Source organism: Ranitomeya imitator, chromosome 3 (genome assembly GCF_032444005.1).
Source record: "Ranitomeya imitator isolate aRanImi1 chromosome 3, aRanImi1.pri, whole genome shotgun sequence".
Taxonomy (NCBI): Eukaryota; Metazoa; Chordata; class Amphibia; order Anura; family Dendrobatidae; genus Ranitomeya; species Ranitomeya imitator.
The window spans coordinates 326,211,543-326,487,867 of NC_091284.1; the positions used below are offsets into that span (position 1 = coordinate 326,211,543).

At 45.7% G+C, this 276,325-nt stretch overlaps 1 protein-coding gene across 1 annotated transcript; it reads right to left on the reverse strand.

The window, feature by feature from the left end:
- Positions 1-105,619: 105,619 nt before the first annotated feature.
- On the reverse strand, positions 105,620-242,898 carry OPRD1 (opioid receptor delta 1). The gene is made up of 3 exons (XM_069760137.1): positions 242,493-242,898; positions 116,314-116,666; positions 105,620-107,544 (listed from the first exon to the last, which is right to left on the reverse strand). Exons 1-3 carry the CDS (start codon positions 242,720-242,722, stop codon positions 107,012-107,014), a joined length of 1,116 nt encoding a protein of 371 aa, XP_069616238.1. The 5' UTR covers positions 242,723-242,898; the 3' UTR covers positions 105,620-107,011.
- Positions 242,899-276,325: the final 33,427 nt, after the last annotated feature.

Genomic DNA, 276,325 nt, shown 5'->3' on the forward strand with positions numbered 1-276,325 from the left:
TACCATGAGTTGGCACATGAGTTCAAGTAATTTCAGGATGGTTTTTTGAAGGGTTTTTCGCTGACCGCGCAGTTCACTTTTGTATCCTCTGCTATCTAGCTTTAGCGGGCCTCATTTTGCTGAAACTGTTTTCATACTGCGTATGTGCTTTCCTCTCATTTCACCGTCATTATATGTGGGGGGCTGCTATTTCTGTGGGGTATTTCTCTGGAGGCAAGAGAGGTCTGTGTTTTTTCTAATAGGGGAAGTTAGATCTTCGGCTGGAGCGAGACGTCTAGGATCATCGTAGGCACGTTCCCCGGCTACTTTTATTTGTGTGTTAGGTTCAGGCTCGCGGTCAGCTCAGGTTCCATCGCCCTAGAGCTTGTTTGTATCTGTACTTGTCCTTTAGTGATCCCCTGCCATTGGGATCATGACAGGTGCCATATAGCAGCTTGTGGTGTTGGCCGCATCTATGATGGATTAACTGTGGTGTATATATGTTACTATATTATTATACAAGCCTTATAGGCTGTTTGGATAAAACGGTTATATATTTATGCACACTGGCACTTTAGCATAGCATATTGTCCTTAGGCACTTTAGCATAGCATATTTTTCTTAGGCAATTCATGTGACATAATACCTATTGATTGGGCTAATAATAACTAAGGAACAGGTTATTTAGGGACTCATCTCATTACGTACCATAAGTGGGCTATTGCCTTAATATTTGTACCGCACAGTAAACCAATTTTTGGATTAGGAGGCATTCGATACATTATGAAATTGTATATGTTGAGTGATGAACTTTTATTTCAGTTGTTATAAATAAATTATATGTCTGAACTGAACATTCTGTGGCCTGATTAATTATTTGGGAGGCCTCTTTTGGTATTATAGCTTTGAATGTGTTCTGTGTAAACTCCATCATTGGACTAATATGTACAAACATAGAAACATAGTGCCGGATGTCAGCTGCGATAGTCAGCTGACACCCGGGCGCGATCGGCCGCACGACCCCGTGAGCGCAGCTGATTGCGTTGGACGTACTATCCCGTCACTGGGAATTAAGTCCCAGGTCACCTTGACGGGATAGTACGTCCAATGGGACTAAGGGGTTAACAACCCTAGCTGGCTATGTGGTGTGTGACACAAGCAGACCCATCTTGTTTCATTTATGAAGGAGGGACTCTTAAAGTCACAGAGCCTATTTTTACTGGTGCATCAGGTGGCATTAATCTTCTTAAAGGGCCATTATGAAACAGTGGGTCTCCTAAACTGTTGTAGCCTATTCTGTGAGTGGATGGGCTGCCAAAAATTACGACGCACCGCAATACCCCTGTCATAAGATGTCCAGGGGGACTCCTGAAAAAGTGTTGCATTGAATTCAAGGCCTGCCCTGCTAACAATTCATATGAACCCCAATAAGCCTTTGAACCCACATACCGGATGGGCCCATGAAATCTACTTCACAATATGCATTTTGTACTCCATACTCCTATGTTTTACACAATGATAGCAAGGCCAGCCCTGCTGCATAGTCATATGCACCCCATTAAGCCTTGAAACCCACATACTGGATTGACCCATGAAAATCCACTTCACAATATGCATTTTGTAGTCCCGTACTCCTTTGTTTTACACATTGGCAGCAAAGCCAGCCCTGCTGCATAGTCAGTCATATGCACCCTATTAGGCCTTTGAACCCACATGCTGGCTGGGCCCATGAAAATCCACTTCACAATATGCATTTTGTACTCCGCACTACTTTGTTTTACTTATTGGCAGCAAGGCCAGCCCTGCTGCATAGTCATATGCACCCCATTAGGCCTTGTAACCCACATACTGGATGGGCCCATGAAAATCCACTTCACAATATGCATTTTGTACGCTGTACTCCTTTGTTTTACACATTGGCAGTAAGGCCAGCCCTGCTGCATAGTCAGTCATATGCAGCCCATTAGGCCTTGGAACCCACATACTGGATGGGCCCATAAAAATCCACTTCACAATATGCATTTTGTACTCCGTACTCCTTTGTTTTACACATTGGCAGCAAGGCCAGCCCTGTTGCATAGTCATATGCACCCCATTAGGTCTTGTAACCCACATACTGGATGGGCCCATGAAAATCCACTTCACAATATTATTATTATTAATTTATTTATATAGCACCATTAATTCCATGGTGCTGTACATGAGTTTCGGGGTTACATACAGGGTTATAGATATCGTTAACAGTAAACAAATTTACAGTGACAGACTGGTACAGAGGGGAGAGGACCCTGTCCTTGTGGACTTAAATTCTTCAGGATAATGGGGAAGAGACAGGAGGTTGGTGTGCTGCAGCACTGGTGGTGGTGAGGCGGCAGCTCGGGTGGTCGTGGTGACAGCTCGGGTGGTCATGGCGGCAGCTCGGTTGGTTGGTGACGTGGCGGCAGCTCAGGTGGTCGGTGACGTGGCGGCAGCTCGGGTGGTCGGTGACGTGGCGGCAGCTCAGGTAGTTGGTGAGGCGGAGAATGGTTGTTGCAGGCTGTTGGCTTTCCTGAAGAGATGGGTTTTCAGGTTCCATCTGAAGGATGCGAGGGTGGTGGATAATCGGACGTGTTGAGGCGTGGAATTCCAGAGGATGGGGATATTCACGAGAAATCTTGTAGGCGGTTGTGTGAGGAACGAATAAGTGTGGAGGAGAGTAGGAGGTCTTGGGAGGATCGAAGATTATGTGAGGGAACATAGTGGGAGATTAGTTCAGAGATATAGGGAGGGAACAGGTTTGCGGATGGCTTTGTAGATCAGTGTTAGTAGTTTGAACTGGATTTGTTGGGGAATTGGGAGCCAGTGGAGGGATTTGCAGAGGGGTGAAGCAGGGGAGTAGCAAGGAGAGAGGTGGATTAGCTGAGCAGCAGTTGAGGACAGACTGGAGTGGTGCAAGGGTGTTATCGGGGGAAGCCAGAGAGGAGGGTGTTGCAGTAATCGAGGCGAGAGATGATGAGGGCATGTACAAGAGTTTTATTAGATTGTGGGCTGAGGAAAGAACGGATTCTGGCAATATTTTTGAGTTGGAGGTGACAGGAGGTGGCAAGAGTTTGGACGTGCGGTTTGAAGGACTGGGCAGAATCGAGAGTTACCCCGAGGCACCGGATTTCTGGTGCGGGAGAGAGCGTGATGCCGTTTACTATAATAGATAGATCAGGTAGTTGGGATACGCGAGATGGGGGAAAGATGATGAGTTCAGTTTTGTCTACATTGAGTTTTAGGAAGCGAGAGTTGAAGATGGAGGATATGTCTGACAGACACTCCGGAATTCTGGACAGAAGAGAGGCGACATCTGAACCAGAGAGGTAGATCTGAGTGTCGTCGACATATAGGTGGTACTCTAAGCCATGGGACTTTATGAGTTGTCCTAGGCCAAGGGTATAGATGGAAAAAAGTAGAAGCTCTAGGACAGAGCCTTAAGGGACTCCAACAGAGAGGGGGAAGGGTGAGAAGGTAGTGTGGGAGTGGGAAACACTACATGTGTGGTTGGAAAGGTATGAGGCAATCCAGGACAGGGCAAGGCCTTTGATGCCGAGGGAAGAAAGAATCTGTAGCAGTAGGAGGTGGTCGACTGTGTCGAAAGCAGAGGACAGGTCGAGAAGGAGGAGGATGGAGAACTGTCTGTTAGCTTTGGCTGTGAGTAAGTCATTAGTAATTTTGGTCAGAGCAGTTTCGGTGGAGTGATGGAAGCGGAAGCCAGATTGGAGGTTGTCAAGGAGAGAGTTAGATGAGAGGTGGGAGGAAAGTTGACCATGTACATACTGCTCAAGGAGTTTGGAAGCAAACGGGAGCAGTGCTATGGGGCGATAGCTGGGCATAGCTTTTGGGTCAGGGTTAGCTTTTTTGAGGATGGGTGTGATGGTGGCATGTTTGAAGGCAGAGGGGAAAGTACCAGAAGATAGAGATAGGTTGAAGAGATTGGTTAGGGCAGGAATGGGCGTGTTAGTGAGGTTGGGGAGCAAGTGGGAAGGGATGGGGTCAAGTGCACAGGTGGTGAGGTGTGATTTGGAAAGGAGGTGAGTAAGTTCTCCTTCAGTGAGATGTTGGAGAGGGAAGTTATTGGGGAAGGGCAGAGGTCTGGTATGTGAAGTGGTTGGGGTGGTGGAACTTGTTTGGTCAATCTTGTTTTTGAAGTAGGTGACAAAGTCCTCAGAAGAGATTAGAGGAGTTGGAGGTGGCAGTGGCGGGCGGAGGAGAGAGTTAAATGTGCTGAACAGTTGTTTTGGGTTGTATACAAAGTTAGCGAAATAGGTCTGTTTAGCAGAAGTGAGGGCTAGTTTGAAGGCAAGTGTAGCTTGTTTGAAAGCGGTGAAGTTGTCTGGCAGGCGTGTTTTTTTCCAACGCCGCTCAGCGACCCTGGATGCTTGTCGGAGTTTTTGGGTGAGGTTGGTATGCCAGGGTTGCCTATTGATTAGTTGCACTTTGCCGTGTATGAGAGGAGCGGCTGAGCCTATGGCTGATGTGAAGGTGGAGATATAGAAAGCGGTGGCGCTATCCGTGTCGTGGAGTGAAGATATGGAGTACAGGGGTAGAAGAGAGTCTGAGAGTCTGTGAATGTCTAGGTGTGCAAGGTTTCTGCGAGGATGTGGTACTGGCTGGATGTGGGGGGCAGGTGAGGAGGACAAGGAAGAGAAGGTGAGTAGATGGTGGTCAGATAAGGGGAAGGGAGAGGTTGCGTGATTAGATAAGGAACAGAGGCGGGTGAAGATGAGGTCTAGCGTATGTCTGTCTGTGTGGATGGCTGTGGAGGACCACTGAGTAAGTCCAAAGGATGAGGTAAGGGCCAGGAGCTTGGAGGCTGCTGGTTTGCAGGTGTCAGTAGGGATATTAAAGTCACCCATTATGATGGTGGGGATGTCAGCAGAGAGAAAGTGAATTAGCCAGGTGGAAAATTGGTCAATGAAGGCAGTGGCTGAGCCCAGTGGTCGGTATATGACAGCCATTTGTAGATTAGAGGGAGAGTAGTGTTGTGAATTCTGTTGTCGGGCTCCCTTCTGTGGTCATGAATGGTACTTCGGCTGGTTCTGTCCATGGACTTTCTCTGGTGGCTGTGGGTGTTTCTGAGTTTCCTTCCACAGGTGACGAGGTTAATTCGTTAGCTGGCTGCTCTATTTAACTCCACTTAGATCTTTGCTCCATGCCACCTGTCAATGTTCCAGTATTGGTCTAGTTCACTCCTGGATCGTTCTTGTGACCTGTCTTCCCAGCAGAAGCTAAGTGACTGCTTGTTTTTCTCTGGTTTGCTATTTTTCTGTCCAGCTTGCTATTCTGATTGTTGTCTTGCTTGCTGGAAGCTCTGGGACGCAGAGGGAGCGCCTCCGCACCGTGAGTCGGTGCGGAGGGTCTTTTTGCGCCCTCTGCGTGGTCTTTTTGTAGGTTTTTGTGCTAACCGCAAAGTAACCTTTCCTATCCTCAGTCTGTTCAGTAAGTCGGGCCTCACTTTGCTTAATCTATTTCATCTCTGTGTTTGTATTTTCATCTTTACTCACAGTCATTATATGTGGGGGGCTGCCTTTTCCTTTGGGGAATTTCTCTGAGGCAAGGTAGGCTTTATTTTTCTATCTTCAGGGCTAGCTAGTTCTTAGGCTGTGCCGAGTTGCATAGGGAGCGTTAGGCGCAATCCACGGCTATTTCTAGTGTGGTTGATAGGATTAGGGATTGCGGTCAGCAGAGTTCCCACGTCCCAGAGCTCGTCCTATATTATCAGTAACTATCTGGTCATTCCGTGTGCTCTTAACCACCAGGTCCATTATTGTCCTGACCACCAGGTCATAACAGAGTAGATATGGACAGAGTGAACCTCGAAAGAAGGGAAGTTAAGGGAGGGTGGGGGTTGGATAGGGTTGAAGTAGCAGTTTTTAGAAAAAAGGAAACCCACTCCCTCACCATGTTTGTTGCCAGGGCGAGGAGTATGGGTAAAGTGGAGGCCACCGTAACTCAGTGCAGCAGGGGAGGCAGTGTCAGGGGGCGTCAGCCAGGTCTCAGTGAGGGCCAGGCAGGAAAGGTTGCGGGAAGTAAAGAGATCGTGGATCACGTGGAGCTTGTTGCAGACAGAGCAGGCATTCCAAAGTGCCCCAGAGAGAGGAAGCAGGGGGGTGGGAGTCAGTTGCACAGATTTTAAGTGTGAAGGATTGCGATAGTTTCTCATAGTGTGAGAAGGATAGGGGTGAGGATTAGTGGAGTGAAAATAGTGAGGGCAAATGTGAGTATGGTTAAATAGCAGGGGAAGAAAGGAGATGCAAGTAAAATTAGGATACAGTGAGTAGTCTTACCGTCTGGCCGATTCCTGGACTATTTCTGGCATATTTCTGACGATACACTTAAAGATGTCACTTGAAATGATGTCACATCTGACTAGAGTCAAATCTGACAGGCACTATTCATCTTATACCATTCAAGTGTCCAAGAAATGTAGCCAAGAGATTGAGGGAGGGGGGGGGAGGAGGAAGAAGGAGGTGGAGGACAGTCCACAGCAGGGGTCAATTAGCAAATTGCAGTTAAATGAACATTTGACTGCCATCAAAGCTGAAGAAAGATTGGATAAGATAGGAGAAGAGTGTTAGGGTACCGTCACACAGTGCAATTTTCATCGCTACGACGGTACGATCCGTGACGCTCCAGCGTCGTAACAATATCGCTCCAGCGTCGTAGACTGCTGTCACACTTTGCAATCTACGACGCTGGAGCGATAATTTCATGACGTATGTGCGATGTAGAAGCCGTTGGTTACTATGCGCACATCGTATACGATATATGTTACACCATGCAATCATGCCGCCACAGCGGGACACTAGACGACGAAAGAAAGTTTCAAACGATCTGCTACGACGTACGATTCTCAGCGGGGTCCCTGATCGCAGGAGCGTGTCAGACATTGCGATATCGCTCGAACGTCACAGATATATCGCTCGAACGTCACGAATCGTGCCGTCGTAGCGATCAAAATTTCACTGTGTGACGGTACCCTTAGGTGTGAAAAGCATAGATATATCAATCAGTATGCAGTAAATTAGAAGTATGATTCACTGAATTAAAGTCAGGGAAAAAGTAGCAGCGAACCAGGTAGAATAGGGGGAGAGAGGTGCGTGGATTCAGGGGTGCAGTGGGTATTCCAGGTTAGCAGACAGTTCAAACATACCATGTAGAATAGGGGGAGAGAGGTGCATGGATTCAGGGGTGCAGTGGGTATTCCAGGTTAGCAGACAGTTCAAGCGTACCAGGTAGAATAGGGGGAGAGAGGTGCATGGATTCAGGGGTGCAGTGGGTATTCCAGGTTAGCAGACAGTTCAAACGTACCAGGTAGAATAGAGGGAGAGAGGTGCATGGATTCCGGGGTGCAGTGGGTATTCCCGGTTAGCAGACAGTTCAAACGTACCTGTGAATGGAAGCAGATGGGTCAGGACATGACAGCGTGAAGGAGAAGATGCCATGGGTTATCTTTGTGGCATATTTCTGACAATACACTTAAAGATGTCACTTGAAATGATGTCACATCTGACTAAAGTCAAATCTGACCAACACCATTCAACTTATACCATTAAAGTGTCCAATGTACAGTGTACAATATGCATTTTGTACTCCCGTACTCCTTTGTTTTACAAATTGGCAGAAAGGCCAGCCCTGCTGCATAGTCATATGCACCCCATTAGGCCTTGGAACCCACATACTGGATGGGCCCATGAAAATCCACTTATATTTTTTAATGGTATGATGGTTCCGTCTTTGCACAATTATTTACAGGAGAATATTATTTGCCATGTTTTTAACACTAAGGTTCAGATACGGCTTTAAAAAAGGCTAATACTTGCAATACAAGGCAATTTTATTGCAAACTACAAAATTCAAGGAATAGTATGATTGAATAGTGTGAGTGCGTACACTTTTGTATATGTTAACATACACAGGTTAATAAGTACATATAAGGATTAAATAAATATAGTGATTACGTATACATGAAGATTAACTACATACAGTGTTATTATTATTATTATTTATTTATTTATATAACACCATTGATTCCATGGTGCTTTACATGAGAAGGGGTTACATACAAATTACAGATATCACTTACAGTAAACAAACTAACAATGACAGACTGATACAGAGGGGCGAGGACCCTGCCCTTGCGAGCTTACATTCTACAGGATTATGGGGAAGGAGACAGTAGGTTGAGGGTTGCAGGAGCTCCGGTGTTGGTGAGGCGGTAGCTTTGGTAGTGATGAGGAGGCAGCAGGATCAAAGCAGGCTGCAGGCTTTCCTGAAGAGATGGATTTTCAGGTTCCGTCTGAAGGATCCAAATGTGTTTGATAGTCGGACATTTTGGGGCAAAGAATTCCAGAGGATGGGGGATATTCGGGAGAAATCTTGGAGGCGGTTGGATGAGGAGCGAATAAGTGTGGAGGAGAGGAAGTCTTGGGAGGACCGGAGATCACGTGAGGGAAGATATCGGGAGATTAGTTCAGAGATATATGGAGGAGACAGGTTGTGGATGGCTTTGTAGGTCAGTATTAGCAATTTGAACTTGATACGCTGAGGGAATGGGAGCCAGTGAAGAGATTTGCAGAAGGGGGAAGCAGAGGAGTAGCGAGGAGAGAGATGAATTAGTCGGGCAGCAGAGTTAAGGATGGACTGGAGAGGTGCAAGGGTGTTAGCAGGGAGGCCGCAGAAAAGGATGTTGCAGTAGTCAAGGCGGGAGATGATGAGGGCATGCACAAGCATTTTAGTAGATTTACGGTTGAGGAAAGGACAGATTCTGGAGATATTTTTGAGCTCGAGGCGACAGGAGGTGGAAAGAGCTTGGATGTGTGGTTTGAAAGACAGGGCAGAGTCAAAGGTTACTCCGAGGCAGCGGACTTCTGGTACGGGTGAAAGCATGATGTCATTGATTGCGATAGATAGGTCAGGTTAGAAAGATCTATGGGATGGAGGAAAGATGATGAGTTCAGATTTGTCTGCATTGAGTTTGAGGAAGCGAGAGGAGAAGAAGGAGGATATGGCTGATAGGCACTCTGGGATTCTGGACAGCAAAGCGGTGACGTCTGGGCCAGAGAGGTAGATCTGAGTGTCATCAGCATAGAGGTGGTAGTGGAATCCATGGGACTTTATGAGTTGTCCCAGGCCAAGTGTATAGATTGAGAAGAGTAGGGGTCCTAGAACAGAGCCTTGGGGGACTCCAACAGAGAGAGGGTGGGATGAGGAGGTAGTGTGGGAGTAAGAGACGCTGAATGTGAGGTTGGAAAGGTACGAGGAGATCCAGGATAGGGCGAGGTCTTTGATGCCAAAGGAGGAGAGGATCTGTAGTAAGAGGCAGTGGTCAACTGTGTCGAAAGCAGAGGACAGGTCTAGAAGGAGGAGTACAGAATATTGTCCATTAGCTTTCGCAGTAAGTAGGTCGTTAGTGATTTTGGTCAGGGCTGTCTCAGTTGAGTGATGGGGCGGAAACCAGATTGTAGATTGTCAAAGAGCAAGTTAGATGAGAGGTGGGAGGAAAGTTCAGAGTGGACGTGCTGCTCCAGGAGTTTGCAAGCGAATGGGAGCAGTGATATTGGGCGATAGCTGGACATAGCAGTTGGATCGAGGGTTGGCTTTTTAAGGATAGGCGTGATTGTGGCATGTTTGAAAGCAGAAGGGAAGGTGTCAGAAGATAGTGATAGGTTGAAGAGGTGGGTTAGGGATGGGATAAGTGTGGTGGTGAGGTTGGGGAGGAGGTGGGATGGGATGGGGTCGAGTGCACAGGTGGTGAGATGCGATTTGGAGAGGAGACAATTAAGCCCCCCTTCAGTGATATTGGATAGGGAGGTTATGGGGTTTGGGCATTGGTCTGGTATACAAAGGGGTTGTGGTGATTGAACAATGAAGACTTGCCTTGTCTGGTTGATCTTATTTTTAAAGTGCGTGGCAAAGTCATCAGCAGAGATGAGGGAGGTTGGAGGGGGCAGTGGGGAGCGGAGGAGGGAGTTAAAGGTTTTGAATAACTGTTTGGGGTTGTAGGATAGGGAAGATACGAGGGTTGTGAAGTAGACCTATTTTGCAGAGGTGAGAGCAGATTTAAAAGCGAGTGTTGCCTGTTTGAATGCAGTGAAGTCGTCTTGCAAGTGTGTTTTCTTCCAACGCTGTTCCGCAACCCTGGACACTTGCCGGAGCATTTTAGTGGTGTTATTGTGCCAAGGTTGTCTATTGATACGTCGCACTCTGCCATGGACAAAAGGGGCAACTGTGTCAATAGCTGATGCAAAAGTGGCATTGTAGAAAGCAGTGGCACTGTCTGTGTCGTGGATCGAGGATATGGATGCCAGTGGTAGGATAGAGTCAGAGAGTGTATGGGTGTCTAGGTGTGCAAGGTTTCTGCGGGCATTTTGCTGGACATGGATGACCGGTGAGGAGGACAGGGATGAGAAGGTGAGCAGATGGTGGTCGGATAGAGGGAGAGGGGAGGTGGTGAATTTAGATAGAGAGCAGAGACAGGTGAACACCAGGTCTAATGCATGTCCGTCTGTGTGGGTGGCTGCGGATGACCACTGAGTAAGTCCAAAGGATGAGGTAAGGGAAAGAAGTTTGGAGGCTGTTGACTGAAGAGTATCAATGGGGATGTTGAAGTCACCCATGATGATGGTGAGACTGTCAGCAGAGAGAAAGTGAAGAAGCCAGGTGGAGAATTGGTCAATAAAGGCAGTGGCCGGGCCCGGAGATCGGTATATGATGGCCATTTGGAGGTTGGAGGAAGAGTAGATGCGGACAGAATGTACTTTAAAAGAGGGGAGGATAAGGGAGGGTAGAGGTGGGATTGGGTTAGTGCAGTTAGAAGAAAGGAGAAGACCCACTCCTCCACCATGTTTGTTGCTGGGTCGAGGGGTGTGGGTGAAGTGGAGGCCTCCGTAACATAGCTCAGCAGGGGAGGCGGTGTCAGAGGGTGTTAGCCATGTTTCTGTGAGGCCAAAGAAGGCAAGATTGCGAGAGAGAAAAAGGTTGTGAATCACGTGAAGCTTATTGCAGATTGAGCGGGCATTCCAGAGTGCTCCAGAGAGAGGGAGCAGGGAGGTGGGCGTCAGGGGCACGGGTTTTATGTTGGAAAGATTGCGGTAGTTCATATTAGATAGGGAGCGATAGGAGGGGGTAGTAGTGGGAGGTTGAGCTGTGGGGGTCCCGGGTTGGTAGATACAGTCATGGCCAAAAGTATTAACACCCCTGCAATTCTGTCAGATAATACTCAGTTTCTTCCTGAAAATGATTGCAATCACAAATTCTTTGGTATTATTATCTTCATTTAATTTGTCTTAAATGAAAAATCACAAAAGAGAATGAAGCAAAAAGCAAAACTTTGATCATTTCACACAAAACTCCAAAAATGGGCCAGACAAAAGTATTGGCACCCTCAGCCTAATACTTGGTTGCACAACCTTTAGCCAAAATAACTGCGACCAACCGCTTCCGGTAACCATCAATGAGTTTCTTACAATGCTCTGCTGGAATTTTAGACCATTCTTCTTTGGCAAACTGCTCCAGGTCCCTGATATTTGAAGGGTGCCTTCTCCAAACTGCCATTTTTAGATCTCTCCACAGGTGTTCTATGGGATTCAGGTCTGGACTCATTGCTGGCCACCTTAGAAGTCTCCAGTGCTTTCTCTCAAACCATTTTCTAGTGCTTTTTGAAGTGTGTTTGGGTCATTGTCCTGCTGGAAGACCCATGATCTCTGAGGGAGACCCAGCTTTCTCACACTGGGCCCTAAATTATGCTGCAAAATTTGTTGGTAGTCTTCAGACTTCATAATGCCATGCACACGGTCAAGCAGTCCAGTGCCAGTGGCAGCAAAGCAACCCCAAAACATCAGGGAACCTCTGCCATGTTTGACTGTAGGGACCGTGTTCTTTTCTTTGAATGCCTCTTTTTTTCTCGTGTAAACTCTATGTTGATGCCTTTGCCCAAAAAGCTCTACTTTTGTCTCATCTGACCAGAGAACATTCTTCCAAAACGTTTTAGGCTTTTTCAGGTAAGTTTTGGCAAACTTCAGCTTGGCTTTTTTATGTCTCGGGGTAAGAAGTGGGGTCTTCATTCAGACGACGACGGATAGTACGGGTTGACACTGTTGTACCCTTGGACTGCAGGGCAGCTTGAACTTGTTTGGATGTTAGTCGAGGTTCTTTATCCAACATCCACACAATCTTGCTTTGAAATCTCTTGTCAATTTTTCTTTTTTGTCCACATCTAGGAAGGTTAGCCACAGTGCCATGGGCTTTAAACCTCTTGATAACACTGCGCACGGTAGACACAGGAACATTCAGGTCTTTGGAGATGGACTTGTAGCCTTGAGATTGCTCATGCTTCCTCACAATTTGGTTTCTCAAGTCCTCAGACAGTTCTTTGGTCTTCTTTCTTTTCTCCATGCTCAATGTGGTACACACAAGGACACAGGACAGAGGTTGAGTCAACTTTAATCCATGTCAGCTGGCTGCAAGTGTGATTTAGTTTGATTTATTGCCAACACCTGTTAGGTGCCACAGGTAAGTTACAGGTGCTGTTAATTACACAAATTAGAGAAGCATCACATGATTTTTCGAACGGTGCCAATACTTTTGTCCACCCCCTTTTTTATGTTTGGTGTGGAATTATATCCAATTTGGCTTTAGAACAATTCTTTTTGTGTTTTTTAATTTAAGACAAATTAAATGAAGATAATAATACCAAAGAATTTGTGATTGCAATCATTTTCATGAAGAAACTGAGTATTATCTGACAGAATTGCATGGGTGTTAATACTTTTGGATATGACTGTATGTCTCCAGCAGTGAGGAAAAGCAGAGAAATGGAGAGCAGGTGGGAGAAAGAGAGTGGCTGACTTGTTTTGTGTTTTCTTAGGACAGATTTGAGGTTGAGGAGAAGGTCAGCAGAGGAGGACAGGTGGGGAGGTAAGAGGGAAGGGGAGATGATTATTAGGTTAGAAAGTGCTGGGGTTTGTGATAGCGAAGGAGAGAGAGGATTAGTGGAGCAAACACTGTAAGGGCATACATAAACATGGTGAAGGAGTAAGATGGGTTAATAGAAAAGCTAGATCCAAGTAATAAGAAGTGCTTGTGCAGCGCCCCAGAGTCCTGGTTCGTTGCAGTAATGTTGTTTTTCCACCAGGGGGAGTGATGTTACGTCTGAAGGCAATGAAGGAGATATGCTGATCAGGTATAACAGCCACACAGACACTTCACACGCCAGTCCACCCGGGGGAGCTAAGGTTTCTATCTATTAGGCCACTCCTCACATTAGGGTAAAACTGGGGGGTTGGTGAGGAAGTTAGTTAGTCATAATCAGAACGAGAAGTCTGAGGAGGGTTCCTGGCTGGGGACTGACGAGGAAAGGTCTCCCGGTTGAGCTGGCTGGGGTGATCCTTGGTCAGATCCAAACTGCAGTCTGAGAAGGGAGAAGGACACGGAGCTGCGCCTGCAACCCATGCGGCAGCATCCTAAGAAAGGACAAGAAAGGAATTGTGCTGTAGTGAGTGAGAAAAGAAGTCATAGCAACAGGAGTGAAACATCAGTGGGAGACCAGCTAGAAGCAGGCTGCCTCCATCTGAAGCGCAGATCCGGTGGCCAGAATACCGAGGGAGTAAAGAGCTCAATGCCGTTACTTCAGAGACTGGCAGGGCAGTTGATTCCAAGTTGGCTGTCCGACCTTTATACCTAAGAAGACACAGTGGCAAATTGTGGGGGTCGGGGCATCTCTAGGGTCCCTATAAACAAGCCTCAGGCCATCAGTCATACGGGTTTTGTCCTATCCGTACCATCTGGGGGACAGAAAGGAGTAACAACAGTGAGGAGTCGGACCTTATGGTAGCTTATGCAAGTAGGGACCTACTACGTTACTATGCGCAAGAGGAAGGCTATTGAATTCCTCCTGGACAAGGGGACTCTGGATTTGCCTTCAGACCGGCCGGATTCTGCCTACCCTGTGGTCCCTACTCTGGACTGTGGATGCCGAACCTTCAGTAAAAGGTAAAAAGACTGCAACCCCTGTGTCCTCGTTGTTCCCTGCGCCTCACACCATCCACTACCTACACTCTGGGAAGCCCTGGGGACATACTTCACCTGTGGGAAGGTATACCATCTAGCTGCCATAACATCACCCCAGTGGACCCCTAAGCAGCGTCGGTCACCCTGACCGAATACCACAGGTGGCATCACAAACATTATCCCTTTAAAGACCTTTCCCCATTTCATCAACGGACCTCCCGAGGGCCACGGACCGGGTCAGCCGCCGTGACATCCCCATCGACTACAGAAGGACCTGGTACCGAGTATCCCGCTGCCCTACGGGGGTGCTCCATTTGTAGTACCATCTATAGTGCATGAAAATAGCTCCTGTTCTTCCTCCTCCTTCTCATTGCGTACCAATCCACATTGCGAAGACATGAGACTGGGCTGAGTGTAATCCCCCTGGATGTTTCCTTGCTCCATGTCGTGCTCTGATTGCAATGCATCCTCTTTAATTGTGAGCAGAGAGGTTTTCAGAATGCTGAGAAGTGGGATGGTGATGCTATTTTTGGCATCATTGCCGCTAACCATCTTGGTGCAGTCCTCAAAGTTTTGGAGGATGTTACATATGTCTGACATCCATGTCTACTCCTGAGGTCTTATGTGTGGAGTCTGACCTGAAATTTGATGGCCTTGTTAATGTTGGTGGTCAACAACTGCCCTCTTTTGCTCACAAATCCTTTCCAACATATGCAGCGTATTATTCCAGCGCATGGGGATATCACACAACAGTTGGTGTGCTGGAAGCTGAGAATGCTGCTGAAGCACGGCAAGGGCGGCTGAAGCTGTAGCTCAGTTTCTAAAATGGGCTGACAGACGGCGTACTTTCACAAGCAGATCCAGGAGCTCCGGGTAGCTTTTCAGAAAACGATGAACCATGAGGTTAAGCACATGGGCCAAGCAAGGTACGTGTGTGAGCTCGCCTTGCCTCAGAGCCGCTACAAGGTTACTGCCATTGTCACACATGACCATGCCTGGCTGTAGGTTCAGCAGTGTCATCCAAACATCTGACTGCTCTTTCAGAGCTGTCAACAACTCTTCTGCTTTGCTGGTTTGTCACCTATTCAGATTAGCTTCAGCACAGCCTGTTGCTGCTTGGCTGAAGCAGTGCTGCAGTGCTTCCAGCTTCTGACTGATGTATTGATTTCAGAGATGGAGGATGAAGTGGAAGAGGAGGAGATGCAGGAGATGTAGACTGTGGGGGCAACCCTGATTGAAGTAGGGCCAGCAATCCTCGGTGTGGGGAGGATGTGTTCCATCCCAAGGTCCGTCCGAGTCCCGGCTTCCACTAAGTTAACAAAGTGTGCCGTCAGTGAGATGTACCATCCCTGCCCACAAGAACTTGTCTACGTGTCCGTGGTTAGGTGGACTTTCCCTGTAACAGCATTGTTGAGGGCACGGTTAATGTTGTAGGATACATGCTGGTGTAATGCCAGTACATCACATCGGGAGAAATAGTGGCGACTGGGGACCGAGTACCTTGGGACGGCTGCCGTCATCAGGTTGCGGAAAGCTTCCGTCTCAATGAGCCTAAAAGGCAGCATTTCTAGCACAAGCAGAAGATAAATATTAGAATTTAGGACTGTGGCCTGTGGGGCGTTGGCTGGGTATTTACGCTTGCATTCAAAGACTGAATTATAGACAATTGAAGGCTGTGCTGGGACAAGGACGTGGACGGGCTTGATGATGGTGCTGCTTGACTGTGGGCCACAACAGGTGCAGGGGTAGAGGCATCTTCACATGCACGGTGTACTGGGGACTGGCTACTCCGCAAAACAGTGGAAAAAGCAGTGGTGTGACCTGCAGGCAGTGGTCCTGGAGCCTTGGGTTCGGCCCACAAAGTCGGGTGCTTTGCTGCCATATGCCTGATCATGCTGGTGGTGGTCAGGTTTGTTGTTTTGCTACCCCAGCTGATGCAGGCATGACAGGTGCTGCAAATGGCCTGTTTGGGGTTATCGGCAGAGTCTTTAAAAAATAGCCAGACTCGGGAAGATCTCACAGGTGGAATGGCCACTTCACTCATGTTGGTGTTACGGGGAACAGATGCACGCCTTCTGTCTGTGGCCACCACACTGCTTCTTCCTCCCTGTTGGAGTATGTGCCTCCTCTCCTCTGTGTGCTGCTGTCCTCGCTATGCATGTCCTCCTGCCAGGTTGGGTCACTCACTATGTCATCCAACACCTCGTCTTCCACATCTGCACCCTGCTCCTCCTGACTTTCTGGCAATTATGTCTCATCATCGTCCACCTCTTGTGGCACTTTCCCACCATCGCCTTCGGGTGACTGGGGCTGGTCAAAGCTTTGGGCAGCTGTACATGTGATATCATCTGTCCCAACTTGAGGTTGACTGGCAGAGAGCCCATAATCTTGAAATGAAAAACTGAACAGCTCTTCAGAGTGTCCAAGTGTGGGATCAGTTGTCTCAGGGCACTCGGCATAGTGGGAAGGAGGATCAGGGTGAGGAATATCTAGGCCACACTCACGGCTACTCAGACTTGACCTTGAGGAAGACATGGTGTTGGTGGTGGTGGCTAAGTGACTTGGAAGCATTATCTGCTATCCAACAAACAACCGTTTCAAACTGCTCTGGCTTCAATAGTAGTGTGCTGCAGTCCCCTAGAAAAAGGGACAGGAAGGTCGTGGAAGATGTGAGTCTTTGTTGTTGCCAACTTTTACCTTGGCCATGGACTCGTCCTCTGCATGCACAATCATCATCACATCAACTTCCCCGTCCATTGCCCCTTGCTTTGCCCATTTTAAATGGACTACTGCACTATTTCGAATGCTCAACAAAAATATATTTATTAGTAGCTAAATAATATCTGATCAGTATGCCTGAAATCTACGATATTTCTAACCCAAACACCAGACAGGCCTCAGCCTGATGTAGCAGACAGTATTCAATTTTTGGGGGCTTTATGGTGAAGTAAATGTATGCTAAATAGTGCTGTATTGAATTTGAGTATCAGACAGCAAAAAAATAGGTACACCGGCCTACAATGCCCAAACTTGGAAAACACAGATATACGAGGGCTTTTCAAAAGACTGACCGTCACATCCAAACATAGACTAAGTGTGAACAGGTGCTGAACCTCGCCAACTCGTATATAGTCAAGTAAATAAGGCAGCACACTGCAGCGCTAAAACATGCGAACATGAAACACGAAAATTGAACTGCATTACTGCACTAGAAATATGAAAAATGAGAGCGTTTAGCGCATAAAAATGGCCAATTTTATGTGCACCTGGCAGCCACTTTACGGCATCTCTCTTATACCAGGTCCTAAACTTGCCTTTCCTCGCTGAGAATAAACGTCTCCATCTGAATGGGTACCTGTGAAAACCTCTTCTTAGACTAACATTCTCACTCTATGGAGGGGTAATGGACCTGCTGTAATTAAAACACCTGTGACTAAGAGGCGGAGTGCCCAGTCAGAAGGCTAAAGAATACATTTCAAAAGACTGACCGTCACATCCAAACATAGACTAAGTGTGAACAGGTGCTGAACCTAGAGTCGCCAACTCGTATATAGTCAACTAAATAAGGCAGCATACTGCAGCGCTAAAACATGCAAACATGAAACGCGAAAATTGAACTGCATTACTGCACTAGAAATGTGAAAAATGAGAGCGTTTAGCGCATAAAAATGGCCAATTTCCTCGCTGAGAATAAACGTCTCCATCTGAATGGGTACCTGTGAAAACCTCTTCTTAGACTAAAATTCTCTCTCTATGGAGGGGTAATGGACCTGCTGTAATTAAAACACCTGTGACTAGGAGGCGGAGTGCTCAGTCAGATGGCTAAAGAATACATTTCAAAAGACTGACTGTCACATCCCAACATAGACTAAGTGTGAACAGGTGCTGAACCTAGAGTCGCCAACTCGTATATCGTCAAGTAAATAAGGCAGCACACTGCAGCGCTAAAACATGCAAACATGAAACATGAAAATTGACCTGCATTACTGCACTAGAAATATGAAAAATGAGAGCGTTTAGCGCATAAAAATGCGACATCCTTAGAGAGAGAATTTTAGTCTAAGAAGAGGTTTTCACAGGTACCCAGTCAGATGGAGACGTTTATTCTCAGCGAGGAAAGGCAAGTTTAGGACCTGGTATAAGAGAGATGCCGTAAAGTGGCTACCAGGAACACATAAAATTGGCCATTTTTATGCGCTAAACGCTCTCATTTTTCATATTTCTAGTGCAGTAATGCAGTTCAATTTTCGTGTTTCATGTTTGCATGTTTTAGCACTTCAGTGTGCTGCCTTATTTACTTGACTATATACGAGTTGGCGACTCTAGGTTCAGCACCTGTTCACACTTAGTCTATGTTTGGATGTGAAGGTCAGTCTTTTGAAATGTATTCTTTAGCCTTCTGACTGAGCACTCCGCCTCCTAGTCACAGGTGTTTTAATTACAGCAGGTCCATTACCCCTCCATAGAGAGAGAATTTTAGTCTAAGAAGAGGTTTTCACAGGTACCCATTCAGATGGAGATGTTTATTCTCAGCGAGGAAAGGCAAGTTTAGGACCTGGTATAAGAGAGATGCCGTAAAGTGGCCAGCAGGTACACAAAAAAATTGGCCATTTTTATGCGCTAAACGCTCTCATTTTTCATATTTCTAGTGCAGTAATGCAGTTCAATTTTCGTGTTTCATGTTTGCATGTTTTAGCGCTGCAGTGTGCTGCCTTATTTACTTGAAGATATACGAGGGCTGTCACGGAAATACCGCACTGTCAAATATGTGGCCTTTTTTAAGATGCAAAATACTGCTGTATAGAATTAAAGTATCAGGCAGCCATAAAAAAGGTACACCAACCTAAAATGCCCAAACTTGGAGCACACATATATATGAGGGCTATGTTAGGTGTCGAGTTCCCGCCGCTGCACAGGGGGAATCTCAAACCACCTCCACTGCGGTCTCCTATTCGTCTCCAGCCACAGTGGAGCCTGCTCAGCAGAGACGTCGGTCCCAGCGTCTGGCTCAGGCAGATACCGTGCGCTTAGTTACTGCTGCCTTTCCAGGCCCAGCCATTGTAACCAGCACTGATCAGCGGCGAGCAGGCACTCCTGGGACTAAGTCCTGCTTTAACTCTACTGAGCAGGCTCAAGGGACGACCTCTCTTTGGAGGTCGGGGGTCACATACACATGTCCTGTAGCAGCTCCTATTGGACCACTAGGAAGGTCCCGCAGAGCTTCCACCATAAAAGGTTTGCATGGCCGCATGGCCATGCGCTAGTATAAACTTAATAACGCGTGTGTGTAGATGAATGACTGTCGATGGATGAAAGCTCCTTAATCATTCCCATTCCTTGTGTTGATGACTGTTTACAAATGGTGGATGCTATCTAGCGCCCGGCAGTGCTACTTGCACACTTAGCACACGTTACAGTGACTATTTGCAGAGCCTGTATGGCACAGTGCGCAATCAGTGCGCTTTCCTGACAGCCTGTCAGTGTAGGGTGGGAATTCCCGCTTGGACTCTGCATCTGACTTGGGGCGTCCTCAGGCGCGGGCTTAAAAGCCACCGAGGGTCAGAGCGAGTCCTATCACCAGTTTAGTGGGGGTGATTCATAGGGATCCCACTAGTGTCTTGCAGCTGCACCCTGTAAATGATCATAGGGCGCAGCATGTTTAAAACGACTCTGTGAAGCAACAGAGTTCAATTTCATTCACACTGGGTGAGGCTTAACCCACGTGTGAGCAAGCGTCCATCCGCCATTACTCAGCAGCAGGTATCATCCCTGCACGGTGGACCTCAGACTGCGAACGCACCTCATATTCTCTAATATTATTATTTGATGCATTTCGCCAGTCCTAACTCTGTACTAGCGCCAGGGTCTGGCTAGTAATGGCGGATGAACAGCGACTGCAGCGGTACATCCAGCAGCTGGAGGGCAGGTTGCCGACTCTCGAGCACACAACCTCAGCTGTGGATGTTACCACAGTAGCTGTTCAGGCAGCTTGCGTGGCTGCATCTAGTTTGTCCACTGCTACCACAGTTCCGAACTTATCCCGCCTCCCGCTGCCACATAGGTACTCTGGCGATAGCAAGTCATGCAGGGGATTCGAGAACCAGTGGGTGATACACCTTGAGCTCCTGGCTGCACGTTTCCCCTCAGAGTGGGCTAAAGTGGGATTCATTATATCCCTCTTGTTGGACAGGGCGCTAGAGTCGGCTACGCCTCTGTGGGAGCGCGACGATCATGTGGTGCAGAGTGCTCTCCTGTTCCTGAGCACTCTGAAACAGGTCTTTATGGGACCTCAAGTCACTCATGATACGGCGCTCCAACTGCTGGCACTGACACAGGGCTCATCCTTGGTCAGGCATTTTTCCGTCCACTTCCAGACTTTAGCATCTGAGCTGGAGTGGCTGGATAAAGCCCTCATCCCTGTATTTTGGAGGGGGCTGGCTCACCATGTAAAGGATGCTTTAGCTACTAGGGGGATTCCCGCCACACTGGAGGCGCTAATAGCTGTATCAACTCGCATCGACCTTCGCTTTAATGAGCGAAGGTTGGCGTGAGCCCAGTGTAGATGTTTCGGTTAGCTCCCACCTTCGCCATACCTCTGGAATCTCCTGTCCAGGTATCCTAGCCACATGATGCCAAGGAGGTGTCACGAGCGGGATCTAAGTCCCGGACCGCTTGTGCACTCAAGGTTTGTCATATCTGCCAGTGGTCAGGACATCCTGCCTCCAGATGTTATCAGCGGTTGGGAAAACATCAGCGTATAGTGGATGTAGGAGGTGGTACACTAGACACGGCAACGTTTTCCTCCAAACTGTCATTCAAAGGGACAATCTCCTTAGGCCCAACCACTCATACAGACGAGCTTTGTGTGGATTCTGGAGCAGAGGGGAATTTTATGTCCTCTGCCTTCACCCAGCGCCACGCAATACTTGCTTGCTTGCTTGCCAAGCGAGTGACTGTACGAGTGGTGAATGGGTCGACTCTGCCCACACAAATACACCAGACCATCCCATTTTCTTTATCCATATCTCCATCCCATCAGGAGATTATCTCCCTGCTAGTCATTCCCGAGGGAATTAATGAGGTCCTGTTAGGGATACCATGGCTACGATACCACTCTCCTCATACAGAGTGGTCCTCAGGGAGAATTCTGGGATGGAGAGAGTCTTGTGAGGGTAGATATCTGAGGGAGTGGGTTCAGGTTGCTACAACTGAAGTACCCTCAGATCTTTCCTCTCTCTCCAAGCACTATTGGCCCTATGCGGACGTGTTCTCCAAGAGGGCTGCAGAGACCATTCCGCCCCACCACCCCTATGACTGTCCTATTGACCTCTTGCCTAATGCAGAGCCTCCCCGGGGTCGAGTCTATCCCCTATCTCTCCCGGAGATAGAGGCTATGACCCAATACATTCAGGAGAATCTGGCAAGAGGATTCATTAGGAAGTCAGTGTCACCTGCAGGGGCGGGGTTCTTCTTCATGCAGAAGAAGAACGGAGAACTAAGTCCATACATAGATTACAGGGGTCTTAATGCCATCACCATTAAGAACAAATACCCTCTGCCTCTGATATCTGAGCTTTTCGATAGGTTGCAGGGAGCGAGGGTATTTACTAAGCTTGATCTGCGAGGTGCTTACAACTTGATTCACAATCGTGAGGGGGACGAATGGAAGACGGCATTTAACACCAGGGACGGGCACAATGAATTCCAGGTGATGCCCTTCGGGCTCTATAATGCTCCTGCTGTTTTCCAAGACTTTGTGAATGATATCTTCCGGGATATGCTCACCACCTCGGTGGTAGTCTATCTGGATGATATTTTCATCTGCTCTCCAGATATAGACTCCCACCGGAGAGATGTTTGCAAAGTCTTCGACCCCCTATGGGCAAACTCCCTCTAAGACAAGTTGGAGAAGTGTATGTTTGAGCAGGGATCCTTGCCTTTCCTGGGCATCCTTGGCCATGGATCCTGCCAAGCTACAGGCTGTGATGGACTGGCAGGAACCCCATTCTCTTAAAGTGGTGCAGTGCTTTATGGGGTTCATTAATTATTATCGTCAGTTCATTGCCCACTTCTCAACTTTGGTAGCTCCCTTGGTTACCCTAACCAAGAAGGGAGTAAATCCCAAATTGTGGTCGTAGGAGGTCTCCAAGGCCTTTCTCTCTATTAAGTCACACTTCGCTAGAGCTCCCATTTTACATTGCACCGATGTTGATAAACTATTTATCATGGAGGTGGATGCCTCTTACTTCGGTGCTGGAGCAGTCCTCTTCCAGAAGAATGCTCAAGGTCGGAAGCATCCTTGCTTCTTCTTCTCCAAGACCTTCACACCAGCGGAGAAGAATTATTCCATCGAGGACAGGGAGTTGCTAGCCATGAAGTTGGCTTTCTCGGAGTAGAGACACCTCCTGGAGGGGGCTTTCTTTCCCTTCCAAGTTTACACCGACCACAAAAATTTGGTGTATATACAGTCTGCCCAGTGGCTGAATTCTCACCAGGCTAGATGGTCCCTGTTCTTCTCCCGGTTCCATTTCACCCTCCATTTTCTCTCCAGCGAGAAGTACATTCGTGCCAACGCTCTCTCCTGCTCTGTAGTGTCTTCAGAGGAGGATGAGGAGGAGCCTCGGCTTATTGTCCCTTCTGAAAGCCTGAGAATCGGTGCCCCGATTTCGCTAGAGTCTGTGCCCCCGAGCAAGACTTTCGTGCCATCTAATTTGAATGGAGGTTCTCTCTTGGGCTCACTCGTCCAGGGTGGGTGGACACTTTGGGACCAAAAGGATATCTGAGCTTCTGGCGAGGACATACTGGTGGATGCATATGGCCCGTGACGTCAGAGACTATATTAGGGCATGTGTCTCCTGCGCCAAGAATAAGTCTCCTCATCAATGACCTGCTGGGCTACTCTACACCATGCCAGCGGCGGACAGGCCATGGGAAATGGTCGGGATGGACTTCATGGTGGGCTTACCCAAGTCCCGTAGCTGCACCATTATATGGGGAGTCACCGACAATTTTTCCAAAATGGTGTAACTGGTGCCTCTTCCACGGCTACCTTCTGCACGGGCCTTGGCGGCATTGTTTATTAAGCACATTTTCCGCCTAGACGGTATGCCTGACAAAATTGTCAGTTACCGGGGTCCCCAGTTTGCGTCTCGGTTCTGGAGAGAGCTTTGTCATCTTCTCAGCATCGAGCTAAATCTCTCTTCAGCGTACCATCCTGAGACGAATGGGTTGGTAGAGAGGGCCAACCAGACCCTGGTCACATACCTGCGACATTTTGTCTCAGCCAGGTAGGATGACTGGGCATCCTTGCTACCGTGGGCAGAGTTTGCGCTGAACAACGCCGTAGTTGACTCCACTGGGCAGACCCCATTCCTCCTTAATTACGGCCAGCATCCACGGTTTCCTGTGCCCATGCCTGTATCTTCCGCTGACTTCAGGGTGGCGCCTGTGTCTTCCGCCGACTCCAGGGTGGCAGACAGGGCTGTGGAGGCACGTGACATTTGGGACCGCACACAGGATGCCATCCGGGCCTCCAAGGAGAGAATGAGGGTCTCCGCCGATACACATCGGCACCCCGCTCCGACTTTTGCTCCTGGCGATTTAGTGTGGCTTTCCGCCCGTAACATCAGGCTGCGAGTTGAGTCCACTAAGTTTGCACCTTGCTATTTGGGTCCCTTCAAGGTCCTCGAACAGGTTAACCCTGTGGTCTACCGTCTGGCCCTTCCTCCACGCCTAGGCATCACCGACACCTTTCATGGGTCCCTCTTAAAGCCCGTTCACATGTCCCAGTTTTCCGAGTCATCTGCCGGGACATTGGGTTCGTCTACGGACGATTACAAGGTGAACGCCATCATGGGGTGTAAGGTGGTACGTGGCAAAATATTCTATTTGGTGGACTGGAAGTTTCATGGCCCAGAGGGCAGGTCCTGGGAACCTGCGGAGCACATTCGGGTGCCGCAGCTCATTGCAGCCTTTGAGCGTGGCGAGGTCCAAGGAGGGGGGCTGTAGGAGGGGGGTAATGTTAGGTGTTGAGTTCCTGCCGCTACACAGAGGGAATCTCGAACCACATCCTCTGCGGTCTCCCATTCTTCTCCAGCCACTGTGGAGCCTGCTCAGCAAAGACATCGGTCCCAGCGTCTGGCTCAGGCAGATACTGTGCGCTTGGTTAGTGCTGCCCTTCCAGGCCCAGCCATTGTAACCAGCACTGATCAGCGGCGAGCAGACGCTCCTGGGACTAAGTCCTGATTTAACTCTACTGAGCATGCCCAAGGGACGACCTCTCATTGGAGGTCGGGGGTCACATGCTCAGGTCCTGTAGCAGCTCCTATTGGACCACTAGGAAGGTCCCTCAGAGCTTCCACTATAAAAGGTTTGCATGGTCGCTTGGCCATGCGCTACTATAAGCTTGATAACGTGTGTGTGCAGATGAATGACTGTCGATAGATGAAAGCTCCTTAATCTGTATGGCACTGTGTGCAATCAGTGGGCTTTCCTGACATCCTGTCAGTGTAGGGTGGTAATTCCCGCTTGGACTCTGCATCTGACTCGGGGCATCCTCACGCGTGGGCTCAAAAGCCACAGAGGGTCAGAATGAGTCCAATCACCAGTTTAGTTTGGGTGATTCATAGGGATCACACTAGTGTCTTGCAGCTGCACCCTGTGACTGCTAACTGGGTGCAGCATGTTTATAGCGACTCTGTGAAGCAAAAGAGCTCACTTTTATTCACACTGGTTGAGGTTTAACCTTGTGTGAGCAGGCGTCCTTCCACCATTACTCAGCAGCAGGTATCATCCCTTCACGGTGGACCCCAGACTGCGAACGCAGTCTATTATTTGGTGTGTTCCGCCAGTCGTAACATGCTGTCACGGAAAAATACCACACTGTCAAATATGTGGCCTTTTTTTTTAAGATGCAAAATACTGCTGTATTGAATTTGAGTGTCAGACAGCCAAAACAGACTGGCAAATATGTGGCCTTTTAATTTTTTTATGCTAAATAGTGCTGTATACAATTTCAGTAACAGACAACAAAAATAGTGGTCCTCCGGCCTACAATGACCAAACTTGGAGCACAGAGATATGAGGGCTGTCACGGAAATATCACACTGTCAAATATGTGGCCTTTTTTTCAAGATGCAAAACACTGCTGTATAGAATTAGAGTATCAGACAGCAAAAAATAGGTACACCGACCTACAATACCCAAACTTGGAAAACACAGATATATGAGGCCTGTCATGGAAATACCACACTGTCAAATATGTGGCCTTTTTTAAGATGCAAAATACTGCGGTATTGAACTTGAGTGTCAGACTGCAAAAAAAAGAGGTACACCGGCCGACAATGCCCAAACTTGGAAAACACAGATATATGAGGGCTGTCATGGAAATACAACACTGTCAAATATGTGGCCTTTTTTTAAGATGCAAAATACTGCTGTATTGAATTTGAGTATCAGGCAGCAAAAACAGTGGCAAAACAGAATAAAATGCAAAAACTCGGAGCACGCAGATATATGAAGACTTTTACAGTGAATTTAAAACACACAAAAAAAAGTGGCACAAGGCTAGCACACACAGCTATGCTATGTATGCCTGACAAACTATGATTTTTCAACAGGCCTCATTCTGACAGAACAGACTGTATATTTTGCTTTTTCGGGGGTGAATTTTTGGATTAAAAGAAGGTATATAGTAAAGAAGCTGCAGCACAAACAGCAGCAGCAGACAGTTATGGAGCTTTGGGAGGGATGCAGTGGGAGCAATGGACACACATACAGCGCCTGCAGGCCTTGCACTGATGTGGATATGCCGTGCCCTGTAGTGATGAGCGAATGTACTCGTTGCTCGAGATTTCCCGGGTGACCTCCGAGTATTTGTTAGTGTTCCAAGATTAAGTTTTCATCACTTCATTTGAATGATTTACAGTTATTAGCCAGGCTAAGTACATGTGGGGGTTGCCTGGTTGCTATGTAATGACCAGAGGTCCGAATAAGATCCAGTGAGTCACAAACCAAGACCAAGGCAGAAATCTCCAACGGTATTTACTCAAAGGCAAAATAATCAAGGTAATATGGAGAATATTAAGACAGATGCACCCCAAAGATACACTAATTCAGCAGCAGCTGAAATCACTGTGCCACTCCAAGGTCTCCTGAGAACTGTGTACTACAACAGACTAGTAAGAAATTTACCTAACAGGCAACTAAAAACAGGAACAAGTGTAAATTGAATGTAGTGTTATTAAGGGAGCCCCTGGAATGGCACATTGAGTATAACTTACACAACTCTAATATAAGATACACCTCTAAAGTAACAATTTAACACTCTGAGCAGAGATACCCGGGTATCTATAACTATGGTACCGTATCCTGAGATGGATTTCCTCTCAGGCAGGAATCCGCACAGGCTGCAGCCATTTCATATCTTCAGCGCCAATAAGTTACAGCAAACTCCTCTTGTCTTGTCGGCTGATGCCGAGCCCAAACGCCGGGGACTTAGTTAGTGGTCTCACGATGTAGTCTCTGCTTCTGTAGCTCCTAGGAATGCTTCCACGACAATCCGTCCGTCTCTGTATCAGCAGTCTGTCCAGACTTGGTTCTCCACTCAATGCACAGGGAATCCACAGACTTCCAAATACGTACTGGGTTCTTAGTAAAGTCTCAGTCTTTTGTTAAATAAAGGGTTAACTCCTCTCCAGGAAACGTTAGCCTCACAAGTCTCTCACAGAGTTAAACAAAAGGTTAGTTCTTCTCCAGGGGAACGTTAGCAACAAAAAGTCTCTCAAAAGCTTCTTTTCCTCCAAAAACACTTGCAGTAAATCCACACACAGTATCTCTTTAAGATATCACAGCAGCTTCTGCCTTTGCTTCCCGCCTTTTTCTCTCTCAGCTCTCACTTCCTAGTTTCACTTTACACCCGAGACACTAGACCCCACCCAGCAGCACACATTGTCTCTGGGAGTTTTGCACGGTCTGTTCTCTTCTGCAATAGGCAAAAACCACAGGGTCCTAGTGCCCTCTCAGTGGGACTACAGTTCACCCTCTTACATGCCACCCCACTAGAGGTTGGCGTCCTCGACATACCTTCCCACTCAAATTCATCTTGAGCATATCGCTGAGGCGGTATTCCTGCCGTAGATCGTGTAGTTCTCCTGAGTCCTACATCAACAGGTGCGACCTTAGAGGGAGCTAGAGTCTCTTCCATGGTCGTGTTAGTGGGCGTAAGTGGAGTTGTCTCCTCCTGCGGCTCGATGTCCTGTGATACAGCGTCAGGACCAAGCAGTTGACCTGATGCACTCTCCTCAACAACATCCTCCATATCCCCAACATTCTCATCACCCGAGGCCAGATCGGTCACAGGGGGCAAATAAGCAGGCGCAGGAGTAAGCACACCATCAAACTCAAGATCATTCAGAGCTTCCGCCCCTTGAAACATGGCCTCTGGCTCTAGGGGGGTAGGCGCCGAATCTTCAAACCAGCACCGCTGTAACATGTTACGATGAAAATTACGGGTTGGCCCCCCTGTCCCCACCGGTTCGACCTCGTACACTGGAATCTCAGGGTTCACCTGTTTTTTTATCAGATACGGTATCGCCTCCCATCGGTCACTCAGCTTTCCTGACCGTCGTTTTGTCCTCACCAACACTCTGTCTCCCGGAGAGAACAGCTCTGTTTGTACAGGTCGCGTGTCCTTATGGACCACCTGGCGAAGGCGGTCACCCACCACCTGATGCACCACCCTCAACCGCCGCCGATGCTCTCGTACCCACTCGGATGCAGTCCGAAGGGGGGCGGAAGAGGGATCTGGCATGCTCAAATCCTCAATGTCTCGGCCAGGTCTACCAAACATCAACATGTGTGGTGAGTAACCAGTAGTACTGTGCACCCTGTTATTGTAAGCCCACATCAATTCGGGGAGATACTCAGGCCAGCATGTCTGTTGCTGACTCTCTAAGGACCTCAACATTTGCAACAGGGTCCGATTAAAACGCTCACACGCCCCGTTACCCTGAGGGTGGTAAGGCGTTGTTCTCGACTGCTCGATACCATAGAGCTGGTGCAACTCTTTCATCAGCGTTCCCTGAAAGCAGGCCCCTTGATCTGAATGTATTCTCTGCGGACACCCGAACACTTGGAAGAAATGTCGGCACACTGCCTCAGCCGCCGACTTGGCCGTCTGATCTCTTGTCGGCACCGCTACAGCATACTTGGTAAAGTGATCTGTCATCACCAGGCAGTAGGAGTACCCTGATGTAGAGTACCCTATCAACACGTAGTCAATCATGAGTAGTTCCAGTGGAGCTGAAGTCTTAATAGACTGTGTGGGAGCCCGCTGCTCAGGGCTTTTGTTGAGCCCACAAATTCGGCACTGCCGACACGCGTCGGCCACCATCCCTCCCAACTCAGGGCAGTAGAGGACTCGCTGCAACCACTGAAGTGTCTTTTCACTTCCAAAATGGGCCCCCTTCTCATGCGCCTCACGAGCGACCACCGGCCCCATCCCCACAGGAATTATCAGTTGGTACCGATGCTGCAGCTCCGATGGCAGGTACACCTTACGATACAAAAGACCTTGTTCCACACACAATTTATCCCATTGTCGAAGGAGTTTCATTCCTTCCATGGACAACTGAGCCTTGTCCTCTGCACTGGGCCAGGCCTTGTTTTGTACCCAACGGCGCACAAGTGCAACGTCCGGACACTCATCCTGGACTCTTGTCCAATCTGAGGGTGTTTTACCCAGGACACAGGGCATCCCGGTGGCCACCCCACTTGAGTGTACCACACTTTGGAAGATAGGTATTTGCCCCAAAGCTGGAGTTTCAGTATCCTCAAGTTGTTCATCAACATCTTCCCCGGATGACCCAAGGGGCACTCTTGACAATGCATCTGCATTGCTGTTCTCTCGACCAGAGCGAAATTTAATGCGGTAATTGAACTTGGCCAGTCTGGCGACCCACCGCTGCTCCAACGCCCCCAGTTTTGCATTCTCTAAGTGAGCTAGCGGGTTGTTATCTGTCATGACTAGCACCTCAGCTCCTGTTAGATACTCGGCGAAGCGTTCTGTCATTGCCCACACCAGGGCCAGCAATTCCAGCCGGAATGAGCTGTAGTTAGCCGGATTTCGCTCGGAGTCTCTTAAAGATCTGCTGCCATAAGAAATCACTCGCTCTCGGCCGTCCTGCACCTGTGCTAGTACTGCCCCCAACCCATGAAGACTACCATCGGTATACAACAAAAAAGGGGTGTCAAACTGGGCGTAGGCCAGCAATGGGGCACTCGTTAGGGCGGTTTTCACTCCATCAAATGCCTTTTTCTGTAGGGGCCCCCATGGAATGGGGCGATTTCGAGGACCCAGCGCTGTCCCTCTCAAAAGTTCATTCAAGGGACTCACCACTTGTGAGAATTTAGGCACAAACCGCCGATAGTATCCTGCTAGGCCCAGGAAGGCCCGCACTTCTCGCAGGTCACAAGGAGGTGGCCACTCTTGTACCGCCTTAATCTTACTGGCTAAAGGTAGTACCCCGTCCGGGGTCACCAGATGCCCCAAATATTCAATCTGGTTTCGTAACAGCTGACATTTTTTTGGCTTTATTTTCAGGCCGTAGCTCTTGAGCCGCCGGAGAACTTGACGCAGCTTCTCCAGATGATCTTCAAATGAGGTTCCGAACACCACAATGTCGTCCAAATATATCAGGACTGATTCAAAATTTAGATCGCCCAAGCAATGTTCCATCAGGCGTTGGAAGGTTCCCGGGGCGGTAGCGAGGCCAAAGGGCATCCGGTTGAACTCAAAGAGCCCCATTGGCAATACAAACGCCGTCTTGGCCCGATCTTTTTCAGCCATTGGGACCTGCCAGTACCCGCTTGCCAAATCCAACGTTGAGAAATACTTGGCCCGACCCAGGGCCGACAGGGATTCTTCAATACGGGGTAAAGGATATGCGTCCCGTACGGTGTGGGCATTCAATTTCCGATAGTCCACACAAAATCGGAGTGTCCCATCCTTCTTGCGGACCAAGACTACAGGGGCCGCCCAGGGACTCCGGCTCTCTCGGATCACTTGGTTGTCCAGCATACTGGCAACCATGCTCTTCACCTCTTGATAGAGCGCCGGAGGAATTTGGCGATATCTTTCTCTAATGGGTGGAGTATCCCCCGTTGGAATCTCATGCTCAATCGTCTGGGTACACCCGAAGTCCTCTCCATGTCGGGAAAAGGTCTCTTGATGTTCCCACAAAACTCTCTCCAACTGCTCCAACTGCACGGGGGTCAGCTTCTCCCGATCCACTCCCATCTGCTCCATGATCACATGAACATTCCATTCCTCCGTAGGAGGTTCAGTCCGGCCTACCTCGACCGCGAATGTCCAGGATGACTGTTGGTCTGGTCGCAATTCGAACCCTGCATTTTCCGGCACCTTCTCTGCCGGTACGAACAGTTCAGCCAGTATGGTCCCAGCGGGAATTGCAACAGCTTCATCTAAAACATTGATGCATCGGACCGGTACTCGTCCATTCTTCACAATCGCCAAAGAACGGGCCACATGTACCTTGGCAAATGAGGAACCCTCTCGGGCGGGCTCAAGTAGCACTTCAAGCCCATTCAATCTCTGTGCAGCTCCCACAGGCAGCATTAAGAGTTCCTCTTGTCTGGGTCCCAGCAGGATCGGGGCCCTCGAAGTCACTCGGACCCGGCCCACCCGGCCACCTGGGACCGCACTTTTCAGCAAGTCGCAACTCAGCACTAGACGGTGTAGAATTCTCTGTGTGGGTCGGTGTCTTGTCGCACGGGCCCAGTATCGGGGTCCTTCACTGGCATACATCTGGTGATTCAAATCTCGCAGCACGTTCATTCCGAGCGTCACTTCCATCCCTCTTCTAGGGGGGTGATCCACCAGTACTACCCCTTTCTGCCCCAGCTCTTGACCAAACATTTTTAGTTGCATCCACACGATCCCTTTTACTGACAATTGACCATTATTTGCGGCGGTCAGTCGTATCACTCGGCCATCCTCTGGAATCACTAGTCGACTGAAGTATCTCTCATATACTTCTAGAGGCATTATAGTACATTCGGATCCCGTGTCAACCAAGCACCTCATCTTCCGCCCTTCAAACTCTGCTTCTATCACTGGACTACATGCAAACAAATCTTGTTCATTCCGTCGAGGGCTTTGTGTGGGTGGGGCCGCTGCTGCTTGCCCTCTCATGGCAGCGGCCGGAAGTTTAAAGCCGGCGACGGGGTTTCTGGGGCTGTAAGCGCCCGGCAGTAACGCGAGATGTGTCCCTGGCGGCCACACTTCCAGCAGGTGATTGTTCCTCGTGGGCGAGGGCTTGACTCATTCTGATAGGACGACCTGGCCATTTGCGGGGTCACCGTTCCAGGGGGTGAGGCAGGAGGTTCCCGCGAGGGGGTAGAGGCGGGATCAACTGTCAGTTGAGACAATTTCAGCTTCAACTCCTTCACCTCAGCACGCAGAGCTTGTACCACGCTTACCAGCCCCTCTCCCCCCGACCCTGATGAACCACCTTCCTCCAGCTGGGCACTGTTCACTGACCCCTCGGGAACATAGGCCGATTTCTCTTCCCTTTCCACTGCAGCTCGGTAAATCTGCCAGAAAGATAACTCTGGTGCAACCCGGGCCATTTCCAACAGTTTGTCCCGGAGAAGTCTATTGGCTACACCGGTGATGAATTGGTCCCGGAGCAAACGGTCTACCTCCCGGAATGCCCCCATGGCCCCCGGGTCTAGTCGCTGCATCTCATTCAACATCTCTTGCAAAATATTAGAGTACTGCATCAGGGACTCACACTCTCTCTGGGGACGATTAAAGAATAGGGACCGAAGCTGGGCCACGCGCGCTCGGCCCCCCAAACTCCCCTCTAACAGTTCCAAAATCTTTTCTAATGTATCCCTCTCTGATTCTGGGCGCACCATCACCATACGCCTAATATCACCCTCCAGTGCATTTAATGCCAGCTCAGCGCGTAACGCGGGGGTCAAATTACACATGCGCAGAATACTCCGGATTCTCTCAGCCCAATCTTGCAACGCCATATTGCGCCCATCGTATTTCGGCATGTGCTGAAGTAAAGCTCCTACAGGCACATACCCTCCCGAAGTCGCCGCGGCTGCCAGGGGAACCCCAACCCCCGAGGAGGATGCGGATACAGCGGGGTCATTTCCACCCTTGCCCTCGTCCATGACAAACACTGGATCCTGCCGACTACGCCAAAAATGTAATGACCAGAGGTCCGAATAAGATCCAGTGAGTCACAAACCAAGACCAAGGCAGAAATCTCCAACGGTATTTACTCAAAGGCAAAATAATCAAGGTAATATGGAGAATATTAAGACAGATGCACCCCAAAGATACACTAATTCAGCAGCAGCTGAAATCACTGTGCCACTCCAAGGTCTCCTGAGAACTGTGTACTACAACAGACTAGTAAGAAATTTACCTAACAGGCAACTAAAAACAGGAACAAGTGTAAATTGAATGTAGTGTTATTAAGGGAGCCCCTGGAATGGCACATTGAGTATAACTTACACAACTCTAATATAAGATACACCTCTAAAGTAACAATTTAACACTCTGAGCAGAGATACCCGGGTATCTATAACTATGGTACCGTATCCTGAGATGGATTTCCTCTCAGGCAGGAATCCGCACAGGCTGCAGCCATTTCATATCTTCAGCGCCAATAAGTTACAGCAAACTCCTCTTGTCTTGTCGGCTGATGCCGAGCCCAAACGCCGGGGACTTAGTTAGTGGTCTCACGATGTAGTCTCTGCTTCTGTAGCTCCTAGGAATGCTTCCACGACAATCCGTCCGTCTCTGTATCAGCAGTCTGTCCAGACTTGGTTCTCCACTCAATGCACAGGGAATCCACAGACTTCCAAATACGTACTGGGTTCTTAGTAAAGTCTCAGTCTTTTGTTAAATAAAGGGTTAACTCCTCTCCAGGAAACGTTAGCCTCACAAGTCTCTCACAGAGTTAAACAAAAGGTTAGTTCTTCTCCAGGGGAACGTTAGCAACAAAAAGTCTCTCAAAAGCTTCTTTTCCTCCAAAAACACTTGCAGTAAATCCACACACAGTCTCTCTTTAAGATATCACAGCAGCTTCTGCCTTTGCTTCCCGCCTTTTTCTCTCTCAGCTCTCACTTCCTAGTTTCACTTTACACCCGAGACACTAGACCCCACCCAGCAGCACACATTGTCTCTGGGAGTTTTGCACGGTCTGTTCTCTTCTGCAATAGGCAAAAACCACAGGGTCCTAGTGCCCTCTCAGTGGGACTACAGTTCACCCTCTTACAGCTAGGTAACCCCCAAATATACTCAGCCTGGCAATTAGCTGTAAATCATTTAGCTGCCGCAATGAAAACTAAATCTACGAACACTAATACTTGGAGGTCACCCGAGCGTGCTCGGGAAATCTCGAGTACATTCGCTCATTACTAGTGCCCTGCCTTCCTAGCACTGAAATATCGGGACCTACGAATTAGCCTTAAAAAGGACTGTTGGTTTCTCTGGATTTGTGGATGTAAGAGTTGCAGACCTACACTAACTCTGAAAACCACGATTCTGACCCTATCTCGGCACTAGCTCTCCCTACTCTCGCTGAAACAGGAACAGAATGAGGCGAGCAGGGCGGCGCCAGTTGTCTTATACTCGGGATGAAAATGATAGGGACGCGTGCACTATTAGTAGTGGTGCAAAAGGTAGGTTCCCACACCCTGTAGTAAATAGAGTAATAAACCTTGCACTCAACTCAATGCTCAGGTGAGATATTTTAATGTAGTACTAAAACGTTTCGGTCCAAAACACACAGGACCTTCATCAGTTACTACAAAAGTGAAACAAATATGTACATAAATAAAGTGCAGTGAGAACAACAAAAAAAGTATATACAATAGCCTGCTATTATGTAGCATTGCAGAGCCGAACAAAAACATTGGTCAAGGTAAGAAGATACATTCATGGACATATCGTCATGCAGAAAGAGAAGAATGAATTCATGCCTCTAATATCAGGTGCCGATGTGAACAGAGAGAAGGATGGTAAGAAATTACTTTCAACGTACCGTATTAGATAAGTTTGCGGACAACGAAAGAGACAAACGTGTCTCTGGGCACACAATAGGCAGCGCCTATGATAGAGAACAGTGAAGGGTGTCACGCTAAGTGTATCAAGACTGTGTGCCAAAACTAGAATAGAATGGTGGCGTACCTGTATGAACCATGAGAATGGAACCAGATCATCTAGAGAGAGGGAATGAATCCGGATGTAAAAGCCTGAAAGAGCCGCTATAGAGGATATAAGACTAACGAGAAAGTATCCCCAGAACGGTTATTACCTGTAGGATAGTCGCGGTATGTGCCCGGGTCAGACGCGGTATCCCCCGCTCGTCTGTTGTGTGCAGAGCGTGTGCGCATATAACTAGAAAGGGGGCGTGTCCAAATGGTGCCTCGCAAGAATGAGGGAGCGCACAATGGAAGCGGAAGTGACGCCGTCGGTGGTAACCGAGCGCGTTGCTAAGGAAAAGGTGTGTGTTACCTCGTGAATGTGGTCCGCCGGCGGATGTGTGTCCCTGTGTGGGAACCTGCCGTGTGGATCACAGTGCGGCGATATGTGTTCCGTATGTAATGGGACTAGGTACGTGTGATAGGGAAGAGGGGAGGACCAAGAGTGGGGCGGTGCATTGTAGTAGATGGACAGCAAAAAAAGTTCGTGCTGAATAGGTAGTCCACATAGTGCATCCGAGCATATACGGCATAGCAGGTGTGAAGTGAGCTATGTCCAGTAGAACGGTATCCTGGCGCAGATGTGACAGCAGGAATGGTGCAACAAAGACAGACTTCAATAAAGACGACTCTATAACAGAAAAAAAGAATATTAGAGCCAGAAGTCTGAGACACATTTATAACGAAGTACTTCATGTCGAATATACGACGAAGGAGGCAGACATAAGTCATGAAATTGTAAAATGCTTATAAAACCTTGTATAATCATATAGAGCAAAATTATAATATACAAAGGAACAATGTGTCTGCAGTACGCCATGGAAACCATAATGTCAATAAGACTACTAAATAAATTGGTGTTGTAGAGCCGTAACCATCCATAGATAAAATTGCCTAAATATATTCTGTATGGAAATAGAAAACATGTCCTATATGGACATGGTACCTGGATATGGAAAAGCAGATATATAGAGATGCTGATGTCCTGTGGAAATAAAGGGCCTTTAACTGTAAGAATAATAAGGTAAATACATGATTATAAGAAGGCTGCCAAGTCATAGTCCCTATTGAGGCCCTTCGGATGTAAGGTATCTAGATTGTGGATCCAAAAGGCCTCCCTACGCTTGAGGCGGGTTATTCTATTCCCTCCCTGTCTTAATGGGGGTATGTGCTCAATGACCTGAAATTTAAGCTGTGAAATGCTATGGCCCTTGGCAATGAAATGTGAGGGAATGGGTAATAACAGATTTTTACAGCGTATAGTGGACTTATGTTTGGAGATTCGGTCACGTATGGCTTGCGTGGTTTCCTGTTGTGAATTCTGTGGCAGAGCTCCCTCCTGTGGTCACAAGTGGTACTTCGGCTGATTCTGTCTGTGAGCTTCCGTTGGTGGAGGAGAGTGGTACTGCGGCTTCTGAGTTTCCTTCCTCAGGTGATGTGGTGAAGTCGTTAGGTGCTGCTCTATTTAACTCCACCTGGTGCTCTGATCCTGGCCTCCAGTCAATGTTCTAGTATAGGACTTGCTTCCTCCTGGATCTTTCCTGTGGCCTGCTGCTCTGCATAGCTAAGTTCCGCTTTTGTTACTTTGTTTGCTGTTTTTTTCTGTCCAGCTTGCTTGTTTGTTTTTTGCTTGCTTGCTGGAAGCTCTGGGACGCAGAGGGTGTACCTCCGTGCCGTTAGTTCGGTACGGAGGGTCTTTTTGCCCCCTTTGCGTGGTTATTTGTAGGGTTTTGTGTTGACCGCAAAGTTACCTTTCATATCCTCGCTCTGTTCAGAAAGTCAGGCCTCACTTTGCTAAATCTATTTCATCTCTACGTTTGTCTTTTCATCTTAACTCACAGTCATTATATGTGGGGGCTGCCTTTTCCTTTGGGGTATTTCTCTGAGGCAAGGTAGGCTTATTTTCTATCTTCAGGCTAGCTAGTTTCTCAGGCTGTGCCGAGTTGCATAGGGAGCATTAGGCGCAATCCACGGCTGCCTCTAGTGTGTGTTGGAGAGGATTAGGGATTGCGGTCAGCAGAGTTTCCACGTCTCAGAGCTCGTTCTATGTTTTTGGATTATTGTCAGGTCACTGTATGTGCTCTGGCTTCTATGTCCATTGTGGTACTGAATTGTCTTATTCACAACAGTTTCCCCCACGTACAGCAAGCCACACGGACATTTAATAAGATAGACAACCCATGATGTGTCACAGTTAAAGAAATCCGGAATGTGAAAGGTTTTACCCAAGTGTGGATGATGGAATGATGTGCCCTTGAGGACGTTATGACACTGGGAGCAGTGGAGGCAGGGGAAGGTTCCAGTGCGTGGATTTTGCAGGAACCGTTGGCGTGGTATCAATTTGTTGGTACCTACATCCGCTTTCACCAGTGAATCCTTGAGGTTGGGGGCCCGTCTAAAACAGGGGAGAAAAGGTTCTTGGAACTCGGGGACCTCCGGTTGAGCACTTGCCAGCAAATGCCAATGTCTACGTATAGACATGTGTAGGACAAAAGGAAAGGGATGAAAAGAATGTACGAAGGGAATCCGGTTGGAGGACCTATTGGGTCTAGGTGGAGAAGGTATTAGTGCTTTCTGGAGTATAGTAGCTGGATAACCCCGTTGTGAGACCTTGGATGCCATTTCTTGCAATCTGTCAGGGCGAAGGTCTGGGTCCGACACTATTCTGGAAACTCGATGAAATTGAGATTGAGGTATAGACCGTTTTGTTGATGGGGAATGAAAGCTTGTAAAGTGTAATAAGCTATTACGGTCGGTACTTTTGGTATACAGGTGAGTCGAGATGGACCCATCCGGTTTGAGTATTACCATAGTGTCCAGGAAGTGTATTTTGCCAGGATCATGTGACATCGTGAAAGAGATACCGGGTCAGGCCATATTAAGCCACTCAAAAAAGGAAGCGAGGGCTTCCAATGTGCCCCCCCATATGCAGAAGACGTCATCTATGTAACGTCTCCATAGGAGAACGTTGGAGAGGAAAAGCGGGTTCTGATAAATCTTGCTTTCCTCAAAATCCGCCATATAGCAATTTGCATAGGGGGGCGCTACATTGGAGCCCATCGCGGTGCCACGGACCTGAAGGTAGAAGTCATCCTGAAACATGACGTGGTTAAAGGTAAGAATAGCAGTTAATAATTCTATGCATAAATTGACCTGGTCCCCATGAAGGCCTGAGAGAGTTAACAACCTGTGTACCAAATTGATACCCTCTATATGTGGGATCGAAGTGTATAGATCTTTGACGTCCATAGTAACAAGTACTGCCGTCGCTGGAATATTGTTTAGATCTTTCAAGACCTTAAGAAAAGCCCCTGTGTCAAGAATATAGGATCTGGATGTCTGTATTAGGGGTGTCAGGATTTTTTCTAGATACACTGCTAGAGGGGAGAGTATAGAATCAGTGGAGGCCACAATGGGCCTCCCTGGTGGGTTTTCCAGGTTTTTATGTATCTTGGGAATGGTGTAAAAAACCGGGATTACCGGATGTGAGTTGGTAAGAAAATCACACGTTTTGGTGTCCAAGATACCCAATGATGTGTATTTCTTGAGAATGCCTGAGATTTTCTGACGTATGGATGCCGTGGGGTCCCCCGGGAGTTTGTGGTAAATAGATGTATCATTTAATTGTCGGGAGATCTCACCCAGGTAATCGATCTTATTCATTACCACTAGGGCCCCACCTTTATCTGCGGGTTTATTCACTATATTCTAGTGAACACCAGGCCATAACATATGAAAAAATACAAACTTTATTTTGAACATATCTAAAACCATATACCACACATAAAATTATGGAGCAACCAAAATACAGAGACAACCGACAGGTATGACTGGAACAGTGGCAAAGAACTATATATATATAATAGGAGTAACCTTCCAATCAATCATATAGTGCGTATATACACACCCGCAAGAAAAAAAAAAAATATCCTGCAGGTGTAGCCAGTAGTATCCCCAATGCAGCGGTCATAGATGACAATGCCCAAAGATTATTTAAATAGAATATAAGAAATATGTATGTATTAATGTTAAATATATTAAAAGACTAATAGGGAATAAATATATCTTAGTAACAAGTGCAATGTCACCGACAGCCGCAGCATCATGGACAACCACCGTGCAGTCACCAAAATGTTCACAGTACATATAGAGGAAGGACCATAGTTACCAAATGTAAGCCACCAGTCAGGGACCCACGACACCCCAATATATATGGAAGATGTTTCACTATAGGCTGTTGAAAATGATCAACATAAATACATGCCTTCTCACACAAACTACCAAAGCTGGCCACAATCGGGTGACCGGGAGGTTTGGTGAGATTTTTGTGCACCTTTGGTAACATGTAGAATGTGGATACCAGCGGATGTTCTACCCCAAAAAACATCATCTCCTGGTTGTTAATGATACCCAAAACAAACGCACTTTGAAAAAGAGATCTAAGCTGGGAAGAAAAGAGTCCTGTGGGGTCCGAGGGAAGTTTACGATAAAACCTAGAGTCCCCAAGTTGCCTGTGTACCTCCTCCAGGTATAACTTATGTGGCCAAGGGATCACATTCCCCCCTTTGTCCTCCTCCTTGATCCGGAAGTTGTTGCTTTGCTTGAGGCTGGTGACGGCCCATTTTCTTGCACTGTTAAGATGCTCCTGCTGCAAGGAATGTGAAGGTAACAGCAAGATCTACAGTAATTCTTGACTAATTCGAAAAAGTTTCTTATGGTTGGAACTAAGGACAGGGGAGGAGACGTGGTGGAATTGTTCCTGTGAAGGAAGCGCAGCTTACCTGTGTCAGACTCATTTTCCTGTAGTAGGTCAATCAGATATTGGAACACCTGCCGATCTGTCAGATCCACGTTGTCAATCATGTGAGATTTACTATGCAAGACCTGGAGAACCAAGTTTCTGCATAACAAAAACATATCTTTTACCAATGTAAACATACTCATGGGATGTACTGATGAAAAAATCAAACCCTTCTGAAGGACCAAGATTTTTGCAGACGACAGCTGATGTTCAGAGAGGTTAATCATGTGAAGTGTATCAGAAGGTACCTGATTCCCCTTAGATTGTCCTCTGGATGACATGGGTGTGTTTATTTGTGATAGTTCTTCTGTTGACTGTGATAGGGTGGCCTGTGGCCCCTGTTCCTGGTAGTCCTTGTGAGCACATTTTTGCCACTTGCTCCCTCTTCTGGTCCTGTGTCCAGCTTGCTTTAGGCTGAGGACAAAAAAATCACTGGATGTGTGGTCCTCAGCTCTCGGGAGATCATGTGTCCCTTCCGATGACTGTCATGAGAAAGGTGTCTGATGCTTGTTGCCCTGATGTCTACAATGAAAGGCTTGTTTCTGTTCAAAGTCCTTTCAATCCCTGAAAAATTTGAATCTTTTCCTCTGAGTAAGCTCTTTATCATATTTGTCCGCTGGGGTGATGTTATGGCAGCTAGATGGTATACCTTCCCACAGGTGAAGTGCATCCCCAGGGCTCCCCAGTGTGTAGATGGTGGATGGTGAGAGGTGCAGAGAAGAACAAGGACACAAGGTTGCAGTCTCTTTACCTTTACTGAAGACTTCGGCATCCACAGTCCAGGGCACCAGATCACAGGGTAGGCAGAGTCTGGCCGGTTTGGAGGCAAGTCCAGAGTTCCCTTTGTCCAGGTGGAAATCAGTAGCCTTCCCTTGCTCTGCAGTGGTGTAGTCCCTTACTGCCTATGGCTTCACATAAGGTCCTCACAGATGTAATGTCTCTCTCTCTGTCCCCCATATAGGATGGGACAAACCCGTATGACTGGTGGCTTGAGGCTGTTTATAGGGACTCTAGCATGCCCCATCCTCCATAGGTTGCCACCGTACCTCCTGGGTGTAGGGCGGACAGGTAACTTGCAATTAGCTGTCCTGCCAGTCTCTGGAGCAAAGCATAAAGGTTGTTACTCCCTCGGTGTTCCGGCTACCGGGATTCTGCGCCTCAGAAGGAGGCAGCCTGTGCAGGGCTGGTCCCCTTGTGGTATTCTCTCCTTTGCTACGACTTCCTTCACGCTTGCTGCAATACAGTTCTGCCTTCGATGTCTCTTCCCAGGAGCTGTAGCACTTTAGGCTACGCGGCTTCTCTGCTTCCTTTCCCTCTGTCTCTCTGACAGGAACTGAACTCTTTCCCTCCAGATCAGGATGTTCTTATAGGGGAGTTCACCTTAAACAGGTTTAAAGCTCCCCCTTCTGGTCTCGAATGTGAACATGTTGTATGCTTTGTGTTACCTGACAAAGAGTTCTCCTTCATTGCCTCCAAATGTAATATCACTCTCCCTGAGAGGAAAGCAATACCACTGTGACGACCAGGACCCTGGGGCACCGCACTCCCCTTCATTAAATCCAGTACTCACGTCCTGGGAAAAGAAAAAAACAGTTACAAGTTAAATAATGCAAATATTTTGAAAAACTTTTGAACAATTATAAACTTTTGCTTCTGTTTATGGGAGGTGAGGACACTTGAACATTGCATTAGCAAGTTTATAAAAGTACATCTGTTCCTGTCTTTGGTCAAATGAAGCAAAGAAAGGCTCTACCCATGCCATCAAAGTGGGCAGAACCAGAGTGCAACTTGGAGGTGCCAAACTATTTACAGGAAAGTCTTTGGGTAAGTATTGTCCATTACCGCAATGTCCATTTTTAAATCTGTAACAAAGATAAGCAAACAATTCAAACATAAAACAACAGTTATTAACATTTTTAATCCTTGTACCTAGCTGGAATTTGGCCATTGGTACTACGTGTAGACCTGCGTAGTTCCTGATCTAACATGCCTGCTGTTACTGTAGTGGACCCACTGGTGTGTGTGCTATCTGTAGGCCTGCATTGTGTAGGTAAATTGGGCAGGAGTCTGCATCTTCTTAAATTCACCATAGGTCTGACAAGTTCACCAATAGCAGAGGGTGGAGTCTCTGGTTCCACTGCTGGGGTGACATTTGCTGCTTGTACCTGTTGATGCATAGCCTCTTCTGGTTCAGGATGGTCTGGTATCACATTCTGTTCTGGTATTTCCAGCTGGGGAAAAGTCAAGACATGTATCACGATGGCCTGATGTACTTGAGTCCATGACTGGGGAAAATCTCCAAGAACAGTGTATATCATCATCTCTTCCATAGGTAGGGATATTCCTGGATCGGTTTCTCTGTTCCTCAGTTTATCAGGGCATATCTTGAGATGGTATCTGGATACTGCCGTCGAAGTTTCTCCTCCATCTTTGCTGATAAGACAGACTTTAGTATTGTCAAAGTTGGACGGTAAGATCATATATGCTTCTGCTTCCCACTGGTCATCAAGTTTGTGCAATTTCCTTTTACGTTTGAGCACTTGTTCACCTGGTGACAAGGGAACTGAAGGGGCATGTTGGTAAAAGTCTCTCTCTTGTTTTTGTCTGGCTTCAGATAGACTTCTTTCAACGCATTCTTGTACTTGGCCGTACTTTCTCTGTCTTTCTGTATCCTAATCCGCATCTGGTGAGGCATTTTCTGGAGTTAGGACTCCCATATCTAGATCAACAGGCAGTTTACTGGATCTTCCTCTCATCAGGTATACTGGAGTACAGTTAGTGGAATTCACTGGAATGTGGTTGTACAAATCTACCAAGTCTGGCAACTTTTCTGGCCATAAGTTTCTTTCCTGTATAGGTAAGGTTTTCAGTATGTCAATCACTACTTAGTTCATCTTTTCACACATTCCATTGGTCTGTGGGTGATACAGAGTTGTTCTGATCTTTTTGCATCCATACAAGTTGCAGAACTTTTGAAACACTTCCGCTTCAAAGGCTGGACCCTGAGCAGTAAGGATCTTCTCTGGGTATGCGTGTGGTCTACAAAAGTACCGTTGAAAGGCCTTGGCTGCTGTTCTTGCTGTCAGATCCTTGACAGGAACAACTACCAGAAATCTGGAGTAATGGTCCACGATGGTTAGAGTATAGACATAGCCTGACTGACTTGGAGTTAGCTTCACGTGGTCTAAGGCCACCAGTTCAAGTGGCTGTATGGTGACTATGGGCAGAAGGGGAGCCCTCTGACTGTCACGGTCCTTTCTGCGCAGGCTACAATGGCTTTTCTCATGCCAACCCAGTAGAACCTTCCACGAAGTAGACTCTCCAACTTCTTCCATCCGAAGTGTCCTGCTCCATCGTGGTACGCTTCCAGAACCATTGGCGCATCTTGTCTTGGGACCACTATCTGCCAAACTAACTCATGAGTGCGTGGGTCAATGTTTCTTCGGCACAGCTTACCATCGCAGATAAATAGTTTGCCTTTCTCCTTCCACAGTTGTTGCGTCTCTTGTGGATCATCTGGACCAGGGTGTGAACCTGCCTGCGTCAGGAGTTCTTTGACTAGATGGACTGCGGGGTCACTGTCCTGTGTCTCTGCCCATCTATAGTGGGGCAGGGGATTCAGCGTAGCTTCTGGCTTGTTTCTGTGCCGGTTTCTCACATGATGAGAATACTGAGTTGCCTTTGGGCGATGGAAAGCTGGCAATTCTGTTTCTTCAAGTGTTTCGGAATCTTCTCCCATCTCTGGCAAGTTGGGCATTCTGGACAATGCATCGGCATTCGCATTCTTGTGCCCTGCGCGGTACTTGATGGTGAAATCAAAATTGGACAACTGGGCCATCCACCATTGCTCCAGGGCACCAAGTTTTGGGGTGTCCAAGTGTGTCAGTGGATTGTTATCCATGAAGACGGTGAATCTTGCTGAGGCCAGGTAGTGCTTGAATCTCTCCGTCACTGCCCAGACGATGGTGAGGAACTCAAGCTTAAAGGAACTGTAGTTTTCAGGGTTCCTTTCAGTGGGACGAAGTTTCCTGCTGGTGTAGGCGATTACCCTTTCTTTGCCTTTCTGGACCTGGACAACACGGCTCCTAGTCCCATGTTGCTGGCGTCCATGTACAGCACAAACGGTTGGTAAAATTCAGGATAAGCCAATACCTCATTCCCCATCAGAGCCAGCTTCAGACCAGTGAAGGATCTCTCCAGTCCATCGTCCCAGTCAAATGGGGTATTCTTACCCTTGGTTTTCTTGGATTGGCCCACTAACAGGCCTTGTAGTGGCGCCGCTTTCTTAGTGAAGTCTTTGATAAATCTTCGGTAGTAGCCTACCAACCCGAGGAACTGTCGGACTTCATGGAGGTTGCTGGGCTTCGGCCAGTCTCTGATCACAGTGACCTTGTCAGGGTCTGGGGCCACTCCTTCGGCGCTCACCACATGGCCCAGGTACTGCACTTTGGGCTTTAACAGATGTAATTTGTATGGCTTTACCTTCAGACCAAAGCTAGACAGAGCTTCGAACACCTCGGCCAGGTGTTCCAGATGGTTCTCATAAGTCTTGGAGAAGACGATGACATTCTCCAGATACAGCAAGACGGCTTCAAAATTCTTGCGTCCAAGACAGCACTCCATCATCCTTGGGCAAGGCACATCCAGGGGACTCCTCTTACTCCAGCATCAGTTAATTATCATGTGGCCCTTAGTCAGGATTTACCTTAAGTCCATTTGTACACAATTAGTATTTACTTCTATTATCTATATATCGGCAGCTTTGGCCACTTGTGATACTTGCACCTGCACTTTATCTATCTATTTTGGCATATTTATGTGCCTGTTATATTATCTTGCTGGTGTGTGGTTGTTGTATAATATATATATATATATATATATATATATATATATATATATATACAGTGGGGCAAAAAAGTATTTAGTCAGTCAGCAATAGTGCAAGTTCCACCACTTAAAAAGATGAGAGGCGTCTGTAATTTACATCATAGGTAGACCTCAACTATGGGAGACAAACTGAGAAAAAAAAATCCAGAAAATCACATTGTCTGTTTTTTTAACATTTTATTTGCATATTATGGTGGAAAATAAGTATTTGGTCAGAAACAAAATTTCATCTCAATACTTTGTAATATATCCTTTGTTGGCAATGACAGAGGTCAAACGTTTTCTGTAAGTCTTTACAAGGTTGCCACACACTGTTTTTGGTATGTTGGCCCATTCCTTCATGCAGATCACCTCTAGAGCAGTGATGTTTTTGGCTTTTCGCTTGGCAACACAGACTTTCAACTCCCTCCAAAGGTTTTCTATAGGGTTGAGATCTGGAGACTGGCTAGGCCACTCCAGGACCTTGAAATGCTTCTTACGAAGCCACTCCTTCATTGCCCTGGCGGTGTGCTTTGGATCATTGTCATGTTGAAAGACCCAGCCACGTTTCATCTTCAATGCCCTTGCTGATGGAAGGAGGTTTGCACTCAAAATCTCACGATACATGGCCCCATTCATTCTTTCATGTACTCGGATCAGTCGTCCTGGCCCCTTTGCAGAGAAACAGCCCCAAAGCATGATGTTTCCCCCACCATGCTTTACAGTGGGTATGGTGTTTGATGGATGCAACTCAGTATTCTTTTTCCTCCAAACACGACAAGTTGTGTTTCTACCAAACAGTTCCAGTTTGGTTTCATCAGACCATAGGACATTCTCCCAAAACTCCTCTGGATCATCCAAATGCTCTCTAGCAAACTTCAGACGGGCCCGGACATGTACTGGCTTAAGCAGTGGGACACGTCTGGCACTGTAGGATCTGAGTCCATGGTGACATAGTGTGTTACTTATGGTAGGCCTTGTTACATTGGTCCCAGCTCTCTGCAGTTCATTCACTAGGTCCCCCCGCGTGGTTCTGGGATTTTTGCTCACCATTCTTGTGATCATTCTGACCCCACGGGGTGGGATTTTGCGTGGAGCCCCAGATCGAGGGAGATTATCAGTGGTCTTGTATGTCTTCCATTTTCTAATTATTTCTCCCACTGTTGATTTCTTCACTCCAAGCTGGTTGGCTATTGCAGATTCAGTCTTCCCAGCCTGGTGCAGGGCTACAATTTTGTTTCTGGTGTCCTTTGACAGCTCTTTGGTCTTCACCATAGTGGAGTTTGGAGTCAGACTGTTTGAGGGTGTGCACAGGTGTCTTTTTATACTGATAACAAGTTTAAACAGGTGCCATTACTACAGGTAATGAGTGGAGGAAAGAGGAGACTCTTAAAGAAGAAGTTACAGGTCTGTGGGAGCCAGAAATCTTGATTGTTTGTTTCTGACCAAATACTTATTTTCCACCATAATATGCAAAAAAAATAATACAAAAACAGACAATGCGATTTTCTGGATTTTTTTTTCTCAGTTTGTCTCCCATAGTTGAGGTCTACCTATGATGTAAATTACAGACGCCTCTCATCTTTTTAAGTGGTGGAACTTGCACTATTGCTGACTGACTAAATACTTTTTTGCCCCACTGTATATATATATATATATATATATATCTACTATATAAAGCTGAATGTGTGTATGTGTGTGTGTATGTATGTGTGTGTGTATGTATGTCCGGGATTGGCATTTGCACCGTCGCAGCTACAGCCACAAAATTTTGCACAGTCACACATCTGGACCCGGAGAGCGTCATAGGCTACGTTGTGAGCTGAAATTTTAACCCCGCGCTTTCCAATTCACCAAACAATTTTGCCCCTATCTACATAATGGGGAAAAAAGTAAAAGGAAAAGTGTTGGAGGCGTCGCAGCTACAGAAACCAAATTTTGCACAGTCACACGTCTGGACCCTGAGAGCGTCATATCCTACGTTGTGAGGTGAAATTTTAACCCCGCACTTTCCAATTCACCAAACAATTTTGCCCCTATCTACATAATGGGGAAAAGTGAAAGGAAAAGTGTTGGAGGCAAATTGACAGCTGCCAGATGTGAACAAGTGGGACTTAAAGAATGAGAGCGATGGCGCAAAAGAATATATACCGATCAGTTGCTAAGGTGGGGCCCCAACATGGGATACTCACCACACACGGGGATATGAACACACACACAAAATGCGCCACACACTACCTCGTGCTTGAACACATATACCACCCTCAGCACACATTTCACCACACATACACCAACCTCGCCACATAAAAGTCGAAACACAAAAGTCGCCGCTCAAAACTCGCCACGCGCAAAACTCGCCACATGCAAAAACTAGGCTCACGCAAAACTCGCCACAAGTGCAAAACTCACCTCATGGAAAACTCGCCACACGCAAAACTTGCACACGCGGAAAAATTGCCACATGCACAAAATTTGCAACACATGCAAAATTTGCCTCACACAAAACTTGCACATACTCAAAAGGCACCAGACATAAAACTCACCACGCGCAAAACTCGCCATGCGCAAAACTTGCTGCACACAACTTGCTACACTAACCTGTCACATGCAACTTGACACACAAAAAGTTGCTACACGCATGTTGCCACACAAAACTCATCTCACAAAAGTCGCTACATGCATGTCGCCACACACAACTCAACACACACAACTTGACAAACGAAACTCGCCCTAAAACACACACAAGTCTGGTATTAGCCTTCAAAAATAAAAATCTGATTAATAAGCAGACAAACTACAAGAGCAACAAATGTACCATATAGGAAATACAGCATGACCTGTCTATTATGTGTATGTGTGAGCTAATATATACTGCCAGGGGGAGGGCTTCCTGTTGGCTGGGGATATATCAGGCTGCCAATTTATCTTTCAAATACTGAGGTAAAAATACTGAGCAAATAACGTGTTAACGAGGTCTAATACAGGAGATCACACAGGTATATACTATATACAGGGGAGATGACACACAGATATATACTATATACAGGAGAGATGACACACAGGTATATACTATATACTATACTATATACTATATAGAGGAGGAGATGACATACAGGTACATACTATATACAGGAGGAGATGACATACAGGTACATACTATATACAGGAGGAGATGACACACAGGTATATACTATATACAGGAGCAGATTACCTACAGGTATATACTATATACAGGAGGAGATGACATACAGGTATATGCTATATATAGAAGATGACATACAGGTATATACTATATACAGGAGGAGATGACACACAGATATATACTATATACAGGGGAGATGACACACAGGTATATACTATATACAGGAGGAGATGACATACAGGTATATACTATATATAGAAGGAGATGACATACAGGTATATACTATATATAGGAGGAGATGACATACATGTATATACTATATATAGGAGGAGATGACATACAGGTATATACTATATATAGGAGGAGATGACATACAGGTATATACTATATACAGGGGAGATGACACACAGCAGGTATATACTATATACAGGGGAGATGACATACAGGTATATACTATATACAGGAGATGACATACAGGTGTATACTATATATAAGGGAGATGACAAACATGTATATACTGAGGTGAAAGTGAGAGGTGTGAGGTGAAAATGAAAAGGTGTGAGTGCAAAATGAGAGGAGTGAGGGAAAATAGTGTAGTGATCGGAAAATGACAGATGTGAGGTCGAAATGACAAGTGTTAGGGGGGAATGAGAGGAGTGAGGGAGAAAATGAGAGGTGTGAGGGAGAAAATGAGAGATGTGAGGGGGAAAATTAAAGATGTGATTGGGAAAATGAGAGGCGTGATGGGAAAATAAGAGAAGTGACGTGCTATAACTAACCACAGATATTTACTATGCCCAGGCAACGCCGGGCTCTTCAGCTAGTCTAATATATAAAGCTGAATGTGTGTGTGTGTGTGTGTGTGTGTGTGTGTGTGTATGTCCGGGATTGGCATCTGCACCGTCGCAGCTACAGCCACAAAATTTTGCACAGTCACACGTCTGGACCCCGAGAGCATCATAGGCTATGTTGTGAGGCGAAATTTTAACCCCGCGCGTTCCAATTCACCGAACAATTTTGCCCCTATCTACATAATGGGAAAAAATGAAAGGAAAAGTGTAGGAGGCAAATTGACAGCTGCCAGATGTGAACAAGGGGGACTTAAAGAATGAGAGCGATGGCGCCAAAGAGTATATACCGTACAGTTGCTAAGGTGGGGCCCCGACATGGGATACTCACCACACACGGGGATATGAACACACACACAAAATGCGCCACACACTACCACGTGCTTGAACACATATTACCCTCAGCACACATTTCACCACAAATACACCAACCTCGCCACATAAAAGTCGAAACACAAAAGTCGCCACTCAAAACTCGCCACGCGCTGAACTCGCCACATGCAAAAACTAGGCTCTTGCAAAACTCGCCACAAGTGCAAAACTCACCTCATGGAAAACTCGCCACACGCAAAACTTGCACATGCAGAAAAATTGCCACATGCACAAAAGTTGCAACACATGCAAAAGTTGCCTCACACAAAACTTGCACATACTCAAAAGGCACCACACATAAAACTCGCCACGCGCAAAACTCGCCATGCGCAAAACTTGCTGCACACAACTTGCTACACTAACCTGTCACATGCAACTCGACACTCAAAAAGTTGCTACACGCATGTTGCCACACAAAACTCATCTCACAAAAGTCGCTACATGCATGTCGCCACACGCAACTCAACACACACAACTTGACACACGAAACTCGCCCTAAAACACACACAAGTCTGGTATTATCCTTCAAAAATAAAAATCTGATTAATAAGCAGACAAACTACAACAAATGTACCATATAGGAAATACGGCAGCAGTCAGTCACATGACCTGTCTATTATGTGTATGTGTGAGCTAATATATACTGCCAGGGGGAGGGCTTCCTGTTGGCTGGGGATTTATCAGGCTGCCAATTTAGCTTACAAATACTGAGGTAAAAATACTGAGCAAATAACGTGTGAACGAGGTCTAATACAGGAGGAGATGACACACAGGTATATACTATATACAGGGGAGATGACACACAGGTGTATACTATATAGAGGAGGAGATGACATACAGGTACATATATATACAGGAGGAGATGACATACAGGTATATACTATATACAGGAGCAGATGACCTACAGGTATATACTATATACAGGAGGAGATGACATACAGGTATATGCTATATATAGAAGATGACATGCAGGTATATACTATATACAGGAGGAGATGACACACAGATATATACTATATACAGGGGAGATGACACACAGGTATATACTATATACAGGAGGAGATGACATACAGGTATATACTATATATATAGAAGGAGATGACATTCAGGTATATACTATATATAGGGGAGATGACACACAGCAGGTATATACTATATACAGGGGAGATGACATACAGGTATATACTATATACAGGAGATGACATACAGATGTATACTATATATAAGGGAGATGACAAACATGTATATACTGAGGTGATGAGGTGAAAATGAAAAGGCGTGAGTGCAAAATGAGAGGAGTGAGGAAAAATAGTGGAGTGATCAGAAAATGACAGATGTGAGGTTGAAATGACAAGTGTTAGGGGGGGATGAGAGGTGTGAGGGGGAAAATGAAAGATGTGATCGGGAAAATGAGAGGTGTGATGGGAAAATAAGAGAAGTGAGGTGCTATAACTAACCACAGATATTTACTATGCCCAGGCAACGCCGGGCTCTTCAGCTAGTATATATATATATATATATATATATATATATGAATAATTATCTGGCTATATAAATTTGCCAGTCTGCTAAATATGTTATAATTATTTCTTATTACCACATCAATTCTGTATCCAATAATGTTTTCGTCCCCTGGTATAGCGCCTTTTCTTTGGTATCCCCCTACCCTACGTTGTTGTACATTCAAAATAAATATTTTCATTTAGTGAATTATTGGACTTTTGTTCAGTCTTTTTCGTGTTTTTCTGCCTAGGGGGTACTGAACGGCTGGGCTGCCGTTCCTGTAGCACCTGGATGGCCTTGTCTTTGAATTGCGCAAAGGCTAGGTCCGGATTCTGCATGGCCTGGAGGGGCAGTTGGGCCCTTTGGTTATTACACAGGAGTCCCTCAATGAACACCTCTTTTAAGAGTTTATCTTCGTCTTGCACTCTGTTAGGATCAACCTGCCTGATTGCCGCAGTGCTTCCTGGAGAATAAGGGCATAGTCCCGTAGGCTATCCTGCGGCCTCTGCTTTCACCCATAAAACTTCAATTTGATTTCTGTAGCGGTGCGGGTGTCAAAGGTGGTTTTAAGCTTAGCAAAGATCCGCTGCACAGTCTCTTTATCCGCAGCTGGCCAGGATTTCACATCCCTCACGGCCGCTCCAAACTGTTGGCCCGTTACAATGTGAACTTTGTGATGCGCTGTCAGGGGATAAACTTCAATCAGGCTGCAGAGTCTTTCTTTAAAGTCAGCTAATGTATGCGATTCTCCAGAATATTGCGGGAGCCAGGCTGCTCCAGGTATGTACGGCATGGAGAGGGGCATGATGGCCGCTGTAGCTGGGGCGGTGCCCGGCTGGCTGATGGGAGCGACGGGCTCTGCAGGACCTGGCAGCGGTACAAGACCTGTGGCTGCATATCTCGCGGGGCCTGCGGGCACATCCGCGGTGAAGCCTTGGGGGTGCTATTAGGTCTGCGGCTGCGACCACTGTTATGATCTGGTGGCCTAGGAGCAGCATGTGACGTACTCTGGAGAAGGTGGTACCTGTACCCTGAACTTAGCACCGCAACTAGAAGTAGCCGTGGGATGTACCTAACACTCCCTAGACACCTCGACACAGCCTAAGGACTAACTTCCCCTAAAGATAGAAACGGGAAAACTATCTTGCCTCAGAGAAAATCCCCAAAGGATAGACAGCCCCCCACAAATATTGACTGTGAGAGGAGAGGGAAATGACATACGCAGACTGAAATCAGGATAAGCAAAGGAGGCCTTTCTAGCTAAAAAGAAAGAATAGGACAGAGAGCTATGCGGTCAGTATTAAAACACTAGAAAATATCCACCACAGAAAATACAAAACTCCACATCTGACTAAAGACATGGAGGGTATATCTGCATCTCCAGAGATACAGCTTGGCTGCAAAAAATCCTAACACAGACAAAGCTGGACAAGACAATACATGAAAATGCACAGAACTATAAGGCCCACAGCATGTGGACAGCAAAAACAAAGCCAGAACTTATCTTTGTTGAAAGAACAGCAAACAGGAGAGACCAGTCAGGGAAGTGAATCCTCCAAAAACAATGGACAACTGGCACTGACTAAAGGATCAAGCAAGACTTAAATAGCCCAGTCCAAATTGCAATTAATCAAAGTGGACACACCTGATAAATGCTGCGATCCAAAGACAGCAGCACTACCACTCATAACCACCAGAGGGAGCCCAAGAGCAGAATTCACAACAGACCACCACCAACTCCCCTCCCGGGTTAGACATGGTTCTTCCCCCTCGCTAACCTGGTGGAAGTCGGGGCTCCTCTCCGGAATAAGCAGCGGTTCCTCCGGTGCTCCGCTCGGCTCTTTGCAGCGTCTCTTTCGGCTCCGCTGCACGACGTCTTCACTTCCAGCGTTCCAGGCAGCAGCGCCGCACCCGTTCTTCCTGCTTTGCGCTCTTTTAGGCTAGCTCCGTCTACGAATGTACGTCTCCTCCTCCTCGCGCTCCATGCGGCGTGGCAATGGTTGCAGTTCTGGTGGCAATTTTTGGCGGCAATGCGCAATGCACAGTCTTTTAGCACAAATCAGTTAGGCACAGTCTTTTAGGTGCCCATGACCCGATTTTCAGGCCTTAGCAGAACCTGTTCATGACGCCAACGTTGGAGCGCACCCATGGGGCCGTGGGGTACTCGGTACCGGGTCCTTCGGTTCACAGGGGGATGTCATGGTGGCAGACCCGGTCCGTGGCCCTGGATAGTCCGTGTAAAAAGGAAAGGTCTTTAAAGGGGAAATGTTCATGACATCACCTGTGGTATTCGGTCAGGGTGACCAACACTGCTTTAAGGGGTCCGCTGGGGTGATGTTATGGCAGCTAGATGGTATACCTTCCCACAGGTGAAGTGTATCCCCAGGGCTCCCCGGTGTGTAGATAGTGGATGGTGAGAGGCGCAGATAAGAACGAGGACCCAAGGTTGCAGTCTCTTTACCTTTACTGAAGACTTCGGCATCCACAGTCCAGGGCACCAGATCACAGGGCAGGCAGAGTCCGGCCGGTTTGGAGGCAAGTCCAGAGTTGCCTTTGTCCAGGTGGAAATCAGTAGCCTTCCCTTGCACTGCAGTGGTGTAGACCCTTACTGCCTATGGCTTCACACAAGGTCCTCACAGATGTAATGTCTCTCTCTCTGCCCCCCATAAACCCCATAACCCATATGACTGGTGGTTTGAGGCTGTTTATAGGGACTCTAGCACGCCCCATCCTCAATAGGTTGCCACTGTGCTTCTAGGTGTAGGGCGGACAGGTAACTTGCAATTAGCTGTCCTGCCGGTCACTGGAGCATAAAGGTCGTTACTCCCTTGGTGTTCCGGCTACCGGGATTCTGCGCCTCAGAAAGAGGCAGCCTGTGCAGGGCTGGTCCCCTTCTGGCATCCTCTCCTTTGCTACGACTTCCTTCATGCTCGCTGCAATACAGTTCTGCCTTCGATGTCTCTTCCTAGGAGCTGTAGCACTTTAGGCTACACGGCTCCTCTGCTTCCTTTCCCTCTGTCTCTTTGACAGGAACTGAACTCTTTCCCTCCAGATCAGGATGTTCTTATAAGGGAGTTCACCTTAAACAGGCTTAGAGCTCCCCCTTCTGGTCTGGAGTGTGAACATGTTGCATGCATTGTGTACCTGACAAAGAGCTCTCCTTCATTGCCTCCAAATTAAATATAACTCTCCCTGAGAGGAAAGCAATACCACTGCGATGACCAAGACCCTGGAGTGCCGCAAATACCTGTGTAAATTGGTGTGAGTTGCTGAATTGGGAAAAGCTATATTCACAAGGGGGGTGGGGGCTCATAATTATGGGTTTATAAGGGGCAGCTGGTTGGGTCTCAAGTCCTTTTGGAAGTGCATTGAACAGCAAGGTGGATTGCTGCTGAGGGAAAAAAAAATTCTTTAAATTTTCAGCTTATCAAGTGTGAACGAGCTGAGTGTGACCTGATCGTAAGTGCGAACGGCGGTAAGTATGTGACTTGTGATTCAGTGACTTTGGATTCAGGGAGTTTCCAAGGGAGGAATTACTGAATTACTATCTGTATTTTATTAATACTTTGCATTTATTTTATATTTAATGTTTCTGTCTGGTGTAATCCCTACTAGAAAATGTGCTCCACTATTGTTAATGCCATCCAGTGTACATCTTGCCACAGGTATTTGCAATCCTTGAGCAGCCGGACGAGGGTGCATACTGCTGTGCGAGATGTGAGCCGTTGTGCATTTGGAAGCCCAGATACTGGATCTAAATGTGCAGCTGGCAACACTGAGATCCATAGACAATATGGAAAGGAGTCTTCTGCTCACTTAGCAAATGCTGAATGGGATAGATGAGGGGGGATGGTAGCTGCAGGACAGTGAAGCAGCAAGCTGGGTGACAGTTAGAAAGCGGGGTAGAGGGAAGAGTGCCAGGGAGGCTAGTACTGAGCTGGCACACCCCAATGAGTTTGCTAAGTTGGCAGATGAGGGGGTGCCAGTACAGGGGTAGCACTGCTGCAGCCAGGCATGTCCTCTGCAAGCCGGAGGAGTGTCTGCTCCAGTAAGGAGGGAAATACGAGAGCAGGGCAGGCCAGACAGGTGCTGTAGTGGGGGATTCATTTATTAGGGGAACAGATTGGGCAATCTTTCACAAAGACAGGGATCGTCGAACAGTGTGCTGCTTACCTGGTGCTCGAGTCCGACACATCGCTGACTGGGTTGACAGATCACTGGGAGGGGCTGGTTAGGACGCAGTGGTCATGGTGCACATTGGCACAAATGACAAAGTTAGAGGTAAGTGGAAGGTCCTTAAAGATGATTTCATGGAATTAGGCTGCAAGCTGAAAGCAAGGACCTCCAAGGTGGTATTTTACGAAATACTTCCTATATCACGTGCCACGCCAGAGAGGCAACGGGAGATTAGGGAGGTTAATAAGTGGCTCAAGAATTGGTGTAGGGAGGAAGGGTTTGGGTTCCTGGGGAACTGGGCCGACTTCTCAGTCGGCTATAGCTTCTATGCTAGGGACGGGCTACACCTCAATGGGGAGGGTGCAGCTGTGCTGGAGAAGAAAATGGCTAGTAGGTTGGAGGAGTGTTTAAACTAGGGATTGGGGGAGGGTATTCATTTTATAGGAGGGGAAGATAGTGCAGATAGGGACCTGGGCACAAATAAGGAAGTTGGGGGTGGGGGTGGCATCGGGGCTGGGGTTAGAACAGTTAATAATTTAAGAAGGAATAGAGGTACAGAGAGATAAATAAAGTGCATGTATACTAATGCCAGAAGCCTCGCCAACAAAATGGAGGAATTAGAATTAATGTGGTTGGAGCATAATTATGACATGGTGGGGATATCTGAAACATGGCTGGAATAGTGCCATGACTGGGCTCTTAACTTGTAGGGCTATAGTCTGTTCAGAAATGACTGTACAGATAAGCAAGGGGGAGGTGTGTGTCTGTATGTAAAATCATCCTTAAAACCCATCCTGTGTGATAATATAGGTGAATCTAATGAAAATGTAGAGTCCCTGTGGGTGGAGATAAGGGAAGGGGGGAAAAATTATAAATTACTGATAGGGGATAGTTATAAGTCTCCAAAAATAATGGAAGCATTGGAGAATACCCTCATAAAGCAAATAGATGAAGCTGTGACTCAAGGAGAAGTCATTATTATGGGTGACTTCAACTACCCTGAAATAGATTGGGGAACAGAAACCTGCAGTTCCAGCAAAGGTAATCGGTGTTTGACAACTATGAGAGACAACTAACTTTCACAACTGGTTCAGGACCCAACAAGAAGGGGGGCACTGCTAGACCTAATATTAACCAACAGGCCAGACCACATATCAAATATAATGGTTGGGGGTCACTTAGGTAACAGTGATCAAAAAATAATAAGTTTTCATGTATCCTTTAATTAGATGTGTAGTAGAGGGGTTACAAGGACACTAAACTTCAGGAGGGCAAATTTCCAACGGATGAGAGATGATCTTGGTGCAATTAACTGGGACGATATCCTGAGACATAAAAATATGCAAGGAAAATGAGAGATATTTATTAGCATCCTGAATAGGACATGTGCACAGTATATACCGTATGGGAATAAACATACTAGAAATAGGAGGAAACCAATGAGAAATTAAATAAACATAGAAAATTAAATAAATGCTGTAAAAAGCAAATCAAGGCAGCAAAAATTGAGAAAGAGAGATTCATTGCCAGAGAGAGTAAAAATAATCCCAAAATATTCTTTAACTACATAAATAGTAAGAAACTAAAAAATGATAGTGTTGGCCCCCTTAAAAATAGTCTTGGTGAAATGGTGGATGAGGATGAGGAAAAAGCCAATATTCTACATGATTTTTTTCATCAATATTTACACAAGAAAATCCCATGGCTGACAATATGATCAGTGATAGCAAAAATTCCCCATTAAATGTCACCTGCTTAACCCAGCAGGAAGTACGGTGGCGTCTAAAAATCACTAAAATTGACAAATCTCCGGGCCCGGATGGGATACACCCCCGAGTACTGCAGGAATTAAGTACAGTCATTGATAGACCATCATTTTTAATCTTCAAAGACTCCATAATAACAGGGTCTGTACCGCAGGTCTGGCGTATAGCAAATGTGGTGCCAATATTCAAAAAGGGGACAAAAACTGAACTCGGAAATTATAGGCCAGTAAGCTTAACCTCTACTGTTGGTAAATTCCTGGAGGGTATTCTAAGAGATGCTATGCTGGAGTATCTGAAGAGGAATAACCTCATGACCCAATATCAACAAGGGTTTACTAGGGACCGTTCCTGTCAGACTAATCTGATCAATTTCTATGAAGAGGTAAGTTCCGGACTGGACCAAGGGAACGTAGTGGACGTAGTGTATATGGACTTTTCAAAAGCTTTTGATACTGTGCCACACAAAAGGTTGATACATAAAATGAGAACAATGGGGATAGGGGAAAATATGTATAAGTGGGTTAAGAGCTGGCTCCGGGATAGGAAACAAAGGGTGGTTATTAATGGAGCACACTCGGACTGGGTCGCGGTTAGCAGTGGGGTACCACAGGGGTCAGTATTGGGCCCTCTTCTTTTTAACATATTTATTAATGACCTTGTAGGGGGCATACAGAGCAGAATTTCAATATTTGCAGATGACACTAAACTCTGCAGGGTAATCAATACAGAGGAGGACAATTTTATATTAGGAGGATTTATGTAAACTTGAAGCTTGGGCTGATAAATGGGCTGATAAGTGGCAAATGAGCTTTAATGGGCATAAATGTAAAGTCATGTACTTGGGCAGAAGTAATAAGATGTATAACTATGTGCTTAATTGTAAAACACTGGGCAAAACCATCAATGAAATATATCTGGGTGTATGGGTGGATGACAAACTCACATTTAGTTGCCAGTGTCAGGCAGCTGCTACTAAGGCAAATAAAATAATGGGATGCATTAAAAGAGGCATAGACGCTCATGAGGAGAACATAATTTTACCTCTATACAAGTCACAAGTTCAACCAAACTTAATAATAATCTTTATTTTTATATAGTGCTAATATATTCCGGAGTGCTTTACAGCACACATTATCATTGCTGTCGCCGTTGGGGCTTACAATCTACATTCCCTATCAGTATGTCTTTGGAATGTGGGAGGAAACTGGAGTACCCGGAGGAAACCACGCAAACAACACACAAACTCTTTGCAGATGTTGTCCTTGGTTGGGTTTGAACCTAGGACTCCAGCACCGCAAGGCTGCTGTGCTAACCACTGTGCCACCGGGCACACTTAGAATACTGTGTACAGTTCTGGTCACCAGTGTATAAGAAAGTCATACAGTCATGGCCAAAAGTATTGACACCCCTGCAATTCTGTCAGATAATATTCATTTTCTTCCTGAAAATGATTGCAAACACAAATTCTTTGGTATTATTATCTTCATTTAGCTGTGCTAACCACTGTGCCACCAGGCACACTTAGAATACTGTGTACAGTTCTGGTCACCAGTGTATAAGAAAGTCATACAGTCATGGCCAAAAGTATTGACACCCCTGCAATTCTGTCAGATAATATTCATTTTCTTCCTGAAAATGATTGCAAACACAAATTCTTTGGTATTATTATCTTCATTTAATTTGTCTTAAATGAAAAAACACAAAAGAGAATGAAGCAAAAAGCAAAACATTGATCATTTCACACAAAACTCCAAAAATGGGCCAGACAAAAGTATTGGCACCCTCAGCCTAATACTTGGTTGCACAACCTTTAGCCAAAATAACTGCGACCATCCACTTCCGGTAACCATCAATGAGTTTTTTACAATGCTCTGCTGGAATTTTAGACCATTCTTCTTTGGCAAACTGCTCCAGGTCTCTGATATTTGAAGGATGCCTAGGGGTGCCTTCTCCAAACTGCCATTTTTAGATCTCTCCACAGGTGTTCTATGGGATTCAGGTCTGGACTCATTGCTGGCCACCTTAGAAGTCTCCAGTGCTTTCTCTCAAACCATTTTCTAGTGCTTTTTGAAGTGTGTTTTGGGTCATTGTCCTGCTGGAAGACCCATGACCTCTGAGAGAGACCCAGCTTTCTCACACTGGGCCCTACATTATGCTGCAAAATTTGTTGGTAGTCTTCAGACTTCATAATGCCATGCACACGGTCAGGCAGTCCAGTGCCAGAGGCAGCAAAGCAACCCCAAAACATCAGGGAACCTCCGCCATGTTTAACTGTAGAAACCGTGTTCTTTTCTTTGAATGCCTCTTTTTTTCTCCTGTAAACTCTATGTTGATGCCTTTGCCCAAAAAGCTCTACTTCTGTCTCATCTGACCAGAGAACATTCTTCCAAAACATTTTAGGCTTTTTCAGGTAAGTTTTGGCAAACTTCAGCCTGGCTATTTTATGTCTCGGGGTAAGAAGTGGGGTCTTTCTGGGTCTTCTACCATACAGTCCCTTTTCATTCAGATGCCGACGGATAGTACGGGTTGACACTGTTGTACCCTCGGCCAGCAGGGCAGCTTGAACTTGTTTGGATGTTAGTCGAGGTTCTTTATCCAACATCCACACAAACTTGCGTTGAAATCTCTTGTCAATTTTTCTTTTCCGTCCACATCTAGGGAGGTTAGCCACAGTGCCATGGGCTTTAAACTTCTTGATGACACTGCGCACGGTAGACACAGGAACATTCAGGTCTTTGGAGATGGACTTGTAGCCTTGAGATTGCTCATGCTTCCTCACAATTTGGTTTCTCAAGTCCTCAGACAGTTCTTTGGTCTTTCTTTTCTCCATGCTCAATGTGGTACACACAAGGACACAGGACAGAGGTTGAGTCAACTTTAATCCATGTCAACTGGCTGCAAGTGTGATTTAGTTATTGCCAACACCTGTTAGGTGCCACAGGTAAGTTACAGGTGCTGTTAATTACACAAATTAGAGAAGCATCACATGATTTTTCAAACAGTGTCAATACTTTTGTCCACCCCCTTTTTTATGTTTGGTGTGGAATTATATCCAATTTGGCTTTAGGACAATTCTTTTTGTGTTTTTTCATTTAAGACAAATTAAATGAAGATAATAATATCAAATAATTTGTGTTTGCAATCATTTTCAGGAAGAAAATGAGTATTATCTGACAGAATTGCAGGGGTGTCAATCAGGGGTGGATTAAGGGTAGCCAGGGCCCCGGGCTGTTCAGACACTGTGGGCCCCCCGGTCATGTGACGGGGTCATGTGACAGGGTCATGTGATGGGGTCGTGATGGGGTCATGTGACTGGGTCATCATATACCTGAACCAGATTATTCCAGAAAAATAGTTGCTGTGTGAAACTATAACCTGTCAAACATCCATTGATCTAGTCAATTTACCCTTCAGTTCAGTATATAGTATACAGTATATAGTGTCAGTGTATAGGTAACACTGACTCACCAGTGACGTCTCTAGGTGAAGTCCTTCATCTTTCATCCAGCACAGACCGCCATCATGCCATCCAGCCAGGACTCGTCTCTGCAGGAAATAACACAGTTATCTTGAGCTCCGCTTGTAGAACACATTACTTAATTTTTCCCAACTTCTACATTACACCACATGAAGAAAAAGAGGCAACATAGTGTCAATCTACACAGCCTGCCCCCTCATTTAAATCAGTGTTCTCAAAAAATAAAATAAATACATCACTGCAGTAATAATATCCCTTAATTAGCCCCTATGGTAATAATGATATCCCACATCCTGGCCCCATGTATCTCATTCCTGGCTCCAGCCATATTTTCTCCCATCCTGCCCTCATGAGTATCCATCCTGCTCCATATGATCTCCCCACCCTGCCACATATGATCTCCCCATCCTGCCCCATCTGTCTTCATCGTATCCATCCTGCCCCATGATCCTGCATGATCTGTCTCCAATCCTGCCCCATGTCTTTTATTCTGCCCTGTGTCTCCAATCATGCCCTGTATATACATTCTGCCCATGTCTCCAGTCCTGCCCCCAGTGTGTCCAGCATCTCTGCCCCCCGGTGTCCAGCATCTCTGCCCCCAGTGTCCAGCATCTTTGCCCCCAGTGTCCAGCATCTCTGCCCCCCAGTGTCCAGCATCTCTGCCCCCAATGTGTCCAGCATCTCTGCCCCCAATGTGTCCAGCATCCTGCCCCCAATGTGTCCAGCATCCTTCCCCCAATGTGTCCAGCATCCTGCCCCCAGTGTGTCCAGCATCCTGCCCCTGTGTCCAGCATCCTGACCCCAGTGTGTCCAGCATTTTGCCCCCAAAATGTCCAGCTTGTTGCTCCCAGTGTCTCCAGCATATTGCCCCAGTGTCTCCAGCTTATTGCCCCCAGTGTGTCCATCATTCTGCCCCAGTGTGTCCAGCAATCTGGCCCAGTGTGCCCAGCATATTGTCCCAGTGTGCCCAGCAATCTGCCTCAGTGTCTCCAGCATTGCCCCCAGTGTGTCCAGCAAGCTGCCCCAGTGTATCCAATAGTGCCCCAGTGTGTCCAGCAATCTGCCCCAGTATGTCCAGCATATTGCCCCCAGTGTGTCCAGCAATCTGCCCCAGTGTCTCCAGCATTGCCCCCAGTGTGTCCAGCAATCTGCCCCAGTGTCTCCAATATTGCCCCAGTGTGTCCAGCAATCTGCCCCAGTATGTCCAGCATATTGCCCCCAGTGTGTCCAGCAATCTGCCCCAGTGTGTCCAGCATAATGCCCCAGTGTGTCCAGCAATCTTCCCCAGTGTCTGACTCCAGCATATTGCCCCCAGTGTTTCCAGCAATTTGCCCCAGTGTGTCCAGCAATCTGCCCCAGTGTCTGACTCAAGCATATTGCCCCCAGTGTGTCCAGCAATCTGCCCCAGTGTGTCCAGCATATTGCCCCGGGCCCCATGGATTGCCGTTCGCAAAAAAAAACGAGTTCTCCTCACCTGACCGGCGCTCCAGGGGCGAGCTTCTTCCAGCAGCACGGACTCGCCGGTGACTGATAATCACGTCAGATGCCGGCGACGTGTGCGCTGCGCCTGCGGCCGACTTCAGCTGCCAGCCTCCAATTGGCTGGCGGCTGTTGTTAACTATTGAAGTGCGGGCGCGCGCCCGCACGTCAATAGGTGAAACTGCCACAGCGCCGGTAGGGGCCCGGTGAGCAGATGAGCCGGGGCCCGATGCGGGCCCCCTCTGCCCACCGAGCCAATACGCCAGTCAGGGCAGTAATGCCCTGATGGCGGCGGGCATTCTGAGCGGTAGCTACCGCCCAGATTGGCCCTATTATAATCCACCCCTGGTGTCAATACTTTTGGCCATGACTGTACCTGAACTAGAGCAGGTGCAGAGAAGAGCGACTAAGGTTATTAGAGGACTGGGGGGTCTGCAATACTAAGATAGGTTATTACACTTGGGGCTATTTAGTTTGGAAAAACGAAGGCTAATGGGTGATCTTATTTTAATGTATAAATATATGAGGGGACAGTACAAAGACATTTCTGATGATCTTTTTAATCATAGACCTGAGACAGGGACAAAGGGGCATCCTCTACGTCTGGAGGAAAAAAGGTTTAAGCATAATAACAGATGCGGATTCTTTACTGTAAGAGCAGTGAGACTATGGAACTCTCTGCCGTACGATGTTGTAATGAGTGATTCATTACTTAAATTTAAGAGGGGACTGGATGCCTTTCTTGAAAAGTATAATGTTATAGGTTATATATACTAGATTCCTTGATAGAGTGTTGATCCAGGGAACTAGTCTGATTGCTGTATGTGGAGTCGGGAAGGAATTTTTTTCCCCAATGTGGAGCTTTGGTTCCACATTCGGGTGTACCTTTTAGAGACCGAGTGCCCAGACTGCAATCCAAAACCCACTTATTTTTCGCAAAGTGCCCTGAATACTGAGGTTTTAGATTAAAAGACAACTCGTACATTAGCACGCTATAGAGTCAATATCAAAGAGCTTGTAAGCGTTGCACTCTAAAGGTACCTTCACACTGACCAACTTTGTAACGATAACGATAGCGATCCGTGACGTTGCAGCGTCCTAAATAGCGATCTCGTTGTGTTTGACACGCAACAGCGATCTGGATCCCGCAGTGATATCGTTGGTCGGAGCTAGAGGTCCAGAACTTTATTTGGTCGTTAGATCGGCATGTATCGTCCTGTTTGACATGAAAAGCAATGATGCCAGCAATGAGCATAGGGGGCGTCGCAGCGTCTCGTTCTAGCCAGGTAGGCGTTAAACATTACAAAAAGAGACACCCTCAGTCGCGATGGCAAGGGAGGTGGCAACATTACAAAACGAGCCGCCTTTACAATACACCACAAAAGGTGACGTCTTTACATTTCAATTTCAATTAAAAAGGAGACGCTATAACGTACATCACATAAAAAGAGGAGACGCCATACAATACATGACATTATAAAAGGGGGCGCCTTTTAATAGGATTTTATTTTAAGGAGATGCATAATAATCTATTTTAAGGAGATGCATAACATAAACAAAGGTGATGCCATTACACTACATAACAAAACGTGACGCCTTTTTACATTACAAAAAGGGGGCCTTTCCAATACATTTAATTAAAAAGGTGACGCTTTTCATTACAAAAGGAGACGCCCTCAGTCGCGACAGCCTGGGAGGTGTTGTGTACATTACAGAATGGGGGCTCTATTACAATACATTACATTAATTAAAAATGGCCTGCAATAACTGGCTGTGACGCCGTCTCCCTGTGAACGCTGATTGGCCACAGCGAGATCATCTGTAGCTGCGTTCCGAAATATAAACCGCGACTCTATACAGTCTTGCCTGTGGAATCTCTTGTGCGTCCTACGCTACCTGAGCGTCCTATTTTGCAATCCAGAACTCTGCAACGTCTCCGTTCTCTATCCCTTAACAGTGCATCAACGGTAAGTTATATCTTTGTGCTGTTTGTTTCATCTGCCATGCAGCAATGCTAATTTATGTGTTGTGGAGTGATGTATAGGACATCTCTGCAGAGATCTGTTTGAGCTTGCAAGTTTTTAAACAATTACGCTTTTGCGCTAGTTGGCAGCCATTTTGAGCGCTCACTTTCTTACTGTAACTTAACTATCTCTTTCTTTCAGATGTCTGCCAATGATCAGGAGTTTGTGCGGGCACTCATTGATATGTACCGTGTTATGAACAGGTAATTCAGAACCACAATGGACCTTGAAGTTCAGAGCACACAAAGTGACCTGACAATTACCAAAAACATAGGACGAGCTCTGAGACGTGGGAACTCTGCTGACCGCAATCCCTAATCCTATCACACCACACTAGAGGTAGCCGTGGATTGCGCCTAACGCTCCCTATGCAACTCGGCACAGCCTGAGAAACTAACTAGCCCTAAAGATAGAAAAATAAGCCTACCTTGCCTCAGAGAAATTCCCCAAAGGAAAAGGCAGCCCCCCACATATAATGACTGTGAGTAAAGATGAAAATACAAACACAGAGATGAAATAGATTTAGCAAAGTGAGGCCCGACTTACTGAATAGACCGAGGATAGGAAAGATAGCTTTGCGGTCAACACAAAAACCTACAAACAACCACGCAGAGGGGCAAAAAGACCCTCCGCACCGACTAACGGTACGGAGGTGCTCCCTCTGCGTCTCAGAGCTTCCAGCAAGCAAGAAAAACCAATATAGCAAGCTGGACAGAAAATATAGCAAACAAAAATAACACAAGCAGAACTTAGCTTATGCAGGATAGAGAGGCCACAGGAACGATCCAGGAGGAAGCAAGACCAATACTAGAACATTGACTGGAGGCCAGGATCAAAGCACCAGGTGGAGTTAAATAGAGCAGCACCTAACGACTTAACCTCATCACCTGAGGAAGGAAACTCAGAAGCTGCAGTACCACTCTCATCCACCAAAGGAAGCTCATAGACAGAACCAGCCGAAGTACCACTCACGACCACAGGAGGGAGCTTGGCCACAGAATTCACAACAGTACCCCCCCCTTGAGGAGGGGTCACCGAACCCTCACCAGAGCCCCCAGGCCGACCAGGATGAGCCACATGAAAGGCACGAACCAGATCGGCAGCATGGACATCAGAGGCAAAGACCCAGGAATTATCTTCCTGACCATAACCTTTCCACTTAACCAGATACTGGAGTTTCCGTCTCGAAACACGAGAATCCAAAATCTTCTCCACTATATACTCCAATTCCCCTTCAACCAAAACCGGAGCAGGAGGATCAATAGATGGAACCACGTTGACCTATGGAACACGTTATGGATGGAAAAAGAAGCTGGAAGAGTCAAACGAAAAGACACAGGATTAAGAACCTCAGAAATCCTATATGGACCAATGAAACGAGGCTTAAATTTAGGAGAGGAAACCTTCATAGGAATATAACGAGATGACAACCAAACCAAATCCCCAACACGAAGTCGGGGACCCACACAGCGCCTGCGGTTAGCGAAACGTTGAGCCTTCTCCTGGGACAAAGTCAAATTGTCCACTACATGAGTCCAAATCTGCTGCAACCTATCCACCACAGTATCCACACCAGGACAGTCCAAAGACTCAACCTGCCCTGAAGAGAAAACGAGGGTGGAACCCAGAATTGCAGAAAAACGGCGAAACCAAAGTAGCCGAGCTGGCCCGATTATTAAGGGCGAACTCAGCCAAAGGCAAAAAGGACACCCAATCATCCTGATCAGCAGAAACAAAACATCTCAGATATGTTTCCAAGGTCTGATTGGTTCGTTCAGTCTGGCCATTTGTCTGAGGATGGAAAGCCGAGGAAAAAGACAAATCAATGCCCATCCTAGCACAAAAGGCTCGCCAAAACCTCAAAACAAACTGGGAACCTCTGTCAGAAACGATGTTCTCTGGAATGCCATGTAAACGAACCACATGCTGGAAAAACAAGCGGGATTCATGGCCTGTGTATACTATTACGCTACACGGAGGTGAGATGACGAGACGTAGCAAACCCAATAGTGGACCCTCTGGGTCACGGTCCCAGAGCCCCCCAGGGCGAGCAAACCTGATGGATGCGCCCCCTATACAGGGAGCGTTAGGAGCAGGCCCAAGGAGGATGGTACCGCAACTGCCGGAGCCAAAGGGACGACTGGGTGAAGCAGCGGAGCAGGAACGCAGAGGGAGACGAGGCAGAGAGCTGAAAAGGAAAAACACAATATAAGGACAAGGCAAAACCAAAACCCAGCAGGAACAGGGAACAGGGGATAACCGGAGGAACAGGGAGAAACCGGAGAAACGGAACACAGAGAGTAATCCTAAGGATGGGCCCAAACACAACGTTGGCGCTAGCAGGAATGCTACAGCGAAGATACACAGGCGCTTACCTGAGGAAGCGCCGAGCAGAAATACCCGGTGGGCGCCGCCATATTGGAGGCGGAGCCACCGGGTCACAACCTCCCAGCAGGCAGAGCGGCGGAAGAGACCCTACGGCGCATGCGCAGACCACAGCTGCGCCGAGAAGCAGAGAAGCCGAGCCGACCAGAAGAAGAAGGGACGTTAGGAGCGCGCCGGCCGGACAGGTAAGTATCGGCGATCGTGACAGTACCCCCTTTCTTACTCCCCCTTCTTTTAGAGCTGGAAAGAAACCTCTTTAAAATATGGGGCGCATTGATGTTCTCTCGAGGTTCCTATGATCTCTCCTCAGGACCAAATCCCTTCCAGTCAATTAGAAATAGCGTTCGGCCCCTAACCGTCTTTTGAGCTAAAATATCCCTCACCTCGAACTGATCATCGGAAGAGGAAAAGGATGGGACAAAAGATGACGAAGAGTGAAAACGATTGAATACAGCAGTTTTAAGAAGCGAGACATGAAAGGCATTAGGCACACGCAAAGAAGCCGGTAATTTTAACTTATATGCCACCTCATTGATTCAGCTAGAAATTTCAAAAGGACCAATGTAGCGAGGACCTAATTTATGAGAAGGGATTTTTAGCCTAATGTACCGAGAGGAGAGCCAAACCTTATCCCCCGGTAGATATGGGGGAACATCAAGTCGTCTTTTATCTGCAAACCTTTTCATACGATCAGTAGCTTTTAGAAGTGACTCCTTAGTCTCTAGCCAAATCTTGGAGAACTCCAGGGACAGAGAATCAGCCGCCGGTACGCCTGAAGTGCTGGAAATGGGAAAAGGAATGCCAGGGTGTTGCCCAAAGACCACAAAGAAAGGAGATTTAGAAGAAGATTCATTAGGATGATTGTTATAGGCAAATTCTGCCCAAGGAAGCAAGGAAACCCAATCGTTATGATGAGCATTGGAGAAATGTCGTAGATAGGACGTGAGAATTTGATTGACGCGCTCCACTTGGCCATTAGACTGAGGATGATAAGCGGAGGAGAAATCTAGAGTTATTTTCATTAAGCCACACAGAGCTCTCCAGAATCGAGCTGTGAACTGAACTCCTCGATCCGAAACAATATGAAGAGGGAAGCCGTGAAGTCGAAAGATATGGCGGATGAAGATCTTCGCCAGTTCGGGAGCAGATGGTAAACCAGATAAGGGTATGAAGTGAGCCATTTTGGAAAATCGATCGACAACCACCAGGATAACGGAGCAATTAAAGGAGCGAGGGAGATCCGTGATAAAGTCCATGGCGATATGGCTCCAAGGAGTAGAAGGTACTGGTAGCGGATGTAAGAGTCCAGAAAGAACCTTGTTTTTAGCACAAGAAGGACACGAAGCGACGAAATCTCGGACATCTAGACGAAGGGACGGCCACCAATAGTGGCGAGAAATAAGAGAAAGAGTCTTCTTAATTCCAGCATGTCCAGCAATTTTGGAAGAATGACCCAGAGTAGTACTTTCTTTCTGTCCTCGCTTGCCACGAAGGTCTTCCCAGGAGGTAAAGAAATTACTTCTAAAGGAGTAACGGAAATGATCCGAGCAGGGTCAATAATATGTGCAGGAGTCTCCAGTTCATCCAACGGCTGAAAGGACCGTGAGAGAGCATCAGCTCGGACATTCTTGTCACCAGGACGAAAATGGAGTTCAAAGTCAAAACGTCCAAAAAACAGGGACCATCTAGCTTGTCGAGGATTAAGTCTTTGGGCCGACTGCACATAGGCCAGATTATTATGGTCCGTAAATATAGTAAAGGGGTGAACAGCCCCCTCGAGGAGATAACGCCACTCTTCTAAGGCCAACTTAATGGCTAACAGTTCCTTATCTCCGATGGAGTAGTTTCGTTCCGGAGACGAAAATGACTTGGAGAAGAAACCACACGTGACGATACGTCCAGAGGCTGACTTTTGTAAGAGGACTGCTCCGACTCCCAAGGAAGATGCATCCACTTCAAGAACGAAGGGTCTGTTGACATCAGGGCGATGAAGCACCGGAGCTTCGGCAAACCTCTGTTTCAAAGTGAGAAATGCATTTTGCGACTCTTTAGACCAGTTGTTGGAATCAATCCCTTTGCGAGTAAGAGCCGAGATGGGCTTGGTTAAAGAAGAAAAATGTGGGATGAATTGCCTATAGTAATTGGCAAAGCCGAGGAAACGTTGAATGGCTTTCACTCCTACTGGTCGTGGCCAATCCAGAACCGCAGACACTTTGGCTGGATCCATTCTTAGACCGGCATCAGAAACGATATATCCCAGGAAAGGTACACTTGACTGTTCGAAAACACATTTTTCGATCTTGGCAAAAAGATGATTCTCACGGAGACGTTGTAAAACCAGACGGACGTCACGTCGATGAGTGGAGAGGTTCGGAGAGAAGATGAGAATGTCGTCTAGATAAACCACGACACTAACATACAGGCAATCTCTGAAGATGTCATTTACGAATTCTTGGAATACAGCTGGAGCGTTACAGAGTCCAAAAGGCATAACCAAGTACTCATAATGGCCGTCTCGAGTGTTAAACGCGGTCTTCCATTCATCTCCTGCGCGGATTCGTACCAGATTGTATGCACCACGGAGATCCAGCTTAGTGAACACTCGTGCTCCTCTTAGACGGTCAAAGAGCTCAGAGATTAATGGCAATGGATATTTGTTCTTCACCGTTATGTTGTTCAAACCTCTGTAATCAATACATGGACGAAGAGAGCCGTCTTTTTTCTTGACGAAAAAGAAACCGGCTCCTGCAGGCGAAGAGGATTTTCGAATGAAACCTTTGGCAAGATTCTCCTGAACGTACTCCGACATGGCTTGAGTCTCTGCAGGGGAGAGAGGGTAGATTCTTCCTCGCGGAGGCATGGTACCAGGAACCAGGTCTATGGGACAGTCATAAGGCCGATGTGGGGGAAGACACTCCGCTTCCTTCTTATTGAAAACATCAGAAAAAGAAGAGTAGACAGAAGGCAGACCAGAAAGAACAAGGGAAGAGGAAGAGTCACCCACAGGACGTACTGACGACAGACACCGAGTCCGACAGGAATCCCCCCAACAAAGAATATTGCCATTATGCCAATCAAATGCGGGCTCGTGGGTCCGCAACCAGGGTAAACCTAAAAGAACAGGATGAGAAATATTGGCTAAAACGTAAAACGCAACTTTCTCCTTATGTAAAACCCCAACTTGCAGCTCTACTATCTGAGTGACTTGGGTTACAGTCTCCTGCAGGGGTTTGCCATCCACCGAAGCAAGAAAAAGAGGACTTTCTAGGGTCCTAACGGGAACAGAAAATCTAGCAACCTCCTCTTGTCTAATAAAATTCCCGGCAGCACCCGAGTCAATGTAGGCAAGCAAAGAATAGCGTTTACCAGAGACATGAAGTAAAACGGAAAGCGTAAGGGGTTGAGAGGTATCACATGCACCTAGGGAGGCCTCTCTTACCTGACCTAGGCGGAGGAGTTTTCCGGACGATCAGGGCAAGCACGGAGGAGATGGGAAGCACTACCACAGTAGAAACACAAGCCTTGGGTGCGCCTCTCCTGGCGCCGTTGCTCAGACATCTTGAGCCGGTCCACTTGCATCGGCTCTGGCGCTGGTACAATAGTAGATGCTCTGGGTCTGGGACTAGGTGGTCTTCGAGATGGCAGGGAAGGACGAGGTTTCCTTCTCTCACGCGCACGCTCTTGAAATCGGAGGTCAATACGGGTAGCCAGAGATATCAAATCCTCCAAATTGGTAGGAGTATCTCGACCCGCCAACTCATCCTTAATGCGTCCGGACAATCCCCGCCAAAATGCCCCTACCAAGGCCTCGTTATTCCACCCAAGATCAGACGATAACGTGCGGAACTGAATTGCGTACTGACCCACAGATAGAGTCCCCTGTTGTAAACTGAATAGAGACTCGGTAGTGGAGGCCAGACGACCAGGTTCGTCGAAAACTCGACGGAAGGTTTCAAGGAAATCGGCTAAGTGTGACATCAGATGGTCGTCTCGCTCCCAGAGAGGATTCACCCACGCCAACGCATCCCCCTCAAGATGGGAAATTATGAAAGCTATCTTAGCCCGATCGGTGGGATATTGTAAGGGCAAGAGCTCAAAATGGAGACGGCACTGATTTAAGAAACCCCGACATAATTTTGGGTCTCCATTATAACGTGGGGGTTTGGCCAGACGAGGTGGTGCGTGAGAAGCGGGGACCGGAGCGGGAGTAGATGCAGAGGTCTGCAGAGAGAGGAGACGAGAATCTATCGCGGCCATATACGATAGAATTTGCGTTTGTGTGTCACGCTGCTGCGCCAGTTCTTGCTGCAAATTAAGCAACAAAGACGCATTCCCGGGATCGGAAGACTGAAGTGAGGACAAACGGGAGTCCATAGACTTCATGAAGGCCATCATACGAGACTGATTTTCACGAAGAAAGAGTAATTCTTTCTGAGCAGCCGAGGCTCCAGCGGGATTCATGGCCTGTGTATACTATTACGCTACACGAAGGTGAGATGACGAGACGTAGTAAACCCAATAGTGGACCCTCTGGGTCACGGTCCCAGAGCCCACCAGGGCGAGCAAACCTGATGGATGCGCCCCCTATACAGGGAGCGTTAGGAGCAGGCCCAAGGAGGATGGTACCGCAACTGCCGGAGCCAAAGGGACGACTGGGTGAAGCAGCGGAGCAGGAACGCAGAGGGAGACGAGGCAGAGAGCTGAAAAGGAAAAACACAATATAAGGACAAGGCAAAACCAAAACCCAGCAGGAACAGGGAACAGGGGATAACCGGAGGAACAGGGAGAAACCGGAGAAACGGAACACAGAGAGTAATCCTAAGGATGGGCCCAAACACAACGCTGGCGCTAGCAGGAACGCTACAGCGAAGATACACAGGCGCTTACCTGAGGAAGCGCCGAGCAGAAATACCCGGTGGGCGCCGCCATATTGGAGGCCGAGCCACCGGGTCACAACCTCCCAGCAGGCAGAGCGGCGGAAGAGACCCTACGGCGCATGCGCGGACCGCAGCTGCGCCGAGAAGCAGAGAAGCCGAGCCGACCAGAAGAAGAAGGGACATTAGGAGCGCGCCGGCCGGACAGGTAAGTATCGGCGATCGTGACAGAAGGCAATTTAGACAAGGGCACCAAATGGACCATCTTAGAGAAGCGATCACAAACCACCCAAATGACCGACATTCTTTGAGAGACGGGGAGATCCGAAATAAAATCCATAGAGATATGTGTCCAAGGCCTCTTCGGGACCGGCAAGGGCAAAAGCAACCCACTGGCACGAGAACAGCAGGGCTTAGCCCGAGCACAAATCCCACAGGACTGCACAAAAGAACGCACATCCCGCGACAGAGACGGCCACCAAAAGGATCTAGCCACCAAATCTCTGGTACCAAAGATTCCAGGATGACCAGCCAACACCGAACAATGAACCTCAGAGATAACTTTATTCGTCCACCTATCAGGGACAAACAGTTTCTCCGCTGGGCAACGGTCAGGTCTATTAGCCTGAAATTTTTGCAGCACCCGCCGCAAATCAGGGGAGATGGAAGACAAAATTACCCCCTCTTTGAGAATACCCACCGGCTCAGGCAAACCCGGAGAATCGGGCACAAAACTCCTAGACAGGGCATCCGCCTTCACATTTTTAGAGCCCGGAAGGTACGAAACCACAAAGTCAAAACGGGAGAAAAACAGCGACCAACGAGCCTGTCTAGGATTCAACCGTTTGGCAGACTCGAGATAAGTCAAGTTCTTGTGATCAGTCAAGACCACCACGCGATGCTTAGCTCCTTCAAGCCAATGACGCCACTCCTCGAATGCCCACTTCATGGCCAGCAACTCTCGACTGCCAACATCATAATTTCGCTCAGCAGGCGAAAATTTCCTGGAAAAGAAGGCGCATGGTTTGATCACCGAGCAATCAGAACTTCTCTGCGACAAAACAGCCCCTGCTCCAATTTCAGAAGCATCAACCTCGACCTGGAACGGAAGCGAAACATCTGGTTGGCACAACACAGGGGCAGAAGAAAAACGACGCTTCAACTCCTGAAAAGCTTCCACAGCAGCAGAAGACCAATTGACCACATCAGCACCCTTCTTGGTTAAATCAGTCAACGGTTTAGCAATGCTAGAAAAATTATTGATGAAGCGACGATAAAAATTAGCAAAGCCCAGGAACTTCTGCAGACTCTTCAGAGATGTTGGCTGAGTCCAATCATAAATGGCCTGAACTTTAACAGGGTCCATCTCGATAGTAGAAGGAGAAAAAATGAACCCCAAAAATGAAACCTTCTGAACACCAAAGAGACACTTTGACCCCTTCACAAACAAAGAATTAGCACGCAGGACCTGGAACACCATTCTGACCTGCTTCACATGAGACTCCCAATCATCCGAGAAGACCAAAATATCATCCAAGTATACAATCAGGAATTTATCCAGGTACTCTCGGAAGATGTCATGCATAAAGGACTGAAACACTGATGGAGCATTAGAAAGCCCGAATGGCATAACCAGGTACTCAAAATGGCCTTCGGGCGTATTAAATGCTGTTTTCCATTCATCGCCCCGTTTAATACGCACAAGATTATATGCACCACGAAGATCCATCTTGGTGAACCAACTAGCCCCCTTAATCCGAGCAAACAAATCAGACAGCAGTGGCAAGGGGTACTGAAATTTGACCTTAATTTTATTTAGAAGGCAGTAATCAATACAAGGTCTCAGCGAACCATCCTTCTTGGCCACAAAAAAGAACAATGGCGACGATGACGGGCGAATATGACCCTTCTCCAAAGACTCCTTCACGTAACTCCGCATAGCGGCGTGCTCAGGTACAGATAAATTAAACTGTCGACCTTTAGGAAACTTACTACCAGGAATCAAATCGATAGCACAATCACAATACCTATGCGGAGGTAGGGCATTGGACTTGGGCTCATCGAATACATCCCGGTAATCAGACAAGAACTCTGGGACCTCAGAAGGGGTGGATGATGAGATAGACAGAAATGGAACATCACCATGTACCCCCTGACAACCCCAGCTGGACACAGACATTGATTTCCAATCTAATACTGGGTTATGGACTTGTAGCCATGGCAACCCCAACACGACCACATCATGTAGATTATGCAACACCAGAAAGCGAATATCCTCCTGGTGCGCAGGAGCCATGCACATGGTCAGCTGGTTCCAATACTGAGGCTTATTCTTGGCCAAAGGCGTAGCATCAATTCCTCTCAATGGAATAGGACACTGCAAGGGCTCCAAGACAAACCCACAGCGCCTGGCAAACTCCAAGTCCATCAAATTCAGGGCAGCGCCTGAATCCACAAATGCCATGACAGAATAGGAAGACAAAGAGCAGATCAAAGTAACGGACAAAAGAAATTTCGACTGTACCGTACCAATGGTGGCAGACCTAGCGAACCGCTTAGTGCGCTTAGGACAATCGGAGATAGCATGAGTGGAATCACCACAGTAGAAACACAGCCCATTCTGACGTCTGTGTTCTTGCCTTTCAGCTCTGGTCAAAGTCCTATCGCACTGCATAGGCTCAGGTTTATGCTCAGATAATACCGCCAAATGGTGCACAGATTTACGCTCACGTAAGCGTCGACCGATCTGAATGGCCAAAGACATAGACTCATTCAGACCAGCAGGCATAGGAAATCCCACCATGACATCCTTAAGGGCTTCAGAGAGACCCTTTCTGAAAATAGCTGCCAGCGCACATTCATTCCATTGAGTGAGCACGGACCACTTTCTAAACTTCTGACAATAAATCTCTATCTCATCCTGACCCTGACACAGAGCCAGCAAATTTTTCTCTGCCTGATCCACTGAATTAGGTTCATCGTACAGCAATCCGAGCGCCAGGAAAAACGCATAAATATTACATAATGCAGGATCTCCTGGCGCAAGGGAAAATGCCCAGTCTTGAGGGTCACCACGTAATAAAGAAATAATGATCTTAACTTGTTGAACTGGGTCACCAGAGGAGCGGGGTTTCAAAGCCAGAAATAGTTTACAATTATTTTTAAAATTCAAAAACTTAGTTCTATCTCCAGAAAATAACTCAGGAATAGGAATTTTAGGTTCTAACATAGGATTCTGAACCACTAAATCTTGAATATTCTGTACATTTATAGCGAGATTATCCATCAAAGAGAACAGACCCTGAATGTCCATGTCCACACCTGTGTTCTGAACCACACTGATGTAAAGGGGAAAAGAAAGACAGAACACAGTGCAAAGAAAAAAAATGGTCTCAGAACTTCTCTTTTCCCTCTATTGAGAAACATTAGTACTTTGGGCCTCCAGTACTGTTATGAACAGGTAATTCAGAACCACAATGGACCTTGAAGTTCAGAGCACACAAAGTGACCTGACAATTACCAAAAACATAGGACGAGCTCTGAGATGTGGGAACTCTGCTGATCGCAATCCCTAATCCTATCACACCACACTAGAGGTAGCCATGGATTGCGCCTAACGCTCCCTATGCAACTCGGCACAGCCTGAGAAACTAACTAGCCCTAAAGATAGAAAAATAAGCCTACCTTGCCTCAGAGAAATTCCCCAAAGGAAAAGGCAGCCCCCCACATATAATGACTGTGAGTAAAGATGAAAATACAAACACAGAGATGAAATAGATTTAGCAAAGTGAGGCCCGACTTACTGAATAGACCGAGGATAGGAAAGATAGCTTTGCGGTCAACACAAAAACCTACAAACAACCACGCAGAGGGGCAAAAAGACCCTCCGCACCGACTAACGGTACCGAGGTGCTCCCTCTGCGTCTCAGAGCTTCCAGCAAGCAAGAAAAACCAATATAGCAAGCTGGACAGAAATTATAGCAAACAAAAATAACACAAGCAGAACTTAGCTTATGCAGGATAGAGATGCTACAGGAACGATCCAGGAGGAAGCAAGACCAATACTAGAACATTGACTGGAGGCCAGGATCAAAGCACCAGGTGGAGTTAAATAGAGCAGCACCTAACGACTTAACCTCATCACCTGAGGAAGGAAACTCAGAAGCCGCAGTACCACTCTCATCCACCAAAGGAAGCTCATAGACAGAACCAGCCGAAGTACCACTCACGACCACAGGAGGGAGCTTGGCCACAGAATTCACAACAGTACCGCTCCCTGCCCTGCTTGTGGAAAATAAAGTCTGCGGATTATAGCAACCGCAACATGAAGAAAGCCGCATACGAGAAGCTGGTTGCCCTCCACAAGGAGCATCATCCCACAGAGACCGTGGATGAAACCATTGTGCGTAAGAAGATCCAGGCTCTCCGCACAGTCTACAAAAAAGAGCTGAACAAGGGGGAAAAGTCCAAGAAGTCTGGGGCCGGAACCGACGACCTGTATGTGCCCAAGTTGTGGTACTATGACCTGCTGGCGTTCACTTGGGACCAGGAAATCCCTTGCCCGTGCCAGACTGTGACAAGTCTTTGTGCACCATCAGCTGAAGAGTCTCCTGACGAGCATGTAAGTACCCCCTAGCTTCCCTGCTTGTAGCATGCCGTGTGTCTTGTATGTTTATGAGACTGCACGGTTTCCAATAATAATAATTCACGTTTTTCATGTTTAATCCACCAGATTATAACAGTTGACACTTCCTGTTCAGATAAGTATGTCCAAACAGTCCTTCCCAACCTTTAAATGCTGTCTTATTTCAAAAGTCAAATATAAATGTAAATTTTGTGTCTTCCGCACATTCATGTAGTATAGCCGGCTAAAGTAGATAAGGCCAGCTCTGTAACCCCTGTGGTTTGCTACCTAGATAATAACTGTTCCTCATAGCTTCCCACGCACGGGCATAGAGGTGTTGGGGAGGTGGGGGCTCTCTAGGGCTGATTTGTTTGTATGTTATTGACTCTTTATATTTTTTTTCCTGTACTCGCAGGTGCCTCCTCAACAGCTCGATACACTGGAAGGGACCGATAGCGAGACCCCTCATTCCTCCTTAAGCCCGTGTGTTGAGGAGCAGACACATCAACAGCGGCCATCTTGCAAAAGAAAGGCAACTGCGTGTTAACCGGTGGATCTCCTGGCACTGGCCAACAACATAATGATCCAGCATGCCACAACCCGGCTCTCTGGATTCCCAACCTTCGTAGGGGAACGTTTAAACAGTCTGGACATTACCCAGCGAAGCAACGCGGAGAGATTAATACTTGAGGTGTTGAACGCGGCAGCCGCTGGCAAACTGAGTGACACTTCAATGATGACCATCGGCGACCGTCAGCCCAGTGGCCAGCTTTATTGGGGGCACCAGCAGGAGCCCATGCACAGCACTCCTGTCCGCAGACCGGCCCCACCTCATTTGCGGTTCCATACACCACCTCCACCCCCTTCTTTTGGTGACTATTTGCAAGGACCTTCTACGGCCACACAGTCGTACAGCGAGATGGACAACTACTATCAGCAGCTGTAGTGTTCTTGGACAGAAACCAATAGACTTCCATTGCATAAGCACTTTATGCCTTCACAGTGCCTTTTTTTTTTTTTTTTAACCATTTGGTTTGTGAGCCACATTTTTCACAAGTTACGGTTGTAATATGTTAATAAACTTTATAAGCTTCACATGGTCAATTATCTTCTGATTTATTGTTACATTGTTACAATGTATATCTATAGATGGCAGGGGTGAGACACATAGGGAGCGTGATGGGGAGAGGGATACACATGGAATGGCAGGGGTGAGACACATAGGGAGCGTGATGGGGAGAGAGATACACATGGAATGGCAGGGGTGAGACACATAGGGAGCGTGATGGGGAGAGGGATATACATGGAATGGCAGGGGTGAGACACATAGGGAGCGTGATGGGGAGAGGGATACACATGGAATGGCAGGGGTGAGACACATAGGGAGCGTGATGGGGAGAGATACACATGGAATGGCAGGGGTGAGACACATAGGGAGCGTGATGGGGACAGATACACATGGAATGGCAGGGTTGAGACACATAGGGAGCGTGATGGGGAGAGGGATACACATGGAATGGCAGGGTTGAGACACATAGGGAGCGTGATGGGAAGAGGGATACACATGGAATGGCAGGGGTGAGACACATAGGGAGCGTGATGGGGAGAGATACACATGGAATGGCAGGGGTGAGACACATAGGGAGCGTGATGGGGAGAGATACACATGGAATGGCAGGGGTGAGACACATAGGGAGCGTGATGGGGAGAGGGATACACATGGAATGGCAGGGGTGAGACACATAGGGAGCGTGATGGGGAGAGATACACATGGAATGGCAGGGGTGAGACACATAGGGAGCGTGATGGGGAGAGATACACATGGAATGGCAGGGGTGAGACACATAGGGAGCGTGATGGGGAGAGATACACATGGAATGGCAGGGGTGAGACACATAGGGAGCGTGATGGGGAGAGGGATACACATGGAATGGCAGGGGTGAGACACATAGGGAGCGTGATGGGGAGAGATACACATGGAATGGCAGGGGTGAGACACATAGGGAGCGTGATGGGGACAGATACACATGGAATGGCAGGGGTGAGACACATAGGGAGCGTGATGGGGACAGATACACATGGAATGGCAGGGGTGAGACACATAGGGAGCGTGATGGGGAGAGGGATACACATGGAATGGCAGGGGTGAGACACATAGGGAGCGTGATGGGGAGAGATACACATGGAATGGCAGGGGTGAGACACATAGGGAGCGTGATGGGGAGAGATACACATGGAATGGCAGGGGTGAGACACATAGGGAGCGTGATGGGGACAGATACACATGGAATGGCAGGGGTGAGACACATAGGGAGCGTGATGGGGACAGATACACATGGAATGGCAGGGGTGAGACACATATGGAGTGTGATGGGGAGAGGGATACACATGGAATGGCAGGGGTGAGACACATAGGGAGCGTGATGGGGAGAGATACACATGGAATGGCAGGGGTGAGACACATAGGGAGCGTGATGGGGAGAGATACACATGGAATGGCAGGGGTGAGACACATAGGGAGCGTGATGGGGAGAGGGATACACATGGAATGGCAGGGGTGAGACACATAGGGAGCGTGATGGGGAGAGATACACATGGAATGGCAGGGGTGAGACACATAGGGAGCGTGATGGGGAGAGATACACATGGAATGGCAGGGGTGAGACACATAGGGAGCGTGATGGGGACAGATACACATGGAATGGCAGGGGTGAGACACATAGGGAGCGTGATGGGGACAGATACACATGGAATGGCAGGGGTGAGACACATATGGAGTGTGATGGGGAGAGGGATACACATGGAATGGCAGGGGTGAGACACATAGGGAGCGTGATGGGGAGAGATACACATGGAATGGCAGGGGTGAGACACATAGGGAGCGTGATGAGGAGAGAGGCACATGGAATGGCAGGGGTGAGACACATAGGGAGCGTGATGGGGAGAGATACACATGGAATGGCAGGGGTGAGACACATAGGGAGCGTGATGGGGAGAGATACACATGGAATGGCAGGGGTGAGACACATAGGGAGCGTGATGGGGACAGATACACATGGAATGGCAGGGGTGAGACACATAGGGAGCGTGATGGGGACAGATACACATGGAATGGCAGGGGTGAGACACATAGGGAGCGTGATGGGGAGAGATACACATGGAATGGAAGGGGTGAGACACATAGGGAGCGTGATGAGGAGAGAGGCACATGGAATGGCAGGGGTGAGACACATAGGGAGCGTGATGGGGAGAGAGATACACATGGAATGGCAGGGGTGAGACACATAGGGAGCGTGATGGGGAGAGAGATACACATGGAATGGCAGGGGTGAGACACATAGGGAGCGTGATGGGGACAGATACACATGGAATGGCAGGGGTGAGACACATAGGGAGCGTGATGGGGAGAGGGATACACATGGAATGGCAGGGGTGAGACACATAGGGAGCGTGATGGGGAGAGATACACATGGAATGGCAGGGGTGAGACACATAGGGAGCGTGATGGGGACAGATACACATAGAATGGCAGGGGTGAGACACATAGGGAGCGTGATGGGGAGAGGGATACACATGGAATGGCAGGGGTGATTCATATGTCTGACACAGAACTAGAGTATGTGAATAGATAGATATATCTTCATGTAGACATTGAGACAGAAAATGAATTTAATGGGTCTTCAACAGAATGGTACACCAGAGCACATCTACCCCAAAAAATGTATTGCATAATACATGCTAAAAGTAATGACAACGGTTACGCTACAGCTGTTGATGCTGCCATGGGACAGCCCCTGGTCCATTGAAAAAGTCACAGTATTTCTCCCTGCAGATCATCGCATCATCAGAGTTCCTTCCGGATCCAAGACTCTCCAAGCCTGAAACCCTGTGCTCGTCTAGACGCCATTCGCCCTGGGTTACATCTCCGTTTGCAGGGTCAACAGAGTCAACATATTGTGGAGGGCTGTATGCACTGGCATCACGGCGGCGTAGAAAGTTGTGAAGGACGCAACCAGCAAGCACCACTGAGTCAATAGACGATAGTTTCATGTTTAGTGCAGTGTGCAAAACCCGAAATCAGTTTGCCATAATTCCAAAAGCATTCTCCACAACGCGTCGAGCTCTGGAAAGTCTGTAATTAAAAATGCGCCGCTCCGGTGTCAGAGTTTTCTGGGAGAATGGCTTCAGAAGGTTGGGATGCAGTGGGAACGCCTCATCTCCGACAAACACAAAGTTCATGTTTCCAGTAGTGTCGCTGTTGGCCGGCAAGGCCAGTTTCTGTTCTTTCAAGCGGTCCCCAAAATCGGTGTGCTCCAAAACTCCGCCATCAGATACTCTACCATTGATCCCTACAGAAACACTTATAATTTCACAGTTTGCATTCACGAGGGCCATGAGAATTACGCTGAAATAACCCTTGTAATTGTAAAAAAATGAGCCGGAGTGTGGTTGGGTGATGCGGACATGTTTCCCATCCAAGGCCCCTCCGCAATTAGGGAACTGCCATTGCTGGTGAAATCCATGGTAAATCTGTTTCCAATCATCCTGGGTCTCCGGGAAAGGCATGTAAGTGCGGTGTAAAGCTGAGATAATTGCTTTACATGTCTCTGGGATGATGATGGTGAGTAGGGATCGTGAAATTGCTGCGCAGTAATGCAAGTCTTGCATAGACCTGCCAGTCGCCAGGAACCGCAGTGTGACAGCCAGTCTCTCATCCACAGGGACAGCAGCTCGCATCCTGGTATTTTGCTGCCTGATATAAGGATCCACAGCAGCAAGTAGCACTCTAAAGGAATCCTCCGACATTCGAAGGTAGTTCCTGAAATCATGCGGGTTGTTCTCCTGCAGTTCCCTTATTAGGCCCATATGGGACAATTCATTCCTCTTTGCAGCCACTGTTTGGTCCACATGCGGCGCTGTCGCTTAGCACGATTCTTTCGTGCTTGAGCCTCAAGCTGGTTGTGAGCTTCAACCAACAACGCTGCCGCTATAAGCACAGGAACATCTGAAGTAGACATGGCAACCTGAAAAAGAAAAGAAAAAAAAAAATTAGTACATATGATTTGCTAAACTGACACAAGACATCCAATACTGTTACATAGCGTTCACACATGGTTTTTTTTTTGACAATTATAAGGCTACGTGCACATTATCTATACATAAGGTACATTATCTATACATGGCTAATAAGCAGCATTGACAGAACAGCCATACCCGATTGATACCCGAAAATTACTGTACAAGCCACTGAAAAACTGAAACCAGGACGATGAGCGCTGCGGATTGATAACGGGAACGCCAAAAAGGGATTTCTGGAGCCGGCGTCACAACCGCAATGCTATGCATAAACGGAGTCACTATAGTGATGCGGATCGCGCGGCAGCAAGGCAGAGTCAAGGACCTCCTCTGGGCATGGTTAGGCGGTGCCGTACAGCGTCTCTCTTTCTAAAATGGCGGCGAGACAGCGATCTGCTCCTCTGGGGCAGACCGAGGTCCGTTTTTTTGTAAGTAAAATGGATGCCCTCGATTACGAGGGCCGGGAGACTCGCCCTGCCCACCCCAATCTCCACAAGAACGAGGTGCTGCGCCGCATTGGGCATATGATGGAGCGGAGGTTTGGCATCCGCCGCAGTGCGCTCCAGCTGCGGAAAAAGTGGGCCGACCTCCGCTACAAGCAGCCACTTCATCTGGCAGAGTTGCGGGCGGAGACAAGGCGAGGCAAGTACCAGTATGGGGTAATTGGGAGATGCACAGTACCAGGAGGGGAGAATTTGGAGACTCGCGCTCGGGGTTGCCAACTTGTCCTGGTCTAAAGTGGTCAGCTCATGGGTTCCAGAATCTCCACCCCCATATTTAATTTTTATGGATGTCCGCTATTGTTATGTAGATTGTCCAGAAATCTTTACGAGGAGGTTGGCAACCCTGCGCGCCCTGCCAGGAGGGGGGAATCAGGAGACGCGCGCTGCCGTGAGGCACTTCCTATGTTCTATATATGTACCTACATTTGGCGAGTCAAAATTTTATTAAACTACTTGCCGCCAATGGCCTAGGTTGTTTTTTTTTGGTCTGTAGCCCTGTACTTTTGGTGTGTACACATTGCGTTTCTGTTATTTTTGTGTAGAGAGACGCCGCCGTCAACGGGCATCGGCAGCAACACCAACAGCGGCCATCAGCGGCAGCCCACAGCCCGCACCGTCACGTAAGTTAACCGTCATTCATTGCAATTTTATAACTGCATACGGGACCTTAGAGGGGAGCTGAAATATTGTATACATTACAGATGCAGTAACCCCACCGCAGCAAACCACACCGCCCTTCCGCCACCCTTCTTGCTCCCCCGGATCAGCGTCATTCTCCCCTGCGGCGAGCATTAGTAAGTGACCAAAACTGCGAGCGCTTCCCCACAGCGAGTTCAATTGTTAACCAGATATGTATTTGCTTCCTTTTAGCTGCGGCAGCTTTGGCAAGAGCCAGGGGATGGGTGGTCAGCAGCTCCAGTGATGAGCAACAGGCGTCCCTTCTCCATAAGTATACAGTGGGAGGGGTTATCGGTGGGATGTCACATTTGACCCGGATAACCAGGGTAAACATCGGGTTACAAAGCGAAGGACAGCGCTTAGTAACCCGATATTTATCCTGGTTACCATTGTAAATGTAAAAAAAAAAAATAACACTACATACTCACATTCCGGTGTCTGTCACGTCCCTTGCCGTCAGCTTCCCGCACTGACTGTGAGCGCCGGCCGTAAAGCACAGCACAGTGGGAAGCTGTCTGTGAGGGACTTGGCCAACACCGGAATGTGAGTATGTATCTTTTTTAATTTTTTTTGTCACACACGTCGATTCAGCGATGGCAGCGGGTGATCGGCGACCAAAAAAAAGGTCCTGATCATTACCAGCGACCGACGATCTCCCAGCAGGGGCCTTATCTTAGGTCGCTGTCACACATAACGATTTCGTTAACGATATCATTGCAACGTCACAAAAACCAACAATATCGTTACCGAAATCGTTATGTTTCATGGTACCTGAAATCTCAGGGTATGTAAACACATGCCGTATTTGCAGCTTAGGCTACTTTCACACTAGCGTTTTTTGCAATACGTCGCAATGCGTCGTTTTGGACAAAAAACGCATCCTGCAAAAGTGCTTGCAGGATGTGTTTTTTCTCAATTGACTAACACTAGCGACGCATTGCGACGCATTGCCACACGTCTCAATAGTTGTGCGACGGTTGCGCCGTGTTGTGGCGGACCGCCGGATGCAAAAAAAGTTACATGTAACGTTTTTTTCGGCCGACGGTCCGCCATTTCCGGCCGCGCATGCGTGGCCTGGAACTCCTCCCCCTCCTTCCCGCACCTCACAATGGGGCAGCGGATGCGCAGTAAAAATGCATCCGCTGCCCCCGTTGTGCGGCGCATACAACGCTAGCATCGGTAACCTCGACCCGACGCACTGCAACAGGCCGAGCCCGACGCTAGTGTGAAAGAAGCCTTAATCACCGTCCATTCTCCAACCTCTTCTATCTTCTATCCACAGAACCGGACACTGTGAGAGAGCTGCTGGCCAAGCAACAAAGGATGGAAAGAACAGTTGCCCTCCTCATGCAGCAAGTGCAGCAACATGGCCGCACGCTGCGACACCTGTTGAGGCACGGGAGGATTTAATTTTTTTTTTTTTTCTACTTTTGTTGTTGTTATTGTTCTGTAAACCCCCCCCCCCCAAAAAAAAAAAAAAAAAATTAAGTTAAGTTTTTCTGATTTTCTAAAACAAAACAAAAAATATTGTTACTGTAAATTTGTGTGCTGTTTTTATTTACTAGTGGAGCAGGCCAGGGCCAGCAAAGCCAAGGCAGACACAAAAGAGTTGGTTTACCTTTCCATATAGTGTGCGCCAAAAATGGCAGACAGCGCAAAAGAGTTTGCAAACCGCATCCTAAAGTGCCTCCATCTTGTGCGTCCGCTTGCCAGATGCACAAGATGGCTGCCGGAGATGGTTTATACATCATTATACCGTGTACGTAGATAAGCATTGCTGCATACCCATAACTATACTATACTATACATACATACATACATACAACTATACATACCGTTGATGACCAAGAAAAGAACGAATGAAGACGCCGGCAGTATAGAGTACGGCGTTCCGGACAGAACGTTCACGGGTGAAGAGGATCTTAGCTGGCGAAGGATCGTTCCGGACAGGACGCTGGAAAGGCAGAAGAGCGTAAACGCTGCTCTGAAACAATATGGAATCAATCGCTGTAGCGTCGTGGTTTATATTCCGGGACGCAGGGACGTCACATCCCGGGTGTCTCCCAGTGGAGAAACACACCTATCTGGCTACGTTTGCAATCTGTCAGATTGTTACACCACTGCTGTTTGACATGGAGCTAACAACCGGCGAGAACGATATGTGAGTCGCTGTTACGTCACGGTATCGCTCCTGCATCGTTCGGAAGTTGCTGTGTTTGACGTCTCTACAGCGACCTAAACAGCGACGCTCCAGCGATCGAGTTTTCTGTCGGATCGTTGTTTATATTGCTGCAGCGTCGCTAAATGTGAAGGTACCTGAAGCCTAAGATACTAGCCACCAATTGTAGTGAAAGTCTGTTCTTGGGAATAGAGAGGATTTTTAATCAAATGTAAAATTGCAAAGTTGTTTGTTTTTACAACCTCTTTGCAATTGTAACCCTTTATCATGATGAGAACAAACCCTTTAAGGCAGGTATATCAACCTCAAATACACAGAGGGCCATAATAAAAGCTTGTAGGCCAACCTTGATATTTGTGAAAGAAATTTCTACAATTGAGGAAGTTTATAATTTTCAAATAAAATGATTAGCTTTTGGAATTATAGTGGAATAATAGAATAGGTTATGTAACAGCAGTAAAAAGCATATGGCACAATGGCCTATTTTAAATAATAATGGGCAAAAAGTATTTAGTCAGCCACTAACTGTGCAAGTTCTCCCACTTAAAAAGATGAGAGAGGCCTGTAATTGACATCATAGGTAGTCCTCAACTATGAGAGTCAAAATGAGAAAACAAATCCAGAAAATCACCTTGTCTGATTTGGCAAGATTTATTTTGGAAATTATGGAGGAAAATAAGTATTTGGTCATTAACAAAAGTTAATCTCAATATTTTGTTGGAAATGACAGAGGTCAAACGTTTTCCGTGAGTCTTCACAAGGTTGCCACACACTGTTGGTGGTATGTTGGCCCATTCCTCCATGCAGATCTCCTGTAGAGCTGTGATGCTTTGGGCCTGTCGCTGGGCAACATGGACTTTCAACTCCTTCCAAAGGTTTTCTATGGGGTTGAGATCTGAAGACTGGCTGGGCCACTCCAGAACCTTCATATGTTTCTTACAAAAACATAGAATAGTGACAGCATCACAATATGATTCGCCAACTGTAATCACCACACAGCACTCAATACAGTATAACGGGCTTATAAAGTCCTCCATACAAGGATGAGGATAATGAGCCATGCATACAAGGATGGGGATGAGGAACCATGCATACCAGAATAGGGATTAAGGGGCAATGCATAACCGGCTTATACTTGAGTCAATAAGTTTTCACAGTTTTTCATGTCAAAATTAGGTGCCTTGGCTTATACTCGGGTCTGCTAATGCACGAGTGTTTACGGTATTTGTTAATTTTTAATGTGAGGCCATTATACTAGCACTATATGGCCACATTTTACAGTATGAAACACTATGTGGGGCCATAACCATAATACAGTATGGAGCATCACGTGGGGCCATTATACAGTATGGAGCATTGTGTGGGGCCATTATACAGTATGGAGAACTATGTGAGGCCATTATACAGTATGGAGCACTAAGAGGGGCCATTTTATAGTATGGAGCATAGTGTGGGACCATTATATTGCGCTATGTGAGGCCCATTACACTGTATTGAGGACTCTGTGGAGCCATTATATTTTACGGAGATGAATGTGGAGTCATTGTAGTGTATGCATGACTTCTTATCCCCATCCTGGTATCCATGGTCCTTATCCCCATCCTTGTATGCATGGTTCTTCATCTCTATCCTGGCATGCATGGCTCCTTATTCCATCGTAGTATGCATGGTTCCTCATGCTTTTCCTGGTATGCATGGCTCTTTATCCCCATCCTTGTATGCATGGTTCCTCATCCCTATCCTTGCATGCATGGTTCCTCATCCCTATCCTGTTATGCATGGCTCATTATCCCCATCCTTATGTGCATGGCTCCTTATCCCCATCCTTATATGCATGGCTCCTCATCCCTGTTCTTGTATGCATGGCTCCTCATCCATATCCTTGTGTGCATGGTTCCTCATCCCTATTCTGGTATGCTGGCTCCTGATCCCTATCCTCATATGCATGGCTCCTCATCCCTATCCTTGTATGCATGGCTCCTCATCCCTATTCTTGTATGCATGGTTCCTCATCCCTATCCTCATATGCATGGCTCCTCATCCCTATCCTCGTATGCATGGCTCCTCATCCCTATCCTCGTATGCATGACTCCTTATCCCCATCTTTGTATGCATGGTTCCTCATCTCTATCCTGGCATGCATGGCTCCTTATCCCCATCCTTGTATGCATAGCTCCTTATCCCCATCCTTATATGCATAGCTCCTCATCCCTGTCCTAGTATGCATGGCTCCTTATCCCCATCCTAGTATGCATGGTTCCTCATCCTTTTCCTGGTATGCATGGCTCTTTATCCCCATCCTTGTATGCAAGGTTCCTCATCCCTATCCTGGTATGCATGGCTCATTATCCTCATCATTGTATGCATGGCTCCTTATCCCCATCATTGGCTGCATGGCTAATTATCCCCATCCTTATATGCATGGCTTCTCATCCCTATCCTTGTGTGCATGGTTCCTCATCCCTATCCTTATATGCATGGCTCCTCATCCCTATTCTTATATGCATGGCTCCTCATCCCTATCCTGGTATGCATGGCTCCTTATCCCCATCCTAGTATGCATGGTTCCTCATCCCTCTCCTGGTAGGCATGGTTCCTCATCCCTATCCTGGTATGCATGGCTCCTTATCCCCATCCTTGTATGCATGGTTCCTCATCCCTATCCTGGTATGCATGGCTCCTTATCCCCATCCTTGCATGCATGGCTCCTCATCCCTCTCCTGGTATGCATGGTTCCTCATCCCTATCCATGTATGTATGGCCCCCATGAGAAAAGCATAAAAAGAAATATCCTATTTACCTTCTCTGGGTGCCCTCGCAGCATCTTGTTCCTGTGCCAGCAGCATCTGTGGCTGAGTGATCATGTGTCCTCACGCATTAGGCTAATGCATTTTCACCTCTCTCCATGCCTATGGGAGTGAAGAGAGATGAATATTCATTACTTTAATGAGCAGGTACCCGTGATAGCTCGGCAACTGCTGGAAGCCAACGGCTGCAGCTGAAACTGTGCGCGCTTTAAGAGAAATGAATACTCATTGCCAGTGCAGTGAATATTAATTTCTCTTTAGTAGCGGGCACAGGAGTTAGCCGCAGCAGCCAGCTACTGCCTCCTGTGAGCCACTGCTCCCCCTCCCTGCCATTTTCTAGTCCTGAGGAGATGGCGCGCATGCCCACAGGGAGGGCTCTGCATGCCCCCTTTGGCACGCGTGCCATAGGTTCACCGCCGCTGGTCTATACTATTGTCTGGGTGTATGCAATTCTTTGCTTACATCAGTTGTATGCAGTTCATGGGTCTTTGAGTGGAAAGACCCATATGCTTTACTTATGTTTTGTATGTCTGTTATTGTGTGCTAATAAAGTATTTTTGATATTTCTATTGGAGTGTGCATATCGTACAGTAGTGCTTTTCTCCTTCTTGTCCGTACAAGCAATTTGTGATTTTCTAGTATTTTACATCAGTATCCTGGTGTCAACAATTTCATCAATTGGGGTGTCAGACTTGCCCAACATCTAGCTTTCTTCTATGAGAACAGTAATGCATAGAATTTTAATGGTTACATTTCATTTAATTCCAAAGTCAACAAATTTCTAATTTTCTCCTCTGCGTCTTGTCAAATGTTTTAATAAGTGGATCCATGTAATTAGCCTGAAGTTGCATTCCTCCTATTAACATAAGTGTAAAGCAGGTCTTCATTTTAGACAATAACAAGGTTCTGCTGGTTTATTCACTTTATTAAGTACTGCAAAAGTAAATACAGGAAAGCAATGAATTCATCAACAAGAATTATTATTATTATTATACATTTTTATAGCGCCATTTATTCCATGGCGCTTTACATGTGAATACGGGGCAATATATACAAATACATTAAACATGAGCAAATTAACATAAGGAATGAAGGGAATGCACAATGACACCCTGCAGGAGACAAAAATCTAAAACACCGCATAAGTATTCACGAACACATTGTCTACAATGTACTCAGACTGCTATATTGAGCTAAATATTATATATACGGTACCTTATTTTCTAACATAGCATTTTTCTTATTTGGGATTCCACTGTCAATAATATCCCCTTCCCGACCCATGACGCCACGTAGGCGTCATGAAAGTCGGTGCCATTCCGACCCATGACGCCTATGCGGCGTCATGGAAAGATCGCGTCCCTGCAGATCGGGTGAAAGGGTTAACTCCCATTTCACCCGATCTGCAGGGACAGGGGGAGTGGTAGTTTAGCCCAGGGGGGGTGGCTTCACCCCCTCGTGGCTACGATCGCTCTGATTGGCTGTTGAAAGTGAAACTGCCAATCAGAGCGATTTGTAATATTTCACCCATTATAACGGGTGAAATATTACAATCCAGCCATGGCCGATGCTGAAATATCATCGGCCATGGCTGGAAATACTAGTGTGCCCCCACCCCACCCCTCCGATCGCCCCCCCACCCCCCCGATCTGGCCGGTACACTGCTCCGGCTCCCCTCCGTCCTGTGCTCCGCTCCCCCCCCCGTGCTCGTGCCCGCTCCCCCCGTGCTCCAATCACCCCCCCGTGCTCCAATCACCCCCCCTGCACTCCGATCCACCCCCCCCGGTGCTCCGTTCCACCCCCCCGTGCTCCATTCCAGCCCCCCCGTGCTCCGTTCCACGCCCCCCGCGCTCCGTTCCACCCCTCCCGCGCTCCGATTCCCCCCCCCGTGCTCCGATCCCCCCCCCCGTGGTCCCCCCCCACCCTATCATACTTACCGATCCAGCCGTGGTCCCGTCCGTCTTCTCCCGGGCGCCGCCATCTTCCAAAATGGCGGGCGCATGCGCAGTGCGCCCGCCGAATCTGCCGGCCGGCAGATTCGTTCCAAAGTGCATTTTGATCACTGAGATATAATCTATCTCAGTGATCAAAATAAAAAAAATAATAAATGACCCCCCCCCCCTCTGTCACCCCCATAGGTAGGGACAATAAAAAAATAAAGAATTTTTTTTTTTCCACTGTTAGAATAGGGTTAGGGTTAGGGGTAGGGTTAGGGGTAGGGTTAGGGTTAGGGGTAGGGTTAGGGGTAGGGGTAGGGGTAGGGGTAGGGGTAGGGGTAGGGTTAGGGGTAGGGGTAGGGTTAGGGGTAGGGCTAGGGGTAGGGTTAGGGCTAGGGTTAGGGCTAGGGTTAGGGTTAGGAATGTGCACACGTATTCTGGTCCTCTGCGGATTTTTCCGCTGCGGATTTGATAAATCCGCAGTGCTAAACCGCTGCGGATTTATGGCGGATTTACCACGTTTTTTTCTGCGCATTTCACTGCGGTTTTACAATTGCGATTTTCTATTGGAGCAGTTGTAAAACCGCTGCGGAATCCGCACAAAGAAGTGACATGCTGCGGAATGTAAACCGCTGCGTTTCCGTGCAGTTTTTCCGCAGCATGTGTACAGCGATTTTTGTTTCCCATAGGTTTACATTGAACTGTAAACTCATGGGAAACTGCTGCGGATCTGCAGCGTTTTCCGCAGCGTGTGCACATACCTTTAGAATTAGGCTATGTGCACACGGTGCGGATTGGCCGCTGCGGATTCGCAGCAGTGTTCCATCAGGTTTACAGTACCATGTAAACATATGAAAAACCAAATCCGCTGTGCCCATGGTGCGGAAAATACCGCGCGGGAACGCTGCGTTGTATTTTCCGCAGCATGTCAATTCTTTGTGCGGATTCCGCAGCGTTTTACACCTGTTCCTCAATAGGAATCCGCAGGTGAAATCCGCACAAAAAACACTGGAAATCCGCGGAAAATCCGCAGGTAAAACACAGTGCCTTTTACCTGCAGATTTTTCAAAAATGGTGCGGAAATATCTCACACGAATCCGCAACGTGGGCACATAGCCTTAGGGTTAGGGTTGGAATTAGGGTTGTGGTTATGGTTAGGGGTGTGTTGGGGTTAGGGTTGTGGTTAGGGGTGTGTTGCGGTTAGGGCTGTGATTAGGGTTATGGCTACAGTTGGGATTAGGGTTAGGGGTGTGTTGGGGTTAGTGTTGGAGGTAGAATTGAGGGGTTACCACTGTTTAGGCACATCAGGGGTCTCCAAACGCAACATGGCGCCACCATTGATTCCAGCCAATCTCGTATTCAAAAAGTCAAATGGTGCTCCCTCACTTCCGAGCCCTGACGTGTGCCCAAACAGTGGTTTACCCCCACATATGGGGTACCAGCATACTCAGGACAAACTGCGCAACAATTACTGGGGTCCAATTTCTCCTGTTACCCTTGTGAATCTAAAAAAATGCTTGCTAAAACATAATTTTTGAGGAAAGAAAAATGATTTTTTATTTTCACGGCTCTGCGTTGTAAACGTCTGTGAAGCACTTGGGGGTTCAAAGTGCTCACCACATATCTAGATAAGTTCCTTGGGGGGTCTAGTTTCTAAAATGGGGTCACTTGTGGGGGGTTTCTACTGTTTAGGCACACCAGGGGCTCTGCAAACGCAACGTGACACCCGCAGACCATTCCATCAAAGTCTGCATTTCAAAAGTCACTACTTCCCTTCTGAGCCCCGACGTGTGCCCAAACAGTGGTTTACCCCCACATATGTGGTATCAGCGTACTCAGGAGAAACTGGACAACAACTTTTGGGGTCCAATTTCTCCTGTAACCCTTGGGAAAATAAAAAATTCTGGGCTAAATAATTATTTTTGAGGAAAGAAAACGTATTTATTATTTTCACGGCTCTGCATTATAAACTTCTATGAAGCACTTGGGGGTTCAAAGTGCTCACCACACATCTAGATAAGTTCCTTTCAGGGTCTAGTTTCCAAAATGGGGTCACTTGTGGGGGGTTTCTACTGTTTAGGCACATCAGGGGCTCTGCAAACGCAACGTGACGCCCGCAGAGCATTCCATCAAAGTCTGCATTTCAAAACGTCACTACTTCAATTCCAAGCCCCGGCATGTGCCCAAACAGTAGTTTACCCCCACATATGGGGTATCACCGTACTCAGGAGAAACTGGACAACAAATATTGGGGTCAAATTTCTCCTGTTACCCTTGGGAAAATTAAAAAATTCTGGGCTAAATAATTATTTTTGAGGAAAGAAAACGTATTTATTATTTTCACGGCTCTGCATTATAAACTTCTATGAAGCACTTGGGGGTTCAAAGTGCTCACCACACATCTAGATAAGTTCCTTTGGGGGTCTAGTTTCCAAAATGGGGTCACTTGTGGGGGGTTTCTACTGTTAAGCCACATCAGGGGCTCTGCAAACGCAACGTGACGCCCACAGAGCATTCCATCAAAGTCTGCATTTCAAAACGTCACTACTTCACTTCCGAGCCCCGGCATGTGCCCAAACAGTGGTTTACCCCCACATATGGGGTATCAGCGTACTCAGGAGAAACTGGACAACAACTTTTGGGGTCAAATTTCTCCTGTTACCCTTGGGAAAATAAAAAATTGCAGGCTAAAAGATCATTTTTGAGAAAATAATTTTTTTTTTTATTTTCATGGCTCTGCGTTATAAACTTCTGTGAAGCACTTGGGGGTTCAAAGTCCTCACCACACATCTAGATTAGTTCCTTTGGGGGTCTAGTTTCTAAAATGGTGTCATTTCTGGGGGATCTCCAATGTTTAGGCACACAGGGGCTCTCCAAACGTGACATGGTGTCCGCTAATGATTGGAGCTAATTTTCCATTTAAAAAGCCAAATGGCGTGCCATCCCTTCCGAGCCCTGCCGTGCGCCCAAACAGTGGTTTACCCCCACATATGGGGTATCAGCGTACTCAGGACAAACTGGACAACAATATTTGGGGTCCAATTTCTCCTATTATCCTTGGCAAAATAGGAAATTCCAGGCTAAAAAATCATTTTTGAGGAAAGAAAAATTATTTTTTATTTTCATGGCTCTGCGTTATAAACTTCTGTGAAGCACCTGGGGGTTTAAAGTGCTCAATATGCATCTAGATAAGTTCCTTGGGGGGTCTAGTTTCCAAAATGGGGTCACTTGTGGGGGAGCTCCAATGTTTAGGCACACAGGGGCTCTCCAAACGCGACATGGTGTCCGCTAACAATTGGAGCTAATTTTCCATTCAAAAAGTCAAATGGCACGCCTTCTCTTCCGAGCCCTGCCGAGTGCCCAAACAGTGGTTTACCCCCACATATGAGGTATCGGCGTACTCGGGAGAAATTGCCCAACAAATTTTATGATCCATTTTATCCTACTGCCCATGTGAAAATGAGAAAATTGAGGCGAAAAGAATTTTTTTGTGAAAAAAAATTACTTTTTCATTTTTACAGATCAATTTGTGAAGCACCTGAGGGTTTAAAGTGCTCACTAGGCATCTAAATTAGTTCCTTGGGGGGTCTAGTTTCCAAAATGGGGTCACTTGTGGGGGAGCGCCAATGTTTAGGCACACAGGAGCTATCCAAACGCGACATGGTGTCCGCTAACGATGGAAATAATTTTTCATTCAAAAAGTCAAATGGCGCTCCTTCCCTTCCGAGCCTTACCATGTGCCCAAACAGTGGTTTACCTCCACATGTGAGGTATTGGTGTACTCAGGAGAAATTGCCCAACACATTTTAGGATCCATTTTATCCTGTTGCCCATGTGAAAATGAAAAAATTGAGGCTAAAAGAATTTTTTTGTGAAAAAAAAGTACTTTTTCATTTTTACGGATCAATTTGTGAAGCACCTGGGGGTTCAAAGTGCTCACTATGCATCTAGATAAGTTCCTTGGGGCGTCTAGTTTCCAAAATGGGGTCACTTGTGGGGGAGCTCCAATTTTTAGGCACACGGGGGCTCTCCAAACGTGACATGGTGTCCGCTAAAGAGTGGAGCCAATTTTTGATTCAAAAAGTCAAATGGCGCTCCTTCCCTTCCAAGCCCTGCCGTGCGCCAAAACAGTGGTTTACCCCCACATATGAGGTATCAGCGTACTCAGGACAAATTGGACAACAACGTTCGTGGTTCAGTTTCTCCTTTTACCATTGGGAAAATAAAAAAATTGTTGCTAAAAGATAATTTTTGTGACTAAAAAGTTAAATGTTCATTTTTTCCTTCCATGTTGCTTCTGCTGCTGTGAAGCACCTGAAGGGTTAATAAACTTCTTGAATGTGGTTTTGAGTACCTTGAGGGGTGCAGTTTTTAGAATGGTGTCACTTTTGGGTATTTTCAGCCATATAGACCCCTCAAACTGACTTCAAATGTGAGGTGGTCCCTAAAAAAAATGGTTTTGTAAATTTCGTTGTAAAAATGACAAATCGCTGGTCGAATTTTAACCCTTATAACTTCCTAACAAAAAAAAATTTTGTTTCCAAAATTGTGCTGATGTAAAGTAAACATGTGGGAAATGTTATTTATTAACTATTTTGTGTCACATATCTCTCTGGTTTAACAGAATAAAAATTCAAAATGTGAAAATTGCGAAATTTTCAAAATTTTCGCCAAATTTCCGTGTTTATCACAAATAAATGCAGAATTTATTGACCTAAATTTACCACTAACATGAAGCCCAATATGTCACGAAAAAACAATCTCAGAACCGCTAGGATCCGTTGAAGCGTTCCTGAGTTATTACCTCATAAAGGGACACTGGTCAGAATTGCAAAAAACGGCAAGGTCTTTAAGGTCAAAATAGGCTGGGTCTTGAAGGGGATATCCGCTTATCACATGTTCATTTCTACAATGCTAGTGGAAATCTTTAAAGAAATTGTCTAGTGAATATATGTTGCTACCTATCCTTGGGATAGGTGATAACTTAGTGATTGGCAGGATGCGACTACTGGGACCCCACCTATAGGCAGAACAAGCCGCTTTTATCCATGTTAGAATGTCTGACCTCCACTCCACCCATTCTCTATGAATTGCCGGAATAAGCAGAGTGCAGCACTTGGCACCGCCAATGGTGGTGAATAGAGCGGCGCTCGAGCATGTGCATTGTTGCTCCATTCTAAATGGGGATAATTGTAATTCTAAGGGATCCGTTCTGCTGATCGATGCGGTTCCCAATGGTCAGACCCTTACCAACCTATACATTATAGCCTGTCCTGTGGATAAATGTTAACTTGTCTACACAACGTTTTAACGTCCTGTTGCAGTATTTGCACCCGAGTGCCTTTCTTATGGCTTGAAATTGTTGTGTTTACTTTTGTGTAAAGATGGCCATGCTAGAAGGCTGCTTTGTATGCTGAATCTTTATTGGTAGTACTTACTGACCAGCATACACACATCTATAGTAGATGTAAGATGATGGCTCTAGTCCGCCACTGTGTGAGACAGAGTTCACAAATACATATGAATTCTGTGCCAAGTCACATTGACAAGTTGAGGAGTAGGTCTGTGTGCATCTTCATGTGCTCATCCACATAATGGATGGTTGTATATGTTATATGAATGTTGTCCACAAAACAGATGACACTAATGCATTCGGCAAATTGACCAAATGACTCACAATTGACTGTATAAGACTAATGCAGGCTATGGGCACACGGAAACGTACCAAAGACCTTATGGATGTGCATCTGCAAATGTAATACAGTGCCCATAGCCTGCTACAGTCCCATAGTGTGCACACAAAGGGGAATTTCCTATGTTAGTGTTTCATGTGTCAGTCTTAAACCACATACACTAGAGTAAAATACACCAAATTAATTGAGAGACACACATGCGGCAGAAATTGAAAACTATGTCTGCTATGTGCATAATATGTCTGAGTCTGATATAAATTATAGTAGATCGGTAGGTCCATTGCACAAGACATCATTGCATGTCTATGGTTTTACGACTGTTACACTGTCTTCTCTAAGTTCAATTTAAAAAGGACTTATCACCAGGTCAAAAGTGTTCAGCTATTGCCCTTATTTTATTTCTGGTGCTCCGCTGATTATTTTTTTTTTCTTAAATCCACCATAAAGTTCCAGAGATAAGGAGATTTGGGAGTCTTTATTTGTTTGTATTGTCTTAAGCAAGAGACATTGCTTAAGGTACCGTCACATTTAGCAACGCTGCAGCGATCCAGACAACGATCCAGATCGCTGCAGCATCGCTGTTTGGTCGCTGGAGAGCTGTCACACAGACAGCTCTCCAGCGACCAACGATGCCGGTCCCCTGGTAACCAGGGTAAACATCGGGTTACTAAGCGCAGGGCCGCGCTTAGTAACCCGATGTTTACCCTGGTTACCAGCGTAAACGTAAAAAAAAAAAAAAAACACTACATACTTACCTTCCGCTGTCTGTCCCCGGCGCTGTGCTTTCCTGCACTGTCTGTGAGCGCCGGCCGGAAAGCACAGCGGTGACGTCACCGCTGTGCTCTGCTTTCCGGCTGGCCAGCGCTCACAGTCAGTGCAGGAAGCACAGCGCCGGGGGACAGACAGCGGAAGGTAAGTATGTAGTGTTTGTTTTTTTACGTTTACGCTGGTAACCAGGGTAAACATCGGGTTACTAAGCGCGGCCCTCCTCTTAGTAACCCGATGTTTACCCTGGTTACCAGTGAAGACATCGCTGAATCGGCGTCACACACGCCGATTCAGCGATGTCTGCAGGGAGTCCAGCGACTAAATAAAGTTCTGGACTTTCTGCACCGACCAACGATGGCACAGCAGGATCCTGATCGCTGCTGCGTGTCAAACACAACGATATCGCTAGCGATATCGTTGAGTGTGAAGGTACCTTTACTGGATTCACTGGGGACTTGTCTTTATGCTCTGCAATAAAATCTTGTAACCAAAGCCCTTTTAATAAAGACCATAATAAATTATCACTAAATAAAAAGGCTCATATTTCTGGTATCGTGCAGTGAATAAAATAAAAATAAAAAAAAAAGAGACAACTCTGCCAATGTTGGCAATATAAGAGCAAATGTTAGCAACTTTAATATGCAGAACGTTCTAAACATCTGAACTGAGAAGGTCAATCAAAACCTGTTATTAGAGGGTTATAGACCAGCAGACAATAACACCAATAGGTTAGGGGTAGAGACTCCAAACAACAATGTAATCTTACAAAACCAAGGAGTCATATATCCACCAATTATATAAAATACAAATTTAATTCTAGAAAAGTACAATAGCAAATACAGAAATATATACAATCCGGATCAAAGGGTTGAAGCACGTTTTGTAATGGTTAAACAGCAATCTCATCACCATATTAATGGTGGTTAAGTGTTCCTTTCCTATCACTATAAAGTGCAGCTTGATGTCACTTGTGTGATGTACTGGACATTCATATAGATAGAATTCAAATTGCTGCCCCTCCGTACTTTGCGTCACTAATCACGGTTTGTGAGCTTGACTTCTCACCTTTAATCCAGATTTTATACAAGGATGTCTTTGTTATTATACTTTTCTCAAATTAAATTTGTATTTTTATATCATTGGAGGATATACGACTCTTTGGTTTTGTAGGATTACTTTCATATGAAGAATGTTGCATTGTGTGCGCCTGGCTATGCTATGCCTCACATTGTATTTAGCAGAAGCTGTCTTATAGCCTTTATCCTTCTTATTATTAATGATAATAACAATAATATTTTGAGCAGTTGATTGAATTTGAGCAAAATTAGCACAATATAAGCTGTAGTGGGTGTCTTCTTTTCAAAGGAACATTTGACTTTAGAACAATTACATAGTATAACAGCTGACATCGAATCGTATTGAATGAAAAAGCATGCAGAAAATAAGATTTATCTATATCCAAAAGGCAAGGTTGGTTTCTGTGAACTTTTTCATATTAACAGTGGCCATAAGAGGTGAGCAAATTTTATGTTCAATCTTAGTTTCAGCCATTAAAATACACTGGTGCTGGGTTAAGCTTTATTATTTGCAAATTGAGGAAAATTAAAGGCAAATTAATGGTCATTGTATTTTTTCAACTAGTGATTCTGTGAAAATGTTGTATCAAGCAAAAAAGTGTGCTCATCTCTAGTGGGCATTACTTTTTCTTGTGTGCATCAAAAATATTACAAGTCCCCTTATAGCTTTTCTATAAATATATCAATATAGGAAGTTAAAATATATATGTATATTATTGTGATATATATATATATATATATATATATATATATATACATATATATATATATATATATATATATATATATATATATATATATATATACAGTGGGGCAAAAAAGTATTAAGTCAGTCAGCAATAGTGCAAGTTCCACCACTTAAAAAGATGAGAGGCGTCTGTAATTTACATCATAGGTAGACCTCAACTATGGGAGACAAACTGAGAAAAAAAAATCCAGAAAATCACATTGTCTGTTTTTTTATCATTTTTTTTGCATATTATGGTGGAAAATAAGTATTTGGTCAGAAACAAACAATCAAGATTTCTGGCTCTCACAGACCTGTAACTTCTTCTTTAAGAGTCTCCTCTTTCCTCCACTCATTACCTGTAGTAATGGCACCTGTTTAAACTTGTTATCAGTATAAAAAGACACCTGTGCACACCCTCAAACAGTCTGACTCCAAACTCCACTATGGTGAAGACCAAAGAGCTGTCAAGGGACACCAGAAACAAAATTGTAGCCCTGCACCAGGCTGGGAAGACTGAACCTGCAATAGCCAACCAGCTTGGAGTGAAGAAATCAACAGTGGGAGCAATAATTAGAAAATGGAAGACATACAAGACCACTGATAATCTCCCTCGATCTGGGGCTCCACGCAAAATCCCACCCCGTGGGGTCAGAATGATCACAAGAACGGTGAGCAAAAATCCCAGAACCACGCGGGGGGACCTAGTGAATGAACTGCAGAGAGCTGTGACCAATGTAACAAGGCCTACCATAAGTAACACACTACGCCACCATGGACTCAGATCCTGCAGTGCCAGACGTGTCCCACTGCTTAAGCCAGTACATGTCCGGGCCCGTCTGAAGTTTGCTGGAGAGCATTTGGATGATCCAGAGGAGTTTTGGGAGAATGTCCTATGGTCTGATGAAACCAAACTGGAACTTTTTGGTAGAAACACAACTTGTCGTGTTTGGAGGAAAAAGAATACTGAGTTGCATCCATCAAACACCATACCTACTGTAAAGCATGGTGGTGGAAACATCATGCTTTGGGGCTGTTTCTCTGCAAAGGGGCCAGGACGACTGATCCGGGTACATGAAAGAATGAATGGGGCCATGTATCGTGAGATTTTGAGTGCAAACCTCCTTCCATCAGCAAGGGCATTGAAGATGAAACGTGGCAGGTCTTTCAACATGACAATGATCCAAAGCATACCGCCAGGGCAACGAAGGAGTGGCTTCGTAAGAAGCATTTTAAAATCCTGGAGTGGCCTAGCCAGTCTCCAGATCTCAACCCTATAGAAAACCTTTGGAGGGAGTTGGAAGTCTGTGTTGCCAAGCGAAAAGCCAAAAACATCACTGCTCTAAAGGATATCTGCATGGAGGAATGGACCAACATACCAACAACAGTGTGTGGCAACCTTGTGAAGACTTACAGAAAACGTTTGACCTCTGTCATTGCCAACAAAGGATATATTACAAAGTATTGAGATGAAATTTTGTTTCTGACCAAATACTTATTTTCCACCATAATATGCAAATAAAATGTTAAAAAAACAGACAATGTGATTTTCTGGATTTTTTTTTCTCAGTTTGTCTCCCATAGTTGAGGTCTACCTATGATGTAAATTACAGACGCCTCTCATCTTTTTAAGTGGTGGAACTTGCACTATTGCTGACTGACTAAATACTTTTTTTCCCCACTGTATATATATATATATATATGTATATATATATATATATATATATATACACAGTACAGACAAAAAGTTTGGACACACCTCATTTAAAGATTTTTCTGTATGTTCATGACTATGAAAATTGTACATTCACACTGAGGGCATCAAAACTATGAATTAACACATGTGGAATTATATACTTAACAAAAAAGTGTGAAACAACTGAAATTATGTCTTATATTCTAGGTTCCTCAAAGTAGCCACCCTTTGCTTTGATGACTGCTTTGCACACTCTTGGCATTCTCTTCATGAGCTTTAAGGGGTAGTCACTGTGAATGGTTTGCACTTCACAGGTATGCCCTGTCAGGTTTAATAAGTGGGATTTCTTGCCTTATAAATGGGGTTGGGACCATCAGTTGTGTTGTGCAGAACTCTGGTGGATACACAGCTGATAGTCCTACTGAATAGACTGTTAGAATTTGTATTATGGCAAGAAAAAAGCAGCTAAGTAAAGAAAAACGAGTGGCCATCATTACTTTAAGAAATGAAGGTCAGTCAGTTCGAAAAATTGGGAAAACTTTGAAAGTGTCCCCAAGTGCAGTTATAAATACCATCAAGCGCTAGAAGGCAACTGGCTCACATGAGGACTGCCCCAGGAAAGGAAGACCAAGAGTCACCTCTGCTTCTGAGGATAAGTTTATCTGAGTCACCAGCCTCAGAAATCGCAGGTTAACAGCAGCTCAGATTAGAGACCAGATCAATGCCACACAGAGTTCTAGCAGCAGACACATCTCTACAACAACTGTTAAGAGGAGACTTTGTGCAGCAGGCCTTCATGGTAAAATAGCTGCTAGAAAACCACTGCTAAGGACAGGCAACAAGCAGAAGAGACTTGTTTGGGCTAAAGAACACAAGGAATGTGTTATATATACAGTACAGACCAAAAGTTTAGACACACCTTCTCATTTACAGATTTTTTTGTATTTTCATGACTATGAAAATTATACATTCACACTGAAGGCATCAAAACTATGAATTAACACATGTGGAATTATATACTTAACAAAAAAGTGTGAAACAACTGAAATTATGTGTTATAAATTTTTTTTTCCTTACTCTGGATCAACATGTTAGGGCATGGTAGGTTAGGCTATGGGTTGAACTAGATGGACTTAAAGTCTTCCTTCAACCTTAATAACTATGTTACTATGTTATATTCTAGGTTCTTCAAAGTAGCCCCCTTTTGCTTTGTTGACTGCTTTGCATACTTTTATGCAAATTGCCTTTTCTGAGAAAAAGAGGACTTAAACTCTATAGCGCCACCTGTTGGAAGTAGCGATCCTACAAGTCACAATCAACCCTTTAGCATGTCATGCAATATGACTTAGGATAAAAGCCAAATCAGTATCTCAATTTGCAGACACGGTGTTTCGGGCTGTTGGCCCTCGTCAATGCAAAGCATGAGACCTAATTTGGCTATGTGAGAGGCTCTGGACTGGGGTCTAAGGGGTATCATTTCTCCTTATGGAGAGTGACATACCATCTCTGGCTTGTCAAGGTAAGGAGGCTTATTCGCCGTGCAATGCTCTTCTGGGAAATATAATATGCAAATTGCCTCTTCTGAGAAAAAGAGGACTTAAACTCTATAGCGCCACCTGTTGGAAGTAGCGATCCCACAATCAACCCTTTAACAAGTCCTTACCCTTGCACACTTTTGACATTCTCTTGATGTGCTTCAAGAGATAGTGACCGGGAATGGTCTTCCAACAATCTTGAAAGAATTCCCAGAGATGCTTAGCACTTGTTGGCCCTTTTGCCTTCACTCCGTGGTCCAGCTCACCCCAAACCATCTCGATTGGGTTCAGGTCTGGTGACTGTGGAGGCCAGGTCATCTGGCATAGCACCCCATCACTCGCCTTCTTGGTCCAATAGCCCTTACATAGCCTGGAGGTGTGTTTGGGGTCATCGTCCTGTTGAAAAATAAATGATGGTCCAACTAAACGCAAACCGCATGGAATAGCATGCCTCTGGAAGATGCTGTGGTAGCCATGCTGGTTCAGTATGCCTTCAATTTTGAATAAATCCCCAACAGTGTTACCAGCAAAGCACGCCCACACCATCACACCTCCTCCTCCATGCTCCACTGTGGGAACCAGGCATGTAGAGTCCATCCGTTCACCTTTTCTGCGTCGCACAAAGACACGGTGGTTGGAACCAAAGATCTAAAATTTGGACTCATTAGATCAAAATACAGATTTCCACTGGTCTAATGTCCATTCCTTGTGTTCTTTAGCCCAAACAAGTCTCTTCTGCTTGTTGCGTGTCCTTAGCAGTGGTTTCCTAGCAGCTATTTTACCATAAAGGCCTGCTGCACAAAGTCTCCTCTTAACAGTTGTTGTAGAGATGTGTCTGCTGCTAGAACTCTGTGTGGCATTGACCTGGCCTCTAATCTGAACTGCTGTTAACCTGCGATTTCTGAGGCTGGTGACACGGATAAACTTATCCTCAGAAGCAGAGGTGACTCTTGGTCTTCCTTTCCTGGGGTGGTCCTCATGTGAGCCAGTTTCTTTGTATCGCTTGATGGTTTTTGCCACTGCACTTGGGGACACTTTCAAAGTTTTCCCATTTTTTTAGACTGACTGACCTTCATTTCTTAAAGAAATAATGGCCACTTGTTTTTCTTTACGTAGCTGCTTTTTTCTTGCCATAATACAAATAATAACAGTCTATTCAGTAGAACTATCAGCTTATCCACCAGACTTCTGCACAAAACAACTGATGGTCCCAACACCATTTAAAAGGCAAGAAATCCCACTTATTAAACCTGACAGGGCACACCTGTGAAGTGAAAACCATTCCCAGTGACTACCTCTTGAAGCTCATCAAGAGAATGCCAAGAATGTGCAAAGCAGTCATCAAAGCAAAAGGTGGCTACTTTGAAGAACCTAGAATATAAGCCATAATTTCAGTTGTTTCACACTTTTTTGTTAAGTATATAATTCCACGTGTGTTAATTCATAGTTTTGATGCCTTCAGTGTGAATGTACAATTTTCATAGTTATGGAAATACAGAAAAAACTTTAAATGAGAAGGTGTGTCCAAACCTTTGGTCTGTACTATATATATATATATATATATATATATATATATATATATATATATATATATATAAAACCATGTATTAGACAAGTGATCTTCTTAAATAGTGTTATGTTTATTCAGTATTGATGGTCCACATTTAATGTTTAACTGTTATTTGTTGAGCAATAAGGACATTTTTCCAGATAACTAATTTTTAAAGAAGCAAAAGTGGAATCTACAACTTTTTAAATTTTGTTGGAAGTTTATAAAGCAAATAATTACTTCAGAATGCAGGAAAGTAGAAGAAGAGAAAATAATTAGATGATAAAGATACATAAAGTTTTCTAGGTTTTATTATGAGTTTTACATACAGTGTATATTTTAAGAAGTATTTGATAAGAGAGTACTTTTAGAAGCAGACGTAAGAAACTTTGCAACATATCTCTATTAGAGAACTTTGCTTCTTTATTTATGAGCTGCTTTTTTTGTCCTCCACCTTATTTCTGAACTCATCATTCGCTTTAAAAGCTGGTATTAGAATAAGACAGAATCATTTTGCAACTACTCATTGAACTCTATGAAGACGGGGGGGGGGGGGAGGAGTGGGGATAACTACAGAGCTAGACATCCACGTACATACCTTCTGCTTTCATAGACTTGAAAGAGCAGTCCACTCTCTATTTATACCTCCCTCAGACATCTCTGCCTCTGGAAGCTTGGCCAAACAGAATGGGACTAAGTGCTCCGAATGGGTCCCTCACCTAACAGCCCTTGGTGGCATGTCCATGTCCATAAATCTCTCAATTATATAGACAGCACAATATTTATGCAGTTGTTTGCAAAAGTATTCACCCCATTAGCTTTTTATCTATTTTGTTACATAACAACCTGTGTTTAAATATTTTTGTACTCTGAATTGTGCATGATCACCACTACGTAGTCTAAGTTGGTGAAGTAAGAAAATATAAGCATAAATTAAAATTTATGGGATCAAATAACTAAACAATGGCATGTGCAAATGTGTTCACCCTTTTGCAATGAAACCCCTATCAATTCCTGGTGCAAGCAATTACCTTCAAAAGTCACATGCTTAGTGAAAGGAAGTCCACCTGTGCGCAATCTAAATGTCACATGGTCTATCAGTTCAGTATATGTACAGCTCTGACATAAATTAAGAGACCACCACATCAAAACCCTGTCATGGGCAGCCCAATCTCCAGATCTGAACCCCATTGAAAACCTCTGGAATGTAATCAAGAGGATGATGGATAGTCACAAGTAGTGTTGAGTGATACCGTCCGATATTTGAAAGTATCGGTATCAGATGGTATCGGCCGATATCCGAAAAATATCGGATATCGCAGATACCGATATCCGATACCAATACAAGTCAATGGGACACAAATATCGGAAGGTATCCTCTATGGTTCCCAGGGTCTGAAGGAGAGGAAACTCTCCTTCAGGCCCTGGGATCCATATTCATGTGTAAAATAAAGAATAAAAATAAAAAATATTGATATGCTTACCCTCGGACGCGCCCTGGTTGTAACCGCTGCAACCGCCATGATTCCCTTCCTAAGAATGAGCGCGTAAAGGACCTTCGATGACGTCACGGCTTGTGATTGGTCGCGAGACCGCTCACATGACCAATCACAAGCCGCGACGTCATCGAAGGTCCTTCACGCGCTCATTCTTAGGAACAGAAGCATGGCGGTTGCAGCGGTTACAACCAGGGAGCGTCCAAGGGTAAGTATATAAATATTTTTTATTTTTATTCTTTATTTTACACATCAATCTTCATCCCGACACCGATTCCCGATGTCGCAAAAATATCGGAACTCGGTATCGGAATTCCGATACCGCAAATATCGGCCGATACCCGATACTTGCGGTATCGGAATGCTCAACACTAGTCACAAGCCATCAAACAAACAACTGCTTAAATTTTTGCACCAGGAGCAGTTTGAAAGACTAGTGGAAAGCATGCCAAGATGCATGAAAGCTTTGATTAAAAATCATGGTTATTCCACAAATATTTATTTCTGAACTCTTCCTGAGTTAAAACATTAGTTTTGTTGTTTCTAAATGATTATTATCTTGTTTTCTTTGTATTATTTAAGGTCTGAAAGCACTGGTTTTTTTTGTTGTTGTTGTTTTGACCATTTCTCATTTTTAGAAAAAAAATACAAAATTTATTGCTTGGAAATTCAGAGACATGTTGTCAGAAGTTTATAGAATAAATGAACAATTAACATTTTACTTAAAAATGTACCTATAAAGAGAAAAATCAGACAAACTGAACATTTTGCAGTGGTCTCTTAATTTTTTCCAGAGCTGCATACAGGCACCATTAGCCAAACAACACCAAGAAGACCGAGGACATCTCCAAACAAGTCATGGTTGCATTACAAAAAAAAAATAACCCATCTCTGATGATCCCCTGTAGCACCATCAAATCCGTTATCATCAAATAGAAAAAACATGGTACCACAACAAACCTGCCAAGAGAGGGTTGCCCAACAAACTCTCTGCACGGGCAAGGAGGGCATTAATCAGGGATGCAGCACAAAGACCAAAAGGTAACTCTGAAGGCGCTGCAGAGTTCCCAAGCAGAGACTGAAGTATTTATCCATATGACCACAACAAGCTATACACTCCATAGAGGTGGCCTTTATCGAAGAGTGGACAGAAAAAAAAGCCTTTACTTGCATACAAAAATTGTAAGGATTGTTTTCAGCTTTCAAAAGACATGTGGGAGACTCTTCAAATGAATTGAGGAAGATGAGGTGGTCAGATGAGACCAAAATTGAACTTTCTGACCTCCAAAGTAAACAAAATGTGTGGCACCAAACCAACCAAACCAACACAGCTCATCACCCCAAGAAAAATCATCCCCACAGTGAAACATGGTGGTGGCTAAATCATGCTGTGGGGATGTTTTTTGGCAGCAGGGACAGAGAAAATGGTCTGAGTTGAGAGGAAGATGGATGGTGTGAGATACAGGGATATTCTTGAGCAAAACCTGTTTCAATCTGTCAATGATGTGAGACTGGGACAGAAGTTCACCTTCCAGCAAGACAATGACTTAAAGCATAATTCTAAAGTAACATTCAGCTGAATTTGTTGCAAAAGGAGGTTGTACAAAGTACTGATTTTAGGGGTTGAACAGTTATGCACACTGCAACTATTTATTGTTTGCTTCCCAATAAATAGAAAACTAAATGTTCACAGTTATAGACATTTTCTTTATATGAACTGATGCAAACCCTGAAAAAAACTATGAAATTCCAAGTTGTGTATCAAAACCCCAAAAATGCCTAGGTGGTGGTGCATTTGAATATTTTTGCAAGCCACTGTATATTAATTTACTAATTCAAAAATAGCATTAAAATAAGTATTATAACATAAATAAACATTACAATTTTTTTTAACAATATAGCATTATATATCAATGCTTTAGGGATTGCCAAAGGACAAAAGTTTTATAAAAGTTTATTTCTACTTTTATTGGAGTCTACAAATCTTTGGAATATTTACTCATTTGGCTTGTGTCTTGGTGAGTCCATGTACTGTCTATATGATGTTTAACATGCCCATAAGAATTATCTTGTAGTTCTCCTTAAAATGAGTCTGTCACCACTAAAACGCATTATAAATGGGCTATACAGTAATTTAGGTGTCTCAGCCCCTATTAAACCATACTGGCACTGGACCTGTTACTTTTAATTTGTATGCAAATAAGGAGGCTTCCATGCACTCTTGGAGAGGTCAAGAGTTTCATACACCGCTAACTCGCCCCAGGGCTGAGCGCTAGGAAATGTATACCGTTACATGGTTGCGAAGGTACTGAAGTCCCAGCAGCTAAATCCGGAGAGCAGGGGACTGCAGGTCTCCTGGCCCGATCTAGTACCCGGTGGCACAGCAGCATATCAGAGCCTGGAACTGGCACAAAGGAGCAGCACATGTGATAGGCTCGAGCTGCCTGTCATGTGGGCAACAGTTAGTTTTTAAAAACAGAGAGGACAGTTTGCAGCAGGAGGGCGAGCTGTTAGGCAGCAAGAAAAAATTGAGGACAGCGCAGAAGGAAGGCCACCGTACCTACCTAGCTAGGTGTATCCAAAAATTGCTTCCAGGCTGCATAGCATAGTAAAGGAAAAGAAAACTACAGCCCTTGCGTCATTCATTGATCTCTTGCACCCTTAGTCCTGCACCACAAGGTACACGAAGCCTGACATAAAATGGAACCGGTAGCCCTGGGGCCCCGCTCCACATGTGGGGAGCAGAACTAGCTGTGTCACCATCAGCCCCAGCGGTCTCCTTTAGCAGCATCGGCCATCTGTTGCCAAACACCACAGGTGGCGTCACGTTAAATCCAATATACATATTCTCCATTTTACGGCACAGCAGGGCCATGGAGTCGGGTCACGACCCCGTGACTTTGCAATAAAACTGTCCGACCCGGTTCAGAGTACCCCACAGACCTGGTGGGCGTGTCACCAGTACCAGAAATTTTTAGGGGCTTCATAGTAAAAGAGGTGACTACATGTGCACCTGTAAATTTTTAGTTATTTGATCCCATAAATTTCATTTATGCCTATATTTTTCTTAATTTACCAACATAGACAATTTAGTCTTGATGCATCACACACAAATCGGATTGAAAAATATGTAAACACAGGCTGTAATGTAACAAAATAAGTAAAAGCCAAGGGGGTGAATACCTTTGCAAGCCACTGTACATGAATTCAGATAAAACACTTTATTTCAAAAACTATCCTTTTGTTACTTTATTTCCATATATCTTTTATATAACTATACCTGTGTTCTTTTTTTTTTTTTAAAGCCCTTTGCTGCTACTTTGAGCAACAAGAAAATATACTGCAGATAGCAGGAGAGCAAGCTGGTTTTGATCTTTTTGTTTACAGGTTGTACAAGGCTAAGCTACATTAATCATTGAGGAACATGATTTTGTATTGGTAAGAAGGGTTATTTATAGAAGACTTAGCATACGTTAATGTCCTCAGTTTATTTTGGTCTGCGTAAGATATGATAAAGAAAATTATGTGTAAGATTTGAAAAAGAAAATTTGATTTGCTTCCATTGATTTAAATGCACTCTGTAAGGTTTTATACAAAATATATGCAGCCATTGTTTCAAGGTAACAACATCATCAAATGTCAGTAAATATTGCAAATGTATGTGTGTATGTAGTGGAAATATACACAAATATAGCATCTACACATAAGCAAGCACCAACATACCCAAAGAATATCCCTTTAAGGGACACAATACAGATCACCAAGTACCAGACCTCAGTAATCAAATCTAGTGTTAAACATTTCTTACACAACCTCTTAACACTCTGTAAAGTGTTGACACATATGGACGATAAAGATCTATCATCCAATATTAGGTTATAAATATCGCAATATTCCAACGTTTTAATACAGTCTTGTATGGCAGACAGTTTTCCGCTTTCTTGAAGAACAAAAAAAACAATTAAATGGCCATCTTTGTTTCTAAGTTGATTATTGCTTCTTTTCTGATAAATTGATGGATATGTACCCCAAGCCTGATGTACATAGCATACTTAAAGTCCTGTTTTCATTTTATGATTTGTCAAATATGCACTTCTTCATTGTCTGGCTTCCATTTTTTCCTTGAAATATGGCAAACGTAGCAGGCTTATGTTAATTTTTATGGACAAACACATGACGAAATCCATTGTCTTTTCTTATACTGTACAAGTCTTAAGCAATATGAGTTATTATATAATCTTTCTCTTTTCAGATATGGAAAATATGCACTACACTAAAAAGAAATGAGGGTCATTAGATCAAACATCACCACTGGACCCATAAAATTAGTCTTCTCCTTATTCAAAAAAACATGTAAGTTCAGCACTTAGAGTTTTCAACTTTTGGAAGATTCATAGGTAGCAATATCAATAGTACCCAGAGATTTAGTCCTCCAGCTGCAACAGATTTCTGGAGTCACTTAGGATCCATTTGTGGAAGGTTTGATTGTCAAATCTATTGGTAATTGTCTTCAGTTCCAAGAACAATGGATCTGCGTAATATGACAGCCTAGTACTCAAGAGAACTTTTTTTCAGAAGTAAGCAGGAGTCCTTCCTGCTAAAATTCTGTTGTACTAGTAACCTGAGTAACTTCTGAGTTTAAATCTTCCCCTCTTCGGCCTCGGGATCCTCTCCGTCGGCCATCCATGTCTAGTCATACCGGCTTTTCTGGTGCAGGTGACTGAGCACAGGTAGACACTTGATCACGGGTGGTGTTACGGGCTCGGCTGAAGCTGCTCTGCTCAGAATGGGATCGGAAGGGAAGGCAGAATTCTCTGAAGCATCTCTTAAAGTTTTCATCTAAGAAGGCATAGAGAACTGGATTCAAACTACTATTGGTGTATCCCAAGGCAATACAAAAATGCCAGCTGGCTATCACATAGGGGTTCTTTTTGTCAATTTCCACCATGGTCCACACAATTACAAATATATGGATGGGTGTCCAGCAGATGATAAATGCAGCCACCACAACTAAAACCATACGGGTTATGCGTCTAAGGTTACGATCTTTCTCTCTTGAGCCAGACAGAAGGCGAACATTACGAAGTCGGAGAATCATTAAACCATAGCATACTGTAATCACCATGACTGGCACCACAAAAGCAAAAATGAAAACACAGATTTTAGTAACAGTGTCCCAATACCATTCTGGGCGAGGAAACTGAAGAGTACAAAAAACTGCGCCAGCTGTAAAGAGTAAGGAAAACAATATTAATGCATTAATATTAGTGGTAAATTGTACCGATTGTAAAAAAAAGCAATGCTTTAAAAAAGTTCCCAGGCTCCTTCAAAATATCTCCTATTATTGCACATTGGTTCGTTATAAAAGGAACATTCATAAACCCAACGCAGTGTCTGAATGATTACTGCAAAGTAACAAAATATCTGTATCACTCACGGGAAAAAGTAACCGGTCACTAAAATGTAATGGTTACACTAACATTAGTAGCAGCAATTCCAAAATAATTGTCCTCTATATATTATTTTGTGTTATTAATGGATTTTAACTGTACCATGAAAGTAGGAGAGGAAATATAGAGTCATTTTACTGCTTGTACCAAGCAATGTGCCAGAATTTAGGGCAATGTCAGCAGCAATGCAAAACAATTTACAGAAATCTGCAAATCTGTAAATTGTTACCAAGTGATTTCCAAGGTTTTTGAACACTTTTGAACTATACTAGGTTTCATCACCGATGTGAGAAAACTTGGAGAAATAGTAAATACTATCATGAATGACTGGCCTGACATGTTTAACGCAAGATAATGGCAACAACTCACAATTTCAGTGACTTTACAATAAAAAAACACATTGTGGGTAGTCCAACATACACAAAAAACTTAATTGGAACACACGATGGAGAAGTCAATTTCTGATATATTCAATGTACTCTCTGGATGCAGCAGACCCATGTAGTAAAGATGTTGGCAACACAGGTGCAAAATACTGATGAGACAACCACTCACGGCCTACCAATCCATGGAGGGGGTGATTGCTTAGAATTTGATTGCACAAAAGTGTCTTGTATAGGGTGCTGGTCACACACAAGTAATGCATAGTACCTGGTTAACAGCCTATTAGTTATGTCCATACTATTAGATCAGGCGGGCTGCCTAGCGTTATCTAAGTGCACCCATGTGAACAGACACCACAGTTTACAAGGCCAAAAATGCTGGGCCTGGCTGCACCCTGAAAAATGGAAGTGCAAAAAATATACATAATATACAGCTCTGGTAAAAATTAAGAGACCACCACATCGAAACCCTGTCATTGGCAGCCCAATCTCCAGACCTGAACCCCAATGAAAACCTCTGGAATGAAATCAAGAGGAAGATGGATAGTCACAAGCCATCAAACAAAGAACTGCTTACATTTTTGCACCAGAAGCAGTGTGAAAGACTGGTGGAAAGCATGCCAAGACGCATGAAAGCTGTGATTAAAAATCATGGTTATTCACCAATATATTGATTTCTGAACTCTTCCTGAGATAAAACATTACTATTGTTGTTTCTAAATGGTTATGAGCTTGTTTTCTTTGCATTATTTGAGGTCTGAAAGCACTGTTTTTTTTTTAATTTTGACCATTTCTCCTTTTTAGAAAAAAAACCCCAAAATTTATTACTTGGAAATTCGGAGACATATTGTCAGAAGTTCATCTAGTTTATTCTATAGTTGCCCGATTCTAATGCATCGGGTATTCTAGAATATGTATGTATGTATATAGCAGCCACATGGTATATAGCACAGGCCACGTAGTATATAGGACCCATGTAGTATACAGCAGACAAATACTACGTGGCCTGTGCTATATACTATGTGGCTGCTATATACATACATACATTTTGTAGAATACCTGATGCGTTAATACAGACCACGCAATATATAACAGTGGCCACGCAGTATATAACACAGCCCAAATAGTATATAAGTCTAAAAATGAACCATACGGCACTGCTTAGTTGCTCCAGGTGAATAAGCAGCAAATATATGGACGAAATCACTCCTAATCGTCCCAGAAGTGGTTAATCAAAGAAAACTATATGTGATATTTGCGCTAAGTTCACCTATATGAAGCCATAAATAGTTAAAATACTGGGAAATGTCATAAACAAGGTTCCCCATACAGGACTGTGATTAACAAGATGTGTTTACCTTAATATCAAAGAAAAGGAAATCTGTGTCCAGTGCTGACATGCGGGAAGGTCCTTCACTCATGCGCTGAAAGGTTGGTATCTGAAGCCTTCTCTGAATCTCTGCTCCGAAAATATCCAACATGTTGCAGAGCAAATAGTAGCATAGGAGACACTTTCCCGGCTGGTGACTAGCGTACTCCGCCAGAGCTTGGTAACTGCCGTGCACAGGCAGTGGCGGCCGCGTGTATAGAGCTGAAGCCGACAAGGTGCAGGACCTTGTGTGACGTCACAGTCACGTGATGTGTACACGTGACCAGCTGCAAAGCTGCGGAGCTGCGGAGCTACGGAGCTACGAATAGCACACAGGACCAACTAATCCTACGCGTTTAAGAGTCACTGACTCCTTCATCAGGGATGGTGCTGTGTGCAAGATGTGTGCTTTATATAGCGTGCCGCCTTTTTTTTTTTTATAATTTGCTCATTGGATAAAAGCAAACAGTTCTATCTCAGTATTTAGACCGTGGAGGGGTGCCAAAGTATTCAGTTTAAATATGTACCTCATTTCTTCTCTTGACATTTGGTGAATAAAGTTGCCACCCCTCCAGTCTTTTTTCACTATTTTCAGTCCAGTGACTAAGATGTCCTCAAGTGAACCCCCGTAATATTTTATCAAAATGTTGAGATAAAGGGTGTTCCGAGAATTTTTTACTAATGTTGCACAAATGTTCTCTAATCCTTACATTCATAGGGCGAATAGAGCGACCTATGTATAATTTCTTGCAAGGGCACATAATACTGTAGATAACTCCTTTAGTGGAGCAGGTGATGAAATCTTTAATATTAATTACTGTTGACTGATTGGAGATGGAGATTTGTTTTTTGTGCCTAATTTCTTACATGATAAGCATGTTTTGCATGGGAAGAAGCCATTGGGGCGTTTTGATAAAAAATGATGATTTTTTTCTTCTTTCTCCAGAGGTCTACATATCGTTGGGGCAATTAGATTCCCCAAATTTTTTGCCCTTTTGAAAACGAATTTTGGACGCACTGGTAGTAACTCCCCAATTATCTTATCCTCTTTGAGTATGTTCCAATGTTTATTTACAATCTTGTTCAGCTGTCCACTATTAGAATTATATTGCATTATAATTGGAATCTCATAATCTCCCTATTTTTCTCCATTCATTTTTTCTGACTTCTTTTCTATCTGCATCAGGAACCTTTCCCTCGGGTGTTCTCCAACCTGTTCCTTAGTTTCTAACAGGAATTTTTTTGTCATATCCTTTAATTACAAATTTCTCCACCAAGAGGTTTGCTTCCTTATTATAGTCGTCCAGTCTAGAGAAATTTCTATGTGCCCTGATGAATTGGCTCTTTGGAACATTGAGAAGCCACCTGGGAAGATGACAACTGTCCAAGGCTATATAGTTTCCAGAATCAGTGGGTTTGTGATATATTTGAGTATGTATTTTGTTGCTATCGATAAAAATTCTTAAGTCTAAAAAATGTATTTCTTTATTATTTATAACTGAAGTGAATTTTAAAAAGTAATCATTTGTGTTTAAGTGTTGAATAAAATCATTTAATTAAAATGGGGCCCCCAGACCAAATAAATATGATATTGTCAATGAACCTCTGCCATAGGACCAGGTTCGCCTGTAGCTCACCCCCGCTGAAGATGGTTTCTTCTTCCCACCTCCCTACGTAAAGGTTGGCGTAACTAGGGGCGAACCTGGTACCCATGGCAGCACCCCATTCCTGGGAGTAGTAGTCCGCCCCGAATTTAAAATAATTGTGAGTGAGTATAAAGTCGATGCAATCTAGAATAAAAAGATTCTGATCCCTGGGTGTCTGGCTATTCTTTGACATAAAATATTCAACTGCTTCACATCCCTTTTTGTGCTCAATCACAGTGTAGAAGGAAATTATATCTAAAGTCCCCATGATATAGTGTTCTTCCCATTGTATCTTCTGCAGAATATTTAAAATGTGTGCACTATCCTTCAAATAGGATGGAAGGTGGGGACGCAGTCTCTGTAGGTAGCAATCCACAAATTTAGAAGGGTTAGATGTGAGGCCTCCTATGGCGGAGATGATCAGTCTGCCTGGTGGATGCAGCAGATCTTTGTGGACCTTAGGTAAATAATAAAAATATGGAGCCCGGGGATGCATGTTATTTACAAAATCAAATTCATTCTTATTTAAAAATCCCTTTTGGAAACCTGTTTGTATCAAGCTTTGCATTTCTTTTAAATAGTTAGCTGATGGGTCCATGGTTAGTTTTTTATAGGTGCGATTGTCGCTCAACAGCCGTAGGGATTCTTTATCATAATCGGGAGTGTTGAGTGGATACTTTTGATCCGTATGAACACACCCATCTCAAAAGAAAACACATCTTGTTAATCACAGTCCTGTATGGGGAACCTTGTTTATGACATTTCCCAGTATTTTAACTATTTATGGCTTCATATAGCGCAAATATCACATATAGTTTTCTTCAAATAGTATATAACACAGCCCACGCAGTATATAGCAGCCACGCAGTATATAACACAGGCGACGTAGTATATAACACAGGCCATGCAGTATATAACAGTGGCCACGTAATATATAGCACAGGCCACGCAGTACATAACACAGCCCACAAAGTATCTAACACTGGCCACGTAGTATATAGCAGTCACGCAGTATATAACGCAGCCCACACAGTATATAGCACAGCCCACGTGGTATATAACACTGCCCACATAGTATCTAACACTGACCACGTAGTATATAGCAGCCATGCAGTATATAACACAGCCCACGTAGTATATAACACTGGCCATGTAGTATATAGCAGCCACGCTGTATATAACGCAGCCTATACGCTATGTAACACTGCCCACGTAGTATATAGCAGTGTGGGCACAAAAAAAGATAATTAAAATAAAAAATAGTTATATACTCACCCGTCGGGATCCAGCAAAGCTGTCCCTATGCGCGCGGCTGCTGCCATCTTCCGTTCCCAGGATGCATTGGGAAATTACCCAGATGACTTAGCGGTCTCGCAAGACCGCTAAGTCTTCAGGGTAATTTCGCAAAGCATCTCTGGGAATGGAAGCTGGCGACAGCCGCGAGCGCATTGTCGGACTACGGAAGGTGAGCATAGCAGGTTTTTTGTTTTTTTTAAATTATTTTTAACATTACATCTTTTTACTATTGATGCTGCATAGGCAGCATCAATAGTAATAATTTGGGGACACACAGGGTTAATAGCAGCGTTAACGGAGTGTGGTACCCGTGGCTCATTACCACTGGCATTAACCCTGTGTGAGTGGTGAGTGGAGGGGAGTATGCGGGCGCCAGGCACTGACTGCAGGGGTGTAGGGAGGGACTAATCTGTGCCCGTCACTGATTGGTCGCGGCAGCCATGACAGTCAGCTGGCGAGACCAATCAGCGACGCGGGATTTCCGTTACAGAAGTTGCAGACAGACAGACAGACGGAAGTACCCCTTAGACAATTATATATATATATATATATATAACATACTAGATGGTGGCCCGATTCCAACGCATCGGGTATTCTAGAATATGCATGTCCACGTAGTATATTGCACAGTCGACATAGTATATTGCCCAATCACGTAGTATATTGCCCAGCCACAAAGTATATTGCCCAGCCACGTAGTATATTGCACAGCCACGTAGTATACAGAACAGAGCCACGTAGTATATTGCCCAGCCACGTAGTATACAGCACAGACGCACGTAGTATACAGCACAGAGTCACGTATGTAACAGATTAAAAAAGACTTAAAATAAAAAATAAACATATACTCCCCTTCCGAAGAGCCCCTAGTAGTCCTGGCGTCTGTGTGCGGTGCACTTGGCAGCTTCTGGTCCAAGGGTTGGTATGAACGCAGGACCTGTGATGACGTCACGGTCACATGACCGTGGCGTCATGGAAGGTCCTTCTCTCATAGCATCCTTTGCACCGGAACCTGCCGCTTGCAGTGCCGAGGACAGGACGCCACGTCGGAGGGTGAGAATAACCTTTTTTTTATTATTATTATTTGTAACATTAGACCTTTTTACTATTGATGCTGCATCAATACGCAGCATCAATAGTAAAAAGTTGGTGACACAGGGTTAATAGCTGCGTTGATGGAGTGCGTTACACCGCGGCATAACGCGGTCCTTTAACACTGCCATTAACACTGTGTGAGGGCTGACTGGAGGGGAGTACGGATCGGGCACTGACTGCGGGTAGGAAGGAGCGGCCATATTGCCGAAGGACTGTGCCGGTCGCTGATTGGTCGCGGCAAAACAGCCACGACCAATCAGCGACTTGGATTTCCATGACAGACAGAGGCTGCGACCAATGAATATCTGTGACAGACAGAAAGACAGACAGACAGAAGTGACCCTTAGACAATTATATAGTAGATGAACAATTTACATTTTGCTCAAAAATATACCTATAAAGAGAAAAATCCGACAAACTGAACATTTTGCAGTGGTCTCTGAATTTTTGCCAGAGCAGTATGAGGTATTGGTCAAGTGAAGCACTAGGCAAAATTAAAAAGGACCCCAAATTCTAAGATATTGCACCGTCACACAGAAACATTTAGGGTGTATTTACACAAGCTGATTTTAGACCATTAAACAGGCAAATTTGTTGGACACTTATTTACGTGCTCTTTACAGAGGCTGAAGAAGAAAGATGGGGACAAAATGATTGTGAATACAATTGTTCTATCAGATGCTGGTTAGTGTCAGGACCTTCTCTGGGGAGCATGGTATATACAGAATTCTGATGTGTGTGTGTGTGGGGGGGGTGAATACAACAACCAGATGCTGTTCGATTTTAGGAACTTAAGCAATGCTGGAAGTATAAATCAAAGAGAACAAGACGCAGTAAGTATATCAGAAGCTGAGAGTATGTTTTTGGTCTGGTTAATCTAGGAGTGTGTTATGGTTCTGTTCTTTGTAGTGAGCATAACACTTTGGTAAGCAACCTGAATCTTTTTTTTTCTAGTCTGGGTGCTGAATGCATTAAGGAGCCTCGGCTTGGGTGTGAATGAGAAATAAGCAATACAAATGTTAATATATCAGTACTTGTGTTGTGATTAGTGTTGAGCATTCCGATACTGCAAGTATCGGGTATCGGCCGATACTTGCTGTATCGGAATGCCGATACTGAGTTCCGATATTTTTGTGATATCGGAAATCGGAATCGGAATGTGCGGTGCGTATGGTTCCCAGGGTCTGGAGGAGAGAAAACTCTCCTTCAGGCCCTGGGATCCATATTAATGTAAAAAATAAAGAATAAAAATAAAAAATATGGCTATACTCACCCCTCCGGCGAACCCTGGCTGTCACCGCTGCGAGCGTCTGCCTCCGTTCCTGAGACTGTAGTGAGTGAAGGACCTTCGGTGACGTCACGGTCAGGTGAGAGGTCACGTGAGCGTTCAGGTGATCGGTCACCTGACCGCGACGTCATCGAAGGTCCTTCACTCTCTGCAATTCTCAGGAACGGAGGCGGACGCTTGTAGCGGTGACAGCCAGAGTTCATCCGAGGGGTGAGTATAGCCATATTTTTTATTTTTATTCTTTATTTTTTACATTAATATGGATCCCAGGGCCTGAAGGAGAGTTTCCTCTCCTTCAGACCCTGGGAACCATCGAGGATACATTCCGATATTTGTGTCCTATTGACTTGTATTGGTATCGGAACTCGGTGTCGGCGAGATCCGATATTTTGCCGTTGCGGCCGATACCATCCGATACCGATACTTTCAAATATCGGAAAGTATCGCTCAACGCTAGTTGAGATATTTCTCTGCTATTCCTCCCAGAATTGTATGAATAGGTACTTTCTGTAGCACAACTAATTAATTTGACTTATTGAGCTATGGCTGCAGTACAGGCTATAAAGAGGTGCGGCAACCTTGTAACCTGCAGCTGTCACTCAATAGTTGAACTAAAATCATTAAATGTACAGAAAGTTTGTGAGCAGCCAAAGCCTAACTGACAATTGGTGCAACCATTTTTCTTTGTTAATAGTCTGATGCTGAGGGCGATAAATGAACATTGTCAGACTATATAGAGACGCAAACCTTTAACGAGAGAGATGGTAACATTTATTCATATATTTTTAGTTGAAATAGTAAAGGAACAGCACAATGGTGAGTTTTAAGAAAATATGTTTCATAGTTACTTTTTGGGGAGTACATGGATTTACGGAAACAGATATGGCAGGAGGACAGACAGGACTACTATTTGCTATGTATTCTGCCCATGACCTGATATACTGGTAACTATCCACCATATGGGCCCTGTACTGTGTATTGGTAGTATTGGTTATATTGGTAAAATTGTATAATTCATTCCTGCATTAGCCTATACTTTGGTATGACATTGTATATGGCTAATTTATCTCATGCCGAAAAACATCCCTAGTCCAATGATCATTATATCTGAATGTTGGGACCCTAAATCAGATAAATCATAAAACCCCAGGCACCCAAGTCTAACATTATTCCTCATTTCCAAATATGTGTGAATGATATTAACAACTAGTTTAATATGCAGAGCTCTCCTATCTTTGTGCATCTCTATGTACTGTGAAAAGGTCACACTATGCATATGCATAATATATTATGCTGCAAAATAACCGTTGAATGATGGCTTTTTCTTGAACCACATAATCATTTATTTCGAAAAGGCCAGAGGCTCATGATCTTTTGAATCTTTCTAATGCCTATAGTGCCTACATCTTTGTGTTATTTCTTGCTCTTAGGTAATATTTATAGGACATAATTCCTCGCACCTACTTACCTTTATTTATCTTGGTAACTGCCATAACCATAATGGGCACCCCAATAACAGATGATAAAATCCAGATGCATACATTTATAGCTTTTGCCTTAGATGGGGTGCGAAAGTCCAGAGCACGGACAGGGTGGCAGACGGCAATGTAGCGATCAACACTCATCATCGTTAAGGTAAAAATACTAGTAAACATGTTGTAGTAGTCTATCGACAGAACTATCTTGCAGAGGATTTCTCCAAATGGCCACGTCTCCATAAGGTACTTGGCACTCTGGAAAGGTAGGGTACTAGTAGCTAGGGCATCTGCCAGCGCCAGATTGAAGATATAAATGTTGGTTGCTGTCTTCATTTTGGTGTATCTACAAGATATAAGGAGATTGAACATCTGGGTAATATGCTACATTATAAACAATATAACAAGCCCAAACTAAAACATATAGTTCCAAACTTCTCCACCATGCTCACAACCACCATGGGGGAGCCTATTTAAGGAGAAGAATCACTGATGAGTACATATAGGACACTCCCACAACTAGATTATACAGACAGCAACGGAGTACAAGTCCATACTAAAATAGCAAATTTATTGGATACAAATAGATAATAAACCAATAACAATTATATTTAGACAAATAGGTATACAAAACGTTGCAAGCAAAAGAGACAGTAAACGTAGCACAGATGAACAAGGATAAACAGAAGACACTTTTTTAGCAGAAACGAACATCCCAACGTTTCGGCTTAATTAGCCTTTATCAAGGTTGCATTCTAAATAAGAAAATATATAACAAACAATAAATATATAATCACCATAGATACATGACATTCAATCATGAGGGTGGTTCATAATGAAATTATATACATATGATAGGCTGTGTTTCCTAAAAAAGAAGTAACCAAAAGGCATATATATCAAAAATGAGAATAAGAGTGAATATATATTCACCCACGTATCTGCACTATGTGATGTAGTTTCATCAAAAAACGACTTAGAAATACAATTAGAAATACAATTGTGTACATAAAACACAATAATGGGAAGGAGAGACAAATCCTTGTCTCTTTAGAGAATTAGATCACGGATATGGAGTGTTAGGGCTAGCGGAACACACCAAATAATTAGAGAGATGGTATAAGGTGCGTTCGCAGCCCGGGGTCCATCGTGCAGAGATGGAACCTGCTGCTGAGTAATGACGGACTATATGGCGGTACAATGAGGATACACACATGGGTTATCTTCACCCTGTGTGAAGGAAGCGAACCTTGTTGCGTCACAGGGCCGCGGTACCGCACAAAGAGTGTAAGCAAGGAATCACAGAACTCTATCCCAGGAGACAGGATTAGAGTTCATGTAGACCTCTTGCGCTCGACACCACAATTGGGGTAACAGAATAACTGAGAAAGTAACTTAAATGCACAAGAGTGTGTACTGTGCCACTCTGGCAGACGCCACTAACCACCCAGACTTGGGTAAGGAAAGCGCTCTAATAGCGCACGGCGCCACACTGGTGGTCACAGCAATTTAGATGCTATTTTGCGTGTTATTGTGCTGATAGCTACATCCACCTTATGCGAGTGCAGCGCCCCAGAGTCCTGGTCGTTGTAGTAATGTTATTCTTCCACCAGGGGGAGTGATGTTACGTCTGAAGGCAATGGAGGAGATCTTCTGTCCAGGTATCACAACCACAAAACACACTTCACACTCCAGTCCGCCAGGGGAAGCTAAGCTTCTATCTACTAGGGCACTCCTCACACTTGGGTAAAACTGGTGGGTTGGTTAGGAAGTTAGACAGAAGCTGACTGGAGGGAGTAGGAGACAGTCAGTGAGTTCCGACCGATTTTGGCAGAGGCTGGTTCGAGTGAGTTCCAGCCAGCTCCAGGCTGCGGCCTGTGGAAGACGAAGGCACACGGAGCTGCGCCTGCATCCCATGCGACAGCATCCCAAGAAAGAGACAAAGAAAGGAAGTGTGTTGCAGTGAGTGAGAAACGAAGTCATAGCAACAGGAGTGGAATATCAGAAGGGAGACCAGCTAGAAGCAGGTTGCCTCCTTCTGAAGTGCAGTACCGGTAGCCAGAACACCGAGGGAGTAAGGAACTCTATGCTTTACTTCAGAGACTGGCAGGACAGTTAATTTCATGTTGGCTGCCCGACCATCTACCCAGGTGGCAACTTGTGGAGGCCGGGGTGTCTCTAGGGTCCCTATAAAAAACCTCAGGCCACCAGTCATACTGGCTTCTCCTATCCGTAAGGGGGACAGAGAGAAGAGACTTAACATCTACATTAGTTGTGAGGACCTCACCGAGTTGCTCAGCAGGGAGGAACTACAACACTCAAGTGCTAGAGGAAGGCTATTGAATTCCACCTGGATAAGGGGACTCTGGATTTGCCTTCAGACCGGCCGGACTCTGCCTACCCTGTGGTCCCTACCCTGGACTGTGGATGCTGAAGCCTTCAGTAAAGGTAAAGAGACTGCAACCTTGTGTCCTCGTTATTCACTGCACCTTACATCATCCACCATCCACCATCTACACCCTGGGAAGCCCTGGGGACATACTTCACCTGTGGGAAGGTACACCATCTAGCTGCCATAACATCACCCCAGCGGACCCCTAAGCAGCGTCGGTCACCCTGACCGAATACCACAGGTGGTGTCACGAACACTATCCCTTTAAAGACCTTTCTTCATCTTATCAATGGACCCCCCGAGGGCCACGGACCGGGTCAGCCACCGTGACATCTCTGACGAGAACCGAAGGGCCCGGTACCGAGTGTTCCCCTAGCCCTTGGGGGTGCTCCACGAGCAGTCATACACAAGGGAGGGGATGTTTAAAGAACGACTTGCACTCATCAACACACACACGTTTTCAAATGTACACAAGCGCATGGCCGTGCGGTCATGCAAACCTTTTATAGCTGCACCAAGTACAGGACCTTCCCAGAAGGACAAATGGGAGACTGCCACAGAAGTTAAGCACCTTCAGGACCTTCCTAGAGGACCAATGGGATTTGCTGCAGTATCTAAGCATGTGACCCTTGATCTCCAACGAGAGATCTTACCCTGGGCATGCTCAGTATGTGAAAAGCAGGACTTAGTCCCAGAAAGACCTGCTCGCTGCTGAACATTGCTGGTTACAAGGATAGAGCCTGGAAGGGCAGTAGTAACAAGTCGTCCAGTATCAGCCTGAGCTAGACGCTGGGACCGATATCTCCACTGAGCAGACTCTACTTCGGCTGGAGAAGAATGGGAGACGGCAGCGGAGATGGTTCAAGATTCCCCCTGTGCAGAGGTGGGAACTCGACACCTAACATTACCCCCTCCTTGGACCTCACTATGCTCGAAGGCAGCAATGAGCTGTGGAGCTCGAATGTGCTCAGCAGGCTCCCAGGACCTGTCCTCTGGGCCATAACACTTCCAATCCACCAAATACAATTTTTTACCACGTACCACCTTACACCCCAAGATAGCATTCACCTTGTAATCGTCCACCTCGTAATTGTCCGTAGATAAACCCGATGTCCCGGCAGATGACTCAGAAAACCTGGACAAGTATACAGGCTTCAAGAGGGACACATGAAAGGTGTCGGTGATACCTAGGCGTGGAGGAAGGGCCAGACAGTAGACCACAGGGTTAACCTGTTCGAGGACCTTGAAGGGACCCAAGTAGCGAGGTGCAAACTTAGTGGACTCAACACGCAGCCTGATGTTACGGGCGGAGAGCCACACTAAGTCGCCAGGAGCAAAGGTCGGAGCGGGGCGCCGATGTATATCGGCAGAGGACCTCATTCTCTCCTTGGAGGCCCGGATGGCATCCTGAGTGCGGTCCCAAATGTTCCGTCCCTCCACAGCCCAGTCTGCCACACTCGAGTCGGCGGAAGACACGGGCATAGGCACAGGAACCCGCGGATGCTGGCAGTAATTAAGGAGGAATGGGGTCTGACCAGTGGAGTCGGCTATGACATTGTTTAGCGCAAATTCTGCCCATGGTAGCAAGGATGCCCAGTCATCCTGTCTAGCTGACACAAAATGTCACAGATATGTGACCAGGGTCTGGTTGGCCCTCTCTACCAAGCCATTCGTCTCGGGATGATATGTTGAAGAGAGATTCAACTCAATGCTGAGTAGGCGACAAAGCTCTCTCCAGAACCGAGATGCAAACTGGGGACCCCAGTCACTGAAAATTTTGTCCGGCATACCGTGTAGGCGAAAGATATGTTTAACAAACAACGCTGCCAGAACCCTGCAGAAGGTAGCCGTGGAAGAGGAACCAAGTGCACCATTTTGGAAAAATGGTCTGGTGCAGCTACGAGACTTGGGTAAGCCCACCACAAAATCCAGCCCGACCATCTCCCAGGGCCTGTCTGACACTGCAGGGGGTAAAGCAACCCAGCTGGCTGTTGTCGAGGAGACTTGTTCTTGGCGCGTGCTCGAACATAGTCTGCGACATTATGAGCCATATGCGGTCATCAATATGTCCTCGCCAGTAGCTCAGATGTCCTTTTGGACCCAAAATGTCCACCCACCCTGGATGAGTGAGCCCAAGAGAGAACCTCCGGATGCAGACTGGATGGTACAAAAGTCTTGCCCAGAAGCACAGACTCTAGCGAAACCGGGGCCACAATTCTCAGGCTCTCGGTGGGGACAGTAAGCCGAGGCTCCTCTTCCTCCTCCTCAGATGATACAACGGAGCGAGATAGAGCGTCGGCACGAATGTTGTTCTCCCCGGAAAGAAAATTAAACCGGGAGAAGAACAAGGACCATCTGGCCTGGCGAGAATTTGACCGCTGGGCTGTCTGCAAGTACACCAAATTCTTGTTGTCTGTGAAGACTTGGAAGGGAAAATGAGCCCCCTCAAAGAGATGTCTCCACTCTGAGAAGGCCAACTTCATGGCTAGCAACTCCCTATCCCCGATGGAATAATTCCTCTCCGCTGGTGAGAAGGTCTTGGAAAAGAAGAAGCAAGGATGCTTCCAACCTTGAGCATCATTTTGGAAGAGGACTGCTCCAGCACCAACGGATGAGGCATCCACCTCCATTACAAATGGCTTATCTACATCGGGGAGATGTAGGATGGGAGTGCTAGCGAAGTGTGACTTAATGGAGAGAAAGGCCTTGGAGACCTCCTCAGACCACAATTTGGGATTTGCTCCCTTCTTGGTGAGGGCAACCAAGGGAGCTACCAAAGTTGAGAAGTGTGGAATGAACTGGCGATAGTAATTAATGAACCCCATAAAGCGCTGTACCGCTTTAAGATAATGGGGTTGCTGCCAGTCCATCACAGCCTGTAGTTTGGCAGGATCCGTAGCCAATCCCTGGGCGGTGATAATATAGCCCAGGAAAGGTAAGGACTCCTGCTCAAACACACATTTCTCTAACTTTGCGTAGAGGGAAATTGCCCGTAAGAGGTGCAAACATCTCTCCGGTGGGAGTCAATATCTGGAGAGTACATGAGAATATCATCCAGATAGACTATGACCGAGGTGGAGAGCATATCCCGGAAGATGTCATTCATAAAGTCTTGGAAAACGGCTGGGGCATTACAGAGCCCGAAGGGCATCACCAGATATTCATAGTGCCCATCCCTGGTCTTAAAAGCCGTCTTCCATTAGTCCCCCTCACGGATGCGAATCAGGTTGTAAGCACCCCGCAGATCTAATTTTGTAAATACCCTTGCTCCCCGAAGCCTATCAAAGAGCTCAGATATCAGGGGCAGAGGATACTTATTCTTAACGGTGATGGCGTTAAGACCCCTGTAATCTGTGCATGGATGTAGTTCCCCATTCTTCTTCTGCACGAAGAAGAACCCAGCCCCTGCAGGTGACACTGACTTCCTCTTGCCAGATTTTCCTGGATGTACTGTGACATTGTCTCTGTCTCTGGGAGAGATAACGCATAGACTCGACCCCGGGGAGGCTCAGCACCAGACAAGAGGTCAATAGGACAGTCATAGGGGCAGTGAGGCGGAAGAGTTTCCGCAGCTCTTTTGGAGAACATGTCCGCATAGGGCCAATATTGCTTGGAGAGAAAGGATAGATCTGCGGGTACCTCAGTAGTAGCAACCTGAACACATTCCCTCTGACATCTACCCCCACAAGATTCACCCCATCCCAAAATTCTGCCTGTGGACCACTCAATATGAGGAGAGTGGTACCGTAGCCAAGGCATTCCCAACAGGACCTTGTCAATTCCCTCAGGAATGACGAGCAGAGATATAATTTCCTGATGAGATGGCGACATGGACAGAGAAAAAGGGATGGTCTGGTGTGTTATCTGTGAGGGCAGTGTCGACCCATTTACCACTCGTACGGTTACTGGTTGAGGTAACATTACCAGGGGAATTACGTGACGTTAGGCGAAGGCAGAAGACATAAAATTGCTGTCCACCCCAGAATCCACACAGAGCTCTACCGAGTGGGTAAATGAGCCTATAGTAATTGTTCCCTTAAAGGACAATTTGGAGGCAAACTTTGCCGTGTCTAGTGTACCTCCACCTACTACCACTAGACGCTGACGTTTCCTCGACCGCTGGGGACATCTGGTAGCAAGATGTCCTGACTGCTGGCAAACATGAGAAACCTGGAGTGCACAATCGGTCCGGGACTTAGATCCCGCTCGTGACACTACCATGGCCTCATGTGACTCAGGGGCCTAGACTGGAGATTCCAAAGGTTTGGCGAAGGTGGGTGCCAGCCGAAACCTCTGCCTACACTGGGCTCGCTCTAACCTCTGCTCGTGAAAACGGAGGTCAATACGAGTGGACACAGCTATTAATTCCTCCAGTGTGGCAGGAATCTCCCTAGTGGCCAGAGCGTCCTTCACGTGGTCAGCCAGCTCCCTCCAAAATATCGGAAGAAGAGCTTTATCCGACCACTCCAGCTCAGATGCTAGGGTGCGGAAGTGGACGGCAAAATGGCTGACCAAGGACAAGCCCTGAGTCAATGCCAACAGTTGGAGCGCCGCATCATGGGTGACACGTGGTCCTAAAAAGACCTGTTTCAGAGTGCTCAGGAACAACGGAGCACTCTGCACCACATGATCGCCACGCTCCCACAGCGGCGTAGCTCACTCCAACGCCCTGTCCGACAGGAGAGACACAATAAATCCCACCTTAGCCCGCTCTGTGGGGAAACATGTGGCCAGAAGCTCAAGATGTAATGAGCACTGGCTCACGAAACTCCTACAAGATTTACTATCACCAGAAAATTTTTCTGGCAGCGGGAGGCGAGATAGGGTCGGGACAGGAGTGGCAGTGGACAAGGTTGCTGCAGCCTTGCTAGCAGCCTGAACAGCTACTGTGGTAACATCCACAGCTGAGGTTGTGCGCTCGAGAGCCGCCAACCTACCCTCCAGCTGCTGGATGTACCGCAAGGATTACTGTTTGTCTGTCATTACTAGTCAGACCCTGGCGCTAGTGTAATGTTAGGGTTAGCGGAATGCACCAAATAATTAGAGAGATGGTATTAGGTGCATTCGCAACCCGGGGTCCACCGTGCAGAGATGGAACCTGCTGCTGAGTAATGACGGACTATATGGCGGTACAATGAGGATACACACATGGGTTAACTTCACCCTGTGTGAAGGAAGCGAACCCTGTTGCATCACAGGGCTGTGGTACCGCACAAAGAGCGTTAAGCAAGGAATCACAGAACTCTATCCCAGGACACAGGATTAGAGTTCGTGTAGACCTCTTGCGCTCGACACCACAATTTGTGATGCTGCAATTGGCAATTTTCCATGTGGGTAATTTTCTGTGTGGGCAAATTTCTGTGTGGGGAATTTTCCGTGTGGACAATTTTCCGTGTGGGGAATTTTCTGTGGGCAATTTTCCTGTGGGCATTTTTCATGTGGGCAATTTTCCTGTGGGCAATTTTCCTGTGGGCAATTTTTCAGGGAACAGTTTTTCTCCCTTTTCTACATCTCTTGCAGATTTCATAACGACCCGGGTAAAATTTCCCTTACTTTTGTCTTTTATTTTCTTTTTCCGAATTCCTTATTATTTTAACTGTTTGCCCCTTTTTTTTTCCCTTTTTTTCTTCATCCTTTTAATACGTACAACTAATCTTTTTGTTCTTAATTCTATTCTGGGCCTCCTAACACTCTATATGCTTCTGAATATATCACATTTTCTAGATATGCATGCTCACTGTTGTTTTTCTGTTTCATTTTCACTTTGGTACATAGTGGTTTCCTTATGGCGGTCACATGACCATTATGACATCACTCCTGGAAGGTTCTGCGGCTTCACTTCATTTTATCTCGGTCACATGACTCACATACTCCAACGTCAGTGGGCCTATTGCACAGGGTCCTATTGCACAGTTCCTCCACCACTCACCTGGGACAAGCCGCATGTTTGTGTCTTCAACTATGCAGGTAACTTTCCTTTCCTTTCCGCTCCGCTACAGGAATTCTATGCTTCTTTTTAAATCTTTGCTTCATGGTTCTCCATACCTCTGATCTAATTCTCTAAAGATATTGTTTATTTTCTATTGTACTCTAAATACGCTGACAAGGATTTGTCTCTCTTTCCCAGCATTGTGTTTTATTTATACAATTGTATTTCTAAGGCGTTTTTTGCTGAATCTACATCACATATTGCATATATGTGGGTGAATATATATTCACTCTTATCCTCATTTTTGATATATATGCCTTTTTGGTTCCTTCTTTTTTTAGGAAACACAGCCTATCATATGTATATAATTTCATTATGAACCACCCTCATGATTGAATGTCATGTATCTATGGTGATTATATATTTACTAGATGGTGGCCCGATTTTAACGCATCAGGTATTCTAAAATATGCATGTCCACATAGTATATTCCACAGGCCACGTATTATATTGCCCAGCCACATAGTATATTGCCCAGCCACATAGTATATTGCCCAGCCATGTAGTATATTGCCCAATCACGTAGTATATTGCCCAGCCACCAAGTATATTGCCCAGCCATGTAGTATATTGCACAGCGACATAGCATACAGCACAGAGCCACGTAGTATACAGCTGAGTCATGAAGTATATTGCACAGCCACGTAGTATACAGCACAGAGCCACGTAGTATACAGCACAGAGCCACGTAGTATACAGCACAGAGCCACGTAGTATACAGCACAGAGCCACGTAGTATACAGCACAGAGCCACGTAGTATACAGCACAGAGCCACGTAGTATACAGCACAGAGTCACGTATGTAACAGATTAAAAAAGACTAAAAATAAAAAATAAACATATACTCACCTTCCGAAGAGCCCCTTGTAGTCCTGGCGTCTGTGTGCAGTGCACTCGGCAGCTTCCGGTCCCAGGGTTGGTATGAGTGCAGGACCTGTGATGATGTCGCAGTCACATGACCGTGACATCATGGAAGGTCCTTCTCTCATAGCATCCTTTGCACTGGAGCCTGCCGCTTGCAGTGCCGAGGACAGGACGTCACGTCAGAGGGTGAGAATAACCTTTTTCTATTATTATTATATTATTATTATTATTATTATTATTATTATTATTATTATTATTATTTGTAACATTAGATCTTTTTACTATTGATGCTGCATACTCAGCATCAATAGTAAAAAGTTGGTCACACAGGGTTAATAGCTGCGTTAATGGAGTGCGTTACCACGTGGCTTAACGCGGTCCATTAATGCTGCCATTAACCCTGTGTGAGGGCTGACTGGAGGGGAGTACGGATCGGGCATTGACTGCAGGGAGGAAGGAGCGGCCATATTGCCGCCGGACTGTGCCGGTCGCTGATTGGTCACGGCAAAACAGCCACGACCAATCAGCGACTTGGATTTCCATGACAGACAGAGGCCGCGACCAATGAATATCTGTGACAGACAGAAAGACAGACAGAAAGACAGGCAGACAGAAGTGACCCTTAGACAATTATATAGTAGACTAGCTGAAGAGCCCGGCGTTGCCTGGGCATAGTAAATATCTGTGGTTAGTTATAGCACGTCACTTCTCTTATTTTCCCATCACGCCTCTCATTTTCCCAATCACATCTTTCATTTCCCCCCTCACATCTCTCATTTTCTCCCTCACACCTCTCATTTTCTCCCTCACTCCTCTCATTCCCGCCTAACACTTGTCTTTTCGACCTCACATCTGTCATTTTCCGATCACTACACTATTTTCCCTCACTCCTCTCATTTTGCACTCACACCTTTTCATTTTCACCTCACACCTCTCATTTTCACCTCAGTATATACATGTTTGTCATCTCCCTTATATATAGTATACACCTGTATGTCATCTCCTGTATATAGTATATACCTGTATGTCATCTCCCCTGTATATAGTATATACCTGCTGTGTGTCATCTCCCCTGTATATAGTATATACCTGTATGTCATCTCCTCCTATATATAGTGTATACCTGTATGTCATCTCCTCCTATATATATATATACCTGTATGTCATCTCCTCCTATATATAGTATATACCTGTATGTCATCTCCTTCTATATATAGTATATACCTGTATGTCATCTCCTCCTGTATATAGTATATACCGGTGTGTCATCTCCCCTGTATATAGTATATATCTGTGTGTCATCTCCTCCTGTATATAATATATACCTGTATGTCATCTTCTATATATAGCATATACCTGTATGTCATCTCCTCCTGTAAATAGTATATACCTGTAGGTAATCTGCTCCTGTATATAGTATATACCTGTGTGTCATCTCCTCCTGTATATAGTATATACCTGTATGTCATCTCCTCCTGTATATAGTATGTACCTGTATGTCATCTCCTCCTTTATATAGTATATACCTGTGTGTCATCTCTCCTGTTTATAGTATATATCTGTGTGTCATCTCCCCTGTATATAGTATATACCTGTGTGATCTCCTGTATTAGACCTCGTTAACACGTTATTTGCTCAGTATTTTTACCTCAGTATTTGTAAGCTAAATTGGCAGCCTGATAAATCCCCAGCCAACAGGAAGCCCTCACCCTGGCAGTATATATTAGCTCACACATACACATAATAGACAGGTCATGTGACTGACAGCTGCCGTATTTCCTATACGGTACATTTGTTGCTCTTGTAGTTTGTATGCTTATTAATCAGATTTTTATTTTTGAAGGCTAATACCAGACTTGTGTGTGTTTTAGGGCGAGTTTTGTTTGTCAAGTTGTGTGTGTTGAGTTGTGTGTGGCGACATGCATGTAGCAACTTTTGTGAGATGAGTTTTGTGTGGCAACATGCGTGTAGCAACTTTTTGTGTGTCGAGTTGCATGTGACAGGTTAGTGTAGCAAGTTGTGTGCAGCAAGTTTTGCGCATGGCGAGTTTTGCGCGTGGTGAGTTTTATGTCTGGTGCCTTTTGAGTATGTGCAAGTTTTGTGCGAGGCAACTTTTGCATGTGTTGCAAATTTTGTGCATGTGGCAATTTTTCCGCATGTGCAAGTTTTGCGTGTGGCGAGTTTTCCATGAGGTGAGTTTTGCACTTGTGGCGAGTTTTGCGTGAGCCTATTTTTTGCATGTGGCGAGTTTTGCGCGTGGTGAGTTTTGAGCGGCGACTTTTGTGTTTCGACTTTTATGTGGCGAGGTTGGTGTATGTGTGGTGAAATGTGTGCTGAGGGTAGTATATGTGTTCAAGCACATGGTAGTGTGTGGCGCATTTTGTGTGTGTGTTCATATCCCCGTGTGTGGTGAGTATCCCATGTCGGGGTCCCACCTTAGCAACTGTACGGTATATACTCTTTGGCGCCATCGCTCTCACTCTTTAAGTCCCCCTTGTTCACATCTGGCAGCTGTCAATTTGCCTCCAACACTTTTCCTTTCACTTTTCCCCATTATGTAGATAGGGTAAAAATAGTTTGGTGAATTGGAAAGCGCGGAGTTAAAATTTCACCTCACAACATAGCCTATGACGCTCTCAGGGTCCAGACGTGTGACTGTGCAAAATTTTGTGGCTGTAGCTGCGACGCCTCCAACACTTTTCATTTCACTTTTTCCCCATTATGTAGATAGGGGCAAAATTGTTTGGTGAATTGGAAAGCGCGGGGTTAAAATTTCACCTCACAACGTAGCCTATGATGCTCTCAGGGTCCAGACGTGTGACTGTGCAAAATTTTGTTTATGTAGCTGCGACGCCTCCAACACTTTTCCTTTCACTTTTTTCCCCATTATGTAGATAGGGGCAAAATTGTTTGGTGAATTGGAACGCGCGGGGTTAAAATTTCGCCTCACAATATAGCCTATGACGCTCTCGGGGTCCAGACGTGTGACTGTGCAAAATTTTGTGGCTGTAGCTGCGACGGTGCAGATGCCAATCCCGGACATACACACTCACACACATACACACACACACATACACACATTCAGCTTTATATAGTAGATTGTTTGTTATATATTTTCTTATTTAGAATGCACCCTTGATAAAGGCTAATTAAGCTGAAACGTTGGGATGTTTGCTTCTGCTAAAAAATTCTCTTTTGTTTATCCTTGGCTGTGAAATCCCAGATTTGAATTTGTTGAAATAAACCTTTTTTCAATTGCAACATGACTTCTCTACTTAATGTGTGGCCGAGGTTACTATATGAACATTATCTTGTTTTTTTCCTCGGTGGCACCAACCTCGTTTATTAAGTGTGCAAATCTAGACCTTTACTTCCAGTAGTTCTCCCTCATTAAAGTTCAGGCAAAACTCGCACTGGGCAGCTGCAGTGTATGTGGGTCTGTATTAACTTGCCAGCTTTTGATTATTGGAAAGGCATTTTCTATACTGCACAAAAAACGGGGTGATTCCGCGCTCAGGGGTAGGATACTATGCGATGCTGGACGGCGTGTGGCCGGTGTCCAGGTTCTAACTAGTGCTCAGAGTTAAGATATGACTATATATACCCTTTCCGGAGTGGATCAATACTTTGTGGGATGTTTCAAGCATATACATATAAACACTGTGCTGCGGGAAGGTGCTTACCCGACATATGAATGCGTCTGGAATCCCACTGTGTCCGCCCGACAAGCTATCCACTCCAGAAGCCGCTATTGGCTGGTGCGGCGTATACAGGGAATAAGGGAGCAGGAGAGCGTGCAGCGGCTGCCGCGATACCTAGGAGCCCCGGCCGAAGGCGTCCCTGGTGACCGCAAGGAAAAGATGGCTGCTAGTGCCGGCTCGCGTGTGCCTAAGCTGTGACGTCACAAAAGGTACGGAGCGGCGTTGGGGCCAAAAAGGGGAATGACTAACCAACGCGTTTCGAAGGTACTCGGCCTTCTTCATCAGGGTTACTGTATGTCATTCCTTCTTCTCCCTTTATACGCTACCGCTAACGCGCTACTCCGCCCACACTCCGCCTCCCCACATAACTCGTTCAGGTATACTGCATGGAATCCTGTTGCCACAGTAGGTTTGGCTCTGCGGATCAAGTATTTTTATATTTGCTGTATCAGGAACATGCCTGGTTTGGATCTCTCAAATTAACCCTCTACTATCTCACCTTGATACGTGAATATCTGTTAAAATTAGAAGCTTTATTAGAACTACACACTTAAAACCTGAACATTATGCATTATAAATCCCTCTTGGTGAGTGGGTTGTTTTGCTCATCGATTCCCTAGTAATTAAAAACTTAAAACAGGGGGTGGAAGATCCTACCTGTATCTGGGACCTTCTAATAAGTCCGAACTCATAAGGTTGCCATGACATTAAAAGCATTTTTATATAAAAGAATAGATGGCAGCCCGATTCTAAAGAATTGGGAGTCTAGAATCCATATATACTTTATTTATTCATATGTAAGAATAATACAATTAATAAATAATAGTAAGAAAGAACAAAAATAATAGGCAGTATATGGAGAAAACACCAAACAAAAGTTCAAAATTGGTGTGAAAATGTCACTGAACCACTTCACAACTAAATATATATAGTTTTGGTAAATGGTATTATCATTTTTTTGACGAAATTCGGCAGGAGCTTGAAGAGCAACGTCACTGGGCCCGCCTCCGCAGTAGAAACTTGCTGTGAGGTAAAAATTCAAAAATCACACCAAAATAGCGGGCGGAGTGTGTCACAGTACGGCACGTTTCTGATTGGTCGCTCGCAGCAGGCGGCAACCAATCAGACACTGGACACTGTTGACGTCACTTATCTCCGGACATTAGCTCCGGACATTAGCTCCGGACATTAGCTCCGGACATTATCTCCGCACATTAGCTCCGGACATTAGCTCCGGACATTAGCTCCGGACAAAGCCACGGAAGTTGGCACAAATTGCAGGAAGTAGTATTCTAGGCAATTAATCTCCGGACATTAGCTCCGGACATTAGCTCCGGACATTAGCTCCGGACAAAGCCACGGAAGTTGGCACAAATTGCAGGAAGTAGTATTCTAGGCAATTATATATTAGACTAGATGGCAGCCCGATTCTAAAGAATCGGGAGTCTAGAATCCATATATACTTTATTTATTCAAATGTAAGAATAATGCAATTAATAAATAATAGTAAGAAAGAACAAAAATAATAGGCAGTATATGGAGAAAACACCAAACAAAAGTTCAAAATTGGTGTGAAAATGTCACTGAACCACTTCACAACTAAATATATATAGTTTTGGTAAATGGTATTATCATTTTTTTGACGAAATTCGGCAGGAGCTTGAAGAGCAACGTCACTGGGCCCGCCTCCACGCAGTAGAAACTTGCTGTGAGGTAAAAATTCAAAAATCACACCAAAATGGCGGGCGGAGTGTGTCAAAGTATGGCACGTTTCAGATTGGTCGCTCGCAGCAGGCGGCAACCAATCAGACACTGGACACTGTTGACGTCACTTATCTCCAGACATTAGCTCCGGACATTAGCTCCGGACATTAGCTCCGGACATTATCTCCGCACATTAGCTCCGGACATTAGCTCCGGACATTAGCTCCGGACAAAGCCACGGAAGTTGGCAGAAATTGCAGGAAGTAGTATTCTAGGCAATTAATCTCCGGACATTAGCTCCGGACATTAGCTCCGGACATTAGCTCCGGACATTAGCTCCGGACAAAGCCACGGAAGTTGGCACAAATTGCAGGAAGTAGTATTCTAGGCAATTATATATTAGATAAAAAGGGTATTAATATCTAAATGGGTACTGCATGTATGCAGACAAAAAACCTGAAAATTAAAAGCCGTATTACATAGCTGTATTATTAAAAGCAGTACCCATTTAGATATTAATACCCTAATGCTCCTAGGTATCGCGGCAGCCGCTGCACGCTCTCCTGCTCCCTTATTCCCTGTATACGCCGCACCAGGCAATAGCGGCTTCTGCAGTGGATAGCTTGTCGGGCGGACACAGTGGGATTCCAGACGCATTCATATGTCGGGTAAGCGCCTTCCCGCAGCACAGTGTTTATATGTACAGTATATGCTTGAAACATCCCACGAAGTATTGATCCACTCCGGAAAGGGTATATATAGTCATATCTTAACTCTGAGCACTAGTTAGAACCTGGACACCGGCCACACGCCGTCCAGCATCGCATAGTATCCTACCCCTGAGCGCGGAATCACCCCGTTTTTTTGTGTGGTAAATCTTTATTCTCTTCCAGGATAGGCACAGATCCTGTATCGTGATCCCAGCAGCTAGGGGCGTACAATCTATTATCTACTCTCCCTGTCACCAGCCTCGTGACCCACAAGTGTGGTGCGCGCCAGTGTGTATTTTGCTTTTATCCAGTTACATTTTCTATACTGATCGATTAATGTTATTCATTTTTGTTATATGTATTATTTCATTTTAGTATGGTATGTAGACTTTATAATAAATTATGTCAGACAGCACTTGCCACTTTACAAACACACAGGTCACACCGTTTGGTTTTCACACATTTTTTTTTGTGTGACCATCATTATTATATTTATACAGTATTTATTTTTTTTCTAAAACAGGCATATACTTATATATGCTTGTCTACTATGTTTAGCAATATGCAGTTTTTACCTTATGCTGACTACACATTTTTGTGATACATCCAGTTTAATATATATGGTATATTAAAGAAGTTGTCCACTACTATAAAGTTTTTTTGTTTTTTTTTTCATAAATCTTGCTATTACGTGTCACTGAAAACATCTACTGTGTTTATTTCAGCAATATTACCTGTTATCATGCTGTAGCAGCACATCTTTAGTGCTGGATCCAGCTCTGATGGGGTTAATCAACAACTTCCTTTCTCCTGAGTTATTGTGGTCTAATACTACTAGTTCCATGATGCATTGCCCTGGCCTGTAAAGGTACCTTCACACATAACGATATTGTTAACGATATCGTTGCTTTTTGTGACGTAGCAACGATATCGTTAATAAAATCGTTATGTGTGACAGCGACCTGTAATGACCAGAGGTCCGAATAAGATCCAGTGAGTCACAAACCAAGACCAAGGCAGAAATCTCCAACGGTATTTACTCAAAGGCAAAATAATCAAGGTAATATGGAGAATATTAAGACAGATGCACCCCAAAGATACACTAATTCAGCAGCAGCTGAAATCACTGTGCCACTCAAAGGTCTCCTGAGAACTGTGTACTACAACAGACTAGTAAGAAATTTACCTAACAGGCAACTAAAAACAGGAACAAGTGTAAATTGAATGTAGTGTTATTAAGGGAGCCCCTGGAATGGCACACTGAGTATAACTTACACAACTCTAATATAAGATACACCTCTAAAGTAACAATTTAACACTCTGAGCAGAGATACCCGGGTATCTATAACTATGGTACCGTATCCTGAGATGGATTTCCTCTCAGGCAGGAATCCGCACAGGCTGCAGCCATTTCATATCTTCAGCGCCAATAAGTTACAGCAAACTCCTCTTGTCTTGTCGGCCGATGCCGAGCCCAAACGCCGGGGACTTAGTGGTCTCACGATGTTGTCTCTGCTTCTGTAGCTCCTAGGAATGCTTCCACGACAATCCGTCCGTCTCTGTATCAGCAGTCTGTCCAGACTTGGTTCTCCACTCAATGCACAGGGAATCCACAGACTTCCAAATACGTACTGGGTTCTTAGTAAAGTCTCAGTCTTTTGTTAAATAAAGGGTTAACTCCTCTCCAGGAAACGTTAGCCTCACAAGTCTCTCACAGAGTTAAACAAAAGGTTAGTTCTTCTCCAGGGGAACGTTAGCAACAAAAAGTCTCTCAAAAGCTTCTTTTCCTCCAAAAACACTTGCAGTAAATCCACACACAGTCTCTCTTTAAGATATCACAGCAGCTTCTGCCTTTGCTTCCCGCCTTTTTCTCTCTCAGCTCTCACTTCCTAGTTTCACTTTACACCCGAGACACCAGACCCCACCCAGCAGCACACACTGTCTCTGGGAGTTTTGCACGGTCTGTTCTCTTCTGCAATAGACAAAAACCACAGGGTCCTAGTGCCCTCTCAGTGGGACTACAGTTCACCCTCTTACATGCCACCCCACTAGAGGTTGGCGTCCTCGACATACCTTCCCACTCAAATTCATCTTGAGCATATCGCTGAGGCGGTATTCCTGCCGTAGATCGTGTAGTTCTCCTGAGTCCTACATCAACAGGTGCGACCTTAGAGGGAGCTAGAGTCTCTTCCATGGTCGTGTTAGTGGGCGTAAGTGGAGTTGTCTCCTCCTGCGGCTCGATGTCCTGTGATACAGCGTCAGGACCAAGCAGTTGACCTGATGCACTCTCCTCAACAACATCCTCCATATCCCCAACATTCTCATCACCCGAGGCCAGATCGGTCACAGGGGGCAAATAAGCAGGCGCAGGAGTAAGCACACCATCAAACTCAAGATCATTCAGAGCTTCCGCCCCTTGAAACATGGCCTCTGGCTCTAGGGGGGTAGGCGCTGAATCTTCAAACCAGCACCGCTGTAACATGTTACGATGCAAATTACGGGTTGGCCCCCCTGTCCCCACCGGTTCGACCTCGTACACTGGAATCTCAGGGTTCACCTGTTTTTTTATCAGATACGGTATCGCCTCCCATCGGTCACTCAGCTTTCCTGACCGTCGTTTTGTCCTCACCAACACTCTGTCTCCCGGAGAGAACAGCTCTGTTTGTACAGGTCGCGTGTCCTTATGGACCACCTGGCGAAGGCGGTCACCCACCACCTGATGCACCACCCTCAACCGCCGCCAATGCTCTCGTACCCACTCGGATGCAGTCCGAAGGGGGGCGGAGGAGGGATCTGGCATGCTCAAATCCTCAATGTCTCGGCCAGGTCTACCAAACATCAACATGTGTGGTGAGTAACCAGTAGTACTGTGCACCCTGTTATTGTAAGCCCACATCAATTCGGGGAGATACTCAGGCCAGCATGTCTGTTGCTGACTCTCTAAGGACCTCAACATTTGCAACAGGGTCCGATTAAAACGCTCACACGCCCCGTTACCCTGAGGGTGGTAAGGCGTTGTTCTCGACTGCTCGATACCATAGAGCTGGTGCAACTCTTTCATCAGCGTTCCCTGAAAGCAGGCCCCTTGATCTGAATGTATTCTCTGCGGACACCCGAACACTTGGAAGAAATGTCGGCACACTGCCTCAGCCGCCGACTTGGCCGTCTGATCTCTTGTCGGCACCGCTACAGCATACTTGGTAAAGTGATCTGTCATCACCAGGCAGTAGGAGTACCCTGATGTAGAGTACCCTATCAACACGTAGTCAATCATGAGTAGTTCCAGTGGAGCTGAAGTCTTAATAGACTGTGTGGGAGCCCGCTGCTCAGGGCTTTTGTTGAGCCCACAAATTCGGCACTGCCGACACGCGTCGGCCACCATCCCTCCCAACTCAGGGCAGTAGAGGACTCGCTGCAACCACTGAAGTGTCTTTTCACTTCCAAAATGGGCCCCCTTCTCATGCGCCTCACGAGCGACCACCGGCCCCATCCCCACAGGAATTATCAGTTGGTACCGATGCTGCAGCTCCGATGGCAGGTACACCTTACGATACAAAAGACCTTGTTCCACACACAATTTATCCCATTGTCGAAGGAGTTTCATTCCTTCCATGGACAACTGAGCCTTGTCCTCTGCACTGGGCCAGGCCTTGTTTTGTACCCAACGGCGCACAAGTGCAACGTCCGGACACTCATCCTGGACTCTTGTCCAATCTGAGGGTGTTTTACCCAGGACACAGGGCATCCCGGTGGCCACCCCACTTGAGTGTACCACACTTTGGAAGATAGGTATTTGCCCCAAAGCTGGAGTTTCAGTATCCTCAAGTTGTTCATCAACATCTTCCCCGGATGACCCAAGGGGCACTCTTGACAATGCATCTGCATTGCCGTTCTCTCGACCAGAGCGAAATTTAATGCGGTAATTGAACTTGGCCAGTCTGGCGACCCACCGCTGCTCCAACGCCCCCAGTTTTGCATTCTCTAAGTGAGCTAGCGGGTTGTTATCTGTCATGACTAGCACCTCAGCTCCTGTTAGATACTCGGCGAAGCGTTCTGTCATTGCCCACACCAGTGCCAGCAATTCCAGCCGGAATGAGCTGTAGTTAGCCGGATTTCGCTCGGAGTCTCTTAAAGATCTGCTGCCATAAGAAATCACTCGCTCTCGGCCGTCCTGCACCTGTGCTAGTACTGCCCCCAACCCATGAAGACTACCATCGGTATACAACAAAAAAGGGGTGTCAAACCGGGCGTAGGCCAGCAATGGGGCACTCGTTAGGGCGGTTTTCACTCCATCAAATGCCTTTTTCTGTAGGGGCCCCCATGGAATGGGGCGATTTCGAGGACCCAGCGCTGTCCCTCTCAAAAGTTCATTCAAGGGACTCACCACTTGTGAGAATTTAGGCACAAACCGCCGATAGTATCCTGCTAGGCCCAGGAAGGCCCGCACTTCTCGCAGGTCACAAGGAGGTGGCCACTCTTGTACCGCCTTAATCTTACTGGCTAAAGGTAGTACCCCGTCCGGGGTCACCAGATGCCCCAAATATTCAATCTGGTTTCGTAACAGCTGACATTTTTTTGGCTTTATTTTCAGGCCGTAGCTCTTGAGCCGCCGGAGAACTTGACGCAGCTTCTCCAGATGATCTTCAAATGAGGTTCCGAACACCACAATGTCGTCCAAATATATCAGGACTGATTCAAAATTTAGATCGCCCAAGCAATGTTCCATCAGGCGTTGGAAGGTTCCCGGGGCGGTAGCGAGGCCAAAGGGCATCCGGTTGAACTCAAAGAGCCCCATTGGCAATACAAACGCCGTCTTGGCCCGATCTTTTTCAGCCATTGGGACCTGCCAGTACCCGCTTGCCAAATCCAACGTTGAGAAATACTTGGCCCGACCCAGGGCCGACAGGGATTCTTCAATACGGGGTAAAGGATATGCGTCCCGTACGGTGTGGGCATTCAATTTCCGATAGTCCACACAAAATCGGAGTGTCCCATCCTTCTTGCGGACCAAGACTACAGGGGCCGCCCAGGGACTCCGGCTCTCTCGGATCACTTGGTTGTCCAGCATAGTGGCCACCATGCTCTTCACCTCTTGATAGAGCGCCGGAGGAATTTGGCGATATCTTTCTCTAATGGGTGGAGTATCCCCCGTTGGAATCTCATGCTCAATCGTCTGGGTACACCCGAAGTCCTCTCCATGTCGGGAAAAGGTCTCTTGATGTTCCCACAAAACTCTCTCCAACTGCTCCAACTGCACGGGGGTCAGCTTCTCCCGATCCACTCCCATCTGCTCCATGATCACATGAACATTCCATTCCTCCGTAGGAGGTTCAGTCCGGCCTACCTCGACCGCGAATGTCCAGGATGACTGTTGGTCTGGTCGCAATTCGAACCCTGCATTTTCCGGCACCTTCTCTGCCGGTACGAACAGTTCAGCCAGTATGGTCCCAGCGGGAATTGCAACAGCTTCATCTAAAACATTGATGCATCGGACCGGTACTCGTCCATTCTTCACAATCGCCAAAGAACGGGCCACATGTACCTTGGCAAATGAGGAACCTCTCGGGCGGGCTCAAGTAGCACTTCAAGCCCATTCAATCTCTGTGCAGCTCCCACAGGCAGCATTAAGAGTTCCTCTTGTCTGGGTCCCAGCAGGATCGGGGCCCTCGAAGTCACTCGGACCCGGCCCACCCGGCCACCTGGGACCGCACTTTTCAGCAAGTCGCAACTCAGCACTAGACGGTGTAGAATTCTCTGTGTGGGTCGGTGTCTTGTCGCACGGGCCCAGTATCGGGGTCCTTCACTGGCATACATCTGGTGATTCAAATCTCGCAGCACGTTCATTCCGAGCATCACTTCCATCCCTCTTCTAGGGGGGTGATCCACCAGTACTACCCCTTTCTGCCCCAGCTCTTGACCAAACATTTTTAGTTGCATCCACACGATCCCTTTTACTGACAATTGACCATTATTTGCGGCGGTCAGTCGTATCACTCGGCCATCCTCTGGAATCACTAGTCGACTGAAGTATCTCTCATATACTTCTAGAGGCATTATAGTACATTCGGATCCCGTGTCAACCAAGCACCTCATCTTCCGCCCTTCAAACTCTGCTTCTATCACTGGACTACATGCAAACAAATCTTGTTCATTCCGTCGAGGGCTTTGTGTGGGTGGGGCCGCTGCTGCTTGCCCTCTCATGGCAGCGGCCGGAAGTTTAAAGCCGGCGACGGGGTTTCTGGGGCTGTAAGCGCCCGGCAGTAACGCGAGATGTGTCCCTGGCGGCCACACTTCCAGCAGGTGATTGTTCCTCGTGGGCGAGGGCTTGACTCATTCTGATAGGATGACCTGGCCATTTGCGGGGTCACCGTTCCAGGGGGTGAGGCAGGAGGTTCCCGCGAGGGGGTAGAGGCGGGATCAACTGTCAGTTGAGACAATTTCAGCTTCAACTCCTTCACCTCAGCACGCAGAGCTTGTACCACGCTTAACAGCCCCTCTCCCCCCGACCCTGATGAACCACCTTCCTCCAGCTGGGCACTGTTCACTGACCCCTCGGGAACAGAGGCCGATTTCTCTTCCCTTTCCACTGCAGCTCGGTAAATCTGCCAGAAAGATAACTCTGGTGCAACCCGGGCCATTTCCAACAGTTTGTCCCGGAGAAGTCTATTGGCTACACCGGTGATGAATTGGTCCCGGAGCAAGCGGTCTACCTCCCGGAATGCCCCCATGGCCCCCGGGTCTAGTCGCTGCATCTCATTCAACATCTCTTGTAAAATATTAGAGTACTGCATCAGGGACTCACACTCTCTCTGGGGACGATTAAAGAATAGGGACCGAAGCTGGGCCACGCGCGCTCGGCCCCCCAAACTCCCCTCTAACAGTTCCAAAATCTTTTCTAATGTATCCCTCTCTGATTCTGGGCGCACCATCACCATACGCCTAATATCACCCTCCAGTGCATTTAATGCCAGCTCAGCGCGTAACGCGGGGGTCAAATTACACATGCGCAGAATACTCCGGATTCTCTCAGCCCAATCTTGCAACGCCATATTGTGCCCATCGTATTTCGGCATGTGCTGAAGTAAAGCTCCTACAGGCACATACCCTCCCGAAGTCGCCGCGGCTGCCAGGGGAACCCCAACCCCCGAGGAGGATGCGGATACAGCGGGGTCATTTCCACCCTCGCCCCCGTCCATGACAAACACTGGATCCTGCCGACTACGCCAAAAATGTAATGACCAGAGGTCCGAATAAGATCCAGTGAGTCACAAACCAAGACCAAGGCAGAAATCTCCAACGGTATTTACTCAAAGGCAAAATAATCAAGGTAATATGGAGAATATTAAGACAGATGCACCCCAAAGATACACTAATTCAGCAGCAGCTGAAATCACTGTGCCACTCAAAGGTCTCCTGAGAACTGTGTACTACAACAGACTAGTAAGAAATTTACCTAACAGGCAACTAAAAACAGGAACAAGTGTAAATTGAATGTAGTGTTATTAAGGGAGCCCCTGGAATGGCACACTGAGTATAACTTACACAACTCTAATATAAGATACACCTCTAAAGTAACAACTTAACACTCTGAGCAGAGATACCCGGGTATCTATAACTATGGTACCGTATCCTGAGATGGATTTCCTCTCAGGCAGGAATCCGCACAGGCTGCAGCCATTTCATATCTTCAGCGCCAATAAGTTACAGCAAACTCCTCTTGTCTTGTCGGCCGATGCCGAGCCCAAACGCCGGGGACTTAGTGGTCTCACGATGTTGTCTCTGCTTCTGTAGCTCCTAGGAATGCTTCCACGACAATCCGTCCGTCTCTGTATCAGCAGTCTGTCCAGACTTGGTTCTCCACTCAATGCACAGGGAATCCACAGACTTCCAAATACGTACTGGGTTCTTAGTAAAGTCTCAGTCTTTTGTTAAATAAAGGGTTAACTCCTCTCCAGGAAACGTTAGCCTCACAAGTCTCTCACAGAGTTAAACAAAAGGTTAGTTCTTCTCCAGGGGAACGTTAGCAACAAAAAGTCTCTCAAAAGCTTCTTTTCCTCCAAAAACACTTGCAGTAAATCCACACACAGTCTCTCTTTAAGATATCACAGCAGCTTCTGCCTTTACTTCCCGCCTTTTTCTCTCTCAGCTCTCACTTCCTAGTTTCACTTTACACCCGAGACACCAGACCCCACCCAGCAGCACACACTGTCTCTGGGAGTTTTGCACGGTCTGTTCTCTTCTGCAATAGGCAAAAACCACAGGGTCCTAGTGCCCTCTCAGTGGGACTACAGTTCACCCTCTTACAGACCAACGATCAGGCCCCTGCTGGGAGATCGTTGGTCGCTGAATAAAGTCCAGAACTTTATTTCATCGCTGGACTCCTGCTGACATCGCTGGATCGGCGTGTGTGACACCGATCCAGCGATGTCTTCACTGGTAACCAGGGTAAACATCGGGTAACTAAGCGCAGGGCCGCGCTTAGTAACCCGATGTTTACCCTGGTTACCATCCTAAAAGTTAAAAAAAACAAACAGTACATACTTACCTACAGCCGTCTGTCCTCCAGCACTGTGCTCTGCACTCCTCCTGTACTGGCTGTCAGCGTCGGTCAGCCGGAAAGCAGAGCGGTGACGTCACCGCTCTGCTTTCCGGCCGCTGTGATCACAGCCAGTACAGGAGGAGTGCAGAGCACAGCGCTGGAGGACAGACGGCTGTAGGTAAGTATGTAGTGTTTGTTTTTTTTAACTTTTAGGATGGTAACCAGGGTAAACATCGGGTTACTAAGCGCGGCCCTGCGCTTAGATACCGGATGTTTACCCTGGTTTCCGGCATCGTTGGTTGCTGGAGAGCTGTGTGTGTGACAGCTCTCCAGCGACCAAACAGCGACGCTGCAGCGATCCGGATCGTTGTCGGTATCGCTGCAGCGTCGCTTAATGTGAAGGGGCCTTAACTCTGCACCTGGCACACCCACTCCAAAACACACCCAAACCCCTCCCTCCTCTCCCTTCAGGCTGATGAGGAGAGGTCACATCTTGGTCACAAAATGTAAAGCAGTACCAAGAACTGCACAACCATGGTGATCAAGTTTTGAGCTTTTTTTTCTTTCTCATCTATTTCATAGTATAGTTTAGTATACATATGATATACTGTAAAGAGATCTCACTGCGTATATGTCTTAGATATGTAAATTACACAGTACATGTGTGGGTATATATGTCCATCTACATACACTTGTGTGCATGTATATATTATGTGTGTTCTTATTTTACACTATTTGTGCTCATATACAGGCACAGTCCGGCCGCAAATTGGCCCCCCACTACTTCTGTCCAGTCAGTCCCCCCTCCATACTCCCCTCCAGTCAGCGCCCACATAGCGTTTTAGGACTGCATTTCTCTGCAGCATAACACGGTGTAACGCAGTCCTTTAACGCTGTCATTAATTGTCTAAGGCTGGTTTCACACTTGCGTTTCAAAACACATGCGTTTTAAAAAAAAACGCAGGGTGAAAAAACGCATGTAAACGCGTGCAAACGCTGCGTTTTTTTTTTACGCATGCGTTTTTGCATGTGGTGAAAAAACGCAGCGTTTTGATGCATTTACATGCGTTTTTTCATGTGTGACAGCTGCCAATCATCAAAATAAAGTAAAAAACCCACTATAAACAGAAATAGTTAGGGTTAGGGGTAGGGGTAGGGTTAGGGATCATAACCCTAACCCCAACCCTAAAGGGATATATCATCAACCCTACGGAGGTTTAGCGGTCGTGGAGGTGCCACCCCCGGGGCTGACTCAACCCCCGTGGTGACGTATATCAGAGTACAGCAAAACACATCCGGTTAATTTCAGTCACCTCGGCTGGCGTCTTTCACCTGTGTGGCTGACTCGCGCGGAGGAAAATCATTTTGCCACAGTTCAAGACACAGAGAAACACGGCACTTTAATCAACTATTACGAGACGCTCTGTTTGACTGCGGGAAACCCTTCGCAATGGAGCGGTGAGTAGAAGACATTTGTCGGCCACATAGAGACACATGAATGTACCTTGTAGTGGAGTTGTACACTTGCTGGCAAGGTGACCGGTTTTATTGCTTGTGTCTCCCCGCAGGCACCCACAGACACCGCTTACATGCCCCGTGTGCCACAGGGTAACCAAATATATATCCACACATCTGAGAAGGGTATGCCTGAGGTCACACGGTGATTCGGAGATAAAAACCGCCATAGCCTCGGCCAAGTATCAACTTTGCTGTATTGCTAACAAGGGGACAACAATCCAATTCAGTGAGCTCAAGCCCCTCCAATCCTTGGAAGAGACTGTCGCCTTCTTAGAAGGTCGCGGCTTTTTGATAGCAAACAAGCCTAGGTTTGAGTCACAAAACACACCACTGACCTCTGAAGGGCCCGCTCAGGTACCAACTGACAATCCGGAGCTCCGCCCAGGCTCCATGCCAGAGCTAGATTCAGATGTGATGGATGTGCCTTTCCTTTTACGGCCGGTAGACAGTCTGGAGGGAGACCCATGCCCAACCGCCAGAGCTAGATTCGGATGAGATGGACGTGCCTTTCCTTTTACGGCCGGTAGACAGCGTTTCTGACCGCATAGGCGATGAGGAGGTCGTGGATGGCAGCAATTTAAGTATTCAGAAAAGGGAATGGAAAGACAAAACCGCACGGCTACCAAGGCTGCCAGATTGTACAAGCGTCACTCATTGAATCACCCCATGTTAAAGGGGTTCCACTCGTACCTAACAGTTACCCATGGGGTCCCAAACTGTCAACAGGAGGTATCAAACGTAGCACGGTTTCTATTTTTTGTGAACCCAAAATCTGTAACTCTGGAGTACCTCGTAAAACCAAACAAGGTTAATAATTTTTTTTGAACAACTTGGAAAACTCTGTCTATCGAGCCAGACCTCCCTCAAAATGTTGAAGCATATACGGAGATTTACCATCTATCAGATGAGGGTTAGGGTCAGGGTTAGGATCCCTAAAGGGTTAGGGTTAGGGTTAGGATCCCTTTAGGGTTAGGGTTAGGATCCCTTTAGGGTTAGGGTTAGGATCCCTTTATCACCTTTATGGTGGGGGGTGGCATATCAGTGTTTTCTGTTTTTTTTTTAATAAAAACGCATGCGTTTTTAACGCAAACGCATGTGCTTAAAAATGCATGCGTTTCCATTGACTCCAATGTATTTTTTGACACAAAAAAACGCATGAAAACGCATGCGTTTTTATGTGTCAAAAAAACACCTCTCAAAAATACTACAAAGTTGCATTTCAGCAAAAAAACGCATGCGTTTCAAAACGCGACCAAACGCGTACAACAAAAAAACGCATGCGTTTTCAATGTTAAATATAGGAGAAAAACGCATGCGTTTTTTTGTGCAAAAAACGCTGCAGACAAAAACGCAAGTGTGAAACCACCCTAAGTGTGCCCAATTTTTTACTATTGATGCTGCTTATGCAGCATCAATAATAAAAACATATGATGTTAAAAGTAATTAAAAAAAAATGTACATTATATTCTCACCTTCCGCGCCAGCCTTTCACACTACTAGCGACGATCCGGTCCAAATAATGCATTGCGGCAATGCCCGAACATGACGTAGTGTTCTCGCGAGACCGCTACATCATCACGTGTTATGGCTGCAAGGCATTACTGGCAACGGAACGTCACGACATGGCCTGGATGCAGGGGACGCCGGAAGGTGAGTATATAACTATTTTTTATTTTATTTCTTTTTTTATAACAGGGATATGGTGCCCACATTGCAATATACTACGTGGGCTTTGTTATATACTACGTGGGCTGTATTATATACTACATACACATTCTAGAGTACTCGATGCGTTACAATCTGGCCAACATGTAGTAAATCTTATTCACGCAGCGTTTCCCAGTTGAAAACAAAATGGCAAAATACTAGGCAGAAACATGTCTTAACGCTGTTATAAAGTGCATAGTGCTAATAAGGTGATATATATAGTGCTTACTCATGTGGGTATGGTGCCCGCTGAGTACGTAGCTCCAACGCACATTTTGCAATATTTGCTTCTTTGGGAGGCTTGTGTACTGCTGCTTCAGATTGTTGTGTCATCACTAGTGTTGAGCATTCCGATACTGCAAATATCGGGTATCGGCCGATATTCGCTGTATCGAAATTCCGATACCGAGTTCCGATATTTTTGCGATATCGGAATCGGAAGTTCCTATAGTGCAATTATGCAGTATAATGAAGTGTGGGCGGAGACAGGGTGTGTGTGTGTGTCCGGGCGGTGTCTGTGCGTGACCGTGGGGCTCTGTGCGTGTGTGCCGGGGCTCTATGCGGCGTGCGGGGTCTCTGTGCGGCGTGTGGGGTGTCTCTGCGGCGGGCATAGTCTCTGTGCGGCGGATGTGGTCTCTGTGCGGCGGGTGGGGTCTCTGCGGGGCGTGCGGGGTGTCTCTGCGGGCCTCTGCTGCATGTCTCTGTGCGGTAAAACCAGAACACATGAGCTGCGCGCACAGTGAACAAGCCCGTAGAGACATGTTCACACCACCAAGAGACTTGAAAACACAAAAAAGCAGAGTAAAACCAAAAACACTCTGTTGCAAAAAAATCACAGTGGACAGCAAGTGCTGGTAAAAAGATGGAAAAAACAGGGTATTTGGTTGATACGTTTTTTGCAAAAAATGTATATTAAGCCGCTCTACCAAACGTCAAGGTATACCCATATCAGAGCAGTCCTAGCTAATGTATGTAATCCCTATCTGATGTATTTAAAACCTGGTCATATGTACAATACCTGTATGAGCAGGATTCAGAAAAGGAATGTCCATGTGGACACGCTGGACAGAACGGCTCCTGTGCGCACAGCTCAAAAAAAGAGGGGTGGAGGCCTCCCCAGTCTTGTGGACACAAGAAAACAATAATGTAAAACCAGAACACATGAGCTGCGCGCACAGTGAACAAGCCCGTAGAGACATGTTCACACCACCAAGAGACTTGAAAACACAAAAAAGCAGAGTAAAACCAAAAACACTCTGTTGCAAAAAAATCACAGTGGACAGCAAGTGCTGGTAAAAAGATGGAAAAAACAGGGTATTTGGTTGATACGTTACATGGACATTACTTTTCTGAATCCTGCTCATACAAGTATTGTACATATGACCAGGTTTTAAATACATCAGATAGGGATTACATACATTAGCTAGGACTGCTCTGATATGGGTATACCTTGACGTTTGGTAGAGCGGCTTAATATACATTTTTTGCAAAAAACGTATCAACCAAATACCCTGTTTTTTCCATCTTTTTACCAGCACTTGCTGTCCACTGTGATTTTTTTGCAACAGAGTGTTTTTGGTTTTACTCTGCTTTTTTGTGTTTTCAGGTCTCTTGGTGGTGTGAACATGTCTCTACGGGCTTGTTCACTGTGCGCGCAGCTCATGTGTTCTGGTTTTACATTATTGTTTTCTTGTGTCCACAAGACTGGGGAGGCCTCCACCCCTCTTTTTTTGAGCTGTGCGCACAGGAGCCGTTCTGTCCAGCGTGTCCACATGGACATTCCTTTTCTGAATCCTGCTCATACAGGTATTGTACATATGACCAGGTTTTAAATACATCAGATAGGGATTACACACATTAGCTAGGACTGCTCTGATATGGGTATACCTTGACGTTTGGTAGAGCGGCTTAATATACATTTTTTGCAAAAAACGTATCAACCAAATACCCTGTTTTTTCCATCTTTTTACCAGCACTTGCTGTCCACTGTGATTTTTTTGCAACAGAGTGTTTTTGGTTTTACTCTGCTTTTTTGTGTTTTCAAGTCTCTTGGTGGTGTGAACATGTCTCTACGGGCTTGTTCACTGTGCGCGCAGCTCATGTGTTCTGGTTTTACATTATTGTTTTCTTGTGTCCACAAGACTGGGGAGGCCTCCACCCCTCTTTTTTTGAGCTGTGCGCACAGGAGCCGTTCTGTCCAGCGTGTCCACATGGACATTCCTTTTCTGAATCCTGCTCATACAGGTATTGTACATATGACCAGGTTTTAAATACATCAGATAGGGATTACATACATTAGCTAGGACTGCTCTGATATGGGTATACCTTGACGTTTGGTAGAGCGGCTTAATATACATTTTTTGCAAAAAACGTATCAACCAAATACCCTGTTTTTTCCATCTTTTTACCAGCACTTGCTGTCCACTGTGATTTTTTTGCAACAGAGTGTTTTTGGTTTTACTCTGCTTTTTTGTGTTTTCAAGTCTCTTGGTGGTGTGAACATGTCTCTACGGGCTTGTTCACTGTGCACGCAGCTCATGTGTTCTGGTTTTACATTATTGTTTTCTTGTGTCCACAAGACTGGGGAGGCCTCCACCCCTCTTTTTTTGAGCTGTGCGCACAGGAGCCGTTCTGTCCAGCGTGTCCACATGGACATTCCTTTTCTGAATCCTGCTCATACAGGTATTGTACATATGACCAGGTTTTAAATACATCAGATAGGGATTACATACATTAGCTAGGACTGCTCTGATATGGGTATACCTTGACGTTTGGTAGAGCGGCTTAATATACATTTTTTGCAAAAAACGTATCAACCAAATACCCTGTTTTTTCCATCTTTTTACCAGCACTTGCTGTCCACTGTGATTTTTTTGCAACAGAGTGTTTTTGGTTTTACTCTGCTTTTTTGTGTTTTCAAGTCTCTTGGTGGTGTGAACATGTCTCTACGGGCTTGTTCACTGTGCGCGCAGCTCATGTGTTCTGGTTTTACATTATTGTTTTCTTGTGTCCACAAGACTGGGGAGGCCTCCACCCCTCTTTTTTTGAGCTGTGCGCACAGGAGCCGTTCTGTCCAGCGTGTCCACATGGACATTCCTTTTCTGAATCCTGCTCATACAGGTATTGTACATATGACCAGGTTTTAAATACATCAGATAGGGATTACATACATTAGCTAGGACTGCTCTGATATGGGTATACCTTGACGTTTGGTAGAGCGGCTTAATATACATTTTTTGCAAAAAACGTATCAACCAAATACCCTGTTTTTTCCATCTTTTTACCAGCACTTGCTGTCCACTGTGATTTTTTTGCAACAGAGTGTTTTTGGTTTTACTCTGCTTTTTTGTGTTTTCAAGTCTCTTGGTGGTGTGAACATGTCTCTACGGGCTTGTTCACTGTGCGCGCAGCTCATGTGTTCTGGTTTTACATTATTGTTTTCTTGTGTCCACAAGACTGGGGAGGCCTCCACCCCTCTTTTTTTGAGCTGTGCGCACAGGAGCCGTTCTGTCCAGCGTGTCCACATGGGCATTCCTTTTCTGAATCCTGCTCATACAGGTATTGTACATATGACCAGGTTTTAAATACATCAGATAGGGATTACATACATTAGCTAGGACTGCTCTGATATGGGTATACCTTGACGTTTGGTAGAGCGGCTTAATATACATTTTTTGCAAAAAACGTATCAACCAAATACCCTGTTTTTTCCATCTTTTTACCAGCACTTGCTGTCCACTGTGATTTTTTTGCAACAGAGTGTTTTTGGTTTTACTCTGCTTTTTTGTGTTTTCATGTCTCTGTGCGGGGTGTCTCAGTGCGGGCATCGTCCGATCACCCAAGCCAGTGACATCAGACCAACCCGCCATTTCCCTTAGAGCTATTCTTTCAGAGGCAATTAGATTATGAGATGCCTCTTTGTACACTAAAGCTTCCATGTCCCTTAACACCAAAGTTTCAAACAAGTCCGCCATGTTCCCTGGAGAAGTTAGTGGCATGTACGTTGAAGGGACACCTCCAATGAATGGGGTAGAATCACAGGGTACGGTCACATTCTGTAACACTGTTGGATTTAATAACAGGATAGATATGTCCGTTTTTTTATGATTCCTAAAGTTTGGTTTAATCTATCGGTTCCCCCTTCTCATTTAATTGGTATCATTCCCCGCAGTTAAAATTCAGACAGTACACTTACATGTTAAGATCTAATATACCCGATGTCTTCTTTTGATGTCTCCTTCGGCTCTGTCGTGGGCTTTTTTGTATAAACTGGTAATATGTTATCCATTCTCTGTATTTATTTCATGATTTTGTTCCAGGGTGGTTGTTTTTAATTCATTGTTTGTGTTTTGTACGTTATGCACATGTTGTACTCGGTATTTGGGATAGGGGCGTGGGGCGTGGTGGGGGTGGTCAGTTCTGACTCACCTATTTTAGCCGGCGTCACTTCCCATTATACCAGACCCGTAGAAGTGCTTTAACAGCGCGAAACGGCCGTTGTCGTTCCCTGCTCACCTCCCCTCCATCTGCACTCCCTCGAGCCGTGAAGCTGTTATTTTATGTCTTAAATAAAGGACTGGACCACACGAAGCTTGGTGAGTGCTATATATTATAATGCAGTCTCCCTCTCATAGGCAGTCTCTGTATTATGATGCAGCCCCCATCATAAGCAGTCTCTGTAAAATAATGCAGCCCCCTGTTGTGAATTATGTGGCAGAGCTCCCTCCTGTGGTCACAAGTGGTACTTCGGCTGATTCTCTCTGGGAGCTTCCGTTTGTGGAGGAAAGTGGTACTGCGTCTTCTGAGTTTCCTCACTCAGGTGATCTTGTGAGCTCGTTAGGTGCTTCTCTACTTAACTCCACCTAATGCTTTGATCCATGCTTCCTGTCAATGTTCCAGTGTTGGACTTGTTTTTCCCTGGATCATTCCTGTGGCCTGCTGCTCTGCATAGCTAAGTGCTTCTTTGCTATTTGTTTGCTATTTTTTCTGTCCAGCTTGTCTATTTGTTTTGCTGGAAGCTCTGGGACGCAAAGGGTGTACCTCCGTGCCGTTAATTCGGTACGGAGGGTCTTTTTGCCCCCTTTGCGTGGTTTTCTTTAGGGTTTTGTGTAGACTGCAGGGTTATCTTTCCTATCCTCGTACTGTTTAGAAGGTCGGGCCTCACTTTGCTGAATCTATTTCATCCCTACGTTTGTCTTTTCATCTTACTCACAGTCATTATATGTGGGGGGCTGCCTTTTCCTTTGGGGTATTTCTCTGAGGCAAGGTAGGCTTATTTTCTATCTTCAGGCTAGTTAGTTTCTCAGGCTGTGCCGAGTTGCATAGGCAGAGTTAGGCGCAATCCACGGCTGCCTCTAGTGTTGTTTGGAGAGGATTAGGGATTGCGGTCTGCAGAGTTCCCACGTCTCAGAGCTCGTTCTATGATTTTGGGTTATTGTCAGATCACTGTATGTGTTCTGACCGCTATGTCCATTGTGGTACTGAATTGCCTTTCATAACAGTACAGGAAGCCAAAAGTACTAATGATTCTCAATAGAGGGAAAAAAGAAGTTCTGAGACCATTTTTTTTCTTTGCACTATGTTCTGCCTTTTTTTTCCCCTAGACATTTGGGTGGTTCAGGACACAGGTGTGGACATGGAAATTCAGGGTCTGTGCTCTTCAATGGATAATCTCGTTATAAATGTACAAAAGATTCAAGATTTGGTGGTTCAGAAGCCTATTTTTGAACCAAGAATTCCTATTCCTGATTTGTTTTATGGTGATAGAGTCAAGTTTGTGAATTTCAAAAATAATTGCAAACTGTTTTTGGCCTTGAAACCTCACTCCTCTGGTGACCCAGCTCAACAAGTGAGAATTATTATTTCTTTTTTGCGTGGCGACTCTCAAGACTGGGCATTTTCCCTTGCGCCAGGAGATCCTGCATTAAGTAATATTGATGCGTTTTTCCTGGCGCTCGGATTGCTGTACGATGAGCCTAATTCAGTGGATCAGGCAGAGAAAAATTTGCTGGCTTTGTGTCAGGGTCAGGATGAGATAGAGGTATATTGTCCGAAATTTAGAAAGTGGTCTGTACTCACTCAATGGAATGAAGCTGCGCTCGCAGCGATTTTTAGAAAGGGTCTCTCTGAAGCCCTTAAAGATGTCATGGTGGGATTTCCTATGCCTGATGGTCTGAATGAATCTATGTCTTTGGCCATTCAGATCGGTCGACGCTTGCGTGAGCGTAAAGCTGTGCACCATTTGGCGGTATTACCTGAGATTAAACCTAAGCCTATGCAGTGCGATAGGACTTTGTACAGAGTTGAACGGCATGAACACAGACGTCTGAATGGTCTGTGTTTCTACTGTGGTGATTCCACTCATGCCATCTCTGATTGTCCTAAGCGCTCTAAGCGGTTCGCTAGGTCTGTCACCATTGGTACGGTACAGTCAAAATTTCTTCTGTCCGTTACCTTGATCTGCTCTTTGTCATCGTATTCTGTCATGGCATTTGTGGATTCAGGCGCTGCCCTGAATTTGATGGACTTAGAGTATGCTAAGCGTTGTGGGTTTTTCTTGGAGCCCTTGCAGTGTCCTATTCCATTGAGAGGAATTGATGCTACACCTTTGGCCAAGAATAAGCCTCAGTACTGGACCCAGCTGACCATGTGCATGGCTCCTGCACATCAGGAGGATATTCGCTTTCTGGTGTTGCATAATCTGCATGATGTGGTCGTGTTGGCATGGCTACAAGTCCATAATCCAGTATTAGATTGGAAATCCATGTTGGTGTCCAGCTGGGGTTGTCAGGGGGTACATGGTGATGTTCCATTTCTGTCAATTTCGTCATCCACCCCTTCTGAGGTCCCAGAGTTCTTGTCTGATTACCGGGATGTATTTGATGAGCCCAAGTCCGATACCCTACCTCCGCATAGGGATTGTGATTGTGCTATCAATTTGATTCCTGGTAGTAAATTCCCAAAAGGTTGATTGTTTAATTTATCCGTACCTGAGCACACCGCTATGCGCAGTTATGTGAAGGGATCAAAGTGTCTCTTTGGTGTGCAGAAGGTTTCATTTTTGGGGATCATCTTTTCCCCTTCTACTATCGAGATGGATCCTGTTAAGGTCCAAGCCATCCATGATTGGACTCAGCCGACATCTCTGAAAAGTCTGCAAAAGTTCCTGGGCTTTGCTAATTTTTATCGTCGCTTCATCTGCAATTTTTCTAGTATTGCTAAACCATTGACCGATTTGACCAAGAAGGGTGCTGATGTGGTCAATTGGTCTTCTGCTGCTGTGGAAGCTTTTCAAGAGTTGAAGCGTCGTTTTTCTTCTGCCCCTGTGTTGTGTCAACCAGATGTTTCTCTTCCGTTCCAAGTCGAGGTTGATGCTTCTGAGATTGGAGCAGGGGCTGTTTTGTCGCAGAGAGGTTCTGATTGCTCAGTGATGAAACCATGCGCTTTCTTTTCCAGGAAGTTTTCGCCTGCTGAGCGAAATTATGATGTGGGCAACCGAGAGTTGCTGGCCATGAAGTGGGCATTCGAGGAGTGGCGTCATTGGCTTGAAGGAGCTAAGCATCGCGTGGTGGTATTGACTGATCATAAGAACTTGACTTATCTCGAGTCTGCCAAGCGGTTGAATCCTAGACAGGCTCGTTGGTCGCTGTTTTTTGCCTGTTTTGACTTTGTGATTTCGTACCTTCCGGGCTCTAAAAATGTGAAGGCGGATGCTCTGTCTAGGAGTTTTGTGCCCGACTCTCCGGGTTTGTCTGAGCCGGCGGGTATCCTCAAGGAAGGAGTAATTGTGTCTGCCATCTCCCCTGATTTGCGGCGGGTGTTGCAAAAATTTCAGGCTAATAAACCTGATCGTTGTCCAGCGGAGAGACTGTTTGTCCCTGATAGGTGGACGAATAGAGTGATCTCTGAGGTTCATTGTTCTGTGTTGGCTGGTCATCCTGGAATCTTTGGTACCAGAGAGTTAGTGGCTAGATCCTTTTGGTGGCCATCTCTGTCGCGGGATGTGCGTACTTTTGTGCAGTCCTGTGGGATTTGTGCTCGGGCTAAGCCCTGCTGTTCTCGTGCCAGTGGGTTGCTTTTGCCCTTGCCGGTCCCGAAGAGGCCTTGGACACATATCTCTATGGATTTTATTTCATATCTTCCCGTTTCTCAAAAGATGTCAGTCATTTGGGTGGTCTGTGATCCCTTTTCTAAGATGGTCCATCTGGTACCCTTGTCTAAATTGCCTTCCTCCTCTGATTTGGTGCCATTGTTCTTCCAGCATGTGGTTCGTTTACATGGCATTCCTGAGAATATCGTTTCTGACAGAGGTTCCCAGTTTGTTTCAAGGTTTTGGCGAGCCTTTTGTGGTAGGATGGGCATTGACTTGTCTTTTTCCTCGGCTTTCCATCCTCAGACTAATGGCCAGACCGAACGAACCAATCAGACCTTGGAAACATATCTGAGATGTTTTGTTTCTGCTGATCAGGATGACTGGGTGTCCTTTTTGCCTTTGGCTGAGTTCACCCTTAATAACCTGGCCAGCTCGGCTACCTTGGTTTCGCCATTTTTCTGCAACTCTGGGTTCCATCCTCGTTTCTCTTCAGGACAGGTTGAGTCTTCGGACTGTCCTGGGGTGGATACTGTGGTGGACAGGTTGCAGCAGATTTGGACTCATGTAGTGGACAATTTGACCTTGTCCCAGGAGAGGGCTCAACGTTTTGCTAATCGCAGACGCTGTGTGGGTCCCCGACTCCGTGTTGGGGATCTGGTTTGGTTATCTTCTCGTCATATTCCTATGAAGGTGTCCTCTCCTAAGTTTAAACCTCGTTTCATTGGTCCGTATAGGATTTCTGAGGTTCTTAATCCTGTGTCTTTTCGTCTGACCCTTCCAGATTCTTTTTCCATACATAACGTATTCCATAGGTCATTGTTGCGGAGATACGTGGCACCTATGGTTCCATCTGTTGACCCTCCTGCCCCGGTTTTGGTGGAGGGGGAGTTGGAGTATATTGTGGAGAAGATTTTGGATTCTCGTGTTTCAAGACGGAAACTCCAGTATCTGGTTAAATGGAAGGGTTATGCTCAGGAAGATAATTCCTGGGTTTTTGCCTCTGATGTTCATGCTTCCGATCTTGTTCGTGCCTTTCATGCGGCTCATCCTGGTCGGCCTGGGGGCTCTGGTGAGGGTTCAGTGACCCCTCCTCAAGGGGAGGTACTGTTGTGAATTATGTGGCAGAGCTCCCTCCTGTGGTCACAAGTGGTACTTCGGCTGATTCTCTCTGGGAGCTTCCGTTTGTGGAGGAAAGTGGTACTGCGGCTTCTGAGTTTCCTCCCTCAGGTGATCTTGTGAGCTCGTTAGGTGCTTCTCTACTTAACTCCACCTAATGCTTTGATCCATGCTTCCTGTCAATGTTCCAGTGTTGGACTTGTTTTTCCCTGGATCATTCCTGTGGCCTGCTGCTCTGCATAGCTAAGTGCTTCTTTGCTATTTGTTTGCTATTTTTTCTGTCCAGCTTGTCTATTTGTTTTGCTGGAAGCTCTGGGACGCAAAGGGTGTACCTCCGTGCCGTTAATTCGGTACGGAGGGTCTTTTTGCCCCCTTTGCGTGGTTTTCTTTAGGGTTTTGTGTAGACCGCAGGGTTATCTTTCCTATCCTCGTTCTGTTTAGAAGGTCGGGCCTCACTTTGCTGAATCTATTTCATCCCTACGTTTGTCTTTTCATCTTACTCACAGTCATTATATGTGGGGGGCTGCCTTTTCCTTTGGGGTATTTCTCTGAGGCAAGGTAGGCTTATTTTCTATCTTCAGGCTAGTTAGTTTTTCAGGCTGTGCCGAGTTGCATAGGCAGAGTTAGGCGCAATCCACGGCTGCCTCTAGTGTTGTTTGGAGAGGATTAGGGATTGCGGTCTGCAGAGTTCCCACGTCTCAGAGCTCGTTCTATGATTTTGGGTTATTGTCAGATCACTGTATGTGTTCTGACCGCTATGTCCATTGTGGTACTGAATTGCCTTTCATAACAGCCCCCCTCATGGGCAGCCTCTGTATTATAATGCAGCCCCTCTCATAGGCAGCCTCTGTATTATAATGTAGCCCCCCTCTCATAGGCAGCCTCTGGATTATGATGCAGCCCCCCACTCTCATAAGCAGCCTCTGTAATAAAATGCAGCCCCCTCTTATAGGCTGCATTTTATTAAAGCGGTGGTTGATGCTTCTGACCTGAAGACAATCCCCCTTCACTTCAAACAACATCATGACCATGACGCGGGGACCTTCTGGGTGAGTGGCACTGAAAGTATACATTTGGGGGTGAGGGTTGGCAACTGTGAAAAAAATAAATAAATAAAAAAAAGTTTTAGCACAACGGGAGGCGGGTTGGATCGTGCGCCTCGACACAATGACACCAAAAGGACTAAATGAGTCCTTAAAGGGACACTGTCACCTGAATTTGGAGGGAACAATCTTCAGCCATGGAGGCGGGGTTTTGGGGTTTTTGATTCACCCTTTCCTTACCCGCTGGCTGCATGCTGGCTGCAATATTGGATTGAAGTTCATTCTCTGTCCTCCATAGTACACGCCTGTGCAAGGCAAGATTGTACTAGAAAACGGGAAAAAAATTCCAAGTACGGTGAAATTGCAAAAAAAGTGCAATCCTACACTTGTTTTTTGCTTGTTTTCTTGCTAGGTTCACTAAATGCTAAAACTGACCTACCATTATGATTCTCCAGGTCATTACGAGTTCATAGACACCTAACGTGCCTAGGTTATATTTTATCTAAGTGGTGAAAAAAAATTCCAAACTTTGCTTAAAAAAAAAAAAAAAAAAATTGCGCCATTTTCTGATACTCGTAGCGTCTCCATTTTTCGTGATCTGGGATCGGGTGAGGGCTTATTTTTTGAGTGCTGAGCTGGCGTTTTTAATGATAGCATTTTGGTGCAGATACGTTCTTTTGATCGCCCGTTATTGCATTTTAATTCAATGTCACGGTGAGCAAAAAAACGTAATTCTGGCATTTCGAATTTTTTTCTTGCTACGCCGTTTAGCGATCAGGATAATCCTTTTTTTTATTGATAGATCGGGCGATTCTGAAAGCGGCGATACCAAATATGTGTAGGTTCGATTTTTTTATTTTTTTTATTTTTTTATTGATTTATTTTGAATGGGGCGAAAGGGGGGTGATTTAAACTTATTTTTTTTTATTTTTTTCACATTCTTTTTAACTTTTTTTTTTTTTTACTTTTGCCATGCTTCATGCTATGTAGCAGAATTGCAGGTGTGCTATGAGCGCCGACCACAGGGTGGCGCTCACAGCTGCCGGGGATCAGTAACCATAGAGGTCTCAAGGACCTCTATGGCTACTATTCAGAAGCATCGCCGACCTCCGATCATGTGACGGGGGTCGGCGATGACGTCATTTCCGGTCGCCCGGCCGGAAGCGGTAGTTAAATGCCGCTGTCTACGTTACACCGTGTTATGCCGCGGTGTAACGTAGTCCATTAAACGGGGTCACATAACGCAATGTGACCCCAGCCTTAGTAAGCGAGTGCTAGCACATTATATTTCTATCCATTCTGTGTACTAGCGCGGCGATTATATCACATTATCACTACCCTGTGATTTTGACTGTGTATGGTGTATCATAATTTGGTGTGGCTCCCACATACATCTGTTATTTTTGGATTTATGTCATCATGCTTGGCTACAATTAAGATCCTTATGTTAAGTAATTGTGTCCATTTTGGACTTTCATTTCAAGTTTGTTAGTTTTGCTACTTCTGCTGCAGCCGTGTGCATGCGCTGTGTGTGCTCACCTTGCTCCCCGCCCGAACGGCATCTTCACTGCCTCGCACGTGCGCCTGGGGAATCTTCTTTCCTCGGGCACTCACGACGCCCTCTCTGACGCGGCACTCGGTGATCAACACGCGCATGCGCCGCTGGCACCGCTGCTATTGGCTTGGTGTTGACATGTGATTAGTCACATGCACACCAGCCAACCCTATTTTAAGGTCCTTGTCACGCTAAAAAGTACTTCCCCTTGAAAAAGCAAGACCACCGGAAGAGGTGAAACGCGCGTCAGTGGTTCTGTACAATGGATCCAATCCGGTGCCCGCTGTCCCACCTTGGTAAGCGCTGCTGTTTATTTTATGCTGTGGGATATGGTTTAGCCATGAGCCTGGCTATTTATTGACCTTTTGGCAGCCTTGCATTCTATTAACGTATTTACTTCATATGGGCAGCTCGCACCGGTGGCTATCCACATATTCCATCCGTATGCATTTTAGAGTATATTTATCTTGTGTACACTGTATGCACTTTATTGGTTTGTAATTTTCATATAATAAAATATTACCTTTTATAGTACCTATAGACTCCTGTTGTACTCCTTTTTCTAATTATAGCCAGACTCTGTATTATAATGCAGCCCCCCTCTCATAGGTAGTCTCTGTATTAGGCCGGCGTCACACTCGGTGTAGGGAAATACGGTCCGTATTTTACATGCGTAATACGCAGAAATATTCCCAAAATAGTGATCTGTATGTCATCCGTAGGCAGGGTGTGCCAGCGTATTTTGCGCATGTAAACCTCCGTATGTAATCCGTATGACATCCGTACAGCGAGATTTTCTCGCCGGCTTGCTTTTGCTATCTCCTTCTCAAACCCGACAAGATATGAGACATGGTTTACATACAGTAAACCATTTCATATCCCTTCTTTTTTACATATTCCTCATTAGCGGTTTGAAAAGGATGTAATTAGGAGAAAGAAGGAGAAGTTTCAGAGGGATAAGTTAGATTATGCTGAGAGCAGGGCCTTTAGGTGGTCACATTATGGCAATAGAAGACCGGGATTTAGCAGATCACAAGTCCCCAGTACTGGTGCCAAAAATGGAGATCATGTACTTAAATGGTACTGATTCATTGACGATATCATTGTTTTGTGGACAGGTACAACTGAGACATTGGAGAACTTTGTGGAGGAACTAAATATGAACCAATGGAATATCCGTCTGACATCGCACTACTCCACCACATCAGTTGATTTCCTGGATTTGAGGATAATGGTCCGGAATAATAGGATTAACACCACCCTGTTTCGGAAGAGCACAGCCACGAACAATGTACTTCACTACTCAAGCTTTCACCCAAGCCACCTTCGGAACAGCATCCCCAAGGGGCAATTCCTGCGTCTTCGCAGGAACTGCAGTACCATGTCGGACTTTCAGATGGAAGCAAGGTCACTTACTAATCGGTTCCAGGAACGCGGATACCCCCACAAAATTATAGCCAGGGCTTTTAATCATGCCCACCAGAGATCCAGGGACGAGGTTTTGGAAACACGTCAGAGAGTCACGCATAACCAATTGAGTTTGATAACAAAGTTTCATAATCAATGGGGTGACGTTCGACATATATTGAACGAGAACTAGGACATTTTGCTAAGTGACTCAAGACTTAAAACCATTATTCCTGAGAGACCAAGGGTGGTAGCGAGGAGGGCTAGGAACTTAAAAGATTGCTTGTCCAGGAGTCATTTTAAGCGAGCCACGGTAAAAACATGCGCAGGTAATAAAATCATTGGCTCCTTTCCGTGTGGAAGATGCTCTGTATGCCCCATGATGTTGGGAGAGGCGGGCATCAGGATACCTTCTGTATCATTCCAGATTAAGTCAAGGTCTTTCTTTAACTGCCGAACACGTAATGTGGTATATGCACTGATGTGTGGATGTAATAAGATATACGTGGGTCAAACGACACAAGAGTTGCGGCGCCGTGTTCAACAACATGTTTCAAATATTACTATGGCCAGAGTTGATAGGGAGAAGGGTAAACAACTGACTTCTGTAGCTGTCCATTTTTTGGAAAAACACCAAGGTAACCCAAGAACTCTCCGAGTGATAGGCTTGGAAGGTGTTACCCCCAGTATTAGGGGGGGTAGAATAGTGGATGAATTACTAAGAAAAGAGTCTCGTTGGATCTTTGATCTCAAGAGTTTAACACCAGTTGGATTAAACGAGGAATTACTGTATACTGGGTTCTATAAAAGACTATAAGGAGGTGTCCCTACTGTCTTTAGTCGGTAACGTGAATATGGTCATTTGTGGAAACTGGTGGGGAATGTTGATACTGGGGTTTGAATTGCATTGTTTTTTTTCCCCCTTTTTTTTTTCCCCCCTTTTTCCTCTGTTTTTTTCTCTTTTTTTTTTTTTTTTTTCTAGCACCTGAAACCACATGTTCAGGAGTGGTGTAGGTGTAACACTGCAAATAAACGATATGAACCATGAAGATGGGGTCGGGATCATTACTGTTGTTCATTCTGAACTTTGGTTTAGCCACCTATCTGGGGGATTTCCCCCATATTTGCTCATATAGACTTTGTAAATATCAATGTGTTTGTATGATATACTATCTCCATGATTGGAGTGCACCTTGTTCTTGGGGCACATACACTTCTTTGGTTCGTGTCTAGGTCATGTCAAATATGCCGTCTGTTAGTCAGGAGCGGTGACGTTTCCCGCTTTGGACTACAGCAGGGTTGTCTACAATATATAGCCTCTACTAAGAGGTTATTGGGTTTTTCTGATAGGCAAAAGTATTTGTATTTATTTATTTTGATTACATCAATAGGTGTGCACCACTTTTTGCATGTACCCATGGTCCGACCATTATCTCAAAGGATCTTACCAGTATTGGCTAGACCTGACGTATTATGTCAGGTACTAATGTCCGGTGCCATGCTTGTGGTGCATGCCCACAAGTGTGGCTTTCTGGGCTCTACTCCGATACTTGGTTAATTCACCTTTTTCTATACTATGATATATGGGTATTGGTGGGCGGACCATGTGACAACATTTGGACCCGAGTGCCTTTTGGGCAGTCGCGGGAGGATCTTTTTCTGAACTCCTGTGACTACTGGGGGCATACTATTGCCCCTGTCATTTGGTGATGCCAGCTCGTATGAGAGGAATATTATGTATTAAGGAAATATTACAGCTCTTTTGCTTCCGCTTGTGTGCGCCGCTAGAATCCTCACCAATTGGGAATTGTATTTGTATTTCCTTTTTTTTCTTTCTCTGTAATTGTATGAATATAAGCTGCTGTGACAGATGTAACAACTAAGTAGGCGCCGTTCGTATTTACTCTTCCTTAATGGTGACCGGGCATGCACATATGAATGTGGGCTGCTATTTGTGCCTCTTCCGGAGGCCTTGTTCACCAGTGATACAGCACTTTGCTCCGTGCTGTCTAAATTGATAAATTTGATAAAAGAACATCATTGCAGTGAAGGAAACTATTGCGCAATAGTTCGGGCGCTTAGATCTGCGCACGCGCAGATCAAGCGTTGGGGTCAGTTGCTTAGGCAACGAGACCCAGAGACAGTAACCACGGCGTCATCACACTTCCGGTTTACGACTTCCGGTTTCGGCACCGGTAACCGCTGGGAACGCTGACACGCGGCCGCGGCTCCGTCACCTGTACCCACACCTGGTATGTGTTACTTATCAAAGGTTTATTGTATAAAATAGGGGGAACACACTGAGAATGTATGCTCTGACCCTGAGGAAGACGCTTTGTGCGTCGATACGCGTCGGTCCAGGACACTGATGGGACCTAGGGATACATTATGCCCGGCACAACAAAAAAGCCCATAGGCCTATGGGTGAGATACCATGAGGGACTTATAGCCTGCTCAAGCGTTTGTAGGTTGCTATAGTTATACCTTATATATTAGTGGTGGTCTATGTCCGATAACGAGTGACGGGCCATTTTTTGATCCAGCTGATAGGAGATTATACCACATTTATATAGGCTCTTTTTTCACATTGCTGAGCCCTGCTAATTCAGGTTACTCCCTGGCATTAGAGTTCTTTTGGCCGCTATATTTGTGCATATTGAATTATTGTGTGGCTTGTGTACCCACTAGATTTCTAGGTTGCTTATTGTAACTGTTACTATTGTTTACTGTTAATTTGTATGACCCATCAGTGTACCTTTTGTGCAATATTGTGTTCTTGTTTACATTGTAAGTGTGGACCCGCCACCTCTACCTATGTGGTGGAGGCCTTTTAAATGTTTTTAAAAGTCTGTTGTGTGTTCTCCATGTAATAAACTTAACATTAATTAGTATCCTATTGTGTTGGTGATCCCGCTTTTTTGCATACCTTTTTCTTTGTTTGGTTTATTCCTCATTAGTAATGTTGCAAGTGTATGTGTGTAAAATTTGGGGGATCTAGCTGTTAAAATAAAGGGTTAAATCACGGAAAAAATTGGCGTGGGCTCCCGCGCAATTTTCTCCACTAGAGTGGGAAAGCCAGTTACTGAGTGCAAATATTAATAGCCTGAAGAGGGTCCATGGTTATAGGATCCCCCCTGGCTAAAAACATCTGCCCCAAGCCACCCCAGAAAAGGCACATCTGGAAGATGCGCCTATTCTGGCACTTAGCCTCTCTCTTCCCACTCCCGAGTAGCGGTGGGATATGGGGTAATAAAGGGTTAATGCCACCTTGCTATTGTAAGGTGACATTAAGCCAGGTTAATAATGGAGAGGCATCACTAAGACACCTATCCATTCCAATAGTAGTAAATGGTTAATAAAACACACACACATTAGGAAAAAAGTATTTTATTGAAATAAAGACACAGGGTGTTGTAATAGTTTATTATACTCTCAATCCCATTGAAGACCCTTGTCACATGAAGCAAAGATAAAATAAAAAAACAACAATATCCCATACCTTCCGTCGTTCAGTCTTGTCCCACGCTGTAAATCCATCTCAATGGGTTAAATAATTTTACAAGCAGGAGCCTGCTAATGCAGCCGCCCCTGCCTGTAAAAACCCAGGGAATGAATGGAAAGCAGGGGAACGTAGCTACCTAGACTTACGGTGCTGCGCCCCCTGCTGGTATAACCTCAGAAGAACTCGAGCGTGGGAATTTTTCTGAATATTTTCTCACGCTCGAGTTCATCTGAGGTTATGCCAGCAGGGGGCACAGCACCGCAAGTCTAGGTAGCTACGTTCCCCTGCTTCCCATTCATTCCCCAGATTTTACAGGCAGGGGTGGCTGCATTAGCAGGCTCCTGCTTGTAAAATTATTTAACCCCTTCAGATGGATTTACAGTGTGGGACAAGACTGAATGACGGAAGGTAAGTTAACCATTTACTACTATTGGATTAATAATGGATAGGTGTCTTATTGACGCCTCTCCATTATTAACCTGACTTAATGTCACCTTACAATAGCAAGGTGCCATTAACCCTTTATTGCCCCATATCCCACTGCTACTCGGGAGTGGGAAGAGAGAGGCTAAGTGCCAGAATAGGCGCATCCACCAGATGTGCCTTTTCTGGGGTGGCTGGGGGCAGATGTCTTTTTTAGCTGGGGGGGGGTCCTATAACCATGGTCCCTCTCTAGGATATTAATATCTGCCCTCAGTCACTGGCTTTCCCACTCTAGCGGAGAAAATTGCGCGGGAGCCCATGCCAGTTTTTTCCGTGATTTAACCCTTTATTATAACAACTAGAGCCCCCAAATTTTGCACACAGAGACTTGGAACATTTTTAGTGAGGAATATGTACAAAAATAAGGGATATGAAATGGTTTACTGTATGTAAACCATGTCTCATATCATGTCTGGATTGTGAATGAGATAGCAAAAGCCGGCAATTGAATTACCTTATTTTCTGCTATCTAGCGCTGTATGAAATATATATATATATATATATATATATATGTATATATATATATATATATATATATATATATATACATATATATATATATATATTCTATATCTCTCCCTACTGTGTAGACATTTATTCTATCTATTCTAATAAAACCTGTCGTGTGATTTTACTGTACACCGCACTGAATTGCGAGCTTTTCTCTCTAACACCGCTGCTTATTTCTCGCAAGTCACACTGTTGGTCCGTGTGTAATCCGTATTTTTCTCGCCCCCATTGACTTTCATTGGCGGATTTTTTTGCGCAATATGCTGACAAAGCAGCATGCTGCGATTTTCTACGGCCGTACGAGACAGTATAATACAGATGGGTAAAATACGGCAGATAGGAGCTGCCCCATAGAAAATCATTGGTCCGTGTGCAATGCATATTTTTTGCGCCTCTCATACATCCGTAAAACTCGCTAGTGTGACGCCGGCCTCATAATGCAGCCCTCCTCTCATAGGTAGCCTTTGTATTATAATGCAGCCCCCTCTCATAGGCAGCCTCTGTATTATAATGCAGCCCTCCTCTCATAGGGCAGCCTATTATAATGCAGCCCCCCATAGGCAGCCTCTCTATTGTAATGCAGCCTCTTATTATAATGCAGTCCCATTAAAAAAATAAAATAAATACTCATCTCACTTGCTCCGAGCTCCGACCCGCTCATCTCCTGACAGTGAGCACCATGTAGTGACCTCAGTGTCTGCGTCAGACGCTGAGAGGGGAATGATTTGAGAGAGAGCGTAACGCTCTTTCTCCCATCAATGCGGTCAGCTGTATCGGCTAGATGCCGGTACAGTTGACCCTGCAATGACAGGCGGGGGGCCCACTGCTGGTACAGCGCCCCCCCTGCCTGCTCAGGGGCCTCATAGCGGCCAGGTGGCAGAGCAGGGAGATCAATTTTCTCTGCTCTGCCGCAGAATTTAACTGTGTGGGCGTGCTGTGCATGCTGATACAGTTACAGTAGTGTAGCTCCAGGTGGGCACCCTCAGAGCGTGGGGCCCTGGGCGCCCGCACCCTCTGCCCTCCCGGTAGCTACGCTACTGCCCTATGGTCCTGCACTACTTACTAATCTATCTCTAAGCTAAAGCACATTACATCACATTACAGTGCACACAACAGCAAAACATTAGTAAAACATCAGGGAGCCACATGTGACACAGGTGAACAGCATTAAGGAGCATTAGCAGCATAACATTAAATTTTCTGACCTTTGTCATAAGACATTTGTCCAAGTGAAACGTGTGCAGGATAGGCAACCTCTATTACTGATCCCACTTGCTTGTTCGCTGTGGCGAACCACATACTGATGAGCTCATAAGCAAAAAAATGTATTTAGTACATGGCAAACTGCAATCTCCATGGAAAACCTTAGACAACAAGCAGACAAGCACTTTACAGTTAATCCACTAAATTTTGAAGAAAAACTGTATAAAATGATAAGTGTAAGAAGGGCGAGGGGTCAAGGCTCCATTTTCTATATGGCCCTGTCTCCAAGAATATAAATTTACAAATATTGAAATCATAGAATAAAAACCCTGGATCTTTTGTCATTTCTCTGTGTAGTGAGGGAAATTAGTGTACTCCTGGAAGCTGATTATAACGGGTACAATCTCTAGACCTACTGTAACCACAGAAATGCATTTGTTTGTTTTTTATTACTGTTCTGTGGCTTTCCTTATTTTTTTCGGCTACGCCTCATTTTAGTACTTATGATTGTGTCTAATTGGTCTTACGGTCATGGAGCTAACAGTGACTAGTGCCAGGAGATTTGTCTTTGTATGAATCAAAAAAAAAGCCTCAGAATGTATACAGGAAAGAAATATATCTTGGTACCGTGTTAGCCAGTGGATAGAAAAATATTTAGAATTGAGAGTCCTCAGTGGTTGATACCACTGAGGACTCTCAATTCTAAATATTTTTCAGAATGTATAGAAAGTTTTGCAGGGTAATGTAGCGAACACATGCCTGTAGGTCTGTGGATTCAGTCTGCTTTTCCTCCAGGTGCATATTAAATCCCACATTTATTATTCATTATCTAGTCCTGATTTCTTAGGAAAGATACCAGACTTCATTGATTGTATCATTGTTTTCTAATATTTGCAAAATATACTGCACCTTCTACTTGTGCTGAATTCAGTAATACACACGTGCTCAAAATTATTGGTATCCCTCGAATAATGACAGAAAAACCCACGATGGTTACAGAAATAACTAATAATAATAATAAATAAAAAATCTATGAAAATGAACAAATGAAAGTCAGACATTGCTTTTCTGCTTGTCAACCATGCTTCCACAGAATTAAAAAAAAATAAATAAAATAAACTCATGAAATAGCCTGGACAGAAATGATGGTATCCTTAACTTAATATTTTGTTGCACAACCTTTTGAGGCAATCGCTGTAATCAAACGATTCCTGTAACTGTGAATGAGACTTCTGCACTTCTCGACAGGTATTTTGGCCCACTCCTCAAGAGCAAACTGCTCCAGTTGTCTCATGTTTTAACGTTGCAGATGGCATGTTTCAGCTCTTTCCAAACATGCTCAATATGATTTAGGTCAGAGCTCAAAGAAATCCACTTTAGAATAGTCTAATATTTTCCTCTTAGCCATTCTTGGGTGTTTTTAGCTGTGTGTTTTGGGTCATTATCCTGTTGCAAGACCCATGACCGGTGAGTGAGACCAAGCTTTCTGACACTGGGCTGTACATTTCTCTCAAGAATCCCTTGATCACCTTGAGATTTCATTGTACCCTGCACAGATTTTAGACACCCTGTGCCAGATGCAGCAAAGCAGCCCCACAACATAACAGAGCTTCCTCCATGTTTCTCATGGGGACAGTGTTCTTTTCTTGATATGCATCATTTTTCTGTCTGTGAACATAGAGCTGATGTGCCTTGCCAAAAAGTTCCATTTTCGTCTCATCTGTCCATAGGACATTCTCCCAGAAGCTTTGTGGCTTTTCAACATGTAGTTTTGCAAATTCCAGTCTGGCTTTTTAAGATTTTTTTTTTTTTTTTCCAACAATGGTGTCCTCCTTGGTTGTCTCCCAGGAAGTCCACTTTGGCTCATACAACGACGGATGTGCGATCAGACACTAATGTTCCTTGATCTTGAAGTTCACCTTTAATCTGTTTAGAAGTTTTTCTGGGCTCTTTTGTTACCATTCTTATTTTCCGTCTTTGGTTTGTCATCAATTTTCCTATTCTGGCCACGTTCAGGGAGGTTGGCTACAGTCCAATGGATCTTAAATTTCTGAATAATATGCGCAACTGTAGTCACAGGAACATCAAGCATCTTGGAGATAGCCTTATAACTTTTACCTTTTCAACATGTTTGTCTATAATTTTCTTTCTAATCTCCTGAGACAACTCTTTCCTTTGCTTCCTCTGGTCCATGTTAAGTATGATACACGTGCAGCGCCCCAGGGTCCTGGTCGTTGCAGTAATGTCGTTCTCCCACCAGGGGGAGTGATGTTACGTCTGAAGGCAATAAAGGAGATCACTTTACCAGGTATCACAAACCACACAACACACTTCACACTCCAGTCCATCAGGGGGAGCCATGCTCCTATTTATTAGGGCACTCTTCACAATTAGGTAAAACTGGTGGTCTGGATAGGAAGTTAGGCTAAAGCGAGCTGGGCTTCACCCAGTGAGCTGCTATCTGAGCTCCGCTCAGGTAGTGGGTCCCTGACAGGGGTGGTATCCTGTCAGAGGCCTAGACAGAGGGATACGGAGCTGCGCCTGCCCCAAGTGCGGCAGCATCCTAAGAAAGAGACACAGAAGGAGAATTGTATTGTAGAGGGTGAGAAACTAAATCATAGCAAAAGGAGAGGAAACCAGGAGAAGTTCTGCCCTGCAATAGGCTGCCTCCTTCTGAGGCGCAGAATCCAGTGGCCGGAACACCGGGGGAGCAATTGTCTCCATGCCTTGCTCCAGAGACCTGCAGGACAGTTAACTGCATATTGCTGATCCGCACCTATACCCAGGAGGCATGGTGGCAACTTGTGGAGGCCGGGGCGTGCTAGAGTCCCTGTAGAAAGCCTCAAGTCACCAGTCATACAGGTTTGTCCTATCCATCTGGGGGACAGAGAGAGAAATAACATCTACAATAGTTATGAGGACCTTACCGAGAAGCTCAGCAGGAAGGGACTACAACACTCAGGCGCTAGAGGAAGGCTACTGATTTCCACCTGGATAAGGGGACCTCACCCTGGATTTGCCTTCAGACCGGCCGGACTCTGCCTGCCCTGTGATCTGGTGCTTTGGACTGTGGATGCTGAAGCCTTCAGTAAAGACTGCAACCTTGTGTCCTCGTTCTTCACTGCGCCTCACACCATCCACCATCTATACACTGGGAAGCCCTGGGGACATACTTCACCTGTGGGAAGGTATACCATCTAGCTGCCATAACATCACCCCAGCGGACCCCTAAGCAGCGTCGGTCACCCTGACCGAATAACACAGGTGGCGTCACAAACATTATCCCTTTAAAGACCTTTCCCCCTTTTAATACGGACATCCCTAGGGCCACGGACCGGGTCAGCCACCGTGACATCCCCCTTGAGAACCGAAGGGCCCGGTGTCGAGTACCCCATTGCCCTACATGGGGCGATCCACACGCCATGTCACAAAACTGCACAGTGAGTATCTGTAACCCTATATACAGGCCTACTCACTGATTCCAAGATTGTAGACACCTGTGATGCTAATTACACTATTAATTGGGACACAACTTGATTTAACATGTCACTTTTGTCATCTTATATTCAGGGGTACCATCATTTCTGTCCAGGCCTATTTCATGAGTTTTATTTATTTTATTTTTTTTATTCTGTGCAATCATGGTTGAAAAGCCATGTCTGACTTTAATCTATTATTACCTTTGTCAGATTCAAGTTATTTCTGTGACCATTGTGGGTTTTTCTGTCATTAAACAAAGGGTACCAACAATTTTGAACACTTGTGTATTGCCTTGAATAATCTTTCTTATCTTTATTTAGCATACAATGGGGATAAGTATTTAGTCAGCCACCAATTGTGCACATTATCCCAATTAAAAAGATGAGAGAGGCCTGTAATTGACATAGGTAGACCACAACTATGAGAGTCAAAACTGAGAAAGCAAATCCAGAAAATCACATTGTCTGATTTGGCAAGCTTTATTTTTCAAATTATGGTGGAAAATAAGTATTTGGTCATCAATAAAAGTTCATCTCAATATTTTGTTATACAGTATATCCTTTGTTGGCAATAACAGAGGTCAAACATTTTCTGCAAGTTTTCAATATGTTGGCACACACTGATGGTGGTATGTTGGCCCATTCCTCCATGCAGATCTCCTCTAGAGCAGTGATGTTTTGGGCCTGTCGCTGGGCAACAGACTTTCAACTCCCTTTAAAAGGTTTTCTAAAGGGTCGAGATCTGGAGACTGGCTAGGCCACTCCAGGACCTTCATATGTTTGTTACGAAGCCACTCCTTCATTTCCTTGGCGGTGTGCTTGGGATCATTTTGATGCTGAAAGACCAATTCATAGTTCATCTTCAATGCCCTTGCAGATGGAAGGAGGTTTGCACTCACAATCTCACGATACATGGCCCCATTAATTCTTTCATGTACACGGATCAGTCATCCTGGTCCCTTTGCAGAGAAACAGCCCCAAAGCATGATGTTGCCACCCCCATGCTTCACAGTAGGTATGGTGTTCTTTGGATGCAACTCAGAATTCTGTCTCCTCCAAACACAAGTTTTGTTTTTACCAAACAGTTCTACTTTGGTATCATCAGACCAGATGACATTCTCCCAATAGTCTTCTTGAAAATCCAAATGCTCTCTAGCAAACTTCAGACGTGACCAGACATGTACTGGCTTTTAAGCAGGGGGACATGTCTGGCACTGCAGGATCTGAGTCCCTGGCGGCGTAGTGTGTTACTGATGGTAGCCTTTGTTACAGTGCTCCCAGCTATATGCAGGTCATTCACTAGGTCCCCCCGTGTGGTTCTGGGATTTTTGCTCACCGTTCTTGCGATCATTTTGACCCCACGGGGTGAGCTCTTGCATGAAGCCCCAGATTGAGGAAGATTATCAGTGGTCTTGTATGTCTTCCATTTTCTTATTATTGCTCCCACAGTTGATTTCATCACACTAAGCTGCTTGCCTATTGCAGATTCAGTCTTCCCAGCCTGGTGCAAGGCTACAATTTCGTTTCTGGTGTCCAACATGGATATTACCGCCATAGGGTCAGTGGTAGATACCAGTCCTACAGAACATATAAGAGATCACAGCACAGTTACAGATAATGTCTTACCGCTGCTGTTCTCTGATGGAATCGTTCACTTTTCCCGCCTTTTCCATCTGGCACAGACTGACATGACAACTGCTTCCAGCCCGGACTCGTCTGCAGAGAATTCAACAAAGACACATTTCACTCCTCATATTCCAGCCATCACCATCTATTCCCAACCTGCACACACTCCTCATCCTGCTGATACCCCAATACTGAGCCGCTGCTGCCGTATGTGTCCCTATTACTGCCCATGATTCCCCAATACTGAGCCGCTGCTGCCATATGTGTCCCTATTACTGCACCTGCTGTGCGGTTCTCTGTGCCTTCTAAATTCTAAAGCACCCCTCTATAATAAAGTAATACCAGGTGCAAGTGCCCTAGAAAACAGTGCCCACATTTTGCTCCCTGGAATGTAATATTGCCATGTGTGCCCCTTTGATAGTCACAGTAACCTGAGATCCCCTATAACAAGAAGTGCCCACTTTACATTTAATAATGTCCAGAGTCTCCCCCCTGTACAGCTCCCCCTATACACAGTATAATGCCCCCTCACTGGATAGTACCATCCACACAGTATACTGACCCCTTAGTAGCCCCCAAACTGTTTGATGGCTCCAACACTGTATGATGGCCCACTAGATTGCCTCCATATAGTATAATGCACCAGATCATCCTAAATAAAGTATAATGCACACCGCATAGGCCTCCATATAGCATAATGCACTCCTCATAAGCCTCCACATAGTATAATGCATTCCCTATAGTACTCCTTATAGTATAATGCACTCCCCATAGGCCTACTCTATAGCACAAGACAGCACCCCATAGGTAGACCCTATAGTATAAGACATCACCCTATAGGCAGATCCTGAAGTATAAGGCAGCCCCCCTATAGGCAGGTCCTGAAGTTTAAGGCAGCCCCATAAAAATCAATAAATACTCACCTCTCTTCCTCCTTGTTCCAGCGGTGCTCCGACCTCACGCTCATCTTCTGACAGCGGGCGCCGGGGGTGACGTCATCGCGCCCACTGTCAGTGTTGGTAACGCTGACAGGAGGATGATGGGAGAAGGAGCGCAGCGCTGTGTTCCTTCCCTCATCAGTGTGGTGATTGGTGGGGGGCCCACTACTGGCACTGGTTCCCCCCGACCTGCCCAGATGCCCCATAGTGTGCGGAAGAGCAGGGAGATCGATTCTCCCTGCTCTGCCGCAGAAGGTAACTGTATCGGTGCGATACAGTTGCCGTAACGTAGCTCTGGGTGGGCCTCCTCTGAACTCTGGGCCCGGGGCGATGGCCCCCTCTGTCCCCCTGGTAGCTACGATACTGCTGTGAGTGTTTGAGGTTGTGGACAGGTGTCATTTATACTGATAACAAGTTCAAATAGGTGCCATTACTACAGGTAATGAGTGGAGGACAGAGGAGCCTCTTAAAGAAGAAGTTACAGGTCTGTGAGAGCTAGAAATCTTGCATGTAATTAGGTGACCAAATACTTATTTTCCACCATAATATGCAAAATAAATCTTGCCAAGTCAGACAAGGTGATATTCTGGATTTGTTTTCTCAATTTTGATTCTCATTTTTGTGGTCTACCTATGATATCAATTACAGGCCTCTCTCATCTTTTTAAGCGGGAGAACTTGCACAATTGGTGGCTGACTAAATACTTTTTTTCAGGACGTCCCTCCTAACAGCACCACCAGGAGGATGTCCTTCATATCCTTGATAGGGACAGGAAACACAGAAGAGGTTAAATAGCCCCTCCCCACCTTTCAGTGTTTTTCCTGTCCCTATCAGGGACAGACGCAGGAAAGGAGCACAGAAGTGCTAAGATTGGATTACCTGAAAGCTCCAGTCTCTCCATTGGGGGCTGGGGCAGTGGGCGATGGTGTGAGCCCACGATACCGCGAGAGGTCCCTCAGCGGCCGGTAGAGCTGTGCGCTCCCGTAGTCAGCTGCATTCCCTGGAGGACACTGGGCCGCAGCTGCTGCACGGCGCCCTCTATGCGGGCATCTGCGTTACTTGATGCGGCACGCCACAGGGGTGGCTGAGAAGGTGCTGCTCGTCGGGTCAGCGTCTCTCTACAGTCCGGCGCACCATGACATCGGAAGTCACGCGGTGACAACTTCCGGGGGTGGCACCAGGAATTGCAGGCCATCAAGCGCTCCTGGAGGGGGCACGGGTTCAACAAGACAGCAGGAGTGTGTGTTCCACGGGGCGCATGTGCTGTCTGAAGCAACAAACAAAATTGTAAGGAGCAGCAGCTGTGATCCGGGTAAGACGGACTATTTAAGACAGACAGCTGACAGCACACACTGACGCAGTGAGATGGAAAGTGCTAGCCGTCCTGACGTCCAGTCCTTAGAATCACCCTTGGATCACGTGAGTGGGCTACAATAGGATCTTCCTAGCCAAGCTACATTCAGATAGCTATAGTACCTTCCTTTCCGTATTTTTCTAGGATAAGGTGACGACTAAACGTTCCACGACAGCAATCAAGAGGAAATCTAATAAGTGCCCATGATGCGCCACAAGACTTCCAGAGCCATACGACAAGAAATTGTGCGAGACATGCATTGCCAAACTGCTTAAACAGGAACAGTCGTCCTTATTAGCTGATATACATACCATGATCAGAGAAGAGGTTCAGGCTACTTTAGCTACTACTGAACCGCCCCAAGTTCCCTCCACTAAAGCAAAGCTCCCAGGAAGGAGAAGTGTCGGGCTACTCTGATCTAGACTCAGCGGAAGGCAAAACCTCCTCTGTAATTCTTTCTGGCGATCTGAAAAGATACTTATTTTCTTCTGAAGATTCGGATACCCTGTTACAAGCAGTCCGGAATACCATGAAAGTTGAAGATTCCACGGTGCCAATGACAGTTCAGGACGAGATGTTTGGAGGCCTAAGGGCCCGTAGAGATAGGGTATTCCCCATGAATAACCACATATCGGCAATGATACTAGAAGAATGGGAAGATGTGGGGAAAAAAATTGTAGTCCCAAAGGACTTCAAATTCCGACTTCCCTTTTTAATCCAGAGGATACTAAGACGTGGGAAACGGTTCCGAAAATTGATATACCAGTAGCCAAAATGTCAAAACAGCCATCCCATTCGAAGATTCTTCAGGCCTTAAGGACCCAATGGACAAAAGAGCAGAGGATCTCCTTAAAAAATCATTGTAAGCATCGGCAGTGATTATGAAAGCAAGTGTAGCTGCGCCTTCAGTAGCCAGGTCAATGTGTATCTGGGTTGAAGAGCTGGAAGCTCAAATAAAAAATAGAACTTCCTGAGAATAGATTTTAAAATCCTTACCACTGTTGAAGATGGCTACTGATTTCATGGCGGATGCCTCGGCGAAGTCAGTCCACTTTGCAGCCAGAGGCAATGCGTTATCTAATGCAGCAAGACATGCAGTATGGCTAAGATCCTGGTCAGGAGATACTCAATCTAAAAATAAACTTTGCTCAATTCCTTTTTCCGGTCTCCATGTATTTTGTCCATTGTTAGACGATTTACTGGATAAAGCAACAGATAAGAAAAAGGGCTTCCCAGAACAGAGGCAAAGGGAAATGCCAACCTTTCGCAGATCTCAATTTAATCCGAGACAGGATTATAGTGGCAAAGGTAAAACCGGAAGGTGGAGCTACCCTAAAGGGGGCAGGGGTAGAGGCTCGTTTCATAACCAAGGGACCGGGTCAGGTAAAAAATGCCGTCAAGCGCATTGGAGGAAGACTTCAATGTTTCCTGGAAGGATGGCAGAGCATCACCCAGAACCGTTGGATACTCCAAACAATTTCTTATGGATGCAGAATAGAATTTACTCAAACCCCCCCCCCTCCCCCAGAAGAGACTGCCTGACCTGCAGCCAATCTCCAGTGGTTCATCAGAGACTCCTAGAGGACATACAGGAGCTCATACGAGTAGAAGCCATAGTCCCGGTACCCATATATATCTTAAGGTCTGGAAAAAATTTTGCTCAGTGTACAGGCCCAATACCCCTTAAACAGGAGCCTAATATTACTCAAATTCTAGATTTTCTTCAGGCTGGCTTCAACAAAGATCTAAAGCCCACTATGCTAAAAGTGCAAATCTCGGCTCTGAGCTCCTTCTTTGATTACCCTCTGGCTGAACACCCTTGGGTGGTAAAGTTCATTAGAGCCACTCAACATATTAGACCTACAATACACAGTACCGTCCCTCCTTGGGACCTAAATTTAGTCTTGAAAAATTTAAGGGAAAATCCTTATGAACCCCTAGACCAAGCAGATCTCAGATCAGTGACTCTTAAAGCAGTGTTTCTGGTGGTGATAACCTCAGCCAGATGTATAGGGGAGATCCACGCTCTTTCCATAAAAGATCCTTATTTGAGGATCCAGGAGGACTGTATCATCTTTAGGCTGGATCCGGCCTTCCTTCCCAAAGTGGTTATTGACTTTCATAGGAGCCAGGAAATAATATTGCCCACCTTCTGTCAGAACTATAAAAACGAAAAAGAACGTGCTCTCCATTTTTTGGACGTTAAAAGAACATTCCTACAATACATAAAGCTCACAGAAGACTGGAGACTAGATTCAAATCTGTTTGTCCAGATGGAAGGGAAAAATAGAGGGAGGAAGGCATCAAAAGCCACCTTAGCTAGATGGATAAAACTAGCAATTTCCACAGCATATACATCGGCAGGAAAGATTCCGCCGGAGGGTCTTAAGGCTCACTAGCTGAGGGCAGTCTCGGCTTCATGGGCAGAGAGTGCAGGGGCTTCCATGGATTAAATTTGCAGGGCCGCAACTTGGTCCAAAATAAATACTTTCTGTAGACATTACAAACTGGATGTTCTGTCAAACCAACAGACTGCCTATGATAGGAAAGTCCTCCAAGCAGTAATCCTGCCCTAAATAGGAGTTATTTGGTACTTCTCCTGGTGCTGTCAGGATGGACGTCCTGGAAAAGTAGGAATTAGTCCTACCGGTAATGTAGTTTCCAGGAGTCCCTCCCGTATATTTCCTATCTGATGTGGTGTAAACATTTGTAATGGAAATCTAATAAAATAGCGTTGCATCCATCCTGGTGTGGTACTTGGAAAAGACACTGAAGGGTGGAGGTGGGGAGGGGCTATTTAATCTCTTCTGTGTTTCCTGTCCCTATCAAGGATATGAAGGACAACCTCTTGGTGGTGCTGTCACGATGGACTCCTGGAAACTAAATTACCGGTAGGACTAATTCCTACTTTTCCCCACTGTATGTACTATGTATTCGCGGCTTCATCATCACATAGACAGTTACAGCTGTACAGAAATTTAGCAGTGGCACAGAGGCGTAACTGAAATCTCATTGGTTCTGCTGGAAAACTTCAGCTTGAGTTCCCCTTCACCCACATAATCTCATTTTACAGCCACCAACCATGGTCTGTCTGTGACTTTTAGCTCCTTATTGACCCTTCAATGTAACACTGGCATTTAGGAGTATTCCTAGCTTCTTAATAGATCGGTGGTCCCAGCCTCAAGAAATACACCACCAGAAAAAAAAATTACAAGTGAAGCCTTCTCTATCTGGACCCAAACGCCAATATTGCTGCTAGATCCAATGTATCACAAAATAATAATGTCTCCACAAGTAATAATATCCTTATCTTCCTATATTAATAACTTACCATTGTGCCCTCAAAGTAATAATGTCTCTGTGTGCCTCCCCTCACAAGGTAACAGTGTCCCTAAAAAGTGAGATCCTCTTTGTGCCCTCCCACATCTAATCCCAGAGTGCTTCTTTGTGGGGAAGGTCTTGAGAGAGGGATCCTAATCTATGATGTCCATATATCAAAATTGAGTATATGAACATGTGCTGTCTTAATGTGTTCATCATTAATACATATATTGCTGTCAGTTGGGCAGATGTTGCTGGTTATTAGGTATAGTGTAGTCAGATATTTTGTCTCTAACCTGCAAGGTTTGGATATTTTTTCCTTCCTTTAGGTGATTTTTATAAGTTTACATTTTCTTGCTCATTGCCATAAAAGTGAAAGTTTTTTTTCCGGTGTGATATAAAAATTGCAATATATGCACTGAACTAATTAGGTGTCTTGTCTCTACTGCTCTTCCTCCTTTCTTCTCATGTTGTTTAAGAAACTGCAGCTGCATCACGCCCTTCCCTCTCTACTAATTATTATTTTGTGCTATACAGAATGTTTTCGTTATTGAGAAAACTGAAAAGAGCATGCAGGCAGAAAAGCTGTAAAAAATGCCACAAATATGCTAATAAGCAAAAAAAAAAAGTATCTACGGACATAACAGCAATAATGGGCAATGGTGCTGCAAAAGGTTAGGCGCTTAGTGACTTGAGTATCACCGATCTTTTACCCTCTCACGCTCTGTCTCTTATCTTTGTTCATTTATCTTACTTCTGTATACTTCATGGAAACAAATATTTTACAAAATCTGTAAGCATTATTTATTAGGAAAAAGAATAATGGGAAAAAAATGATTATGAAAGCCTGCTATGGATATGTGTGCCTTGCCTCTCCTACTGACTATATTAGGCTGAAACACATAATTTTATTGTGAAAAAGAAAAAAAATGTTTAAAACTGGTCTGATGCTGATTTTGTTGTTTAAAATTAAAGAATTTAAAAAATTAAATTTAAAGAATTAAAAAACCTCCTCCTCCTCCCTTTTTGACCCGTTACAATCTGGCTTCCGACCCCATCGCTCATCTGAAACTGGCCTAACTAAAGTCACCAATGACCTACTAACCGCCAAGAGCAAGCAACACTACTCTGTCCTCCTTCTCCTGGACCTGTCTTCTGCCTTTGACACTGAGGACTAGGGTTGAGCGAAACGGGTCGGCCATTTTCAGAAGTCGCCGACTTTTGGCAAAGTCGGATTTCATGAAACCTGACCCTACCCCTGTGTGGGGTCGGCCATGAGGTCGGCGATCTTCTGAATCTGGTATCGGAATTCCGATACCGAGTTCCGATATGTTTGCAATATCGGAAATCGGTATCGGAATCCACATTTAAGTGTAAAATAAAGAATTAAAATAAAAAATATTGCTATACTCACCCTCTGACGCGCCCTGGTACTAACCGGCAGCCTTCCTTCCTTAGAATCAGCGCGTGAAGGGCCTTAGATGACGTCGCGGCTTGTGATTGGTCGCTCGACCGCCCATGTGACCGCTCGCGCGACCAATCACAAGCTGCGACGTCACCGAAGGTCCTTCAAGCGCTGATTCTTAGGAAGGAAGGCTGCCGGAAAGAAGCAGGGCGCGTCCGAGGGTGAGTATATTCCTATTAGGTATATACTCACCCTCGGACGCGCCCTGCTTCTTTCCGGCAGCCTTGCTTCCTAAGAATCAGCGCTTGAAGGACCTTCGGTGACGTCGCGGCTTGTGATTGGTCGCGCGAGCGGTCACATGGGCGGTCGCGCGACCAATCACAAGCCGCGACGTCATTTAAGGCCCTTCACGCGCTGATTCTAAGGAAGGAAGGCTGCCGGTTAGTACCAGGGCGCGTCAGAGGGTGAGTATAGCAATATTTTTTATTTTAATTCTTTATTTTACACTTAAATATGGATCCCAGGGCCTGAATGAGAGTTTCCTCTCCTTCAGACCCTGGGAACCATTGGAAACCCAATGCACTGCATTGGGTTTTGAGTTTCGGCCGACCCCGACCCCGACTTTTTTATAGGATCGGCCGATTTCACTCGACCCGACTTTTGAAAAAGTCGGGTTTCGTGAAACCCGACCCGATCCTATAAAAGTAAAAGTCGCTCAACCCTACTGAGGACCATTCCCTCCTGCTACAGATTCTATAATCTCTTGGCATCACAGGCTTGGCCCTATCCTGGATCTCGTGATATCTAACAGACCGAACTTTCAGTGTCTCCCTCTCCCACACCACCTTCTCACCTCGTCCCTTGTCTGTCAGTGTCCCTCAAGGCTCAGTTCTGGGAACCCTACACTTCTCCATCTACTCCATCAGCCTGGGACAACTCATAGAATCCCAAAGTTTGCAGTATCATCTCTACGTCGATGACACCCAGATCTACCTATCCGGACCTGACCTCACCTCCTTACTCACCAAAATCCCACACTGTCTGTCTGCTATCTCGGCCTTCTTTTCTTCTCGCTTTCTAAAACTTAACATGGATAAAACAGAATTTATCCTCTTTCCCCATCTCACTCTACCCCTCCACCAGACCTATCCATCAATGTCAATAGCTGCTCACTTTCCCCAGTCCCGCATGCTCGGTGCCTTGGGATGATCCTCGACTCTACCCTCTCTTTCAAGCCACATATCCAAGTGCTTGCCTCCTCCTCCTGCCGTCTGAAACTCAAAAATATTTCCCAGATCCGCGCATTCCTCGACAACGAAACCACACAAACATTGGTGCACGCCTTTATCATCTCCCGCCTTGACTACTGCAACCTCCTACACTCTGGCCTAGCCTTTAGCACCACTCCAATCCATCCTACACTCTGCTGCCCGGAAAAACAACAGGAGAAAGAAAGCTATGCAAATAGGGCGCACGCCCAAAAAAATACAAACTGAATAGCTAAAAATACAAAAATAATTTATTAAAGAAAGAGACAAATGCACAAAAATAAAAATATATAAAATACAACAACCACACCACTGGTCCCAAGACATTCATATATAAACAGCCCAAATATAAATGATATTAAACGACAACAATAAAGACATGCCACAATTGGATTGTTATACCATAGAAGTATATGCATGAATATATATACATACCTTTCCCAAAACAATATATGGGAAAGGCCTATAATATGGGAAAATAAGAACCCCCTGATACTTATATAGGTAAAATATGACTCAATATTTCAAATAGCCACAATATAACAATATCTATACAAATATAAACATATATGAGCATAAAGAGTCTGGGCGTCCCCAGACAACCTTGCAATAAATAAAGTGCCCTAATATAGAGAAAGAGACTAATACCATCAATGGGGCCCCAATAAGCGCATAAGAGGATAATATAAAACACTCTGCTGCCTGACTAAACTACCTGTCTCCCCGCTATTCCCCAGCCTCTCTCCTATGCCAAGCCCTTCACTGGCTTCCTATCATCCAGAGACTCCAGTTCAAAACCTTACTATGACATACAAAGCCATCCACAAGCAGTCTCCTCCATACATCTGCGACATGGTCTCCCTGTACTTACCTACACGCAACCTTCGATCCTCACAAGATCTCCTTCTCAAGTCCCCTCTTATCTCTTCTTCCCACAACTGTGTACTTCTCCTGTGCTTCCCCCATACTCTGGAACTCTCAACCCCAACACATCAGACTCTCGCCTACCATAGAAACCTTCAAAAAGAACCTGAAGACTCACTTCTTCCGACAAGCCAGCAGTGATCCTCAACCTACTGAACCGCCGCACGACCAGCTCTATCCTCACCTACTGTATCCTCACCCATCCCCTGCAGACTGTAAGCCCTCGCGGGCAGGGTCCTCCCTCCTTCTGTACCTGTTAGTGCCTTGTTTTTTTGCTCATGTTTATTGTATTTGTCTATATTTGCCCCCTTTTCACATGTAAAGTGCCAAGGAATAAATGGCACTAAAAATGTATAGTAATAAAGTTGAACAGTTCTTTTGAAGTGCTCTTTTATCTATTGCCTTGTAGAAAAATGGCACACTCTTTCCAGTCTAGAGAGATATCAATGCTGCAGCTGGCTTTTCTGTGTCAAGCTCCTTTGACCTTAGTTTGGATTGCCTCTGCATGGAAATTGCACATGTTTCTGTATAATAATGACCTTCACCTTTTTTTTTTTTTTTTTTTCAACCTTGCCTTATCAACGGTTGATCTCCGGGGAAATGGCTGCTAGAAGCAAAGTGATACTACTGTTTGTAAGAGGTCTTGCTGGAGATGCTATTATGCTACTTCACACATGAATATTTTATTTGCTATATTTTGTAGCAGAATATGTAAGGGTACGTGCACATAACCAGGAATTAGTAGCGCTTTTAACGCAGACCATGTCCGCTACGTCCAAAGCGCTGCCGGCTATTGAATGCTGGTGAATCTGCATGTGTTCATTGACCTGTGCGGATTCACCATGCCCAATACATTCTATTGATGAAATTTTTCTTGCAGAGACTCGCATGTCTGCAAGATAAATAGACATGCTGCAGTCTGGAAAGACACACCACATGTCTGTCTCTGCAGCTGAGCCATGGGCATCTGTTCATGCATATGTGGCGCCCCAGGGTCCTGGTCGTCACAGTAGCATTGCTTTCCTCACGGGGAGAGTGATTTTACGTTGGAAGCGATGAATGACAACTCTCACCAGGTAACCACAATGCACACAACATGTTCACACTCCAGGCCACAAGGGGGAGCTTTTGATCCTATTTATTAGGTGACTCCCCTACATATGTATATATATTGTGATCTGGAGGGAAAGAGATAAAGATTCTGTCAGAACAGAAAGTGCCAGGAAACAGACTGGAGCAATCTGAGGCAGGAGAAGGTGTAAAGAGCAGTACTGCAGCTTCGGGAATAGGAAACATACAGAAAGACAGGACATGGTTCAGTGAGCGTGAAGGCGAGGGAAGCAAAGGAGAGTGATATCAGGGGAGACCAGCTATGAGCAGGCTGCCTCCCTCTGAAGTGCAGATTCCAGAAGCTGGAGCACCGAGGTTGTAAGGTACTCTATGACTTACAGAAAAGACTGGCAGGACAGCTGAACTGCAAGTTACCTGTCCGCCTTAATACCCAGGAGGCACGGCAACATCTATAGAGCCCGGGGCGTGCTCGAGTCCCTGTAAAAAGGCTCAAGTCACCAGTCATACGGGTTATGTCCTATCCTATATGGGGACAGAGAAGAACAGTGAGGGCCTTATCTGAAGCCATAGGCAGTAAGGGACTACAACACCACCGTGCTAGAGGAAGGCTTTGATCTCCACCTGTTAAGGGGGAACTCTGGATTCGCTTCCAAGCTGGCCGGACCCTTCCTGCCCTGAGATCTGGTGCCCTGGACTGTGGCTGCCCAAAGTCTTCAATAAACCAGGTAAAGAGACTACAAACCTGTGTCCTTGTTCTTTACTGCACCATTCACCATCTTCCATCTACACCCTGGGAACCCTGGGGATATACTTCACCTGTGGGAAGGTATACCATCTAGCAGCCATAACATCACCCCAGAGGACCCCTTAAAGCAGCGTCGGTCCCCACTGACTGAATACCACAGGTGGCGTCACGATCATAAACTTTATTCAATAACCCCCTTTTACATGGGCGCCTAGGGCCATGGACCGGGTCGCCACCATGACTTCCCCCTGTGAACCCCGGACCCGCTACCCCATGGCCCTGGTGGGCGACTCACATAGTGGGCATGGGATTTCTTGAAGTCCCATCCGCTATGCTGTAACATCTGGACCCTGCGGGTTGGACGCTGCACAAGTACACAGCTTCAAACCCGCAGCATTTACTGATCATGTGCACATACCTAAAGTAAAGATACAACTGTTTAATATTACTTTTGACATACTAGAACTTAACAGTAACTCTTGGGAGCAGTACATTTCTCTATGTTGTATGTCTATAAATGTTGCACACATTTTATCACTTCACAAGCTAGAATTCCAAGATCACCTATTTTGGACTAGTTAAATAAAGCCCTAGCCTGATAATCCAAGAAGACCATCAGCTTCTGAGGGTCATGGGTAGTTTATAGATAGGGTTGGTGCAATCTTCTCCACTAAATACTTCTAAACATATAATGTTTACTAATACTGATGAACAGTGCCTTGCAAAAGTATTAACACCCTTGGCTTTTTACCTATTACATTACAACCTAAGTTTAAATATTTTTGTAATCAGATTTTATGTGTGATGCATGAGGACTAAATAGTCTAAGTTTCGAAAGTGAAGTGAGAAAAATATAGGCATAAATTAAATTTATGGGATCAAAAAACTAAAAATTGGCATGTCCATATGTATTCATCCCCTTTGCCATGAAGCCCCGAAAAATTTCTGTTGCAAGAAATTACCTTCATAAGTCACATGACACTGGCATTGTTGAAGGCGCTCCATGGGAAAGGGTAAATACCCCCCTGGTCCCACCGATTGTTGACTCCCCCTTTAATACCAACCTGACTATTTACCCCCCCCTTTTCCCAAATAAAGACAGAGACCATAATTTATTTGGAATAGTATAGGCCATAGCAGTCTCTTTTATTAAACATACAACATTTAACAATGAATGAAAAAACATTAACATTTTTAAACTAGGAGAAGTCCTTGGAGCCCACAAGAATCTGGTGATTTAACGACCCATAACGTGAACATAACTTAACCAATCTTTTACTCCCAGCCGTTGCAACCCTGGCTTGGGATCACCAAAAAACCCACAAGAGAGTTCACTGTTCACAGTAATAATCTGGAGATTCGACCACCCCTGCCAGAACTCTCCACCACCATTCACCAGATACGAAACATATTAAACTCCAAAACAGAGGAGCCATATGCCAATGGACCCCCCAAACCAATTTCCACCAACTCCAAGGACTCCCCCCAGCCGCCACAACGAGAAGCCTTTGAACACCTTAAAGGCCCGAGACCCCACCAAAACGAAATGCCATGGCCCTTTCAATGCCCTCCTTTAAACCAAGAGCCCAAAAATCTATTCCCACGGCATTCAAATGAACACCGTCAGCCATCCAATAGTCCCTTTTACCTTTTTCCAATTCAAAATGTCTCACCGCCACGCCCCCATTCCTAGACACGAAATCGGACACCGCCCTGTTGACCTTTATCCTGGCCTTATCGATTTTTTCCAAAGACCGCATATGCTTCCAACGTTTTTGCGGCACGATCTCAGACCAGACAATGGTCAAACCCGGATACAAAACCCATAACCGCAAACAATTCTGCTTTATATCCGATATTAATTCCCAAAAAGGTCGAACCCCCAAATCATTCCCCCCAACATGTAAAACCAAAACATCCGGGGCTCTATCCACACTCACACTGTTATGGATCTCCCACAACACTTGATTCCAGGCCATCCCCCGAAAACCAAGCCACCGGATTACTGCCACACTTCGGTCAAAACCAAGCTGTCTACACTCTGTCCGCACATCAGCACGCAGAGCTCCCCAATGAACATACGAGTGTCTGAGAATCCACACCAATAATGCCTGGGGACCTGGAAAACAAAACACAAACTCAAAATATACCACGAACCATGGAAAGGCCACCAATGCAACTCTTATAGAACCCCCTCGACCATCCCTTGTGGCCGCACATAACTACGAAATCTGTTCGAACGCCACCTGCCAATCCGCCAAATGGCGGAAGCCCCTAAACCCCCAAGCGCCGCCTCAGTCGCGGATCTGATCCGAAAAGAATGAGGGGCAAAACAGGCCCCATCCAAACCCAACAACCTAATAGGCTTTTTAAAAACCGCCGTGAACTGATAGCGAGACAAGCAGGAACGGTCTTGATGGCATAACAACGACCGATCTCGCCTAGGCTGAAGGCCCCAAAATCTGTGAAGACAGGCAACAGGACACATAGTAGAAATCGCAACTGAACCCAAAACGATTCTACTACCCCAGCCCTCTTGATCCGATTTCGATCGCCGCAACCACAGCTCCACACGACAGTCAGACAAAAACACATCCCTGGCCAAAAGTCCCCCGTCACCTGTTTGCTAGGTGACACCAACTCGCCCACTCGAAACGCCCCGAAAAAGGCAAACGAAAAAGCCAGCCGAAACAAACTAAGCTCAAAAACCGAGAAACACAAAGATGACAACACCTCACCCAACTTTTCTAACATATTGAAGGAGACCGGCCGCCTAGAATCCATTTTTTCAGGCCGCTGCCTGAAACCTTTTACTGCCTGCTGCACCAAAAAGAACTTGGTGATATCATGCTGACCCCGCAATTTGAACCCAAAAGCCAAAGCCACCATTACTCTTGACACCTTAGAACAGGGCTCCCCAACCTGTAGCTCCGGAGCCACATGTGGCTCGCGGTCCCATGAATTGTGGCTCGCGACTGTCTGCCAACTTGTTGCATTAGGTCCAAGTCTAGCAAACAGGTATGAAGAGTACATCTCAAAATGGTGAATTTTGTGAGTAGCCCTGCACAGAAGTGCAGATCTGGATGCACATTTACTGGTCTTTCGGGTATAGAGATGTTTTAGGTATGGTACGCTGGAGGTTCATACTACATGTTAGAGGAGGTGCTCAAAGCTGGATGTGGCAGTGTGTTGGGAGTCTTTGCTGGGAGAATACTGAATGGGGGTATTATGGGAACCTCTAGATCTCAGTCTACTGCTTTGGAGTGATTTCTGTGGAAAATCTTCGGTTATCATTATACCCGTAATGGGGGCTTTGGTTGACCCTACTTTGAAGGGGGTGGGAGCTGGATGTGGCTCACGACCCTCTCTCAGTGCTGAATGTGGCTCGCGACCCTCTCTCTTAGCTGAATGTGGCTCTCAAGGTCAGAAAGGTTGGGAACCACTGCCTTAGAAGATGACCATCCAACCGATGCCGCATGACTCAACCATGACAACAAGGTCCCCACTTGATCCTGCTGTCTCGACCCACAAGACGCCGTCGATAACAAATCCTCCCACTCACACCAAATTGTCTGATAAGCCTCCCAAGTACTGGGAGCCAACGACGCCTTAATCAATGCCTCAGTGTCCCGGATACCACTAGCCAAAGTTCCGCAGGGCACTCCAACCCTACCATCTCCGCCTCCGGGGCCAATGACCGAAAACGATCAAACTGTAAACGATATATAATCGTATACAATCCCTAACAAAAAAACTATAAATCTTTATTAAGAACCCACATATTGGTTCACACCACAAAAATTGACCACAAAATAAATGAAAGACATACACTGTGCTCACACATAAACACTTAATAAAAATGGGTAAACTAGGTGTCCCTAATATATGCTATTCTCGCACCTTCCTACCTGTGGGGGTTGGCACCCTATAGGGGAAACGATATGGCGCCCCCACTCCACGGCGGCTATCCCTGGGGGCCCTGTAGTACCCTATATCCCCTAGGGAAACCCACTACCCGCAGATTAGGGAAACCGCTGTAACTAGACAGAGGTGCTCCTATGCTAAAGGAACCCTAAATCCCCACAAATATAACAACAAAATAAAGAACACAGTAGGCAATAGATGTTGGCATTATTGGCGATAAAGGGGAGAGATATTCAGTAAGAATGCTTATGGGGCCATAATGTCCATGATAGGAAAATCAACTATAGTACCCCAATACAGCTACAGGTAGTCCATATGTTATATATCTCTACCAAAGCCAAGGGCTGAAAGCACTTATCTCCCTTCGCCTGCCAGTTGCCATACAGATGAGCAGCGCCTCTACGCGTTTCGCCCAATTGGGCTCCTCAGGAGGCTCGATAACAAGATAGGTAGTGTCCTGATGCGGTGTGATGATGGTCAAACTGTAAACGAGAAAGAAAGTCAGCGATGGAATTATGAACTCCTGGCACATGCGACGCTGTGATGTGTGCGTTCAAAGTCAGACACAACAACACCAACTGCCATAACACACACACACCACCGGAGGCGATGATGCGGACAAGCTGTTAATCGCGCAAACCACCCCCATGTTATCGCAATGAAAACGAACCCACCTGTTCCGAAAGATCCCTTGCCACAAATGCACCGCTACCAAAATGGGAAAAATCTCCAAAAGCGTGATGTTACGAACCCAGCCAGAAGAAATCCAACTCCCTGGCCATTTTGACGCACACCATTGTCCCTGAAAGTACGCTCCAAAGCCCGACCCACCTGCTGCATCGGTAACTCCAAAGACTCATTGTCGATCACACCCTCAATAAACAAGGACCTGCCATTATAATTCTTCAAAAATTCACTCCAAACCACCAAGTCCTCCTTGTGCTCTGCCGATAACCGTACGAAATGGTGGGAAGCCTTAACTCCCACCGTAGCACTAGCCAACCTCCTAGAAAAAACTCTACCCATCAGCATGACTCGACAAGCGAAATTAAGTTTCCCTAACAGTGATTGCAAATCTTGCAATGGCAATTTGCACAGGCGACTAGCCTGCCGCACATCATCTCGAAGGCCTGCCAATTTGTCCTCGGGCAATCTAAACTCCCACCGAACAGTATAGATGACGATACCTAAAAAACATAAACACGTGCTCGGGCCCTCCATCTTACCAGGAGCCAGCAGAACGCCAAAGCGAAAAGTCACCCATTCGATTGCACTCAAAATCCTAGAACAACAGTCAGACCCAGCCGGGCCGACACACAAGAAATCGTCTAAATAATGCAGAACCGAATCACAACCAGAAACATCCCGCACCGCCCATTCCAAAAAGGAACTAAATGCCTCAAACAGGGCACAAGATAGCGAACAGCCCATGGGCAAACATCTATCAACAAAGAAGTGATCATCCCAAAAGCAACCAAGAAGTCTAACGCTAGTCGTATAAACCAGCAACAAACGGAAAGCGGATTCTATGTCTGTCTTGGCAAGAAGGGCGCCTTTCCCGCATTTCTGCACCCAACCCACCGCCTCATCAAAAGATGCGTACACCACTGAACAAAGCTCAGGATCAATTCCATCATTTACTGACCGACCCCTGGGATACGACAAGTGCTGAATCAGGCGAAATTTTCCTGCCTCCTTCTTAGGGACTACCCCCAAAGGGGAAACAACTAAATCCTCAAAAGGGACCCACCATGCGCCCCAGCGCCATTTCCTTGCGCAATTTCTCCGAAACCACATCAGCGTGCAACAAAGCTGATCGCAAATTTTTTCTAACACAGGGAACTGCAAAAGAAGGAGCCAGAATAACAAAACCTTCCTTAATACCTGACAACAACAAGGATGCCTTTTACCTATCCGGATATCTATTTAGATAAGGGACCATCCTTTCCCACTTCACTGGTGTCTCCCCCATGGGAATTACCTGAACCAGGCTTTGCCTTGCCCTTTTTAAAACATTTGGTGGCCCCATGGGAGGACCCGCTGCAGTGGGAACACAAATGTTTAAACTTACAATTGACTCCGAATTTGCACTGTCCTTCATTAAATTGCCAGCACACACCCAACTTCTATCCTCCTGCCTGTCCCGGGTTACTTGAGGTCCCTGAGGCACCGAGCTGTGAACCATGTTCAGAACCACCGGCCCCCCCGTGAAAGGGATGGCCAAATTTGTACTGCACCATTTCCTGTAACCAGAGGCCAATATCTTTCTGGTCCCATTTAATGGCTGACCGAACAGCTTTTCTCTGTCTAAACTGCTCATCGTACCTGAGCCACGCCTGACTGCCATACACCCTGAGCCTCACTGATGGAATCCATGTGACAAAATAACCCCAAGCAATTCTCGGGCGCCTTTTCACCAATGACATTGGTCAGGATGGCAAAAGCCTGAAGCCAATTAGCAAAAGTCTGGGGAATCAAACGCCACCGCCGTTTTTCCTCCTCCTCCTTTTTGCTATCCTCTTTCTTCCCCTTGTCAAGATTAAATTTTTCTAACGGAAGCAGGGTAAAAATTTCCACATATTCGTCTTTACCTATCTTTTCCCTAACCTCTTTCTTAAGATGCGCCCCAAGGGGCCCTCGAAACACACGTTTACCTCCCTGTGCGCCCTATCATCCAAGTGGATCCTGCACGCTTTCTCCTTTTCCGTCTGCACAGAAACGGAAACTGGTTCCGCAACCGCAGCCGGCGCCGCCGCTGCACTAACCGGCCCCAGCTGCGAGCCCGACCAAGCTCCCAAATGTCCCTGCGGACCCATACCGCGATCCAATCTCGCCAGCAAGTTCTGCACATTAGCAAAAATCTCCCGGACCCCTGCCGCTTCCCCGTCACCTGCAATCCCTACCCCGGCTACTCCGCTAAGCGCCCCCTGACCACCACTAACTGCAGGTGACCACGCATCTGAAGGACAAAAGCGTGACACAGACGCATACTCACCAGGCTGCAAGGGATCTGTGGTGCCCCAGCTGGAGTGCTGGCATTCAGACGTCCACAGACTGTCCAAGTCGCCACCGACCCATCTTCTGTTTGTCCCTGGTGCTGCCCATCCGACCTGCTGCTCTGGAACGTCGCCGACAGAGGATTTACTGGATCCGGACTCCCAGTGCCAGGGGATTATGTATTCTGGGCAGGTGAGCAGGTAGCGTGCTGACCGGTGCCAGCCGCTCTCCCGGCCGCAGCAGAAGGCCGTCTAGACTGCAGCACTGGAGCAGGGGCACCCCCGATACAGCCGAAGAGGCCGGCCCAGGGCTGTCCAGCCTCAGGCCGCCCTACCCTCCGACTTCAGACGATCCTCCGGACCCAGCCGACCGTGCCGAGGCAGGCCACATGGCAGGAACATCACCGCCACGGCCTCCCGATGCTCCTGGCCCCAGACGCTGCCCAGCGCATCTTGGCTCCGCCCCCACCGCACCACGAGGTGAGGGTCTTGCAACCACCGCTGTGCCCCGCCTGGCTGTTGGATTCCTCCCAGGCCAGGGCCTGCTCACCGCTGCTCTTACCGGCGCCCGGCCCGGAGGGTCCCAAGAGGGGCTCCTGCGCCTGTGGGGGGCACGTGGACCGGATTCCAGCGACAACCGCTCGGGGGGCCGCAACTGCTGAGCTCGTCGCTCCAGAGGGGGGACCGGTGGCAAGGACCCACCACCACCGTCCATAATATGAGCCACCTGCACTTCCAGCCAGCCAGGAGGGCGCGAAGCTGCAGCCGCCCTCAGGCTCTCCAGCACGGCGTCAACGCTGGACATGGTGATTCTCGGAAGGTGAGCGGGAACTGACCGGCCCCCGCCCCCTGACCCTTATTTTACCCCCAACCACTAGCCCCCCCACGTAATTAGGCTACTCCACCCACCCCCTCCTCTCCAACCCATTGTCATGATGGCCTTTGCTTAGGCCGTGGGGGGAGGGGACAGCTTGCTCCGGCCTGTCCTTGCTTAGTGAAAAGAAGTCCACCTGTGTGCAACCTAAGTCTCACATGGTTTGTCAGTATATACACACCTTTTCTGAAATGCCACAGAGGCTGCAACACCATTAAGTAAGAGGATCCACTAACCATAGAACACCATCAAGATCAAGAAGATCTTCAAACAAGTCAGGGACAAAGTTGTTCAGAAGTACAAGTCAAAAGTAAAAGAATATCCCAATCTCTGATGATCCCCCGGAGGACCATCAAATTAATTATCAAATGGAAAGAACATGGTATGAAAACAAACCTGTCAAGAGAGAACTGGTCACCAACACTCTCAGCCCAAGCAAGGAGGGCATTAATCATGTAGGCAATACAGAGACCAAAGGTAACCCTGAAAGAGCTGCAGAGTTCCCAAGCAGAGACTGAAGTATCTGTCCATACGACCACAATAAGCCGTACACTCCATTGAGGTGGCCTTTATGGAAGAGTGGGCAGAAAAAAGCCTTTACATACACACACAAATTGTAAGGCTCATTTTAAGATTGCCAAAATACATATGGGATACTCCCCAAATGTATGGAGGAAGGTGCTGTGGTCAGATGAGACCAAAATTGATTTTTTTTGACCATCATGGTAAACACTATGTCTGGAGTTAAGCCAACACAGCTCATGACCCCAAGAACACCATCTGTACAGTGAAACATGGTCTTGGCAGCATCATGCTGTGGGGATGTTTTGCGGCAGCAGGGTCAGGGAAAATGGTCCGAGTCGAGGGAGAAGATGGATGCTACAAAATATAGGGATGTTCTTGAGCAAAACCTGTTTCAATCTGGAAGTAATTTGAGACTGGGACAGAGGTTCACCTTCCAACAAGACAGCGACCCAAAACATACTGCTAAAGTAACATTTCAGTGGTTCAAGAGGAAATGTTTAAATGTTTTGGAGTTGCCTAGTCAAAGCCCAGACCTTAATCCAATTGAGAATCTGTGGTCAGACTTGATTATTTCTGTTCACCAAAGGAAACCATCTAAGGCTAGGTTCACATTGCGTTGGTGCAGTCTGTTTAGCGCATACGCTATTGGACTGCGTTAACGCAATGTCCAAAAAAGGATCGCGTTTAGCGATCGCGCTAGCGCAGATGCCCGATCTGCGCTAGTGAGAACGGACCTAAAAATGCTGCAGACAGCGTTCGAGGTCCGTCACAAAATAACGGCACATCACTAACGCATGCCAAAAATGGCATGCGTTAGGGATGCGTTATATACATTGTGGTTAATGGGTGCACTAACGGATCTGTTACATTGCGTTAGTGGCGCTATGTAATGAATTCCGTTAGCTGATACCCACTAGCGCAATGTGAACCTAGCCTAACTTGAAGAAGCTGCAGCAGTTTGACCTTGAGGAATAAGCAAAAATCCCAGTAGAAAGATTTGGAAAGCTCATGGAGACTTACCAAAGTGACTTGCAGCTGTAATTACTGTAAAGGAGGCTATATAAAGTACTAATTTTAGGGGGAAGAACAGTTATGCACACTGAAGTTTTCAGTTATTGTGTCCTATTTGTTTTTTGCTTTACAGAAAAAAAGAAAATCAAATGTTCACAGTTGCAGCCATGTTCTTTACATGAATTGATACAAAACCTAAAAAACAGTGAAATTCCAGGTAGAGATGTAGCAGCAAAACACAAAAAATGCCAAGAGGAGTGAATACTTTCACAAGCCGCTGTAATTGTTGCTAGAAGAATAGTAGATTAGGCTAAAGTTTGGCCATCTCAAGATCCCTGGGGCACTGGAGTCTGACTATGTGACGATAATACTGGCTGATCAGAATTTTACTAGTGAGCATCTTGGGCCCACAGGCTCCTGAGTTTTAAATGTAATATTAGTTATGATATGTGATTTTGACTATGGCAGCCAAAAGCAAAAAGGAAGCAGTAGGCCCTGTAAGCAGGTTTCTTGGATGCAACAGCACAGGCAATGAGGAGACAATGGTACTTAACTAACACTATTTATTTAACTAACACAAAAGGGAAGATAGATAGATAGATAGATATGTCTATATTTTTTTTCCCACAGGATCAAGGTGACACGAAGGGAAGTCAGCCAACTAACCGAAATATAGAAGGGTGTAAAAATGAAGAATAAGACCAAGCTGGACAAGTACAAAGGCCTGACCCCCAACTGAAACTGCTAAACAAAGGCTCAGAGCACTCTCTGCAAGACTAAGGAGATACACTAGAGAAGCTGAGGCCAAGATGATAAATTCCCTGTTCTCCAAAGAACCATCCAAGGTGTACTCCCAACCATAGGCAGACATACCGCCGATTCCAGTAGCGTAGCTACGGGGGGAGGGGGGGAGGCAGAGGGGCGCGCACTCTCAGGGGGCAAACCCGGAGCTACGCTACTGTAACTGTATCGGCACGCAGTGAGCCGATACAGTTACATTCTGCGACAGAGCAGGGAGAATCGATCTCCCTGCTCTGCCGCTATGGTGCCCCTGAGCAGGCGGGGGGGGGGCCCGGTCCTAGCAGTGGCCCCCCCGCCTGTCATCGCAGGGTCAGCTGTACCGGCATTTAGCCAATACAGCTGACCACTATGATGAAGGAAGGAGCGCTGCGCTCCTTCCCCCATCATCCCCCTGTCAGCGTCTGACGTCGGCGACGCTGACAGGGGGCACGATGAGTCACCGCCCGGCGCCGAGACGAGCGGGAGCTCAGCTCAGAGCAGCACAGGAACCAGGAAAAAGAGAGGTGAGTATTTATTTTTTAAGGGGTCCTGCCTTATACTACAGAATCTGTCTATAGGGGGGTCTGCCTAATACCACAGAGTCTGCCTATAGGGGGTCTGCGTAATACCACAGGGTCTGCCTATAGGGGGCTTTGCCTAATACCACAGGGTCTGCCTATAGGGGAGTCTGCCTAATACCACAGGGTCTGCCTATAGGGGGTCTGCCTGATACCACAGGGTCTGCCTATAAGGAGGTTTGCCTAATACCACAGGGTCTGCCTATAGGGGGTCTGCCTAATACTACAGGGTGTGCCTATAGGGGGGTCTGCCTAACACTACAGGGTCTGCCTATGGGGAGTAGTCTGCCTAATACTACAGGGTCTGCCTATGTTGAGGGTCTGCCTAATACTACAGGGTCTGCCTAATACTACAGGGTCTGCCTGATACTACAGGGTCTACCTGTGGGGGGTCTGCCTTATACTACAGGGTCTGCCTATGGGGGTGCTGCCTTATACTACAGGGTCTGCCTATGGAGGTGCTGCCTTATACTACAGGGTCTGCCTATAGGGGTGCTGCCTTATAGTACAGGGTCTGCCTATGGGGGTGCTGCCATATAGTACAGGGTCTGCCTATAGGGGTGCTGTCATATAGTACAGTGTCTGCCTATAGGGGTGCTGTCTTATACTACAGGGTCTGCCTATAGGGGTGCTGCTTTATACTACAGGGTCTGCCTATGGGGTGCTGCATTATACTACAGAGTCTGCCTATGGGTGCTGCCTTGTGCTATAGAGTCTGCCTATGGGGGGTGCATTATACAATATAGAGTAGGCCTATGGGGAGTGCATTATACTATATTGAGGACGATCTGGGCATTATACTATATGGAGGCTATCTAGAGGGGCATCATACAGTGTGGGGATTACAGTGTTGGAGCCATCAGTTTGGAGGCAACTAAGGGGTCAGTATACTGTGAATAAGAGAGCATAATACTGTGTATAGGGGAGCTGTACAGGGGGGAGACTCGGAACATTATTAAATGTAAAGTGGGCACTTATTGTTATAGGGGAACTTAGGTTATTGTGACTATCAAAGGGGCACACAGGGCAATATTACTTTCTAGAGGGCAAAATATGGGCACTAGTAGGAATAATATTCACCTGCACTGTCTACAATAGGGTAAAAATGTGGAAAATAAATAAGGGTTCAAAAACACTTACAATTTGTTATTATTGGATAACAAAGAGGGCTAGAGCCTTTGAAACGCGTTGGTTGACTGTCCACAGCACACCTGTCCTACGTAGCTCGGTGACGTCACCCACAACTCCATCCACCCCCTTCGACCGTTACCTCAGTGTTGCTTCCGGCCGGGGCACACGAGGCTTTTGCGGTCCTGAGGCTCTCGCCGTAAATCATTCGCAGTCCACCTCACAATTCACAGAGGTGACCCACTTGCGACTGCACGATTTCCAAACCCTGCAGCACGGGGAATCAGTGAGTATTAACTATACGACACTATAATCATGTGTGCATGTTGACCTGTATGATATATCGGCACATTCACTGTATCAGGGAGACGATTCTCCAAAATTTAATTGCACAGGACATAGACCCTGCTCTAAGCGCCTTCTACCAGCTGATGACTATCAGCACTCTGACTGCCCATCAAGATTCAGTACACCTAAATCCACAGTTCTAGGCTTTATATGGACTAGTGAAATCATAATTTAAAAAGGTGTAAATTTATCCCTCAGGGGGAAACCGTAAGACGATACGGGAACAAACATTCCCAAACATCTGAGTATCTGCAAGTAGCACGGCACCCATATTGACACCAATAACCTAAACGCCACCTGCAACGGGCACCAAACAGGATCCGGAGTTTATCCATACTTTTTCCAATGATAACAAATTGTAAGTGTTTTTGAACCCATTTTTATTTTCCACATTATTACCCTATTGTAGACAGTGCAGGTGAATATTATTCCTACTAGTAATCCACCATTTATTTTGACAGGTGCAGACAGAACCTGTAGCATTCACCAGCAGCATTCTACACAAAAAATTACCTCTTTTTCCCAAAATTTTTAATTTTGGTTAGGAGCGCCAGTGTCTTTGTTTCTATAATACAAATATGGGCACTGTTTTCTAGGACACTTGCACCCGGCATTACTATATTATAGTGGGGTGCCTTAGAATTTTGAGGGCACACAGAACCACACAGCAGGGGCAGTAATCGGGACACATACAGCAGCAGCGGCTCAGTATTGGGGTATCATGTACAGTAATAGGGTCACATACGGCAGCAGCGGCTCAGTATTGGGGTATCAGGTGCAGTAATAGGGACATATATGGCAGCAGCGGCCCACTATTGGGGTATCAGGGGCAGTAATAGGGTCACATACGGCAGCAGCGGCTCAGTATTGGGGTATCAGGGGCAGTAATAGGGACACATACCCCAATACTGAGCTGCTGCTGCCGTATGTGTCCCTATTACTGTCCCTGATACCCCAATACTGAGCCGCTACTGCCGTATCAGGTGCAGTAATAGGGACATATGGCAGCAGTGGCTCAGTATTGGGGTATCAGTTGCAGTAATAGGGACACATACGGCATCAACGGCTCAGTATTGGGGTATCAGTAGGATGAGAAGTTTGTGCAGGTTGGGAATAGATGGTGATGGGGCTGGAATGTGAAAAGTGAAATGTGTCTGTTGTATTTTCTGCAGCCAAGTCATTGCTAGAAGAAATTGTCATGTTGGTCTGGGCCAGATGGAAAAGACGGGAAAAGTGACGACTTCATCATAAAAAACGTCAGTGGTAAGACATTATCTGTAACTGTGCTGTGATCTCTTATATGTTCTGTAGGGCTGGTATTTACCACTGACCATATGGAGGTAATATCCATGTTGGTCGTTATATAGAGATTATCTTCTGTAACATCGTGGTCATCTGCTGAGGTTCTCCTCCACCATTAGGGTGCATCACCGAGTTGTAATCAAGGTTACCTGGTTAGGGGCCCACTCAGAAGCTTCGCCCCCCCTGAGCCAAAACCCTAGCTACGCCTCTGGCCGGTTCAACCGGTGCAGCTGCACCGTGGCCCCTTCAGGGCGGCTAGTAATGAGGGAAATCTGGCCAGTTTATCCGGCCCCGAGGCTCCAGGAGCCCCCTGGCCAGATTGCCCTCATGTACAGCGGGCAGGGAGCAATCCCTGCAGCTCTGCTGCCTGCAAGAGAAAAAGGCAGCAGAGCTTTAGAGAAAGGATCCATCCTGCTTCCTGTCCACGCTTCCTGTCCCACACAGCAGCGGCTAAATGATGTCATCATTCAGCGCCGTGGCTGTGTGAGACAGGAAGCTGCCGGCGATGCTGCAGCTTCAGAATACCGTACGCAGAGGTGAGGTGTGTGTGTGTATGCAGAGAGGTGAATGGTGCTGTGTGTGTATGCAGAAAGGTGAATGGTGCTGTGTGTGTCTCTGTGTGTGTGTATGCAGAGAAGTAAATGGTGCTGTGTGTTTGTGTGTAGGCGGAGGAGAGGGCAATGATGGGGCAGAAGGCAATGATTGGGTTGATGGAGAGAGCAATGATGGGGCACAAGGCAATCATTGGGTTGACAGAGAGCAATGATGGGGGTGATGGGGCAGTAGGCAATGATTGGGTTGATGGAGAGGACAATGATAGGGTGATGGGGCAGAAGGCAATGATTGGGTTGACGGAGAGGACAATGACGGGGTGATGGGGCAGAAGGCAATGATTGGGTTGATGGAGAGGGAAATGATAGGGGTGGTGGGGAGAAAGCAACGATGGGGTGGTGGAAAGGGCGACAATGGGGGTGGTGGAGGAGGAAATGATGGAGGTGGTGAATGGGCAATAATGGGAGGGTGGGGGGAAGGAAATGATGGAGGTGGTGTAATGAGCAATGATGGGGGTGATGGGGAAAAGACAATGATGATGGTGGTGGAAAGGGCAATCATGGGAATGGTGGGGGAGGAGGAAATGATGGAGTTCATGGAATGGGTAATGATGAGGCAAAGACAATGATGATGGCAGTGGAAAGAACAATGATGGGGTGGTGGGGAGGAGTAATTTATGGAGGTCGTGGAATGGGTAATGATGGAGGTGGTGGGGGAGAAGGCAATGATGGTTGCAGTGAAAAGGACAATGAAAAGGGTGGAGGGGAGGAGGCAATGATGGAGGTGATGGAATGGGCAATAATGGGATGCAGGGGGAGGAGGACAATGAGGGGTGTGGGGTATTGGGATGGGAGGCAGGGAGATTTATAATGGATTTAGGAACAGGGAGATGTGGAGGAAGACGTTATTATCGAATATTATGTCTAACAGTCCCTTAGTATATAGTGTACTCACTTATTATGTATAGCACAGTAACTTAGCATATAGTGTACTTACTTATGTATAGCACAGTCCCTTGGTGTATAGTGTACTCACTAATTCTGTACAACACTCCTTAGTTACATAGTTTCCTTTCTCTTTTTATATATATAACACTGTCCCTTATTATGTACCATCCTCACTACTTATATATGGTGCCATCCCTTATTATATAGCTCCCTCTGCTGTTATGCACAGTGCTGTCTCTTACATAGTGTATTCTTGTTATTTCTGTTATTCACAGCGCCCTCTTTTATTACATAGTCCCCTCTCTTGTTAGATATAAAATGATTACTCTTGGAGGAGCCAGTGACCAGGCTACCAGTCGATCAGCTCCTCCATTAGAAAAGCAGCTTTTCCATCTTCCAATGCTTCATAAGCCATCATTGCATAATACAGCTAATAAGACGGGACAGTATCTAATAAAAAACATGACTCTATAAAATCCTATACATAATAAATGGCAATACACATAATAAAGGAGACTATGTAATATATACATGTATGTGTGTGTGGCTATATATGTATATATATATATATACTGCTCAAAAAATAAAGGGAACACTTAAACGACAGAATAAAACAACAGAATATAACTCCAAGTGAATCAAACTTCTGTGAAATCAAACTGTCTACTTAGGAAGCAACACTGATTGACAATCGATTCCACATGCTGTTGTGCAGATGGAACAGACAACAGATGGAAAGTATTAGTAATTATCAAGACACACTCAATAAAGGAGTGGTTCTGCAGGTGGGAACAACAGACCACATCTCAGTACCAATGCTTTCTGGCTGATGTTTCGGTCACTTTTGAATGTTGGTTGTGCTTTCACACTTGTGGTAGCATGAGATGGACTCTACAACCCACACAAGTGGCTCAGGTAGTGCAGCTCATCCAAGATGGCACATCAATGCGAGCTGTGGCAAGAAGGTTTGCTGTGTCTGTCAGCGTAGTGTCCAGAGGCTGGAGGTGCTACCAGGAGACAGGTCAGTACACCAGGAGATGTGGAGGGGGCCGTAGGAGGGCAACAACCCAGCAGCAGGACCGCTACCTCAACCTTTGTGAAAGGAGGAATAGGAGGAGCACTGCCAGAGCCCTGCAAAATGACCTCCAGCAGGCCACAAATGTGCATGTGTCTGCACAAACGGTTAGAAACCGACTCCATGAGGATGGCCTGAGGGCCCGACGTCCACAGATGGGGGTTGTGCTCACAGCCCAACACCGTGCAGGATGCTTGGCATTTGCCACAGAACACCAGGATTTGCAAATTCATCGCTGGCACCCTGTTCTCTTCACAGATGAAAGCAGGTTCACGCTGAGCATGTGACAGACGTGACAGAGTCTGGAGATGCTGTGAAGAGCGATCTGCTGCCTGCAACATCCTTCAGCATGACCGGTTTAGCAGTGGGTCAGTAATGGTGTGGGGTGGTATTTCTTTGGATGGCTGCACAACCCTCCATGTGCTCGCCAGAGGTAGCCTGACTGCTATTAGGTACCGAGATGAGATCCTCAGACCCCTTGTGAGACCATATGCTGGTGCGGTTGGCCCTGGGTTCCTCCTAATGCAGGACAATGCCAGACCTCATGTGGCTGGAGTGTGTCAGTGTCAGCAGTTCCTGCAAGATGAAGGCATTGAAGCTATGGACTGGCCCGCCCATTCCTCAGACCTGAATCCGATTGAACACATCTGGGACATCTTGTGTTGCTCCATCCACCAACGGCACGTTGCACCACAGACTGTCCACGAGTTGGCGGATGCTTTAGTCCAGGTCTGGGAGGAGATCCCTCAGGACACCATCCGCCACCTCATCAGGAGCATGCCCAGGCATTGTAGGGAGGTCATACAGGCATGTGGAGGCCACACACACTACTGAGCATCATTTCCTTGTCTTGAGGCATTTTCACTGAAGTTGGATCAGCCTGCAATTTGATTTTCCACTTTGATTTTGAACATCATTCCAACTCCATACCTCCATGGGATATTAGTTGTGATTTACATTGATCATTTTTAGGTTTTACTGTTCTCAACGCATTCCACTATATAATGAATAAAGATTTACAACTGGAATATGTAATTCAGTGTTATCTAGGATGTGGGATTTTAGTGTTCCCTTTATTTTTTTTTTGAGCAGTGTATATATATATATATATATATATATATATATATATATATATATATAGATTTGTCGCCTTTAAAGGAGGGGAACCCAGACACATTTCCTGCACAGGGGCCCCAAGCTGTCTGTGTCCACCCCTGCTCCCAACTACAGCACAAAGGCAGCAACTCCACCAATAGCAGAGACTGAACAATACTGGGGGAACATATGGGAGAAAGAAAAAACATACAACACCAGTGCAATGTGGCTGTAAGATCTGAGAAAGCAACCACCTAGAGTAAGAACCAGTAACCATTACTAGGTTGGGCGAAACGGGTCGGCCATTTTCATAAGTCGCCGACTTTTGGCAAAGTCGGGTTTCATGAAACCCGACCCGATCCCTGTGTGGGGTCGGCCATGCGGTACGCGACTTTCGCGCCAAAGTCGCGTTTCAATGACGCGAAAAGCACCATTTATCTGCCAATGAAGGTGGACGCAGAGTGTGGGCAGCGTGATGAAATAGGTCTCAGTCCCCACCATCTTAGAGAAGGACATTGCAGTGATTGGCTTGCTTTCTGTGGCGTCACAGGGGCTATAAAAGGGCGTTCCCACCGACCGCCATCTTACTGCTGCTGATCTGAGCATAGGGAGAGGTTGCTGCCGCTTCGTCAGAAGCAGGGATAGAGTTAGGCAGGGTCCATTAACCCCCAAACCGCTTGTGCTGTAGCGATTTCCACTGTCCAACACCACTTTTTGTTTGCAGGGACAGTGGAGGCTACATTTTTTTCCCTCAGCGCTGTAGCTCATTGGGCTGCCCTAGAAGGCTCCCAGATAGCTGCATTGCTGTTTGTACACCGCTGTGCAAACCAACTGCTTTTTTCAAAGCACAAATCCTGTTGCTCCTTCCATTCTGCACAGCTTTCTTGTTTGTTTGTCCACACTGTTGACTTTTTTTGTGCAGCAGTCCACTCCTTGTTATTGCTGCCTGCCATACTTTGCTGAGATTACTGCAGGGAGATAGTAATTGTAGGACAGTCCCTTTTTTTTTTTGTTGTTTCGTTATATCTCTTCAAGCCATTTTCTGCCACAGAAAATATACTCTAATACAGTGGCCCAGATTTATTCACTAGTCTCCCTGAAGAAGAAAAGGGTACAGATTAAAATTGGCAAATCTGTATCAGTGGCAGTCCTGTGTGTGGCATCTGTGTCTCATTTTCTGCCACAGAAAACATACAGTCTAACAGTGGGCCTGATTTCTTGCCAATTCTCCCATAAATAAAAAAAAAATAGTGGGAGATTAAGATTGGCATTTCTGCTTCAGTGCCACTCCTGTGTGTGCCACCTGTCTCAAATTGTGTGCCACATTAAACCTAGTGTGTAATACTGGGTCAGATTTCTTTTAAATTCTCCCTGAAAAAAAATAGTGGGAGATTAAGATTGGCATTTCTGCTTCTGTGCCACTCCTGTGTGTGCCACCTGTCTCAAATTGTGTGCCACATTAAACCTAGTGTGTAATACTGGGTCAAATTTCTTTTAAATTCTCCCTGAAAAAAAAAATAGTGGGAGATTTAGATTGGCATTTCTGCTTCTGTGCCACTCCTGTGTGTGCCACCTGTCTCAAATTGTGTGCCACATTAAACCTAGTGTGTAATACTGGGTCAGATTTCTTTTAAATTCTCCCTGAAAAAAAAATAGTGGGAGATTAAGATTGGCATTTCTGCTTCTGTGCCACTCCTGTGTGTGCCACCTGTCTCAAATTGTGTGCCATATTAAACCTAGTGTGTAATACTGGGCCAGATTTCTTTTCAATTGTCCATGGAAAAAAAATAGTGGGAGATTAAGATTGGCATTTCTGCTTCAGTGCCACTCCTGTGTGTGCCACCTGTCTCAAATTGTGTGCCACATTAAACCTAGTGTGTAATACTGGGTCAGATTTCTTTTAAATTCTCCCTGAAAAAAAAATAGTGGGAGATGAAAATTGGCATTTCTGCTTCTGTGTCACTCCTGTGTGTGCCACCTGTCTCAAATTGTGTGCCACATTAAACCTAGTGTGTAATACTGGGTCAGATTTCTTTTAAATTCTCCCTGAAAAAAAAAATAGTGGGAGATTAAGATTGGCATTTCTGCTTCTGTGCCACTCCTGTGTGTGCCACCGGTCTCAAATTGTGCGCCACATTAAACCTAGTGTGTAATACTGGGTCAGATTTCTTTTAAATTCTCCCTGAAAAAAAAATAGTGGGAGATTAAGATTGGCATTTCTGCTTCTGTGCCACTCCTGTGTGTGCCACCTGTCTCACATTGTGTGCCACATTAAACCTAGTGTGTAATACTGGGTCAGATTTCTTTTAAATTCTCCCTGAAAAAAAAATAGTGGGAGATGAAAATTGGCATTTCTGCTTCTGTGTCACTCCTGTGTGTGCCACCTGTCTCAAATTGTGTGCCACATTAAACCTAGTGTGTAATACTGGGTCGGATTTCTTTTAAATTCTCCCTGAAAAAAAAAATAGTGGGAGATTAAGATTGGCATTTCTGCTTCTGTGCCACTCCTGTGTGTGCCACCGGTCTCAAATTGTGCGCCACATTAAACCTAGTGTGTAATACTGGGTCAGATTTCTTTTAAATTCTCCCTGAAAAAAAAATAGTGGGAGATTAAGATTGGCATTTCTGCTTCTGTGCCACTCCTGTGTGTGCCACCTGTCTCACATTGTGTGCCACATTAAACCTAGTGTGTAATACTGGGTCAGATTTCTTTTAAATTCTCCCTGAAAAAAAAAATAGTGGGAGATTAAGATTGGCATTTCTGCTTCTGTGCCACTCCTGTGTGTGCCACCTGTCTCAAATTGTGTGCCACATTAAACCTAGTGTGTAATACTGGGTCAGATTTCTTTTAAATTCTCCCTGAAAAAAAATAGTGGGAGATTAAGATTGGCATTTCTGCATCTCTGCCACTCCTGTGTGTGCCACCTGTCTCACATTGTGTGCCACATTAAACCTAGTGTGTAATACTGGGTCAGATTTCTTTTAAATTCTCCCTGAAAAAAAAATAGTGGGAGATGAAAATTGGCATTTCTGCTTCTGTGTCACTCCTGTGTGTGCCACCTGTCTCAAATTGTGTGCCACATTAAACCTAGTGTGTAATACTGGGTCAGATTTCTTTTAAATTCTCCCTGAAAAAAAAAATAGTGGGAAATTAAGATTGGCATTTCTGCTTCTGTGCCACTCCTGTGTGTGCCACCGGTCTCAAATTGTGCGCCACATTAAACCTAGTGTGTAATACTGGGTCAGATTTCTTTTAAATTCTCCCTGAAAAAAAAATAGTGGGAGATTAAGATTGGCATTTCTGCTTCTGTGCCACTCCTGTGTGTGCCACCTGTCTCAAATTGTGTGCCACATTAAACCTAGTGTGTAATACTGGGTCAGATTTCTTTTAAATTCTCCCTGAAAAAAAAAATAGTGGGAGATTAAGATTGGCATTTCTGCTTCTGTGCCACTCCTGTGTGTGCCACCTGTCTCAAATTGTGTGCCACATTAAACCTAGTGTGTAATACTGGGTCAGATTTCTTTTAAATTCTCCCTGAAAAAAAATAGTGGGAGATTAAGATTGGCATTTCTGCTTCTGTGCCACTCCTGTGTGTGCCACCTGTCTCACATTGTGTGCCACATTAAACCTAGTGTGTAATACTGGGTCAGATTTCTTTTAAATTCTCCCTGAAAAAAAAATAGTGGGAGATTAAGATTGGCATTTCTGCTTCAGTGCCACTCCTGTGTATGCCACCTGACTCAAATTGTGTGCCACATTAAACCTAGTGTGTAATACTGGGTCAGATTTCTTTTAAATTCTCCCTGAAAAAAAAATAGTGGGAGATTAAGATTGGCATTTCTGCTTCTGTGCCACTCCTGTGTGTGCCACCTGTCTCAAATTGTGTGCCACAGAACATATACTGTATGAGAGTGGGCCACATTTTTCAATATTCTCCCAGAAAAAATAAAAAGGGGAGATTTGAATTGTTAGTGTCTGCATCAGCGTCAGTCCTGTTAGTGGCATATCTCTCTGCCACTGAAGCTGTGTACTGTTATACATTGTGCCTGATTTACCCTGCAGTCTGACCCACCTATAAAGGGATATATAAATCCAACAGAAGTTTGAGTTCACCTTGTAACTGGTTTTACAGTAACAAATACCGTTAGTTTGCTTACGTTTTTGAAACAATGAGGAAGTCTGGTGGAAGAGGTCGTGGCCGTGGGCGGTCATTGGCAGCTGGTAATGATGGTAGTGGTGATGGAGCATCAGGTGGTCATGGGAAAAGCAATATAGCACCTAAGTCTCGAGTTGTTGAGCCAGGTTCGTCGTCTGGCTACACAAGGCCTCGAACGCTCCCTTTTCTGGGAGTAGGAAAACCGCTTTTAAAGCCGGGGGAGCAGCAAGAACAAGTTTTGGCTTTCCTTGCTGGCTCAGCCTCTAGCTCTTTCGCCTCCTCTTCTGAAATTGCAAAATGTAAAAGCAGCGCGTCGTTAGTGGATGTTCTCGGTCAGGGACAAGTCGCTTCCTTGTCTTCTTCACCAAGAACAACAGAGAAGGATGCGTCAGGCGACACAACGGGTTACTCCATGGAGCTCTTTACACATACCGTTCCTGGGTTAGAAAGTGAAACAGTTAACAGGCCATGCCCATTACAAGTTGAATCGGACATGGAGTGCACAGATGCACAGCCACAGCCAGATTACTATGCTGTTCCTTTGACTCAGACCAGAACATTGCCTTCGCAGTGTACTGATCCAGAATCAGACCCCGATGAGACTATGGTGCCCCGTCACGAATGCTATACCACCGGCTTACACGGTGACACAGACGAAGTTGCACACGAGATAGAAGAGGAGGTCATAGATGACCCAGTTGTTGACCCCGATTGGCAGCCATTGGGGGAACAGGGTGCAGGCGGCAGTAGCTCTGAAGCGGAGGAGGAGGAGCCGCAGAAGGTATCAACATCGCAACAGGTACCATCTGCCAGGCCCGTATCTGGCCAAAAACGCGTGGCAAAACCAGTTGTAGGACAGCGTGGCCATCCGGTTAAAGAAGCTCAGTCTGCAATGCCTGAAAAGGTATCCAATAGTAGAAAGAGTGCAGTCTGGCATTTTTTTAAACAACATCCAAATGATCAGCGCAAAGTCATCTGTCAAAAATGTTCAACTACCTTTAGCAGAGGTCAGAATCTTAAAAGTCTAAATACAAGTTGCATGCGTAGACATTTAACCACCATGCATTTGCAAGCCTGGACTCAGTACCAAACGTCCCTTAAGGTTGTAGCACCCTCGGCCAATGAAGCTAGTCAGCAACGCTACATCCCTTCCCTCACTCTAAGCCCACCATTTCCCGCACCACCTGCAGCAAATGTGCAGATTTCGTCGCCAGGCCAAAGCAGTCAGGGAATCACCAGTTTCGTAGTAGGAAACACTGCATGTAGGGCACCAGCAAGAAAACCATCTCCAACCCTCTCTGTCTGCCATGTCCACCGGCACCCCCGCTAGTTCCACGATCTGCAGCTCTTCAGTCCAGCTCACCCTACATGAGACTCTCGTTAGGAAAAGGAATTACTCATCCTCGCATCCGCGTACACAGGGTTTGAACGCCCACATTGCTCGACTAATTTCATTAGAGATGATGCCCTACCGTTTAGTTGAAAGCGAAGCTTTCAAAGCCCTGATGGACTACGCAGAACCACGCTACGAGCTACCCAGTCAACAATTCTTTTCGAGAAAAGCCATCCCAGCCCTCCACAAGCATGTAAAAGACCGCATCGTCCATGCACTCAGGCAATCTGTGAGTACATAGGTGCACCTGACAACAGATGCATGGACCAGTAGGCATGGCCATGGACGTTACGTGTCCATCACGGCTCACTGGGTTAATGTGGTGGATGCAGGGTCCACAGGGGACAGCAATATTGGGACAGTTCTGCCTAGCCCACGGTCTAAGAAACAGTTGGCTGTAGGCGTTTGCCCCCCCTCCTCCTCCTCCTTGTCCTCCTGCAGAAGCGAGAGCTCGTCCACAGACCGCAGTCGCACGAGCACTCCATTCGCAGCTGCCACTGTTGCACACGAAGTGTCCCATTATGGGACACCTAGTGGCAAGCGTCAGCAGGCTGTATTGGCAATAAAGTGTTTGGGCGACAACAGACACACCGCAGAAGTTCTGTCCAAGTTCTTGCAGAAAGAAACTCAGTCATGGCTGGGCACTGTATATCTTGAGGCAGGCAAGGTAGTGAGTGATAACGGAAGGAATTTTATGGCTGCCATAGCCCTTTCAAAACTGAAACACATTCCTTGCCTGGCTCACACCTTAAACCTGGTGGTGCAGTGCTTCCTGAAAAGTTATCCGGGGTTACCCGACCTGCTCCTCAAAGTGCGCAGACTTTGCGCGCATATCCGCCGTTCGCCCGTACACTCCAGCCGTATGCAGAACCATCAGCGGTCTTTGAACCTTCCCCAGCATCGCCTAATCATCGACGTTGCAACAAGGTGGAACTCCACACTGCACATGCTTCAGAGACTGTGCGAACAGAGGCATGCTGTTATGTATTTGTGGGAAGATACACATACACGGGCAGGCAGTTGGATGGCAGACATGGAGTTGCCAGGTGTGCAGTGGTCGAAGGTACAAGACCTGTGTCAAGTCCTTCAGTGTTTTGAGGAATGCACACGGCTGGTTAGTGCAGACAACGCCATAATAAGCATGAGCATCCCCCTAATGCGTCTGCTGATGCAAAGTTTGACGCACATAAAGGAGCAGGCGTCTGCAGCCAAGGAAGAGGGAAGCCTTGATGACAGTCAGCCATTGTCTGGTCAGGGCAGTCTACAGGACGATGTAGCGGGCGAAGAGGAGGAGGACGAGGGGGATGATGGGGATGAGTATTTTTTGAATGAGGAAGCTTCTCCGGGGCCAATAGTAACTGGTGGCGTTGCAAGGCCGGGTTCAGGTTTTTTTAGGGATACAAGTGCCGTAGATTTGCCTGAAACTGCCCCTCAACCCAGCACAACCACAGATTTGACAACTGGAACTTTGGCCCACATGGCGGATTATGCCTTACGTATCCTCAAAAGGGACCCACGCATTATTAAAATGATGACCGATGACGATTACTGGTTGGCCTGCCTCCTTGATCCTCGCTATAAAGGCAAATTGCAAAATATCATGCCACATGAGAACCTCGAACAAATATTAGCAACCAAACAAGCAACTTTTGTAGACCGTTTGATTCAGGCATTCCCAGCACACAGCGCCGGTGATGGTTCTCACACGAGCTGCAGGGGGCAACAGGGCAGAGGTGTTAGAGTTGCACAAATCAGAAGTGGCGTTGGACAGAGGGGTTTTCTGACCAGGTTGTGTAGTGATTTCACAATGACCGCAGACAGGACAGGTACTGCAGCATCAATTCAAAGTGACAGGAGACAACATTTGTCCAGTATGGTTACTAACTATTTTTCATCCCTTATCGATGTTCTCCCTCAACCGTCATTCCCATTTGATTACTGGGCATCCAAAATAGACACCTGGCCTGAATTGGAAGAATATGCATTGCAGGAAGTTGCTTGCCCAGCAGCTAGTGTGCTATCAGAAAGAGTATTCAGTGCTGCTGGTTCAATATTGACCGAAAAAAGGACTCGTCTGGCTACCCAAAATGTTGATGATCTAGCCTTCATTAAAATGAACCACTCATGGATTTCGAATTATTTTGCCCCACCTTTCCCGGCTGACACCTAGCTTTCCTAGAAAAAGGTCTTGCTTGTGGACGCGTCTTACTGACTGTTCCAATCTCTTAATTTGCAGCAGCTGTTTGTCCAGCATAAAACATGTTTACACCTCCCTAAATGGGCTAACTTCCCCCACGGGGCCGTGGTCGCGCCAGTTGGCGCAAGCACCCGTGAGAGTGCCGTTTGTCTGAAGAGGTGGGTGTGCCCGCTTTTGGTCGATGGCACTGCAACTGGGTCCCTCATAGTACTATAAAGTGTCTCTGGCGGTGGTGGTGCGCACCCAACGTCAGACACACCGTTGTAACATGAGGGGCCCTGGGCCTGTACCGCCGGCTACAAGAGAGTTCCCCCCCCAGCTCAAACAGTGCTCTACCACTTGCAAAATTATCTCTCACAGCTCCACCAATGTTTAGTCTATGCGCTGACATCCTTCAATGCCTGGCACTGACAATACCAATTTGTTGACATGTATGATGCTAGTTAAAATAGTCAGGGTCAGTGTCCTATATTGACACCAGTAAATACTTAGAGCCAAATTACTATGTTTGAAACTCAGCAGAGGAGCCCACCCCTGTACCTAAGTATGCCACCCTTTTGTTTTTTGGTATTGTTGTTTTGCGAGACATTAACATCTACTTATTTTTTGGGAGTACTAACTGTGTCAGACACTCCTTCCAATCGTCCTCCACTGACCACACCAATGCTGCCTGTGTACCTCTGCAAGATAATTCAAACAGCTTTGAGCCTAATTTATTTATTTTAGGCCTACTAAGTCTGTCTACGGTTCCTCCTTCCAATTGTCCTCCGCTGACCTCACCAATGCTGCCTGTGTACCTCTGCAAGATAATTCAAACTGCTTTGAGCCTAATTTTTTTTATTTTAGGCCTACTACGTCTGTCTGTGGTCCCTCCTTCCATTTGTCCTCCGCTGAGTACACCAATTCCGACCGTGTACCCATGTAACTTTTTGTCATCCTGCAGTGAGCCAACTTTGTGGTGTAAGGCCTACTAGCCGTGTCTGTCTGACAAGGCGGATTTTCAGCTTGTCAGAATTATAAAACTGCATTGGGGCCACAAGTTTCGTCGTGGTCTACAAACTGAGTCTTCCGCTCCAAGGTGTTCTCTCTGTTGCCTCTCCCTCGCTTCTAGCTTGAAGCTTTTGTTAAGTAGTTGTTGAAACAACACTGCATTAGGCCTACAAGTTGGGTCTGGGTTGTAGAGACGGTGTCTGCCGCTCCAAGGTGTTCTCCTGGTTGCCTTTCCTGAGCTTCAATCTTCAGGCTCGTCTTAAATAGTTTTTTAATCGAACAACTGCAGTGGGGCTACTAGTTTGGTTGGGGCCTACTAAGATTGTCTGTCGCTCCAAGGTGTTCTCCTGATTTACTTTCCTGAGCTTCAATCTTCAGGCTCGTCTTAAATAGTTTTTTAATCGAACAACTGCAGTGGGGCTACTAGTTTGGTTGGGGCCTACTAACAGTGTCTGTCGCTCCAAGGTGTTCTCCTGATTTACTTTCCTGAGCTTCAATCTTCAGGCTCATCTTAAATAGTTTTTTAATCGAACAACTGCAGTGGGGCTAATAGTTTGGTTGGGGCCTACTAACAGTGTCTGTCGCTCCAAGGTGTTCTCCTGATTTACTTTCCTGAGCTTCAATCTTCAGGCTCGTCTTAAATAGTTTTTTAATCGAACAACTGCAGTGGGGCTAATAGTTTGGTTGGGGCCTACTAACAGTGTCTGTCGCTCCAAGGTGTTCTCCTGATTTACTTTCCTGAGCTTCAATCTTCAGGCTCGTCTTAAATAGTTTTTTAATCGAACAACTGCAGTGGGGCTAATAGTTTGGTTGGGTCCCACTAAGATTGTCTATCGCTCCAAGGTGTTCTCCTGATTTACTTTCCTGATCTTCAATCTTCATGCTCTTGTTAAGTAGTTGTTCAAACAACACTGCATTAGGCCTACAAGTTGGGTTTGGGTTGTAGAGACGGTGTCTGTCGCTCCAAGGTGTTCTCCAGGTTGCCTCTCCATAGCTTCAATCTTCATGCTCTTGTTAAGTAGTTGTTGAAACAACACTGTATTAGGCCTACAAGTTGGGTCTGGGTTGTAGAGACGGTGTCTGGCGCTCCAAGGTGTTCTCCAGGTTGCCTCTCCATAGCTTCAATCTTCATGCTCTTGTTAAGAAGTTGTTGAAACAACACTGCATTAGGCCTACAAGTTGGGTCTGGGTTGTAGAGACGGTGTCTGCCGCTCCAAGGTGTTCTCCAGGTTGCCTCTCCATAGCTTCAATCTTCATGCTCTTGTTAAGTAGTTGTTGAAACAACACTGCATTAGGGCTACAAGTTGGGTCTGGGTTGTAGAGATGGTGTCTGCCGCTCCAAGGTGTTCTCCAGGTTGCCTCTCCATAGCTTCAATCTTCATGCTCTTGTTAAGTAGTTGTTCAAACAACACTGCATTAGGCCTACAAGTTGGGTTTGGGTTGTAGAGACGGTGTCTGTCGCTCCAAGGTGTTCTCCAGGTTGCCTCTCCATAGCTTCAATCTTCATACTCTTGTTACGTAGTTGTTGAAACAACACTGTATTAGGCCTACAAGTTGGGTCTGGGTTGTAGAGACGGTGTCTGGCGCTCCAAGGTGTTCTCCAGGTTGCCTCTCCATAGCTTCAATCTTCATGCTCTTGTTAAGAAGTTGTTGAAACAACACTGCATTAGGCCTACAAGTTGGGTCTGGGTTGTAGAGACGGTGTCTGCCGCTCCAAGGTGTTCTCCAGGTTGCCTCTCCATAGCTTCAATCTTCATGCTCTTGTTATGTAGTTGTTGAAACAACACTGCATTAGGCCTACAAGTTGGGTCTGGGTTGTAGAGACGGTGTCTGCCGCTCCAAGGTGTTCTCCAGGTTGCCTCTCCATAGCTTCAATCTTCATGCTCTTGTTAAGTAGTTGTTGAAACAACACTGCATTAGGCCTACAAGTTGGGTCTGGGTTGTAGAGACGGTGTCTGCCGCTCCAAGGTATTCTCCAGGTTGCCTCTCCATAGCTTCAATCTTCATGCTCTTGTTAAGTAGTTGTTGAAACAACACTGCATTAGGCCTCCAAGTTGGGTCTGGGTTGTATTGACGGTGTCTGCCGCTCCAAGGTGTTCTCCAGGGTGCCTCTCCCTAGCTTCTATCTTCATGCTCTTGTTAAGTAGTTGTTGAAACAGCACTGCATTAGGCCTACAAGTTGGGTCTGGGTTGTAGAGACGGTGTCTCCTGCTCCAAGGTGTTCTCCAGGGTGCCTCTCCCTAGCTTCTATCCTTGAAGCTCTCGTTAAGTAGTTGTTGAAACAACACTGCATTAGGCCTACAAGTTGGGTCTGGGTTCTACAAACGGTGTCTTCCGCTCCAAGGTGTTCTCCAGGTTGCCTTTCCCTAGCTTCTATCTTCAGGCTCTCGTTAAATTGTTTTTAACCCCTTAATGACCGCCAATACGTCTTTTAACTGACCTGAGATATAAGAGAATAGCCTCCCCATACAGGTGACAATCCAGCAGCTGTCGGTTGTACACTATAGCTGACAACTTGCTGTACCAGCCACGATCAGTAATTGCACCTTCTAAATCTGTTTAACCCCTTAGATGCTGCTGTCAATAGTGACTACATCATAATAAATGGTTAACAGAGTGTGGGGGCTTCTTCTTTATCCCAATTGGTGCCCTCAGATCATGATTTTGTTGTCCTGATGTTTGCCATGGCAATTCATGACCAAATAGCGGCCTTAGAGTCTGTCGGCTGTTGTAATCTGTTCAGAAGTTAGAGGCATTTAGGTGGTAAAAAGACACATTTTCATTTCTGTCATGCCACTTTGCATTCCTGTAAAGCACCTGAAGGGTTAATAAACTACCTGACAGCAGTTTTCAATATGTTAAGGGGTGCTGTTTTTAAAATGGTATCACATTTGGGGGTTTCCCAATATATGGGACCCCTAAGGTCACTTCAAACATGGATAAGTCCCTAAAAAAATAAATTTAGTAAATTTCTTTGAAAAAATGAAAAATTGCTGCTACACTTTTAAGACTCCTAAAATGCTAACAAAATAAAATAACATTTTACAAATGGTCCTGATGTAAAGCCGACATGTGGGAAATGTTATTTATTAATGGTTTGCTGTTGTATGACTATCTGGATTAAAGGGATAATCATTCAAATTTAGAAAATTGCTAATTTTTTAACATTTTTCTCAAATTTTTGATATTTTTTATAAATAAACACAAAAAATGTTGAACTAAATTTACCATTATCATAAAGTATAATGTGTCATGAAAAAACAATCTCAAAATCACTGGGATTTGTTGAAGCGTTGCAGAGTTATTACCACATAAAGTGACACTGGTCAGATTTCAAAAATTTGGCTCGGTCACTAAGGGGTTAATATAACACTGCATTTGGCCTACTTGTTTTGTTGGCCCTACTAACGGTGTCTGCCGCTCCTTGATGTTCTCCTCCACTGAACAAACCAGTGCCGCCTGTTTACTTCTGTTACCAGTTTTGATTTGTATTTAGCCTACTTACTGATTTGGGCCTACTCACTGTGTCAGCCTCTCATTACAGTTGTCCTCCACTGAAAAAAGCAATGCCCCCTGGTTAGTCCTGTTACCAATTTTGAACTGCATTTAGCCCACTTTATTCTTTGGGCCTATATTTGTGTTTCCTCCTCATTCTGCCCATTGCCCAGCCAGTGATAGATGAGTCTGCTGGTACATTGACCCATAACGCAACATTCCCCGTGCACGCTACACAGCAAGATTGTGACCCTGCTGAAAGTCAGGTTCCCCTTCCCGCATACCATACCACCTTACACGGGGACAAAGAGGAAGGTGCAGATGAAAGTGCAGGTACCTTCATCAGGTGGGGGGAGGAATACTCGTTGGCGACGTCACTGGCATAGGGCCCCTCATAGTACGCAAAAGTGTCGCTGCCGGTGGGAGGCGCCCCCGCCGTGCAAACACACCGCCGTACTTTGAGGGGCCCTGTGCCAGTGCCAATGCCAACGAGTGGGCCCCCCCTGCTTGCTCAGGATCACAGCACTTGAAAGTTGAAATACTTACCTCTCCATGCTCCACTGCCGTGACGTGTTCCAGATTTCCTGGGCCCACTAAATACTTGAACCAGCCCTACCCCCCACAACTTTAGCCAAATGACCCCCAATTTCCAATGCCTTACTATTATTATAAGGTAAATTAAGATTGACAAGCTTCAGTAACAAGAATGGATGTTTTGCCATTAAAATGGGCACTGTAGGTGTTTTCCTGGCCTCCACTCACTGCCGACTATGCTCTCCCATTGACTTGCATTGGGTTTCGTGTTTTGGTCGATCCCCGACTTTTCGCGATAATCGGCCGATTCCACTCGACTCGACTTTTGAGATAGTCGGGTTTCGCGAAACCCGACTCGACCCTAAAAACTAAAAGTCGCTCAACCCTAACCATTACAGAAGCAGACATCCAACAGCGGGTCAAGAACATGAAGAGCTGGACAGCACCTGGCCCAGACATGATCCACACCTACTGGCTAAAGAAATTAGCAGCGGTACATGATCGCATGGCAAAGCAGATGAACCAACTGCTAGAAGCAGACCACAACCAGCTTGGCTATTACAAGGAAGAACAGTTTTGATCATGAAGGGTCCTCCCAAAGGAACAGTTCCATCCAACTGCTGCCCAATAACCTGCCTTACAACAACATGGAAACTCCTGTCAGGCATAATAGCCACCAAGCTACGGAAACATATAAAAACCGTACATGAATCCAGCTCAGAAAGGCATTGGGACCAACACTAGAGGCTCTAAGCACCAACTCCTAGTTGAGAGAGCAGTCGCTCAAGACTAGTGTTGAGCGATACCTTCCAATAATCGGGAAATATCGGATCGGATTGAATCGGACAGATACCCAAAAAATATCGGATATCGCCGTTTCCGATACAGGAAACCAATGCAAGTCAATGCGACACAAATATCGGAATAAAAATAAACCCTTTCTTTCCTTGTAGATGAATTCTACATGAAGGAAAACAACTATGAATAATGTAGAATGTATTGGGGGAGGTGGAGGAGACATTAAAGGCATAGAGGTTTAGCCCAATCAAATGGAATAGCAGGAATTAATTTTTTTTTTAAGACGTTCGGAGTTACAAAGATTTTGACTATGTTAAGCTTTTTTATATTTTGTCAGATATTTATGTTTCACTACTTCCATGATCTTCAACTTCTTTTTTACTTCTCCCACACTTTCTCCATCATCCTCTTCAGGGTCATCTTCTTGGTCTTCGGGGTCGTCTTCAGGGTCGTCGTCTTCGAGGTCATCGTCTTCTTCGGGGTGGTCTTCAGGGTCGTCGTTTTCAGGGTCGTTGTCTTCGGGGTCGTCGTCTTCTTCGGGGTGGTCTTCAGGGTCATCATCTTCAGGGTTGTCATCAGCGAGATCCAGAGTGATTACCAAAAACCATTTCAAAAGCTTAAACTTGGAAATGTAGCAGAAGGTACAAGAAAGATGAGGAACTGCCGAGAATCAGCTGACGATACTGGAACCTAAGGGGACATATTCAAGATTGACTTCCAAAGAACCAGCTAATGGTACTGGAACTCAGCTAGGCAGCAGAAGGTACACATGAAAAAAAAAGTTGCAAGGCCGCGAGCCGGCCGGAGTTACCGAAACCTACAGTCCTACAGGGGGTGCTTGTCCTATTGGCACTACGGAACCAGCCTTTATTGCCAGATCCCACAGCCCACATAGGAAGCACCTAAACTGCAGGCACCATAGAGTCGGCTAACCCGATCGCAACCCGACAGGACAACGTATTGGAGGCAAAGTGACGTTGACACTACCCGGAAACAGCTGGCGTGCTGGAACCAGACTGGGCAGGAGGGAGTACACGTGCCAAAGACACTTCTGAGCAGCAACTGTCAGTGTTGGAGCCCAGGGTAAATACTAGAAACAAAGTGTAGCCAGAGGCCTAATTGGAGCAAGTTTAACCCTTTAGCGACCGCCGATACGCCTTTTAATGGCGGCCGCTAAGGGTACTTAAACCACAGCGCCGTTAATTATAGGCGCTGTGGAAAAAGTGAATAGCACCCCCCAGAGTCGGATTTTCTCCGGGGTCTCGGCTGCCGGGGGTAGCCGAGACCCCAGAGAACATGATTCGGGGTTTTTTTTTACCGACCCCGCATTTGCGATCGCTGGTAATTAACCGTTTACCAGCGATCGCAAAAAAAAACAAAAACACGATTTCTTTTTAGATTCTCTGTCCTCCGATGTGATCGCACATCAGAGGACAGAGAAAAGGGGTCCCAGATAGCCCCCCGATACTCACCTTTCTCCCCCAGTGCTCCTCGTGGCTCCCGGTGGGCCCGCCATCTTCAAAATGGCGGGCGCATGCGCAGTGCACCCGCCGGCTGGCACCGGGAGAATCTTTGGGGTTTCGGCTGCCGGGGGTAGCCGAGACCCCAAAGAACATGATCGGGGTCGGTTTTACCGACCCCTGTTTTGCGATTGCCGGTAATTAACTGTTTACCGGCGACCGCAAAAAAAAAAAAAAGCAAAGTGTAATTCTCTGTCCTCTGATGTGATCGCACATCAGAGGACAGAGAAATAGGGGGATTCGGGGGCCCTATCATACTCACCTGTGTCCCTGGGTCCTCCTGCTGCTCCTCCTGGCCGCCGGCAAAAGAAAATGGTGGGCGCATGCGCAGTGCGCCCGCCATCTGTCGCCATCTGCCGGCCGGCAGGAGAAGAGCAGTTGGGGCTAAAATTAGGGTTAGGGCTAGGTCTAGGGTTAGGGCTAGGGTTAGGGCCAGGGTTAGGGTTAGGGCTAGGGTTAGGGCTAGGGTTAGGGCTAGGGTTAGAGTTAGGGCTAGGGTTAGGGCTAGGGTTAGGGCTAGGGTTAGGGTTAGGGCTAGGGTTAGGGCTAGGGTTAGGGCTAAGGTTAGGGTTGGGGCTAAATTTAGGGTTAGGGTTGGGGCTAAATTTAGGGTTAGGCTTCTTTCACACTTACGTCGGTACGGGGTCGTCGCAATGCGTCGGCCCGACATACCGACGCACGTTGTGAAAATTGTGCACAACGTGGGCAGCGGATGTAGTTTTTCAACGCATCCGCTGCCCAATCTATGTCCTGGGGAGGAGGGGGCGGAGTTACGGCCACGCATGTGCGGTCAGAAATGGCGGACGCGACATACACAAAAACGTTACATTGAACGTTTTTTGTGCCGACGGTCCGCCAAAACACAACTGATCCAGTGCACGACGGACGCGACGTGTTGCCATCCGTCACGATCCATCGGCAATACAAGTCTATGGGCAAAAAAACGCATCCTGCGGGCACAGTTGGAGGATCCGTTTTTTGTCCAAAACGACGGATTTCGACGGATGCCAAACGACGCAGGTGTGAAAGTAGCCTTAGGGCTAGGGTTAGGGTTGGGCTAAAGTTAGGGCTAGGGTTGGGGCTAAAGTTAGGGTTAGAGTTGGGATTAGGGTTAGGGTTTGGATTAGGGTTGGTATTAGGGTTACGCTTGGGATTAGGGTTAGGTTTGGGACTAGGGTTAAGGTTAGGGTTGTGATTAGGGGTTTATTGGGATTAGGGTTAGGTTTGAGGTTGGGGTTGAGATTAGGGTTAGGGGTGTGTTGGATTTAGGGTTTTGATTAGGGTTATGGTTAGGGTTGACATTAGGGTTGTTTTGGGGTAAGGGTTGTGATTATCGTTAGGGTTAGTGATTAGGATTATGGATCGGGTTGGGATTAGGGTTAGGGGTGTGTTGGGGTTAGGGTTGGAGCTAGAATTGGGGGGTTTCCACTGTTTAGTTACATCAGGGGGTCTCCAAACACGACAGACAATTTTGCGCTCAAAAAGTCAAATGGTGCTCCTGAGCTCTGCCGTGCGCCCAAACAGTGGGTTACTCCCACATATGGGGCATCAGCGTACTCGGGATAAATTGGACAACAACTTTTGGGGTCCAATTTCTCCTGTTACCCTTGTGAAAATAAAAACTTGGGGGCTAAAAAATATTTTTTGTGGAAAAAAAATTATTTTTTTATTTTCATGACTCTGCATTCTAAACTTCTGTGAAGCACTTGGGCATTCAAAGTTCTCACCACACATCTTGATAAGTTCCTTGGGGGGTCTAGTTTCCAAAATGGGGTCACTTGTGGGGGGTTACTACTGTTTAGGTACATCAGGGGCTCTGCAAACGCAACATAACGCCCACAGACCATTCTATCTAAGTCTGCATTCCAAAACGGCGCTCCTTCCCTTCCGAGCTCTGCCGTGCACCCAAACAGTGGTTTACCCCCACATATGGGGCACCAGCATACTCGGGATAAATTGGACAACAACTTTTGGGGTCCAATTTCTCCTGTTACCCTTGTGAAAATAAAAACTTGGGGGCTAAAAAATCTTTTTTGTGGAAAAACAAATATTTTTTTTATTTTCACGACTCTGCATTCTAAACTTCTGTGAAGCACTTGGGCATTCAAAGTTCTCACCACACATCTAGATAGGTTCCATAAGGGGTCTAGTTTCCAAAATGGTGTCACTTGTGGGGGGTTTCCACTGTTTAGGCACATCAGGGGCTCTCCAAACGCAACATGGCGTCCGATCTCAATTCCAGACAATTCTACATTGAAAAAGTAAAACGGCACTCCTTCTCTTCCAAGCTTTGCGGTGCGCCCAAACAGTGGTTTACCCCCACATATTGGGTATCGACGTACTCAGGAGAAACTGCACTACAACTTTTGTGGTCTAATTTCTCCTGTTACCCTTGTGAAAATAAAAATTTGGGGGCAAAAAGATCATTTTTGTAGAAAAAATGCGATTTATTTATTTTCACGGCTCAACGTTATAAACTTCTGTGAAGCACATGGGGGTTCAAAGTGCTCACCACACATCTAGATAAGTTCCTTAAGGGGTCTAGTTTCCAAAATGGTGTCACTTGTGGGGGGTTTCCACTGTTTAGGTTCATCAGGGGCTCTCCAAACGCGACATGGCGTCCAATCTCAATTCCTGCCAATTCTACATTGAAAAAGTAAAACGGCGCTCCTTCACTTCCAAGCTCTGCGGTGCGCCCAAACAGTGGTTTACCCTCACATATTGGGTATCGACATATTCAGTAGAAATCGCACAACAACTTTTGTGGTCTAATTTCTCCTGTTACCCTTGTGAAAATAAGAATTTGTGGGTGAAAAGATCATTTTTGCGTAAACAAATGCGATTTTTTATTTTCACAGCTCTACGTTATAAACTTCTGTGAAGCTCTTGGGGGTTCAAAGTGCTCACCACACATCTAGATAAGTTCCTTAAGGGGTCTAGTTTACAAAATGGTGTCACTTGTGTGGAGTTTCCACTGTTTAGGCACATCAGGGGCTCTCTAAACGTGACATGGCGTCAGATCTCAATTCCAGCCAATTCTGCATTGAAAAAATCAAACGGCGCTCCTTCACTTCCAAGTTCTGCGTTGCGCCCAAACAGTGGTTTACCCCCACATATGTGGTATTGGCGTATTCAGGAGAAATTGCCTAACAAAATTTATGGTTACATTTCTGTTTTTACACTTATGAAAATAAAAAAATGGTTCTGAATTAAGATGTTTGCAAAAAAAAAGTTAAATGTTCATTTTTTCCTTCCACATTGTTTTAGTTCCTGTGAAGCACGTAAAGGGTTAATAAACTTCTTGAATGTGGTTTTGAGAACCTTGAGGGGTGTAGTTTTTAGAATGGTGTCACACTTCATTATTTTCTATCATATAGACCCCTTAAAATGACTTCAAATGTGATGTGGTCCCTAAAAAAAAGGTGTTGTAAAAATGAGAAATTGCTGGTCAACTTTTAACCCTTATAACTCCCTAACAAAAAAAATTTTGTTTCCAAAATTGTGCTGATGTAAAGTAGACATGTGGGAAATGTTATTTATTAACTATTTTTTGTGACATATCTCTCTGATTTAAGGGCATAAAAATACAAAGTTTGAAAATTGCAAAATTTTAAACATTTTCGCCATATTTCCGTTTTTTTCATAAATACTACTTCCGGTAAACATCTTCTAGCTACGCGCACGCCTGTCACTGGCCGGGACAGCGTGCGCCGAAGACTTTCTCACACAGACGCCGAAAGATACCAAGAAGTAGGAGGAACCGTTGGATAAGTAGCTTTATCTGATATATTTCCGCTTGTATTGACTGCTTCCTCAGTGCCGTTTGAGACTTCCATACTCTATACCACCGTATTTAGCTGCTATAAATAGACAAAAGGCAGCGGTAATCAGCTCTTTTCTTTATGGAAGATTGTTTCTTTAATACCTGTCTCAGCGCTGCCTGAGGTCCAGTGAATTTCACAGTAGTTACCTATTGAACTATATCAAGCAGCGCACGATCCGGGAAGGGTGCATCAGCGCATATTTAGTACAGGTATTTAGTAACCTTTAAACTCTATAATGATGAAAGGATGTGATATCTACTAAGAAGCATTTTTAGGTGTTCTTTTCTTTTAGAGTGCATTATTCTACAATACATACGCCCTGAGTTCAAGCAGTCCAGCTCTTGATTAAGGAACAACGCTATCAATGTGTGTATAGATGTATGCACCTATATAGATTATCCCTACATATATTTAACAAATACCCTCACTTTTTTCTTTTAGTATATAAATATATGCCACTCTTGATTCGGTCTGTGCCACTATCAAAATTGTCGACTCCATTCAGGTAAACTTTATATTGGTAGTGTGATTACTAATAAGCAACATAGGACATAGCGCGGGTGTGTACGCACTTGCTGTTTATATTTTTTATTTACTATTTATAGCCTCTAACCCTGGAAGTGATATAGGGGTCCACCTGCTGCAGTCCGCCCTTGTCAAACGTTACAGCGCCGCTATTCTCCAACATTTTTTTCATAAATAATCGCAAGTAATATCGAAGAAATGTTACCACTAACATGAAGTACAATATGTCACGAAAAAACAATCTCAGAATCAGCGGGATCCGTTGAAGCGTTCCAGAGTTATAACCTCATAAAGTGACAGTGGTCAGAATTGCAAAAATTGGCTCGGTCATTAAGTACCAAATTGGCTCTGTCACTAAGGGGTTAAAATCAGTAGTAGTGTGAATGTGGACTAAGCAGGAGAAATTGTCGGACACACAGCAGGGGATCAGCTGACGTTACTGAACCCCAATAACACTGAAGCATGTGTTGACTGTGCAGACGGCACTTCTGAGCAGCTACTGGCGGTGTTAGAGCCCAGGGTAAATACTAGAAACAGAGTGTAGCCAGAGGCATAATTGGAGCAAGTTTAAAATCAGTAGTAATGTGATTGTGGACAGAGCAGGAGAAATTGCCGAACACACAGCAGGGGATCAGCTGACGTTACTGAACCCCAATAACCCTGGAGCATGTGTTGACTGTGCAGACGGTACTTCTGAGCAGCAACTGGCAGTGTTGGAGCCAGGGATTACAGTTCATGTGGTAGAAACATGAACACAACAGGAGACCTGGATAGTGTTGCCAACCAATTATTTAATCTGGAAGAGGACTGGCAAATTCCTGCGAGAGCCAGGCCTTGTTCATTTTCAGAAAAGTAAGCCGGTCAACGTTATCGGAGGATAGTCGCATGCGACGGTCTGTTAGTACACCACCTGCGGCACTAAAGATGCGTTCCGATAATAAACTAGCAGCAGGGCAAGCCAGCACCTCCAATGCATACTGGCTAAGCTCTGGCCATGTATCCAGCTTAGAGACCCAAAACTTGAAGGGGGAAGAGCCATCTGGGAGAACACTGAGAGGGCAAGGCATGTAGTCTGTCACATCTGATGGAAATGTTGCATCCTGCTGACTGGAGCCGTCTGTGATGGTGTAGACATTTGTGGCGGGGACAGAAAACTTTGCCACATTTGGGCCATACTGGCCTTGCCTTGTGCTGAGGCGCTGCTTCTGCTCCCTTTTTGTGCAGACCTTCCACTTCCTCGACGCACTGAGCTGCTTTGCAAAGCACTAGCAGCACTGCTCTCGGGTGGAATGGAGAACATGATGGAATGCACCAATGTGTCTTGGTACTCAAGCATTTTACGCTCCCGGTTCAACGGTGTTATGAGGCTTAGTAAGTTGTCCCGGTAGCGAGGATCTAGGAGGGTGGACACCCAATAATTAGCGGTGTTGAGAATGTGGGCGATGCGGCGGTCATTTCTCAGGCACTGCAGCATGAAATCAACCGTGTGCTGCAGACTGCCAACTGGCCAAGAAACGCTGTCCCCTGCTTGAGGTGTCATCTCTGCCTGCTCTGCATCACCCCACCCTCGCTGTACATACTGACTACTAGAGCATTGTGTACCTCCTCTGGACAGATGTCTTCCTCCTCCATTGACTCCTCCTCATCCTCCTCACAAAGTGTCCCCTGCCTAGGCCTTTGTGAGGAACCATCTGTCCAGAAGCAGATGGCATTTCTGACTCCTCATCCTCCACCTCTTCCAAAACCTCCTCCCTTAGTGCTTGCAGTGTTTTTTCAAGCAGGCAGATAAGAGGGATAGTCATGCTGACGAGTGCATCATCTGCACTCGCAATCCGCATTGAATCATCGAAGGCAGATGGCCTTCATAGAGGCCCACTTAGTGGTGGTGAAGTGTGAATGGCGCGCAGTGTGACTTGTTTGCGTCTGATGCAGCTGGTAATCCATTACTGCTGCCTGCTGCTCACACAACCTCTCCAACATATGTAATGTTGAATTCCACCTGGTGGGTAGGTCACATATGATGCAATGTTCCGGAAGGCGGAATCGGCGCTGCAGAGCTGCAATGCGCGATCTTGCCATGCTGGAATGCCACAAGTGAGCGCACTCTATGTGGACCTTGTGCAGCAGTGCATCAAGATCCGGATAGTCCCTCAAAAAACTCTGCACGACCAAGTTGTGCACATGTGCCAGGCATGGGATGCGAGTGAGGTTGCCTAGGCCCAGAGCTGCGACCAGATTTTGGCCATTGTCACACACTACCATGCCTGGCTGGAGATTCGCTGGCACAAACCACACGTCGCTCTGCTGCTTGATTCCAGAGCTCCTGCGCTGTGTGGCTTCGATTCCCCAAAGAAATTTATTTCAATACGGTCTGCTGACGTTTGGCCATGGCTGTGCTCATATTGGTCGTAACAGGTAAGCGTTCACGCTGTATTGTGGGACTGCCAATGCCATGAAGTTACGTAAGGTGTTAGTCTCCACCAGCCTGAATGAGAGCATTTCAAGGGACAGTAGTTTTGCAATGCCAGCATTCAGAGCCTGTGCTCGGGGGTGGTTATTATTATTATTATTATTCATTTTTATAGCGCCATTTATTTCATGGCGCTTTACATGTGAATGGGGCAAATATAGACAAGTACAATAAACATGAGTAAAACAAGGCACACACAGTTACAGGAGGAGAGAGGACCCTGCCCGCGAGGGCTCCCAGTCTACAGGGGATGGGTGAGGATACACTAGGTGAGGGTAGAGCTGGTCATGTGGCGGTTCAGTAGACTGGGGATCACTGCAGGTTGTAGGCTTGTCAGAACAGGTGGGTCTTCAGGTTCCTTTTGAAGGTTTCCGTGGTAGGTGAGAGCCTGATGTGTTGAGGTAGAGAGTTCCAGAATATAGGGGAAGCACGGGAGAAGTCTTGGATGCGGTTGTGGGAGGAAGAGATGAGAGAGGAGTAGAGAAGGAGATCATGAGATGATCGAAGGTTGCATGTAGGTAGGTAACGGGAGACCATGTCACAGATTTATGGAGGAGTCAGATTGTGAAAGGCTTTGTATGACATTGTTAGTGTTTTGAACTGTAGCCTCTGTGCAATAGGAAGCCAGTGAAGGGCCTGGCAGAGAGGAGAGGCTGTGGAGTAACGGGGAGACAGGTGGATTAGTCGGGCAGCAGAATTTAGGATGGATTGGAGTGGTGCCAGAGTGCTAGAGGGGAGGCCAGAGAGTAAGAGGTTGCAGTAGTCGAGGAGGGAGATGATAAGGGCATGTACTAGTGTCTTTGTGGTTTCATGGTCAAGGAATGTACGGATCCGGTAAATGTTTTTGAGTTGGAATCGGCAAGAGGAGGCAAGGGCTTGGATATGTGGCTTGAAAGAGAGGGTAGAGTCAAGGATCACCCCGAGGCACGGTGCGTGTGGGACCGGGGAAAGTGAGCAGCCATTGACATTGATGGATAGGTCGGGTGGTAGGGTAGAGTGAGGTGGGGGTAAGATGATGAATTCTGTTTTGTCCATGTTCAGTTTTAGAAAACGAGCAGAAAAGAAGGATGAAATAGCAGACAGACATTGTGGGATTTTGGTCAGTAAGGAAGTGAGGTCGGGTCCAGATAGGTAGATCTGCGTATCATCAGCGTAGAGATGATATTGTAAACCGTGGGATCCTATGAGCTGTCCCAGGCCGAAGGTGTGGATGGAGAAGAGTAGGGGTCCTAGAATTGAGCCTTGGGGAACACCGACAGACAGGGGGCGAGATGGGGAGGTGGTGTGGGAGTGGTTTGCCGAGTATGGGTGCCTTTTCTCCCATGCCTGTGCTACCGATGGCTGTAGACTGGCCTGGGAGTGTGAGGATGACAGGGAACATGGTGCTGTGAGTGGAATGACACTGTGTCTCTGTACAACAGTGGCAGAGATTCTTCCATGGTGATCCTGTGAGGAAGCCGAATCAGCTGTGTGTGAGCTGGAGGAAGAGGCTACAACACAAGCTGAAGAGGTGGTAGGTGGCGCTGTAGGTTGGCCTAGTTTTTCAGTGTGTCTTTGTAACTCCACCACGTGCTTGGTCCGCACATGTTTCCACATATTTGTGTTACTGAGGTTGCTGACACTTTTTCCTCATTTCACTTTCTGATTTGACAAAGCAAATGTCATCTGCAACTGTGTCAATAAAGGACCAGGCACTGCAAGTCTTGGGAGCACCCGCTTTGGGTTTTGGAAGATGCTTGCTCCTAATGGGTGCCGAAGTGAAGGCTACAGGCAACCAAGTCTGCCCCCTCCCTCTCCCTCCTTTTTGGGCCGTTCGGAGAATCTCTTCATCAGAGCTGCTCCCACCACCTTCCTGTACCTCACGGCATGATGGGTCAAGGACCTCATCATCTACACTACCCTCTTCAAACAACTGCTTCTCCGGGGTAGTCTCGACAGCACAGTATGCACCAGAAAGTGGCACCTGAGTTTCATCATCAGATGCGTACTGAGGTGTGCTGACCATAGGCACTAGCCCACCTGCCTCTTCAGATTCAGAGAGACAAAGCTGTTGCGCATCACTGCATACTACTAGAGTTGAGTGACTTTTACTTTTTTTAGGATCGAGTCGGGTTTCACGAAACCGGACTTTCTCAAAAGTCAGGTCGGTTGAAATCGGCCGATTATTGCGAAAAGTCGGTGGCCAACCGAAACACGAAACCCAATACAAGTCAACGGGGAATCAAAGTCGGCAGTGAGTGGAGGATAGGAAAACACCTACAGTGCCCATTTTAATGCCAAAAACATCAATTTGTATTACTGAAGCAATCTTAATTTACTTTATAATAATAGTTAGGCATTGAAAACAGGGGGTCATTTGGCTAAAGTTGTGGGGGGTAGGGCTGGCTCAAGATTTTTGTGGGCCCAGGAAACACGGAATATGTCACGGTGGTGGAGCAGGGAGAGGTAAGTATTTCAACTTTGCAAGTGCTGTGATCCTGAGCAGGCAGGGGGGCCCACTAGTTGGCACTGGCACAGGGCCCCTCATAGTACGGCGGTGTGTTTGATGGCGGGCGGCGCCTCCCACTGCCAGAGACTTTTGCGTACTATGAGTTGCCCTGTGCCCCTCATACCTGATGAAGGAACCTGCACCTTCCTCTTTGTCCCCATGTAAGGTGGTATAGTATGCGGGAAGGGGAACCTGACTTTCAGCAGGGTCAGATTCTGGCTGTGTAAGGTGTGTAATTGCAAGGGGAATGTAGTGGTCTGGGTCAATGTACCAGCAGACTCATATAGCAGTGGCTGGCCAATGGGCAGGATGAGGAGGAAACACAGATATAGGCCCAAATAATAAAGTAGGTTAAATCCAGTTCAAAATTGCTAACAGGACTAAACAGGCGGCATTGCTTTGTTCAGTGGAGGACAACTGTAATGAGGGGCAGACAGTTAGTAGGCCCAAATAAGTAAGTAGGCTAAATGCAGTTCAAAATTGGTAACAGGACTAAAAAGGTGTCATTGCTTTGTTCAGCGGAAATGGAAACTATATAAGGCTTCCCCAGTCTAGTGTTTCACTGTTTGGGCTCAGTCCTTTCGTCTGCCCTTATTCACACTGAGGTCAACATTGACACATGGTAAGGTTTTAATATTAGATAGTTTAGGACTGTCCCGATCAGAGTTACCGTGACGAGGTGGGATGGCTTTTGTGCTATTTTTTTTAATCAAAAAACAGTATTACTAAAAACTCTGTGTTATTTAAATGCACTTTTGCTTTTTTACTTACCGTAGTTACATCAGGGCTTTCATTTACTTTTTTCTCTTGTAGGTTTTAATGTTTTGTGGCCATTTTGAACATGTGTTTTACCTCTGCATGTATACCAACTTAAGTTAAGCTCAATTTTGTGTTTTTTTTTTTTTTTGATCAGCGGAGGACAACTGTATTGAGTGGCTGACACAGTTACTAGGCCTAAAATAAAAAAACTAGGCTAAATGCAGTTCAAAATTGGTAACAGGAGTACACAGGCGGCATAGGTTTGTTCAGTGGAGGAGGACAACTGTAATGAGTGGCGCAGACAGACTTAGTAGGCATAAATAAAAAACTAGGCTAAATGCAGTTCAAAATTGGTAGCACGAGTACACAGGCGGCATTGCTTTGTTCAGAGGAGGAGGATAACTGTAATGAGTGGCACAGACAGACTTAGTAGGCCTAAAATAAAAAAACTAGGCTAAATGCAGTTCAAAATTGGTAACAGGAGTACACAGGCGGCATTGCTTTGTTTAGAGGAGGAGGACAACTGTAATGAGTGGTGCAGACATACTTAGTAGGCCTAAAATAAAAAACTAGGCTAAATGCAGTTCAAAATTGGTAACATGACTAAACAGGTTGCATAGCTAGGTACTCGGGTGGGCTCCTCTGCTGAGTAGCAGACAGTGGTAGTTGGCGCAAATATTAACTGGTCTAAATGGAGGCCAGGGCCCCTGTATATTTTAACTATCATCTATTATTTCAACAAATTTGTATTGGCAGTGCCATAGACGGATTTAACAGCACAGACTACACAGTGGTGGAGCAGGGAGAGGTAAGTATTGCAAGTGATAGAGCACTGTTCGAGCTGGGGGGGAACACTCTCTTATGGGCGGCGCTACTGGCACAGGGCCCCTCATATTACGATGGTGTGTTTGACGTTGGTTGTGCACCACCACCGTCAGAGACACTTCACTGTACTATGAGGGACCCTGTGCCAGTGCCGTCGCCCAAGAGTGGGTGCACCCACCTGTCCAGGCAAACGGCACTCACATGGGTGCTTGCGCCAGGTGGTGACCACGGCCCTGTGGGGGGAGTCAGCCCATTTTGGGAGGTATAACAATGGCCTATGGTGGACATTCAGCAGCTGCAAATGGAGGAATTGGAGCAGTCAGTAAGAGGAGGCCAAAAGCAAGACATTTTTCAGGCAAGCTACGTGTCAGCAGGGGAAGGTGGTGCAAAATAATTTGAAATCCATGATTGGTTCATTTTAATGAAGGTTAGATCATCAACATTTCAGGTAGCCAGACGTGTCCTTTTTTCAGTCAGAATTGAACCAGCAGCACTGAAGAGTCTCTCTGATAGCACACTAGCAGCTGGGCAAGCGAGCTCCTGTAATGCATATTCTGCCAATTCAGGCCAGGTGTCTATTTTTGATGCCCAGTAATCAAAGGGGAATGACCTGTGAGGGAGAACATCGATAAGGGAGGAAAAATAGTTCGTAACCATACTGGACAAATGCTGTCTCCTGTCACTTTGAATCGATGCAGCAGTACCTGTCGTGTCACTGGTCATTGCGAAATCACTCCACAACCTGTTCATAAAACCCCTCTGTCCGACGCCACTTCGGATTTGTGCACCTCTAACACCTCTGCCATGTTGCCCCCTACGGCTCGTGTCAGAACCATCACCGTCGCTGTGTGCTGGGAATGCCTGAACCAAACGGTCTACAAGAGTTGCTTGTTTGGTAGCCAATATTTGCTCAAGGTTCTCATGTGGCATGATATTTTGTAATTTTCCTTTACATCGTGGATCCAGGAGGCAGGCCAACCAGTAATCGTCATCGGTCATCATTTTGATAATGTGGGGGTCCCTTTTTAGGATACGCAAGGCATACTCAGCCATGTGGGCCAATGTTCCAGGTGTCAATTCACTGCTTGTGCTGGGTTGAGGAGCACTTTCTTGCAAATCAACATCACTTGTGTCCCGCAAAAACCCTGTACCTGACCTTGCAACGCCACCAGTTTCTATTGCCCCCTGAGAAGCATCCTCTTCCCATAAATATTCATCCCCATCATCCTCCTCCTCTTCATCCGCCACCTCGTCCAGGAGAGTTCCCTGAGCAGACAATGGCTGACTGTCATCAAGGCTTCCCTCCTCCTCTGCTGCAGATGCCTGCTCCTTAATGTGCATCAAACTTTGCATCAGCAGGCGCATTAGTGGGATGCTCATGCTTATAATGGCGCCGTCTGCACTTACCAGCTGTGTGCATTCCTCAAAACACTGAAGGACTTGACAGAGGTCTTGTAGCTTCGACCACTGCACACCAGTCAACTCCATGTCTGCCATCCAACTGCCTGCCCGTGTATGTGTATCCTCCCACAAATAAATTACAGAATACCTCTGATCGCACAGCCTCTGAAGCACGTGCAGTGCGGAGTTCCACCTCGTTGCAACATCAATTATTAGGCGGTTCTGGGGAAGATTCAGCGACCCCTGATGGTTCAGCATATGGCTGGAGTGTACGGGCGACCTGCGGATGTGCGAGCAAAGTCTTCGCACCTTCGGGAGCTGGGCTGGTAACTCCGGATAATTTTTCAGGAAGCACTGCACCGCCAGGTTCAAGGTGTGAGCCAGGCAAGCTATGTGTTTCAGTTCTGAAAGGGCTATGGCAGCCATAAAATTCCTTCTGTTATCACCGACTACCTTGCCTGCTTCAAGATGTACACTGCCCATACGATACCTTCACATTTGCTGCTGGTGGTGTCCTAACCGGTGGGCTTACAGTGAGGGAAGCAATGTAGCGTTGTTGACCACCTTCATTCTGAGCAGGTGCACCAACGGTACGGGACGTTTGATAGTTAGTCCAGGCTTGCAAGTGCATGCTAGTTAAATCTCTACATTTTTGTATTTAAATTTTGGAGATTCTTCCCTCTGCTAAAGGTCTTTGAGCATTTCTTAGGCTAGGTTCAGATTGTGTTAGGGCAATCCATTTAGTGCTAAGCGCTAGCGGATTGCGCTAACGCAATGTCTTTTCCGGGGTCATGTTTAACGTCCCCGCTAGTGCAGATCCCCGATCTGCGAGAGTGGGGAACATCCCCGCATCCGAGGCGCATCACAGAACACCGGCACATCGCTAGCACGTGCTGAAAATGGCACGCGCTAGCGATGCGCGTTCCCATTGCTGCCATTGGCCGCACTAACGTACGCGTTGCACGGTGTTAATTTCGCCGTGCAATGCTGTCCGTTAGTGCGGTCCCATTAACGCAATGGGAACCTAGCCTTACAGATAACTTTGCACTGATCATTCGGATCTTGGTTAAAAAGTTCCCACACTGCACTCTTCCTACTATGGAATACCTTTTCAGGCATTGCACGCTGTGCTACTTTCACCAGATGGCCACGCTGTCCTAAAACTGTTTTTGGTTTTGACTAACATATTTGGCCAGGTACGGGCCTGCCAGATGAAAGCTGTTGCGATGTAGATGGCTGCTGCGGATCATCCTCCTCCGCTTCTGAGCTACTGGCAGTGGCACCCTCTTCCCCCAATGGCTGCCAATCTGGGTCAACAACTGGGTCATCTATCACCTCCTCTTCAATGTCATGTGCACCTTCCTCTGTGTCACCGTGTAAGGTGCATTAGCATTTGTGACGGGGCACCATAGTCTCATCAGGGTCAGATTCTGGCTCAGTACACTGCGAGGGCAATGTAGTGATCTGAGTCAATGGAAAAGCATAATAATCTAGCTGTGGCTGTGCACTCCATGTTCGATTGATCTTGAAATGGGCAGTTAACAATTTCCCTCTCTAACCCAGGCACGGTATGTGTAAAGAGCTCCATGGAGTAAACTGTACTGTCGCCTGCAGCATCCTTCACTTTTGGTTTGGGTGAAGGAAACATGGAAGTGACTTGTTCCTGACCGGGAGCATCCACTGAAGACTCGCTGCTTTTATATTTCAAACTTTCTGAAGAGGAGGCGAAAGAGCTAGAGGCTGAGTTAGGGCAGTCCCACACGTCCAGATAATTCCGGTACCGGAAAAAATCGGTACCGGAATTATCCGTGTCCGTGTGTCCTACGTTTCTGTGGTACATCAGTGTGGCACACGTGCGGCACACGTGTGCCACCCGTGTGCCCACTGGGTACCACACGGAGCGTGCCGGAGACAGCGCTAAAGTTTAGCGCTGTCCCCGGCATCGTGCTGAAGCCCCATTCATATGTTCCCTGCAGCAGCGTTTGCTGCAGGGAAGATATGAATAATAGTGTTTAAAATGCAGATCCAGGTCACCCCCCCTCTGTTTCCCCCCCCCCCCCGCTGTGATTAAAATACTCACCTAGCTTCCGGATCCCTCGTCACAGCGTCCTTCTGGCCGCAGCGTCTCCTGTATGCGGTCACGTGGGGCTGCTGATTACAGAACTGAATATGCGCCTCCGGAGGCGGAGCCGCATATTCATGATTGTAATGGGAGGCCCCACGTGACCGCATACAAGAGACGCTGCGGCCAGGGAACATATGAATCGCGGCTTCAGCACCAGTGGGGGGACAGCGCTTAATGTAGCGCTGTCTCCTGCACGGCACACGGACTGCACACGGACAATGTCCGTGTGCGGTACGTGTTTTACACGGACCCATTGACTTTAATGGGTCCGTGTAATCGGTGCGCTCCCATGAACACTGACATGTCTCCGTGTTTGGCACACGGAGACACGGTCCGCAAAAAATCAATAACATCTGAAAAGATGCATTGATTTTTATGTGTCTACGTGTATCAGTGTCTCCGGTACGTGAGGAAACTGACACCTCACGTACCGGAGACACTGACGTGTGAGACTGGCCTTAGCAAGGAAAGCCAAAACTTTCCTGCCGCTCCGGCTTTAAAAGCTGTCTTCCTACTCCCAGATAATGGAGCCTTCGAGGTCTTGTGTAGCCAGACAATGACGCTGGCTCAACACCTCGAGCCTTTGGTGCTATTTTGCTTTTCCCGCTACCACCAGATGCTCTACCACCAACACCACCATCAGTAGCAGCTGGCATTGACAGTCCATGGCCTCTTCCACCAGACTTCCTCATTTTTGGAAAAATCTAACCAAAATAACAACCGTTATTCGTACTGTAAAACAAGGTAGAAGGTGTATATAAACTTGCTGAGAATTTAAATCTCCCTTTTTTTTGAGGGAAGACTGCACCAAAACTCAGGCCCAGTGTATTACATTACACAATGTAACTGGCAAAACGTGGCTGGAAAATATACGACAAACAGAACTGACGTACATCCACTTAGTGCCAATTTAATCTCCCTTTTTTGGGGGGGAGACTGAACCAAAACTCAGGCCCAGTGTATTACACTACACAATGTAAGTGGCAGAACGTGGCTGGAAGATATACGACAAACTAACAGAACTGACGTAGATCCACTTAGTGCCAATTTGAATCTCCCTTTTTTGGGGGGGAGACTGCACCAAAACTCAGGCCCAGTGTATTACACTACACAATGTAAGTGGCAGAACATGGCTGGAAGATATATGAAAAAAAATACAAGGACTGTTGCACAATTATAGGGCTAGGGTTAGGGGTAGGGTTAGGGTTAGGGGTAGGGTTAGGGCTAGGGTTAGGGCTAGGGTTAGGGCTAGGGGTAGGGTTAGGGGTAGGGTTAGGGCTAGGGTTAGGGCTAGGGGTAGGGTTAGAGCTAGGGTTAGGGGTAGGGTTAGGGCTAGGGTTAGGGTTAGGGGTAGGGTTAGGGCTAGGGGTAGGGTTAGGGTTAGGGGTAGGGTTAGGGCTAGGGCTAGGGCTAGGGTTAGGGTTAGGGCTAGGGTTAGGGCTAGGGTTAGGGTTAGGGTTAGGGCTAAATTTAGGGTTAGGGTTGGGGCTAAATTTAGAGTTAGGGTTGGGCTAAATTTAGGGTTAGGCTTCTTTCACACTTACGTCGGTACGGGGCCGTCGCAATGCATCGGCCCGACATACCGACGCACGTTGTGAAAATTGTGCACAACGTGGGCAGCGGATGTAGTTTTTCAACGCATCCGCTGCCCAATCTATGTCCTGGGGAGGAGGGGGCGGAGTTATGGCCACGCATGCGCGGTCAGAAATGGCGGATGCGACGTACAAAAAAACGTTACATTGAACGTTTTTTTGTGCTGACGGTCCGCCAAAACACTGATCCAGTGCACTACGGACGCGACGTGTGGCCATCCGTCACGATCCGTCGGCAATACAAGTCTATGGGCAAAAAATGCATCCTGCGGGCACATTTGCAGGATCCGTTTCTTGTCCAAAATGACGGATTGCGACGGATGCCAAACGACGCAAGTGTGAAAGTAGCCTTAGGGCTAGGGTTAGGGTTGGGGCTAAAGTTAGGGTTAGAGTTGGGATTAGGGTTAGGGTTTGGATTAGGGTTGGTATTAGGGTTAGGGTTGGCATTAGGGTTACGCTTGGGATTAGGGTTAGGTTTGGGATTAGGGTTAAGGTTACGGTTGTGATTAGGGGTGTATTGGGATTAGGGTTAGGTTTGAGGTTAGGGTTGAGATTAGGATTAGGGGTGTGTTGGATTTAGGGTTTTGATTAGGGTTATGGTTAGGGTTGACATTAGGGTTGTTTTGGGGTAAGGGTTGGGATTATCGTTAGGGTTAGTGATTAGGATTATGGATCGGGTTGGGATTAGCGTTACAGGTGTGTTGGAGTTGGGTTGGAGCTAGAATTGGGGGGTTTCCACTGTTTAGGTACATCAGGGGGTCTCCAAACACGACAGCCAATTTTGCGCTCAAAAAGTCAAATGGTGCTCCCTCCCTTCTGAGCTCTGCCGTGCGCCCAAACAGTGGGTTACCCCCACATATTTGGCATCAACATACTTGGGATAAATTGGGCAACAACTTCTGGGGTCCAATTTCTCTTGTTACCCTTGTGAAAATAAAAACTTGGGGGCTACAAAATCCTTTTTGTGGAAAAATATATATATATATATTTTTTTATGACTCTGCATTATAAACTTCTGTGAAGCACTTGGGCATTCAAAGTTCTCACCACACATCTAGATAAGTTCCTTTGGGGGTCTAGTTTCCAAAATGGGGTCACTTGTGGGGGGTTACTACAGTTTAGGTACATCAGGGGCTCTGCAATCGCAACATAATGCCCACAGACCATTCTATCAAAGTCTGCATTCCAAAAAGGCGCTCCTTCCCTTCCGAGCTCTGCCGTGCGCCCAAACAGTGGTTTACCCCCACATTTGGTGCATCAGCGTACTCGGGATAAATTGTGCAACAACTATTGCAGTCCAATTTCTCCTGTTACCCTTGTGAAAATAAAAACTTGGGGGCTACAATATCTTTTTTGTGGAAAAAAAAAATATTTTTTATTTTCACGACTCTGCATTCTAAACTTCTGTGAAGCACTTGGGCATTCAAAGTTCTCACCACACATCTAGATAAGTTCCTTGGGGGGTCTAGTTTCCAAAATGGGGTCACTTGTGGAGGGTTTCTACTGGTTAGGTACATCAGGGGCTCTGCAAACGCAACATAATGTGTTGTGAATTCTGTGGCAGAGCTCCCTCCCTCCTGTGGTCACAAGTGGTACTTTGGCTGATTCTCTCTGTGAGCTGGTGGAGGAGAGTGGTATTGCGGCTTCTGAGTTTCCTTCCTCAGGTGATGTGGTGAAGTCGTTAGGTGCTGCTCTATTTAACTCCACCTAGTGCTTTGATCCTGGCCTCCAGTCAATGTTCTAGTATTGGACCTGTTTCCTCCTGGATCGTTCCTGTGGCCTGCTGCTCTGCATAGCTAAGTTCCGCTTTTGCTATTTTGTTTGCTGTTTTTTCTGTCCAGCTTGCTTATTTGTTTTTTCTTGCTTGCTGGAAGCTCTGGGACGCAGAGGGTGTACCTCCGTGCCGTTAGTTCGGTACGGAGGGTCATTTTGCCCCCTTTGCATGGTTTTTTGTAGGGTTTTGTGTTGACCGCAAAGTTACCTTTCCTATCCTCACTCTGTTCAGAAAGTCGGGCCTCACTTTGCTAAATCTATTTCATCTCTACGTTTGTCTTTTCATCTTAACTCACAGTCATTATATGTGGGGGCTGCCTTTTCCTTTGGGGTATTTCTCTGAGGCAAGGTAGGCTTATTTTCTATCTTCAGGCTAGCTAGTTTCTCAGGCTGTGCCGAGTTGCATAGGGAGCGTTAGGCGCAATCCACGGCTGCCTCTAGTGTGGTTGGAGAGGATTAGGGATTGCGGTCAGCAGAGTTCCCACGTCTCAGAGCTCGTTCTATGTTTTTGGGTTATTGTCAGGTCACTGTATGTGCTCTGACTTCTATGTCCATAGTGGTACTGAATTACCTTATCATAACAATAATGCCCGCAGACCATTCTATCAAAGTCTGCATTCCAAAATGGCGCTCCTTCCTTCCGAGCTCTGCCGTGCGCCCAAACAGTGGTTTACCCCCACATATGGGGTACCAGCATATTCAGGACAAATTGGACAACAACTTTTGGGGTCCAATTTCTCTTGTTACCCTTGTGAAAATAAAAACTTGGGGGCTAAAAATCTTTTTTGTGGAAAAAAAAATATTTTTTATTTTCACGACTCTGCATTATAAACTTCTGTGAAGCACATAGGCATTCAAAGTTCTCACCACACATCTAGATAAGTTCCATGGGGGGTCTAGTTTCCAAAATGGGGTCACTTGTGGGGGATTTCTACTGTTTAGGCACATCAGGGGCTCTCCAAACGCGACATGGCGTCCAATCTCAATTCCAGCCAATTCTACATTGAAAAAGTAAAACGGCGCTCCTTCACTTCTAAGTTCTGCGGTGCGCCCAAAAAGTGGTTTACCCCCACATATGGGGTATTGGCGTATTCAGGAGAAATTGCCTAACAAAATTTATGGTTACATTTCTGTTTTTACACTTATGAAAATAAAAAAAATGGTTCTGAATTAAGATGTTTGCAAAAAAAAAGTTAAATGTTCATTTTTTCCTTCCACATTGTTTTAGTTCCTGTGAAGCACGTAAAGGGTTAATAAACTTCTTGACTGTGGTTTTGAGAACCTTGAGGGGTGTAGTTTTTAGAATGGTGTCACACTTCATTATTTTCTATCATATAGACCCCTCAAAATGACTTCAAATGTGATGTGGTCCCTAAAAAAAAATGGTGTTGTAAAAATGAGAAATTGCTGGTCAACTTTTAACCCTTATAACTCCCTAACAAAAAAAATTTTGTTTCCAAAATTGTGCTGATGTAAAGTAGACATGTGGGAAATGTTATTTATTAACTATTTTTCGTGACATATCTCTCTGATTTAAGGGCATAAAAATACAAAGTTTGAAAATTGCAAAATTTTAAAAATTTTCACCATAATTCCGTTTTTTTCATAAATAATCGCAAGTAATATCGAAGAAATGTTACCACTGACATGAAGTACAATATGTCACGAAAAAACAATCTCAGAATCAGCGGGATCCATTGAAGCGTTCCAGAGTTATAACCTCATAAAGTGACAGTGGTCAGAATTGCAAAAATTGGCCCTGTCATTAAGTACCAAATTGGCTCTGTCACTAAGGGGCTAATAAGCTACAGAGCTGATGCACAAAAATATAAACTCCACTGTCCCTGCAAAGAAAAGGTGGTGTTGGACAGTGGAAATCGCTACAGCACAAGTAGTTTCGGGGCTTAATCTTCCCTCCCTAACTATATCCCTTCTTCTGATGCAGCTGCAGCAACCTCTCCTTATGCTAAGATCGGCAGAAGTAAGATGGCGGTCGGCGTGCACGCCCCTTTATAGCCCCTGTGACACCGCAAAAAGCAAGCCAATCACTGTCATGCCCTTCTCTAAGATGGTGGGGACCAAGACCTGTGTCATCATGCTGCCCACACTCTGCGTCCTCCTTCATTGGCTGAAAAATGGCGCTGAAAACGTCATACAAAACGAGACTTTGGCGTGCTGATCGCCGACCTCATGGCCGATCCCACACTAGGATCGGGTCAGGTTTCAAGAAACTCGACTTTGCCGAAAGTCGGCGATTATTTCAATTTGTCCGATCCGTTTTGCTCAACCCTACTGAGCACGTCACTGTTGTCTTTTTTCTACGCAGATCAAAATGTCACAAAGTACATAACGGTGATACTGGTATTTCCCACTAGGCAGCAAGTCCCAGATTAGTGAGTTACTTGGTATACAGTATGCTCGTTACACTGGCCGTTTTCTTTCCCTTAAACACAGTCGCGGCCCACACTCTGTACCATTTGTCTATGTTGGAAATAACGTCTCACACATAACATCTCTCTCCACAACCTGGCTCAGCTTACTCAACTTGGGTGTCTCAGCCTTTATCTCTGGTCATTCAGATATACAGTAGTTACTCGTTTCTTCTCCCCGAGCTGAGTACTCAGTCTTCCACTTGTTACTGGTTAGGTTACTCGTAATGGCAGCTGTAAGCCAACTCCACTGCCACTCATGCAGATCATGCTACAGATTCAGTTACCGACTCCTCCCCTTCATTGCCCTCTTGGGCCTTTTATAATTACTAACTGTGCCACAGGTGTCACCTGACCTGGTGTCTTCTCCAATCTCTTTCCCAAGGGTACATGCACTTAACTCTCGGTTTTCTACTAATGCAATTCTTTCAGTTTTCACTTTATCATCTATGGTTAGCAGATGGCGATGTTTACTTGCACATACTCAGCATAAGCACTTTTGGGTGTGTCTCTTTACTCATTCATCCCCTTACAAAGCTGCAGCATTCTAAGGCTATGTGCACACGGTGTGGATTTTGCTGCAGATCCACAGCGTTTCTGAACCTGCGGATCCGCAGCAGTTTCCCACGAGTTTACAGTTCAATGTAAACCTTTGGGAAAACCGAAACCGCTGTGCACATGCTGTGGAAAAAAACGCATGGGAACACAGCGGTTTACAATCCGCAGCATGTCACTACTTTGTGCAGAATCGCGGCGATTCTGCACACATAGGAATACATTGATCCGCTTACTCCCCGCATGGGGCTGTGCCCACCATACGGGAAGTAAGCGGATCATGTGCGGATGGTACCCGGGGTGGAGGAGAGGAGACTCTCCTCCAGGCACTGGGAACCATATTTGTGTTTAAAAAAAAAGAATTAAAATAAAAAATAATGATATACTCACCTCTCAGTGCTGCACGCGGCCGTCCGGTCGCAGGGTTGCTATGCGAGCAGGGCCTGCGATGACGTCGCGGTCACATGACCGTGACGTCACGAAGGTCCTTCTCGCATAGCATCTTCTTTGGAACTGGACCGCCGTGTGCAGCCCCAAGGAGATCGGGACGTCGGGGGGGTGAGTATAACCATTTTTTAATTATTTTTAACATTACTATTGATGCTGCATATGCAGCATCAAAAGTAAAACAAGTGCAGGAGTAACCCGCAGCGGAAACCGCAAGACAAACCATGATAAATCTGCAGGGATAACCGCAGCGGTTTTGCCCTGCAGATTTATCAAATCCGCTGCGGGAGAACCCGCAGAGGACCCTTCCTTCATGTGCACATAGCCTTATTTATGTTTCCTCAGAAGCCTACACTTTGAGATCCCACCACTCTCATTGGGAAGCACTATGTTTAGCGCCTAGTTCTCCTCCTTCCTCAGTACAAGGGACTTTTGCATATCCCAGACTGATTTTCTTCCTGCCATGACTTCCTATGACAGAGCCATCTACTTGTAACAGCTAATATTAAAGATCTAAATTCAACGCTTTGGATTACATACAATAGAACAGAGAACATACAGTAGCATTAGTAAGGTGTGGTAGGGCTTGCCACCATTGCTCCATAATCAAGTCTCAAGCTTTACCAAAGAGTTTTCTGTACAGCAGTAAAAGCATTGAAAATAGAAAATATTCACTTTTTAAAATGCCTGTCTATATTGGGCAAGTCCTTATAGTATAGAAGGGTTCCCTAAAAGCAGGGTAAGTCCCAGTGCTAATACATCCAATGCATGGGCAGACATACTGCCTGTTCAACCGGTGCAGCTGCACCGGGGCCCAGAGGCTCAATGGGGCCCCTGCAGGCAGGGTCGACGTTAGGGGCAGGCAGGTGATAGGGACCCTGATCCCCCTAGGGTCCCCAGATAATGGCACATCACGCAGTTGCTATGGGGCCCCTGTGAGGCAGGTGGGCCCGCCTGCCGCCAGCACCGATTCCCCCACCGCCGCATCTGCTGGTATAGTTCAAAGCAATAATTGTGGAGAGAGCGTCAGGTGATGCTCCCTCTTGCATCATTCCCCTCTGCCTCTGACACTGCGGGTGCACGATGCTGTCATCGCGCACTCACTATGTGCCAGGCAGTGCAGCCACTGAGACCAGAGTAGGGAGCAGCCGCAGGCAGGAGGAGAGGTGAGGAGTGTGTGTGTGTTTTTTGTTTTTTTTACTATAACAGTGAGTACTGGACTGTGGGGCCATTCTCGGGGGGGGGGGGGGGAGATGCAGGCTGTGTTATATACTAGGCGGGCTATGTTATATACTATACGGGCTGTGCTATATACTATGCAAGCTGTGTTACATACTATGCCAGCTGTGTTATATGCTATGCGAGTGTAACACCCCAGGTAACTGGTTGTTACAGTGATGTTGTCTTCCTTTCAGGGAGACCGATATCATGCTTAGAGGCAAGGAGGATTTCCTTTGCAAGGTAAGCACCTGCATACAACATATTCTGAATCCAGGCCAGAAGGGGGAGCTCTGAACCTGGATTCAGGGGAACTTCCCCAGCTTTAAGTGTTCTGGTCTGGAGGAAGAGTTGGTTCAGTCTGGAGCAGACAGTGAAGGGAGAGGAGTGGAGAGTAGACAGTGGAGCCGTGCAGCAAGAACTGAGCTGCAGCTCCAGGAAGGAAGTGAACCCAAGGTGTTGAGTGCAGTGAAGAATCTGAGGAAAGGAGCACAGAAGGTTGATAGAGGGGAACTGTGACCGGGCACACAGAGCCGAAGGGCAGGAACCGGGCACCGGGAGACCGAGGTCATGTTGTACTCCAGTACACATGGCAGAATCAGAGGGCATAGAACTGTATGTGATTTGCTCACACCACACCTGAAGATGAAGCAGCACCTGAAGAGTCCGGGTCATGATAGAGACCCTATAAAATAGCTCAAGCTGTCCACCATACAGGTAACTGTTCCAAAAAAAGGAGAGAGGACTTTGCCAGCCAGCTACAGGCAGCAGGGACCTCGCATACCAGCGTGAGTAGGAAGGCTTACGGACCTCACCTGGGAGAGGGATCAACCTTTGCCTCTAGGCCGGCCGGACCATATCTACACCTGTTGCCGGTACCCTGGACTGAGGCTGACTGCAACATCAGTAAACCAGGTAAAGACTGCAACCCTGTGTCCTCCGTTATTGGCAACCCACTATCCCTGCCATACACCTTGGGAGCCCTGGGGACCCCACTTCACCTGGGGGAAGCATCACCATCTTGCTGCAACAACATCACCCCAGAGGACCCCTTTAAACAGCGTCAGTCCCCTCTGACCAAGAACTGCAGGTGGCATCAAGAACCAACTTTATTCCAAAATCCCCTTTAAAAACCTTTCCCCTTTAATTGGGCGCCCAGGGCCACGGACCGGATCTCAGCCACCATGACATCCCCTTTAAGTACCGGATCCGGTACAGAGTACCCCACGGCCCTTTCGGGTGACTCACAGACTGTGTTATATACTATGCAGGTTGTGTTTTATGCTATGCAGGCTGTGTTACATGCTATGCGGGCTGTGTTATATACTATGCAGGCTGTGTTATATACTATGCGGGCTGTCCTATATACTATGCAGGCTGTGCTATATACTATGCGGGCTGTGTTATGTACTATGCGGTCTGTGATATATACTAGACTTGTATTAGTGACGGATGGCGATGAATGGCCTCACGTTTCATCCGTTGTTCATTGAAAATTGTTTGTCCGGCGGCCGGAGACGACAGACAAAGTAACATTTTTTTGTCTCCATTGAAAAAACGGACAGACGGATCTGTCACCATCCGTCGTTTGCTACAATGGAAGCCTATGGGCGCCAGATCTGTCAATTGACGGAATCCTGCGATAGATTCCGTTTTTTTTTTAACGGAGCATGCTCCGATTTTTTTAGGATCCTTTAGCCAGCCCCCTAGTTTGATCTTTACCTAGGGCCCCACTTTGCCTAAAATTGACCCTGCCTGCACGGCAGCTAATATTGAGGGCAATCTGGCCAGTTTATCCAGCCTCGAGGCTCCGTGGGGGCCCCTGGCCAGATTGCCCTCATGTGCAGTGGGCAGGGAGCAATCCCTGCAGCTCTGCTGCCTGCAGGAGAAAATGGCAGTGGAGCGCAGCTGCAAGGAATGGACCAGTCCTGGTTCCTGGCTCACACACACAGCAGCGGCTGAATTACATAATCATTTATCGCCGCAGCTGTGCGAGACAGGAAGCTGCTGACGATGCTGTGGCTTCAGGATATCGAGCGCAGAGGTGAGGTAAGGTGTGTGTGTCTATATGCAGAGAGGTGAATGGTGCTGCGTGTGTCTGTGTGTATGTGTGTGTAGAGAAGTGAATGGTGCTGTGTCTGTGTGTGTATGCGGAAGAGAGGGAAATGATGGGGGGATGGGGCAGAAGGCAATGATTGAGTTGACAGAGAGGGCAATGATGGGGCAGAAGGCAATGATTGGGTTGACAGAGGGCAATGATGGGGATGATGAGGCGGAAGGCAATGACTGGGTTGACGGAGAGGGCAATCATAGGGGTGGTGGGGGAGGAGGAAATGATGAAGGTGGTGTAATTGGCAATGATGGGGTGGTGGAGGAAAAGACAATGATGATGGTGGTAGAAAGGGCATTGATGAGGATGGTGGAGGCAATGATGGAGGTGGTGGAATGTGTAATGATGGGGTGGTGGGAAGGAGGAAATGATGGAGATTGTGGAATGGGAAACGATGGAGGTGGTGGGGGAGAAGACAATGATGGCAGTGGAAAGGACAATAATGGCGGTGGTGGGGGAGGAGGAAATTATGGAGGTGGTGGAATGGGTAATGATGGGGTGGTGGGTGAGAAAGCAATGATGGTGGCAGTGGAAAGGACAATGATGGGGTGGTGGGGAGGAGGCAATGATGGAGGTGGTGGAATGGTCAATAATAGGGTGGTGGGGAGAAAGCAATAATGGAGGTGGTGAAGAGGACAATCATGGGGGTGGGGGAGAGGGCAATAATGGGATGCGGGGGGAGGAGGACAATGAGGGGTGTGGGGGATTGGGATGGGAGGAAAGGGGATTTATAATGGATTTAGGAACAGGGGGAGGTGGAGGAAGATGCTATAAATCGATTATTATGTCTAACACAGTCCCTTAGTATATAGTGTACTCAATTAAGTATAGTGCAGTCCCTTAGTATATATGTGTATATATATACATATATATACATATATATGTATATATATATATATATATATATATATATATATATATATATATACACACATTTCCTGCACAGGGGTCCCTAGCTGTCTGTGTCCGCCCCTGATCCTATGTTCATCTGTAATGGGAACCCAGCAGCCAAGTATGCCTGCAACCCCACTACTACTGTTATCCATATGAGATGTCGAAAGTAAAAGTCATTCTTTGTAGGTGCTCACCGGTTTGGCTAATAGAGGAGAATGGCAATCACAGTTAATGACAATGGTCTTCAGATTCATTATTGTCTTTATGCCTTCTTTCTGCAGTAAAAATGGCTTTGTAGGTGACTTTTATGTTTGCTCTTTATTCTTTATGTAATTTGCACCTTTCTTTTAGGTCAACTTTACTTGGTTTGGTTTGTGTTCTTTTTTGTTTAGCAATATGGATGTATTTTTCGGTCATCCGGATGTTCTCACCTAATTCAGCGTTTGCAACTTTTTAAAATGTTGCATAATATTTGCACAATTGCACATCAGTAGCTTAGGGGAGTGCTAATTTTTTATTCTGTTGAATAGTGTGCAGCATCTTAAAAGATCCTGCAACTTTTCACTGTAAAATTAGATAAAAAGGTAAGGACAAAGAAACCTGCATGTTTTGTTTTGTGCAAAATTCATAATCACTTGTGCACCAATTTGAAGTATTTGGTGCAAACAACGACAATGAATCGCACAAGACAAAAAAGAAAAGTTACTTAAAAAGAAAACTAAAACAAAATGATGAAACGGCCTCAATATCTCTATTTTAAACACATTCTACACATTCTGTTTATATGTGTAATTAAATGATGTGCAAAAACCAAATGAATCTCATTTCAAGTTGGAGGATACTAAGTGTCATAAAGTTTTCCTAATAAAAATAAAAGCCAATACCTTCAGTATACATTTTCTGATTTACACGAGTTGTCCACTAATGGACTAAGAACACAGATATATCGTTTCCTCAACATTTCTTTTCTGCTAGGTCAAGACCCAATCATTTGTAGAATTGCTTCATTTTCATTGCAGCAATGCTCTAAGACATGCTGTCGTCTTACTAATCACCAAGTCCTCCTTACTTGTGCTTAATTTAGCCTAGTGAAGGAGAACTGGATGAATTAGCTACTGACTTGTAGAATTCTGGAAAGGGTGCTGTTCTGATGGATGGAAACCTTATAATTAGGGGGAAAAACGTCTGTGCAAAATTGGACATTCCAGCGGAAATCAAAAGTAGTGTTCCTAGGCAGAAATGTACCACTCTATAATTAACATTTGTCAAATGTAACAGATTCACTGGCAGATGTTCTTTGCAATTGAAAAAAATTTGGATTCAGCATTAGTCAATGATGAGAAGTCCAGCACACAATGTTTTTGTAGGTAGTGCAGTGAGTGTGTCATTTTGATATTTTGACTTGACTTGGGGAGAAGTATTCATTTTTAAATATCGCAAATGGAAAGATTATTCGTAAACATATATATTTTTAATGAATCCCTTTATTTGGTTATTTAGTAATTGAAGATGAATGTATACTGTATGTTATTAAAGAATCTATGTTGACAACATATCAACTATAAAGGCCATGCTGTTAGTGCAAGTCATTGTAACTTTAATGTAATAAGGTATTCAATTACTTGTATTCCATTGATACAATCTAGTTTACTAATGTTTTCAATTGATTTTATTATTAAACCAGTACCCATTTACAAGGTCATGGTAAATAATTTTTCACTAATGTTATGAAAAATGGAAAGTCTTGTATTTAACACTTAATCATTATGACATTTTCAAAATGGTTAATCAATTACAAGCCAATTACATTTCCTTACACAGTATGTCTAGGACTTCAAATTATTCAAGAGCCAAGTTTTGTGTCAACCTAGATAGCGATGCTAGATGTCATCCTGTAGATGTAAGTCAATGCCAGATTGGGTATAAAATTATAAAACAGTGGACCTTTGGAACAACAGACCATAAAACAGATGTCCAGGACTAAACTATTGATGACATATCCACGGAATAGGTTATCATATTAGTGGGGGTCCAACACCTAACACCTGTACAGATCAGCTGATGCCTGTTTCTGAAGCAGATACAGTGGGGCAAAAAAGTATTTAGTCAGTCAGCAATAGTGCAAGTTCCACCACTTAAAAAGATGAGAGGCGTCTGTAATTTACATCATAGGTAGACCTCAACTATGGGAGACAAACAGAAAAAAAATCCAGAAAATCACATTGTCTGTTTTTTTATCATTTTTTTTGCATATTATGGTGGAAAATAAGTATTTGGTCAGAAACAAACAATCAAGATTTCTGGCTCTCACAGACCTGTAACTTCTTCTTTAAGAGTCTCCTCTTTCCTCCACTCATTACCTGTAGTAATGGCACCTGTTTAAACTTGTTATCAGTATAAAAAGACACCTGTGCACACCCTCAAACAGTCTGACTCCAAACTCCACTATGGTGAAGACCAAAGAGCTGTCAAAGGACACCAGAAACAAAATTGTAGCCCTGCACCAGGCTGGGAAGACTGAATCTGCAATAGCCAACCAGCTTGGAGTGAAGAAATCGACAGTGAGAGCAATAATTAGAAAATGGAAGACATACAAGACCACTGATAATCTCCCTCGATCTGGGGCTCCACACAAAATCCCACCCCATGGGGTCAGAATGATCACAAGAACTGTGAGCAAAAATCCCAGAACCACGCGGGGGGACCTAGTGAATGAACTGCAGAGAGCTGGGACCAATGTAACAAGGCCTACCATAAGTAACACACTACGCCACCATGGACTCAGATCCTGCAGTGCCAGACGTGTCCCACTGCTTAAGCCAGTACATGTCTGGGCCCATCTGAAGTTTGCTAGAGAGCATTTGGATGATCCAGAGGAGTTTTGGAAGAATGTCCTATGGTCTGATGAAACCAAACTGGAACTGTTTGGTAGAAACACAACTTGTCGTGTTTGGAGGAAAAAGAATACTGCGTTGCATCCATCAAACACCATACCTACTGTAAAGCATGGTGGTGGAAACATCATGCTTTGGGGCTGTTTCTCTGCAAAGGGGCCAGGACGACTGATCCGGGTACATGAAAGAATGAATGGGGCCATGTATCGTGAGATTTTGAGTGCAAACCTCCTTCCATCAGCAAGGGCATTGAAGATGAAACGTGGCTGGGTCTTTCAACATGACAATGATCCAAAGCACACCACCAGGGCAACGAAGGAGTGGCTTCGTAAGAAGCATTTCAAGGTCCTGGAGTGGCCTAGCCAGTCTCCAGATCTCAACCCTATAGAAAACCTTTGGAGGGAGTTGAAAGTCTGTGTTGCCAAGCGAAAAGCCAAAAACATCACTGCTCTAGAGGAGATCTGCATGGAGGAATGGGCCAACATACCAACAACAGTGTGTGGCAACCTTGTGAAGACTTACAGAAAAGGTTTGACCTCTGTCATTGCCAACAAAGGATATATTACAAAGTATTGAGATGAAATTTTGTTTCTGACCAAATACTTATTTTCCACCATAATATGCAAATAAAATGTTAAAAAAACAGACAATGTGATTTTCTGGATTTTTTTTTCTCAGTTTGTCTCCCATAGTTGAGGTCTACCTATGATGTAAATTACAGACGCCTCTCATCTTTTTAAGTGGTGGAACTTGCACTATTGCTGATTGACTAAATACTTTTTTGCCCCACTGTATATCTAAGCTTACATCCAGCTGCTGTTGAAAGCAGATATCAGCAGATCAGTTTGGGTTTTGTGTGTCATCAATAGATCATCAATAGTTTATTTTGGCCCAACTCCAATTCACAAGTGTGGTTATTAATTTGACTGGCGTAAACAGTAGGAAACTCTTCCATGACTGTAGAATATATTTTCAAGTACCCCAACATGGTTTATACTTCAAGAAAATCAAGTCATAATAGGTTATGAAGAAATGTCTTGGTAACAGAGTGATCACGGTTTGGTTTGCAGATGTGACAAAAGGAGCAATGTGAAATAATTCCTTTTCTGCATATGAATATGAACTTGCATTATTGTTAAGACATATTCTATTAGGAACTTGTGTTACAGAAAGATACTGGACAGGCTACTTTCACACTTGCTTTTTTTAGCAATCCGTCGTTTTGGGAAAAAAAACGGATCATGCAAATGTGCTTGCAGGATGCGTTTTTTTCCCATAGACTTGTATTAGCGACGGATCGCAACAGATGGCCACACGTCGCGTCCGTCGTGCAATGGATCCGTCGTGTTTTGGCGGACCGTCGGCACGAAAAAAAACGTTCAAGTGAACGTTTTTTGTCCGTCGCGTCAGCCATTTTTTACCGCGCATGTGCGGCCGAAACTATGCCCCCTCCTCCCCGGACTTCAGAATGGGCAGCTAATGCCTTAAAAAAACAGCATCTGCTGCCCACGTCGTGCACAAATTTCATGACATGCGTCGGTACGTCAGCCCGAAGCATAGCAACGGACCCGTACCGATGCTAGTGTGAAAGAGGCCTTACAGAGACGATTTACAGTGGATAGCGCATATGAAGAAACTGACAATCAGATACGATAGCAACATTGGATAAGCTACAGGCAGTTTTTAGAAAAAAAACAGGACAGCAATCAGCCATCTAAAATACAAGGATGAAAGATATGTAAAAGATGATAAATGAAAAAACAAATATATGGTAAAAAATACTTTTCTGCAAAGCGGTCGGTAATCTTTCCTTCACTGTGGGAATAAGTTTACTTGACTGTTTCAACTCTTGTTCAAAATCCAGCCAAGACAATGTAGCTTTATGGTGCCCCTTGCCACTAGCAACTAAAATGATAAGGTTACATAAAACTCCCCCGCCACCCCCTCCTCCCACCCCCCACCTCCTACCTACCACCGCTTATTTGGGGAAATTGGAGGCATTTTAAAGAGACATGTTATGTGAAGAGTTAAAGTTAGAGAAATCCCTTATATGAAAAAAAGAGAAAGAAATATATATAGGCATATGTTATACAGAGCAGTTATATGAAGAACTGAATTGTTACATAGAGCTATATGACAATATTTAAAAAGTAGAAAGGCACAGGTATTTACTTATATAGGGGTTATAGCAGATATGTAGATTGGAAGAGTTCTATATATACAGCTATAGGATTTTATATTTATTTTGTCAAATTATGTAGATAGATTGTCAGATACTGTTGAGTATTATTATTTTACTACACACTGATACAATGTGAGAGATAGTAATGAGAGCGAAGAGACAGACACAGAGGAAGATAAAGAGAGAAAGAGACAAAGAGAAATAGAGAGCGACAGAGGGAGAGAAAGAGGAAGAGACGAAGACAGAGAAAGTGAAAGAGAAAAAGAGGAAGAGAGAAAGAGAGAGGAAGAGAGAAAGTGAGAGGAAGAGAGGTAGAGAGAGAAAGAGACAAAGAGAAATACAGAGCGACAGAGGGAGAGAAAGAGCTAGAGAGAGAAAGAGAGATGAAGACAGAAAGAAAGAGAGAAAGAAAGATAGGAAGAGTGAGAGAGTAAGCGAGAGAAAGAGAGAGCGGAAGACAGAGAGGAAGAGAGAGAAAGAGAGAGAGGAAGAGAGGAAGACAAAGAAAAAGAGAGGGTAAGAGAGAAAAAGCGAGTAAGAGAGGAAGAAGACAGAAAAAGAGAGTGAGAAAGAAAGAGAGTAAGAGAGAAAGAGAGAGAAAGAGAGAGAGGAAGAGAGACAGAGGGAGAGAGAGAGGTATAGAGAGAAAGAGAGAGAGGAAGACAGAAAGAAAGAGAATAAGAGAGAGAAAGAGAGAGGGAGAGAGAGGAAGAGAAAGAAAGAGTAAGAGAGAGAAAGAGGAAGAAAGAAAGAAAGCGAGCGAGACAGAGAGAGAGAGAGAGAAAGAGCGAGAGAGAAACACTTCAGGTTATGCTTTATTTATAAAGGCAATGAGGGCATTGCCATTTGTCATTATTACTCCTGAAACTCAAGAATAATTAAAATCTTGATATCCTGGGGCAAGTCTTGCTGGTTTTGTTAATATGCCCTGACCATATACTCAGAAACAAATATTCTGAACTAACGTCTCTGGCAAACTGCAATATATATTTTTTTTAATCAAGAGAAAAAAAACTTCAATATTAATATGATATGAAAAGTACGGACATAGACTGTTTATCTTGGCCATCATATGAACAGACATTGATATACATGCAGATAATGAAAGTAGTTTTTTGCATTGCTGCACAGAAATGCGTATCACCACAAGTATATATCATACATCCTTATGTTTTCTATGCATGAAATACTCTCTACATGCATCTACCTGTCAAAGTTATTCATTATCACATGCAACTAGATCTTATTAATAGAGAAGTTGGAAAATATCCCATACCTCACAATCCCATACATGACCAAGACATTTCCAAGTAGCCCTACAACGCAGACAACAGAGTATAGCGCAGTGATAGCCACAGCCATAATAACGGAAGCATGGTTTCTGGAGACCACCTGGCCTGGGACACCGAAGGTGATGTTGGGAAGGGCAGAAGAAGAGAGGTTCTGTGTGGCATTGTAGTAGAGGATATCCGAGTACAGCCTGGAAGTGGACAGCTCCAGCTCCATATTCAGCACTGGGCTAATATTGCTCCTCCAGGGACAAGTGGTACCCAAGTCTGTGTTTCCGTGGAGACAGCAGAAAGGATGTTGAGACAGAATGCTGAATCCTCAGCAACTGAAGGGAAAGGAGGGAGAGGAAGGAAGAAAACTGCTCCTCTCATACATGCAGATCCTCTTTTACCACCCTTTCCCTTACCATTTCTCCCTCAAATCGTCACTCCTCCTACTCTGCCATTTCTTCAATCCCCGTAGACATTCCCCCTATCCTTCAACCACCTCTTATTTCTCACAACTAATCATTTTTCCTGTATATCTGGCTCTGGCACACCTTGATATAGCCGTGCTTCTCACTTTCAGACATGCAGGAGCCTAAATATCTGCAGCTTATCCTCCATATCCTTTATTTCATTTCATGCCACCTGAGCTGTGCTGAAATGTCTATGGATGTGATTTTGGTCCCTCATCTCCATGTCTTCCATTAGTTTCGCCTCCTTTCAGTACAGTCGCACCTAATCGAGGTTACATCGATTGCAGACAAGCATTGAGCTTGGATGCACATTCTCCTATATCACGCTCTCATTTCTTTATTGCTGTGTGTAGACAGAGATTGCACCATTCACTGTCAGCATATGACAAATCTGAAAATGATTTTATATGTTTATTTTATATAACCTCGATGTAAGCTGCAAAGTGTAGAGATTTTGTCTGTATGCGTCCACTGCTTTATATCTAAAGAATGGTCATAGGGCACAGTCATGTATCTAACGGATATCTGCAGTTTCCTGCACGTCATTGCTAAAAAGTCTTTTGCCTCCATTATTGAAATGTATCTCTTGCCATTCTACAGACCCACCTGCTAATGTTTATACAGATCATCAGATTCTCTAAATTCATGTTATTTTTTCAACCCCATATTACAGCCTCCTGTATTTCAGTATTCAATTATAGCAAAGCCTTGTTGTACAGCACCTAAAACATTCTATAAGTATTCCCATTGTAGCTATTCAGAAGATATATCATAAATGTCTGATAGGTATATGCAGCACCCCAGGGTCCTGGTTGCTGCAGTAATGTCATTTTCCTTTAGGGGAGAGTGGTGTTACGTTTGGAGGCAAAGAAGGACAACTGTATCCAGGTATCAAACATGCAACACATTTCACACTCCAGGCCACCAGGGGGAGCTCTTGCTCCTATTAGGTCACTTCCCACATAGGTAAAAGTGGTCGCCTGTAGGGAAAGTTAGTAAGTTGCTGGCTGAGCTCTGCTCAGTGAGTTAGTCCCTGACTGAGGTGAGATCCTGTCAGAGAACGAAGGAGAAAGTACACGGAGCTGTGCATTCCCTCAGAGCTGCAGCTCCTAGAAAGAGACACACCAAAGGTGGAACTGTATTGCAGAGAGGGTGAAGGAAGTCGTAGCAAAGGAGAGGAAACCAGAAGGGGACCAGCCCTACACAGGCTGCCTCCTTCTGAGGCACAGAATCCCGGTAGCCGGAACACCGAGGGAGTAACGACCTTTATGCCTTGCTAAAATGCTACTGTGCTTTAAAACATTTTAAGAAAAGTAGGGATCACAGCAAAACACATGGAGGACGCTATTCCACCCTGTATGGTGTGTATACAATTCTATTGCACCTGCACAAGATTCTCATTGCGTCAGCCGGCCTTTACAGCCAATGAGGTACAATGTGTGTCAACATCCCCTCAGCGCCTGCGCATTTTGTCTATACTAACATGCGGGTGCAATCTTGGTAGAGGAAAAATAAAAATAAAGACTTTTTAAAGTGATCTTCTTTTGTTTCTCCAGCGCTTGGGTATCTCATTTTCTTAGGTTTGTATGTGCCTTTATTAGCTAACCTTGTAAATTACACAAACATTTATGGGTATATGGGCTAAAGTATGATCATATGGACTTTATAACTCACCCTGGTATGCCTGACGGTGCCTTATACAGGTCACCTCCTGCTACAATGGTATCCTCGGGAGACATTTAACCTGTTAGGATCAAAGTGTCTCAACCAAAGTCCATAAAGGTGTCAGCTCCACTTATCCTACCCTTCATTTTTTTGTTTTTCTTTTTTCGTTTTTTAAGGTGAATGGGAATTGACCACACATTAGATATGTATAAAATAAAAATATTTATGCCATAAAAAATTAATTTAAAGAAAAACTTATCCTCCACATGTTCGTATGTATCCCTGGGTGGATTTATATCAATAGTATCCCGTTACTGGTGATTAATTTATCTGAAATAGAAAGATAAAATAGACTTTAGTATGTATACATACTTAATTTCTTTTAGGGCAGTCCCACACGTCCAGATAATTCCGGTACCGGAAAAAATCGGTACCGGAATTATCCGTGTCCGTGTGCCAGTGCGTTTCTGTGGTACATCAGTGTGGCACACGTGCGGCACACGTGTGCCCACTGGGTACCACACGCACCGTGCCGGAGACAGCGCTAAAGTTTATCGTGCTGAAGCCCCATTCATATGTTCCCTGCAGCAGCGTTTGCTGCAGGGAAGATATGAATAATAGTGTTTAAAATGCAGATCCAGGAACCCCCCCCCTTTGCGCCCCCCCCCCTTCCCCTCCCCCCGCTGTGATTAAAATACTTACCTAGTTTCCGGATCCCTCGCCGCAGCGTCCTCTCCTGGCCGCAGCTTCTCCTGTATGCGGTCAAATGGGGCCGCTCATTTACAGTACTGAATATGCAGCTCCGCCCCTTTGGGAGGTGGAGCCGCATATTCATGATTGTAAACGGCGGCCCCACGTGACCGCATACAGGAGAAGCTGCGGCCAGAAGAGGACGCTGCGGCGAGGGATCCGGAAGCTAGGTGAGTATTTTAATCACAGCTGCTGGAGAGAAGATATGAATGGCGGCTTCAGCACTAGTGGGGGGACAGCGCTTAATGTAGCGCTGTCTCCTGCAAGGCACACGGACTGCACACTGTGGTACGTGTTTTACATCGACCCATTGACTTTAATGGGTCCGTGTAATCCGTGCGCTCCCACGAACACTGACATGTCTCCATGTTTGGCACACGGAGACACGGTCCGCAAAAAATCAATGACATCTGAAAAGATGCATTGATTTTTATGTGTCTACGTGTGTCAGTGGCTCCGGTACGTGAGGAAACTGTCACCTCACGCACCGGAGCCACTGACGTGTGAGACCGGCCTTAAAAAGACAACTAATATTTACAATGTCCTTTCAGGACACTTACATCTTACTATACTGCGGTTTTACAGAGAAACTCCTACTCATAGTATATCAGAATACACTCTGTAATCTAAAATCTACATTTAATCCAAGTGGTTTTAATGTCTCAAGTTCAGAAATCCATGTTAATTCTTTTTGCTTCAAAAGTCTTTCCCTGTATCGTCCCCTTCTTTGTATGGGGACTGTGTCTATCAATCTAAATCTTAAAGGGAACCTGTCACCCCGTTTTTTCAGTAGGAGATAAAAATACCGTTAAATAGGGCCTGAGCTGTGCTTTACAATAGGGTATTTTTTGTCCCCTGATTCCCTACCTATGCTGCCGAAATACCTTACAAAAGTGTCCTTTTTCGCCTGTCAATCAGGCTGGTCAGGTCAGATAGGCGTGGTCATTCTCCCCAACATCTTGCTTATGTTCCCGTTGGTGGCGTAGTGCTTCTCGCATGCGCAAGTGCCGAATGCACTGCGCAGCTGTAGAAAAAGAGCGCGCTCGCCGCTATTCAGCGGTTTCTCGGTGGGCGCGGCCATCTTCCTGAGGCCGCGCGTGCGCAGATGGAGTCTCCTGCTTCCTGGGGCTTCAGGAAAATGGCCGCTGGATGCCGCGCGTGCGCAGATGGACATCGCGGCGGCCATTTTCCTTTTTTTACAGCTGCGCAGTGCATTCGGCACTTGCGCATGCAAGAAGCACTACGCCACCAACGGGAACATGAGCAAGATGTGGGGGAGAATGACCACGCCTATCTGACCTTACCAGCCTGATTGACAGGCGAAAAAGGACACTTTTGTAAGGTATTTCGGCAGCATAGGTAGGGAATCAGGCGACAAAAAATACCCTATTGTAAAGCACAGCTCAGGCCCTATTTAACGGTATTTTTATCTCCTACTGAAAAAACGGGGTGACAGGTTCCCTTTAAATCTTTTTCTGTATGTCCTGACTCAACAAAGTGTTTCGGGACTGGAAGATCCAATCTTTTCTTTCTGATGGTATATCTGTGGTGATTTATGCGTGTTTTGAAATCGCATGTTGTTTCCCCTATATACCATAGGTTACATGGACACTGTAATAGATAGATCACGAAGTCCGAATCGCATGTTAGGAAATGCTTGATCAGATATTTTTTGTGTGTGTTGGGATGTTCAAAGGAATTACCTGTCAATGTTGTTTGTCGTGATTTCTTAAAAGGGCCAACATCCGAATTGATCAACATGTTTTTGAGGTTGATTTAATCATGCTCCTTGGATGTTGGCTATTAAACAGTAATAAATTATTTCTGTCTCTGTCTCTAATGTTGAGTGAAAAGCTACAGTTCCTGGATGTATTGACACATTACAAATGGATGATTACCCAGTACTCTATATGTCAAAGAGACAGATAGAAATAATGTATTACTGTTTAATAGCCAACATCCAAGGAGCATGATTAAATGAATCCCATGCAGCCAAATGACGAGGGCAAAAAGAATTGTCAAAAATGAAGATATGAGAGATGAGGCTATGGACACTATGGTGAACAAATTTAGAAACAGGAGTTATCCTATAAGCTTATTGGAGAAAACAAAAGAGGTGGTAAATAAAAAAACAGGATAGGTCGATATTGCTACAAAGTAAGCAAAAAAAAAATTGAATTATTGTTACCGTTAATTCGGTTTCTAGGAACCTTCCACGACGGCATATGGAGGTTGTCTCTTTGCCCTAATGGGAAACAGGAAACACAGAGAGGTTTAAAAGGACCTCCCACCTCCCACCTGCCAGTGACTTACAACTGAGACCATAGCACCGGTTTACCTTCTGAATCCAAGAACTAGTCCAGGAATATGTATCGGGTGGGAAATTAGCGCCGTCGTGGAAGGTTCCTAGAAACCGAATTAACGGTAAGAATAATTCTACTTTCTCTAGTCACCTTCCACGACGGCATATGGAGGAATACCAACTAATTTGGCACTAGGGAGGGACAACGGCCTGCAGAACTTTACGGCCGAAGACTAAGTCCTTATTGGACAATACATCTAATCTATAATGCTTAAAGAAGGTATGGAGTGAAGACCACGTTGCTGCCCTGCAGATCTGCTCAGGAGATGTGCCTGCTCTTTCTACCCAGGAACCGACGTAGATCTTGTTGAATGGGCCTTGATCCCTACTGGAGTTATTTTGTTTTGAGCAAGGTGGGTTTCTTTTATGGCTTTTTTGATCCATGTAGCAATGGTACTTTTAGCTACTTTTTTCCCCTTATTTTGCCCCGAGAGATGGACAAAGAGGTTATGATCGATTCTGAGAGCACGGGTCTAATCTAAGTATTGTAACAGAATACGTCGGACATCTAGAGTGCTGAATTTTCTTTCTTCCAAGTTTGCAGGTTTATGGCAAAAGGTCGGTAGAACGATCTCTTGGGAATGATGAAATTCAGAGACTACCTTCGGAAGAAAAGAAGGATCTAGACGAAGTACTATTGAATCATCTCTCACTAGAAGATACGGCTCTCTTATAGACAAGGCCTGCAGTTCACCCACTCTTCTAGCCGAAGTTATGGCTACCAAAAACACAGTTTTATAGGCAAGATTTTGAGGAGAACAGGAGGACAAAGGTTCAAAAGGTGGACCTGTAAGACCTTGGAGCACCACATTGAGATCCCATGGGGGAACTATGATCTGTTTTCTAGGATTCATCCTAGTTGCTGATGTTAAAAACTTTTTGATCCAGTGATGACCTTCTAGAACTTGATAAAAAAAAGAGCTAAGTGCAGAGACCTGGACTTTGAGAGTACTGGGTCTAAGACCCATCTCCAAGCCTTTTTGTAAAAAATCTAATATGTTAGGTATATTTGGCTTGAGAGGGTCTGGAAGGTTAGGCAGACAAAACGATGAAAACTTTTTCCAGATTTTGTTGTAGATGGCGTTGGTTACTGGCTTTCTGAATTTTTGGAGAGTAGCTATGACAGGGTCTGATAATCCTTTTGCTTTCAAAACCTGGGCTTCAGTAACCATGCCGCTAAGTTCCATTTCTATGGGTCTGCATGGAGAATGGGACCCTGAGAGAGGAGATTGTCTTTTAGTGGTAACATTACCGGCCTGTCCACTTGTAGTTGGATGATCAAGTTGAACCAACTTCTTTTGGGCCAAAAAGGAGCTATCAGAATAGTCGGAGTCCTTTCTATCCGTATCTTCCGTAGAACCTTTGCAAGAATTGGGATTGGTGGAAATGCGTAGGCTAGCTGGAAATGCCAATCTTGGACTAGGGCATCCACCGCTCTGGGATTGCCTCTTGGGTTCAAGGAAAAAAAGGTTTTGACTTTTGCGTTCTGGTGAGAGGCAAAGAGGTCGACATCTGGAAGACCCCGCTTTTGTACTAGTATGTTGAACGTTTGAAGATCCAGGCTCCATTCGCCAGGATGAATGTAATCTGCCTGAATATTTGCAGCCCCTTTAGGTGAATTGCCGTCAGGGACAGTAAGTGTTTTTCGGCCCAATAAAAAATTCGAGCGCAGATCTTTTTTAAACTGAGTAATTTTGTACTGCCCTGGTGCTTGATGTGAGCCACCGTGGTCATGTTGTCTGAATATATCTGGACATGTTGACCAGAAATCTGATGGCTTGCTGCTAACAGGGCCTCTTCCACAGCTTTGAGCTCTCTGAAATTTGATGATTTCTCGCTGATCGACTGGTTCCAAAGACCTTGGTAAGGAACATGGTTTATTATGGCTCCCCAGCCCCTCTTGCTGGCATCTGTCTTGATCGTGGTTAGTGGAAGCTGAATCCAGCTTATGCCCTTCAGGAGGTTTCTGGAATTCATCCACCATGTTAAGGATGCTTTCAATCGCCCGGGTGTGTGGATCCATTTTGTTAGAGGGCCAGGTCGACCATCCCATTTGTCTAGAATGTGGGTTTGGAGAATTCTTGACTGAGCTTGAGCCCAAGCTACCGATTGTATGCAGGCTGTCATGGAGCCTAAGAGAGACATTCCCTCTCGAAGAGTAGGAGATCTCATCTCTTTGAATCTTTTGATTTTTGCTACTAATGGTAGCTTGTGATCGTCTGGAAGAAAGGACATCTGTTTTGCCGAGTCCAGAACCACACCCAAGAACTTCCTGGTTTTTGAGGGTTGGAGCTGAGATTTTTTCATATTTGGAATCCAACCCAGAGACCTTAATATCTCTAAAGTGGTTGACATATGGGATATCAGGGTCATCTCGGTGGAAGCTACTATCAGGAGATCGTCCAGATAGGGCACTATACAGACACCTTGTTTCCGGATAAATGACACCGCCTCTGCCATGATTTTGGAGAACACCCTCGGTGCTGAGGAAATGCCGAATGGAAGGACTCCAAACTGATAGTGCTCCACTCGATGACTCCCCTGTATCGCAAACCTGAGATATTTTCTGTGTCTTGGGTGAATAGGAATGTGAAAATATGCATCCTTTAGGTCGATGGTTGCCATAAAGGAGTGATGTCCTATCAGAGGAATTGCAGATTTTACAGACTCCATCTTGAACTTGCAATATTTCACATGTTGATTTATACCTTTCTGGTTTATAATAATACATACGTCCCCTGAGGGTTTGGGTACCAAAAATAGTCGGGAATAATGTCCTTTTCCCCATTCCGATTGTGGAACTGGGGAGATCACATTTGATTTCACAAGATCTCTGAGACCCAATGTCAACAAACTGTGATCTCTTGATGGCGGAAGGGTAGTAACTTTTAGACCCTGAGGGAGGGAAGAAATTAACTCTATTAATAGGCCCTCCTTGGTAACATTGAGGACCCAGTGGGAACTGGTGATGTTTTCCCACTGACCCACATATTTTGAGAGTATTCCCCCCACCGGGTCGGAGTCATTGTTTGTCCCGTTGGGACTGCTGCTGCTGTTGCTGTGGGACAAAAATATTTTTCCCTCTACCCTTTGCGTAACTCCACCTGCCGGTTTTGCCTTTGCCTCTTGCTTGAGAGGGCTGAGACTGTGGGGCACGAAAAAAACGTTTCCTAGGTAGTTTGTGCTCCGGGGGTGCCTTTTTCTTGTCGGTAGCCTTGTCAAGAATGTCATCTAAGGCCGGACCGAAAACATAATCTCCCTTAAAGGGTATGGCACACAACTTGGCTTTAGAGGTGATATCACCGCTTCATATTGTAAGCCAGAGGGCTCTTCTGGCAGAGTTGGAAAGAACCAGGGATCTGGCGGCCACTCTAACAGATTCTAGAGAAGCGTCAGCCAGAAACCCAGTAGCTTTATGCTGAATGGGGAGTGAATCTAATATCTTGCCTCTTGAGGTACCTTGAGATATGTGAGACTCTAATTTTTCTAGCCAGCAGGAGAGGGCCCTTGCAACACAAGTAGAAGCGACGTTATCCTTAAGGACAGACGTAGAAGTTTCCCATGATTTTTTTAGGAGACTTTCAATCTTCCTGTCCATAGGATCCTTTAATTGCGAAGAATCCTCAAAAGGGAGTGCTGTTCTTTTGGCGACTCTAGCCACCTGCACATCAACCTTTGGAATGTCCAGTTTGATAATTTCACCCTCTAAAGGAAATCTATGCTTCATTTCTGAAGGGGTACTGAGGCGTTTCTCAGGCTGTTCCCATTCCTGATCAATCATACTAACAATGTTAGCGTGCACTGGGAACCCCACTCTCTTCTCAGATCTGAGCCCACCAAACATTTGATCCTGTATGGACTGTGGTTCAGGTTCCTCTTCTAGGCCCATAGTATTATGGACAGCGGATACTAGATCCTCAATGTAATCTGAGGAAAAGAGGTATTCCCTGACCTCAGCTTTAGGTGACACTGGATCTTCCCAGCCCACAGATGAGGTATGAGACGACCTGACCTGAATTTTTCTCTTTTTAGCTGGGGAATGTGGTGGCGGTGGCGGAGGTGGAGGAGTAAAAGCTGCCAATGAAGATTGCACCTCCTGTTTTACGAGGGAGCGAATTTCATCCAGCAGAGATGGTTGCTCGGCTTTTACAATCCTGTCAGTACATGGCTGGCAGAGTTTTTTTATCCCAGTTAAGAGGGAATTTAACAGAACAGACTGGGCATTTCTTTTTATTGGCGGCTCTAGGGGCAGACTTTTCTCCCTGAAACAGAAAGGGAGAGAGGAGTGAGGACAGCTAAACCCCTTAAAGGTACTACCTCCCGGATCCCATCCCTGCAAACACTCACTGTAGCAGGGGTAGCGCTGGGCTCCGCAGACGCAGGACACAAAGAACCATCCATACTGGGGAAATAGCCTTACCTCAGTGGTGGTTCAGCAGGGTTTTAAGAACACCGTCCAGCACCTGTCTCCAGCAATCAAATGTTCCCCCTGACCCACCAGGATCCATGTGAGGGGACGCCATCAGCCCGACACGCCGGCCGGCGAACCCGGAAGTACCGGCTTCAGGATGATATGAAAAACCGGAAGTGACGCGCGCGCGACCGCTGACATCACTTCCGGAACACCGAGCCGACCGAATGGAGGGGGAGAACGCCGGGAAGCTCATGGAGGAAACCGGTGAGGGATCCCAGGCCTGCTTTGCCCTCGTGGGGGCGCGGGAAGGATATTGTTGGTTTATTTATTTTTTTGGTTACAGAACGAGGGTCTTCAGTGACTGGATTGGGCGTTGAATAAAATATTACAACAACCTTTGTGTGTTTGTGTATTTTTTAACCCTTTACTAGTATTGGATTAATAATGGATAGGTGTCATAATTGACGCCTCTCCATTATTAATTTGGCTTAATGTCACCTTACAATAGCAAGGTGGCATTAACCCTTCATTACCCCATATCCCACCGCTACACGGGAATGGGAAGAGAGTGGCCAAGTGCCAGAATAGGCGCATCTTCCAGATGTGCCTTTTCTGGGGTGGCTGGGGGCAGGTGTTTTTAGCCAGAGGGGGCCAATAACCGTGGACCCTCTCCAGGCTATTAATATCTGCCCTCGGTCACTGGCTTTACTACTCTGGCGGAGAAAATTGCGCGGCAGCCCACGCCAATTTTTTCCGCCATTTAACCCTTTAATTTAATAGCTAGAACGGCCAAATTTTGCATATACACACTACTAACATTAGTAGTGTGGAATATGCAAAAAAAGGGGGTATGAGATGGTTTACTGTATGTAAACCATGTCTCATATCATGTCGGGTTTAGGGAGGAGATAGCAAAAGCCGGTAATTGAATTACCGCCTTTAAAGCTATCTAGCGCTGTATGAAGTAATAATATATATACATATATGTGTCGCACTGACATATATATATATATACCTATTCTATGTCTACACATTTATTCTACCTGTTCTATTGTAAGCTGTCAGTGTGATTTTACTGTACACCGCAATGAATTACCGACTTTTCTCTCTAACACCGCTGCGAATTTCTCGCAAGTCACACTGCTGGTCCGTGTGTAATCCATATTTTTTGGGCTTCCATAGACTTTCATTGGCGATTTTTTTGCGCAATACGGTGACAAACGCAGCATGCTGCGATTTTCTACGGCCGTAGAAAGCCGTATAATACTGATCAGTAAAATACGGCAGATAGGAGCAGGGGCATAGAGAATAATTGTGCCGTTTGTTTTGCGAGTTTTACGGACGTATTTTCTGCGCTCTTACGTCCGTAAAACTCGCAAGTGTGACGGCGGCCTAACAGTGGGCCTGATTTCTTGCCAATTCTCCTATAAATAAAAAAAATAGGGGGAGATTAAGATTGGCATTTCTGCCTCAGTGCCAATCCAGTGTGTGCCATCTCTCTCATTTTGTGCCACATAAAACCTAGTGTGTAACACGGTGCCAGATTTTTTGACAATTCTCCCATAAATAAATAAAAAATAGTGGGAGATTAAGATTGGCATTTCTACCTCAATGCCAGTTCAGTGTGTGCCATCTCTCTCATTTTGTGCCACATAAAACCTAGTGTGTAACACGGTGCCAGATTTTTTGACAATTCTCCCATAAATTAAAAAAAATAGTGGGAGATTAAGATTGGCATTTCTGCCTCAGTGTGTGCCATCTGTGTCTCATTTTCTGGCACAGAAAACATACAGTCTAAGGCTGGCGTCACACTAGCGAGTTTTACGGACGTATGAGCGCATAAAATCCGTCCGTAAAACACGCATTACACACGGCCCAATTATTCTCTATGCCCCAGCTCCTATCTGCCGTATTTTACTGATCCGTATTATACGGCTTTCTACGGCCGTAGAAAATCGCAGCATGCTGCGTTTGTCACCGTATTGCGCAAAAAAATCAACAATGAAAGTCTATGGAAGCCAGAAAAATACGGATTACACACGGACCAGCAGTGTGACTTGCGAGAAATACGCAGCGGTGTTAGGCTACGTTCACATTTGCGTATTGCGACACAGCGTCATCGACGCAACGCATGACGCATTGACAACGCACACAAAAACGCACCATTTTTGACGCATGCATTGAACGGATGCGTCGTAAAACGCAGCATTTTTTGTGCATTTTTGTTGCGTTTTTCCGAAAAACGCAGCGTTTTTCGACGCATGCGTTGTCAAACAATGATGTCATTTTTCAACCCAATTTAGCGTCTAGACACTAGATAATACCTCCAATGGATAGAAGAGGGTGGGTATAATGGAATTGTAGTATATATACCCCGGCATAGATAAATTCCTACCATTGCGTGGTACAGCATCAAGATGGAGCGTCCCATGAAGAGTATCTACCTCAATATGGAGCTGGATTTTGCCATTGCTATTGCTTACGCTATTGCCTGTCATGAACAAAGGAAAAGAGATAAACTACGGAGAAGGAGTCGTCGGCGCTTTTGGCTACACCCTATAGTGGAAGTCCGAGAGAGCCGTGGAGCCTACCATTGTTTGTTTGGCGAGTTATATGACAACCTGGATAAATATTTTGAGTATATCAGGATGTCTCAAAACAGCTTCCGCTATCTGCTGCGCCTGGTGGAAGGAGCCATTTCCAGGCAGGACACGCAGCTCCGGAAATCAATTTCCCCCGAGGAACGTCTGCTGGTGACTCTACGGTACGTAATGTAGCAATTTGAAGGATTTTATATTTCTTCTTGCCATTTTTTAAATAAGGTTTTTTTTTTTTTGAGGGGAGGGATTGGAATTGAAAATGAAATTTTATTTTATAACTATGTACCGTATATACTCGAGTATAAGCCGAGATTTTCAGCCCAAATTTTTGGGCTGAAAGTGCCCCTCTCGGCTTATACTCGAGTCAATGTGGGTGGCAGGGTCGGCGGGTGAGGGGGTGAGGGCGCTGAGGTATACTTACCTAGTCCCAGCGATCCTCGCGCTGTCCCTGCCGTCCCACGGGCTTCTGTGCTGCAGCTTCTTCCCCTCTTCAGCGGTCACGTGGGACCGCTCATTAGAGATATGAATAAGCGGCTCCACCTCCCATAGGGGCGGAGCCGCCTATTCATTCCTCTAATCAGCGGTGCCGGTGACCGCTGACAGGAAGAGCTGCGGCACCGAAGACCAGGCAGAGGGACAGCGCGAGGATCGCCAGGACTAGGTAAGTATAGCATATTCACCTGTCCTCGTTCCAGCCGCCGGGCGCTGCTCCATCTTCCCGGCCGGCGCCTCCATCTTCCCGGCGTCTGCGCTCTGACTGTTCAGGCAGAGGGCGCGATGACGCATACAGTGTGCGCGGCGCCCTCTGCCTGATCAGTCAGAGCAGAGACGCCGGGAAGATGGAGGCGCCGGGAACGAGACGCCGGGAGCTGCAATCAAGGGAGGTGAGTATGTGTTTTTTTTTTTTATTGCAGCAGCGGCGGCAGAGATTTCTATGGGGCACAATGAACGGTGCAGAGCACCGTATATGGCACAGCAATGGGGCACAATGAACGGTGCAGAGCACCGTATATGGGCACAGATATGGGGCACAATGAACGGTGCAGAGCACCGTATATGGCACAGCAATGGGGCACAATGAACGGAGCAGAGCACCGTATATGGGCACAGATATGGGGCACGGTGCAGAGCACTGTATATGGCACAGCAATGGGGCACAATGAACGGTGCAGAGCACCGTATATAGAGATAGCAAAGGCGTGCACTCTGATCGGTGTGGATTGGTGCAGGCTGAACCACGGTAACTTCATAAATAAATAAACAACAGCCGCACTCGATATTTTGTTTTTTCATATGCAAATAAAGTAATTTATTATTTTCACCACAGTGGTATTTGCGAAACTGGGGTCACCACAATCATATATCGAGGTACTAGGTAACGTTTCGGCCCCGTTGTGGGCCTTTGTCAAACCTCACTAGAAAACAATAAGAATTGCACAATGTTACAAATTTGAAAAAAAGGAATATGAAAAAAATAAAAATAAAAGAACAGGGACACAAAACAAAACAAAACAGTGCTATACATAAGCAGCGACTAGTGGTAGTGTAAACCCAATACAGACACTATATGTACAAAATATACAATATGTACAAAATATACAAAGGGTATATATCAAGCCAATATCTGAAAAGGGAAATTATGCGTATATCTATATTCATAGAGCATAATTTCCCTTTTCAGATATTGGCTTGATATATACCCTTTGTATATTTTGTACATATTGTATATTTTGTACATATAGTGTCTGTATTGGGTTTACACTACCACTAGTCGCTGCTTATGTATAGCACTGTTTTGTTTTGTTTTGTGTCCCTGTTCTTTTATTTTTATTTTTTTCATATTCCTTTTTTTCAAATTTGTAACATTGTGCAATTCTTATTGTTTTCTAGTGAGGTTTGACAAAGGCCCACAACGGGGCCGAAACGTTACCTAGTACCTCGATATATGATTGTGGTGACCCCAGTTTCGCAAATACCACTGTGGTGAAAATAATAAATTACTTTATTTGCATATGAAAAAACAAAATATCGAGTGCGGCTGTTGTTTATTTATTTACAGAGCACCGTATATGGCACAGCAATGGGGCACAATGAACGGAGCAGAGCACCGTATATGGGCACAGATATGGGGCACAATGAACGGTGCAGAGCACTGTATATGGCACAGCAATGGGGCACAATGAACGGTGCAGAGCACCGTATATGGCACAGCAATGGGGCACAATGAACGGTGCAGAGCACCGTATATGGCACAGCAATGGGGCACAATGAACGGTGCAGAGCACTGTATATGGCACAGCAATGGGGCACAATGAACGGTGCAGAGCACCGTATATGGCACAGCTATGGGGCACAATGAACGGTGCAGAGCACTATATGGGGCACAGCTATGGGGAAATAATGAACGGTGTAGAGCACTATATGGCACAGCTATGGGGAAATAATGATCTATTTTTATTTTTGAAATTCACCGGTAAATGCTGCATTTCCACCCTAGGCTTATACTCGAGTCAATAAGTTTTCCCAGTTTTTTGTGGCAAAATTAGGGGGGTCGGCTTATACTCGGGTCGGCTTATACTCGAGTATATACGGTAATTAAATTAAATTTATTTTTCTTCTTGTCAGTTTCCTGGCTACCGGAGATCACTGCATTTCCAGTTTCGGATTGGAGTCTCCACACTTTCGGGTATTATTGCCGACACATGCCGCGCATTGTGGGACAATCTCCGGGAGGAATTTTTACCAATCCCAACGACAGCGTTATGGGAGGCCAACGCCCAAAAATGTGAACAACTGTGTTCTTTCCCTAACTGTATTGGAGCAGTGGATGGGAAGCACATTAGGATTACAAAGCCTGCAAGAAGTGGATCTCTGTTTTTCAATTACAAAAAATACTTTTCCACCGTGCTCATGGCAATTGCAGGTGCGGACTGCAGGTTTCTCGCCGTGGACATTGGAGCATTTGGCCGTGCAAATGATTCACGGACATTTAAGGAGTCTGACATGGGCCGAAGATTATATGAGAACAATTTTAATTTCCCCCAGCCACGACCTCTTCCCAACACCGAAGGCCCGGCCATGCCATTTGTTGTGGTTGGGGATGAGGCTTTTCAAATGAGTGCCAACCTACTGAAACCGTACTCCAGTCGGGGTTTGGACCGCACAAAAAGTATTTTTAATTATAGACTGTCCAGGGCCAGAAGAACTGTGGAGTGCGCCTTTGGAATCCTTGTCTCCAAATGGCGAATTTTAGGATCCGCAATAAATTTGAAAATTGAGATAGTGGATGAGGTGGTGAAGGCTTGTGTGGTTCTCCACAATTATATTATTGTTAACGAGAGAGTCAACGTGGAACTAGATGAACCCATACCAAATCCATTGCCTGATTACCAAGATCATCCTCTGAGGACAACTTTGGAAATTGCTCAGATGAGGGATCGATTTGCTGCATATTTTGTTTCAGATGTTGGTCGTGTTTCATGGCAAGATCAAATGGTTTAATTTATATTTCATCTTGCTTTTACTAAATTTATTGTGATTAATAAAAATCTAAACACTGTCATGTAAACACTGTTGAGTCCCTGACATTTTACCAGCCTATGTAATGTTCTTTAAATGTTGTAATGTCCCCTGAATTTCTACTGTGTTGTGTTTTGAAATAAAGTTCTTTATAGTGCCTTTCCGTTCTAACAAAAAAATTCTCCCATATGTTTTTACAAATTAAACAAAAGTTTAAATAAATACAATGTTCTAGAAACAAATGTGTGTACCACAAAATTTAGTAATGTGAGCACCAGTACCCAAATTGACTGTGACAAAACAACCAAATTGTTCACATAGCCGTGTGTTCCATAGTTTTAAAAGATAACATGATCGGCTCCCACCTTGTCAACCAATTTTAATCTTGCAGACTATTTGCATATGGAACCTGGCTTGACAAGGAGGGAGACGATCATGTTTGCTAAACTCTACTGAGTTTACACTATTGGACTCTGGATGCTGGAATACGTCCAGAGTGAAATAGTGGCGACACTTGGCCACGTGAACATTGCTACCACCTCACCTGACCAATAACTTTAAGGTACCGTTACAAAAGGATTAACCAACGATCCCGACCAGTGATACGACCTGACCGTGATCGCTGTTATTAGTCGTTGTGTGGTTGCTGGAGAGCTGTCACACAGACAGCTCTCCAGCGACCAAAAATGACCAAGTCCCCGTGTAATCTGGGTAAACATCGGGTTATGAAGCGCAGGGCCGCACTCACGATGTTTCCTCTGTTTACCATTGTAAATGTTAAAAAAAAACAAATACATCCTTGTATTCCGGTGTCTGCCACGTCCATCTGCCAGCCCTAAAGCACAGCACAGCGTTGACTTCAACGGTGTGCTCTGCTTTAACTTTACGGCCGGGAATGACAAGATGACGGCGAGGGACGTGGTAGACACCGTAATGTAAGTATGTAGTATTTTTTTGTATTTTACACTTTTTTCCGTGGGTAAACACAGCGCTAGTAAACCGATATTCCCTGGTTACCAGCAAAGACATCGCTGGATCGGTGTCAAACCCGCCGATCCAACGATGACAGCGTGTGATCAGTGACCCAAAAAAGGTCCTGATCATTCGCAGAGACCTACGATCTCCCAGCAGGGGCCTGATCGGTGGTCGCTGTCACGCCTAACGATTTCAGAAAAGATAACGTTGCTACGGACAAAAAGCAACTATATCGTTAATTAAATCGTTGTGTGATGGTACCTTTACAGTAGGTTTGAAAATTGATATATTTTTTAATCCTCTTTGTGTTTGTAACATCTCATAGTACAATGAGAGCCAGCCCTAAAAAATTTAGAACAAAAAATTGATAAAATTGTGTCAGACATTGCAGATCTGAGGTGTTACAAACACAAGATTTGTGTATACGGCGCACGGTGTGAGTTGGTGCAAACTTTATTTTAGACAAAGAAACTACGATTTTTTCATCAAAATAATAGTTTTATTAATGGGGACACAAAAAGAAAAAATGGGTAAAGGTTCTAAGGGGTAGGAACTTCAGCTACAAAGGGGGATTGATATCCTCCAGTTTGGGAGTGGGTGGAGGAGAACGAGGAGGAGGACGAGGGGGACGAACCACCATATTGCAAGACACTTGACGGTATGCCGATGTCTGTCCACCCTGTGATAGATGGTGGCAATAATGCTAACGCAGGAGGTGAGGGAGGAGGCACGACCAGTGTCCTTGGCAATGTGGACTGGCTATGACTACTCCTGCTCCGGGTAGACCCCGGCTGAGTACTGGGTGTGCTAGTTCTTGGAGCAGCCATAGCCGCCGTTGTTGTTCTGGTCTTCTTTTGTTTTCTCCTCTCTCCCTCTGGGTGTGGTTCAGCTTGCCGTCTCTGTGCCCTTGAAGGCCTGGCAGGAGCAGAACTTTGGGGCTCGGTTCTATGGTGTCGTTGGCGGCGGCGGTGGCCCTCGGCACGCGGAGCTCTGTGTGGGTGCTCTGCAGCAGGAGTCAGAGCCATGCTAGCCAGCGATGGTACTCCGGGCATTGTAGTCGCTGACTGCATGACCCAAGCCTGCTGCAGAGCAGTCACGTATGCATTGTTGCAGGCCTGCATCACCGAAATCTGGAGTTCCGGCGTAAGATGTTCCACCATGCCCTTCTCAATGGCACTAAAGAAATGTTCGGCCGGCCTCAAGAGCTCGGATTCCATTGTTTGAAGACGCCGGTCGATATTGGACAGAGCTGTGTCCATTCTATCACCCAGCGCCTTGAAACAATTCTGGAAGACCGTGCTCAAATGCAAAAATTCGGGCAGTAGCGGCCTGTCCGAGGCCCACTGTCGCTGTCGGGAAGACCCGAAGGAAGGAGCGACAGAGGCCTCGGCCAGGGGAACATCTGATGGACCGGCTGCCGGTTCGCCAGATGGTGGTGCAGACCTGCTCTCGCTGTGGGATGGCTGTGACGGGTCAGATGGTGATTCACGAAGGACCGCTCCAGAAGGTCGGACAGGCTCGCGGGTGCTGCTGTGTGTTCTGTGAAAACATAAGGAAACCATTAGTATACAAAATATAACATTTCACATTCGCCATCACCTGTGTAAAAGTTAACATTGCATCACACACTATAAAATTATAATTTTACCTAACTGTAAAGGGTTAGTTCAGTCTGTCAGTCGTAACGGTTTGCTGATTGAACCGGCCAGCTGCCTGACTTGGCTGATGCGACCAATCAGTGCGGGTCACAGGCCTGGATAAAATGCCCGCTCCTTACTCCCCGCAGTGAATGGCCGTCGCCCGCATAGTCCCCTGTCATTGATTAACACGACCGGCGGTATCCATTGCCGCCGTTAATGTTAACCAATTTTTAATATTGACACTGCCTATGCCGCATCAATATTAAAAATAGAATACATTTCATTTTTACAAAATCCTCACCCATGGTTGGCGTTTGTAAGGCCCAAATGGGTTACGCTTATCGTCGGAACTGCCATGACGTCACGGTCATGTGACCGAGACGTCATCACAGGTCCTGCGATCAGAGCAACCCTGGGAACATAACCTGCCGTGGACTAGAAGGTATGCCGTGTCTATTATTTTTCCTTTTTTTTGGAATCTGTGATAAACCTGGATGGGCAATATACTACGCCACTATGAAATATTGCCCGGGCCTGGCCAATCTACTATGTGTCTGTGTGCTGTATACTTCGTACTGGCCAAAATAAATGGCTGGACAATAAACTACGTGGCTGGGAAATATACTACGTGAATATGCATGTTTTCCAACCGAGGTGTGGGAATAGGTACTATACTTACTCTCGGCTTTCAAGGACCGGTCTCAGGAACTGCAGAATACGACTGTACTTATATGTCGAGGTCCTTGAAGCAGCAGCACCACTACGACTCTGTCCCTCCTTTTTCATGACCCTCTTCAAACGGTCCTTCATGGAGCGCCATCTGGTCTTCAATTTTTTGACTGTGGAAAAGTCAAAGAAAAAATTAAGGTTGAGAGAAAATTTTTAAATTGATAACGCAACCGTGTGCAATCCCACGAAAGTAGAAGACATCACAGATGGTTGTGTATCCTGGCATGATGGGTCAGAGCAGCATTTCAGCAATACTTACCAAATTTACCTTTGACCGCGGGGGAAGCGCTGTCGAAGCCATCCCACAGCGATTTTCCCACCTCAGCCCACAAACGCCGCAACACGGCCTGGTCCGCGTGCCGGGGGTCACGGCTGTCCCACAACGGGCCTCGCTCCTGTATTGATGCAACCATGATGTCAATGTCGATTGGCTCCTTTTGGGCCCGTTGTGAAACCTAGAATAATTGGAAAATATTAATGTTGGCAAGATAAAAATTGTTCTCCCTACCTCCTCCTCCACCCCTCCCCCCCTCCCCCCCACCAAATTATAAAAAAAAATAAAATTTAAAAAAAAAAGGACTAGGTTGTTTGAAAAAAATACTTACTTGCCGTCCTGCCACCACAGCTTGGCCCCGTGGTCGCTGCTCCTGCTGGCTATGTTCCTCCTGGCTCTCCTCCTCACTTGAAGAAGCCTGGAAAATAGTTTAAAAAAAGTTGAGTGGCCCATCTACAAATGACACTGAATTGTAAGCAACAGTAGATCATGTACTCACCGGACTCCTCAGCGGTGGGGTGTGGCTTGAGTCGCTGGCCATTTTTAGTAGATGAAATTCTGAAATTAAAAAAAGATAATTATTTTACTATGCACAATACAGCGGAACATAGGAAAATATAAAAAAAATCCATACATTTACATTTCAACCACAAAGAACAGTGCACTCATTGTACAATGCCAACTGAACTGAACTAAGGCTGAGCAAACAACACTGCCCCATTGAAATAAAAAACAATGGCAGAGACAACACAATGCCAGAGTAAACAAAAGCCTAAGGATAAAAAAACAAATACACAACAGACCCTATGTAGTAATCTAAGAAGACACAGATTTTTTTAAACAAAATTTTTACAACATTGATTTCCAAAAGTCACAAGAAAAGGCAAACCATACCGCCATACGTGACAATAGAAAAAAAAAAAAAGAGTACGGCTACATATGAAGACCTTAAATTCCTCAGAATCTGATTAAAAAAACAAACATTTATACTTAAAAAAAAAAAATGGGAACAACCGCATGCACGGAACAACCCAAACAGCACAATAGATTTCTGAAACAAAAAATAACAACCCCAAAAAATTAAGGAAAGAAATGTCAATCCTGGATACACCACCATACAGTAATCAACAAGGCCGGAGACAATAAAACGCCATACAACGCCATACATCACAACGAGAAAAATACACCAATGTCTTTACACAACCACAGTGCAGAACATAATACACAATACAATAAAAAATAAATAAAATTAAAACATGTAGAAAATGCGCAGAATCATTCTATACTACCATACTTTACAATAAAACCAACATGGCCGGAGACAATGAAACGCCATCATATAACGCAAGAAATATACATCACAACAGAATAAAAAAACACCCCCAAACAAATAAATGGAAAAGAAAAGTAAATCCTGGAAAGACCAATAATCAAGGACGGAGACAATGAAACGCCATCCTATACAACGCAATACATCACAAGCAGACTAAAAATACAACAATGTCTTTACACAACCACAGTGCAGAATATAATACACAACTTGCAATAAAACAATTTAAAAATAAAACATGTAGAAAATGAGCAGAATCACTCTATACTTACATCTCTGGATTCTAAAAGCTGCACCCCTCAAGGTTCTCAAAACCACATTCAAGAAGTTTATTAACCCTTCAGGTGTTTCACAGGAATTTTTGGAATGTTTAAATAAAAATTAACATTTAACTTTTTTTCACAAAAAAATTTACTTCAGCTCCAATTTGTTTTATTTTGCCAAGAGTTACAGGAGAAAATGGACCCCAAATCTTGTTGTACAATTTGTCCTGAGTACGCCGATACCCCATAAGTGGAGGTAAACCACTGTTTGGGCGCATGACAGAGCTTGGAAGCGAAGGAGCGCCATTTGACTTTTTAATGCAAAATTGACTGGAATTGAGATGGGACTCCATGTTGCGTTTGGAGAGCCACTGATGTGCCTAAACATTGAAACCCCCCACAAGTGACACCATTTTGGAACGTAGACCCCTTAAGGAACTTATCTAGAGGTGTGGTGAGCACTTTGACCCACCAAGTGCTTCACAGAAGTTTATAATGCAGAAGCGTAAAAATAAAAAATATTTTTTTTTCACAAAAATTATCTTTTCGCCCCCAATTTTTTATTTTCCCAATGGTAAGAGAAGAAACTGGAACCAAAAAGTTGTTGCACAATTTGTCCCGAGTACTCTGATACCCCATATGTGGGGGTAAACCACTGTTTGGGCGCATGGGAGACCTGGGAAGGGAAGGAGCGCCATTTGACCTTTCAATGCAAAAATTATAGGAATTGAGATGGGACGCCATGTTGCGTTTGAAGAGCCACTGATGTGCCTAAACATTGAAACCCCCCACAAGTGACACCATTTTGGAAAGTAGACCCCCTAAGGAACTTATCTAGAGGTGTCGTGAGCACTTTGACCCACCAAGTGCTTCACAGAAGTTTATAATGCAGAACCGTAAAAATAAAAAATAATTTTTGTGGAAAAAAATGATCTTTTCGCCCCCAATTTTTATTTTCCCAATGGTAAGAGAAGAAATTGGAACCAAAAAGTTGTTGTACAATTTGTCCTGAGTACGCTGATACCCTATATGTGGGGGTAAACCACTGTTTGGGCGCATGGGAGAGCTCGGAAGGGAAGGAGCGCCGTTTGACTTTTCAATGCAAAATTCACAGGAATTGAGATGAGACGCCATGTTGAGTTTGGAGAGCCACTGATGTGCCTAAATATTGAAACCCCCCACAAGTGACACCATTTTGGAAAGTAGACCCCCTAAGGAACTTATCTAGATGTGTGGTGAGCACTTTGACCCACCAAGAGCTTCACAGAAGTTTATAATGCAGAGCCGTAAAAATAAAACAAAAATTTTTTCCCACAAATATTATTTTTTAGCCCCCAGTTTTGTATTTTCCCGAGGGTAACAGGAGAAATTGGACCCCAAAATTTGTTGTGCAATTTGTCCTGAGTGTGCTGATACCCCATATGTGGGGGGGAACCACCATTTGGGCGCATGGGAAGGCTCGGAAGTGAAGGAGCGCCATTTGAAATACAGACTTAGATGGAATGGTCTGCAGGCATCAAATTGCGTTTGCAGAGCCCCTAATGTACCTAAACAGTAGAAACCCCCCACAAGTGACACCATTTTGGAAACTAGATCCCCCAAGGAACTTATCTAGATGTGTTGTGAGAACTTTGAGCCCCCAAGTGTTTCACTACAGTTTCTAACGCAGAGCCGTGAAAATAAAAAAAAAATTCCCCCCAAAATTATTTTTTAGCCCCCAGTTTTGTATTTTCTCGAGGGTAACAGGAGAAATTGGACCCCAAAATTTGTTGTCCAATTTGTCCTGAGTGCGCTGATGCCCCATATGTGGGGGGGAACCACCGTTTGGGTGCATGGGAGGGCTCGGAAGGGAAGGAGCGCCATTTGGAATGCAGACTTAGATGGAATGGTCTGCAGGCGTCACATTGCGTTTGCAGAGCCCCTAATGTACCTAAACAGTAGAAACCCCCCACAAGTGACCCCATATTGGAAACTAGACCCCCCCACGAACTTATCTAGATGTGTTGTGAGAACTTTGAGCCCCCAAGTGTTTCACTACAGTTTATAACGCAGAGCCATGAAAATTAAAAAATCTTTTTTTTCCCACAAAACTTATTTTTTAGCCCCCAGTTTTGTATTTTCCCAAGGGTAACAGGAGAAATTGGACCCCAAAAGTTGTTGTCCAATTTGTCCTGAGTACGCTGATACCCCATATGTTGGGGTAAACTCCTGTTTGGGCACACGGGAGAGCTCGGAAGGGAAGGAGCACCGTTTTACTTTTTCAACGCAGAATTGGCTGGAATTGAGATCGGACGCCATGTCGCGTTTGGAGAGCCCCTGATGTGTCTAAACAGTGGAAACCCCCCAATTATAACTGAAACCCTAATCCAAACACACCCCTAACCCTAATTCCAACGGTAACCCTAACCACACCTCTAACCCAGACACACCCCTAACCCTAATCCCAACCCTATTCCCAACCGCAAATGTAATCCAAACCCTAACCCTAACTTTAGCCCCAACCCTAACTGTAGCCTTAACCCTAACTGTAGCCTTAACCCTAACTGTAGCCTTAACCCTAACTGTAGCCTTAACCCTAACTGTAGCCTTTACCCTAACTGTAGCCTTAACCCTAGCCCTAACCCTAGCCCTAACCATAACCCTAGCCCTAACCCTAGCCCTAGTCCTAACCCTAACCCTAACCCTAGCCCTAACCCTAGCCCTAACCCTAGCCCTAACCCTAACCCTAGCCCTAACCCTAGCCCTAACCCTAGCCCTAACCCTACCCCTAGCCCTAACCCTAACCCTAGCCCTAACCCTAGCCCTAGCCCTAACCCTAATGGGAAAATGGAAATAAATACATTTTTTAAAAATTTTTTATTTTTCCCTAACTAAGGGGGTAATGAAGGGGGGTTTGATTTACTTTTATAGCGGGTTTTTTAGCGGATTTTTATGATTGGCAGCCGTCACTCACTGAAAGACGCTTTTTATTGCAAAAAATATTTTTTGCGTTACCACATTTTGAGAGCTATAATTTTTCCATATTTGAGTCCACAGGGTCATGTGAGGTCTTGTTTTTTGTGGGACGAATTGACGTTTTTATTGGTAACACTTTCGGGCACGTGACATTTTTTGATCGCTTTTTATTCCGATTTTTGTGAGGCAGAATTAGCAAAAACCAGCTATTCATGAATTTCTTTTGGGGGAGGCGTTTATACCGTTCCGCGTTTGGTAAAATTGATAAAGCAGTTTTATTCTTCGGGTCAGTACGATTACAGTGACACCTCATTTATATCATTTTTTTTATGTTTTGGCACTTTTATACGATAAAAACTATTTTATAGAAAAAATAATTATTTTTGCATCGCTTTATTCTGAGGACTATAACTTTTTTATTTTTTTGCTGATGTTGCTGTATGGCAGCTCGTTTTTTGTGGGACAAGATGTCGCTTTCAGCGGTACCACGGTTATTTACATCTGTCTTTTTGATCGCGTGTTATTCCACTTTTTGTTCAGCGGTATAATAATAAAGCGTTGTTTTTTGCCTCGTTTTTTTTTTTTTTTCTTACGGTGTTTACTGAAGGGGTTAACTAGTGGGCCAGTTTTATAGGTCGGGTCATTACGGGCGTGGCGATACTAAATATGTGTACTTTTACTGTTTTGTTTTTTTTATTTAGATAAAGAAATGTATTTATGGGAATAATATATATATTTTTTTTCATTATTTATGATTTTTTTTTTTTTTACACACTTGTAAAACATTTTTTTTTACTTTTTTACTTTGTCCCAGGGGGGACAATACAGATCGGTGATTTGCCAGTTTGCACAGCACTCTGACAGATCACCGATCTGTCTCAGAGCGCTGCAGCGTTACCAAGTGCCTGCTCTGAGCAGGCACTTGGTAAGCCACCTCCCTCCCTGCAGGACCCGGATCCGCGGCCATCTTGGATCCGGGATTTGCTGCAGGGAGGAAGGTAGGAAACCCCCGGAGCAACGCGATCACATCGCGTTGCTGCGGGGGTCTCAGGGAAGCACGCAGGGAGCCCCCTCCCTGCGCGATGCTTCCCTGCACCGCCGGCACATCGCGATCATGTTTGATCGCGGTGTGCCGGGGGTTAATGTGCCGGGGGCGGTCCGTGACCGCTCCTGGCACATAGTGCCGGATGTCAGCTGCGATAAGCAGCTGACACCCGGCCGCGATTGGCCGCGCTCCCCCCGTGAGCGCGGCCGATCGCCTATGACGTACTATTCCGTCCTTGGGAAGTAAAGCCCAACCCACATGGACGGAATAGTACGTCTAATGGCAGAAAGGGGTTAAGATTGGCATTTCTGCCTCAGTACCAGTCCAGTGTGTGCCATCTGTCTCTCATTTTCTGCCACAGAACATTTTATTGTATAAGAGTGGGCCACATTTCTTCAATATTCTCCCTGAAAAAATAAAAAGGGGGAGATTTTTATTGGTAGTGTGTGCATCTGCGTCAGTCCTGTTAGTGGCATATCTGTCTGCCACTGAAGCTGTGTACTGTTATACATTGGGCCTGATTTTCCCTGCAGTCTCACCCACCTATAAAGGGATATATAAATCCAACAGAAGTTAGAGTTCACCTTGTAACTGGTTTTATAGTAAGCAATACTGTTAGTTTGGTTACGTTTCTGAAACAATGAGGAAGTCTGATGGAAGAGGTCGTGGCCGTGGGCGTTCATTGCCAGCTGGTAATGATGGTAGTGGTGGTGGAGCATCAGGTGGGCGTGGGAAAAGCAATATAGCACCTAAGTCTCGAATTGTTGAGCCAGCTTCATCGTCTGGCTACACAAGGCCTCGAATGCTCCCTTTTCTGGGAGTAGGAAAACCGCTTTTAAAGCCGGACCAGCAAGAACAAGTTTTAACTTTCCTTGCTGACTCTGCCTCTAGCTCTTTGGCCTCCTCTTCTGAAACTGCTAAATGTAAAAGCAGCACGTTGTTAGTGGATGTTCACGGTCAGGGACAAGTCGCTTCCTTGTCTTCTTCACCAAGAACAACAGAGAAGGATGCGTCAGGCGACACAATGGGTTACTCCATGGAGCTCTTTACACATACCGTTCCTGGGTTAGAAAGTGAAACAGTTAACAGGCCATAGTAAAGAGCAACACACCCTCATATCCAGTACAAGGATCCCTTCATAAACCAACACTATACACCAATAGAGAACTATGAAGACGCTGGATCAAGAATAAAACCACAATTTTATTAGAAAATATCAAAAATACATATACATAATATAAATAGTGTAACACACTAGTAAGACTAGAATAGACATATACAGGGTCAGAACAGAAGCTCCAACCAGGTACAACCCCCTAATATATAACACATAACAGGTCCAAAAAATGCCGTAATTAACTAGCAGATCCCTCAATAGTCCTGGTACAGCAGAAGTCCCACATGACTAGAAACCCTATACCCCATAACCATATAGCAGTGCCAATATACATAAAGTAGTAACCAGAGACTGGGAACAGAGCTAGCAGCCAGAAATAATCGGTATCTATGCCGTGTGTACTAACGGCGTAGGCACAACAATCACCAGAAGGTAAGAAAACATAAGCAGCTAGAGATGATAACTACCTGTGGTCATGCTGGAACCAGGGAGGGAGGGGTCGTACCGGCTGGGCGCACCTCGACGCGCGTTTCACTGCAAAGGCAGCTTCGTCAGGAGGTAAGGTATGCTAGTAGTTGAAGCCCTTATATACAGGACATAAATGCCCAAATATCTATCACCTGCATAGCGGCGCACCGGCGCCATGTTGCGGCGTCACCAGAGGGGACCGCGCTCAGTGTGCGCATCATCCGGTCACGTGCGCCGGTCATGTGACCGCACACGTAGCCAGGACAACACAGCACAGCCGAAGAGCACTTCTCCACGGGGGCACCACAGCGCATGCGCGCCGTGCGCACACAGGTATAACGGAGAAAAGCTGTCAACAGACAGGAATAAAACTAAAAGCAGGACACCCACCCTCCCCAAGCTAAAAAACTACAGCCCCAAGGTGAATAGCCTACCTACATACGCTGAAAAGGGCCTGTAACCCCACGCAGACATGGTAAACAAATGAATAAATGAATAAATATGGGGGATAATGTACAAAAACATTAATCAACGGAGCTAATACATATATCCCTGCAAATAGTATGAATCCCCCCATATTGACTAAATGACCACCGCTGAAGCATGCATGGTATTACAAATAGTCCGACAGAATGTTTTGACCATGGATAGTTTCTTCATTATATCTTGAGCATATCTCTATTGTCCATCGGTAGTGCTTGTATTGCCATATGTGCGAGATGGTCCTTAATGTGGTCAGGCTTACCAAAAGATCACCAAGCAGTGTTAAAGCGACACTATGGATAAAGTAGGAAAAAAAAAAAAAAATACATAATTATACACATAAAATGTATGAGTACCGTCACCACAGATGATGGTACCCATAAGTCGCCCAAAGTAACAGAGCCGTAGTAGAAAGGGGGGAGGGGGGGGGGAAAAGGGAAGAAAAGGGACATAAAAATAAATAAGAAATGAAGAATAAAAATACAACAACAACCACTAAATGATAAAATTCGCGCTAGCCTAGGAAGGATTTGAAGCTGATATATTCATTTAACCCGTTAGGGGCCAAAGTGTCCAGATCTACTGTCCATCTGGTCTCTTTTTTTAATAATTCCTTTCTATAGTTGCCACCTCTAATGCCCAGATGCACCCGGTCAATACCCCTCACTCTGAAAGTTTTAGGATTACTATTATGGTACTTTCTAAAGTGTTTAGGTATTGTTTTTAAAGCCTCTATATCCAGTGCCGTGGCTCCATTTTTTATGTCCCGTACATGCTCTAAGACACGTACACGTAATTCACGTGTAGTCATGCCGATATATATTAAATCACATGCACATTTGGCAAAATAAATCACATTATCTGTCCTGCAGTTGATAAAGTGGGTGATGGAAAACACTCTATCCCCACTGCTGTTGCCAAATGTGGTAGTTCTCTCCATGAATTGGCATGCAGAGCAGCTGCCACATTGAAATGATCCCCATCTAGGGCCAGTCCTCTCGGAGAAAAATGTTTTTTGAGGTGCCACATAATGGCTATTTGTTAGCATGTCCTTCAGATTCCTGGACCTACGCCAAGTAACAGACGGATAATCCAAAATGTGTGTAGCCACATCATCGTCTGCCAGTAGCACAGGCCAGTGTTTCCTCAACACGTCTGATATCACCCTCCATTCAGAATTAAACGAGGTTATAAATCGGACAGGTGCGTTCTCCTGACGTCTGCTAAAGGACTTGTGTCCCGTTTGGGCCAAAAGCATATCACGTGACGCAAACTTAGCCCTTCTATATCCTGCCCGGATAACTTTATGATTGTATCCTCGTTGTTGAAGGTTACTCTTGAGGATCTTAGCTTGCTGTTCAAAACTATGGTCGTCCGAACAAATACGCCTAATGCGCAAAAATTGGCTAGTGGGCACTGATTTAAATGTCTGCGGGTGGTGTGATGATGTCGCATGCAATAAAGCATTAGTGGCGGTAGACTTACGGAATACATTCGTGGAAATAAATCCCCCACCATCCTTCACAAGAGCCACATCCAGAAATTCCACTTTGTCTTTACTGTATTTCCACGTAAGGTTGATATTCAGTTGGTTGTTGTTCAACCTATTGAGGAAAGAATTGAGAGAAACCTCAGAACCCTGCCAAATAAATAGTACATCATCTATATATATACGAACGAGAAGCATTCAAACAGTTGAATGTGGCACACTGCTATAGGCGGTTAGCGGGGAATCCACTTGATAACTACAAAATGGAACTGGACCAGTTACTTATGTCGGCCAACGAGGATACAATCATAAAGTTATCCGGGCAGGATATAGAAGGGCTAAGTTTGCGTCACGTGATATGCTTTTGGCCCAAACGGGACACAAGTCCTTTAGCAGACGTCAGGAGAACGCACCTGTCCGATTTATAACCTCGTTTAATTCTGAATGGAGGGTGATATCAGACGTGTTGAGGAAACACTGGCCTGTGCTACTGGCAGACGATGATGTGGCTACACACATTTTGGATTAGCCGTCTGTTACTTGGCGTAGGTCCAGGAATCTGAAGGACATGCTAACAAATAGCCATTATGTGGCACCTCAAAAAACATTTTTCTCCGAGAGGACTGGCCCTAGATGGGGATCATTTCAATGTGGCAGCTGCTCTGCATGCCAATTCATGGAGAGAACTACCACATTTGGCAACAGCAGTGGGGATAGAGTGTTTTCCATCACCCACTTTATCAACTGCAGGACAGATAATGTGATTTATTTTGCCAAATGTGCATGTGATTTAATATATATCGGCATGACTACACGTGAATTACGTGTACGTGTCTTAGAGCATGTACGGGACATAAAAAATGGAGCCACGGCACTGGATATAGAGGCTTTAAAAACAATACCTAAACACTTTAGAAAGTACCATAATAGTAATCCTAAAACTTTCAGAGTGAGGGGTATTGACCGGGTGCATCTGGGCATTAGAGGTGGCAACTATAGAAAGGAATTATTAAAAAAAGAGACCAGATGGACAGTAGATCTGGACACTTTGGCCCCTAACGGGTTAAATGAATATATCAGCTTCAAATCCTTCCTAGGCTAGCGCGAATTTTATCATTTAGTGGTTGTTGTTGTATTTTTATTCTTCATTTCTTATTTATTTTTATGTCCCTTTTCTTCCCTTTTCCCCCCCCCTCCCCCCTTTCTACTACGGCTCTGTTACTTTGGGCGACTTATGGGTACCATCATCTGTGGTGACGGTACTCATACATTTTATGTGTATAATTATGTATTTTATTTTTTTTTTTCCTACTTTATCCATAGTGTCGCTTTAACACTGCTTGGTGATCTTTTGGTAAGCCTGACCACATTAAGGACCATCTCGCACATATGGCAATACAAGCACTACCGATGGACAATAGAGATATGCTCAAGATATAATGAAGAAACTATCCATGGTCAAAACATTCTGTCGGACTATTTGTAATACCATGCATGCTTCAGCGGTGGTCATTTAGTCAATATGGGGGGATTCATACTATTTGCAGGGATATATGTATTAGCTCCGTTGATTAATGTTTTTGTACATTATCCCCCATATTTATTCATTTATTCATTTGTTTACCATGTCTGCGTGGGGTTACAGGCCCTTTTCAGCGTATGTAGGTAGGCTATTCACCTTGGGGCTGTAGTTTTTTAGCTTGGGGAGGGTGGGTGTCCTGCTTTTAGTTTTATTCCTGTCTGTTGACAGCTTTTCTCCGTTATACCTGTGTGCGCACGGCGCGCATGCGCTGTGGTGCCCCCGTGGAGAAGTGCTCTTCGGCTGTGCTGTGTTGTCCTGGCTACGTGTGCGGTCACATGACCGGCGCACGTGACCGGATGACGCGCACACTGAGCGCGGTCCCCTCTGGTGACGCCGCAACATGGCGCCGGTGCGCCGCTATGCAGGTGATAGATATTTGGGCATTTATGTCCTGTATATAAGGGCTTCAACTACTAGCATACCTTACCTCCTGACGAAGCTGCCTTTGCAGTGAAACGCGCGTCGAGGTGCGCCCAGCCGGTACGACCCCTCCCTCCCTGGTTCCAGCATGACCACAGGTAGTTATCATCTCTAGCTGCTTATGTTTTCTTACCTTCTGGTGATTGTTGTGCCTACGCCGTTAGTACACACGGCATAGATACCGATTATTTCTGGCTGCTAGCTCTGTTCCCAGTCTCTGGTTACTACTTTATGTATATTGGCACTGCTATATGGTTATGGGGTATAGGGTTTCTAGTCATGTGGGACTTCTGCTGTACCAGGACTATTGAGGGATCTGCTAGTTAATTACGGCATTTTTTGGACCTGTTATGTGTTATATATTAGGGGGTTGTACCTGGTTGGAGCTTCTGTTCTGACCCTGTATATGTCTATTCTAGTCTTACTAGTGTGTTACACTATTTATATTATGTATATGTATTTTTGATATTTTCTAATAAAATTGTGGTTTTATTCTTGATCCAGCGTCTTCATAGTTCTCTATTGGTGTATAGTTAACAGGCCATGCCCATTACAAGTTGAATCGGACATGGAGTGCACAGATGCACAGCCACAGCCAGATTACTATGCTGTTCCTTTGACTCAGACCAGAACAATGCCCTCGCAGTGTACTGATCCAGAATCAGACCCTGATGAGACTATGGTGCCCCGTCACAAATGCTATACCACCGGCTTACACAGTGACACAGACGAAGTTGCACATGAGATAGAAGAGGAGGTCATAGATGACCCATTTGTTGACCCCGATTGGCAGCCATTGGGGGAACAGGGTGCAGGCGGCAGTAGCTCTGAAGCGGAGGAGGAGGAGCCACAGCAGGCATCAACATCGCAACAGGTTCCATCTGCCAGGCCCGTATCTGGCCAAAAAAGCGTGGCAAAGCCAAAATCAGTTGTAGGACAGCGTGGCCATCCGGTTAATTTCTGCATTGCCTGAAAAGGTATCCGATAGTAGAAAGAGTGCAGTCTGGCATTTTTTTAAACAACATCCAAATGATCAGCGCAAAGTCATCTGTCAAAAATGTTCAACTACCTTAAGCAGAGGTCAGAATCTTTAAAGTCTAAATACAAGTTGCATGCGTAGACGTTTAAGCACCATGCATTTGCAAGCCTGGACTAACTACCAAACGTCCCTTAAGGTTGTAGCACCCTCGGCCAATGAAGCTAGTCAGCAACGCCACATCCCTTCCCTCACTGTAAGCCCATCATTTCCCGCACCACCTGCAGTAAATGCGCAGGTTTCGTCGCCAGGCCAAAGCAGTCAGGGAATCACCAGGTTCGTGGTAGGAAACACTGCATGTAGGGCACCTGCAAGAATACCATCTCCAACCCTCTCTCAGTCTGCCATGTCCACCGGCACCCCCGCTAGTTCCATAATTTGCAGCTCTCCAGTCCAGCTCACCCTACATGAGACTCTCGTTAGGAAAAGCAAGTACTCATCCTCGCATCCGCGTACACAGGGTTTGAACGCACACATTGCTAGACTAATCTCATTAGAGATGATGCCCTGCCGGTTAGTTGAAAGCGAAGCTTTCAAAGCCCTAATGGACTACGCTGTACCACGCTACGAGCCACCCAGTCGACACTTCTTTTTGAGAAAAGCCATCCCAGCCCTCCACCACCATGTAAAAGTCCGCATCGTCCATGCACTCAGGCAATCTGTGAGTAGAAAGGTGCACCTGACAACAGATGCATGGACCAGTAGGCATGGCCAGGGACGTTACGTGTCCATCACGGCACACTGGGTTAATGTGGTGGATGCAGGGTCCACAGGGGACAGCAATATTGGGACAGTTCTGCCTAGCCCACGGTCTAGGAAACAGTTGGCTGTAGGCGTTCGCCCCCCCTCCTCCTCGTCCTCCTGCAGAAGCGAGAGCTCGTCCACAGACTGCAGTCGCACGAGCACTCCATCCGCAGCTGCCACTGTTGCACATGAGGTGTCTCATTATGGGACAGCTAGTGGCAAGCGTCAGCAGGCTGTATTGGCAATGAAGTGTTTGGGCGACAACAGACACACCGCAGAAGTTCTGTCCGAGTTCTTGCAGCAAGAAACTCAGTCATGGCTGGGCACTGTACATCTTGAGGCAGGCAAGGTAGTGAGTGATAACGGAAGGAATTTTATGGCTGCCTTAGCCCTTTCACAACTGAAACACATTCCTTACCTGGCTCACACCTTAAACCTGGTGGTGCAGTGTTTCCTGAAAAGTTATCCGGGGTTACCCGACCTGCTCCTCAAAGTGCGCAGACTTTGCTCGCACTTCCGCCGTTCGCCCGTGCCCTCCAGCCATATGCAGAACCATCAGCGGTCTTTGAACCTTCCACAGCATCGCCTAATCATCGACGTTGCAACAAAGTGGAACTCCACACTGCACATGCTTCAGAGACTGTGCGAACAGAGGTGTGCTGTTATGTATTTGTGGGAGGATACACATACACGGGCAGGCAGTTGGATGGCAGACATGGAGTTGTCAGGTGTGCAGTGGTCGAAGTTACAAGACCTGTGTCAAGTCCTTCAGTGTTTTGAGGAATGCACACGGCTGGTTAGTGCAGACAACGCCATAATAAGCATGAGCATCCCCCTAATGCGTCTGCTGATGCAAAGTTTGACGCGCATAAAGGAGCAGGCGTCTGCAGCCGAGGAAGAGGGAAGCCTTGATGACAGTCAGCCATTGTCTGGTCAGGGCAGTCTACAGGACGAGGTAGTGGGCAAAGAGGAGGAGGACGAGGAGAATGATGGGGATGAGTATTTTTTGAATGAGGAAGCTTCTCCGGAGCCAATAGAAACTGGTGGCGTTGCAAGGCCGGGTTCAGGCTCTTTGAGGGAGACAAGTGACGTAGATTTGCCAGAAACTGCCCCTCAACCCAGCACAAGCGCACAATTGACAACTGGAACTTTGGCCCACATGGCGGATTATGCCTTATGTATCTACAAAAGGGACCCACGCATTATTAAAATTATTGAAGTCCGATGACGATTACTGGTTGGCCTGCCTCCTTGATCCTCGCTATAAAGTCAAATTGCAAAATATCATGCCACATGAGAACCTCGAACAAATATCAGCAACCAAACAAGCAACTCTTGTAGACCGTTTGATTCAGGCATTCCCAGCACACAGCGCCGGTGATGGTTCTCACATGAGCTGCAGGGGGCAACAGAGCAGAGGTGTTAGAGGTGCATAAATCAGAGCGTTGGACAGAGGGGTTTTCTGACCAGGTTGTGGAGTGATTTTGCAATGACCGCAGACA

Excerpts from the sequence above, each read along its gene's own strand:
- OPRD1 (XM_069760137.1), bottom strand. The coding sequence starts at position 242,722 with ATGGAGCTGGAGCTGTCCACTTCCAGGCTGTACTCGGATATCCTCTAC. Across the intron at positions 116,667-242,492 it reads GTCATGTATGGGATTGTGAG|ATACACCAAAATGAAGACAG; the intron begins GTATGGGATATT and ends TATATCTTGTAG. Across the intron at positions 107,545-116,313 it reads AGTTACCAAGATAAATAAAG|CTGGCGCAGTTTTTTGTACT; the intron begins GTAAGTAGGTGC and ends TACTCTTTACAG.